The sequence below is a fragment of the Anastrepha obliqua genome, chromosome 3 (genome assembly GCF_027943255.1).
Source record: "Anastrepha obliqua isolate idAnaObli1 chromosome 3, idAnaObli1_1.0, whole genome shotgun sequence".
NCBI lineage: Eukaryota > Metazoa > Arthropoda > Insecta > Diptera > Tephritidae > Anastrepha > Anastrepha obliqua.
Genome location: NC_072894.1, coordinates 4943991 through 5187783, shown reverse-complemented (window position 1 = coordinate 5187783; position 243793 = coordinate 4943991). Strand labels below are relative to the sequence as shown.

The 243793-nt window shown below is 37.3% G+C and overlaps 4 protein-coding genes across 10 annotated transcripts; 2 read left to right on the top strand and 2 right to left on the bottom strand.

Annotated features, from left to right (window-relative positions):
- The first annotated feature begins 2785 nt into the window (after positions 1–2785).
- LOC129240616 (NEDD4 family-interacting protein 1-like) lies at positions 2786–26619 on the top strand. 5 transcript variants are annotated; one of them, XM_054876528.1, is made up of 2 exons: positions 2786–2902; positions 24961–26619. In XM_054876528.1, the coding sequence occupies exon 2, from the start codon at positions 25007–25009 to the stop codon at positions 25853–25855; it is 849 nt and encodes a 282-aa protein (XP_054732503.1). In that variant the 5' UTR covers positions 2786–2902; positions 24961–25006; the 3' UTR covers positions 25856–26619. The 5 variants fall into 5 exon arrangements, with proteins under 5 accessions (XP_054732503.1, XP_054732507.1, XP_054732506.1 ...); XM_054876532.1 differs by lacking the exon at positions 2786–2902 and adding an exon at positions 24440–24530; XM_054876531.1 differs by lacking the exon at positions 2786–2902 and adding an exon at positions 24482–24568.
- LOC129240617 (protein spitz) lies at positions 2794–23385 on the top strand. 3 transcript variants are annotated; one of them, XM_054876535.1, is made up of 3 exons: positions 21539–21973; positions 22086–22302; positions 22621–23385. In XM_054876535.1, the coding sequence occupies exon 3, from the start codon at positions 22725–22727 to the stop codon at positions 23367–23369; it is 645 nt and encodes a 214-aa protein (XP_054732510.1). In that variant the 5' UTR covers positions 21539–21973; positions 22086–22302; positions 22621–22724; the 3' UTR covers positions 23370–23385. The 3 variants fall into 3 exon arrangements, with proteins under 3 accessions (XP_054732509.1, XP_054732510.1, XP_054732511.1); XM_054876534.1 differs by lacking the exons at positions 21539–21973; positions 22086–22302 and adding an exon at positions 2794–2902; XM_054876536.1 differs by lacking the exon at positions 22086–22302.
- LOC129240614 (DNA replication licensing factor Mcm7) lies at positions 26607–32054 on the bottom strand. Its single transcript, XM_054876527.1, has 5 exons — positions 31901–32054; positions 31473–31842; positions 30910–31411; positions 28752–29809; positions 26607–27002 (listed from the first exon to the last, which is right to left on the bottom strand). Exons 1-5 carry the CDS (start codon positions 31929–31931, stop codon positions 26801–26803), a joined length of 2163 nt encoding a protein of 720 aa, XP_054732502.1. The 5' UTR covers positions 31932–32054; the 3' UTR covers positions 26607–26800.
- Positions 32055–47608: 15554 nt separating this feature from the next.
- On the bottom strand, positions 47609–161083 carry LOC129240499 (division abnormally delayed protein). The gene is made up of 9 exons (XM_054876336.1): positions 160981–161083; positions 108598–108741; positions 67683–67806; positions 67121–67561; positions 65480–65669; positions 51122–51294; positions 48582–48789; positions 48368–48509; positions 47609–48292 (listed from the first exon to the last, which is right to left on the bottom strand). The coding sequence occupies exons 1-9, from the start codon at positions 161081–161083 to the stop codon at positions 48111–48113; spliced, it is 1707 nt and encodes a 568-aa protein (XP_054732311.1). The 3' UTR covers positions 47609–48110.
- Between the last annotated feature and the right edge of the window lie 82710 nt (positions 161084–243793).

The window sequence follows — 243793 nt, the reverse complement described above, 5'->3', positions numbered from 1 at the left end:
TAAACTAGAACCATAAATATGGTAGGAAGTGGGTAAAAGAGAATAAGATTTAGAATAAGAAATATAAAAACAATTTAAATCTAACTTATCTATTTTACACCAAGCAACAACGTTATCTTAATCAAATTGAAGGTTTAAAGAGTCCACTGTACTTGCAATCCCCGTGTATTTCTTAAAATCATCGGCATACAAGAGAAAATTTGCGTAATTAAAACAACTAGAAATGTCATTAACAAAAAGTATAAAAAGTAGGGGACCCAGTATCCTTCCCTGAGGTACACCAGAGGACGCAATAAAAGAGTCTTTTTTTAAATTTTTTTTTTTTAACGATGATATACAATATTCAGAGAACACAGCAAGATTTGAAACAGTAGATCTACCTTTCATGAAGCCGTGTTGGTCTGCTAAAATACTCGTATAACGATTAACTGCGAAATAAATTTTTTCTTTCACTATTAATTCAAATAATTTTGAAACCGTGGATAATTTGGCAATCTATATATATAAAAAGAAGTTACATTTCCTTGGTAATCTTATAACTCAAGAACCGCCGAACCGATTGGCACAAAAATTTTAGAGTTCTTTTCTATCTTTGAGGAGGTGGTTTGTGTGAAGTTTGATTGAAATCGGTGCAGCCGTTCCTGAGTTATGACATTTTATGTGAGTAATGGTTTCCTCTCATACGAAATGCCTGTATGGGAAAAACAACAACAAATACACAGCCGCTTATGAGCGTTTCTGTTGTACTGTTGTGATTGTATGTGTATTATGTTAATATTAATTTTGGACGAAAATATAATAAAAACTGGAGCATTCAAGGAACTGGAAAAACATTTTTAACTTTATTTATTTTAGCATAATTTATTTAGCGTAAAAAATTGAAATGGAAATTAAAGAATCAAAGTTTAATTACAAGTTTTTATCGGCTCTTTCACCTTACCTGTATATAGGTGACCACCACAATCAACGTTTAAAAAAGTACAGAAAAGGCTATTGTGACATCTTTAGAAAGTATGGTGAATGAAAAAAATCAACTAATTAAACTGTTTAAACATTTTACGAGTTCTATAAAGAAAACTTAATATGAAAAATTTCTTGCGATATAAAAAAAACATTTTATGTATGATGGTGCGAAGCCCACTGGGAAATGCTAGTTGGTCTATAATTAGCAATATTGTTTTTATTCCCACTTTTGAATACTGGATTAATGGTTGTTACTTTCCAGGCATCTATGAACTCTCCTCGTTCAAGGGATTTGTTAAACATTAACGAAAGTGGATAGGCGATTGCAGAGCAGGTTTTTAAGAAGATAGCCCACCTACATCAGATTTTGTTGATGTTTTGAGTTGCCGAAATCCATCTTCAACATCAGAAAACGTAAAAGTTAACGATCCAATATTTATTGAGGAATTCATCTTCGAGTGAAACTCATGAATTATGTAAGTATTTGGCTAATGGAATGCCTACAAAATGATATTAAAATAAATTATTTTAAACTATTTGAATTGTCGTTGTTTTTGTTGTTGTAGCACCATAAACATTCCATACACAGGAATAGGGAGTGCTGCTGGAGTGATAGTCTTTGACCGTATATAAATCCATGCCATTCTGGTAATGGATAGATACGTAGAACCGACTGTCGAGAGAACGTTTCAATCACCGTAAATCGCTTTGATTCTTTGGAAAAATTGTTTTTCATAGTGTTGGAGAAATGACCCCCGAAGAGAAACAAATGCGCCTAATTTATTTACTAGAGGATTAATATTTGCGTATACACAAATGCATTCAGCAAAACTACATATACGTACATATGTACTTATATACATACATACATTCTAAAGTAAAATTCAACTACGCGGAATGCAATTAATGCAGTAAGTCTCCTTCTTCTGTTCGTTTACTTACGACTCTTCGCAATCGGAGTTATGTTACTATTATAATAAAAATAAAGAAGCCGCGCTAGACATAGAAGCCGCTCTTGCCATCTAGACATATATACCTTACAAGTCGATTATTTTATATAGGGTTTTTCAACTTTTGAACTTTTTTGAATAAAACACAAACGGTTTGACTTTTTTAACTCATTTTTTTTATTATCGAGTTTGAACATATACATTTAAGTATGAAATTCGATTTCTTTTGCATGACCACCGCGTGCACGTTTTACGAAGTCCAATCGTTGAACCCAATTTTCGACCACTCTTTTGCATAAATCGGCCGAAATTCCAGCAATTTCGCGTTCAATATTGGCTCTGAGCTCATAAATCGTCGCCGGCTTGTTACTGTAGACCAATGACTTCACATAACCGCAAAACGGGACGGCTTGTTAAATGGACCGTAAAATGGCCGTAATGCTCTTAAAGTAGCAGCAACAGAACGATTATTTTCATAAAAAATTTGCACGATTTGCAATCGTTGCTCGCGTGTGTGGCGTTCCATGATGAAATGTATACTAATGAAGTTTACAAATGACAAGCGAAAAATAAAAAATATTGCGTCGTTCGCCCTCCCTATCGGAAAAAAGTTGAAGCGCACCTATTGAATAGCCCTATACACATCCTAAATGACTGGGTAATTTTATATTTTTGTGCCACTGTAAAGTGGCAAGCAAAGTTGCAAACCTTTTCATGTTAGGTTTGAAACCTCATCTTTTGACATTTTTCTCAATGAATTTTTGACATTTTGAAAGTTTTGGAAAGAAGGAACTGAAAAAGATTTACTTCATTGATGATTGGCAACGAAAGAGGAACGAAAAAAAGTTGATTGGCAATTGTTTTTGTTCATTAATAAATTCGTTTGAATATAAAAAAGTAGAATAATTTTTAGATCAAGCAGTGAAACATTTAATAAAAGTGGGTGAAGAGAAATTGTGCGGAAATTTTGGGAAAAACTGTTTACAAAGGTAAATGAAAACTATAAAGTCATATTAGAAATCTAATTGATCGATGGAAGAAAAATGGCCAACGCAGCCAGTGTATAAAAAAATCATGGGTTCGCGTTAAGCTTTCGTTCAACGACTTAAGCTAATGATTGTGGCTGTGGCTGTGACTGTGATTCTTGATTATTTATTCTTACGTAAACTGATGCTACAAATATTGTACAAATTGTAAGAATTGTAAGGAAGGACAAATTATGAAAACTATTTCGTTTGAAAATGGGAAACATTAGTTTTATGTATAAGCTGGTGTAAGTCAGCAGCTGTTCTAATTTCTGCTTATGTTTAGTCAGTTGTAATAGTACCGCTGTGGTACAGTAAAGTTAATTGATTTATCAATACAGTGCTACATAGTCACAAATTAAATGATAAAAATAGAAATATCCTTGTGTGGGGTAATTGTGAATGAATCATTGCGCTCCATGTTTTGTAGTTTTTTTTATTGACTTTTCCTTATTCTATGCAATGAAATCGGTATTGGGAAAAAGGACTATCTATCCGGTTCCGTTAAGAAGGTTCCCATTGATGCTATGTATGTTTACTCACTTACATTTGTATATACTTATGTATGCACGCATTCAAATACAGAGTATTTAGAAAAAAAAAAAACAAAAATGTAGCTCTTTTCAATAACTAATAAATTAGTGTTACTGATGTATGTATGTGTTTGTATGAAGCTGTGGCGCAAATATACAAGCATTCGCAAATGTTGCGAATGCCCACTAATTAAATATACATGTGTATGTATTAAAGTAAACAATTTAGACATTTTCTTATCTTCACGTTTAAAATTTATGATCGTTTATGAATACATGTATGTACATACATACACACAAGCAAAAAAGGGAAAAGAGCGAACATAGCGCATTTATGTATTGAAATATAAATATTGAAAATAAATTAAACAAAAAACGCTAAGGTGTTACGTTCTGGCACAAATTGGGTTAAAAGTTTTTTGATTGATGTGTTTTTAAATGCCCACCAATAATAATTAGTTTTAATATGAAGGCGTAAGTAGATATGTATTTCCAGAGATGTACTTCATATATATACATATATAGGGATTTCTATTGGAAGTTATAATACCCAATTTTTTTTTATACAACCGTATATATACATATTAGAGCGGGTCGATTTAAAAATCGCTCTTTGATCTGTGAAAATCGCATTCTAGGGATCAAAATAAGAAACTTTGCCGAAGGAACCATACCTCTAAATCGAATTCTGATGTCCCCAAATTTGGGTCGAACGAAAAATCCCACTTTGACCCATTTAGAGTGCTCCAATCGAGTCCAAATGTATGACCGACCCCCACTAACTTTAGACGGCCGATCCACCCATGCCAGTGGCACACCCCCTGGAACTCCCCTGAGGGGTTCCCCATACAATCATTTCAAAATATCACCATTTTTGGTCTTTACATGAGAAAAGAAACTAAAAAGTTCGACCCAAATTGGGGGACATCAGAATTCGTTTTAGAGGTATGGTTCCTTCGGCAAAGTTTTTTATTTTGATCCCTGGAATATGATTTTCACAGAGCAATGGGCGATTTTTTTGCCTCCCCACAAATCGACCCGGCCTAATACATATGTATATATAATATGTATAATATTTCATAAAATGTTGGTTTAAATTTTAAAATTTAAATTTGAAAAAAAAAAAACATACGCGATATGTTCTAATGTAATAAAACAGCACTATTTTATATGTTAAGCAGTGAATTATAGAAAGAATATCGTTCCTTTTTAATCGACTATTCCACATGAAAATTAGCAGAACATTTGGTATGCTCCAGAAGAAGAGCTACTATTTTTTAGTTTTTTGATAATAATTGAGGTTAAACTGTTATATTATCCAGTTTTCACATGGGAATGAGCCAATTTAACCTTTAGGTTTGCTGTTGGACTCGGAACATATTAATCTGTTAACCGGGAAGTTGCCTTTTTAAGTACGCAGCATACAACGGACGCAAACTCTTACACTAGGACGTGTCACGCCCGGAGTAATTTGACTTCATATTATAATTTTTTATTTAGGCTGTGAGATATACGTTTTCGTTTATTTATATATACATATGTATGTATGTATGTATAATGTCCCCACCAGTCCCAGGGCACAACATACATACATATATGTATGTATGTATTTCGAGGACGTTTTCTGTTTACGTTGGACGTATTTATACGTCCCCCACGGTTAACAGGTTAACTAACCTGTTTTGTTATTTTCATCTCTTGTATCTTTTTTTCTTCGAAATTTATCTAAGCACCAAACAACGGATGTAAATGCATGGGTATATGTATGGTTGGTTGGCTGGTTGGTGTAGGTGTTGTCTGAGCGACACTGTCCAGACCCAATTAGCATAAAAGATGCCATTTTGATGCACCACTTGTAGAATCACTGTTTTTTTTTTATTAGTCTTGATTTGAATATAAATCTGTCTATGCCATCAATTTGTTTTCTGCAATTTCTTTCAAGTTGGCCATAGAGAATACCCCAGCGTTCTATGTCCTAGAGCACCCAGACTTGGGTACTCACATATGTAGATAGTGAAGAACTGTTTCTCTAGATTCTTCTTGATTGCAGCTTCTACATTTATTGTTGATTGGCCACCCCATCTTCCTGGCATGGTCTTCAGAAGCCAGTGACCAGTTATTGTTGACGTAATTTTGAAAATGTCTGCCCATGGCTTTCTTAATAACTCGCCAGTTCTTGATTTATTGAAATTGGGCCACGTTTGTTTAGCTATTTTGCAGGTATCCGTGTAAATCCACCTGTCAATGGCCTCTTTTTGGGATAGAGAGAAGTTCTGCCTTCTGCGCACTTCTTGGGGACAACCTATTTCAACTGCTTCTGATTCGTTATAAGATGCCCCCTGTCTTGCCAATTCATCTGGTTTCTCATTTCCTTCTATGCTCCTATGGCCAGGTACCCAGATGAGAGTGATGCCTATCATGTGTGATAAAGCATTAAGTTCTTCTTTGCATTTTCTGACGATTTTTTAATTGGTTATAGATGACTTTAAAGCTAAAATGGCTGCTTGACTATCCGAAAAAATACCTACATCCCATAGATGTTGCGGATGGTTTTTAATCATTCTGCAAGCTTCTCTCTTATCCCGAAAACTTCTGCTTGAAAAATACTATTCCAGTTGTATGTATAATGTTTAGTCCATCTGAATTTAAGCAATTTTTACTTACTTAAAAATTACCGTTATGTGGGAGGTAAATTTTCAAATTAACCTTATCCTGTAACAAGAACAATATCCTTGCCGAGCTTTGCAAAAACATCTAAATTTTTTCTCGAGTTATAGCTGCTAAGATGCGCCAGACGCACGGACAGACATTGTGTGGATAAAATTATAATACCCTTGGACACAAGTGCGCGCCCATACTATGTACATACTATACATATGTATGTATGCCACTATGCGGCTACTAGCAATGCGCAAATGTGGAAAGGAGCGCGTTTGTGTAAAGCTGCATGTCATGGATGCGCAGAACAGCTGCACGTACGCATATGTACTTTTATATAATATATACATACCTCATAGTTATATATACATATATGTATATACATAGGTATATTCACTAATTTTGCAATGTTTTTCCTTAAGGGTTGAAATGCCGTGAAATATATCATTTTAATAATACCAGTTTTCCAAAAATAATTTAAATATTCCAGATGTAACTTAAATATCACGCAACAGTTTATAACTGCGTGTGTCAATTACGGGGTGAACCAGGCATATTGTATGCAAACATACAACATTTTCTGACGGGTAGGAAGCACTTTCGTCTCTTTACGGCACAAATAAGTATAACGTCTCAAGGTCACAGGTAAATTAGAAGGATAATTGCTGACCCATTTACATTTTCATGAACTCATAAAATTTATTGAACGCAAAAATAGAGCTTATAATGGGAACCTTGAGCAATAATTTATAGCAAATAGAACTGGTAATTTGTATGTTTGTATGAGTAACCGGATATTGGCACCTGCTTAATATTTTAGACTACGGGGAGAATTTCTTAAAACAGAAACGCCAATTGGCATGTGTTTAAATTACAATTCTATACATGGCTTATGTATGTACATATGTACATACATATATACAAGTGCAATAAAAACCGCTATTTAATAGGGCTTTCACAAAGAGTCCGTAGCGCCAACGAATTTGATTGACGGGACGTGCAAAACGTGCTGTGGTGCCAAAGCACTGTCGCATATAAACAAAAAACAGATGTATCTGCGTGAAGGCAAATATTATATTATTGTATTTCGTTGGGTATAAACAGGTTTTTGTTGGTTGTGAAATATACATACATATTATAAAATTAATGCTTATTGAAGCGAATAGGGTTTTATTAGAATTTATAATAGTCGTAGACGGTGGGTGCGACCATAACTTCGAGATAGGAACGGACAATCATTTTTCAAGACAAATACAATAGGTCAAGCCTGGCCTTTTCTTTATCTTTTCAAGCTTTTATTGGAAGGATAAAGGTGTCTTTGAATTGACTCAATTCATTTAAATTCCATTTATTTGATTTAATTTAATGCAGTTTACTTGATATAATAAAAAAAACACCTTCCATAAAAATGTGCGCGTTACAAAGTTGTTCTTCTTTAAACAGTTGTCATTTTCGCAGCACTTGCCGTACGGCAAAAGTAGGTAGAAGTTACCAGTTTTTGTGTATTCCGCCATGGCGTACGGCAGGTATGTGGCGCCTTCGACTCAAATACACATAACTATTTGGCTCTCAGTCAAATTCGTTCCCGCAACGGTCCTATTGTGACGGGCCAATAAGTAGTCTTGAGGGTAAAGTATTACGAGTGTTCTTTGAGCAGCAGTACTCGTACCTTTAATAAATGATTAGCACGAGTACAAGTTCTCGCACTCAAAATATTTGCTTTAACTTTTCAGTGCATGTTGCTTTCAAGTATTGGTCGGCCGGTAGTTAGAATATCAAGTTGTCTACTTGAATGGAACACCTCAATACTTGTGCCACGTAATGGGAAAATCAATAGTAAATGTAAATGAACGCCCATTTTTATTACTTTTCATATTTTATGGCTATAAAATGCCATATTTATTGGTCATTGCTTTTATTTTTTCACGTTTTAACTTTAATATTCTTTTAAATTTATTCAATATGACTTTCATGAACGCTGGAGGGTTCTCTGAGTTTAGCCTCGACCTCCAATAAAGGCGATTAGATAATTTTAGATTTTGTTTGAATAAATAATTCGAGTTGGTATTTTTATCTGTAAGTAAAAATTTGTTTTTGTAATATCTATTTTTTTTTTTTAATTTTAGTCTTCTGCACATGTATGTATGTATGTATATATGTATGTATGTATGTATGTATGTATGTATGTATGTATGTATATGTATATATGTACATACATACATATGTGTATCTGTTTTTATCAATTGTTCACTCATAGGATTTACCGAAAGCTTACATACCTTATCGAATTTGTATTTCTTAACAACTGTTTTGCGGCTTTTACTAGGAAAGTGCCTGCTATTTACTTGTCGTTAAATAACCAGTTTTTGCACTTGTAGATATGTAGTTTGAAAAAAAAAAACCATTGTGAAAACAGCAAATTATTTGCTATTTCAGGTAATTCTTGTCTCAGATAATTGTTCAAATAACGGTTGTTTTCGTCTTACGTACTGTAAGTCCATACGTTTACAGATAAAAGATACCGAGTAGTAGGCATAAGAATGACTTTCTTACCGTCATAATGAACTCGAAAGCATTAACCTGTGAACGTTTGTATGTACATAGCGCATATGCATATTTGTTTACATATTCTACTCATGGGGATTTTTCTGCGTTACGAGTATAAGTGAGTTTTGTGAAGTTCCACAAAGGAACTTTTTGTTCCATATTTAAATCTACAATGCAGAATTATGCACGAGGGTATTACAATTTAGTAGGGTCACAAAATCGAAATTTTTTTTCTTCACTCATCTTATAGTAAATCATTTCAAGAATGTTGTGTCAAAATTTTAAGTGGATCGGAGCAGAACTCTCAAAGTTATAGCCTTTGTAGGCACTCTACCTCGAATGCGGAGCATCGATAATTTCTCAGAGTCATTTTTTCAAACGCGTTTTTCCCGAAACGACTTCTTAAAAGTCGGTGCCAATCACAACTCCGAAACTATTCAACCGATTCTTTTCAAATTTGGCACACGTTTTCTAAATCAAAAATACCTCCCCCCTACACTGTTTTTTTTTTATTTTTTGTTTTTTAAGGTTGTTTTTCACTTACAAATATGCCGAAATTTTTCGCCAAAAATGCTCGTTTTACGTTTTTTGCCACCAAAACCACAAAAATGAAAAAAAAAATTTTATTAATGTAGGGGGGAGCATTACGTCATACTTTAACTGAAAAATTCGACTTTTTTAGTTTCTGATGATTCTACGACGAATGCCGATTGGCACCGCAGAGCACCTCTCGAAAAACATATCTCCAAAAAAACTCTGTCATGGGCTTATTTGTCAATATTTTATTATTAATATTTTTTAAAAACTTATTGAAAAGATGTACAATAACATGCAACTGATTTTATTAAAGTATCTTAAGCCATATTTCTGTAAAAAATTCACAAAAAAAGTGTTTTTTTTTAGCGCTAAACCCTACCTCCCCCTTAACGGTTGTATGTAACATCACAAAGGAATCGGGATAGATATAGACAGAGTAATAGCCACTTGCCCACAATAACATGTAATGATGATTATTTTTACTGGAGGACCTAGTGAATTAGTTATTTTTGCGCCAATCTCTTCTTTTATTTCAGATTATCGAAAAAAAAAACCAAAATAAATAATAGTAATAATAAAATATTTAAAATTATACATATGTAATTCAAAAACCGCCGTAGCCGAATGGGTTGGTGCGTGACTACCGTTCGGAACTCAGAGAGTACGTAGGTTCGATTCTCGCTGAAACACCAAAATTAAGAAAAATATTTTTCTAATAGCGGTCGCCCCTCGGCAGGTGATGGCAAACCTCCGAGTGTATTTCTGCCATGAAAAAGCTCCTCATAAAAAAAATATCTGCCGTTCGGAGTCGGCTTGAAACTGTAGGTCCCTCCATTTGTGGAACAACATCAAGGCGCACACTACAAATACGAGGAGGGGCTCGGCCAAACACCCAAAAAGGGTGTACGCGCCAATTATATATATATAACTCAAAAATGGGAATTTATCACATTTCGAACTGGATAATGAAATAGCGCACTTTTATCGATTTGCAGGAAAAACAGAAATTAGTTATTTCAAATAGATTAAATTTGTTTATTTGTTTCTTACCTGTTTACAATAGTATTTTTTGAGTATCCATTATTTTTAAAACTGCTTCACACCTGCGAGGTAAACTTTCTTTAACTTTTGGCATCTCTCCAATGGAATCGAGTTCGTCACTTCCTACACTCCTTGCTATAGTTCATTGGCATTTATGCATTTTTTTGCCCACCCTTAGCCTAAATATCGTTCTATAGATTTGCAATAGGGTTAAGGTCGGAGATACATATCATATGTGCTCGCTAATCTAGAAATGCAACTTTACCTTTGGAATACCAATTTTTCATTACTTTTACTGCATTATTGCGTTCGTTAACATGCATGAATAACCGGTTTGGTGGCATGGGCCGGAGGAATATGGCCCCTTCTCATTTTTTACTGAGATAAGGAAATTTATCCATATGTTCATTTATATAACTCCATTCCAACAAAATAATCGCCATACTTTCAAGTTACCTCCTCCATGATTTACGGTCTTCGTTGTATATCAGGATTAAAGTCTTAGTCTTTGTTATGCTAATCATATTAATTTTAGTTTGGTCCGCAAAAAGTATTCGTTTCCAGAATTTAATATATTTGCTTCTATGCGCATTTGCGAAAAACAAACTCGCGTTTTTTCGACATTAACGGTTTTTTCTGCTGACACGCCCATACAATTTATTTTCATTAAGACGTCTTCGCACAAGTCTGCTTGATATTTTTAGGCAATATTCTTCTTTTATTTTCAGCGTTATCGCTAAAGAGGACTTAAAAAGGTAAGGCCTACTTTTCTTGACGGTGGCCTTGCCCTGCTGAATTGTAATTTTTCGCACTGGCGTGTTTCTCTTTTAAACATATTATTGTCTTTACTTTACGTCAAAAACTCGTTATTTCTGCAATTGTTGTTTGTTTTATATCTTTTTCGTAAAGGTCCCAAATAATGTTTTCCTGCAAGTGAGCGTGAGGTCCACTTCCCATTTTCGTGCCCAATAACAATTTAAAAGGAAACAATTATATTTATAATTATAAAAAACCACAGTTTACAAAAAAAAAATAGCTTTAATCATCCCAACTAATTATAGAAATAAATAAATAAATAAAAAACTTTGCTATTTCGGAGTCCAACGCAAAAATAAGCATGGAAACATGACAAAAAAAAATATTAAGAAATTTAACGGAACTTATTGTTCTATATTAGAGGGAAGTGTTTCACAGCATAACATTAGCCTTAAAATATGTACGAATATCAGTTAATCTTTTAAGAAACAACAATTCGTATAGAAGGCACTGTACGGGTGCGATTTCTCTGGCCATAACTGTAAACCATAAACATAAACCAAAAATGTCATAAACCTAAAAGCGATAAACGATGAGAGAAAATTTTTTAAAATTTACCGTGCGGACTTAGTAAAACTCACCCAAACTTGGTACATACATTCCTTCGCACTCAGTTAGATTCGACTTAAATATTATTAAAATCGGACAAAAACTTTGTATGCCCACTTTTTGTATGTGAAATCTAATTTCTGCTCTTCCATGTGATGTTACAAGCTAAAACTCTCATAGTGTCTATGAGTTTGATTCCAGAAATTAACAGTCGGCCCAAATTCAATTTTACTAAAATGTGCGCAAATATGATATATAAAGTTCGGTCTTGACAGAAATTACAACTTCATTACTTGCTTTTTCTTTAGAAATTCACGTTTTATAGATATAAGGTTCTTCTTCTTCTTAATTCGCGCAATAACCGCTTACGCGATTTTGGCCGAGTTTAACAAAGCGCGCCAGTCGTTTCTTTCTCGTGCTAACCGTCGCCAATTGGACACACCAAGTGAAGCCAAGTCCTTCTCCACCTGATCTTTCCAACGCAGAGGAGGCCTTCCTCTTCCTCTGCTACCACCAGCTGGTACCGCATCGAATACTTTCAGAGCCGGAGCGTTTGTATCCATTAGGACGACATCACCCAGCCAAGGTAACCGCTGGATCTTTATTCGCTGCGCTATATCTACATATGTCGTCGTAAAGCTCATACAGCTCATCGTTCCATCGTCTGCGACATTCGCCGTTGTCAACGTGCAAAGGTCCAAAAATCTTGCGCAGAATCGATATAAGGTTAGGTAGGTGAAATAGTTGAAGTGTCAGGCCCTCCCAAGCAGCGCTAAAACGCCGATTTGATACAATTATATAATATCTCCAACAGGAAGATATCTACAGCCAGCCAGAGCTGTTAATATAATGGAGAAGATTGATGGGATTTAGGTTGGCGCACTGCCCCAGGCTGTTCAAGAAAGGAGCACCCAGTGACCTTAATCGTGTAGCTGCCAAACCCGGACATATAGTCATGCTCAATAGTCTCTTCTCTGAAGCGCTCCCACAGCTTCTGCAATGGGGGTTAAATGGCGAGCTTTTTCGCGTGTGTGTCGATCGTCCAGTGGCCGGTAAACACAGCTACGAGTTTGGATATTGAATGGCGAGGAGTCCAAAAGACTTTCTGAGTCCTTCGTATATCGTATTGGGGCCCAAGAGTTTTAAAAATAGCACAAGAAGAAATGGAGCTCCGTCTTTTCTACGCTTTCCTGAGAAATAAGTTGTGCAGTTCCCCTTTAACAACTGTCGGGGGATCCCGATGACCGGGTAGGAAGCCTCTGAGGCCAATTCAGTCCCCTCCCTGGCGAGCTCATAACCAATTATAGGTTGATAAGGTTCGTATTAAATGTGAATTTGTTCTTTGTACACTTAACTCGTTTAATTTACGTACACACAAATATTTTTGAATACACACAAACAGATTTATGTGAATTGAATTATATTCTTAATTTATTGATAATGAATTCAGTTGCCAAGGAAACAAAAACATGCAATATTATTATTTAAAAGCTGTATGTAGGTATGTAATAGTAATTCTCTTTAAGCGTAAAACGTCTTATGGTCAAGGTGTGCAAAGTAACTCTTTCCTTGAGAATCACAAGCAAGCGTTGTAAACGAACCCAATTAGGTTGAGTTAAAAGTTGTTCGCATATATTTACAGTTGCAGACATCAAAAATGTTATGTGGAATCATTTATTTATTGAATTAAATCTACGAGTATAATCAATTATAAAATTTAATAGCTAAGTTACAGCGCTAACTACCAGGGGCTATTGGCTGTGTCGATAATGTAAAAATAGGAGGTTATATATCCTAACGTTTTAGAGTTTTATGTAGGTCGATTGGGTTGTGGTTGTGGGGGTTTAAGAAGGATGATCTAATTCTGTGAACTAGCGGACATGCGAGATATGCTTGACCGTGAGATGTGTGGTGCGATGTTGACAGTCGCTGCTTTGTTGATTACTTAGGCGAATGAGTATCTTAGGTGGCGCCAAGAATGATAGAGGCAATCTTTCGCTGAGAAATTTTAACAAAGTGTATTCTAAAGGGTTGGTGTCGAAATTCTGTATGTACAAAATTCTAAAAACAAAATTCTGCTTTTTAAAAGTCTGCTTTTTTAAAATTCTGCTTTCTAAAATTCTGCTTTCAAAATTCTGTATTAAAATATAATGTTAACAATGTTAAAGAGGTAATGTAATTATTTAATTTATTATTATTATTATTTTTTATTATTATTCGAAATATTATTATTATTTTTTATTATTATTCGAGATATTAAATAAAAAATAATAATAATAATTTTTTCTTCAGTTACGATAGAAGCCACAGTATTTTTGCGTAGAACTTCTTTCGCGTGGGCGGCCTTTGGCCGCGCTTCAAAAAAATAACCCTCATCAGTCCGACTCCGGCTACGCAATCCACAGTATTTTTGCGTAGAACTCTTCTAAAAAAAACGAACAGCTGCGAAGAATTATTAAGAAAAGAAATGAATTAAGTCACACTACATATTTAAAAAGAATTCCAAAAAATATTGTAATTGGCTAAACTAAAATATTGTTATCGCTTAAACATATACATACAGGGTGGCTGATGAATTTTGCTACATTAAGAAACTCAAATAACTTTTTTTTAGTGTATGGAATTCATTTATTTTTTTTCAAGTTGAAGGTCACTAAATTTTATTAAATGTAGCTTAACTAGTTTTAAAAATAATTGAATTTAAATGCCCCCCATGCTCGTTGACACAAGTGCGGCATCTTAGTAAAAAGTTGTTCATTGCTGCTTTGAGAGTTGCGACAGGAATAGCCGCAATTGTTGCCCGAATGGATTGTTTTAGTTCATCCAAATTTGTTGGCTTTGTTTTATAAACTTCTTGTTTACATAAACCCCACAAGAAAAAGTCAGGTGCAGTAAGGTCAGGCGACCGGGGGGGCCAACGAAATTCGGAGTTTCTTGAAATCAGTTTATTGGGAAATTTTCGTCGCAACTCTGTCATAACAGTCTGGGCTATGTGAGACGTTGCCCCATCTTGTTGAAACCACACAGAGTTGAAAGGAATTCTCTTTCGGCGTAGTTCCGGATAGAAAAATTCTTTCAGCATTTTCAAATAACGGTCTCCAGTAACCGTAACGGTGTGACCATTTTCTTCAAAAAAATAAGGCCCGACAATACAGCGTGAAGAAACTGCACACCACACTGTCACGCGAAGAGGATGCAATTCCGTCTCGTGGAGTATCTGTGGGTTAGAAGTACTCCATATTCGACAATTTTGTTTGTTTACATTGCCGTTTAAATCGAAATGGGCCTCATCAGACATGAAAAGGCAGTTTAACATGTTTTGGTCTTCTTCCACCATTTGCAGGATCTTCTAGCAAAATTCCAAGCGAATCGGCAAGTCTGCTGCATTCAGTTTGTTAACCATTTGAATTTTGTAGGGAAATAAGTCTAAATCTTTGTGCATTATTGTTTGCAAAGACTGTCGGCTGATACCAAGTTGAGCAGATAAGCTTCTTGTTGAAACCCTTAGATTGCTTTGTATAGCTGCAGCTACAGCAGCGATCGTTTCCTCCGTCCGAACTGGTGGGTTTCGATGATAAGGCCTTCTTGCGACTGTTCCTTCCTCAGCAAAATTATTCACCAGTCTCATTATGGTCCATCTGCTCGGGGGATCGCCGCCAAACATCCGCCTGTACTCTCTCTGTACCAAAACTACGGACTCCAGTGCGTGATAGCGGCGGACTATCCAAATTCTTGTATGCGTGTCCCAGTTATCCATTTTAATAAATTTTAAAGATCAATCTGCAAATTAAAACAAAAATGGAACAGATAACTTAAAAAGAAAAAAAGTTATTCAATTTTTTTTGGTAGCGGCTTTCATCAGCCACCCTGTATGTATATTTATAGAATAAATGTTTATTTTGTTACTTCTTGTATGACGAAAATCACAAAACTTGAATAAAGCAGAATTCTTCCCATTAAACATGCAGAATTTTGAAAAAGCAGAATTTTAAAAAAACAGAATTTTAAAAAGCAGACTTTTTTTGCAATTTACAGAATTTTGTAATGCAGAATAATGACACGCTCCCTATTCTAAATAATTATTACTTAATTTATAAATACTTATTGCACTGGAACTCAGCATTTTAGTGCTTAACACGTTCGCGGGCACTAAAAATTTTAGGGAGCTGCTAAAATAGACAGGCAATTATTTTTGAAACTAGTTGTAATATCCAAAATCTGTTTATACATATATTATAAAAGTAGTCCGAACATCGTATTGTAAATGTTATATTAAAATACTTAATGAATCAATTGTTCATTACTTTGAAATGTATATTAATTACAAAAACTTAAAGTTACATGAAATTAAATGAACAAAACTTGGCTTTAAAATTTGAATGCTGTAGCATTCACGTCATTTTGCATCACTATAAAAATGAATGCTATAGCATTCACGTCCGCAAACGTGTTAAGGGTCCCAGTGGTCTAGAGCCTGAAAATTTAGGGTATTTTCAGGAATTTTATTTTACAATAAAAAAAATGAAAAACGATATTTAAAATGTTTAACCTTTTTATTTAACTTTTACATACAAAAATGAATTTTTTTTTTTAATTTTAATAATTTAAAAAATGGCGCTGAAGTTGACCCTCCCGAAAATTTGGACCTGGACGGTGTTCTCCATTTTGGCTCTTCGATTTATCTAAAACACAAAAACCAAGAAAATTATTAATCAGTATTCCTGTAGCTATGTACATATGTCCCGTACTAGAATAAAAAAATCTACAAAATGGCGCGGTTTTGAATTTGACAATCTAAAAATCGTTTTTTTTTTCAGTTTTTTAATCAAAAAAATATTAAATAATTGAAATAATAATATGATTATAGTACGGGTGATAGCCATTGAGATTGTCCACATATTAAAATTTCAGACGATTCTGTTGAATAGTTTTTTTTTTTGACAACACCAGGCGGAAAAAGTAGTTTTGAAATAATTGAGTTTAAAGTTTGGAGAGTGGGCGCATAACGAATCTGACTCTACCTGCTAAAACGGCTGTAGAATCGAAAATATTGGGAATATCGATTGAAAATCTAGACCACCGGGACCCCTTAACCGACAAAAAGTTCAAAGCCGACTTCTGTTGTTTTGTCAAAAGATACTATTTTATTCATACATACATACAAACATACATGTATTCATCTATACATCCACTCATGCGTAGGCATAAATCGAGATAAGTATAGTAATTGCAAAATGTGTTTATCTCGAAAGCAAACTTAAAACAATGTATTTATTATTTTTTATGCAAAGCTTTTATCTACTCCCTTTTCATACTACATATGTATGTAGTTACATATGTGTGTAAATATATATGTACTCTAGTAGGTAATTAGAAAGCGAAAACAAAACAGAGTTTATTATTTATTCGAATATAGACAACACACAGAGAAGTTTTTGGTGCTTTTCTCATGGAAGTAGTGTGTAATTTACTGTTAGATTACAAGTGAAGTCCCCTTTGGGTTTACAAATGTACTTACGTATGCACATACGAGTATGTATGGATTTCGTGATATTGCACTTCATATAATTCTTAATTTCCAACGCTAACTGTGCAACTCACGGCGACACACTTTCACGACGTGCGCTCATTTGCGAGTTGAATTCAAGGTTGCTGATCTTAATTGTTTTTCTGAAACAACAAGTCAGTGTACTATTTCAATGAACAAACGTATTTATATAGACGGAAACGGGATTTGCTTTTAGAGCGACTTATTTTCACAAGAGCATTTGTAACTAAACTTCCCTCCGCTTAAGCGATTTTGACCAAATTTAACAAAATGCGCCAGTCGTTTCGTCCTTGTACTAACCGGCGATACTTGAGCACACCAAGTGAAGTCAAGTCTTTCTCCACCTGATATATCCAACTTGACCTTGTTTTTCTCTTTCCACTACGACCACCAGCAGGCACCGTTTCGAATATTTTGATATATTGATCTTTCAGATTTTTATTCGCTGTACTTATTTCAGTTTCGATCGTTGCTCCCGATGGCAGCGTGGCCCTATAGGCACCACTATTCTCTGAAAACCGGAGAGAAAGTCGGGTTGCGAATCTTGTCGAGCTTTTCTTGTGCAGTTGTACGGGTTTCTCTATACGTTAGCTGCAATAAGATGATGATCTGATGTTGTCTCCTATGATGAATTTGGTTTCGGGTTTTTCGATCAGGAGACTGCCACGTAGCTTGATGAATCTTTTTGCAGCTGGAATCCGGTGCTGCAGACTACTCTCATCCGAAGCCTTTATTTTTGTTTTCATTGGAAAGGATTTTCCCGTGGCAGATTCCAAGTCTAGTGCACAAAGCGGCTCTGTGTAACTCATATATACATTTAAACATCGAACTCGTTTCTATTAGGTTTTACTAGAAAATGCAGCAGTGGAAGTCAATAGTTGATAATATCGAAAGTGGGAGCGGTTTTTTTGCTCGATTGCAGTATTTTCTAAATTCATGCTTGGTAAATTTTGGTAGAGTTGGATACCTGATAGAGTTGGTAACCTGATTTCAATGATACGCCCATTTACGCAAGGGGAGATATGACCTTTCCCACTTTCCAATGTTTAAAAAATTGCCCTCATTGTTCCAAATAATACACCGGAGTTTTTAATTGTTTTTGCTCTTTTGTAAAATCAAACAGAGCAAAGCTTGTACAAACCTTTTCTTTGGTATCATCTAAGTATTGTTTGAAAATTAACGATGGCATCGGGAAAAGCTCAACCAGTGGTGTCATATAAAAGGCATTCGAAAGAGGTAAAAAATGATAAGTACATATGTGTGTCTAAGGCCAATATAGGAATTGCCATAAATTGTGTATACCTATGAAGCCGTATAAATTCGTTATAAACTCTTTGTTATGTGCCCGAATAATCTGATTGGATTGTGTTTTGCCCTAGGGAATACTATTAGGAGGTTGAATTAGTTTTAAAGGTGACACATAGATGGCGCTATTTATCACTATTCATGACAAAGCCTCATCCCTAGGCTTTGTTTATCAGTATCTGTCATTTCGCTGAAGTATAAACAACGCAGTGTTTTCGTGCTCCGAGTATGTCAACTTTCGTGCCGTCGAAACGCAATTTGCGGGAAACTTTGCTTTTCTGCTTCAATTTGAAAAAAAATACAGCCCAAGCCCGTGAATTGCTGCAGGAGGCCTACCCAGACCATACTCCGTCGATTTCAACATGTGAGTACTGGTTTCGACGATTCAAAAGTGGTGATTTTCACACCGAAGACAAGGAGCGTCTTGGCCAGCCCAAAAAGTTCGAGGACGCGGAATTGGGGGAATTGGTAAACGAGGACTCGTGCCAAACCCAAGAAGAGCTTGCTGAATCATTGGGCGTTGATAAATCAACCGTTTGCAAGCGTCTAAAAGCGATGGGAATGATCCAAAAGCAAGGACATTGGGTCCCGTACGAGTTGAAGCTGCGCGAAGGGTTTTTTGCATCGGGTGGTGACTGGCGACGAAAAATGGATCCACTACGATAACCCAAAACGCAAAAAATCTAGGGGTTTGCCCGGCCACGCATCAACATCGACGGCCAAGCAGAATATTCACGGCAAGAAAATCATGCTCTGCATTTGGTGGGATCAGGTCGGCGTCGTATATTTTGAGCTGCTCCAACCGGGCGAAACAATCACGGGGGATCGTTACCGACTGCAATTGATGCGTTTAAGCCGGGCATTGAAAGAAAAACGGCCGGAAACGGTAAAAAGGCACGACAAGGTTATTTTGCAACATGACAACGCTCGGCCGCATGTTGCTCCACCTGTCAAAAAATACCTTGGAACGCTTGGCTGGGAATCCCTCCGATTATCATTTGTTCCGGCATATGAGTCTCGATTTGGCGGACCAGTGGTTCTCCTCGTACGAGGCTACCAAAATATGGGTTGAGTCATGGATAGCCAAGCAGCGGCCAGAATTTTGGAGAAACGGCATCCGGAAATTGCCCGAAAGATGGGCGAAAGTTGTAGCTAGCGATGGCCAATACTTCGAATAAAATATTTTGTACCGTTTTTTCACAATAAAGCCCCAAATCTTCGAAAAAAACCTTTAAAACTAATTCAACCTCCCAATAAAAAAGCTAACGCGATCGATAGAACACGCAGAGTTCAGAGCAGCCACTCTCTCGATTCTTACATGCGAAAATGGCTCGAATAATAATTTGCCATGTGAATCTTGAATAAATTGAGTGATCAACAGTTATTTGGTAGAAATGCACTCAGATGCAGATTTGCCATTATTGTCTGCCGAGAAGTTGCCAGTATTAGAAAAAACTACTCTATCATTTGATGTTTTCAGAGAATTTGTTTAAACTGTGCTATATTCAAGTAATGCTTTGTGGACGAGGTGTAACTATTAAATAAGCAGATTGAGCTGCTATAGAAGTAGGCAATCGCGGCCGCCAGTTGTTTCGCGTAAAACCCCCTCCTACAAATGCAGTATCTTTAATTTTTGTGTGGGCCGTTACCCGCATAATTCGCTTGATGCCAAAACAACGCTTCCAAATTGGGGAAATTGACGTAAAAAAAAAAAAAATCTGTTCGCGAAGTTTATAGATCACTGGCGGTATCATCGGTCCTGATTTCTTTCTAAATGAGGAAGTAGCTGCCGTTACGGTGAAAGATAAACGCTATCGAATATATCGCACCCTAAATACAAAAGGGTCACAACTCAAAATGTTCCTTCTGCTCAAATATGAACGAGACGTTATCAATAAAACGGTCCGCGGATGACATATGGCAAAAATAAATTTTTTGTTTTTTGGTAGGACCGTTATAAGCTTACATGGCAAATTTGTCACATAGTTTGTTTTCTGTGCTACTGTAAACAAGTCAAGCGCGAGTGTGGAAAATTTTGAGTTGTGACCCTTTTGTATTTAGGGTGCGATATGTTTCGAATAATGAATCGGCTAAACAACGACAACAATCGATTTTTTTTTTCAATATTAAAGCCATCATTTATTGGACCGCCATACGACCAGATTTATTGGAAAAAGTAGTCAAAAATTGGACTGACCGAAGGGCCATGCGACTCGGGCATATGCCGGATATAATATTAAAAATATAAATGCCATGAAATTTTCAACCAGATTATAATAAAAAAGTCATTCCGATAATATTTCTGTTTTCTATTATCATTTTAAGTTCTCAAGCTCTTAAAAAAACTCCTCATAGTTTAACAAGAAATCAAAATAAAGTGTTTCACATCATCATCCGACTCAAACCTGTCGATCGTGATCGTTTTAATAAATATTATTGTTATTTAAGTAAAAAATATTGAGTTAAAATTTTCGACTGACTTTATTGCGTTGTCATATAGCAACATTAGACACCTAATCGCATACGAATATGTAATGACCACGTCTGGGGAAAGTTGGTTAATGACCAAACAAACGATTATGAGTTTTTGACGGCTTCACATAGTTTCAGATTCTAAAACTGTAATGCCATCAGTCTCAGGTGAAGAAAACTTGTTTGCAATTGCTTAAAGAAATTAAAAAAAAATATTTCGAATGAATGATTTATGAAAATATGTATGTGGCTAATTTTAAATAAAAAACGTTTCAGGAAATCTAACGAACTTTGATAAGAAAAGTTTATCTGGTTCGTTAAACACCTTTTCCCAGATGTGGCCATATATTTGGGTGGTTGAAATTAAAATATGCAGGCGTGGGGTATGGGCAAAGCTCCTTCAGTTGCAGATTTTGATGAGCTACACCTCGTAACTGAATTTAAAGACAAATGCGCATCAGCAGGAAGTTACATCATCGCATCAAGCGCTGCACAGCATCATTCACATAGGTACATGCATATTTGTAAGTGTTTGTGCGTTTGTGTGTCTGCGTCTTGACTTAAGAAATTTAAGTATCTATTCCATTATTTAAATATTTGCGCTTGTAACTAGACGAGTTAACTAAATCGAGTCTAATATTTGTGAGCGTTGTAGGCGTTGTCGTGTTTTAGCACCGACCGCTGCCTCTTCAATTCGTCGTTGACTTTTATTTATTAACTTTTATTTGCTCGTACAAACTGGTGTATGCACTAAGCGCCAGCGGAACTAACATTAAAGTGTGACGCGCATTGAGAGTGTGGAAGCCCTAAACGAGTAGAGGGAACCGCGCGTGTATTTATGTGTGTGAAGACCAAAATTATAGACGTCTGAGTGACATCCCAAAAATACAAGAAAAAAAAGTGACAAGAAGTGAAAGTTTGTAGTGATTACAAAAAGTTGTGAAATTAAAGATCATTTTTGTATCAGTTTCAAAATTAAGTTTAGTGGAAACGAATACTGGAATGTAAATAAATTTGAGTAAAAAAGAGGTAATTAAGTATGTCAGTGGCAATTACAATATTTTTTATGTGTTTGCCTGTGAATATATAATTTTTTTCAACTATCTTAACTAATCAATAAGTTGCTTATCTTTCGCTATAGGACGCTCGCATACGCTCTTTCGCACTCAACTCGGGCTTTAAAAATCAAACTTAATGCACTCACACGCTCGCTCGCCTTTCTTAAGCTTTAAGGAGCGCCTCCATTAACCAACGCAAGAAGAGATCTCTAGTACAACGAACAATGCTTAGCTAAAGGACAAATCAAGTGGAGGGGGGCCACAGAAAGCGCTGCTTGCTGCCCCTGGTGCCGCATATTTGTCTGTCATATTTAATAGCACTTTTCACTCTTGTACTACTGTATTGATTTTTGCTTAATTAATTTGTTTATATGTCTATGTTTTTTTCGTATTTACATTTTGTTTCTTAAACACACCTTAAATGCATCGTCTCGAAAGTTTTGCCCACATTGCTCACCATAAGCACCAAAATTGAAAACAAAAAAATCAAAACCAAAAAAAAAAAAACGTTATTTTGCTCTGTAATTTTTCTTTTATAATAAAGTTCGGTTGCTTTTGCTAATAATTTCCATTAGTTTTCTTTATATTCTTAATTAATGGCATTGCGTTAATTTTCAGCGCTCCGACTATTTTACCAGACATCGCGGTTGAAATGCTGCTAGCACGAGTTGCATGAACAACTGTTATCCGTAAGAGTGCCGCCAACAAACGTCAATAAGTGGATGCACCCGAAAGCATTTAGTGTTAGAATGCCCGATCGACGGCCAACAAGTCTACATCCGTTGGATGTGGAGCGACTGCTTGGCATTTTTCTAGCGCTTATCGTGCTCGCACCTTTTGCGGCAGCCTGCTCCAGCCGTGCCATACAGAAGCCACCATCGCCGCCTTTGCCAACTGCAGGAGCAGTTGAAGTTCCCACCACGTCACGCCCCAACATCACATTCCCCATTTACAGTTGCCCGCCCACTTACGCCGCCTGGTACTGCTTGAATGATGCCACCTGTTTTACCGTTGAAATCCACAATGAAATTCTCTACAACTGTGAGTGCGCCGCTGGCTTTATGGGTCCACGTTGTGAGTACAAAGAAATCGACGGCTCATATTTGCCAACAAGACAGCGTGCCATGCTCGAAACCGCCAGCATTGCGAGTGGTGCCACATTGGCTTTGCTCGTGGTTGTTATACTGTGTCTGATGTGGTATATTCGCTACGACAAGCAACGCCAAAAGCTGAATGAGAGCGCCGAGATGGCTCACGACAACGAAGGCCTCGACGAAGTGGATGGTATGACGCGTTTGCCGGAACGTCGACCCTTCGGTGAACATCATTACAAAACGCTGCCACTGGCGGCTGCCTTTAAACGATAACTTACGTAAATAGTCGATTAAGGATGAAGTATAGTCCAAATATGATGGGCAGCTAACTGGAAAACTGGCGTCTAAACGAATTGTTGGAAATTCAAATTCCAGATTACTACGCTAATGGCTACTAGGATTACTAAGAATAATGACGATAAGCGCAAAAAAGACAGAGAAATACAATGAAAGACATTGTGCCGCTTTTTAATACCATTTGATTCACCCAAATCTAGTTACTTGTTTGTTTCTTTTATAATCAAACCGATGGCAACCACAAATTCCTCAGAAGATTTGTATACCAGATTTTAATGAACTTGCACACACTTAATAAAGAGGTTGCATTGACTGAAAATACGTATATGTATGTACATTAGGGTGCTTTACTATCCATACGAAAAACATCGGTACTGTTTTTCTACCGAAACTATAAAATTTATTATATTTTAAGACTTCTGCCAAAAAATGTCGGAAATATATTAAGATTCACGTAAGCTGGACTGGCCGAAAGTATCTACAAACGAGGTTGTTGTTGTTGTAACAACATAAACATTCACCGTACATTTACGGGAAATGCTGCTGAAGTGACAGTCCTTGGCCGGATATAGATCCGTGTCGTGCCGTTTACGTAGAACCGACTGTCGCGGGAGCATACCTACAAAAGTCTTATTATTTTGCCTACGTTTTTTAATTTAACACTTTTAGGATTTTTATGCTTAAAGCTGTGTAAGTTTCTATTATGTAAATTATTTTTTTGGCAAAAATATTTTTAAAAACTAATTTTATTAATAAAATGCGTTATTTTGAGCTATTTTCAAATCGGTTTAGTTCACGTAAATCTTTTTTAAATAAAATATTTAAGTATTTTTTTCGATATATTTTGGCAAAAATATTAAAATATAATAAATCTCCAAATGCCGGTCGAAAAATCACAATTTTCTTTCGGGTGTGCCCTAATATACGTATGTATGTACTGACGCAATGTTTCATATACATAAATCTCCATGTGTCAAAATGTCAATATATATATGTATGTGCATGTAATTACTAAATATGACCATCAAATATGTATTAGAAATAATAGTATAGAAAGATGACTTCGTCACAGTATGCACAAATCCTCTGAGGAAAAGTTTGCGTCTAATTATCGCTGATAAGTAAACTTATATTAATGTATGCTAAGTAAAAAATATCTCAATCAAGTGTTAAGTGTACGCGCGCAGTTTACTCACCAAATGTTGCCTTTTTAATGTTTAAAGAAAAACCCGATTACAACCGATTAATAGGAGACTTATTGTAAAAGAACGTGGAAATTGACATGCATTGTTGACATCAAACAAAAATTGCTATTTTAATAATTTACAACGACTACTATTTATTATTAATTCTACTGACGTATCACACAAAAAGTATTAAATTGTAATAAATATTAGATAAACACTTAAAATAGAGTAGTTTGATTGTTTCATTATTTTCAATTTATGCAACTGAAATGGTCGCATAAATATTTACTTTGGCTTTTTGCAAAATTCTTAAATAGTTTAAAACTGTTTCTTCATAGTTGATTATATTTCCTTGCACTCACTACGAAATTTCCTTGCAGCTTGAATTCGTCAACATCCATCCGACTCACGCAATCGGTCGACAGGATGCCGGATAATCAACAGGCCCCACCTTCGTCGCATGGAGAGGAGCTTGGCCCGCCTAAAGCAGACTTTAGCGCCCCTCCTCCCTATGAGCTTACCAACAATGGGGGCACGGTCATCGGCACTCCACAGCAGCAATTACAACAGCAAAATTCATCACCACAGCAGCCACCGCCCGTGCTACAGGTGTCGCTACCGCCAATCAACGCATCAACGCCAGGTGGCGTAATGATGGTCACTGGCGATGTGCCAATAATGCAGCACGCGGCCAAACTGCCCACATATGAAGAGGTACAGATGGAGAAATCGCTGAATGGGGAGCTGCCGCCCCCATTTATGAACGCACACGTGCTGCAACCACCGCCTTTGCCTCCACCAAATCCGCTGCTGGCTCATATACGTGACGGCGTTGGCAATATGCCGGGTGCCGGCACAAACTCTGTTGGCACATCGCCAGCTCTTACATTCATCGCCATCGATGCGTCTGAGGCTGAGAATTTGACTAGCACCACCGACAACAGTCTGCTTGGCACCGATATTATGTTTATAATGGCCTTTATGGTGGCATTTCTCTTCAACTGGATCGGCTTCTTGATGCTCACCTGCTTTTGTCACACTATCGCTGCACGATATGGTGCACTATCTGGGTTCGGCTTGTCGCTGGCCAAGTGGACGCTCATTGTTAAGAACTCCACCGAACTGGCATCGCATGAGAACTCCTGGCTGTGGTGGCTTATCATGGCGTTTGGCTTCTTAATTTGTGTGCGCGCGCTTATTCAGTATGTGTCCATCAAACGCACTTGGCGATTGCTCTCGACTTCGGCGCAGGAGCGTTTGCTTTTCTTCTATTAGGAGGGCGTCAATGGTGCAATACATTTGTGGTGCTTGCAATAAAGCATGCAAAGACGTTTACCCTCTTTTTTTTTGCTTACTTTAAATTAGCTTGTTTTTGTTCTTTTTGCAACGTAGAATATTTGTATATAATATAAAACAATAATAATAATGGGGTTATGTGTTTATAGGTTAGAGACGTTGTCAAAAATATGCATATGTATGTAGAGCTTTGCATAGAGATGTGAGAGTCGGAATTGCACGCGAAAAATATAACTATTGGCAATTTTTTTCATCCAACATTTCGTTTGGAATTTTACTATGCAACGCAGGTAAATGTTTTAAAAAAGCGCACCTTCTGTAGTCTTGAGAAAAGGAAATTAATTTATCGCTTCTAACGCAGAAATTACAAAAATTATGGACCGTATTTTTGTAAATCAGTTTTTGTACACGCACGAGCAGCAGAAAATAATTATAACGAAAGCAGACGTCTTTCTGTTGTCTGCATTTCCTCACAATTGGTAGTAGTATTTTAGCACTGGAGGTACTTAAGATGCCATTTTATAAGAATTTTACTTTAAACGTTTTGTAACCTTTGCGATTACATAGTTGATTAATAAATTTCTAGTGCCCACTTTATATCTGTTCCACAAACCAAATACAATCAACATTATTGTTTTTACTATTATCTATATGAGTGTGTATTGTGAACGTAATTACAAACACTATGAGTTTATTTCAAATAAATATATTGGAAATAAATACCCGTCCGTTGTTTCACAATATTTATTTATTTAAAATTACAAAAATAACACTTCCATATGTTATAGAAAACAATATACGAACGTTGAAATCAAAGAAACATGTAATACAAGTAATGAAGATGGTAAGCGAATTGGATGTGTGCAAATCGAACTATGTGTGTACTCCAGGTGCGACTGGCTTGCGAATTGCGCGCCGTTGTTATTACATGAAGGTGATTTTAGTGCGCGCCATGTTAACTTGCCACACGTTCAGCTCCTCGTAGTCTCCAATGCATTTGTCCACTTGATCCGGTTTGAAGCCTTTGGTTGTGCAGCGATCAATGACATCTGCGATTTTAACGGTATTATTAGAGCCGGCCAGCTCACGTACAACAGCGAATATTTTGTCCGATGTGTTAGGGACACTGCAGAGAGAGAACGTTTGAATTATGATTCAAGTAAAATGTGAATAATTTCATGATTAATGCATGCAAATTACAGGGCTCGCCATCTATCGTTACGGATTTGAACTAGGTATTATTTGAAGAATGGTAACACTTAGCTGGCATCTGATTTGACAGAAATTTAGTTTTAATCTTCCGCTGAACGAAAATGGTTGTGTATACGCTCAAAGAACGCTGGGAAATATTGCGACATTACTTTGAAAATCATGGTAATGTTGCAGAATGTGCAGAACGTATGTGCGTTACTTTGCGAAAAAAGTAAGAGAAACTGGGTTGCTTATTGACAAACCATCGCGTGACCGACCAAAAACCGTACGTACACCCGAAAATATTGTTGCTGTGGCCGAGAGTGTTCGTGAATCACCAGGAACATCAGTTCAACGTCGTTCTCAACAATTGGACATGTCATAGCTGTCATACAGCCGCATACAATCGAAAATGTCGCACTTGTTACGTTAAAGCGTAACAACTTAAAATTTCCAAATTTTAGTTTTTTGCAAGAAAACAATGTACAGTGGTCATCTCTACCCACTGTAAAAATCGTTCAGTGGTTTGTCTAGTCTTCCGTTAAAAAACCGTTATGACTCTCTCTTTGTTTTCAGAATGACTTCTTTTGTCTCAACTAAAGAGTTACATTTTTAGTTGTCTCCAAGTGTTTGAACAAATTTGTGTCACATAAAGTGTAACATTTTCAATTGTGCCTGTTTACAACCAAACGGTTTGTTTAAGTTACGTGTTATTTTTTCAGTTAAACAGAGACAACTCAAAATAACACCACTAAGTGTATACAAAAATTTCAGGAAAAGAGTAACAACTCAAAAATTTGTCATTTTAGCGCAACTACTAAACAAATAAGAATGAAACAAACGTTATATTGTTTGTAATGATATTTTCGTGCAATTACATATTTTTTTCCTTGTAATATATTATTAATATTTACGGAAACAGTTTTTCGTCTCTACTGAAAATGTTCAGATTTTGAGTTGTTACGCTTTAACGTGACAAGTGCGATGTGTTGAAAAATTGGGATGGTGCATGGCTAGCCGAGGCAGCCATATGATTGAAGTTGTGTTCAATCATTAACCGGAATGATTGTACTTCAAAATAAAAAAAACAGTTTGGAAAAATATTGAGTAGTTTCTTTTGTAATTCCGTAAAGTTATATGGCGGACCCTATATATTTAGATGGATCATAAAGATGCCGCTGTCACGTTATTTTAAGTCGTAAGTCGGTTAAATAAATGAGTAGAGAACCTGAAATCACAACCTACTTTTTTTTAACAACCTAAGTATTGAGCCTTTCAAAGTTTACCATATACATATATTATAACAATACGTACCTCACCTTTGCTAATATCCCAGTTATGTATTGTATTAACCAAACAATAAACTATTAATTTCAAGGTTGTTCCGAAAATGCGCAATACTTGAAAGGCTTCTACTGAACTGAAGTGTTTGCTTGTAGTTAAATTCTAAATCATTCCCTATTCAACTTATATTTTATCTACACTACGCTTTTACAGAACAAAAGGGCACACCACAAGAAGACGTTATAGCACCTGTGACTCTCAATACAAGATATCCCACAAAAATGCATTAAAAAAATTGCAAACCCCACCTAAAACGTCTTTAACAATGACACTATAAATATTAGTGATATGTCTATTTTGGGTGTGAATTTCACAGGCATCTATTTTTTTCAATACTTACTGTCCTTTTTGGTGCTCATGTAACTGATTCAAAGAATCCTTTGACATTTCCAAGAGGCGTAGCGCTTCTGCCACGTCATCCTTCTCCACCTTATCCGATAAACGTAGGCGTGCCAGTGCAGTAGACAAACGTAAAATTCCCAACAGATTACGAGCCGATGTAAAGGTCATATCCTTTTGATTTCTCGCTTCACGACGCAATTCCACATACGCACCAACGATGTATTCTGTCAACTCATCGGGTATAGTGGGATTTTTGCGCTTGCAAAGATTAATGTAACGACGCATAAGATTCATGTCGAGCGCTTTGACACGTGTCGGTGGCTGCTTATTGTGGCTATGCACGTAAGTTATGTGCTTAGCTAAACGTAAATCATTGTCCCGATCCGGTTTATCCTGCATTAACCAAAGCAAGTCGAAACGCGACAAAAGCGCGGCTGGCAATTGTATGTTTTGTTCAACTGTGCGACGTGGATTGTAGCGTCCAAAAGCTGGATTGGCAGCTGCCAATATCGAGACGCGCGCATTCAATGTAGTCATAATGCCAGCTTTGGCAATAGAAATCGTTTGTTGTTCCATGACTTCGTGTATAGCTGTGCGGTCGTGGTCCGCCATTTTGTCGAACTCGTCGATGCAGCACACACCTTGATCGGCAAGTACGAGTGCGCCACCCTCGAGCATCATTTCGCCCGTTAGAGGATCTTTCATTACAGCAGCCGTCAAACCAACACCGGAAGAGCCACGGCCGGTGGTGTATTGCGATCGTATCGCAAGACGACTTATATAGCTGAGAAGTTGTGATTTGGCCACACCGGGGTCGCCCATTAGGCAGATGTTTATATTACCACGTATACGCATACCATCTGGACGCTTATCAACACCGCCTACTAAAAGTAGCAGCAACGCCTTCTTCACATCCAAATGACCATAGATTTCAGGTGCTAAACTGGTAGCAAGGCGTTCGTAGAAATCATCCTGAGCCAGTTCTTGCAACTCTTCAGCCGTAAGTTCAGATTCTTGGTCACTTTCCTCGTCATTTTTATTTATGCAAACAATGCGCTATATAAAAAATTATCTGTATAAATATAAGGGTATGCATACATATATTCAGGATACTCCATCAATACTTGTGACACGAGAATTTTCGTTTCCACGACAGTCGGTTCTACTTAACCGGAACGACCCGGATTTATATGCGGTCAAGGACTGTCACTTCAGCACCATTCTCCATATACATATATGTATGGGGAATGTTTATGATGCTACAACAACAGAATATTGAACAACTTTGGTTCATTTTAGAAACGTCTCCGCAGCAAAATTTTAACCATGGAGCGGTACACAGCCGCAGAACGTGCACAAATCGTGAAATTTTATTCTATGCACCGGCGAAATACAACCTTTGCATGATGTTTGTCACTGTTTGTTGGTGTTTTGTGTGCGCTACGAATTCAACCATGCCCTAATATGTCGAGTGTGAGGATGTCGAAGGCAATAAAGTAACCATCAATGGTATGATTTCTAACAATGATCAGAGAATTTGCAGCCATTCATCGAGGAACACCAGTTGGGAGGATTACAGGTTTCCGTAGGATGTCACATAATGTCGTACGGCGTGCGCACGATGAATTTACTCGAGATTATGTCCCTGTTGTTGTTGTAGCAGCATAAACATTCCCCATACTTACATACGGGGAATGCTGCTGGAGTGACAGTCCTTGGCCCTATATAAATCCGGGTCGTTTCGGTAACGTAGAACCGACTGTAGTGGAAACGAGATAATGTCTCTCTTTAGTTTCGATTGACTCCTCGACAACGCCAGACTTATTCCTATTAGGCTTCTCGAAGGGAATGCTGTACACAAATAAACCTTAAACACTCGACTCTTTTTAATGGCAATATTCGCGAGTAAAGGGACGCCATAACTCCAGAAAGACTTCAAAATGTCATGGAAATCGCAGAAAAAAGAGCCGATACGTGCGTCACTGGTAATGGTGACCAGTTTTTCGATCTTGTGTCCCGTCATTGAAATAATGATTTGCATTATATTGAATAAAATACCGAAATCGAAATTCATGCATTTTCACTAAATTATCTGTAGTCTTGTGTGTCACGTATAGACGGAATACCCTGTACGTATAACAACGCAATATACTTACATAAGCCTGTAGGAAGGTCTCCGATAGGAGGCCCTGAATTATTTGTCGGAAACCAGATCGAATTAATGGCAAAAAGACTCCCGAAATCAAAACATGATCACCAGGTTGTGCCATGCGCGTCACTTCACCACGGCACATAATAGTCATGGTGCGTGGTATATGTCCGACGGGCACTTGATCGCTATGCTCTTGTATTTTAATTTCTTGAAACTTGACGAATTTGGATCCTCGTGTTTGCAAATACAAACGACCGCCAGCTTTGTTCACCCGGCAATCATCAGAGGGACAATCTTGCACAGGAATAAAAGAAAGTGAATTCACAGGCTGGTAGGTCTCAGAGCCGCAACGATCACAAGTGTACGTAGCCACAACCATCATTGGCTTGACTTCAGTGCAGCGAGTCACAATGCCACGTACCGTTACCAATCTACCGATATGTTCCGCTTTAATTTCCCGTATGGATTGCGCCTTCTCATTAGAGTGTGGCTTGAACGCCACTTCACTGCAAATATGAATTAACAATAACATCAGAATCTCAAAAAATAACTATTTTCCCCGCTTACAATCGTTTCATCAACTCAGGTGGAAAGTTGTTACGTTGATCATGTTGTTCCATTGGATTGCGTGTGCGCGATTCCATCAGCAAACGATGCTCAATGTACACGTCCAATGCATCTTTGGCAGTGACCTCGCGCTCTTTGAAGCTAGGCAGCAATTCGGCTATGGCGTCGCTAAACATGGCCGCATAGCGACGACTATTGGAAATTATGGCTTCTGCAAGCTCTTCATTGAACTCCGATATATGATCAAGATCTATGGTAATGAGTATCTGTTCGCGATGAGCAATCTTTACGAGTTGATTTGCGTAAACAAAGTGTTTCTTGCCCGTATTGTCTTCCTTGCAAAACTCAGACAGAAAAGTCTTCACCGATTCTGTTAATTTGTTTGGATGTCTAAAAATCGTGTTTAAAGAAATTTCCAGTGTACTCACCCTTATCTTGTGCATAATCACGTCGTGGCATTTTTGTTAGTTATATTTTTGCTGTTTATAATTAAATAAAACGAATCGGTGTAATCAAATATATTCTTCGCCAGCCAAACAACACACTTTTTGTCCAATTGGTTTGTTTATTTGGCGCCAAAAGCCGCTCATGCACCTATGACAATATGCCTAAGCGACATCTGTGAGTTGGCATCTATGATGTTAGAACTCGCAGAGTTGCATTTACAAATTCCGAAAGTAATGGGAGGTTGACAGTGCATTGGAATATTAAATACTTCTGGGTTTTTCGGAATTACGTTTCTTGCAGGTAATTGCGTTACTATTTGCAGATTGTTTGTTGGAATAATGAAAAATGAGAGCAGTAATGATTAATAAGAAATTGGGAATCAAAGCATCAAAGAACATATTTGAAATTTTGCTGATGAGAACAAAACATGAAAGTCGTTAGCACTGTAAGCTTAAAAATGCCAATGTAAGCTTCCGCCAAGACTTCAAATGCTTTTTTACTGTTTACGATGTTGTTTTTCGCAAACGATAGAACATAGCGAGGGCTTATGCTTAATACCTTTCTCCTGCAAAAACGCAATTTATCTGGAGCACAAAAAACTGTTTTGACTGCTATTTTAAAGCAAATACATATTATCGTTGGAAATATTAAAGTTTCACAATATAAAGAGTGATCAATTTAGAGGTATCGGATTTTAAATTGAAATAAAACAACGAAAATTCTAATTGATTGTGCAATCTTTATTATTTTTGTGTAGAACCAATCATGTCATTCATTTTTTAAAACTTATCGCTCTCAAATGTTGGCCGCAACTGTTCGGCCATCCGTAAACACCGCTGGAGGACTTCGGTCAAAATTTACACAAATAAAAGTCCAAATGTGTGATATCACACGATCTTGGTGGCCAATCCACTGGTCCGAGGCGAGAGATAAATTGCGCATGAAACGACAAGCCAGTATATCCATTGTTTCACGGGTTGTATGGCAAGTCGCACCGTCTTGTTGGGACCAAATGCTGTTAAGATCACGGAGTTCATTTTTCGGCATCAAAAATTCGTTTATCATGGCGCTACAGTGTTCGCCATTCACTGCTACATTGGCCCTGTCTTTGAAGAAATGTGGGCCGATGATTCCTCCAGCCCATAGGCCACACTAAAAGTTGTTTTCAATGGATGTAATGGCTGTTTTTGAATGGCTTCAGCCCTTCAGCCAATAAGCCAAAAATGGAACTCATCGCTGTACACCATACGTTGGCCTGAGCGCGCAATGCACACTTTTCACAGAACTTCGGTTTTAACACGTTCCCTGTCCCAATACAAAAATGCAAAATTGACCGACAAGTCCAATATTTCACAACGTAAACATGTCATACAATCGGTTCTCGTCAATATTACGTTGCTCCCACTTTGTTGATAATGAAGCTCCGAGGGATCAAAACGAACGTCTATACAAAATAAAACCACTTTTGGAGCTTGTTATTAATAACTGGAAGAGCTTACTAACACCTGATGAATGTATCGTCATTGACGAGTCGATGATGCCGTTTAGAGGCAGGATATCATTCCGTCAATACAACCCATCAAAAGTTCATAAATACGGCTTGAAAATCTATAAACTGTGCACAGAAGAGGGTTTTGTCTGGAATTATGATATTTACATAGGGCGTGACCCCGAGATTGCTGATTTGGATAAGCCTGGGAGTGTCGTAATCTATACTAATATTATAAAGAGGAAAACTTTGTTTGTTTGTTTGTTTGTTTGTAACGAATAGGCTCAAAAACTACTGGACCGATTTTAAAAATTCTTTCACCATTCGAAAACTACATTATCCACGAGTAACATGGATTACATTTTATTTTGGAAAAAAATAGGGTTCCGTAAGATATTTGGATTTTTCGGACACAAACTGAAAAAAATCTTATATATAAAATAAAGTCAACTTTTTGTGTGTGTTCGCTAACCGGCCGTGTCTGCACCGAATTAAACCAAACTTACACACATTGTTAAGAAGGTATTGAAGATGGTTTCCGTATAGTTTGGATACCTATTGGTGGATAGGGTCTCGAGATATAGGTCAAAACGTGGACCCGGATAACCTTCGGATGTGTATGTACAATATGGGTATCAAATTGAAGCTGTTGGTGAATGCTTTAGTACAGAGTATTTTTCATGCCGCTCCGTGACTGGGGTCTCGAGATATAGGTCAAAACGTGGACCCGGGTAACCTTTGGTTGTGTATGTACAATATGGATATCAAATGAAAGCTGTTGATAAGTGCTTTAATACGGGGTAATTTTCATACCTATTGATGACTAGGGTCTGGAAATATATGCCAAAACGTGGACCCGCCGTGTCTTTGCACCGAATTAAACCAAACTTACACACATTGTTAAGGAGGTATTGAAGATGGTTTCCGTATAGTTTGGATACCTATTGGTAGATAGGGTCTCGAGATATAGGTCAAAACGTGGACCCGGGTAACCTTCGGATGTATATGTACAATATGAGTATCAAATTGAAGCTGTTGGTGAATGCCTTAGTACAGAGTATTTTTCATGCCGCTACGTGACGAGGGTCTCGAGATATAGGTCAAAACGTGGACCCGGGTAACCTTTGGTTGTGTATGTACAATATGGGTATCAAATGAAAGCTGTTGATAAGTGCTTTAATACGGGGTAATTTTCATACCTATTGATGACTAGGGTCTCGAAATATATGCCAAAACGTGGACCCGCCGTGTCTTTGCACCGAATTAAACCAAACTTATGCACATTGTTAAGTAAGTATTGAAAATGGGTTTCGTAAAGTTTGGTTGTAATTCGGAGCAGTGGCAACGGGTACAGCGTTCTTTTGAGCCAGCCATAATGTCGCTTACTTTTTTAACGCTTGGGGCGGAACTGAACTGTCAAATTGACAGTGTGAGTTACAATGTGTCAATATTTCTTTCTGATTTGGATGCCATAAGGAAAAAACGTAAGTGCAACATGTAAAAATTGTTTGTGAATTTTTTTTGGAGTGGATTTTGGAACAGTGAATAATTTCTTACGAAATTTGAGAATTTAATGTGAAATCCGAATGAAATTATGTGTTCGTGGAAAAAACAATTTTTTTGGTTTTTTTTTTTTTTTGAAAAATATAAATGGATAATGGTTAAAAAAGCTCCAATGCTTAATAAAACATATAAATTGAAACGAAAAATTCATGGATGATCAGGAAAAAAGACGATTGTTAATTCATATGCGTTGATTTGAAATTTAAAAACAATCTTCTTTTTTCCTGATTTTCAATTTATATTTTATATTTACTCAAAAACAAATAGAAAAACATAAAATATTGTTTATGCCAAAGCGCTTGAATAAAGAATAAAGAAATAAATAATATGAAAACCATATATTTTCTGTTCTAAACCATATCTATTCTATTTTAGTGTGCCCAGCGAAGGGGGCCGGGTTTGCTAGTAAGAAATAATTAAAAATAATTTGTGATGTCTGCGTAAAATAAAAATATTTTTTCGTATGTCCCGGCATTTTTCTTTACTTTATTATCGTACCAGCACGTCCAGTGCAGAAACTGTACAGTTCCGTTACGTCCAGTCGAATAATTTGCTTTAGAAGTTTCATATACCTCCTAACGCACATATGGCTCAGGAACGTATCAGTGCTTATCAGGCGCACGTTTCCTGAACCATATGTGGCTCAGCGGACAGGGAACGTGTTAATACGTACGATTGATTGCGGCATTTGTAAAGGTTGTTGAGACATAAGCCTTTCCATGATGAAATATCGATGAATACTGAAAAAATTATATACTTATTTTGACAGTAGCCACACGAGATTTGTCAGAAAATCTTATTGGAAAAAGTACCTCTAATCTGATCACCCTTTATATAAGAAGGCGTTCAGTCGTAAGTTAAGCGCGAGAACGTGTAACCGTAAAGTAAATCGATTAAGTGCTGAAATTTAATAAAGCAACTTTTGTTGCCTTTAGTTTGTGAGTTTTTATTTAACAATCCAGTGATCGAATTCAGGGGAATTATTGCGAGACGTTTTCTTAGGATAAAAACGTAAAACTTTCGTAGGAATATTTATTCACTCTACCCAGCACAAAAGAATATTGGTGTTAACTCGATCCTGAAGTTCAGTTATGCCGACGTTTATTCAATCCCGATTGTATTGCATCTCTACTTATAAAGAGTCTTTCAAAAGACGTGCCTAAATGTTGTTTTAATATTATATAAAACATGTACAAATTTAGACACTTTCAGGTTGCACAAGTTTTAATGACTATTTTTATTCAAGGTTTTTAGCATTTATATGTGAATAATGACATACTCTAAACGCCCACCAAGAGCACGTCTACAGTTAAAAGCCACCAAATCGTTGATTCATGAATGCCTAATTGCTGAGAACTTCGAGATATTGATGCTGAATGTTGCTCAACAGCACTCCGCGCAACAGCAGCACTATTCTGAACTGAAGTTTCAGTTTTTGGTCTGCCAGTTCTTTTTCTATCGGTGACAGAACCAGTTTCTTGAAATTTTTGCACCAACCTTTAAATTGTTGATTCATTCGATCGATTATTTTCATTAAAAAACTACGAATTTTGCGATAAGTTGTTCTTAAGGGGGGAGCCTGGTTTATGAGGTCTAAAAATTGCATCTCTTTGCGATTTTTTTTTAAGGAAAAAATTAATTTAGCACTGCAAAGTTTTTTCTATCTTTTAATGAACATTTAAAAAGTATAAAAAATTTTTGTACTGGTTAAAATAAGTTGAAAAAAATGTTTAACATAGAAATTAGTAGAGCGCTGCAACGCTGGAGTTTCCAACTGGCGTACAAGATACAGCTCGTAATTATATCTAAAGCAAAAAATTCAAATGGATTTCTAATTATCATGTTGTTTTATTCTAGATGAACTAAGAAAACTGAGAGAAATTCCAAAATTTCAACTTTTTGGAGGTTTTAAAGAAAAAAATGCCTCTCTATAAAAAAAAAATTCACTTCCACTTGGTATAAAAAATTTAATTAATCATTTTAATTTAATTAAATCGAATTATAAGACGTTATCACGTCAAAATGAAAAGTCGAGAAAAGAAGATAAAGTTTGTACTATAGCTGTCCGGTCACAGCGTAACTACCTAATGCTCGCCTACCTTCGGCTTTGTATCTACGGAAATATTGAGAATTAGGCTCTGTAATTTTGTGTGAATATTCTGAAATATATTAGGAATCGCTTAAAACGAAAAAAAAAATTAAATTTTTTGACCTTATAAACCAGGCTCCTCCTATAAGGAACGACCATTTCCATAATATTATTACTATTATTTATTTATTGGGTATGGGAATAAGTTTTCGGCCTCGTAAAAGAGAGCGACACCTATATTATTTTTGTGTTCCCTCTAGTAATATACTGGTGATTTGAAGGTGTATATGTGAGGTCTCGATCGCAGTAGTTGACGTTCGTTTGAAACGTAAAGATCTTTTTTTATCCGACGTCAAAAGTGTCGAAAAAAAATTACATTTTCTGGAAGTCATGATTCATTACGAGTATTACATTTTAAAGGAAAGTGCTGCTGAAACGTGTTGTGAAATACGTGAATATTTACGGTAATCACGCTCCATCAAATACAACTTGTAAAGAGTGGTTTCGACGCTTCCGACGCGAGTGATAAAGATCACAGAGGGCACCGAAAAAATTCGACGATACTCATTTACAAAAACTATTGGATGAAGACGCATGTCGAGCTCTTGATGATATGTCTAAAGAGTTGGATGTTGCCAGATCAACCGTCGGTAAACGTTTGCATGCGATGGGAATGGTCCAGAAAGCAGGTAACTGGGTGCCACATCCATTGAAGGAGAGATATATCAAGAGAAGTTTGGTGGCGTGTGAGATGCTTCTTGAACGGCAGCAAAGAAAAGGTTTTCTGCATCGCATCGTTACTGGCGATGCAAAATTGATCTATTATGATAACCCAAAGCTTAGAAAATGTAGGATCCTGCCGGGTAAACCATCAACAGCGAAAAAAAAATATTCATGTTTAAACCATCTGAAACCATCACTGGCGATCGTTACCGACTACAGCTAATGCCTCTGAATCGAGCTCTCAAAGAAAAGCGGCCGGAATGGGACGGTAGACATGACAAATTGATTTTGCTGCATGACAACGCCGCCAGGCCACACGTTGCTAAATCGGTCCACAAATATTTAGAGTGACGGAATTGGAAAATCCAGCCCCCCCCGTCGTATTGCCTAGACATTACACCTTCGGATTACCATATGTTTCTATTTTAGCTCTGTCTTGTTTATTTTGGACTTGAATTTCAACTATGATTTCGGTTCATTTTTGATAAATTTACGAACAATTTTGATGGAGTTTTCGGTGATTACTGATTTTGGGCGACCCGTATATTCATTGCCATTTATGTCCTGACAACCATCTCTGAAAAGTGTAAGCCACTTATGAACGCTGTCACGAGATAGACAATCATCGCCATACACTTTTTTCAGCAATTCAAATGTTTCGGTAAACGTTTTACTGATTTTCAAACAAAATTTGTTATTAGGACTTTGTTCGAAAATCATTTTTGTACCGATGACACAAACATACTGACGTTATAGACGCAATAACTTCGCTTCCACTGAACCGAATGTCACCAAACTTTCACTGGAAGTCAGCTAGGGATGTAACTACCAACGCACTAATTCATTAAAAAGATGGCGCCAATAAAAACATTTTATGACGCTAGTCTTGTTTATTTAGGACTTCATCTTGTATACATATAAAGCATATAGAAACGGTAACGTTTAGGAATTACGCACTACTGACATCTAGGCGTCACTTTTGAAAGATCCTTTGCTTTAAAAGTATAGCAGTTTATTTATTTTTGTACGCTACTCACCTCGCAAACCGCACCAAATATCTTCACATTTTGGTTTTTTTTTATTTTGGGTTTAAAATATAATGTTTTATTTATTTGCATTCATTTTACATAAATTGCATTTATTATTGAAAAAACTAAAACGAAATTTACAGAATTTGAACCAAGCCAATTTTGTTTTGAAACTTAAAAGAAATAACGAATTTAAAAAATTACTTTGTGCTTTTTGTAACATCTAAAAAGTAAAGTAAAATTAAACACTTTCTCTACTTCGATTTTTGTAACATACATTTAGGCTGGTATGCAACTTGGCTTTACAATGCTTGGTTCCACGTACATATATGGGCAAGTTGGGTATACGTTTTTGTTTATTTTTCTGTCTATTTCTGTAGTCGGTATTCATAGATTGTAATTGTTTTATTTGTTTTTGCATTCGCTTGTTTTTTTATATATAAGTATTTAGTTTATATGGATTATATATTTGTAAGGTTATTTTTAAATTTACCTCGTTTTCTTCTCCAATAATTTTAACCAATCGTATTTTTAAATTTAATATTGTACATAAATAAAAATAATTATATGTTTTAAGCGAATATACAAATCCTTAAACACTTGCAATTACATATACGCATATGTATGTACATATGTACATATGTATGTACACATATGCAACTTAAATATTATTAATCACATGCAAAGTTAAATAAGAGTTTGAGAGCGATGCTTGGCACACATACTAAATACACACATCTCAGTAAATGTATATATGTACATATGTACATAGGTGTGCATAACACAGCGGCGCTCAAGAGTAAAGTCACTTGTATGGGTGTTGCACTCTACACAACAATTAACGCACGTGAAACACATCCAAACTGTATTTAAAAGTTCTTTGCTGAATCTGAGCGCTGCCGCACTTTTGCAATGTGCACATATGTGTGTGTATGCATGTATGTATGTGCACCAAGTTTCAGCACAAACTCTTTACATCTCTTTTATGCACTTTGCGGCCGTTATGGCTCTCAGCTTTCATGCATCCACATATGCATGTATGTGCGTGTGCTTGTAAATATATAAAATATTTATTCGAATCATTAACTTTGATAAACGTACTTTACAATCGCTTTCAAAACTCATTATTTCACTCATATTTATTTGCGTAAATATGTATGTACATATACATATGTATTTGTGTGTGTATGTAGGTAAATAAAAATAGGCTTATTTGCAATCAAGTAGTTGTAGTTATATGTAGGCGTTAGTATTAAACAAAAACTCTTATAAATATATTTCACACACAAATTTTGTCATAAAAATAGGGGGGAAAAAATTAAAAAACAAAAAAAAATAATATTAAAAAAACGCTTAATATATGCATAGAATTTTATTACAATTACTAGTTACTAATTGTTAATTTGCTACTAACTAAATTAGTGTGTTTTGCTATAATTCATTTTTTTCATTTTTTGTATTATTTATTTATATTCATATTATTATTGTTGTTGTTTATTAGTTGACTTATTGTACAAGTAAATATATTTATAATTTGAATTACATTAAATTTATTTAATAATCATTTGCTTCTTCTTCTATAGCTACGCAGTATTTGGTCACTAACCTAACACAAATAGGGTTGCCCTTACGCTTGCATGTGCCTATGCATGCAGGCTGCTATACATATACGAGTATGTATGTATGTGTGTATAACATTTGAATTGTGTTCACTACATATTACAATTACCATAAATATGCGCATCATTTATGCAAAACACTTATATGTATATACATATTCATGTGTGTATTTGTAGTTTGGTAGCATATCTCCGACCGTAATTTGTAATTTATGCAAAAAGAATTGCTTTGCTTATTTTAATTTTACATTTTGCGTTTCCTACTTTGTTTGTGTGTATTTCATACTTTTAAAAGCTTACTTCCCATTTTAGTATTTATAGCTTAACTTTTTTTGCTTTTTTTGCGCAGTGTGTTTCTTGATCTACAAAATTTTTCAACTGAAATTACTTATTTTGCGCATAAATTTCCATAATTGCAGAGAGATTCTATTCTTAAAAAAAAAAAAAATAGTTAGTAAATTTTGCAAATTTTTTTAACGGTAAATAAAAGCTCTGTAACTTTCGTATACTGCGCACAGTGATGAACTCACTTAACAACGGTATTTTGGAAATCGAATATACAATCAACGTCAAAAGAAGGTGTACGCCTTATACTGACAAGTTTTGACTATTTTTTATTTACTTTTTAATATCAATTATTCTTTATAAAACACAGTTTATACTACAACACCAATCAAATAAAGCAAAGTATCAAACTTTGTGCACAATTCGTAAGAATTCGGCAAATTTTCAGCAAGATTTCAAACTTTTTACGCAGAATTTCTGAAAAAATTTCAAGTATGCAATTTTATAGCAGCGCATTAAATGTTGGTAAAGTGCATGTTTCAAGTAGGTTAAAAATTACACTTATTTTTGAGAATTTTTTTCGGTCGCATTCTTGTGCATTCTCTCCATTTTACCCACCCCTACTCCACATTTTTTTACATGGAAGAAAATATCTAATACCACCAGCAGAAACAATTGTCAAAAATCAACGCCATTTTTGAACCACTTGAAACTTGCATTTTATTATTGTGCCAAAATTCAATGAGCTATAAAACTGCATACTCGCAATTTTTACAAAAATTCTAAGTAATAAATTTGAAATTGTTGAAAACTTGCTGAATACTTACAAATTCTATACAAAGTTGTAAACTCTGTTTATTCGAAAATATGCTTTATATGCTTGCTGCAGTATGCCCTACATTTTTATAAAATTACAATATAAATAAATAATTAAAACTTATCAATATGTCGTTAAATATGTCAGCCAGCCAGATCAACCTAACCTCACCTATCAATATGCGGTGTACACTTTCCATTGTTGCTGGCGGCCCAGATCGTTTAGGCGGTTAGCGCCCAAATCAAGAAGATGAATATACATACTGTGTTTGCATTTAGGCTTTAGGTGAATTGATAGCCTTATTGCGCCGTCAATTGCATATTTTTTATTTGCAAATATATTCAAATTTTAACCGTTTCGCATAAATTGCACTTTTCAAGTGTTCTACAAAATTCAAGGCCCAGTTTTTCAGTGCAAGCTTCGAGCTAAACTCAGCTTACGAGTTCACCACAATTTCACTGGCACTGAAAAACTTGATAACCGTAATTAATACAAAGATCAAAATCAATATTTCGACTCGAAAGAGTGCGCCAGAATAGCGTTTAATAGAAATGTTACGAGTAACAACATGCGGTAATAAAATGTGCGGGCAAAAGTGCCCAGTAGCATACAGAATTTAGATTTTTGTTTTAAAATGTAATAAAATTTCAATAGTAATTAAATTTTCTCTGCTCGAAGTAAAGTAGTTTCATTCTCCTAATTTTCCGTCACTTTTAAATTTAGTTTTTGGATTTTTAATTTTTGTAAAAAAAGAATGTGCATTTTAACTACTTTTCTAACGTTTACAACGATTTTAACTACATACAAAATGTTTTTTTTTAACTATTTTCGTGCTCAAGCTTCGATTAAAGCCTATTAGTGCGAGTTGTGTTTGTTTAATGGGCATCGGACAGGCTTTACGGAAATACACACATACATATGTCAACACTTATGTATGTTCTTGTAAGTATGCATGCTCGCCTGCCTATTAAATATAGCTAGTACGCAAACCACATAAAAGGAACAAGTTACTGTATTTCGAACACTGATTGTGCGCCTGCTTAAATTATGGATACAACATCTAAGGTTCCGGTGTGCGTATGTGTTTACATATCTATTCAGTTGACACTTATATACTTACACAAAAAGGTATATGTAACTTAGGTAGCATCATTTTGAGTCTCACTTCCGCATACACGTAAGTGTGTGTATGCATGCACTTGGAGGTTACTTAAGTGTTTTTGCTTTTCATATAGTTACAAGTGTTGGAATAAGAATACTAGAGTTTATTTTTAATTCTCATTTTTTGGAAGAAATATGTATACGTTTTTTAATTCCCTAGGCATTACGTGAGCACAATATGTACTTTTATCGTTTACGATCTTGGCTAGCAAAAGTGATGGATGTTATATAAATGTTATATGATGTATGTATGTATACGAGTATGCAATGTGTTGTGCAAGTACGCGCTGTGCTTATGCAGAAACGAGTGTGTGTGCATTCGGGCGTTGAGTATTTTCCTGAATAATGTCAGTAACGGATATTGCTTTGAAAATTAATGCTAAATAAGCATTTTGAATAAGTATTTTCAGAAAAATACATTTTTTAGAAAAAAAAATTTTTTTGAGAAAAATACATTTTTTAGAAAAAGAATTTTTTTTGGAAAAGGAAATTTTTCAGAAAACCAAATTTTTTAGAAAAAGAAGTTTCTTAGAAAAATAAATTTTTCAGAAAAAGAAATTTTTCAGAAATTTTTTAGAAAAAGAATTTTTTTAGAAAAATAAATTTTTCAGAATAAATGAATTTTTTAGAAAAAGAAATTTTTCAGAAAAATAATTTGTTCAGAAAAAGAAACTATCAGAAAAATAAATTTTTTAGAAAAAGAATTTTTTTAGAAAAAGAATTTTTTTGGAAAAAGAAATTTTTCAGAAAAATAAATTTTTTAATATAGAAAAAAGAAATTTTTCAGAAAAAGAAATTTTCAGAAAAATAAAATTTTTAAAAGAAGAAATTTTTCAGAAAAATAAATTTTTTAGAAAAAGAAACTTTCAGAAAAATAAATTTTTTAGAAAAAGAATTTTTTTAGAAAAAGAAATTAAAAAAAAAAGAAATTTTTCAGAAAAATTAATTAAAAAAAAAAATTTATAGAAAAATACATTTTTCAGAAAATAATTTTTTTTTGAAAAAGAAGTTTTTTCAGGAACATAAATAAAAAAAAAAAAATTTTTTTATGAAAAACTAATTTCCTAGAAAAAGAAATTTTTCAGAAAAATAAATTTTTTGGAAAAAGAAATTTTTCAGGAAAATAAATTTTTTAGAAAAAGAAATTTAAAATAAATTTTTTTTTTTAGAATAAGAAATTTTTCGGAAAGTCTTTATTTAAAGCGAAAGTAGTAAATTAGAAATCAAAATCAAATCAAAATCGTACATATTTACATACATACAGTTCGCACAAAAAATATAGCACCTCCAAATTTTGAGCATAGTCTATTTATTTCATTACTTTTTAGTTAAAATTATTTTTATAAAAACATACTTCATTCTACAAAAAATACCATATTCAACTAAGTTTCTTACTTCGTACAAAGTTTATAAAAAATTTGAGAAATATTCATAGAAATTTCAAATAAAAAATGTTTAATAATAAAATAATAATTTTAAATTTTAATAATAAAAAAATAATCAATAAAATTTTAATCAGAATTTTTCGAAAATTTTCGAATCTAGTTTCATATCCCATTAAATTTGATTATAATAAACCGCAAATTTTAAGTTGTTAGAGAAGTTTACTATCTGTTTTATAATCTTTTCCCTTGAGAATGTTTGAGCATTTTTTCCATATAGCAAATCTATGAACAATTTTTATATGAAGAAAAAACGCAGTAGCGTCTGAAGGAAAAATTATCAAAATTCAATAAGAATTTTGAGCCACTCATTCATTCATTCATTCTTTCAAAAAGTACGAAAATAATAAAAATTTGACAAATTCTCATTAAAACTTCAACATTTTTAATAGAATAGAAAAAGTTTTATATCACATTAAATTTTATTACAAGGAAGAAGAAATTATTAGAAACTAATAAGCATTTTTAGTCGTTCAAAGTTGCCTTTGGATATAGCAAAATTTATTGGGACATAAAACTGCTTATTATAAAATTTGCTGAAAATTTTGAAATTTTTATGCCATCGATTTGTCGATTTTTTATAAATTTTGTGCAAAGTTTGAAACTTGGATTAATATGGTATTTATTGCATAATGAGCTATATTTTTATAAGAAAATAATTTAAATTGAAAAATAATTAAATAAATAGCCAAAACTTGTCAAAATGTTGAGTTGGTATATTTTTTTGCGTGCTGTACAAATACATAGCAGCTCCCTGTCTCTGATAGTAAATTTGGTGTTTTTGGTTTTTATGCAAAAAGCTGGTTGAACAATAAAGCATGACATTCATTATTATTGAATTACAAATTTGTGTATGTGTATGCATATGTGCCATGTTGCCGCTTGTGATGATGTGCATGCACATGAAAAGCGCTTAACGACATACTCGTACTCGTAGGTGTGAATATTTATTAACAGTCGGCTGTAGTTTTTAAATTCTATGGCACATTCAAGTTTGTTGGTTAAGCAGTACTATTTATGTATATAAAAAAGGTGACTAAGTATGCGTGCATGATGTAGTTATGTAAGTTTTAATGCATGTAGGTATGCAGTTATGTTTGTAAGAAGTGACATTTTCTTCTTAATTCTGGCCATTTTATTGTGATAGTTGTTACCTGATTAAATACAGTTATGTTATGCTCGAATTTATTTGTTGCAAATATTAGCACTGATTTTTAGTCATATTGTTTGTGCATCAAATGCTGCTAGAGCATGCCGCGCATTCAAAATGAAATTAATTGAGCTGTACTATTTGAAAGAAAAAGAAGTTTTTTTTCTTCAAAAATTTGGGCAATTTGGAGTGAAAACTTAAACTTAAAAATACCAGTAACGGATTAAAAATAGTTTGTTAATGCTTGCAACGCTCAATTTCCATATTTAACGGTAAATAATAGAATAACAGATAAAAACGAGAATTTATAACGGTATTGAAATAACAGTAACTGGTAGTCATTATTAATGCTCATTAGCTAGCGCCGCTGCTGTTGTTAGAGAAGCATAAAAATTCCGCTTAAATGTTTGGAGAATGTTGCTGGAGTGACAGTCCTTGACCGGATATAAATCCGGCTCGTTACGGTAATGCAGAACTGATGGTCGTGGCAGCGAGCCAGCACCGTTATTATTTAAGTAAACTTCATTTAGTCATAAATATTTGTGTTTAATAATTTTTGATAACAAACAAAATCATAAACAGATATTTAAAAAATGGAAAAGTTAAATATACATTTTTTACAGAAAAAGTGATTTTTGAAAATTTTTTAAATCATAAACAAATATGTAAAGAATAGAAAAGTTAAATATAAATTTTTTTCTTATTGAAAACGTGATTTCTAATATCGTAAAACTAATTTATAAATTCTAAAAAAATTCTGGAAGCCATAAATAAATATTAAATGATAGAAAAGTTAAATATAGCATTTTTTTACGGAAAAAGTGATTTCTAATAATTTCTAAAAATCATAAACAAATATGTAAAAATAGAAAAGTTAAATATACATTTCTTTTTTTAATTAAAAAGTGATTCCTAATTTCGTTGACGGTTAGCATTCAACGTAAAAGTTTAACCTCTTCGTTCACTTCGGGTTAACAACTAATTGCTTTAACTTACATAAATTACAATACAGCAAAAAAAAAGTTTCAGTGTTTTGTGACACTTTGTTCTTGCTTTGCAATGCAATTTACGGCAACAGTTTGTCCACACGCATTTCAAGTTAAAGCCTATTGAAACATTTCCTTATCTCCTCAAATACATGAACAGAAAATCATTCCACAAATATTTATGCCTTAATTAAACTTAATATTTACAGTTCAAAGTCACAACGGTGCTTAGTAAATCATTTATAGTGACTAACTTTCAGCAGCCCAATAATAGGTAAGTAGATAAGTAGGCGTGCGCAGCAATCAAAACGCTCGGTGAGTTCAATAACTCTACCAAATTTGCTTGTTTAGTTTTTACATAGTTTTTAAGTGCTAATATCTGCCATTTACTCTAAGTTTACATGTACATAAGTTAGTTGCTGAACTATAGAAACATTGTTTTGTCATTATGTATAGCTGCTAGGAAGTTAATGATGTGGGTTAGTCTATTTTAGTTGCTGTAATTTTTTTTTCTTCTAGATACCAAAGAAACACACTTTTGATATATTAGTCTATGTTCTGCTGCACTAAATGTGGGCTAAGGAGTACGCAAAGATTCAAAATTTTTTTGAAATTATTTTACATTTTCAAGAAATGGAGAATTGAAGTTTGAAATCCTTAGCATCAGCCATTTGGTGGAAGTTTTACTGCTGTTTAGTAAAACGCAGCGCCATGGTTAATTAAAAAATTCACCACAGTGCAGCACCTCAAACTCACATTGAAAAAACTGACCGTTATTCGCAAAATTCTATCGACACATAATTAAATTTTCTTTTTTTTTTTTAGTTTTTCTTAATACAAGTATTTCATAATTTTCTCTAAAATGATATCTTTACAAATATTTCGTCACAGGCACCAATTCACAAATACTTTCGCAAACTATTACCTACACATATACGAATTGTGGTAGCTGCAAAATTTAATTACTACTTACATAACACAATTTATAAAACAGCGCCCACACTTTGCCGTGGCATAAACTACACCCTCAATAATTTTGGCCTCTTTAGTTAACTTTTGCGTACACATTTTTTCCTTCGAAAGCAGAACAGTATTTGTAAAGCAGTAAATTCCTTAAGTTGAGTTGAATTGAATGCGCGCGAAACTATGCGCCTGAAAGTGTGCTGCGCCAAGGCTTAATGCTTTGCCTGCTTTATCGCTCTCACTCTCTCTCCTTGTCTACCTTGTACCTGTATGTCATGCGTGTGGCTTTCATTAAATTTATGTATAGATATGTATGTGTATAAAACTTAGTGAAAGTGCGCAATATATGTGTATATGTATGTGTACAATGTTAATTAGAGTTGCACTTCGCATACAATTGTTATGCATTCGCACACACTTACATGCTTGGTATGTTCGATCACTAATTACACCTCATGCGCGTATACTCTCGTAAGTGTCATATTCTCGTATATCCTAAAGTTCTTAACGTTTAAATAGATGTTTAAAGACCTAGAAACCCAAAATAGCTATTTTTTCACTTTGAAAAAATTCATAATATGACTTGTGCAATGCCTTGCGTACGCTTCATGTACATTTGTAGCTGTTTAAAAATTTACAACATACAGCAATACAACACTTATGACATCTTTGTGTGTCGCCCCAGTATCTTATACACATGCATATGTATACTTAAATTAAATTTTTATATAAGTAATTTTTTCCATTTTACTTTATCGTTCACATACATACATATATAAATTAATTATACATAGTATTTCTAAAGTGCAACAAAATTAGTTTGCATTCCCCATACGTTTATTGCTGGCAAGCTGCGCTGTGGTGCATTGCTTGTGTTTAGCTTCTGCTTCGCAAAAGGGTTGCGTATGTGACTAGTACTGCTGCGCCGACAATCAGTGTGCTGATGCGACTGGGGCACGCGGCTGTGAGCGCCGTCGCCGCCGAGTCTTGACGTGTTTCAATCTCATTGTTGATGATTTCGGTTGGACCCAACGGATCGAATGGCGACGAAGTTGCACCTGAAAAACGTAGTGAAACGCAAGAAATAAGCAAACAATAACAGAGATTTTCGATTTTGTAATGGTGTGGCCTACCATCGCCAGAGCCGTCGCCGGAGCCATTCTGGTTACCGTATTCCTCATCATCCATGTCGTCAGGCATGTGACCCGAACCTTCCTCATCATGGCGCGCCATGTCGCTTTGTATGTCTGAGTATGAACGTGTTGTGGATGGTATCTAAGTTGTAGAAAATAGCGGTGCATTATTAAAATAAATTTTAAATTTCTTTCTTTTAACTCATGAACTCACCGCTGTTCCAATGTTTTTGCGCACTTTTATCAATTTGTCCGCCAGTTCATTCAATTTCGTTGAATGCGAATTTGACACCAGCGGCACTTCAGGATTGTAACGTTGCGTATCCGAACCTTGAGCCATTACCAGTTGGGTGTAGTCGCCGACACGATCGCCTGTCCAGCAGTTGTGATCACTCCGTTGGATATCTTCATCTTCGCAAACACTGTACCCAACACATAACAAGTGGAAAACGAAGAAAATAAAAGAAAAATAACAAAATAGAAAATGAAATTCGTGTGTATACATTTATACATTGAAATGTAAGTCAGAAATTTTCTTCGTTGTCATTTATGGTTTTCATAGCTTTCTAAATACATATCGCTCATAGTTATATTTGGTCAAAATTCTGCCAGAAGCACAAAATCCTAAAGCCCAAATGTTAACATCTTTTGTTCGCGGCACCCGCGAGGCGGTACACAGCGTGTTTCGGCCCAAACCGACGCCCCCCATGAAAGTGGTAAGTACGCACATACAAGCATACAAAGTCGCGTGTATGTATGTAAATTATTGCTGAATGCATTAATAATCTAAAACTAGAACTGTGATTTATTAATTTCATGTCCGTCATCGGTGCATGAACGCCTGGCCATTTCTCTGTGCACTTTGCTCCTCTGTGCTACTACGATGCAGCCATGCCTATCCATGTCCAACAAGGAGATGATCTGTAACGTCATATTTTTCAGCGCGGCTATTTTAGCGCCCCTCTACTACACAATATTGCGCGATATTCTTCGAAAGATTCAGAATGTAAATTACAAAATAGTCCGTGTACAAAATTAAGTTTCGATACTCGGTTCACAAATCCATGCCACGCAACAGTAATAAAAAGTAAGCAGTAATGGCTTTGTAACAAAAACAAAATCTATACAATTTTTGTGTTTTATTTATTTATTCTCAGCCAGTATTTTTTATCGGGGCAGTGGCGCAAAAGTACCTTCATTCGGGAGTTTTACGCTTTTTCTTCCTAAGCACTGTAGCATTTTTCAGACTGAAATTCTAGCCATTAATGAGGAAACTGTCTAGTTAGGCAAAAATGTGACCACCTTTAGAGAAATCCATTTTTATTTTGATAACCAAGCGGCAATTAAATTTTTTGGTGGCAATTAAATCTCTTGGTGACGATCAAATCTCTTCCATCATTGCTCGCAAATGCCGGGCATCTCTTAACGAGATGGCGGAATATTTGCCCATCCATTCGATATGGGTGTAAAGGCATAGTGACATATCAGGATCTTGTAAGCCCTCCCTTTTGGTATGGAGATCTTAGGTATACCCCTCTCAGCCTACAAACTGCATGGTACAAGTAGCATTTTCACTTCAGGCAACACGAGATGGGTTCATAGTCAGTCAAGGAAAAAGTCTCTATGTTAATTGCTTTGAGCGCAGGCCATTGTCTCCTGGTTCGACATTCTCAAAGATTGAATGTACCTCATTTCGAATATTGCAGAAGCTGCAAGAATGAAGAGGAGGAAGAGTCTAGCAGACATCTTCTCTGTCATTGTTCTGCGTGGCACGCCAGTAGGTTTAGAAAGTTTAGCTCAGCGTTCTTGAACGCTATTGATGATAGGGATATATGTGCCATCCAGATAAATGGGTTCAGATTGAATACAAAATGGTTTAACGAGGAGTGGCGGATAAACTGCTACTGTGGTACCACAATAGATCGCCAAAGCTCTATGTGAAATAGTTTAGAGACCACCTGCCTCTTTTACATACCTGTATTTACCTATCTACCTAAGCGTTACATCCATACTGATTCACATGCGACGCTACCGAGAATAGCTTCTTAGTGTCGGAAGACACAGAAGCGTGACGTAAAAACTATAACTAGATAGTTTTGTTTTTAATTTCACGTTTTTGTTTTTCTAATAGCAGTCGCCCCTCGGTAGGCAATGGCAAACCCCCGAGAGCATTTTTGGCATGAAAAAGCTTCTCATAAAAATCATTGCCGTTCGGAGTCGGCTTTAAACTGTAGGTCCTTTGCTTTGTGGAACAACATGAAGACGCACGTCGTAAATAGGAGGAGGAGCTCGGCCATACACCTAACAGAAGTGCACGACCCCATTATATAATATATATTTTTGTTTTTGTAAAAAATCACAAATATGTCACATATTGTTTTTTTTTTTTAATTTTCATTTATGTACGTCAATTGGCTAATAATTTTTTTTCTGAATTTTTTCAACTCTTCATCTGCACTTTCTATTACAAAAAACATTTTCTATCCTTTGATGCTTCTTCTCTACATTGGGTTTCAAGCCCGTGCCCTACCAAATGGTAGTCTCGCACAAATCCATTCGACTACGCTGGTCTAATAAGGTTCTAAGTTTAGTAAATCTCTCATTTGTTTTAATTTTCTTCACACAAACACAGATTGTCTTCTTCATGCTCGACAGGAAGTTAAGTATGCGAAAGTAGTGTAATTTGTTTTTGTAAAATATGGACTATCTTTTAATTAAGACGTTAGTTCTCTAAATTCTTATGGCGGTACTCACTTGTTGATGATGTTTGAGTAGAATTCTTTGGATTTGTCTATGGTGGATTGGAAGTGCAGAATTTCCGCATCCGGTGGGGTGGCCCATTTGATGTTGTGCGGTTGCAGAGAACGCAGCTCGTTGTCTGCAGTCAGTGAGGGCAATAATTTGGGTGTGCCACATGTTTTCTTAACCTGAAAGAAAAATTAAGAAAAATGTAAATTTGTAAGCATAAACTATATAATTGGTCTGCTTCAAAAATATCCACAATGGAGTTGGCTGCTTGGAGAAGAAAAATGCGCATAATAATGGACGCTACTGCTAGCCATATCACTGAGTTAACTGAATTATTCGACTCTACAATAATTACTGGCGAAGAAATAACTGGAGTTCAGGCTTTTACTATTCCCCCATCCCGAAATGCTTCTTATTTTTCAGCTCTTAACTGCAGTTAAGTTCTTGGTGGAAGAACGCCACCCACTAATTGGTATACAATAAATATAAAAATTTTACGTGCATATTGTAAATAGACACCAAGATAGCCAACGTTGATTGACAACAAATTTAACCAAACTTTGTCGTACCTACAAAGTTGCATGCTTACAAATAAAGTTGCTACAAAAGCATTCAAATATTTTAAGGGGTTAGGGGTAGTCAGAATTTTCAAAAAATCGATTTATTTTTTTTTTGCATTTTCTTAAAGTATAATGTTTTAAAAATATTGTGTAAAAATTTGAAGTGAATCCGACAAATACTTTTCAAGTTATTCAACAATTAACAAAGGGCGCTCGGCCGCTCCGGAGCCGATAGCAAAACTTTAAATGCGTTTTTCTCAAAACTATGTTTTTCAAACTGGTGAACACTGTAACTTAAAAACCGCTACGTAGATTTCAATAAAATTTATACAGCTTTTGAAAAACATAAAGAACTTGTGCCTGATCGAAGGATTTTTTTTTTTTTCAAAAATTTCGATTTTTTTTTAACAATTAACTGTTGGTTTTTCCCCGAAAATCTGGAAAAAAATTTTCTGAGGCCGCCATTTTGTTCATTTTGAAAAAAAAAAAGCTTCGATCAGGCACAAGATTATCTATTAATAAAACTAATTTTTCTTGTCCGATTGGTTTTAGATGAATCTGCAAGGACTTGTGATGTTCACCGCAAGGGACTTCTGGAGAAACGGGCTTCACACAAACAGCGATAACTTTTGCAATTATTAATTTTTTTTTTTTAAATTTTGGTGAAGTCAAGTTAAAACATGATGTTTTTATGCTATGTTTTTATTTTTGTTAAATAAATTAATTAAGTAGCAAAAAAAAATTCGTGAAAATCATCATTTTTTCGAGCCTCTGACTACCCCTAACCCCTTAATAAAATTTACAGGATACCCGCAAAGCTGATGAGTTTTCATGGTAAACGATGTACGCCGTGCTCATACTCGTTGTACTTCGTGTGAATGTTCTCAACTTCAATGCCGTTGATCTAATAACTCGAATGCGCAACGATGAGCAAAGGGAGAGGCGACAACCGAATAATGGCTTCACATGTTTAATTTGAGAAAATTGCCACTTTCAAGCTCTGCCAGCACGTGCAAGAAGGGAGTTCTGGCGACATTCGAGCATGAATACATACGCACATAGGTGCATACACATGCCTGCATGTATGAATACATTGTAGTGAATAATGGTAGTCAAAGTGCTTGTGGAAACCTATGGCATGGCCTTGTATTGTTGTAATGAAAATTCACAGGTCGAAGCATTGGTATTCAACACGCAGACAATTAAAATCTAATAAATATGAATGCAAGCAATGACATTCGAACGCCAGCAGCAGATCATGAACGAACTCTTCGAGTGGAGTATCCCATAGCTTTCAATCGGTTTTTGGTACATTCATGCAAGTGCATGTGATTGTACGGACGTGCAAGGAACGGTCATTGTTGAATAAGAAGGGTCTTTCAAAAGGGACGCCTAGATATCAGTGGTGAATAATTTAGTGAAAATAAGAGTTGCCGCAAAAAATGGTATTAATGCTTCATGGATTTGTCTTTCAAAAAAAAGAAAGAAACTTCAATTGAAGCTAAATTACAACTTTTTCATGCAGTTTGTCTTTCAATACAGTTGTATGCAGCACATGTGTGGGGTTTCGGGTTGACATACAGCAAAAGTATTTTGTCAAGCGAATTCTGAAGCTACCATCACATACGCCTACATAAAATCGGGGCCTTTTCTCCGGGCCCGGAGTTCTCAGAGGGACCCGGACTGCAGAGTAATTCGAATTATATGAATTAGACATAATTGGAAAGTGCCCGCATTTGCCGCATTTTCCCCCAGGGCCCGGATATGCTCTCTACGGCCCTGAGCACATACAAAAAACCTTAAGGAATTAGACTGGTCAAAAGGCCTGGTTTATTTAAAAATATGACTTAGAATCAAGCATATGGATAATGAAGGCAAGAGGTGATATGATAATTTTAAATAACAACAAATTTGACACAGAAAAAAAACTTGCTCAATGTGTAATTTAGGCGATCATTAGGCCAATATTAAGATAATATAGAAACGCCTTTTTCGGAAAATTTATTATACATTAAATGGTTCACAATTGATTGAGATTCCCAATGGGGCAAATAATCGTTGGCATACACTTTCGCGTTTTAGATACAGAGATTGCTTAACCCCTTCGGACCTCATGTGCAGAATTGCCGGAAAATTCGGAAAACTTAATAAATATGTATGATTTTTCACACATTTGTTTTTATGATGTCCTTCTGACTAATAATTAGTAAAAAAATAATTTTATTATCCATTAACAATAATTCAGATCTGAGCTGGTTAATAAAAGATTTTAAGAGGTTTTAAAAACCGAAAATTGGATAATTGTTTTGCATGAAAAATAAAGCGTCAGACGGCTCATGACATTGTCGTCAAATTATTTTAAATATTTTTTTTCTTAATATTAGAATAAGTCAATAAGTTGACTAAGCTGCACAGACAATTAGGCATACAGTTTTACTCGATAGAAGAACGCGTCAAAATCATTGAAACTCACTATGAAAATGGTCGATCTTTAAGAACAACATATTGCAAAATTCGTGATTTTATTAGTGGAAATAATTATCCGAATGAGTCGACAATTCAAAAGTTGGTAAAAAATGTCTAGAAACTGGCTCTGTCGAAGATAGAAAAAGGACTAGCAGGCCAAAAACTGAACGTTATGTTTAGAATATTGTTGTTGTAGCGCAAAATGTTGCTGAACAACCCTTAGCATCGATATCTTTTTTTTTCTTGTTTTTTGTCGGGACATACTAGCAAGTACAACACTCAGACACAATTAAATCCATTGTACTGCACTCGTATTCCCTTTTTAATTTTCTTTAAATCTACTCGACCTCCGAAGAAATCTGAGTAGAACTTGTGGTGCCAAGGAGCCATGGGGGTCGCTTCTTAACACATCAGTGCCAAAGATTACATGCCTGATTCGAGCGAAGGCGAGGCAGATGTACAGAAAGTGGTCCGCCGTCTCATCCTCCTCTCCACATGCTGGGCAGAGTGCACTGTCTGAGATGCCCACTTTTTCCATGTGCTTTGCCCATAGAAAGTCGCCCGTCATCAGTCTAACCAGCCTCCTAGAGTCCTCTCTGCTTAGTGGCAGGAGGAACTGCGACAGTCGGTCGAACATGACAGGTAACATCAGTTTTGTCCATCTGCAGTCATCCATCTCAGTCTGTCAAGCTCGCTTGTGGGTTAGGGTAACCCGTTTGCTAACCGTGACCTTGATGGCTGCAGAAGGGAGTGGCAGAAGAGTCAGAGATCTCGTTACCCGCGATACCCACGTGTCCCGGGACCCATGTTAGCATCAGGCTATTATGTCTACCAATTAGGCATCGCTGAATCGACTGTTTTTACATCGACGGATTTTACATACGAATTTGCATTTGCATCCTTACCAAATTAAAATAACACAAAAATTGAAGCCAACAGATAATTATCAACTCAGATATTTCGTGAATTGGTTCTTTGAATATGATGCTGGTGTTACATGCAAAATCATCTTTAATGATGAAGATCATTTCACACTGGGAGGAATGTTGACAAACAAATCTGCCGCATCTGGAGAAAAGAAATCTCGCGAGTAGTTTCAACAAACAAAGTTGCAGTATCTGGAGGAAAGAAAATATTCGAGGAACTTCAGAGAAATCATTGCATCCTCTAATAAAATATACAGTTTTGTGTGGTTTTTGGGACGTGATGGAATAATTGGTCGGGTTTTCTTCGAAGATGAAAATGAAGGAGGTCTTACTATCAATGGGCATCGCTGTAGACAACTGATTGAAGATTTTTTGTGGCCTGAACTTGAAGGAACAGTCATAGATGATCTTTATTTCAACAGGATGGCGCCATAAGTCACCCAGCACGGTGAAATATTGCATAATTGAGATCTAAGTTTCCAGTTCGATTAATTTCACATAATGGTGACGTATATGATCGCATAGATTATGCGATCTAATTCTACTAGAGTACTTTTCGTGTGATTTATTGTAAGGTTAAGTCTATGTGAATAAGCTAACAACTATTCCAGAGCTGAAACACAACATTTGGATTGAGATTGGTGAATTCATGTGCCTCGCGATTATGTGTGAGCGAGTCCTTGAAAATTAATTCTCGTATGACATCCTGTAGACGTACTCTTGGTGGACATTTAAATAATGCCATTTTTCGCATATAAATGTTAAACGCCGTATTTTGAATAAAAAAAATAGTGAATTCAAATTTTTACATCTTTTACTTTACATCATCTAAGCGCGCCTTTTGAAATACCCTTTATATGAAAATCCTATGGGCAGTAGTGAAGTTAGACGAAAAGCATTTGGTGAATTCGTACGAAGGCTGGTCCGGCTGCAGTGATTGCTGTAGTTTGGTGTAATTTACAAAAAAGTAAACATCGCCCAGGTACGGGTAATGACGATGTCTGGTGCATAACAATTACTCGTTACATTCGTGCATGAGTACATAGACTTGTGTGTGTGTGTGCGTGTGTATGCAAACGAACTTATGAGTAGATGTAATAGAAACATATGCACTTTCAGATTCGAACGCATACGGCGTTCTCTTACTTTCGTTGTAATTGACTGCTTCTAAGTATGAAATGTCCATTGTTGCATATACGAATATGTAAGTAAGAACGAGTACGCACAGGTTTCAGCAACTGAGGGAATGAAGAGCAATGCCTCATAAATGCAAAAAGTTATGAGCTTTTACAATGGTTTGTGGGGCTTCACAGAAATCAAGGTAATGAAATCTTATTGTACAAGGGAATAGTTTCATTCAAAAATCACGGGTGAATAATAGGGAATGCTTTCTAAATTGTATGTATGTACGTAGGTATACCCACAAATATGTATGATGTTAATTAGTAAATTTAGAGTAAAAGAAGCTAACTTCGTTTCAAGCCCAAGAATGCGCCAAAGTGGGTAGGGGGAATTGTTTTCGCTTGGTGCTACATTAAGTTTCGATATACCTGTAAAAACTAACTTTTAGTCACATTGGTTCACTAACTTTTGAGATATTTTTATTATTATTCATTATTTTTAGTAAATTTATGTTAGAAATATATGATTTCTTACAGACTACAACCAAAAAAACTTAACGGCAATAGTTCATACTCCCTGAAGCAATAAGTAAAGACGATGTAAGGTGTCTAATTTTTGCACTGCGACAATCATCTTGAGCTACTTAATAAATTCGCGATGCCCTCTTTTATTTCACAGCAAATTCTAAAGAAAAAATTCTCAAAATCATAGAAATGAAATGTTTTGCCAAAACAGTTAGCAGGCAATACTATTTTTATTGCGCCACAAAATGTGGGTAAAAGAGGGCATAAAGTTTATTTATATCCCAAAAGATAAAATGAAAATAAAAGATTGGGTAAAATCGTACAGCACTTCATTGAAACCAGACAAAAAAGTTTGCATGTATCACTTTTCCGCAACGAATTTCGAGATCGGAAGAAGGCGAAGTTGTCAAGGGATGCTCTTCCGATGCCTATCGAAATTTTGCATTGCTGGAATGAGGTCGAGACGGCCCATTATTTGGTTGACTACCCAAACAGAGTGAATCCTTGTTTATTTTAAAAGTGAAGTTTTATTTAAACGAATTTTGATTTAGAGCGTATACTGATTATGGTATGTTTAACCTGGAAAAAAATTGGTCGTCTATGGCCCGACTTGTGAGACTGGATAAATTCACATCCAATGCCAGTTAAATACTTTCTGAGGAGCAGCTTAAAAAGTTGGAAGGTGCAACCAAAACAATTCATTGGGCTTGAGCAGATATGGCTAACTCATACATGGATTAACATAGGTCTTCTGAGAATAAGAAAAATATCTTTTTTGTGGCAAATTTATTTCGGCGTGGTTTTTGTTATCATAATTGATAAGATTTGAGATATTCATCTTTCTAAAAACCTAAAAAAATCATAGCAAATTTGAGAGACATTACTAAATTAAAGTTTTACAAACAAAAATACCATGAAAGATAGTAATAAAGAACCCAGTAACGAGGCATATATAGGGGCACGGTTAATAAGGCAAAAATCCACGTGGATTGCTAAAAACAATTCCTAAAATTTAGGTGACGATATTACTGAGACCTAACTGGAGCTGATACGAGTTGGCTATATAGGACATAGGACTACTATTTACTCCCCGATTTGAAGAAATGGCTGCCGGGAATAAGATTTTATTCAAACGAAGAGATGATTGCAGAAACGAAGCGGTATTTTTCAGACCTGGACAAATCCTATTAGTCGGAAGGGATCAACAAATTAGAACAGCGTCGGATGAAGTGTATAAGCCTAAAAGGAGACTATGTCGAAGAATAAAAAAGGTTTACCCCAAACAATAAAATAGTTTATTTTTTGCACGATTTTTTCAAACGATCCTCGTAATCTCAGAGTTGCGTCTATTCAATAGCACTATGTAAACATGGTATTAGGTACTCGTGCAAATCTTTGAAGCTTGCATTTCTCTGCGAGGCACTATTAAATGCATTACAAAAACTATTTTATTAAGTATTATCAAGTAAATGCAATCTATACGGTACCCCTCAAGCACTCATGGATGCACATACATACGTGCATGAGCACCACAAAAGCACTCAAGTTTATGATTAAGCACACTTTCCGGCATTAAAGCGATGACAGACAATAAAAATTATAAATTTAATTCAAACTTGACATTCAGGCAATGAAAAAGAAATGAAAACAAATAATTTCAACAATACGATATTCTCCACACTAAAGCATACTTAAAAGCTTATAAGAACAGGAAACACTCTAGATCGTTTGCTCATGCAACTTACGAGTAAATTGGATGCACTTTCGGCGCAACGTGCCACAAGCTTAAGCTGTCTGCAATGCAGTTAAGTTTACCACACCCCCATCGGTCTCGCTTAACAAACTATACGAGTATATACCAGTGCACATATGTGTCTGTGTGTATGTCTGTATGTATGCATGTGTTATTTGCCTGAATAAATGTACGTTTATATATACCTATGTATATATAATTGGTGCGTACATCCCTTTTTGGGTGTTTGGTCGAGCTTCTCCTCCTATTTGTGGCGTGCGTCTTGATGTTGTTCCACAAATGAAGGGGCCTACAGTTTTAAGTCGATTCCGACCGGCAGATATTTTTTATGAGAGGCAGAAATACACTTGGAGGTTTGCCATTGCTTGCCGAGGGACGAACGCTATTAGAAAAATTTTTTTTTTCATTTTTGGTCTTTCACCGAGATTCGAACCTACGTTCTCTCTGAATTCCGAATGGTAGTCACGCACCAACCCATTCGGCTACGGCTACGGCTACGTTTAAATTCCACACACATGCTAATGAGATTTTTTTCTAATCGCCATTCAGAGTGTTCAATAATTTCAAGAGTAAAAAGTGCATCATTTATGATGGATATTTAAATCAGGCCTGATGGACACAATCCCTAGGGTCAGCAAATGACCTCCATTGGAATCATTGAGAACCCGATTTGCTTGTCTTGCTTAAAGGAGGCGGATAGCATTGATCATTTTCTCTGCGAGTGTCTAGAGCAAGGCTGCGAATTTCGGGTTCTGATGTGGTGAGAACGAGTAAAATTCATTCTCTCAAACTGGAGGATATTTTCAGATTTACCAAAGAATCTGGAAAATTTCCCTCAGGTCTAACTATCTCAATTTCTCTATTCTGTCCTCTCTTTTTCCATCTCTCCTTTCTTCTTTGACTATCTACCCTTTCACTTTCCAGAGCTTTAAATACAATGGTTTTTTTTAGCCTGTGTGTTATAGGAATTACCAAATCCCTCGGTTCTTGTTGGCTCGACCTTTTAAATTTTAATTTAGACATACGAGGACTGATTTTATAATCCTATTACATCAATATTATTTTCCAAAATTTTATTCGATTTTTAGATTTATTTTCATTTGATTTGATTTAGTTTAGTTTTGATTTCAAGCGGTGCCAATTCTATAGGCAAATTGGAAGACTGTGGACCCAACGTAATGTATATTAGTAGTGAGAATCTAAAAGACAATAAAATATACTAACTATACATTGCATTGCTGGCAATCAGACTACAACTACAACTCATGAAAAAGACACCATGCCACATGCAACCCAGTGGGTGCCACTTTAATAAAGCTGAGTTATGTACAATAGATGAACTAAACCGGTAAACATGCAAACAATTTAGCCGTGCAATTCTATTTCTCATGCCGCTGAAGAAATACACACAGTTTGGTGCAATTATTTTCAATTACATGAAAAAATCAAATGGGTAACGAAATGCAACAATTCCGCGATGTTTCTCCACTTTTCTCTCCTTTGCAATTTACGTCAACACTTTTTGCTGGCGTCAAAAAGTAGTGACACAATGTGGTACCAGGTTAGAGCATTAGTTTGTATGCACCTAGTACATATTTGCAAGCAGTTTACTTGCAACACGAACGACATGCCCGAATGACGAAAGGTCAAATTAATGTGCACTAATCCATCATTGTCGAGGCGTTTTCATAATTTATCAAAGTGGCAATAGATCCGCAACCCGTAGGCGTGTTTGAGAGGGCTGGTGAAAATAAGTACATATGTATGCATATCGATACACACATACATCTACATATAAATGCCCTTTGCTCCCCCAGCAACGGGCGCCTTAATTTGCCTACGGCGAAAAGTAAAACAATTATTGAGATTTTTTAATGCGAATTTATAAAAATTAAATGGGAGGCTTGTATGAAATGTTATGTAAATAAGTGATGAATTATGCATAGCAGCTCGCTTAATTGCTTGTTTTTATGAAGTTGAAAGAAAATTAGATGGGCTTGACAAAAATAATGTGAATCAATTAAGAAATATTCAATTACCTTACGAGAGAACCATGTTCTTCTCTCACTTAAAAATAGTAAAAAAAATGTTTCAGGAACGCCGCGCTGAAAATGGGCTGACCATTCCTATCGAACCATATACACATTTACATACATACATACATACGTATGCATATAACATCCATTGCTACTCATTACCCAATGTTGACTTCCTAAACCAAAATTTTAAACCGATTCCTAGTGTTGGGGTCAACTCTCATTCTGTGTAAACGTGAATTGTAAAAAAGGATTTAATTTTCGTTTTCACAGACACTTTTCACGTTGTCTTTTCACAAACGACTATCAGAGAACGTTAATAAATCAATACATTAACGTTCCCAGCGATCATTTTGCTATTCTCGTTTGTGTCACAAAACGTGAAACGACTTTCTGGGCAGTCATAATTCAATTATAGAAGGTTAGGTAAGTAAGCAGCTTTCTCGTTTTCTTTTGACAAATCGGCTCCCTTATTTGAAAACATTTTGCTTCTTTACAAGCATACGTACATGTTTTATAAAAAAAACCTTTAAAGTGTAGTAAAATTTAAACTGTTGGTGCAAATTATTATGTCAGCAAAACCGTTGCCATTCTGACGCTTCGCCTTATTATTATTCGTTGAAAATCGTAAACATTCAAACTGTAAACATTTGAGTAATTATGATAAAATCGAATTAATTTTCAAAGTAATAACGTTTTTAATTATTTAGGTCGATCGTGGTCGTGCTTCTGAAATAGTCAGATAGACAAGCAGTTATCAAGGTCACCTCGGACATATGGGAAAACTTCAAGATGGTGTACAACCACTACAATATTCCAATTATGTGGGTTCCACGAAAGAACGAAAAAAATAAATAAATATTTAAAAGAACAACTTTGCTGAAGCAATTCATTGGTTCATTGAAAATCTTAGGCAGTCTAAAATGTTCCTTAACGACCCACATAGACCAAACTTCAAATTTCTTTTTACTATTGACGAACTGTTTCAACAGTTGCTCTCTAGATCCTACAAGCTGAAGTGGAACTTAAACTAACGGACATTTTGAGCTATTGTTGATATAATCACACGATCCTTTTCTTTGAACAATTATACTTCGGTAGAACAATATTCATGAAGGTGGTCCTATCGAGTTCAACCCTAAGAACATTATTCGCTGTATTAATGCGATGATCCACTTGCTTGAGCTTCAGAGTCTTTATGAATCATGGCCCAATATGGACTGTTTGGAACATTACTGCGATACAATAAAAAAAACTATACACTAGCATTAGAGTACCAGGTGGTACTCCCTAATAGATAGTAGATATATTTCAAATTATTCTAAAAGAGTTCTTTTTAATTTAATGATAAATTAAAAATACTTGAAGTTGGGTCAAAAACTAAGGACAAAATACTAATATAATCAGATTAAGAAGATTGAGAAATTACAGAGTAATAATTTATTATTCCAAATAATAATAAATAAACGTAATCAAGAGGAGCTCTATTAAACATTTAATAATTTTAGTTTCGTAAACTTATGTTATAAGTTTAACTATTTATCTTTGTGTTAATAAAATTTATCATTAGAAATAAGTGGTAATTTACTATGAGAGAACAATACCTCCAGTCCTCTAATGATGAATTTACTCTATTAGTAATTCATTTAATAAAGTAATTAACAGGGATACATACCTTCAATAACAATAGGCATAAAACAATGATTAGAATTTTAAATTTTAGAACATTAATCATTAAATAATCTTGATAGATTTATAAAAAGTTAATTTGATTTAGTCATCCTGACAAAAAAATTAAGTAAGTATTACATTTTTATTAAAAGAAAACAATAAAATTTTATTTGTTTTGCTCTAATATAGATTGAATTTATATTGGCCAGTTTTTTTTTTAATTTTTATTACATTACTAATTGCTACTTTGCGTACTTTTTCCCCTCTTTCTCAATCCTTCGTAAATGCAACCGAATATAAGAGAGTGCCAAAATTCCCTTGTCATTACTGACCTATAGAAGAATTGAATCATGCTGGGCAGTCACTTATTTTTCACTACTCATACTTTTACATACATATACATATACGTAAATATATACATATATTTTTTCAGCGGTCCACTGTTAACGGCTAAACGCTACTGTACGCTATTAGTACATTCGCATTATAAAAAAATCTGTTGACCCATTATACAAATTATTTTTTACATTTACGTCGAACTGGCTTGAATAAAATATTCCCTTACAACCTTCGCTTGGGTTCAAATAATTAAATCGATCTCATTTACATTTACAAGCTCTAAAAGTATTCCGCCCTTGCGTTCGTCCCTTCTTATTCCTCTCTGCCGGCCGACGGCTTTTCACTTTTTATGTGAAAAATACTTACATTGAAAAATCAACAATCGAATGAGAGATAAAAACTGAAGCCTTTGCTCCACTTCTATATTTGCAATTTCGGCAAGGCTAAAGCGGGAGCGAAAAAATCCGAAGACAAAAAGGAACTGGGGCGACCACTTTTTTCTGCATTCCCTGCACTTTCAACTACATTATCGAATGATAATATTGGCAAAGCTGGAGATTTAATTAAAGCAAGAAACGGCAATTCCGCATGCTGGTCGACACTTTGTGAATGTAGAAAGGCGAAAAATACAAAGGTGAGTGTGTGAATATGTGCGTCGACTAGGGTGATCCATCTATAAGTAGTTTACAAATTTGATGCGCTCTTCCAAGTGTTTAACTGGATACGAGAACATATCGAGAAGTAGCTAAATTCGGACGGTACTGAATTCTACATATATTTTTTAATGCAATTTTGGTGAGATAAAATTAAAGACATTACATGCTGTCAAAAAACGAATGGTAAATGGTCAATGATAAATATTTAGCATTCAATGAAACTGAAATAACAAATACATTTAGGCTTGAACAAAAGTATTAATTACTGAATTTCTCGTTTTAAAAAGTGAAGTAATTATCTTTTATTAATTAATCAGTACAAATAAAAAGAATTAGTGATAAAAACATTAATATATAGTGAGTTCACCCTTTGCGGGTGGGTATGTGGGGTATGCTGCGTGCAAGCTTTGCCCATTCGGCTGTCCTCATGACACTCCGCTCGAGAATTAAAACATTTTTGAGGGCTGTTTGCGATGTTATGCTATGGTCATTTTTCTTATGTTTTAAAATAGCCCACACGTGCTCTATGGGGTTTAGATCTGGAGACTTTGTTGGTCAATCTAACAATACAATGTCATTGTATCTAAACCAATTAATCGTAATCAATGATTTGTGACAAGGAGCATTGCCTTGTTCGAATTGAATTCCATTTAAATTAGTGTCGCGTTAACGATGGCAAAAGTGAAGTTTCTTATACAGTTATTTACTATTGATTGTCCACGGGACCCTCGCAAATGAACATGTCCCCGACACTATCAGCAACCAAACAGCCCAAGATCACAATGCTGTGTTCCGAGGCCCTTTCTGTCTAGGGTTAGAGCAGATTTGGCTCTGTTGGCATTATTTAATTTAAGAACTTGGTTTTTATTGGCCATTTTTCTTTGGTTTCCTCTTTTAGGTTGTTTTTGTTAAAGACGAAAAATGAGATTGGTCCAATAAATGGATCTTCCGACTCTTTTTTGGCATAAAAGTCTGCCTTATCGTTTCCTTCGTATCCCTGGTACCCCAATCAGGGAAACCTGATTCAGAGTCGACGGCTTATTGAATGCATTGTTATACTCTATAAGGACTTTTGAATTGAATATAAAGCTATTTAATGCTTTGAGGACTGTGACTTTGATTGACTGTAAGAAAGTATTTTAATTTTTACTTTTTCGAGCCATTGATGATAGAGGCTACAGCTATTCTTTAATTTATTTAAAACTAAATCCGAACGAGTTTTAGGACATATGTCTGTATCTAATTCGATTTCATTATCCTTTTACAAATAAATGTAAAGTGAAAACAATTATGATGCCTTCGTATATTAGTGCGCATGGGCTGAAGCCATTTAGTACATACTTTTCTTTATATTTGGAAAGTGGAAAAGTCGGAAAATATTATTATTTATGTAATTTTGTAGAATAAACTAATTTTTAAATCCTTAATTTTTGCAAACTGACATTTCATATGCCAAATGTGCAAGGGAAGAGCGAGATTTTAACGAGGAGGTAAGGCAGTCGATATTGCGCAGCCAAGCTGAATGGTTTGTGTTACCCTCTTCCATGGCAATAGAGCTTACATTATGGGAGCGACCCAGATTTCCATACATTTATATGCAGTGCGCAGACTGTAACTCCCGCGGATTTCCCTAAAATTATACGGAATATCACTACAGCAACATTTAGTGAATGGATTATGTATGTTTTGTATATTATATATTATATTTTACTTTTTATTTTTTTTTTTTATTTTACATTCTACCTATCACAAATTTGTCTGCTGGTGTAATAGTTCTACTTGTACAGCTCTTCCGTACTAAAAATGCGCCCACCCTAGTGTAGATTTAAGCATTTTTTTGCCGGTGCATAAGCGCTTACAAAACTTAATGGTTCTTCAGATATGGAGATGCAGTAGGAAGATGGAATTCAGGTACATAATGCCGAGTAGCGCTCAACGTGGAAACGAGGAATTGCAGCAATAAAAATGTGGCAGTGAATATTTTATGAAAGCTGGCAGCGCGTGAGGCAAGCGATCAGGGCACATACTCGTATATATGCACACGTGTATATATGTTTTTTTTTTACAAATTTATTTATGATAAAACGCAATTTTGGGCTTGGAATAAATAACTGGGTGCATTTGCTGTAGTTTGTATCGCCAATGCTAAACGCACATTCATATATGTATGTATGTATGTATTTATGTATGCAGTGCATTTTTATGTAACCGCGCACTCGTGACATTACTGTTTTCCCTAAATAATACCTATGTAGGTATGTACATATTCAACGACCGCTAATACCAGCTATTTCCGTAACTTCTAACTCACCTTCATTTCTAGGTCAGGTCCATTTTCCATAGCCCGCATGATTGTTTCAGATAATTTGATATCCAGTTGCTTGATTGTTGTTACAATGCCGCTGTCCGAACGTATGTGCGTCGTCACTAGGTTTTGAATGGCATCCACGACATTCGACCAAGGGCTATCCAATACGCCAGCGTATTGAGCCGAACAGCCGCTGTGATTAGATAAAGGCAATGCATGAGTATTGACACATTTATGAATGTGTGTGTATTTATGTATGCATGTATAGTATATGGGATGTTTTGTTACCGACTGTAAATATGTTAAGGCTACATTTTGTGGTAATTTCATGAGGAAAGACACCTAAAAGTTGGAGTTCAAATGAAACGATCTAGGATGGGCAGCAATTTTCACTTGTATCTTACCTCACCATGAAGGTGTGTCTAAAAAGACTACATTTTTTTAAGTGGCAAACTATTAACGTCGGACAGTTCCATTAACTATGAACTTAATTGAATAAAATATATCCGTACAAACTTCGCTTGAGTTCAAATAAATAAATCGATCTCATTTACATTTACAAGCCCTTCTAAAAGTATAGTGTACTCTCTCCTAACGGATATCTCTCCTAACATCTCCTAACGGACTTCTGCAATGGAGCCCTCCCATAAACGCACTCTTTTTTCAGTACTGCAAAAATCTTTAGGGTTTTTAAAAAATTTTCTCTTCTCCTCACCAAAGATATTTTAATTCTCTCCTAACCGGATAAAATACGAACTCTGTCAAAATCAATAAATTTGTTCGATACTGACAAAGCGTGGGAGCAAGTGAGTCCATAGTGAAAAATTTCTTAGAGAAAGCTGATTTTGCGAAATTAAACTTCCTTTATGTCGACAGGACGGTTATACCGCAGAGGATGAGCTTCTAATATCAGCAGTTGCTCAGTTCACTAACATTATTAATATAGCTCAGAAAAAAAGAGTCTTAATTTAGATAATCAAGTCTCCATAAATGATGAAGAAACAAAAAATATCAATACTGAAGCAGCAACTCTCGCTGGTCAAATCTTCTGAAGATGAGCTAGAAAATGAGATCGACGATCAGTTGACTTCTATTTCAACTTTTTTTACACTTTTCTCATAAGCGAGCGCCTCCCATAAGAAAGCATATTTTCCAGTCCGTAAAGAGAGAGTACACTGTATATAAAACTTATACCTTCGTAATTAGGTTCATTCGAAACCCAATAAGATTATTAATGAGATAACGATCAACGCTGTTTTTAATTTTTTATCAAAAACTTAAAATGACCCAGAGAAGCAAAAAATAAAAAAACGAACTAAAAAAAAATATTCTTCTTAGGCTGTTTATTGAAAACCCCAAAGTTTTAACCTGAAATTATTTGACATTTGTCGACAGTCGGTTATATAATTCTAAGAACAGCACCAAAAATTTGCTTTGCAGTTCCTTGAGATTTGTGGTTTTTGTTAGCGAGAGAATCGAGTTGGACTTGAAAATAAATTATTTATCACATAAAAAGTTTGCATAAAAATATATGGCTGGCCGAAAATATACAGAATGTAACCTTAACAAACTAGGTAATAAGACACCCTGTTATATATGCATATATAAATACGCCGTTTCGCACTTTTCCCCCTTTCTACTTACCGCAGTACATTCATGCAGAAGCTGTAGCACGTCTTCACGTGGCTCTTCTGGAGTCCCATGCAACTCGGACAGAAATTCATTTTGAGTAAATGGTTTTGACAGGTATTGGTCAGATACATTGCATACAAATCATCAGTCTCGCTAAGCACTTCAGCACTTTGCTGTAGTGAATTTAAGAAGATTGTCGCCGTTTGCACGCTTTGCAGCAGATTCAGTTTGATCTCTTTGGGTATGCTGCCAAATGGTAGTAGATCGTCGAATGTGTGCTTCAAGCAATTGATGTAATCCTCGTGTAACTCGCCGTAATTGTCTTTGCTCAAGTGCACCGCCTGGTGATAGGCGACCGGAAAGAGATTTACAAAGAATTTCTGTATGGCATCTTCCAGATCGCTTAGGTTGCTGCCGGTATTGAGGTTATTGTTGTTAGCATTCCTCAGGTGGCTATAAATGTACAGAAGGCATTGTAGTGGATTATAATTTTATAAAAAAAGATAGATTGTTATGGAATAGGTGTTTTGCGAGATTTCTTATTGGAGATTAAAATTTATTCTAATCGACTTACTTCATGATTTCGGAATAGAGCTCGTGGATTAATTCGCTTGATTGTGGCACCATACGTCGGTACACTTGGGAAAATACCGCCAACGTTTTGTTTTCAGACTGCTCCGCAAGCTCAAGCACATGACCTGAAAACGAAATTAAAATAAAAAGAGGTTGTCTGTAAAGTCGGTTTACTGACGATAGCTTAACGTGATAACGTCATAAGAAAATACTGATTGAATGGTTGCATTTTCAAAAGAAAATTTTAATTTTATTTGTTTGATAGATATTTTGTATGGATATAGAGAATGAGTTAACATTAACATAACATAATATACTTTAACATAACATAACATAACATAACATAACATAACACAACATAACATAACATAACATAACATAACATAACATAACATAACATAACATAACATAACATAACATAACATAACATAACATAACATAACATAACATAACATAACATAACATAACATAACATAACATAACATAACATAACATAACATAACATAACATAACATAACATAACATAACATAACATAACATAACATAACATAACATAACATAACATAACATAACATAACATAACATAACATAACATAACATAACATAACATAACATAACATAACATAACATAACATAACATAACATAACATAACATAACATAACATAACATAACATAACATAACATAACATAACATAACATAACATAACATAACATAACATAACATAACATAACATAACATAACATAACATAACATAACATAACATAACATAACATAACATAACATAACATAACATAACATAACATAACATAACATACCATAACATAACATTACATAACATAACAAATTACCCCGTATTAAAGCACTTATCAACAGCTTTCATTTGATACCCATATTGTACATACACAACCAAAGGTTACCCGGGTCCACGTTTTGACCTATATCTCGAGACCCCAGTCACGGAGTGGCATGAAAAATACTCTGTACTAAAGCATTCACCAACAGCTTTCATTTGATACCCATATTGTACATACACGTCCGAAGGTTACCCGGGTCCACGTTTTCACCTATATCTTGAGACCCTATCTACCAATAGGTATTCAAACTATACGGAAATCATCTTCAATACCTACTTAACAATGTGTGTAAGTTTGGTTTAATTCGGTTCAAAGACACGGCGGGTCCACGTTTTGGCATATATTTCGAGACCCTAGTCATCAATAGGTATGAAAACTACCCCGTATTAAAGCACTTATCAACAGCTTTCATTTGATACCCATATTGTACATACACAACCAAAGGTTACCCGGGTCCACGTTTTGACCTATATCTCGAGACCCCAGTCACGGAGCGGCATGAAAAATACTCTGTACTAAAGCATTCACCAGCTACAGCTTCAATTTGATATCCATATTGTACAAACACATTCTAGGGTCCACGTTTTGGTCTCTATCTCGAGACCCTAGTCACGGAGCAGCATGAAACATATTCTGGACTAAAGCATTCAGCAACAGCTTCCATTTGATATCCATATTGTACATACACATCCGAAGGTTACCCGGGTCCACGTTTTGACCTATATCTCGAGCCCTATTTCCAAAATAAAATATAATCCATGTTACTCGTGGATGATGTAGCTTTCGAATGGTGAAAGAATTTTTAAAATCGGTCCAGTAGTTTTGAGCCTATTCATTACAAACAAACAAAGTTTTCCTCTTTATAATATTAGTATAGACAACATATCTTATAAGGTATATGGTAAATATTACCATACATTTTTTCCTTCATATATAATAAAAAAATTAATAATTATAACATTAAAACAACAGGTATTATTAACAAACTTGGTTTTATTTTAAATTCTTCAAGTGAATCAAATTAATAATAATCAATAAGAAGGCATATGCAAATACAAATACGTGAATTTATATATGTACATATGCGCATATACATACATATATACGCTCACTTAAGTAGGAGAGAGCAAGATATCGAACGTTGCCGTTCGTTTGCTTTGTTTGCTTTGTCGTTCGTTCCGCCCTTTCGCTTGCAGTTCATTCAATGCAATGAGCAAGGTAACGGCAATGAGCAAGGTAACACTAATATGAGCAAGGTAACGGCAATGAGCAAGGTAACTACATATGAACAGTAATGAGCAAGGTAACTACATATGAACAGTAATGAGCAAGGTAACGACACATTTTTTCGTGCGTGCAGCCTGTTAAATCGAATTATAAGACGTTATCACGTCAAAATCTAGTAAATGCTTGTGACAACAAAAGGCTTATTGCGTTAGTAGGAGAGATAAATTGAATGTTGGTTTGTTGAAATTGAATGTAGTTGTAAAATAAATATAAAATAAATGATTGTACGTGCCACTTCTGTTAGGTGTTTGGCCGAGCTGCTCCTCCTATTTGTGGTGTGTGTCTTGACGTTGTTCGACAAATGGAGCGCAGTTACAAGCCAACCTCGAACGGTAAATGGTTCTTTATGAGGAACTTTTTCAAGCCAAAATTACACTCGTAGGCTCTCCACTGCCTGTCGAGGGGGGAACCGCTTTTAGAAAAAACTTTTTGTATCATTTTGCTGTTTTGTCCAAAAAAGATTCGAATCTCCGTACTCCCGAATGGTAGTCATCAATTATAGGACTAACTAAGAGCTCTAAGTAAAGCTTATTAGTCGTTTGACTGTTTTAGATGACAGGTTGAATGGGAGCGATGGTCACGTTGGACATGATGGGAATCTCATATGTCAATCATCAAATTCCACAATATCATTTGAATGTAGAATTTGAACGTAGTAACTCCAGTTTCTGTAAGCATAGTTTCTGTAGCCATAGCCTTCGTTCGCATTAGAGATCCTTACATCGCGGTTAAGGAAATTTGTAATGGTCCAGCGATAGTCGATAATCCTCTGAAAACTTTTGCACGTCTTCAAATTTTTCAAGAGATGCTGTCAACCGATCGTTAAACCCATGTAGAGTGCAATCAAAGGTTACAAAATGCCTGATTTTGTCGAAAAACATTTGATAAGCACTTATTCTGGACACTTGATTTCCTCGCTTAGTAGAAGTTTTTGCACAGCCACCCAGATTAACCAATCTGATACAGCATACGCAAAAAAAACACAAAATCTTGACGAACGCGAGGAAAATTGTTATAAAAGTAGCTGAAATTTCTGACCACCCATTACCATCTAATAATTGATACTTTATCAAAAATGCATCCCACTTATTTTAATGTATTACATATATTATAGTATATAAGTACATACATACATAATACATGGGATAAAACAGACTGCTCGTTTTTTTGTTCAAAATTAGCTTTATTCATCGACGTAATTTCTATCAAGAGCAACGCAATCATTCCAGCGCCGCTCTAACATTTCAATACCCCTTTTGTAGACTTCAGTTTCAGCGATAATCTCCTTATTCGAGCGAAATTACTTACCGGCGAATACGGAGGATGTGGGAGCAATCCGATTTTCAATTCATGTAATTTAGTTTTGATGGACTTGTGACTGACTTGGTTTTGGTCAACAGCGATCAAACGCGGCACCCACTTTCAACAGAGCTTTCCCATAGTCAATCGTTCATGCAATATAAAGCCAGCTAATAATGCCAGTTTTTTTTTATATCTTACGATGCCTTCACTTATCAATAATTCAAAACGATTTTCTGGATTTTTTTGAAGTATTCTGGTGTTACCGCCTCATTTGGACCTCCAACGCGTTGTGCATCATTGGAGTCTCTTCGACCACGTTTGATGTCAGCAAACCATCGCTTCATTGTTGCTTCTCAATAAAACTAGTGCCATTTATGTGTTAGGCCCTGGGACTTTTCAGCCCACGTGTTATGCATGTACACTTACACAAGTAAAATACGGAAATTAGTGTCCGAAGACGTTCCGGTGCTTCAGAAATTTGAAAAAAAAAAAAATGTATTTATTTTCTTGGGAGCGTGTTGAGCTGTTAAGCAACAGATATGACATCATCGCCGATGACGCTTCAAAAAGGTCTTGCCAATCGGCTGCTAAGTGGCGATCATGGCCATCAGTCAGCTTCCTGCTGTCAGCTTGTTTCTTAAGAATCTGTGCACTGCAAATCCCTTGCGACTAATTAAGTATTAAAATGTAAAAAAGCTCCAACTTTGGCATTTCACAGCAATTTTCAACACCTTAAATCCGTTAAACCCTCCTGAGCCGAGTCGTAACTTTTCAGGTATCCAAAGACGACAAATCTGAGTTTATTTCCAGTAAAGCGCCACAAAGCTTGTGAACGATTTCCGTTACGCTGCGATATACCGCAAAATGCTAATTGGGTGATGGAGGTAAATTAGGTACAGATGTGAGAGCGACAAGAATGTCGAACCCAATTTGGGATATGCAGATTAGGTGTGTATGTATGAGTGTCAGTTTGTGAATGAATGCCGTGTGATTTATGCGGAATCACGGCTTCATTTGGAATGGCAACCTTTTTAACATGAATGACGGGTGTTAAAGCGTACTTAAAGATTCGGTCGCTTTGGAGGCTTTGGTGGCTTTGGCGGCTCAAATGACTCACTCGCACTTAGTTTATGCGTTTGAAAAGTTATTTTGCTAAATATTTATGTGAATTCTTTGAAATGACTGTTTACTTTATTACTTTGTGTGGCGCATAAAGGCAATTGCGAAATTCATACATACATACTTATATTTGTACAAAATATATATATGTATATGTAAATGACGAAATTAGAAATGCGACTGATTTGCTCATGCTCGCACATCTCAAATGAATATGGAATCTCAAATGAGTATGTAAGTGTGTATGTATGTATGCACCGCCTATATTTGCTTATCGTGGATTTATCGGCTTACGCCTGGCATAATAAACAAATCAAAACATGCATACATACATAAATACATAAATACGCCAGCAGTTTTGCAGCACTTAATTAAACAAATGTGTGCGGCACGATCGATGTGCCGTCAATTCGTCCCTCATATGCGCCAGTCGCCTTGTTATGGTCTTCATGTCAGCTGTGCGCGAGCATGCGGTGATCGATCGCCGCCAACCAGTTTTGTATATTTATAAAATTGCCAATCTACACCGCCTGGACTGTTGATCATCTGTTGAATTTGCTCGGTGATCGCTACTGATCGACAGGCAACGACTGGATGCTGAGCCATTTTTGCATGATAAATGTTGCCTGTTGAACTGGCGTTGGGCTTAAGTGAATAGGCAGCACTTCTATTAATACTATACTGGGATGTACATATGTATGTATGCATGTATGTACACATGTAGTTGTAAGGCTTGTCTTTAGTCAATTTACATGTGAAAATCAATGTTTTCACTTTACTTACGCCCAGATTTTTTTCTTTTCCCCCACGTTTCGCGCGATTCGTGCAGTTGATCAGCTGCAGATGCTATTTTTAACGATGGCCTATGCACACTCAGCGGCCGCGAATGGCTGTGGGGGTTTGTGGTATTGGCAATTTGAGTTTGTATTGTGTTCTTGCTAGTTAATACAAAATAAGCTATTTAAGAGAGTGTATGCATACGAGGGCCGTTTGAAAAGTGCGTGCAAAGTCAGAGAAATGGCCCTACTGGCGTGTATCGAGGCTATATTTAGTTAGTAGCACCTCTTGGAAAAACACACACCAAGTTCAGCCAGGTCGGTGAAGAAATCTTTATATTTCGCATTCGTTTCAATCGGGGAAGTCGGGTGATGTTCTTTCTCCATCATGACAACGCACCAGCTCACGTCGCAGCAGCTGTGGAAATAGGATGCCAGCTCGTTTCACATCCTGCCTATTATCCAGACCTGGCTTTCTCGGAGTACTATTTGACCCCAATTTGAAGAACTGGAATGGATATTCGTTATTATTCGGAAGAGTTAAAAAAAAACTAGAACAGTGTTGAACGAAGTGTATAAGCCTAAAAGGAGATTGCGTTTAAAAATAATAAGCGGTTTACCCCAAGCAAATTAAGTAGTTTTTTTCGGACTCTTCGAAAGACCCTCGTACATATGTATATTGTTTGATTTTCTTGCAATAATGGCGCATTCATTCCGGCTTGTGCCAGAGTAGTCAAATTTTCGTGAGGGGTGAGCTTTATTCAGCGGATTTTTGTTTATCTGTGTACACAAATTCGTCAAAATAGTTGTAAAAAATTGGAAGTAAATGGCTCTATCTGATTATTGTATTAAATATATAACTTGCGGAAGTGTTGAATTATTCTTGTTCCGTTCTCTACGAGGTTAGAAGTAGTCAGAATATCTTAAAAGTATTGTGTGAAAATTTGAAGTAAATCCGAGAAATACTTTTTGAGTTATTCAACAATTAACAAACAGAGTACATAAATCAATAGCATAACTTAAAATGCATTTTTTGTCAAAACTATGTTTTCTGAACTGGTCATCTCGGTAACTTACTTTTGAAAAACTGCTTTTGAAAAACACTAAAAACTCGTGCCTGATCGAAGGATTTTTTTTCAAAAATTTCGTTTTTTCTCGAAAATCTGAAAAATACTTCCTGCCACCATATTGTTAATTTAAAATAAAAAAAGCTTCGATCAGGCACAAGATTATCTATTAATAAAACTATAATAATTTATATTGTCTGATTGATTTTTTATGATTTTAGATAAATCTCCATGAACTTGTGATGATCACCACAAGGGAGTTCTGGAGAAACGGGCTCCACACAAACAGCGATAACTTTTACAATTATTAATTTTTGTTTGTTTGAAATTTTGTTAAAGTCAAGCCAAAGCATGACGTATTAATGCTATGTTTTTATTTATGTAAAATAAAGCAAATGACTAACAAAAAAAAAATGACCCCGAACCTCTGACTCCTAACCCCTGAAAGGAATTGTACAGAATTAAATGCAACTTCTTCTTCAAAAATATTGGTTTTTGCCTGCCAGTCCTCTATCAAATTGTTTCGAAATACGTGTATCGGACCTTTCACATTAAGCTCCAAGTAATTATCACAATACCAGATTCGCCGAAAACTGTATCCATTAGTCGTGTAAAATTTGAAAGTTGAAAACACGAACTGGTACCATCACAAAATGGGTTAGTTTCCCATTTGTCTAGAGACAGGCCGATTTGTTATAAGGCCAATTATCAGTGTTGAAACTGTGACAGCGATGACTCATGCGAAAAAAATTGCTAACGCTCCTTAAAGAGAAATAAAAGCTCATCGCAAAAACACTTTAGAGAACTGAAATGTTTCTATTTTACCCACATGCACACACACTATATTTGTAAGTATTTATATAATGCACATGACTTTGCATATCAGAAATCGATTTCGAAATCAAATATTGACATTCACGCATTTCAATCAGTTAATGAGTCTCTATACATGAAATTGTCATGCTGATCGCGCTCTAATGATGTCATCACCTGGCCTGTGAAGATAAACCAGAACTGCGCTTAATTGAAACGAGATTTTCAAATAAAAAAAAAAAAAATAAAAAATTGTGTAGCAATCAATTTGCAGATGCTGCTTTACTAGTTTTGCAGAATGCATTAGGGGAATTATCGATGGTTTGCTCAATGAAAAGATGCGTTCCGCTGCAACGGAAGTGCAAATAATTGCAATTATTAGTTTTTTCTCATAAATGGTCGCAAAGGAATTTCTAACTAATCGTTCAATCGCGTTAAATTAATGTTACACGCAATGAAAGGCCACGAATAATAGGACACACATGCAAACATAGCATCGATGGCTTTTGTTGTTGCGCTCTTAAATGGATTATTAACATTTGGCGGAAGCGATTAATTAGTTAGAAGCGAACGACACCACAAATTATTGCAGTAGAATGTGAGAAACTCGCTTTTCCCATACAGAAGTATATTTGTAGTGCGTTTACATACATTTACAAGTTTTTCCATTCGTGGTCGCTTTGAACCACACCGATGCCTTGTGCGTAAACCAGTGGGGCGAGGGAATGTTTCTAATTATGCGCATCATTTTAGTAAGCGATCCTATTTTGTATTTATTTGCAATATTCTTCTTTCATATAGACACATACACACACATACATACATATATGTAATATAGGCATAGTCCCTGCAGTCAAACCCACTTTGGTAGATGCACCTGAGTACCAGTTTACTTTGTAGCTGAAGTGTCAAGTTTTCTAAATTTTTTCAAAGCTTGCAAATAGTATTTTTTGAATGTAGATGCCCTATGAAATATCCATTGCCAGTCTATGCATTAACATAGTACCAGTTGACGAAATAGTAAGACCCTGCACCGCTGTTATACTAATTAGTCAACTGGTCCATAATGGACAAAAAAAGGCATTAAATTGACTCCATCAACATTTGAAACATTATTATTTAACACAAGCATATTTTATTATTGGCAGCCAAATGGGTTGGTGCGTAACTACCATTCTGAAGTGTGATTTTTTGGGATTAATGTTATTCTTCCATGATGAAGGCTCTTGATTAAAAATTTCGCGTTCGGAGTCGGCTTTAAACTGTAGGTTTCTCTATTTGGGTCAAAACATCAAGTTGAACACCATAAATTATAAATATAATATATAAATTAAATAGGTGTATTTTCTTTTGCATACTCTTCAAATTGGACGTGTTACAACTGGTACAAATCTAGTCACTCTCGAACTAGTTTGACTATTTCTATCAAAACATCAGTTCATGAACTGGAATGTCCTGAGTAGTTTTGGATTTTCAGTGCAAGGATATTCTAGTAAGGAAAAGCAATACTTTTTTTTCTTTATTAACTGTTAAACCATTGAGCCGACGATCCAATAAAATTAAAACCCTCTGAAATGGGCTGAGGTAAGTTTTCATTTCCAAAAGAGGGAAAACAAAATGTACGAAACTTCAGGCTTATTAGCGTTTCGTGATAAAGTCCCTAGAGCGATTACCGGATATGGAATCTAGCAGCCACAGACTTGCAGCGAATACTAGTTTTGTTAACCGTTGCCTGCGCACAGTACTCGTACATCGCACAAACCAAAATCCATTGCGAATGGAAATGCTCAAAAGAAATTGCTGGTGGCTTGGTCAAAGTTTAAGAAAGGAGCTGAACGAGATCACCCGTAATTCAATCAATTGGAATCCGCATGGAAGCCGACGCAGAGGCATGCCATCACAAACCTGGAGAAGAGCCTTGCAGCCAAAAGTTGGAACGAATTGAAGTGGCTGACGTCTGTTATAAGTGAATGGAGGAAGCTTATTGTGGTCCACTGTCTACTATGTAGACACGCCCAGAGCTGCAGAAGCTGTTTAGATGAAGATGAAGAGAACTTGAGAGGGAGAGAACTTATGCTACTGCCCGGATTTATCCCGACGTACATTATCCAATGTATCGAACGCTTCTTAAGGGACGAATAAGCTAGATTTCGCCCTCACCGAAGCCATGTTAACCAAGCAAACACTCTTCGCCTTATAGTAGAACAATTAGTTGAGTGGCGCTCCCCGCTTTACATTCCGTCGGTCCCCTGTCACTTTATCTTCGCCACCTTGACCCTGCGCAAAAAAGGCATCGTATGGAGTTTCACCAGACATTTTGAGGACCCGAACTTTGCCGATTACACCTGCCTCCGCTCTTACAAAGTCACTGACATGCAAGCGAAGACGGACAGACTAGTCACATTGGCACGCACTATCGGACTGGAGATCAACATCACCAAGTCCAAGGCTATGAGAGTAAACCATAATAAAACGAGACCTATAATGATTGACGGGCGTCCGGTGGAATTTGGCGAAAGCTTCTGCTACTTCAGCTGCACTATCACGACAAACGGCGGAGCAGATGAAGATGTCAACTGCAGGCTAAACAAAGCAAGGGCGGCGTTCGAGCGAATGCATACAGTATGGGCGTGTTAGCAAATCTCCAGGCACACTAAACTGCAAATATTCAGCTCGTGCGTGTAGGTCGCTGTAAAACGCTCACCACGAATATGAGGAGAAGCTCGATCAAACCCCCAATAAAGGCTGTAAACGGCAATTATATGAACTTATATATATGTAAGTATATTGGGCAAATAAGAATAGAACTCTGCTACCTAGGGAATCTTAATGAATGTAAAACAGATATACGTACGAGTAGTATGCCACTCTAAGTTTTCCTGGGAGATTATTCAGCTTACAATTGCATACAACCCTTGTTCATGATAATTGAATTCATGATGGGAATGATACAATAGACTTTAGTGACCGGCGGCTAGAGTCTCGTGCCTAGGCTAAGTATCTTTTAATAAAAATTTATTACAAAGCCATTCAGAGATATGAAAAATCGCGATAAATTAGTTTTTAAATGAAGACATTGCCACGCATCTAATGGAATTGGTTGCACTAACGAATACTTACATGAGAAATACCATTAAACTTATCTACACACACGAGTACCTACAGATGTGCACTTGTAATAAACACAGAAAGCTTTTAGCCGTCAAGTACGTGCTGCCCGCTTACCGACAGAGCAGCAGAGCCAAATCAGGCCAGCTCATTTATTTGCAATTTCATGATGGTTCATAAGTTGAAAATTGTATTAAAATATAAATTTTATTACAATAACCAGAGGAAATGGGTAGGAAATGCGAGTGTGCCTGTGTGTGCGTTTGGCCAATTTTCTATGGAATTCTATGGCATTGCTTTCAACTGCAAATTAAATGCAAATTCAAATTGCCAATGATTATGAGCTGAACGAGTACTCAGCGCTCAGTGTTCTGGATTCCGTGTTTTGTTCAGCGGTGATAGCCACTCAAGCAAAGTCGAGCATGGACCAGAGACGAGCAGTGATGCATACAGCCGATTTGCGAGTGCTCCGACTAATGTACGCCAAGAGCGAGTACGTTGGCCATTGACAGTGAGGTGGCCAACGAATGCAGAGCTAGTGCGTGCGTATGTGTGTGTGTGCTTAGAATGGCATTGCCGTTGTTCTGTGTTGCCAATTTTTTCCGCTTGGTTGGGTGGTGTTTTAAATGGTAGTCTCAAATGAAAGAGTGGGATTTGACAATATAAAAAATTAAAATATTTACGCCAGCTTTTTTTGCTGCTACCAAAAGTTTTAGGAACCATGAAAGGGTTTTTAAAAAAACGATTTGCTTTTAGCCAAAAGATGTGCAGTAAGCCCTGGAAAATGATTATATTTGTTAAAACTATATTAAAATAAGGTTTTCTGATGGTTGAATGCGATTAAAAATAAAGAGGTCTTTCAACACTATTTTTTGGTTTATAATTTGTAACGCTCGGCCCTTAGGTAGGTGAAATGGTTGAAGTACCACTCTGGCACTACCCAAGTAGCATTAAAGTGTCGTTTTGATATCATTTTGAGACCTCCAACAAGCCGATATCTACAGTTAGCCAGAGCTGTTGAGGGAGCTGAGAGGATTGATGGGATTTAGGTTGGCGCAGTACCTCAGGCTGTCGAAAAAAGAGTACTAGTCACCTTAATCGGCTAGCTACCAAACCCGGACATTTACAGAGAAAGTGCTCACCCGTCTCCTTTTCTCAAGGGCCCCCGCAGCTTCTGCAATGTGGGTTAAATGGTAAATCAAGCTTTTCCACGTGTGTGCCGATCGTCCAATAGTAGTAAAGGACGCAGGAGAGGAGCCATGGGTTCCACCACCCTGTTATTAACTTTTACTTCGATTATCCTAATAGAAAATAGCATTAAAGAGGTCTGGCAGAACAGTTTTGGGGTTGATGAAGTTTTGAGATTAAACATCACATAAAAATAGGCGTTAGGGAGCCTTGCGGCAACTGTTTCGATTCAAGGGCTGATTGCAGCCAGTTCAAGATGCTCTTTGCGTTTTTAACTGTGGAATGTGCAAAGCCTGAATAACGTAAAAGCTTTTCGCAAATTTGTTAGACAACCAATAATTTCATATGGCAACACTGTCATAGTTAGTAGTGTAGAGCCCATCTGTGCATTTGCTGTTAGCCTTGCAAATGCATCTGCTTATGCAACATGCAAACCATCGCCGAACTGGTCGTTGCAATACATCGTACTTGGTTTTGTTGCCGTAGAAAAAAATTCTGTTTTCAGGATTGCTCGAAACGGTTGAAAAAATTCTAACAGGTAATGTACTAAGATAGCAAAAGCAGCAACAACAATATGAAGCGTGAAAGCAAAAGCAATAGCAGCGGCAACGCCACCAGCAACATTTCGCAGCGCTCAGACGATGCTGGTAATTCGTTTTATTTTTATGCTTTAATTTGCAGTCTTTTCACTTTGTTACTTCCTTTTCAATTCTGTGAGCCATGACATGAAATGAAATGATATGGCCATTGGTTGTTGTTGCCATTTGCATGCAGAGTAACTTGTTCAGGCTTTTATGCTGCCCATGCATTAGTGTTGCCAATGAAGTGGCCAATTCCATGGTTATGACGTTTCTATAGCATCTATACAAAAATATTTAAATTACATTGCGGACGAGTGGAAACCGTTTCGTGTAAATTAATTAATTAACGTGCAACTTGAGGATATAAAAATGCATGTGGGGAGAGAGAGGAAAAGCGGTTCGGTGGTAGTATACAGGATTTTTTATGAGTACTTCTATACTTTTATTTATATAATGAAGATTGACAAATATTTGGCGTAAAGATAAAATTTAATGAATTTGGACATGTTGATTTATGATATTTTAAAACTTCTGACATTTTTATATGTATGTATTTGTGCATACATACGTGCACATGTGTGCATAGTCAATATATTTGCAATTTTATATTTAATCTGTTTATTTTATTATATGCATACTTTGATAGGTTTTTTTTACGAGTAAGATTCAAATCGGCGTGCCACCCAATGAGTATTTTCAAGAGAAACTGAACTTAAAATTTGTATACAAAGGCAGAAAGCTCCTTGACATTTATGACAGAAAATGATTTTGAGCATATAACTACCGCCGGAGTCTCTAAAGCACATAATCCTGAATCAACAATCGCTTACTTCTTCTAGGGTCTCCCCTAGGGTAGTAAGGTTGATTCAGAAAAAAGTTTTTTTGACAGGGAAGGTATAATTCACTGAAACTTTGAGTATATTTTTTGCGAAATTCAAAACTCAAAACTCAAAATTCAAATATGAATATGATATTTATTCATATTCTTATTCATATTCATATTCATATTCATATTCATATTCATATTCATATTCATATTCATATTCATATTCATATTCATATTCATATTCATATTCATATTCATATTCATATTCATATTCATATTCATATTCATATTCATATTCATATTCATTTGTTTATTTTATTATATTCATATTCACATTCATATTCATATTCATATTCATATTCATATTCATATTCATATTCATATTCATATTCATATTCATATTCATATTCATATTCATATTCATATTCATATTCATATTCATATTCATATTCATATTCGTATTTTTATTCATATTTATTGGGTTGGTTCATAGTGTTTTTATATTTTCTTTTCTTTTACAACGATTTGTATGCTGTTTAGCACAGGATAAGTATTCATTCGATAGAACTCTTTCTGCTCTACAAAACTATGTTAATTGTGTTTTTGAGATACTTAATTTTTTATTTTTAGTTTAGTTTTGAGGCTTAGAAATAGAATGCCTAGTAGGCAAAAATCAACATTTTCGATATCTGCCCTTCTTTGCTTTTCGTCGAGGTCAAAAAGTTGCCGATGCAGCCCGGGACATTTGCGACGTGTATGGAGAAGGTGCATTAGACGAGTCTACAGCAGGAAAATGGTTTACAAAGTTCAAAAATTGCGACATTGATGTCGATGACACGTCCCGCAGCGGAAGGCCTTCTGAATTCAATGAAGAACGTCCCAAATTAGTTTTGAAGGAGAACGATCGGGAAACCAATCGTTCGTGGCGGAAAAAATGAACTGCAATCATAAAACGATTCTCAACCACCTTCATTTAATGGGATTTACCGAAAAATTGGGTGCCTGACAGTCTCACGAGCTCAACGAAAAAAACAAAGAAAGTCACCTTCAAGTTGCTTCTCAGCATCTCGCCCGCCATTGAACAACACTCGGTCACAAACAAAGCATTTTGTATCGAATCGTCACAGGAGATGGGAAATGGTGCCTATAAATAAATATAAAGCAAAGAAAGGAGTGGGTGACTACAGGAAAAACGCCAAAGTCGAGAGTCAAGCCCTATCTTCATCCAAAGAAGACCAGGATATGTGTTTGGTGGGACTGGGAGGGCATCGAAAAGAATGTCACGCTCATCAAGGAGATCTACATTGCCCAGCTACACTACGTGAATGAATCTAGTCGACTGAAAAGACCTGATCGACGTGGTCAAACTATACTCCTTCAAGACAACGCCAGACACCATGTTGCACAAGTCATCACGACCGCACTCCAAGAACTCCAATGGGAGGTCCTTTAGCATCCGCCGTATCTCCGGACTTTGCACCAACCGATTAACTTGTTTTCCGCTCCCTGTCAAACCATATGAAGGGCGTTCGATAACAATGAGGTCCTTAAAAACGGGCTCAACAACTTCTTTGACACCAGACCAGCCGATTTTTGGCGGAACGGCATCAACAAATTGGTCGAGAGGTGGGAAGAGGTTGTATATATAATTGATTACCGAATATACAATTGATTAACTTATTAATATAATTATTGTTTTTTGTTTAAGTAAAAGTGTTCGGTAAAAACGCTACGAACTTATTCCTCAACCTAATATTTTCATTTTCACACATTTTCGCATTCATACTCATATTCGTATTTATTTTTATATTTTTATTCGTCATTGAATGGCGAACGCTATCGAGCCAAGCTGACTGAATTTTCCAAAAATTAATCTGTCAAACATCGACGACATTTGGTTGCCACCACTGACATCATACGGCAAGATTTATTGGAAAAAGTAGTAAAAAATTGGGCTGATCGAATGGACTATGTAACTCGTAGCCGCGCCGGACATATTCCGAATATCACATTTAGAAAATACATGGAATGAAATTATCTACCAGATTATAAAAAAAAATGTATTACAAAATATTTCTGTTTCGCATTATGATATTAAGTTCTAAAATCTGAAAAAAAAGTCGATAAATAAACGGCATCCACATTTTTTGTAAGGTATTTGACTGATCTGACCTTCCAATTTAAATTGGTCTATAATGTGGATACCTGCAGATTATTTATTGTTGGCACGTGATGTTTTATGAAAAGCTTCTACATGACAGCAATGCACTCTGAGGTTTGGCAATGCCTGCTAAGTGGCGGAGATATTAGATAGACTTTATCAACTATTTGATGCATTATGTCCATGTATTTAAATTTGGTCATTCGGCCCCTACCCAAGCAAATGGTTAAAGGAACTAAAGAAGAATAAAGATGTCACTATTGCAGTTGATTCTCTGTAAGTGGAACGACCCGGATTTATATCCGGCGAAGGACTGACCTGAGCAGCATTCCCGGTATATGTGTGAGGAATGCTTATGCTACTACAACAACGAGATCGAAACTAGCTGAATTTTAAGTTCACAAAGGAGCATTTTTGCAGGTGCAGGATGCATTTCTCAAAAGTGTACAGAAAATATTTGATGTTATTACAACAACAACCATTGTAAATTATATTCTACATGAACTAAACTACTTCTCATCATAATTTACTTCAGTGCAATGAAAAAATCCTAGTGCTTCAAATGCTGACGGTTTATGCTGACCTATTAAAATTTATTGCATTATAGAGCCAGTTTAAAATGCAGACATTTGTCTAGTAATATTGAAATATCGTTACCAACTAAGCATTTCTGCTCGTACACCTCCAGGTATCATTAAAATTTACTGAGCCCACAAAGAACAGTAAAATCCGCAATCTTTTTTGGCTTTTCGGGTCAAAATGCCACAAAATGAACGACCAATTAAGCGCATGTTATTTGTACAAGCATACGTGGCACTCCAATCTACACTTACAAATGCATGTACATATATGCGCACACATATAAACGAGCAGGCGCTTGCCACCAAAGCACCATCAGCCTTGCAGCAGAAATGGCCAGCTTTGTGGCGCTTTTACTTAACACACTTAAATATTGTTTTAGCCAAAATGGGAAAATTTTCAATTTTCAACGAAAACATAGAAATTTACAATACCCACACCAAAATAAATAATAAATAAATAATGGATTAAAGTGGGTGAGCTGACAAGGAGATAAATTCCAATAAACTTTGAACTGTCTGTGGGGGGATTTAGCCTGTCGTGGGTGCCTATTAAAAGATTTCTGAGCTGTGGTGATAAAACATAATGAACACTAAGAAGAATTTATATTTATTTGCTAACTGTTCTTAACTATGCCCAGCATATGACAACGGCGATAGCACATGACGCAAGTGCGAAAAAAAGAAATGGAGCTGTGGAAAAACTCAGGCTAAGCCGGAATTCCGCACAGTGTAAAATTTAATGGCATGGAATTTCCATTCAACTACCAATCATTTGTACATAGAACAAGTACACCGTTCAACGATGCGACGCTGCACTGGTGGTCGCATGCAGCTCAGATGGGCTTGTTGAGTAAGCTGCGGTGCAACGTGTGCTGCAAATGCAAAGCGCCTGTGCACAATTCCGAAAAGTGCCATGTTTTGTTGTTGCTGGTGCCACTAACACACGGTGCTTGGCAGTATTAAACATAAAATCTAATTGAATTGCTGAGAAATTTCACCACAGCCAAGCAATTTCAATGGCAAACACACAGCGCAGCTAAAACAGCAAAGTGCCTGCCACAACTGCTTGCCACCAAGCCACCAGGCGACCGAGCTACCAACTACCAAGTACCAAGTGCAAATGCCCCCTATGGAATGTCTGGACAGCCTACAAATGTAAATACCTAAACCAGTTTTACAAGCAACACCACTCACCCATACACACACATGCAAGCGCACTTATGTCGATGGCATGGACACAAAAGAATACAACTGGAATAAGAATAAATATAGCGCTGAGAAGGCCAAAATGCCACAGCGTCTAAGATGTGAACTACAACAATACATGCAACACCATTGACGCTGCCACATCTTTCCGAAAGGGAGACGAACAAATATTATGGTAGAGAGGAAAACGAAGAAAAAAAGGCAAAAAAAATAGTTGTGCTTTGAAGAACCTTACCGGCAGCGGAGCTAGCGCTGTAGCCTGGAGCCTGGAGAGCCTGCCTGGTGCTGCGCCAGCCATTGCATGTCAAGTCCGCCAGTTAGGCGGCTGTGTGGCATGCAACAAAGGCACCGTGGCACTCTGTCGCGTTCGTTGTATTACCGTAGCGGCGTAAAGTGCCTACTCCTGCTGCAGCGGATTAGAATTCGTGCGAGGCATCTCAACTTCATTATTCGCATTTCAATTTCATTTGGCCGCTTTTATTTCTGCGTTGCTCTTGTTTTTTGTTTCTTTTTGCTTCCTTACTTTTAATATTGCCGTTTTTCTTAACTTTTTGTGTTCCAGTGTTCTTGGTTGTGCGCTTGTTCTGGAATTTTTTTCGTAATTTCTTCATTTTCCTTTGCTGCAGCACTTCTTGTCTGTTCGCAGAGTATTCTTTATTTATTTCTCTTCTCTTCGTTTTTGTTTATTTGCGGTGTTTGTTTGGCAATGGAAGTTTAGTCATTCAACGAAAAACTTGAACGCTTCAGTGTTCAGCTTCACATGAACGGGCACTGCCACAAACTCAGCTCCTACGAAGCCCTTCCTTCTGCCGTCCGCCGCTTACGCTCTTAGTCGAATATGTGCAAGAATATTTTCTGATTCCCACGCTATAATGACCGATCGGCGGCCGACTAACTGGCTGTCCAGCTCAGACACAAGTACGCGCAGGAGCATCGATTCGCAGGCGACCCATAGGTTTTTGCATTCTTTGCACAGCCCCAACCCATGCATGTCGAGTTACTAAAGCCGTAGCTGTGCGCGAGGCACTCCTTTGCCACACAGACTTGCACACTTGATATGTGTCTTCATACTTGCTCCACTCCAACTCCTGCGTTCCATCGCCCACGCCAAAGACTCACTTACTGGTATGCAATCGTATTTCTCACTGCTCCGCTGATATTAAATTTTCGAAAAGTTGCTTTGTTCTCGTTTTCTTTCATTCGAATTTTCTATAGTTGCACGTTATTTTCGATGCGCTGCACGCTGGTGTACAGTGAGGTATTTGGGATTCCCATCATAAGTGCTTCCTTAGACAGTCCACTCTATGTGCCTTTACTTGCATTCAAAACCAGTCAAACCTTTGACTCACTAGTGTTGCTACATACAAATGTACGTACGTATGTATGCAGGTATTCATTTGAGTCGTCCAGTGGTCTATTTGGAACTAGTAACTACATTTTTACTTTTTAGAGTTACTCTTCTTTGACGTTTGCCACCCCACCACTGCAGCTTCTTTCGTTCTTCCCTTCGCGAGTTTTATGCAACCAATTCCGTTTTGCGATTCTCATAAAAATTCCACAATTCAAAATGAATTTGCAACACAAGCACACGTACGTCTTACGTATACTAATGCCGCTCTGACTGCTGCTCCCAACCTGTTATCCTTCTATCCGTCTTTCCATGGTGCAAGTCCAGTTGCTACTCATTGCATATTGTTAGCCAAGTTAAGTAGTCGGCGTTGACTCTTTGAGTGCACAAAATCGTGGAAATGCCATTGTGGCACAAGACGTTGTGCAATAGGCAGCTGTGTGGCATTGTCCGCGGCTGCAGGCAAGTACGCAGTACCCCGAGCGCACCAACAAGCGGCTGAGGAGCATCTTACCGCTGCGCTGCTTCTATTCTATATTCCATTTAAGTGAGTTGGCATGGATTTTATGGATGCAAATCAAGTTGAGCGTACATTTAGAATAGTGAAATTAATTGAATTTTCGCCAGTCGTCAAAAGAATGAATGCCATTGATGCTGCTCTTTAGGAGTGCATGTGTGTATGTGCGTGGTGTAGTGTTTTCAATATTAAAATATGCTAACCCCCTATTTCTCGCTTATTTCCTTTGTATTTTCGACTGCTCATGTAATTATGGCTTTTAATTGGCAATCGTTTTGAAATTAGTCGCAGCATTAATTTAAATATAAGAAATCATTTCAGGTAAGCGAAATGTGAGGGCTTCCCTCTGAATAGGATTTGTATATTCTTTTAGTCTAGAAATCAAGTTAGATAATGCCTAAATGAGTTCTGATCTGACTTTTTAACGAATTTCATAAAAAGCCAGGCCTGGTTCTGTACTAACATAGAACAGAATGGCTGGCAGAAGGGGTTAGAATCCGATCACCACGCATACAATTTCTTGAGAGATGTATCCAAATGACGGAAGGAGTAAGCACTGCAGCATATTTCAAGCTGGCATCTATGCTGTAACCGAAGCAGCTGAATTAGCATTGGAATTAATTCCTCTCGACATACGACACAAACATCTTCATCGATAGTCAAGCTGCTATTAAATCAATAATGGCTGTAATGAATAGCTCAGAATGCGTGCAACAGTGTAGATCCAAAATGGACGTGCTCTGTGAGAATAGACAGATCACAATTTACTGGGTACCAGGACACAAGGGAAGAGAAGGAAATGAGCGAGTTGACGAGCTTGCTAAGGCAGGCACCCGCTTGGTTAGGATGGGTACGTCGAACATAGTTCACTCACTCCCAGTTTTGAAGACGGGAGTACAGTCTATATGCGAAGCCTCGACCTCCCGAAAGATTGCCAAAATAATGCTAAGAACTTGCAACACGAAAACTACCAATTTTATTTTATCACTCTCAAGGAAGGAATGTCTCACTCTATACCCCGCAGCTAAAATTGGAGTGGTCCAACGACGGGTGTAACTTAACAGTGTTTAGACAGTCAATAAACGACATTCACCGGAGACCGTGACCACCTTCTTCAGCTCCCGTCCGGTGAATGCCGTAATCGGAGTCCAACCACCACCTATAGCAGATGAAGAGCTCCAACTTCCCCGTGAGACACGTGTAACACTGGCACGACACTAACCACCTTTTCACATGTCCTTTAAAACCTACTCATGGAACACCCCTCTCCCTTTGGACCAAACCCGTCGAAACAGCATGTTTCCTGGGCCTACCTTTAGATGAGCTAGACGAAGACGACCGGTGATATACCCTACAATGATGGGGCCTCTATTACTGTTAAAACAACAACAACAATGGGTGTAACTTATGCGAAGAAGAAAGGGGGACGTTAGAACACCTCTTTTGCCACTGTTCTGCTTCAAGCTAACTCGTTAAAACTGCCTAGGATACTTTTCATTTTTTAAGGGTGTTGCTGACATAAGTTTAAGCTTTTTATTAAAACTCGACAACACATGTATCAGAAGACGGTTTTCAACACGACCCCAACAATACTGGTAATACTACGGATCCTTGTGGTCTATGTGAGCTCTATTCAGATCAGCCAAATGTACCTAACCTAACCTTGGTTGGAATCACTTCCTCGTCTCCTCCTAAGCTGGATCCTCTTTTTTCTTTTTATTTTTATTTTTATTTATTTTTTTGTTGTCTTATTTAATTTTTGTTCTACTTTTTAATCATTTTTTCCGTTCTTCTTTTTTTGTCGTATCCTTTTTTCTTCTGCTTTTGAAAAGTTTTCAAAATGTTTATATTTAAAAAGCTTGCAATGTTCAGAGGTAAAACATGAGCAGAATTCCAGGCGGAAAATTATTGAAATCAAAAAATGCTCAGTATCTGGTGTAGTTCCTTTAAGGATTTCCATTACTTAAACTAAGCTATACAAATATGTCGTTACAAGAAAATCTCTTTAAATGCAGGTCTGTATGTATATCAGGATGGAGTGGACTTTTTTCAACTAACTTTTGGCAGACCTGCATTTAAAGAGATTTTCTTGTAACGAAATATGCAGAATTAAACGAATTTCAATTAAGAATAATCGATTCTTTTACATAATTAACCATTCATTCTGCTCACTCGAACTGTTCTATCATCATTCGAACTGTACTCTGATGATAACTACTCTCAAATTTCAATCAAAATTTTCAAATTTTCAAACGCATAAATATTTGACGGTCATCATATGAACGTTGATTATGAATGCGAAGAAATAATATCAAATTTAAATTTGGAGCTGCTTAGAGCTGCATTCAAAGAAAAGTGTTTGTGTTTTCAGAAAGCTTCGATGTTTCATATTATTTCTCATACGTGTAATTTCTAATACGCATAACATTTTCGAAGAATTACAGTTTTTAGATTCAAATTTGCTTTTGATTTCTCTAAAAGCAACAGCGTAAAGCTTTTCATGTCATTCATGTAAGTATGCACTTTTAATGAAAGTATAAAAAAAGTGCCATATACTGTCGCTCCATCTTAATGGAATACAATTTAAGTAAGAAACTTCTAGCGATGCATATCACTAGTCAAGACTAATTGTGCGCAAAAGCGACCTAAATTACAGAAAACTAGACAAAACAATTGATTTTATGTATGCGGAAGAATTAAAGATACGCACGTACGCTCTCAAAAAAACTTGTGTGCCATAACATACATACACACACCCCGCATATGGCTGTGAGATGTTAATCTAGTCAATGAAAGTATTGAATATTTTTCGCAAAACTCAATAGATTTGGATAAGTTATGTTTTTTCACTATCCGTTTACGCTTTTCTAATTTATCTCACCCATTTTTAAAAAACTATCTGAATTAAGTGGCCACGAGCACTTTTTTAATATTTTCTATCGAGAGGTATCGCTGCCATTTCGGCTTTTTATAGTATTCAGTTTGTTAGCATGAACTTTATTCTTAAAAAAATGTAATATGATTGATAACGCCAACTGGTTCAGAACTGCCAGAGATGGATGTCTAAAAAGCAATTTAAAAATAAACGACAAAACTAAAATTCACTGATTCATCATAAAAACGAAGGCCAGTCGCATTAAAGAGGTGTGACGATTTTCATGCCCACGCCATATGCGCGGATTTAAATTAAAGTACACCATAGGAAAACACAGCTGTCAAAATAAAAACATTTGGTGCGAAATAATTACCCTGCAGAGCAAAGCCAAACTGGATTTCTAGATTTCTTAAGCTTAATTTAATTTTAAGAAAACACAAATTCTGTAGACCCTTTTAATACGAAATATGTAGAATATTTTAAAGTGTTGAAATGAAATGGAATGGATGTTTTGTTTTTGTATTTCAACTGGTATAAAAACACGTTAGACTAAAAATGTTTTCTTGATTTTTCTAATATTTCAACTGATATTTTACTGATGCATCACCGCACAATTGGGCATTTCGCATGACAACGCCGTGATAAAATTACCACCTAGTAACATAGCAAAAAAAAGGAATGCAAACTGGTTGAGCTGCGAGAGGAACTGGTAGCATTCTTGTTCACAACTAATACTTTTTCCTGCAGGGTATAATCAGATAAACATATGTATGTATATTCCTTAGAGTGTGTGTGTGTGAATAATTGGGTTTGTTTTTACACTACATACATTCACATAGATGCAAGTGATTCTGATGCAAAAACAACAAACGTGATATTATCATATTTGAAATTCCCCAATCTATAATAACATAATATTGTAAATAGATTTGCATAGATACGCATGAATATGGGAAAATAATCATAATTGGAATCTATGTTTTTGTCTTTTGTTTGTGTTGCAGTAATTAATGGCAAAATCCATTTGGAATGTTGTCACTCATTAGGCTGTGGTATATAAAGTATGGATGTTTGTATGTATGCATGTGGGTATGTGAATATACCAGTAAGCAAATTATGGAGACATTTTCACATAAGTTTCAAATATATATGTATTTATCTATGCTCATTTATTTTATAAAAGCAAGCAAAAAAAAAGATCAAAAAAATAAAATCTGGCTGCTTACTAAAATAAAGAAAGATATTAGAGAGAGAGATTACGTATCTTTTTAAATAAAATTAGCTGCATCCTCATATATGTAATAGCACATATTTTTACTCATATTATGTTATAACGATTACGTATAAAACGACTTCAAATACGATTTCTGCCCAGCCTTTCTATCTAAGAAATATTTTATTGATTTCACTCATTGATAGAAAGTCTGAGGGCAGAAATCGTATTTGAAGTCGTTTTATACATAAAAGTTTCTATAAACTATGTATTTGCACTTTCGCCTAAAATTTCAAAATTTTAACCATTCGTAAGCAAAACTTCAACAATCTGGACTAATACCGGCTTCGGACACTACTACCGCGCATCCGACACGTTGGCCGGATTCGCAAACTCTGATTTAAGAAGGAAATTTTAAGTGGTGATATCTAAACTTGTTTAGCTAAAGAAATAATTTGTCAGCTGAGTAAAAAAGTTAGAGGAATGCAATTGTGAATCGTTTATAGAAAGAAAATAGTACAATTTTCTCACCCCTAATCCCATGTCGATGGGTCGGCGTTTATTTTTACTATACGGCACCAACAGAAAATTGGAAAAAATTCATAAGGTATCTTCTAAGCTTTAACTAAACATATTCGAAGAGATTTTTTTCCACATTTTTTATTTTAATAATATTTTATCAAACAAATGGTATGAAACATGCAACATGCCCCATGCAGTAGTTTCATAAAAAACGGACCGGACATGAACGACCATCGAGAAAAGCGCGTTCGATAATTCAAAGTGCTCGAATGAGAGTTAGGATTTTGTTACAAGAATCAAAATAGTTAATTTAGTTTGTAACTTACTTCATTTTGTTTAAAAAATACAGTCCTATAGAGACAAATGCTCGAGAGAGTTCATTAAGGTTGGAAGAATCGGGCTAGAAATAAGTCTTCCGTACAGTTCGCCTATATTATCTCCAGAATTTCTCTACAAGGCATGATTGAGTAGGTTTTAAAAGATTACGGACAGATAATGCAGAGAATCCCATCTAAAATTTCTGCTGGAGTAAAGTAAAAACTGTTTTTAAATATATCCTAGTCTACCTGCGTAAACTTAATAAGACTATCCCACCTTATCCAGTATCAGTCGTAATAATGTCGTAAAAATCATCTCTGGCTTTATTAACGGTAACATTAATTTGAAGAATAACATTAAGTCTCAAGTATCTTGCAATTTCATATCCCATCGCTAGTTATGGTATTCCATCACAACAATGGCATCTTATCCGGCCATAATTAATCTATACCGCAATGCTGTTGTGGTAAAGCTTCTCACTGGAATCATCTATCGATGTGAGGTTATATAAAATTGTAATGACATCCTTTTGACCATATCTCTGCCTTGGAAAAACTTCTCCGAAAAAACTTTTTCAGTCCTGAAGTAGCATAGAACTGCCTCTCTATTTATACGACAACATCAAAACGCGCATCACAAATTAGAGGAGTAGCTCGCCAAACATATACATACATATAAAATATATTTATTTTAAATTTCATAAGAAGTCGAGTACAAATTACAAATTTCAAGCCATTTATGAAAACTTGGCTGTTTTATGTTACATAGTAATGTGAAGCCCCTGACAGTGAAAATTTGTATACCAGGATTTTATGTACAATTATTTAAAAAAAATATGAGTGTAATAAACTGGAAAGTTTTGACAACTCCTTTTTTAAGTTTAGTAATGTAGTTCTTTATGAAAAACTGTTAATTCCACAATCAAAACCATATACAGGGCATACTCTTTTAAGTGGATACATTTTTCAGTAATCCACAAATTCTTAAGACTTTCTTTAAATGTCTTTCCCTTGAGCGGACAAGCCTCCCGGAATATATTATCAAATTTTTTACACTTTTCTTATAAGCAGACAAATTTTTCCGTCCCTTAGGTGACCGCTTAAGAGAGAGTACACTGTACATAAATGTTTGAAAGCTCGGAAAAAATTTGAAAAAATCTAGCAAATTTTCATTTAAATTACAAACTTTTAAATACTCCAACAAATGTTTAAATAATCCAACAAATTTTCGTTAAAATTTGGGCATGCATTTTTACACATATTTCATTAAATTTTAGTACAATAAAGCGATTTTTTGAAGCGTTAAAAATTTTCATTGATTTTTGATAATTTGTTTTGTTGACGGAGTTGAATATTTGCTTCCATGTAAAAATATTCCAGCCAGTACTTTGTATGGAATAAGAGAAAAAAATATTAAAGACCAACGATATTTTGTAATCACTTGAAACTTCTACTTTGTTACGTTCAAATTCAATGGACTATAAAACTGCATATCAAAAAAATTCCAAAAGTTCTAACTAAAAAAATTAATTTTTTTATTAAATTTTGATTTTCTTTAATAATTTTGTAAAGTGTGAAAGTTTGTCTTATATGGTTTTTGTTGTTGTAAGAACTACATATATTGTAAAACCAAGAGTGATGTTTTTATAATTTTGCAGTTAGGTGTAAATGAAAGGAAATCGAAGGGGTACACACGAATAGCGCTTAGGGCAAGCACCGTTAATATCACATGCATTTAAATGTACAAATGTATGTGTAAGAAGTGGCACACACTCTTTCACTCTAATTTCAAGTGTTTCCAAGTACATAGGGACATACAGCGTCGTCATTAAAAATTTAATAAGCCAAACACTTGTGAAGTGCCAGCAAAAACAACATGAACACAAATACCCTCATAGCTGTGTATCTGCTATGGGCCCAGAATTGCCGCACCAAATGTTCTAATCGACATTTGCATATTTCGCAAGTTTGCTTAAATAGGATTAAGTCAAGATGGGGCCCGGCAATCAGATATAATTAAATAGTGGAAAGAGAACTTACACTTGTGGATTATTATATTTTGAATAGCCAATTTCCACTCGACTAAAGCCAGTAGATATTTGGAAATGAATGCAAATGAGAGAATACGCACCCATACATACATATCAATGTGAACACATGGAGGTTATATTTGAACTTTTTAGAGTATGCATTTCTAAACGAGGAATTGTTATTGCGACCGTATTAGCTGTTGTTGTTGTTGTAGCAGTAACTTTGCCCTGTCAGTGTAGTGTTATCCACCGGTCGTCTTCGTCTAGCTCATCTAACGGTAGGCCCAGGAAACTAGCTCTTTCGACAGGTTGGGTCCAGAGGCAGAGGGGTGTTAGATGAGTGGGTTTGCTGGGGCATGCGAAGAGGTGGTTAGTGTCGTGCGGGGTGTCTTCAAATGCCGGACATATCGGACTGAAACCTGCTACAGTATCCCGAACGTAGTTGTGCCAAGGTTACGCGAGACTCTCGGGGAAGCTGAAGCTATTTGTCTGCAATGGGTGGTGGTTGGACTCCGATAACGACATTCGGGGGTCCGGAGTTTAAGAAGGTGGTAAGGGTCCCCCGATGAATGTCGTTGATGGTTTGTCTGTATACTGTCTGATCCAGCAGCTGTCGGTCTGTTTTGGCCTGGATCTCGTCCGCGTAATTGAGGAAGGGCCTCCTGATATACCTGGGAGGTGGCTCAGGCTAAAGCAGGTGTCTGCATGGTTAAGACCAGCGGTAACACTCTAGCAAGAACTGCTTGCTGAGCAGTTTGTTATGTTCCTTCACAGGTAGCATATTGGTCTGGTCGTGTAGGTGTTGTATCGGGGACATCATAAGACATCCTGTCGCGTTCCTTATGGCAGTGTTTTGGCATGTCTGTAGCTTCGTCCACTGCGTATAACTGGTTCCAGGTGACTAGACAGGCGCAGCATTGTTTAGAACCGGTCGGCTTATGGTCTTGAAAGTCGACAGCAACATTTCTTTGTATTTGCCCCAAGTGCTGCCGGCAAACGACTTGAGGACCTTGTTGCGGTTCTGTACTTTAGTTGTGTGCGCTGAGAAAAAGAGCAAGCTGCTAAAGGAAAGTCCCAATATTCTGGGGTTGTTTACCGTCGGAATTGGTGTGTCATCGACTTTCACCTTAAGTTGCAGCTTGACCTCCTTTGTCCAGGTGGTGAAAAGGGTTGCCGCGGATTTAGTGGGGGAAAGTTGTAAGTTCCTTTCAGAGAAGAAGCGACAAAGGCAGGCGAGGTAGTCGTTTACCTTGGAGCACAAGCCATCAATGTCGTTGCCGAATAGGTTGGTGCATGTTCGGGTTTAAAACTAGAGACATGAAACATGATGGAACAAATACAGGGTTTGATTGAAAAGTAATGAGCCTTATTTTTTTAAGCAGTTTTATTAAACCTTTTGGCTTATACAACTAATATTCTTCAAAATAGGATCCTTGAGCGTTAATATACCGCTGGTAGCGGCCCTTCCACTACAGGAAACGTTTTTTAAACTCATCCGCCGGAATCGCGTTCAATTCGGCTGTCACAGTTTTTTGGATCGCCTCGAAACGCCTCCCCTTCAGCTTTTTTTCAGGCGCGCGAACAAGAAGAAGTCCGGAGGGGACAGGTCTGGGCTGTAGGGAGGGTGGGGAAGCACAGGAACCCCCATCTTGGCCAATGCAGAGGTGCAGAGGAAGGCGGTGTGCGCCGGCGCATTGTCGTGATGAAGGGTCCAATTCTTGACGAGGTCTTCGACGTCGACATCCTCCCGGCCTTTCTTGAACGACTTGTGCTACCATTTTACCTGGGCACTAGACAGAGATTGGTCCCCGTAAGCCTCCTTGAGTAGCCCAGTGGTTTCGGTACTCGTTTTGTTTAGTTTTACGCAAAATTTGATCGAGTAACGTTGTTCCAATGATCGCTGCATTTTCGCCACTGCAAAATCCTAACACATTTTTAAAACAGCTTTCACGCGCGGAGCGATGTTGACTGCACCGCTGTTGCCAGCGAACTGGGACCGGTTTCTAGTAGAAGGGGAAGGTCCAACGATCATTTCTCCACACTAGCCGATTCGGTTGATCGCTTGGCAGACGCTCCGCGCGGGAAGGCTCATTACTTTTCAATCAAACCCTGTATTTTACAAGGTTTGCTTTTTAACTATGGCGACCAGGAATATTGTGAGGGGAGCTTCGTTTGCCACGTCACTTGAGAGATTCGGCCACTGAATTCTGCACGATTATTTAACATGTATTCACACACTCGTCCAATCAGTCGTTGTTGAGACGGCAACGAAGTGGCATTGGTTGATTTTTTTCATGTATTACCAACACAATCTTAGTTTTTTTTGTAAACACATTCCAAGTGACGTCAGCTGATGGCCTGAGCTGATTCAGTGAAATAAGAATAACGGTATGTTAAAGAGCACACCACTAAAAATCTCACCATGCAACTTATCGAACACTCCCTTTCACTCTCTCTCACACACAAATTTTATAGCATATCTTTCGTTGACTTCAATGGTAATATGCAACAGCCTTAACCTTTGAAAAATGCTTATATAACAAGAACAATAAAAACAACGAAAACCCCTATTGACGCGAAAGTTATTACAAAACTTAAAAATCATATTCCAGTCAGAAATATAATTAATTTTGTGGCTGAAAAAATCTCACATCTTGCTAGTAATCGGTCGGGCGCACACACATTCAGGATATGATTATATAATAATATATGTTCCCTTGGTATAAAAAAAACTAAAAACTTTTCTGAAATTGCACATCATTATACGAGCTTTTCAGTAAAAAATCTCAAATGCACACTAATCCAATGCAGTGAAGATTTCAAAGTACTGCAATTTCAGATGCAAATAAGTATTACAAGTAGTAAATAAATGGGTCTTCACGGCGTATACGTAATGCCATGTGGAATAAAGTACCAACAATATTGAGGGATGCACACAACTATACAACTACATACAACATACACACACGCATCTAAACAGTAGCAAGTCGAGAAATGTATACTAAATTCAAGCAGGAAATTGCACATTTCATACACTTAATGCTAATATTTTTGCATATTTCACGTTGCAGCAAAAATCATTACGGGACTTTCTTTACAGACACACGCCTGGCGCGCCAAGGCAGCCACATAAAGTACGAGCGTTACAAAGTTAAATACATGAGCAGAATGTGTAAGTGGGTGTGTAGTTCGCAAATTCTTAAATTATTCAAATGTACATTAGTATGTAAGTGTAGGTATAACTGTAAATGTATGTATGTGTGTAAGTGTTTTGCTTATGTGTTAGCATCCAAAGTTGCCTTATTATTTTTCCCGCTTATTGGTATACTTGTATTATAATTTTTTTTTTTGAAGATTACAAAGGGTCGCCTATATTTGCTAGCAAGCATTGGATTACGTTACTCAACAGTAGCGGAGCCTTTTGGTACAAAGTGTTTCCGGTTTTGCATAATTCTCGTTTTGCGTTTCTGACTTCGTTTTGTTTTTTGCCTCACTGCTGCTGTACGCACACTTTGTAATGATTATTATTATTCTTGTACTCAGAGAATTGCACATAAAGTGCGCGAAATATGAATGGCAGTCGAGTGTGAGTGAGCGATGGAGGCGCTTAAAGCAGAAGTTTTAGCTTTCCAACACGTTTCGCGGCTTAAGCGGAAGGCAACATTTGCAAAAGTTTTCCACGCCTTTACTATTGTTTTGTTTTTCCTTCTTTTTCTGTTCCTCTTTCGGCTTTTCGGTTTAAAGTGAGTGCACGAAAGAGTTGTTGAATGCCCCTATGGAAGCCTCACGCGGAGTTTATAAAAAAGTTTCACTTTGTATGGAGACACAAAGAAAAAGCTTTAAAGCAAATGCAAGGCTTTTTACTACTTAGGTACTTACATACTCGTATGTATGTATTATGTATGCATTTGAGTACTAAAATGGGCGTGTGGCAGCATTGTATTCTCATCTTTGACTGTACCATTTCGTTGCATATTTTATGCGTGGAAAGTTGCACATAGAGCGTAAGAGGAGGCGTGGGAGAGGCTGTGCTAGTACGCAACTCTTACATATGCGTGTGCACGCATGCATACATACATACACACACATATAAATACATACTTACACATGCAACTTCAACTCAAGTCTCGCCATACAACCAGTTTTTGTTTTTCTCAGTTTCGTACTCGAAATAAACTTTTTTATGCGCCATTGCTGGACTTACTGCCACAAACACAAACATACATACATCCATCCATGCACACCAATTATTTAATGGTGTGATGGGTGAATGTGTAACAATTGCAATAAAATACAAATTATTCTAAAACTATTGTCCCACCCAGGCTCTATACGCGTACAGATGCTGTGCGCGTAGCCTTTCCAGCCAACTCGATTGCCGCCTGAGTTGATGCCATACGAGGTGTTCCGGCTACCTTTTGCTGCTGCCATTTGAGTTTGCATTTATTTGTGGGCTTTCATTTTTATGCTCCAGCATCCAGTTTACAGAGTGTTCTCCAGCGAAAGTTTGTATGCCGTTTGCGACTCTTTTATAGCCAAGTATTTGTTGTAATCTTTCAGTAAAGCAAATATTTTAGTAAATATTGTTGACATTTTCAAATGGATTTAGTTTTTGCTAGTGCGGGCCGAACATATATGCGCACGTGTGTGTGCTGCTGTTGACGCAAAAGAGTTCTGCAGGAAAATCGATTGGTGTCGAACTGAGTACCAAATCAGAGTCGACCGCGGATAACTGGAAAAAAGTAAGAGTGAGCTAACTTCTGTCCGGACCGAACTTTATATACCCACGTTAGCCCGCTTTTTAGTAAAATTTAATTTGAGCTGACTGTTAATTTTTGGAACGAACCAAAGTCGTTGACAGTGATAGTTATAGCTTGTAATTAAAGAGGAACGGACGGAAATTTTGTATTAACATACAAAAAGTGGGCGTTGTTTTTCGCTGATCTCAATCATTTTTCGGTCGAATGTAAATGGGGTAGGGCGCAATACGTCTGCCAGGTTTGGGCGAGTTTCAATGGCATTTGCCGCAAAAGATAGCGTGACGTTGTCCATTTTTTTTAAATTTACTTGCTTTGTATTTCTGAGGTTCATCACTTGTGACAAATTTGGGTAATTTTTCTTTATCTATCTCAGAGATTTCACATTTGTTCCATTTTTTGAACGCTAGGCGTGGCTATTGGCCGATTCGCTGATTTTCAATACCAGACATCCTTGTACCAAGTTTTATTGAAATGTTAAAATTTTTTGCTCGAGTTATCGCTTGGACGGACGAACGGATAGACGAACAGATTTGGCTAAATCGACTCTTCCCACCATTCTGAGTGTTTTGGTTTATACAGTATACTTCCTCTTAAGCGGACATCTAAGGAATTGAAAAATTTATGCGTTTACAAAATCGTGACAAAAATGTTAATCACAAGTACAATTTTCCCTACAGGGTTAGCACTCACTCTATGTTGCATTCCACTATGTGCTTACTTACTTTTTTTATATTTTAGTTGCTTTTGAGGTATTAAAAGATTAGCTTTACCGTTTTATAGTAGTTTGGCTGAGCAAACATTTCTTTGTGGCTGCAGCTTTGCAAGTTATGCGCCTCATGCCATGGCGTTATTGTTAACAAGCGTAAGATTTATGGGCGGCGAAAGGTGTTTTGGCTTAGCCTTGAAGCGCAAGCCAGTACTTTAATTGGAAAATGAAACGAAAAGCATTTCCAGGGCCGATTATCATAAGTTAGTAGCTGCAGGATGAGGAAAGAGAGAATTCTCTCCCACACTTACATCGGCTGGAAGCTGCTTGGTGTAATGCTCCGTCTGAGGACGGTTAATATGCTATTACCTAAAGTCTTTTCTACAAAAACAACAGACACCATATTTTTTATATTTATGTAATCGTACATGGCGTTTCACAATGGCAAAGTTATCTCCAAGGTGATGAGCAACGGAGTGCATCTCTTCCACGAAAATTTTAGGATCCTCCGTTGGTTGCAAAACAACAAAATGCAAATCAAAAAGTGAGGGATACGATCGGCCTAAACCGCTTTAAGTAATATATGCGGCACAAGAGGCAGAAAATAATTTATATGTATAGATGAGCGAACCCAAAAATACCGCAATATCTGCATTTTTGTTTAAAATTTTACGAGTTAACTTTTGTTTTAAAAAATGCAGAAATCTACTGTTTAACGTATATTCTAAATGAAATGAATTGAAAAACTGAACATGCGGGTAAGAACTTATCAAATAACTTCAGAATATCTGCCCGAGTTTTTTCTCATTTTCTCATTTCCATTTACAGTTGCAGTAAGTGGAAATTAATGATGCCTTGTAGGTTTGCTCAGTGCAGCAAACATCACAGTTTTTCCGGGAATGGCATAAGTAGAGCGTAAGCATTCTTTCTTCCAATATCTCAGCACATTAACCACTTCTTTTCAAATAAAGACAGCCATAACTTTTTAAAAACTTCCCTTAACCCACCGCTGCTTGCGCTTACTCGGCCGGCAGTTGTATCTCAAGCCTCGACATTATGAAATTATTTGTCTCAAAGCAATTCTTCTACTGAAATTCTATGTGGCATTTTTAAATTTACCGTTGCCACGTATTTTGCAAATAATCCGCTTGAGTCTTCTCTATTACTAAAACGAACAAAAGCTGCTTGAAAACAATCTGTTACAAAAACAAAATAATGGCATGAATGACTTAAAGAAATGTGTTGCCTTAGAATTCTGTTGAAGTAGATTTGAAATAAGACAATTCACGCACTCAGCACATTTTACATTACAAAACCGCTGCCTTAAATTGGTGAAGGGGGAGTAAAGAGATTTGTATGTGTGTTGTCATATAAGGCATCAATCAGTTTTCAATTCCATTAATTAATTTATTTAAGAATGACATCATCTGAGATGATGATTATAATTGAAGCACGACCCATTCCACTACGTTCAGTCACGTACATCAAAATATGAATAGGTCATACAAATTTTAAGCTGATATCACAGGTTTATAAATAATTAATGGGTTTTTACCCGAAAATCAGTGACGAGGACCATTGACGAGGACTCTTGCGAGGGTGCTTAATGTTTCTGAGGGTCTTATCTGACGAGTTGTCTATGAAGATCTTCGGTATAAATCCTACGTTATGTCGGAGCAAGCACGAGACCAGCAAGTTATCTGATTAAAATGCATTCTAAACAAAATACAGAGGTTCCTGTTGCCATGCACAAGGCAAAGGACACGTCATGCCACAACCCTTCTTTACTCAAGGATTTCGAGTGAGTTCTGCTACATATATCGAGGCTCTACAGGCAGAAGAGAAATATATTGATAGTGCATTGGCCCATACATCTTTCAGCAGGACTCTGATCCTTCGCACAAGCGATGGTGATGCAGGAGTGGATGGCTGAAAATTTCCATGACCACCCAAAAACGAACTTATGACCATCTAACTGCCAGATCTGAATCCCGTGGATAACTACTTATGGGGCTTAGTTGAGCATGAACACCCCCCATCCAATAAGCAACCATTTCTTCTCTAAAGGCTGAAATGAATATCATTATGGTTAATATGTATCAGGAGAATTCGATTCGGGCATGCAATCGTTTCCGCACCCGGATTGGTGAAGTTTCATTAAATTTTGTTCAAAATAATAATTGGCTTTTACCTATATAGTATAGTTTTACTCTCAAGTTATCCTCAAATAGCGCAAGCAGCCTGCAGTATATGAGTTGATTTGTTTTTATTTATTTTTTATTTATTAGATAATCAAAAAGGGTTGCAAAAAGTCTAATATTAATTTTGCCTTTTGTCGGTAAAAGGCTGCTTCGCCTGGAAACAGTTGTAATATGAACGCTAGTGAAAAATTTTCACAAAGATATAGGTACGCAGTAGGTAAGAATCAGAAGCCCAAAACTGTTTTTTGAATTGGACAAAGTGAAGTAGTCTGTTTGATGCCTGATAAAATTTGAGCGGTCGTAAAAATTAAAAGAGGTAAATTATCACTGAAATACGGTCGCCACAGTCGAATGGGTTGGTGCGTGACTACCATTCGGAGCTCGTATTGAAATACTGAGTCATCATTTACTATATAAAAAAACAAAAACAATTGACAAATTAATAATTTCTGTAATAAATGCAGTTATTATAAAATAAATCATGACTATGCAACTAAAGTAATAAAACCCATTATTTATAATCTATACCATTTAAAAAATGTCCGTTTTATTAAAAATATTTTTATCTGCCTTTATTATTATATTTCCACTGATTTTCATATAAAAAGAGCTTTCGTTTGGGAAATACTAGAAAAACTACAAAAAAATCAATTATTTCAGGTGTTATCACTTTTATGTCCGCCACTGTATATACACACACACATGCATATACATATATACACGCCTGTAGATATTTATGTATGCGAGCGCACTCAAAATAGAAGATAGTTACCTAAAATAGCAATGCCTGCAATAAAAGACAACAAACAGCAGATGAACAGATGGCTGTGAGGCAAATACTATACTTCTATATCTTCTATGTATGTGTGTGGTGCCAGCAGCGTAATATTTATGCACACAGATGGGTAATTGGAGGAGTAGCAGTATGATTAAGTGTTCAATTATGTGGAGTAATCGACAGAGGCCAGTGCGAAATTAAAGGGGGATAAACAATTTTTGACAAAACAAGAAAAAAAAAACCAAAAAAAGTAAAAGTAAAAACAATCAAATAGGGTTTTATTTTATTTTATAGTAGCAGCTTCTAGATAAGTCTAAAGTTTGTACCACTTTTTGAGTTTAAAGACTTGGAAGCACTCGTATAGTGGAATTTATCTTCTTTGAAGAATAAACTTAAGAAACTAAAATGCAAAGAAGTCAATTGAAATTTTTTCACGAATAATAAACGGATTGAGGCGGAGTAACTTTCAGCGCACAGTAAGAGCGGCGTACAGTTCACAACAGATGCATGACTGTTAATATTTCTGTGTGCACGCCTCAGAATTCGTGGAACTTTGGGCTGACAAAGCATTTTTTGTATCAAAGCCTCGAAACAATGCGCGACTTCATAAAAAAAAAAATACCAATTGTGAAAATGCTAGCTGGCATGCAAATATTCTCATACATACATACATACATACATATTAAACTATGAATATTAGCTGGCAGTGGGTGTAAAAATGTACTTCTTAAAAACACAACTCTAGCTTGGATACCGAGAATGCCTCGCCACATTCTAATGCGCGAAAGAGATTTTATAGGAAAGTACAATATGTATGCATGTGTCTACACATGCTCGTATGGGCATATCTTACATACTTTAATACATAAAAATGAATATTTGTTTGTTTGTTTGTATTTTAAAAGCTGCCACACCAATCATCGGATTGCACTGAAACTTCGTCAACTTATCACGTGCAATTTCCAGAAGGTTATAGGCATAGTAAAATTAATTTAAAGTAAGGGGGCGTGGCACCTGACATACAGTCTGATTTTTTAATATTACATATTTTCGGAACCATTCGTGCCTGAATGCTGAAATTCCATATAAGAGCATAAAATAGTATTATAATATCTTGACAATTCAGACAAGTGGGGGGAATCGGTAAAGCAGGCATGGAAGTCCCCATATAAACCAATTCCTTATTATTGAATAGTTCAAGTACCATTTATGGCAGAGTATTAAGATTTTGCAGAGATGCAAAAAATATCAATGCCTTAATAAGAAGATAAATGGGGCACACGGCATCTCTCACACAAACCTATTTTTAAATATTGCATGATTTCGAAAGCATTTAATATCAATGGCTTGATACTGACGAAAAGTGATCGGGAATTGGTAAAGGGAACACAACAAACAAAAAGTAAGTAATGAAAGAATATCGTGGGTTTTCCATGTTTCACGACATGTAATTTTCTTCTTCTTCTTGATTGGCGCAATATATGCTTACGCGTTTTTGGCCGAGTTTAACAAAGCGCGCCAGTCGTTTCTTCCTCGTGCTAATCGGCGACAGTTTGAAACACACTTTCCAATGCAGAGGAGACCTTTCTCTTCCTCTGCTGGAACTACGTCGAATTCTTTCAGAGCCGGAGCGTTTGGAAGCCGCTGGATCTTTATTCGCTGCACTATGTCTATACCCTCTTAAAGCTCATACAGCTCATTGTTCCATCGCCGAAAATCTTAGACAGAATCTCTCTCCCTCTCTCAAACACTCCAAGGAACGCCTCATTGGATGTTGTCATCGTCCAAGCTTCTGCACGATACGGCAGGACGTGCATGATGAGAGCCTTATAAAGTGTTAGTTTCAATGGTCGAGAGAAAACTTTACCACTCAATAGCCTAATTAGTTCAAAGTAGTACTTGTTGTCAAGAGAGAACCTCGAAATCATGACTGTCAACAGTGACATGGGTGCCGATACGGAAGAGCGCCGCCTGTTTGAGTGGTGACAGAAGTTTTGTCCTCGTTCACTACCAGATTCAGAAATTCATATATGTTGGGATATTTGAGGAAGTTTTCCGATGCCGCATATACTTTCCAAAAACTTTTGAAGTTGACTTGATCACCACAACTGCAGAAAAACCAGTTACAGACTCTGATAAGCGGTAGTACTGTTAATAGGTTAAGTTAGGTTGCTTGTTTAAGACAAGACACTCGGTGGCCCTAAGGTCCATTGTGATACCTGTATTTGTTTTTCATTCCCTAACTAAGTTTTTTAAACCACCTGGATCTTTTTAAGATGGTAACTAGTCCCTTCAGTGAGACATTTTGGAAATTTCCCAGGTCTTCGAAGAAATAATCGCCAATATATTTGCAGGAAGTGCAGGCCATTCACAGAGGATGTGTTGTACATACTCAATTTCTTCTTCATCTCCACAACTCCGGCAGAAATCATTGTGACCCGTTATATCACCTTTGAGAACGCTGGTGGTTGATCTATGTAATCCAGCAGACACCTTATCCTTTTAATATTCAGTTTTGGCTAGAGCGCTTTGGAGGCCCCACAGTAGTCAGAGTCCAACTTCTATTGGGTTCCGTGATTCGGCTCAGGTCAATCGCAGTGTATAACTCGTTTAGAGGAATGCTTACGTCCTTTATCACTCGCTGAAGGTCAAGCTCAGAGTCTACCCTTGCACACTCATCCCCTATTTCATTCAAAGCGTGGTGTTATGTTGTTGGATGACCGACAGCGACCTCCTGCATTCTTTAAAACATCTTGAATTGATGCTCGTTGAGGCCAATGCCTTTATCGCTGCTTGACTATTAACAAAAATGGTAAGGTTTGCTGGAGGTAAATCCATTAATCTTACCGTTTTTGCTGCTTGGTCTATTGGGTAGATCTCAACTTGGAATACGCTGCACCAGTCTGGGAGTCTAAATGAGCAATTTAAAGATAATTCTTCCGAGTAAACTCCTGATCCAGTGCCATTGTCCATCTTTGAGCCGTGGGTATAAATATGGTGACCACTACCATCTGATATGACTCTGCACACCTGCTATTCCTACACAAGCAAATCGTTGGATTTTTATGAAATTATTGAGGTAGGGTTCTGCCTGTATCGCCTCCCACAGTGGTTGATATACGGTTTCAGGCTACATTTAATGTTAATAGGATAGTTGGAAATATTTTTCATAATATTTTAATCCTTATTTTTATTACTAGGAATTATGCACTGTAATAAAAATGCAAAAAGTCTGTTTTTTCGAATTATATTTAGTTTGAAGTTCGTTGCTTCACCGCATTTGTTGAAAATGACGTCCATTGGAATGAGTCTCTAGTCCTGCGTATTGATTGAGATTCTCTTTAACAAAATGGGTAGTGTTGAACTTATATTAATAGCCAATTGGCATTCAGGGTGTTGCATCGCACAGTTAGGAAGCCTCTGTTCTTCTTCTTCTTCTTCTTAATTGGCGCGATAACCGCTTACGCGATTTTGGCCGAGATTAACAAAGCGCGCCAGTCGTTTCTTTCTCGTGCTAACCGGCGCCAATTGGACACACCAAGTGAAGCCAAGTCCTTCTCCACCTGATCTTTCCAACGCAGAGGAGGCCTTCCTCTTCCTCTGCTACCACCAGCTGGTACCGCATCGAATACTTTCAAAGCCGAAGCGTTTGTATCCATTCGGACGATATGACCCAGCCAACGAAGCCGCTGGATCTTTATTCGCTGCACTATGTCTATGTCGTCGTAAAGCTCATACAGCTCATCGTTCTACAGTCAACTCCATGAATTTTTATAGATTTAAAGTTGTTACCAAAATTTTCTATTTTCATTCATTTCGTTAATTCAACGTGCCCGTATATTTTTTTTTTTGAAATTCACTCTATAACTTCTGCAACGGCTTCATTCAATTACTCATATTCACATTCTTCTTCACCCTCAGTTCTTATTCCAAATGGGTTTTTAAAACATCTAATGACTGCTTTATTGCGAAAGCAAAACGAAAATTATTTATTTATGGAATTATTGCGTCCATAAGATTGAGTGTGCATGTATGTATGTATGCAATCAAGTCGTAGTGAGCAAAATGTTAATGGCTATGATAATTCGGCCAAAATACTATAAATATCCGCGATTGTAGCGAACATCTCTATTCATCAAAGCAAATCAAAAACTTTTTATTTATTCAAATCACAAACCGGACAAAGCGTTGCATTTCGCTTCATAACTCTTTTTTAAGTAGAAAATAAAATGCGAATGTTTTATTTTCAATGTTGTTTTTGTTTAGCATTACCATAATATATTATGATTTAATATTTTTGCAAACAGAAAAGCAAAAAAAAAAAAACACTAAAAGAGGCCAGAGGCACAAAATTAGCATAATTATTTGAATTTGTATGGCAAGTGCGAACATTGAATATATTTAAAAAAAAAGTTCACCAACTCTGCTGGGAATTGTGGCGAGGGGTATCGAATGCGCTATTCAAAGCGCGCATATCCAGGAAAGGAAGTCATAATTTTACGTTTTGCTGGCATTGGTTGAATTGATTTATTGCCCAGAATTTTGCGCTTAAAGTTTGCATAACAATCCAAAACTTGATTCTTTTTTCACTACGTTTCTTATGGGAATTTATTTGGTTTTTAAACTGTGTTCAAAAAGTAGCTGAACTGTGCTTGAGATTTTGTAAAGTCATACAAGTTTGAATATTGTATGAGCACAAGGTGGCACAAAATTAATCACCCTTTTGGAAGATGTTGTAATTTTGCAAATGACGTTATATTTGATATTTGTGAACTAAAAAGCGATTCGGTGCTTTTAGCGTGGCGTGAATAAACATTCCGGCTCTTAGCTGCTCAACTCGAACAGACTGGAACTATAAGTACGTGAGACCTGGCAGGACGTGACTGTAACCGGACTGGTCGTTCGGCTGAGAATAGCGCGGCTGTGTTTGCCGATGTCGCCGATAACGAAGAAACATCAACTAGCCGACGGGCTACGCAATTGGGCATCAGCAGACGTAGCCTACAGCGAATTTTAGTGGAAGACTTACATTTGTTCACGTACTAGGTGTAAGCGGTGCATCAGTTAACGTCTGCTAACCGTCAGTCGAGTGTGAATTACAGTCAAGCTATCCTCGATCTCAACAACAAAGAAGGCGAATTTGTGTCAAAAATCATCAAGAGCCACGAGGTCCATCTCCACTTAAGCGATTACGCCAATATCTTCACTTTTGGGGTACTGAAAATACGCGTGTGATGCAGGACGACAAAGGCAATGCGACCACTATTACTGACGCTATAGCACTATGAAAAACGCCTTTTTGCTGTCGGAATTGGATGAGCAAGGTTTGCTGAACATGTGGTTTTAATAAGGCGGTGCACAGCACGCACAGCACGGGCCACAATGAATATTGTGAAAGAAATGTTTGCTTGTCGCGTAATCTCCCATTGGCGATTTGGCATGACTAGCAAGATCCCCCGATTTAACCATCAAATACTTCTTTCTTTGGGGCTACTTGAAGTCGTGGTTTTATGAAAGCTATCAGAGCTATTTTTCTGCTGAGATGGGTCCGCTTGAATTTTTTTGTTCCAACGACCCGAGTTAATAGAAGAAAGAACGTGATTTAAGGCGATAAATGAGAATTGAAAGGAGGACTGGAAAATGTGTTGAAATATATGTTACCATTGTTACCATAGAGATTACTTTGAAGAGAGTGAAATAAATATCATGATGATTGCATGCAGATCGCTAGCATGGAAAGAAAAAATTAACGAAAAATCTTTGGCCCAATAAGACTGGATGATGGTACCTACAGTATTCGATTGAACTCTGAACTGAACGATCTAACTCAGAACGAGACAGCTGTACGTTTTATTAAAGCGCAGCGCATGAGATGGTTAGGTCATGTGATCCGTAAGCCTGCTGACTGTACCGTGAAGAAAACCTTGAAATGTTAATGGGAGTGAAAGCCAAAGGCAGACCCTGGAACCGTTGGATAGATGCAGTGGAACACGATCTTAAGAAGTTGGGAATATGTAACTACGAAGCAACAGCTCAAGATAGATCGCTTTGGAGGAGCTTTTTGAAGAAAGCTTTGACGCAACCCGCATTGTAACGCTATGAAAGATGAAATAAATATCAATATATGAGGTGCGTTCAAAAGTAAGGCGACTTAAAATTTCACGGCCAACGTACTTTCGATTTTCGATTTGTTTTATTTTTGTTTTGCTTTTTTTGAGTTAGCACACATATCTTGAATTTAAGTTTCAACTATTTGGCATAATTCCCTTGTTTTTTGATTTGTAATTTGCTACTATAAAAAAAAAAATTATAACAAAATTTGAAGTTTTTGCAATTAAAAGATGTTTTGGATTTCTTTGTGACTAGTTTTCTAGCTCACAAAACATAAAATACCTATGAAAAGACGGAAAATTGCAAATCTCGTGCAGATAAGGTTACAAACTGGAGGAGCTCAGGCCATACCAAAGCGTTTTCTAGTCAGAGGTGGTTCGAGAATAGTCAAAAGTATTGCCACAGGTATTGTATGTATATTATACCTAGGGGGACTACTTCATATCCTCGTATGTATAGCTGAACATTTTTAATTTAATTGACACATTTCGGTTACTTCGGTTACAGAAGGTGTTTGAGCTTTTGTGTGTTCGTAAAGATTCTGATTTATAAAAACGGCAGCACGCAAAATAAAGCTGACATGAATTTTAATTCATCCAAAAAATATTCCATGTTTTTAAAAGAATTTACATGTGCAAGTATTGACCAAAAAGAAAAAAGCACTCACTTTGAAACAAATTCGCCGTGGAGACGAGTATGCCGCTTAGACTTTTGGTGTGGTGATGCAACAGACGTTCAAATACGGCGGTGGACTTCTGTCTCAGCTCCAATTCAGTCGCGTTCGTGCAGCACTGGCCGCCACAAATATGACCTGGAAAAGTGAAATGACAATAAAAATTGATTAGTGGTGAATCAAAATCATAAACAAGCAATTTTATATAGCTAAATCCCGCAGAGGTATTTGACGCAATAAATAATTGCCTAAATTGGCTAAATTGCCAAAATTTTAAACGAAATACTTTCGTGCGCTCCTCTCTAATTGATATGCATTCAATGCTACACACTTTTGAAATTCACGAAGCAATGCCATTGAGTGCAATGCCTACTCGTAACTCCCTTTCGCCGAACTGCGCACACACACACATACATACTCGTTCACTCACACACTTCAATTTACAACTGAAGTGCTCACAAAAAAACGAAAATATGGAATTTGCTTGAATTGCAGAATTCATGCCTTCAATGCGTTGAAGTTGGAAAGATGTTTACACATCTATGGCGGACTACTTTGTGTAACGGGTGCTTTTCTTTAGAAGTAAAAAAAATGCTAAAAATGTATGTGTGAAAGCAGCTGGTCAAGTAAAACTTATTTTTCACATTTGGATCACCCGCTAATTCACAGATGACTCATTGACCACTGAGAGCCTTGAAAATCCAGAATGCAAAAATTGTATTCTTAATGGATTAATTTTAGTTTCTTCGGAAGCGACTCCTATAGACTAATTTTTGGTGGGGCGGCCACCATTGATGAATTTGTTGGGGTGCATGACCACCATTCGGTAGAGCCCAAGTTCGAGACCCTTGGAATGGAGCACTAAAAGGAAGAAAACGTTTTTTCTAATAGAGGTCGCGCCTCGGCATGCAATGGAAAACCCCGGCAAATATCTGCAATTCGGCATTCGGAGTCGGTTTAAAACTGTAGGGCTCTCCATTTGTGGAACAATATCAAGACGCAAACTACAAATGGAGGGAGGAGCTCGGCTAAACACCCAAAAACGGGTGTAAGCGCCAATCGCGCCCACGCAAGACGAATATTCACTCATATAGATCGGGTGATCCTAAATCCATTGGTGATAAAAAACAAAAGCCCCGAAGAGGTGCTTAAATTGATTAGAAGCCTTCTCTTATAGCTTCGTGGTCCAGCACAATAGACTACACAGAGGTCGCAATGCACTATTACCCAATAAAATTGAACTAAACTCACTGGATTGGGCCTTTAAAGCAACTACGAGTGATAACCTAGAAGGAAAGTTTCGTGGAATAAAATATGACTGGATGGGTTGCATTTGAGGTGACTAAACACCCGAGGTAAAGTTATCTCTCGACGAACAAAACTAACACTCTACAAGGCTCTCACCATGCCCGCCCTATAATATGGCACAGAAGCTTGAACGTTGGCAACATCCGATGAGGCGTCCCTTGGAGGGTTTGAGCAAGATTTTTGGACCTATGCACGTTACCGATGGAACAATAAACCGTATAAGCTTTACGACATAGACATAATGTAGCGAATAAAGATCCAGCGGCTACCTTGGCTGGCCTGAAAAATATTCGATACGGTGCCAACTGGTGGTAGCACAGGAAGAGGAAGACCTCCTCTGCGTTGTAAAGAGAGATGTTGGTGGAAAGGCGTTGGTGGAGAATGATTTTGCTTCACTTGGTGTGTCCAACTGTTGCCGATTAGTACGAGAAAGAAACGACTGGCGTGCGTTGTTAAACACGGTCAAAATCGGTTAGGCGGTTATAAAATTTACAAACTTTTAAAATCAAACCAATGGTATTTTGATGTCTTATTAAAAAACAAAAGTTCGGTACCTCTAAAAACACCCGTTATCCCTATATATTACACTGTTAGTGTAAAGTTCGTTCAGAGTATGCTTTTCGTGTTTCATTCGCCTACTGCCTACGTCAGGCAATTCTCAATTGGCTTATGAAATAAAAATTTTATAAAATGAAAAGTACAAACCATAGAGCGATTTCCTATGAACTTTTTTATGAGACTGTATAAGTTCGTGAGGTGATTATTACTGGTTTTAGTGGCCTAATAAGCCACAAGTGACTTCTTTAAAAACGTAATAAAAGTGGGAAAATCGGAAAAATTAGAGAGGTTCTTCACCTCGTGAAGTATTTAGCACTGAATGACGAGTGTGTCACATTAGAGCTCTTTTCACATTCCTAGATTAACTCTGATTAAATAAAAAAATCACTAACTTTAGTGTGAGTGGGGCATAAATTTCGTGTGCACAGGCACAAAAATATAATCTGAGGCAAAATGATATGTTTTACGCTCCAATGACACCCAGACGATGGCAAGCCATGTTGCACATTAAAATCCAGCAAAAATAACAAAATGTAACCTTCATCACTCTCCCATTTGGGTGCTGCTGGTTCGAAGGGGGCGTAGGGCGACTCAACTATTTGTTCGCAAATTGAAAAATTCATGAAACAGCGTTCAAATAAACTGCATATACATACACGCATACACATACCGACAAGGGAAAGATTTAAGTTTTTAAGAAAAAAGTTGAAAAATGGGAAAAGTGGCGCGCAAAAGTGTCTGCTGCCTGGCGCCATTTGGTGTCAAGGTGCGTTTATGCGACTGTTGTGCGCTTGTGGGCGAGTGTTTTTCCATTTATGAGGTGATGCGCGTAGTTGTCAAGAGTGTATGTGTATGTGTGTGCTTGGCACATATGGCGTCACTTCAACTGCAACGCTTTTAACTTATGAGTTGCCACAATTTTTTGGAGTATTTCCAAATGTCAATGCAGTATGTGACACAAGGCGCTACTTTTCACTATTCTGGCATATATAAAGGCGCATAGGCTGGTTTCCTAATGCCATGCACGACAATAAGGAAAGGAACAACAAAAATAGCCCAAATGACATCGAATTGCTGTAGAGCCCTTTGAGAGATTTGCATGATTTGCTCAAAAGTGTCTCTATACGCAAGGCTGCGCCCACTTGTGTTGCAACATGACCATCACGTTGCAATTTTCGGTAAATTCAGAGCAAAGTGGAAAAAAGAAAAACAAAGCTGAATGAAAAGTCGGAGAGGCGTAAATAATAAATGGCAGCAAGCACTTAACCTTGGCCGGGAGAATGAATGAGGAATGCGAGTTCGCACGTTTGCGTCAGTGGATTAAGGCTTCATTTCACTTTATTCAAGTGAATTTAAGTTTGCAATAGGGGCAGGAATCCAATTTACATACATATATTTTTATTTTTTTACTAACATAGGTTTAAAAACAAGTAATGATTTTTTACACAAGGAATTTGTTACCCATAAAATTGTTCGCTGAGTCTGTAAATCGGGAATATGGCCGATTTTGTTGCGCTAATTAAATCGTTCACACGTTGCCAAAAGATCACACTTTCATTTAAAAATAACTTTACTATTTATTATTAACCAATTTTATAAAAAAAATAAGAAAAGTGCGTGTAGCGTAGTACACATAACAGAAGTGAAACTTTCAAGGCAGACAAAGAAAGAGGGAGAGATCCGAGGGAGAATGAGAGAGAGAGAAAGAATATATATCTAAATAAATTCACAACATTTGCAGAGAATACGAATAGACAAAATTTACAAAAAACGGAGAAGGGTCGACCGGTGTAGGTAAACGCCGGACACAAACCGTGGCAACAACGCGCACTACTCCGAGCGTTTATCACCCGCACAAACGCAGCGATTTCAGGACCGCAACAACGGTACTAATTACCCCAAGGTAATACCAATAAATCCGACGCCGGAGTGGATAGCACTTTATAGTACGCACAAGCACTAGCCAGGAAACGGAAATAAGCGCCAAAAAGTAGGCACCAAAAGAAAACCCCGAAAAAATTGGGACCAAAAAACGCCCCAAACAGTAGGCGCCAAGGAAATATAACGCCAAAAAGTAGACACTAAAAATATATTTCCTAAAAGGTTACACCAACAAACAAGCGCCAAAATGTTGGCAGTGTTATTTCTCAATAGAAATTAACAACCACAAGGAAAAACTCAAGAATAATAGCCTTAAGTGTATCTAAGATATATGTAAGGTATAGCTCTCTCTCTCTCTCCTTTTTCTCTACGTTATATTTTTTTCTCTATCGCGCAACGAAAGTGCCCAAAACGTTGCATGGCCTTGAAATTTTACTCTCCATTCTCGCTCGTCCATCGAAGCCTAAGAAGTTTCTCTTCAATAAGTGAATTTGCGTTGTGTTGCTTCCAAAAGGCTGTAAGCAAAATATAACCACTCATAACCACTATTGGTCCACTGCCTTATGTTCCTCAACCAAGAAAACTGCTTGCGCTCAATACCTCTTCTTCCTTAAATCTTATCCTGCAATATGAGTTGCAACTGTTCATATTTTGGATTCCGTAAAATATGCCCCAGATAGGAAGTTTTTCTGTCACTGTTATATCTGCAATGAATTAACTTAATTTAATTTTTCAAAGTTTTAATTCCTATTTTTATGCAATAATAACTAATTATTACAATAAATACATTTTCTTATAATGTGAAGAAAAGGCTAAAAGAAAAGAACCATAACCAACAAATCAAACAGACAGGAAGTAATTTGTTTTAATAGTAGCAGAAGTCCGCTTACGCAAAAAAGAAAACTGCGCGAAAATCTCGTAGATAAAATTTTAAATTTAATTAAAATTTTATTAGAATTTTCTGGATCCCCATGAATCGTTTGCGGTTACGTTTAAATGATTGAAACTGTCTTTGCCAAAATTTGATAGCGATATTGAGTTTTTCTTAAAATTATAAGAAGAGTTTTTTCGATTAAATAAAATTAAAGTAATTCGGTGCATTTATTTACGCAAAACAAGCGAAAGTTAAAAAACCTATTTTTTCATGGCACTGTTCTTAAGGATCATGCGAAGGAGGTTTATTGTGAGAGATGCTATTGTGGACTCAGAATCGATAAGCCGATGCCACTCCTGGTGAGCGAATATCATTCTACACTCTACATACTATCACATCATCCACCCCTTTTCAGATATTTATTTGGCGAAGGAGCGTGTACGATGCCGAACAAAGACGTGAAAGCCTGACAGCATTCGAGGTATTAATCTGTCCATAATAAAGGTATGAACGGCGGCGCTCGACGAAAATGCTCTTCCATCTCTCCGAAAGTGGGGGCCAGACATATGAACCTATTTGTATGTGTTATGTGGGGGTGACGACTTAAGCAACGAAAACACTGACAACCAGTTGTGACGCCACCAAGAGAGCTGCAGCCAATGATTTCGACAATAACTTTAAGTACTGCTTGTTCTTCTTTTTGGAATACCACCTATGTGTATAATGCCATCAAAGTGAGAGGCGACCAATGTCATACTCCGCGCATCAAGTAATAGTAGTGCAGCATGACACAACTTTGGTAAGGCTGCTTGATTTCTCACGAGTTTTTCAAATGCTCTAGAATCTCAGAAAACAAGACCGAAGAGCTTATACATACATTGGAAATTCTACTTCGACATTACTGCACGTCAAATTGTATACGACGATCAATGAGTTTTAGATGTCTATGCCAACCTGTCCTCTGTTCTGTACGACGTACATTTTACATATTCAAGTACAGCCTGTTTTTCAGCATTTGTGGCATGTCTGCCGCCACATGCATTTTTGGTGGGATACGAGCATTTGCATTTACTACATTATTGAGGAGCCAGTGAAGCTGTCCAGCTCATGTGAAAGTATCTTTCGGTTGTCAGCCCATGTGAATTGAAAGCTCGAACGCTGGGAGAAACGAAGTCGTGTGACGTCCATGCGGCACATTGGCTGTCACGTGCAGCACATATCGGTATGTGTGCATTTGTGTGTGTGGAGGCTATGCAACAACACTGGCTATTTGGCTATTTGCTGTGGTAGCTTGGCTATTTCGTTGGTCCGGCGTGTCAGGGTCGACATTTAGCAATCGTCGCCACATAAAACATGACATTTGAATTGAATTTCGAAATTTCTTTGCAATTGCCATTTGCAATCGGATCTGTAGTTTGTGCTTTATAACTCAATTCGCTTCTACCTGCTACACTCTGTCGAATATATCGGTTGCAGCAACTACACCAGCACCGCCACCAGCACCAGCAAAAACAGTAATGGCATTGGCATCTGTATCTGAATCTGCTTTCAATTTGATTATAGTTGTTGCTATTGTTGCGAGTACAACATATGAAAAATGCAAGTATTTTGTGGTCGAAGTAGGAATCCTGTTTTTTTTTCTTATTTTCATTCTTTGCACTTTTTATGCGCATTTCTTTATTCGACTACTATTTCAGACATTCGGTCGCCAATAGAAAGCAAAATCATGTGCAACGTTGCAAAGTGGAAACGTGCAAACGTGCAACCGTGCGGGCAGCCGATGAACAAGGACAATCGTGCTGCATGGATATGAGAGCAGAGGAACTGAGGAATTTAGGGGCAGGCACGACATAGTTTTTTTCTGTGTCTACTTTTGTGGAAACTTGGTTAATGTTGCTAGTGAGTGGCCTGCTGTTTTATCCTTTGCAACGTCTAGTGAAAGCCAATGCAGGCAGTACAAAAGCGCTGGAGTAGTGGTGAAGGGGAACGATTTGGATCAATGCAACGCATCGGAGATCGAATTGTTCGTGGCTTCCTAATTTCATTTTCTTTATCAACTTTATTGCAATCGTTTGTGGTTATTTGTGCATTCGTTCGTTGAAGTAATCGCTTCTCTCTTTGAGGTTAGGCATTTGGCAAAGTTTCGAGGGCACAGCGAAGCACTCACTGATGCTAAAGAGTGCTGACAAAGCAGGGCGGCGAACATAAGAGTAATGAATACATGCAAAGCTTATATTTTTGTATCAAAAATAAATTCTAGAGGTAGCAGCGTGGCAACTTCAAACCTTCGCACACACACACACTTTTATACATATACGAGGCGTGCACGTCTTTCACTTTCATGCCGCATATTTCGGAAAAGAAACAAAACTCAGTAATAAAGAAAAAAAATTGTTGAGTGAAGTGGAATCAGTTAGCCAAAAGTGCAACGAAACAATAGAGAAGTTTGCTGATGTGAAGCCTTCGGAAAATATTTACATGAATATGCCAATTTGGGAAGAAGAATAAGGCTCAGATAGTTTGACGGTGTAGTTGAAGACACAAGTTTTTTGGGACTTCGGGCATGGAGAATGCAAGCACGAAACCGATACAATTGGAGGTTTATGTTGCAACAGACGAAGAAACCAACCCAACAATGATGATCATGCCAAGCTTGCGCTGTTGTACCGGGTTTTTAGTTGATTTCATTTACAATTCAGTACTTCAGAATTTTCGAAGTTAATTTCATTTTCATTTACTATTCATGGCGGGTTTCTCTATGAAACGAGGAAAGTGACGATTGCGCGCAGACAGCAGCCGAGATATGACGAGTTACATCAAGAGCACGTATTCAAAATGTCCAAAAAGGCGTTGAGGAGGATCCACGCCAAGGTCAGTCTCTTACTTTCCGGCTCAAAGCAGTTTGGATTGCTTCTTTTCGATATTCATGGGTACTTACACCTTTATTGAGGTTCCTGGAGGTCGAACTAGTAGCCAGTATTCTAACCTGCACTTTCTTGCTGAGCGCAGTGAAAGAGTGAATAAATGCCCTGAGCATACTTCTCTAAAGTTATGCGTCCACTCTTTCCACCTGGTTTCTCAAGAGGTTTCTAGAGAGGTAGGGTACCCCTTATGAGCCAAATCATGCGCTATATGACTTTTATTTATTGCCTAAGGTAAAAGCTATGCAATGAGGAACAAATTTTAGCCAGTTGATGCAAGGTTTTCTAGCTGAGAACGCACAAGAGAGATGATATATAACAGCTTTAGGTTGTGTGGATCAAACAATTTTGAATTGAAAAGCAAGTAGATTCTTTGACTTTAGAATGGTTTTATATTTCTAAGTCTAATATTTATGTTTGTTTATGCGTCCATATGAGATTCCTGCTTTATAAAAATACTCACACACATATTCTATGTACTCGTGAATATATTATATTCAAGCGCTTGAAATGCAAATTTAATTGCTTTTAAAGTTTCAAATATCGCCAAGTGTTGCCAACTGTCACAGCACATTTGTTAATTGGATTACAAGCGGCGAGTGCACTTGGCGCGCGCATGCGACACTTGACACTGCGTCGCTGAACTGTGTCACTGAGCGCAGCAGCGAAACACAAAAAACAAAAAAAAAAAAGAACAGAAAGAAAATCAAAACAAAACACACACACACAGACACATTGCACTGCCCTCAAAAAATGCGGACTAGTCGCAAAGGAACATGCGACTACTGCCACTTTCGACCTTTGCAAATGAAATGAATTGTTTCCTTTTGTTAGCGCATGTCCTATAAAGGGACCAATTGTACATTTCTGTACCCGAATGGGCATGTCCTGAGACTAGTCGTTTTCGAACATTTTCTTTGGCTAAACAAAATTGAAATTATTGGCAACGCGATAGCCGTTAGGGTAGATCATTGGCGCAGCAGAACTTAAATCTTGGGATGGGCAAAACTAATTGCATTAATTATTTTTTCGTTCTAAGCGCTTAATAAATTTTAATTTTTTACTTTTAATTTAAATATTACCAAATAAATTTGTATTTATTTAATTTTAAAAATAAACATCCACAAGGCGATGGTTCTTGCCTTCAGAATCGCAAGCTGTAGTCTTCACTCTATGCTATGGCCGTCATGTGCGAGTGGAGTGGCTGTTTATAGTTGACGTCATCGGGGTTATGACAGCGGTTTGTATACGGAGCAAATGAGATTATGTTGGTGTTATACGAAAAATATTAACACAGCTTCCGCTCACGTTGCTTCGTTGCCGTCTGAAAAACGGCTGATTGGACGAGTGTGAATGCGTCCATTTTACTGATCCATAAGTAAAAACACTCTCAACTGGTTGCCAAAAAAATGCCCACAGCTGAGGTCACCTGATTTCAAAACGCTATTTTATGTAATATGGTTGCATAACAAATTATACTTCATAGAAAATCGTGTCAAAGAGTCGAAAAAATTTCGTACAAATTTAGATATTTCCCATTAAAAAAAACATTATTACAGCTAAGCAACATATTAAAAATATTTGTTATTGTAAGTTTTCCAAGTCAAAGATATTATTTTGTATTTTTATGGATATTTCATTGTTTTTAATGTTACCATAAAATTTGTAATCTTCAGCAACCGAAGGCACATCCATTTCAGATGGTGGCACTAGACCAACAACAATATTTTGTACGTTTAATTGCCAACAAAAAGCATTGGCAAAGTAGAAAACAAAGAATGAATTCGCCTTCTTTCATTCTGGGCTGACAGTCAAATGGGCACGGCGAAAAAAAAAAACAAATCAGCTGATTTACCGATACCACCTTTAATACATTTGGCTTGCAGCAACCCTACCAATATGTTCCAGCGAAAAGACCAAGCACTCACCTCATCAAACTCTTGACTGCCTGTTACACTCTCTTTGTGTGCCTATCAAAAAATTGGAAGAAGAAGAGTATTTTTGCTAGTGTTTTTGTACAATGAATATGTTTGAAATGAGCGGGCAGAATTCGGCTGCCGCAAGGCGAATTAAATACAGAAGATGGCGTCTTCACAAAACTGTTACTTTATTTTTCGCATTTTGACAAGTTTGACGTCAGGTCCCTTATCAATACAAAACGAACGAGCCAAACAAAGAAGAGGAGGAAAATTTGTTTGTTTTTATGTGTTTTTATGCGAATGATGCGTGGCAGAAAAGTGTGTATAATTTCTGCAAATATCGTGCAGAGATAGAATTTGTATTTTAGGACTGTTTAAAAGCAGAGGAAATTTATGAACGAATATTGAAAGTGTATAAGGACTTTTCGCCGTCAATTATGCACGTCAAGCACGCCCAAAAATAGCAACAACACCAGAAATCGTAGAAAAGAACTCAGAATATCGTTTTGGAAAATCGTCGAGGGAGTGAAAGAGCAACAGTGGGCAACATTTAGAGCGTTTTCGAAAGAGTAAAGTAAAGTTTTTGGCTCCATTAATCACTATGGATGAGACCTGGGTCTATCACCAAGATTCTAACTAAAAACAAGAAGCAAAAGTGTGTTGTGAATCTGGTTCTGCGGTTCGTGTCCAGAAATCGGCCAAGAAGTTGTTAACATCAGTTTTTTTGGGGATGCGAAAGGAATTTTCTAGGTGGATTACCTTGAAACTGGTAAAACAAAAAATTATTAATATTATTGCAACCTTTTAGATCAGCTGAAAGAAAAAATTCGTGAGAAAATACCCAGTTTGTAAAAGAAAATTAATCTTTTCCATCATCACAAGAGCATTTTGATAATGGCTAAAATCCATGAATTAAAGTTCGAATTGTTGGAGCATCCCCTGAATTCACCAGATTTGGCTCTAAGCGACTTCCATCTGCTTCCACACCTTAAAAAACTCATATACGGAAAGCGATTTTTATCAAATGATGAGTTCATAACAGATGTGGAAGTGCATTTTGCAGCCATTCCTTTAGGGATTGAATTCATATATTGGAATCTGGTTGGGTCAAGTGTATTGATGTTCAGGGAGACTATACTGAATAATAAAGTGTATTTCAAACTATAAAAATTGTGTTTTTATTATCGCACCACAAAACTTATTGAGCAACCTAGTATATTCTCGGAGTCAGACAATACAGCGAATTCGAAAAGCGCAACCTCTTATTCTATCGTTCTTCGGCTGCCGAGTATCCGGTGATGTGGTGGCCGAAATTGATAACACAATTTTGTTTTTCACCATAGCTGATTGGAAAAACCTTGTAAATCTATCAACCTTGGGCCAAATCTGGTAACCCTTGAACTGGAAACTAGTCTCCGGATATTTTTTTAAAGATTAGTCGTGCACTTTTTTGCAGGGTTGCTTCTGATGGTATGTATGTATGTGTGCATGCTTGTGTCTGCTTGCCAATGAAGGTGCCGCCGAGTAATTAGGTGCGAAAAAGCTGCCAATGTCGCATAAAATGTGATCCCATGCAAGGCAAATAAGAAACCGTTATAAACACAAACACATACATACGTACACGTAGATCACATAACATACACATACACAGGCTAGTTGGATATTTATCGCGAGACAAGTTGTTCTAAGGCTTCCACAGCTAATTTGTTGCATACAACATGTGGCAATGCGAGTGTTTGTATGTAAAACGCAAAGCTTTTAACGCTGGCGCAATAACAACGTAAATATCCCAAAGACAACCGCGGCTGTGATTCGCGTTGCAAATATAAATCTGCCTCCAATGCACATAAAAGTACAATGTTGCACGTTTGGGCTCATCCATACATACAAATGCACATAAAGGAGAGAATGAAGTATGCCCGTTTGTGCGTGGTTTTGTCCATATACGTGCATACATCAGCGTTCGGTCCGTGGCAGTAGAAATAAGTATTTAGTTGGCAGCTATTCAATTGAACACGTTCCGCGTTACGCGTTGCACGTTGCACGTTTATGGCATGAAGAATAACAGCAAAACAAAAAAAAATAAAAAAACGAGCAGCAGTGGAAAGGCGCATTCGTTGTGAAAGTAATGTCGACAACAACGCTGCATGGTGTGGCATGGTGGTGAGGTGCATGCCACAAAAACGTCAAAACAATAAAAGCCAAAGAGACTACAAGCCAAAAACTCGGCTGGAAAGCAGAAAATGGAAAAAGCAAATTGGAGCGCTCCAGTTTACATTCGCGTTGCAAGGACGAGCCGAACGAGGTGAACGCTAGGGCGCCAGTGAAAGCGACAGTCAGCCAGTCGAGAAGTGAGTCAGTCAACTAAGCGCACAAGCGAGCGAGCCTACAACAATGGAGCAAGCTAACCACCAGCGTCACAAAAGTGGCACAAGCCAACGCGCACACGCACACAGCGTCGTTGGCAGGATATGTTGCAAGTTGAATGCGCGGCGCAAGTGCACACAAACTCATACATACATACATCGGTTACCTCAGTGACCGCGGAGCGCAGCGCTGCTCACCACAACAACGCAACAGTGCTTGTCGCAGCACGTTCGTGCAACATAATTTAAATTCTGCTGTTGAGGCAAGCAACAACCGCCACAGCCGCAACAATAACAACACCAACAACAGCCATTGTTGTTACATTAACAATTGCATAGTTGCAACAACAATGGCAGCGCTTTGTTGTGTGCTTTGTTTACATACAAAAACATTTTGGCGTTGACAGCAACAACGGTGGCAAGCGTGTGGTGCACATCGCTCACGTGCCACGCCATTTTTTCCATGTAACGATGAGATTATCAAGCATTTATGACGCTGAATTGTGTGCGCACCCGGGCGCTATGTTGCATGCAACGCACCCTTTTACGCGGCAAGGTGCTAAAGCTGCTAACATACGTACATATGTACTATACTTATATATAGGTATATGTCCTCCTGCATAACAAAAAAATCGCGCACGTTTTCCATTATACCTGCCCCATTCCGTGCGTCTACTGCCCTCCGCACGGCGATTCAATTTGAATTTTTCTGCATTCACATGAAATGAGTTTACAAAAACCTATGCGCGAGTGCCTAGAGCCACAGCGGATGGCCGCAGGATGTAGTTTCAGTGCGGCAGGAAATTCAGTGTTGGCGCGCCTCTAAATATGCTTGCATATACTGAATTTTTACTGCAAAAACTAACAAATGAGCAACAGAAAAGGCGCTTTTGTTGCGATATGCAATTTCCGCTTGGGCTCGTATTAATTATCCGAAATACCGGCTTACGAAGTTTAGTTGCCGTTTAAAGAAAGGAGTGCAGCGAAAACGTAACTAAAATGCGATGGAATCTAAAGATCATTGAAATTTCCTGTGATTATAAAATATTTACTATTTTGCATAAATATGCAATTCTGTGCTTGGAGGATGTAAATCATTCAGCCATCTGGCTAAAAGGTCCATGTGTTTTCCGCCCTTATAAATAAAATCGCAGGATGGTCGCCTAATATTTAGTTATGGTTATCAATAAGCTATTTGCAGACCTTTTGAGTATCAATCGAACACTCAGAAACAAAAGAGTTCATTCCACCCGAATAAGGCTCTATTATCAGGACACTTTCTCTGCTAATTAGGGGCATATGTCGTCAAGCGGCAGAGCAGCCAGATTTCTTGTTCCGAAATATGTATAACCTCGAGGGAATATCGAATCTGCTACGAGATCCAGGCTGTACGTTGTGAGGTTCCTTGTCGTACTTACTGGGATTTAGCCTATAGATCTGCATACCATAAGCCTGGATGAGTACGGCCGATGACAACTAACAAAGAAAGAGTTGGGCAACTAAGGTAAAGAAAGTAGAGAACAGACTGGGATTGTTTGAGTACGCATTTCTGCAGGATTTGTGCATACTAGATGTCTACAAGATAGGATGCTATAGGACAATACCTGCCCATGCGAGGGCGCCCGCTTGGACTAATATTCAAAATTTCTCCGTTGTGATACCACACAGGGCGGGGGAAAAGAAGGAAAAGAACCAAACAAGTGGAGAAAGGAAGAAGAGGCTTACGTTCGTATTAACCGCTTCAAGCTACTGATGAATTTCACCAGTCGTGGGATATTTAAATCCGCAATAGCCGTGCAGGGAACAGAGAAGAAGGTGCTGAGATGATTTTACCTCCATGAGGTCTACAAGTGTGATAACAAAATTGTACACAAAACAGAACACGATAACATGGGTAAATGGCAAAGTTATAGAAAAAGCTTCCAATGTGTTAAGCCAACCTAGTGGCGGAAAGAAGAAGCATGTATTTCGCTATTTTTTCAGCGGAACAATAAAATAAATCAAAATTATGAAAAAGGTACTTTGCTCTAATTCTCATAAACTTTTTACATTATTATTATTGTTTTTCTTTTCAAAAAATATGGCGGCTGCGCAAATTTCTCTTAACGAAGTTGGTTTTTGGAACGGCACGCTACCGGGCTAATTGCACCTGAAGCTTTTAATTGACAGTGAATAAATAAAATATTTTTCAATTATGCATCTGAATGGCTATAGAAGTACGTGGGATTTTTTACATATTGGTTTTGAAAAAAAAACTAGTATTTGCATAATTTTTTTTTAAAGTAGTAGTATTATTATTTAAAAATTTTCCTATAAAAAATATTTTGTATTATTATTTAAAAATTTTTTTATAAAAAATATTTTTCCAAAAATTAGTATAATCCGTATATTTTTTAATATTTTAATATTTTTTTTTATGTATTATTACTTTTAAAAATTTTTATAATAAATATTTAGTATTATTGTTTAAAAGTTTTCCTATAAAAAAATTTTGTATTATTATTTAAAAAAATTTCTATAAAAAATATTTTGTAAAAAACTACTATAATCAGTATATTTTTTAATATTTTAATATTTTTTTATGTGTTATTATTTAAGAAAAAATGTATGAAAAGTATTTTGTATTATTATTTAAAAATTTTTCTATAAAAAATATTTTTCCAAAAATTACTATAATCAGTAATTTTTTTAATATTTGTTTATGTATTATTGTTGTAAAAAAATTTTATAAAAAATATTTGGTATTATTATTTAAATTTTTTTTTTCTAAAAAAATAAAAATTTAATCAAATTAAATTTCTATAAAAAACTATTTTTTTTTAATATTTTTTATAAAAAAAATTTTGTGTTTTAGTATTTTTTTGTAAAAAATAGTTTGTATTATTATTTAAAATTTTTATATTAAAAATATTTTGTCAAAAACAAAACTGCCTCATATCGATTATGAAAACGGAAAGTTCGAATTTCCATACAATTTTTTTAATATGCTTTTTATAAAAAATATTTTATACTATTATTTAAACACTTTATTTTATACTTAAATATTTTGATTAAATATTTGATTTTTTTTGTAACAAAATATTTTGTTACAAATTCGTGTACCTCATACGTATATGTACAGATAAAATTTCATATTAAGGGGCCTAGATATTTTCGAGTTATGAGCCTGACTGGCTCGTAATGTAGTTTCGAGAAGAACGCGTTTACATTTTTCGGTACGAAGAGCAGTGGACTGAGATTGGCTGCGCGAAATTTCAAAATACAAGTAAAGGGCCTTTCAAAAGTGACGCCCTGGTGTTGAGTGAAAACCTAGACGGTATCTGTTTTGTATGCCACAATTGACATTTGTCTAGTACGCAGATTTATAATTTTACACTATAGAGCAAGGCAGTAAAAATATTGAAATTCATTAGGGAAAATGATCGATTTTAAAGTGCATTAAAAAAAAGGAAAAAATTAACGAAATTTCTTTGCATTTCCATGCGGCATAAAAATATTCCTACCGAGACTCGTTTCGATGAATTAGTTGCATATGTATGTATGCATGTATGTGCACTCAAATCCTAGATCATTCACAAATTCTTTACTCAGCATGAATTTCCCCAATAAATTGTTTTTGCAAGACTTTAAATCGCAGTGCAAACACCAAACGCCAGACAAACTTTCCGATGCAACTATTTCCGCTTATTTAATTTTTTGAAAACTCTGTAAAAATATTTCAGCGCAAATATACTCATTCCCGTGTATATACACATACATTCACATATATGTGTGTGCGTATGAAAATCTATAAGCACCTTCATTAAGTACTATTTGTTAGCGTCAATCACATGAATACAATACTAACAGTTTGCGAAATGCTTTCCTACCATAGTTGTTGCCTCTCCCACACAGTACCTCACACAAATACCTCCTTATTTGTTTAATTGTCGGTTTGTTTAATTGTCTATCTGATCGCCTATGCGGCTTACGTTCACTAATGACACCATTAAAATAATTTGGAATTGATACTTTGCAATTTACAATATGAGAACAAATGCATGTGAGTGTGTGTATGAGCAGCCCAACACAGGGTGCATTCGGTGAGCTTACTGCACGCATATGAGTCTCGTTATACTGTTGAGGTTCCCCACGGCTTGCCACTGCTTCGTAAAATATTTAAAAATTCAAACACTCTCATTCCTTATGAATTTAGGGGAAATATACATACGAGTACTTATACACACAAACATAATCCGCACAATTATGGCTCGCCGGTGTGTATGTGTGCACTTACGCAGGTGGATGGTGACAGATGTAGTGAGTGAATAAGTTAGAGAAGGGGTTGTTAGGCCTGTGCTGCTGTGGTGGGTTTGGCAGTAAATGCAATCGGAAATTACAATTATTCGTCCCTAAACACCATTGCAACCGGTGCTTGTACACTTGCACACATGCATATGTACATTCAAACGTATGTATCTATCATGTACATAAGTACTAAGCGAACAATGCCATCTAGTTAACAGTGTGTATCCCACCCTACCTATACTTTCGCATACATTTCCATGTATAGACTCTGGAACCTTTGCATTTATGTATCTACAGTGGGGAAGTGGGAAGCTTGCATTTTGCATTTGTTTGAATAGTTTTTGTTTTTTGTTGGGCGTTCAACAGTCCACCAACGTATGCACATACACACATACATATAAACATAGATGTTGGTGAGTGCACAGTTATGAAAGAGTAATTTCGCTAATTATGCTGCTGGCTTAATTAGGATTCTGTGGTTGCATGCCGCGATCGTCCACACACTCACACACATGTACACCCCCTTAAGCATGCTGATAGCTAATAAGGGCGTGCCCGAAGCTCCGTCTACTATATACACATGCACATACATATGTATGTATGTATTTGTGTGGACTTGATTGCGAGTCTAACGAGTACACTTAAATGTAAATGTGGTTCATTGTTAATTATTTGTAGAATTCGTATGGGGTTGAGCAACGATTCTGTGAAAAATGCATATGCGGTAGGAGAATACAAAATTTTTGATTGTCCGAAAATAAAGTACTTAATCAAAATTTGTGTGAACGCTGTTTGTTTACTCAAAATGTGTGCTCGAATTAGTAAATATTTATTTATAATTAATCTAAAATATTTCAGGAATTCTTCTGTGGCATTAGCAGAGAATTTTGTTAATTGAAATATGTGAGATTGCTGAAAACCTCTGCTAATTTGCACATACGTACATACATACATATGCATGCATGTACATACATAAGTGGCCACTAGCAGCTAATCGGTGCTTTGTGTGAGCAATAATTTATGCATAGCTTATTTGAATGGAATATGTTTCATTAAGGGGGAAATGGCGAATAGAAGAGGCCTATTACTAGTGGCGCTGGAGAAGTTAGTGTGACTGAGAGAAAAGGTGAGCTTACTTCCGACAGAAATGTGAGAATTTCGATGTAGTAACCAATATAGGCTTCTGAGTTTGCCGAGATCAATAATGGTAGGTGATATCTTCCCGAAATTATTGATGACATATTAGGTATTTCTTTCCAGACATTTATGATCACATATGATTTTTCCCATGCTTAACACTAACGGTACGTAATTTTTCATGACATGGATTATGCTATATGGGATGAGTATAATATCTCCCATGATATTAATTATTATCAATGATGATATCCGATATATTCCATGACATGAACGAAGGTATATGTTATTTTTTTTTCGCACCATCAATAATAGTACTTGATAATACCCTTACATTAATAAAGGTATAAGAGTTACTTCTTGGCATTTTTGGTGGTGAAGCCTTTCCATGTTTATTGCTCACGGTACTGGATCCTTTCATAACATAAATTATGGACATGTAATCACTTCCAGTAGATAATTTGTCTCATGACATTAGAGATGGTGTATGATTTTTCCTTTGTATCAAGGACGCCATTTGCTTTTTGTCTTGGCATTTATTTGCCATTCATTTGGGCTCTTGATTTCTTCTTGGATATTAATGATGTGGGTAGGTAAGTGAAATGGTTGGAGTACCACTCCGGTACACCCAAGTAGCACTAAAGGGTCTTTTCGATTGCATTATGAGATCTCCAACAAGCGGATATTTACAGCAAGAGATGATGTAATGGAGAAGATTGATGAAATTTAGGTTGGCGTCAATGCTACCAAACCCGGACATTTACAGAAAAAGTGCTCAATAGTCTCCCTCTCTGAAAAGTCCCAAAAGCTTCTGCACTGAGGAGTAAATGGTAAACCTAGCTTTTCTGCGTGTGATTGTCCAATGACCGGTAAACACAACTGCGAGTTTGGAAATTGAATGGCATGCAGCCCTTGGGACTTTCTGCGTCCGACGCCTATTGTACTGAGGCCAAAGAGTTTTCGAAATAGTATATAAATGCAGCCCCATCTCTTCTGCGCTTTCCTGAGAAATAAGTTGCGCAATTTCCCTTTAACAACAGTGAGGGGATACCAATGACCGGGTAGGAGGTCTCTGAGATCAATTCAGTCCTCTTCCTGGCTAACTCATCAGCAAATTCATATCCCTCTAAGTTCTTACGTTCTGGTATCCAGATCAGAAATATGTTACCTACACGTCCAATAGACTTGATCTCCTTCTGACAGGAGTTGACTAGTTTGGATCTGTGCCATGGCGTCGTCAGCGCCTTCATCGCTGCTTGACTATCGGAAAAAATGTCAATATCTCCCTCGCTCCCTAAGCATTTTGTATGTAGCATTTTGCAATATTAAGAAAATAGATAAATAGTCTGATTTAGAGAGAACTCCTGCTACGACTCCCGATTCCATCAGTGAAGACGGAGGTACCCGTTTAGGTGCAGATTTTGCCATCGTTCCAATCCTGCGTACTTGAAAACATTCCTCTATCACGACCCTCAAATTCAAGTTTACCAATAGAGAGATCGGTCCGAAATTCAGAGAATTGTGGTGGTAACTACTTGAAAATGATACCGTGCCCCTTGAGAGATTGCCTTCAAAGCCCAAATTCATTTAACTTGATTGCATTTTGAGCAGCGTTGGATATAACGTGAAAGTTGATGGGAAGTAAGTGCAAAAGAGATTCAGGGCAGCACGGGGATGAGTTCCACATACTCCGGTGATGCCCCCTTCCCACTTAAGTGATATTATAGCCGCATATTTGTATTTAATTTTTTATACTTTTTTTATGAAAAATATAATTAATTTCAATTAATTTAGTTTAAGTTTCACCGCAAATTACAAAAACACGAAAAAAACGCAAATTTTGATAAAAATTTTATCTTTTTAAATTATTTCGTATTTATTTCAAATTTTTTTTCATGGAAAATGTAATCGATTTCAGTTAACTTAGTTTTAATTTTGCCGTAAATAAAAATTTCATCAAACTTGTAACTTTTTTACTTATTTCTCATTTAATTTTCTTCTGGGTTAATTCTACTATGAAAACCATATAAGTCCAAGTTTCAAACCCTGTGCATATTGGAAAAATATTAAATATTTAATTAGAATTTTTATAAAAATTTAGAGTATGCAGTTTTACAGCCTATGGAATTTTGGTATAACACAGTGAAAGTTTCAAGTGGGTCAAAAATCGCATTGGTCTTCGCAACAAAAATCAAAATTTGAAATTTTTAATCAAAACTTTTATAAAACAGAAAAAATGCAACGAATTCTCATCAAAATTTGAACTTTTTTGTTTATTTATTATTTAATTTTTTAATGACAAATATATTTAATATAATTCCACTATAAAACCATGTAAATCCAAGTTTCAAACCTTGTGCAAATTGACAAAAGAAAAAAAAATCAAAATTTAAAATTTCAAAACTTTTTATTAGAAAATTTTCATAAAAATTTGGAGTATGCAGTTTTATAGGCCCTTGAATTTAGTTCTATCAAAGTGCAAGTTTCAAGTGGCTCAAAATTCGCATTGCTTTTTGACAATTTTTTTTTTGCAGAGGAAGGTGGGCATTTTTCCATATAAAACAAACAAAAAATTGAGCAATCATTAAAAAAACACATAAACCGCCCCAATTTGCAGTTACAGTAAAGAAACACACTTCACATGCATTAGGCACATTTACATACATATGCTTACCATGTTGTTGCAGTGGCGTCAGCAGAAAATGTCCAAACACCAAGTTTAAGGTGTAACATGAATTGCCAATTTAGCGGTTAATGTAGCTGCTAATTTTCGTATTTTCACGAGTACTGGAATACAAACATACATCCACACAATTTTCAGCTCTTAATACTGCTCGTATACTTACGTCGCTCCACTCGCCCAGTTTCCCTAGTTTCCCCTTTTTTCCTTAACATCTGCATATTTAGGCCGGGTACATCAATACATTTTAATTTAGTATTTCAGCACTCGTAATTGCCTGTAAGTGTGAAATTACGTGTAGAAATGTTTATTACACAAACGCTACCGATTATTTGCATACACCTCAGACAGACCAAAAGGCGCGTGAGTCGCCACATTTCGTATTCTAAGGCGTGCATTCGTCATAGAACTGCGCACAATTTGAATTGAATTGGATTTAATGGAATTGGAATTGGAATTGAAATGAACTGAAATGCGCACTCGCATGTATATCAATCCAACAAAATGCAAGCACACATCGCCGCTGTTCTCGTATACGCGTATATGTATGTGTGTGTGGGTATGTGCATAAGTGCGAATGCATATTAATGAATATGTAATGGATATAGGAGAATCTCACATCAGTTGGGGTAACAGCTGCAGGCTTCGAGCGGACGAACAGTCTGAAGTCTGCGATTTGCGATCTGTTGTTTGCCCCCCGGCCGCACCCCAAATGTACATGTGTATGTGGGTATGCATGTGTGCGCCTGTTTGGCTTTTCGTGTTTCTTCGCGCTCATTAATAAAATCAACGTGTGAAAAATGAAAATAATGAAAAATTGTTACACATTTGTAAATCAAGCAGGCATATGGGGAGCTGTTCCATTGCTCCATACAACAACAACTACACGTATTTGTAATTGTGTGCATTTGCATTTTGCGTTCGTAACGCGTCTGCCACATGTGTCGTGCAACAAAGACGTGCTTTGTATTTCATTGGCCACGTTTATCCACACGTTCGATATTACTTATGTTAAACATACACATACACATACATACATACATACAAAAAAAATCACTAGAGGCGCCCAACCTTTAATTGCAGCGCACAATGATTTAATGATACAAATCGCTTTATGCGACTCAACTGAAATTCATTAAAAGTATAGAAAATTTGCCAAGTATACAAAATAGAGATTGCGGTGCATTGATTAAAACAAGAAGAATAAAAAACCATTCAAATTTCGACCTTCGAATGTGTGATGTCCATAAGAATTGCTGGATGTGGCATACTTAAGCACACACTTATACTCGTATGTATGTACAGGGTTGGCCATATTAAACTGACCCATGTGATTATTAAAAAAATATGGAAAAAGAAACATTTTTTTGTGTTTCATTGTGAAAAACATTTAATTTAGTTCAAGGAGATTCGTTTACATCACTTTTTGAATATGATATCGCGCAAGTGGTCGCCCTTAGCTCGTATAGCGTAATGTGCCCGTTTTTCGGCATTTTCCATAGTTTTGGCCAGCGTCTCGGCCGATATGGCGGCTATTTCCCGTCGGATATTGGCCTTAAGTGCGCCTAGTGTCTTTGGCTTGTTGACGTAAACCTTAGATTTCAAATTACAGTAAAAAGTTATAGGGTTACTCAATGGGTCAGTTTAATATGGCCAACCCTGTAGATATGTTCAGACGCCGGTACCCGGATTTGTTTTGAGGGGGGTTTGTATGAAATCTTTTCATTAGTGTAAACTATACTTGAAATTGAAATAAATTTAGAGATAAATACAGGAATGGTCAGACGAATAGAAACGAACATTCACATGCACATAAAAGAAAAGAAAAAAAAAACACGTTCTAGCACCTCTAAACCCCTTTGGTTGCGCGCCTGCCTAGATTAGTTCGAAAAGGTTATGAAAAATTTATGGAAATCATAGAGGAAACACCTACTACAAATAATAATGAAATGATCGCTGTGACCTTCTGCCATGTGAGTGTGTTTGTGTGTGTGTGTAAGTGCTATTATTCACAGTTAACTGCGAAATTAATAAAAAGCAACGAGCATACCTCAATTTTTACAGAGCTCTTAAGTATAAATGTATCTGTACGCACACAGGCTTATATATGGCTTTGTATGTGCGTAGGTATGTGAGACCGCGTTGATCAACATAGCAGACCAATAGACTATTAAGAGTAAATGAATGTACATTTGTATGTATGTATGTATGCACATAATTGTATGTCATAAATCCATATTTGTTAATGTGATTAAATGTGCCATTTACCAAATTGTTTGACGCCAATCAACCACAGCAAATGCCTAAATATGTTCCATGCCGATAATTTCACGGCTGATTAAGTGCATAAACTATAAAAATGCCGGCATTAACTCATTTATGTGTACAAAATGAGAAAGAAATTAGATAAAAATAAAAAACAAAAATTAAAAAAAAAACAAAAGAAAAAAATTAAAAAAAAAAATCTACATGCCAATATTTAGTGTGTCAGTAAATTTGTGAAAAAAATTGCTCGATATTTGTACATACATACGTACATTCTGTTAAAAAACCAACTTTTGGTGAATTTATAGAATTTGTGGCAGAATTTTTTGCTGAGTTCTTGAATTCAATGGATTAGTATCAGCATCATATTGTTGTCTTTGTTGGTGTATTTTGTACTGCAATCGAAAAATGAGTTGCTGAGAATGAGCGACCATTCCTGTGTTAAACTTGTTTTCTTTCTTTTGTCGGGACAACTAGCAATTAAGTCCATTTACTACACCCGGATTCCCTTTTAATTTTCTTTAAGTGTTAAACTTAGTTTTCTACTTTAAACATTTCAAAAGCAATGATGACGATTATTTACCACTTCAGCAAATTAACGAATGACACAAGCGATTTCAATTGGTTTGAAAAAAAGCTAAGCGAGAATGGAAAATCAGGTCGTCCATAGAGCCCAGAAAATCATTTCATTAGAAATTGGCTGTAAAAATCATTGAAATGTAATTAGGTATCTTCCAAACTTCAGGTCTCCATAAGTTCAGTTCAAGATTTGTGAGACGAAAGCAGATAGACAAATCGACAAATTGATAGACATGGATAACTCTTTTAGCCACTTAAAAGATTGGAAAGGCATGAAAAATTGTGTGCTTAAAAAGGTGATCACCAATCGGTGTCATGTCTCGGCTATACAATGAATGAAAAGCTCGTATATCTGCTGGAAGGTCGTTAAAGATATGAGGGGCCAGGCGTTGCCTTAGTGAAGCACAGCACCCTTCATATTCGTAATGGCTAAGCGCTAGATTTAATGAGTAAAAAGATTAGTCGAGTCATAAGCCCTCTTGAGTGCCTTGGATATGTACGAGCAAATTTCAATGCCACCAAGAAAGCTATATGAAGATGAGCTTGAGGCCAGAATTTAAGAGGCCGTAGAAGATAAATAGATGAAGAGAATTGGCAAAAAAAGTCAGCATATTCTAGAAGAGACCTACCAAATGATGTACTAAGTAACTTAATGCTCTCTAGCATTTCAAATGACGAAGCCCAGCAGGAAGAAATATTTTAAAGTAATACGATATATAAGATTATTAAAAGAAAATTTGTTATCAAAGACTAATACATAGAAGGACACAAGTCGAGTTACTATACTTGGTACGCCAAATTTTAGGAGTTTACGTGTGAGGCATTTGAAAGCACTTGAACAAGTTCGCGAAGGACGTGATCGACGTCTATCAATAACGACTTGAAAATTAATGACACCCATTTGAGTCATGATCACTGAGAAGATCTTAGGGTCATCAGCATAAAGCAACAATTTAGTAAATAAGAAAAAAAACTTTTGATATTATTAATACGGGTGGGCCATATAGCGTTTGCTTTTTGAACCACCTATTTTTTTGTGAATGGTAACACAAATGACATGTCAAATGTTCATAATTAACTTAAAGGTTTGACATTTACGAAATGGGACGCTATACGCTTGAACAAAATTGGGAAATATTGAAAACTTATTTCCAAAGTGGTGAGTCTTCTTCTTCTTTTTTAATGAAGCTCATTTTCACATCGGTGGCTACGTCAATAAGCAAAATTGTCGGATTTGGAGCTCAGAAAATCGACACGTTACTGTAGAGAAGCAAATGCATCCACAACGAGTCACTGTTTGGTGCGGTTTTTGGTCTGGCGGCATCATCGGGCCATTTTTTTTTCGAAAATGAGCGAGGAGCCGCGATTACAGTAAATGGCGAGCGTTACCGTGACATGCTCAACGAGTTGTTTCCACTCCAACTTTTGGCTACCGTTTTTGAAAACCGAATAATCAGCCGAAATTCCGATATCAATTGGCCGTCTCGGAGCTGTAATTTAAGCCCGTTGGACTATTTTTCGTGGGGAGCCGTTAAGGACAAATGCTATGCGAACCATCCAGAGACGATTGATGCTTTAAAACACGAAATCGAAGTTGCCATTCATGAAACTGGAGCCCAAACTTGCTTGCGTGCTTAAAAATTGGGTTGATCGAATGGTCTGCTGTAAAGCCAGCCGTGGCAGTCATTTGAAAGATATTATTTTTCATTCATAAATAACAATGTTCAATATTTAAAATAAAAAAAAAGTTTGAAAAAATATTGATTAGTTTTTTTTTATAGCCGATTCCAAAAGCAAATTTTACATGACCCATCCTATAAAAAACACAAATATGAGCGATCCCAAGATATGTCGTTGCGGAACACCAGAGGTCGCAGCAAAGGAAGCATATGAAATACCATTAATTGTTACAACACAACGTCTATTGCACAGCAGAATTAAAGCTAAAACAAACAAATTTTTTAATTAGGATTCTATGAGAAACTTTGTCGAAGGCATTCGAAAAGTCAGTCTAATCGACCTGGAAACCCGTCGAGATGGAATCAATGCAGTATTAACTAAAACAACCAGATTAGGTACTGTAGTTTTGTTGGCAACAAACCCATGCAGATTTCTGTAAATTCAAGTTTTAACCGCAAAGCAGAGCACTAATCGCGTGCTCAAAAATTGTGGAAATAGTCGATAGCTTTGAAATAGGCCTATCATTTTTACGGTAGTTTTTATTGCCGCTCTTAAAGTGGGCGTAATGGAATAGAGTTTTCATGCATTACAGAAACTCTTAATGAAGTTTCTCTCATTCAGCCAGTTGAAATTTCAGTTGTAGAATCGTAAAGGGGCAAATAGGCATGATTGTCGAGCAATAACCAACTAAGCCTGAGCTTTTTGCGAATAACCTAAACTGCATTTCGCTTAAATTATGTTACCTATAATAATATTTTTTTTTTATCCAGGAATATCAAAGCGGAAGTACTAGTTTGGAGTCATCCCTTTTATTATGCCTTCATTTCAATATTTATTTTCAGATTATCGTTGCATAAAGTGACGAAGCGACAGTGATATGAAAACTGAATGAAAATCTAGAAAAGTTAGATATAAATAGAATAACCGCTGTGTTGATTTATTAGGTCATAAATTGCGCCAGCGATCAAACAAAAATGCAACATGAACTGCAGTGCTTATGCTTCACTTTGTATGTAGGTGTGCCTGCATGCATGTAAACAACCAACGAGTGCACTCGTACTCACGGCACACTAACTTCTGAACAAAGACATCCGCTTCGAGGTGCAAAGCTGATTGCGATCGCCGGGTTTACTGATCACATTTTGTTTTTTGTTTTTCTAACACTTCAGTTCATGCGCACATTCCTGGACGTATTGATATCTACAAAGTGCCCTTTGGATTTGGGGGCTTTAAACCAATACTTTTATATTTATATGAGTAAATGTCGTTGTGACAAATTGTATTTATACATTCCTAAAGAATACTAAACTAACGCAGAAGTAGTCCAATTTGGCGCAGTATCCGTCCACTACTAATACCAATTGGAATATTTGAGTAGGTTAGACAACGTAACGTAACGATGACAATTGGACTAATTTCGAGTCGGTTTTTTGAAGCATCCCCTACAAGAATTGGATGCTGGAAACTAATACAACAACATTTTGTTACCAATGCATATTAAAATGCCGTTAATGCTTTGTTTTGGATATAAAGTAGTGCAGCAGAGACAATACTGCTCTTTTTTTTAATTAAAAAAATTTATAATATATGAAAGAGTAAAACCTATCATCCCAGAACCCGAAATAGATAACTGTTGTGTGGAATCTAAAACTTTGTGCATGCCTTCGGCATAGGAAATTTACCAGATATTTTATAGCGTTAAAGAGTTTTCATTTTCTATAATAATTATGAAAAATTAAATTTGAATAGTGAAACCTGCTTTATTTTAAATTTATTTTCCGGCTTTTGTCTGCTTCTTTCCATTTTCCGCAATTTTACAACAAACACAGCTTAGCTCTTTATTCCTTACTATTTAACTTTTTTCTCTTTGCATTTTTTTTAAATGCACTCGCCTTAGAAATGAGTTTTCGATTTTAAATATATTGCTATCTTACACACATACACTCACACATACATACAAGCACATTTATCTAACATTGCGATAACTCAAACGCAGTTATAGGAATTATAAATACCAGTTGATACTCCAAGTTATCTGCTTATATTTGGCGTAGATATTGATTCTTGCTCTTGTTGTTGTTGTTGTTTGTGTTGTTTTCACATCGTTGACTTTTACTTGTTCAACATACATATAATCATAAAAGCTTAAATAACAAAAACCATACAAACAAAAAATATTGTACTTCTATCCGATTATCTGGGTGTAATTTGTATTTGCTAACATTTTTTCAAATAATAAATTTTTACTCACTCACGCACGCACATACCTATTGTGCATGGTAGAGATAAGGGGAGAAAACTCCAAGCAGAAAGTTGAAAGTGTTGAACTGACCCTCGGCAATAGTGAGCGCAGGCTGATGGAGAGGAGAGTCGCCGTACATTTTTGTATTGTGTTGTTGTGTGTATTGTTGGTGACGGTAATAAAGTGGACGACATTTTTATGACAACCGCATACATGTTGCTACTATAGGCACATGTACTCGCATATGCATGTGTATGTGTATGTATTTTATGTGCGAGCACCAGTTGAGTAGCCACTGGCAATTCGTTTTCTCTTGTTGTTGTTGCAGCCGTTGTTATTAGATTGTTATGATTATGGAATGGCTTGTAGACATTTTTTACGTAGCTACATACATATGTATAAGTAAACACACACATGCATACGCATATTTATGAAAGTATCAATTTATTTCTATCTGCCGCTCGCCGACATTTCTGAAATAACTTTGCAGATGAAAATCGTTGACAGCCAATATAACTTGCCTAACGTTGTGGTTGCTGTTGAAAGTAGACAAAAGCTGTTATCTCTAGTTTTTCTGCGATAATTTTAGAAAAATGTGTGCATGCGTACGTGCGGGTTTTGTAATTTTTGCAACTTTTTCCATTTTTGCAATTTGTGGTCTCTGTCATTTCGTTTGGTTTTATACCAAGCGTTATATTGACCCAAGTATCTATAATAATGCAATTAATGAGCTTCCTGAATGAGATTTTTCACATAAATACCTTTAATTAGGAGTTTAATTCAGCTATATGCAGTAAGATAATGCAATCATTAATTATAACTATTGAATATTTACGACGTCAATTCTGTGAACCCTAAAATGGGGTTCGGTAAATTTAAAATTTCTGTAATCTCTGTGTGCAGGTCCACACGGCAGCTAAAACTAGTGCTTCTTTCTGACAGCAGATTGAAATGTGTGGTTTCGCTTAGTATGTAAATAATTTGAAAACCTGAAGACACGTTGAAAACGTGCCACTTAGTTGACGCAAACAACTAAGTACATTTGGCTGTGATAGGACCACATAAGGGTTGCTCATAACAGCATAATATATTCTAGATTACTTTAGATAGGCGCGCTTTCAGTGCTTTCAATTTCGATACTATCTGGATTCCCTTTGCATATCTTCCACATGCAAGAATGATTACATACATTTTGCACCCATCAGAGCGCAATAAAAGGAAGAAGAAATTACACAAATAACATAATAAATTACTATGTTTACAATCACCAATCTCACTATGTGTGAGGTCACACATACAGTGACTCTGTCAAATTCACTGAGAGGGGAATAGCGGTACGAGATCGGAGCCACCTGTTTCTTCTGCACATCGTGTTCCATACGGTGAGCGAACAGAGGCCGAGAGCTGTGTTGAGTAAGCGAATTTTGGTTCCCGTTCAAATTCTCAGAGTATATATTATATGTTAAAGGAGTGGTCGTAGAAATTTGTAAATCGATCTATTGATTTGTGTTTAAGTAAGTTCAGGCGAAACTCACGATTATGCGCACCCAGATGCGAGTCAACTTCTCTGAATATTTGGCTCACGGCATATAAGCTTTGGAAATTTTGAAACTAAGCGTGGGTATAGCAAGTCTTTGCATGGTTATTTGTCTCAGTATACTGCCAAAGGCGAGTGAGCTTTTGAGTGTTGGCATGACTACCATTCAGTAGGTCTCAGAACCGATTCTCACTGTAGAAATAGCCATGAAATAATAGAAAATACTTTTTTTTGCGGTTTCATTTGAGGTTTTTGATGCTATTTTTGACTTTTTTGGAGGAAAGCCTTAAGAAGAACTTGAATAAATCAATCAAGTCATAGCCGATTTTGACTGCTTAGGTAGTATTGGAAATGTATTTCGCCAAACCCACTCACGTCCTACGTCCGGCGCTTTGACCATGTCAGACTTGCTTGCAAATAAGTTGCAATTTTTGTTTACAAATGAAAAATATTTTTTATCTGGATAATGCACCGTGTCAAAAAGCATTTTGACAATGACATCCAACGTAATCACCAGATTTGACTCTAGTGACTTCCACCTGTTTCCAAACCAAAAGAAATCATGTGCGGAAAGCGTTTTTCATCAATCGATGAGGTCGTAGCAGCTGTGGAAACGTATTTTGTACTCCTTCAAGATTTTCATATCAGAGATCGAATTCATAAATCAGAATCTGGTTGGGATAAGCGTATTGATGTTTTCTTACCGAACCACAAAACTTATTGAACAACCTAGTGAATCCGAATTTCGAACTTTATTAAAAATTAAGTTTTTTCAAAACTTTAAACTTTTTAATCAGAATTAAAAACAAGAAATTGGGCACGCAGTTTTATAGCCCAATAAATGTTAGTATGTATAACAAACTGCAAATTGCAAGTTGCTAGAAAATCTGGTTGATTTTTGAAGTGAAACATCTTAGGCGTCGATGGAAGAGCGAGGCCATGCCACGTTTTCGGCATTTTCGTTCCGCGAGAGAGAAAAAAGATGTAACGTAGAGGAAAAGGAGAGAGAGAGCTATACCTTTTATATATCTTAGATACACTTTAAGCTATTTTTCCTGCGTTTTTCCTTGTGGTTGTTAATTTCTAGTGAGAAATAGCACTGCCTACTTTTTGGCGCTTGTTTGTTTGTGCAAACTTGTAGGAAATATATTTTTGGTGCCACTTTTTGGCGTCATATTTCCTTGGTGCCTACTGTTTGGGGCGTTTTTTGGTCCCAATTTTTTCGGGGTTTTCTTTTGGTGCCTACTCTTTGGCGCTTGTTTCCGTTTCCTGGCTAATTGTAAAGGTCTTTTTTCTATGGAGAAAATATGTAACAACGTGGGTGAAAAATTTGTCAAATATCAACGGGAATTTACTTGCTCTTTGTTTTACTAGAATTTAATGGGTTATAAAACTGCATTCTCGAAATTCCTTTTACTCAGATGAAAAAGTTTGAAGTTTTTATGAAAATGTCGAAGTTTTATAAATCTTTTATGCCGTTTGAAACATGAATCAAAATTACATCTATTGGAGTGGACTGTATTTTATAAAAAAAAAATTCATTTAAAAAATAAATAAAAAAAATTGTGAAAACTTGCCACTATATTCGTGGACTGTATGCATAAATATTCCCCAAACAATTAAGAGGAACGCTGCTTGAGTCACAGTCCTTGGCCGCATATAAATCCCGGTCGTCCGGTAACGTAGAACCGACTGCCGTGCGAACGAATGCGCAATCCACTCTATTCTCTCAACGCTGATTTTAAATTTTATACTCATTTCATATTTTCTCACACACTCCAACTATAGGCTAGCCAAAGGTACCACTGTCATTTCCTAATCGTTTCTTAAATCAACAGATTTGCGCTAACAACAACAACAGTCAACAAGTCTTATTTCAATAGAATGCGTCGCAACCTACGTCGTGATTATTGCCGTTGTTGGCTGTTTCATGACACGTAATTGTCATAATTAATTAACATATTAATTTTACTATCTGCTGTGGGGTGTGGCAAGTAGATATGCAGTAGTGGTTGTTGTCACTCTTCGGGGTAATGAGTTTGCTTGTTAGTGTGCTTTGTCTGTGTTTTGTTTGTGTTTTCGCATACATTTTACAAGCGACACATTTGACATCATCACCCCCACGAATATTCCCGCCTCAGCTGTTAGTGTGCACACGCTGACATTGATGCTGCCATGAGGGGAGCATCTGCGCTTGCAACATGCATTTGGGTGTAAATACAAAAAAAGTCATTAACTGCAACACTGACGAATGGATGACACTGGCAGCAATGAAAGCAGCAACAAAAAGCAACAACATTGCTAAATTGTAGTCTGAATATGGATTCGAAGTGAATATGTAACATTGCTGAGATTTGCATATGACTGCGTTGACAACTTCCAGCTTATCTGTCATATCGAGGGGAGATTGTTGTTGGTAGTCCACATACCTCTCTATGGCTTGTTATGGCATCCATTATATGGATGTACAGAGCGACAAAAGGCAATGCATTACAACTTTCAATTAATTTGCTAACTTTATATATGTGTGTGTGTGTACTTGCATATGTTTACAGACATATGTATGCACTCGTGTGATACACTTCCATCTGTATCCGCATACGAACAGCCGTCGATCCCTTGATTGTGGGTCTTGTGGCGCGTGCGTCCGAGTAACGGTTTGAATGACTGGGAAAACGATTAACTGCCTTGGCTTAATGGGTCAGATGAAAGTGATGAAAGTTTGTAAAGTTCATATTATGTAGATGATTGAAGAAATAACTGCATATGTTTCCGCTGTGGCGTCAAAGTCCTCAGTGTTTTAATGGGAATTGCAATAAATGCAGTGAAAAGTAATTGATTTTATTTTTATTACATGGTTTTTTCTGCAGCATATTTTCACTGCATATTTCGCTGATTTGATTTGTGCAAAAAATTGCATTTTTCTAACACACTACAGTTTAGCCGAACAGCGGTTTTGATTTGGGTTACACAGTCGGTTACAAAAGTTCGGCTGGCTTTCGGTTTGATTTTGGTTTGATTTCGCTTAAAAATAGCCAAATTTTAGCCTATAACTTCTTTACTCAATTTCTTGTAATCTAAAGCGCGCCATAAGCACGCAGCAACTCATATCAAATGGCCCATCTATTTTTTTGTACCCCTGTAAACATCCGCTGTTATTCGGTTTTGACCGCACAGTGAGGAAATTGATCGAATTCCGTTTCGGTTTGGCTTCGTTTTTAAAAAGTTATGTTCAATCATTCTACACCACCCTTTACTTACGCTCGTCCTGCTGCCTACAAGGCTTTCTGCTGAATTCACATTAATAGGCCAAAGAGGCAAAAATTAATAAAAATAGCAAAAAAAAAGCGTTAATGAATTGATGCAGCTGAAATAATTTAAAATGGCAATGTGTCGGTATTGTGGGAAAATACAATGCGGAAGAGTACAAAAAATTGTATTCTTTTATTAAGTAAAAAGTAATTAAAAAAATAACAAAAGTAACAACAGTAATTCCGCAGTGTAGATCTTCTTAATAGGCGCAATTAAAAAAAACAGCGTTAAATGAAATAAGCTGTGTACATAAATATACAGGGTGCATATGGTATTTGAGGACATGCCTATATGGGGCTATGACTTCCCGAAATCAATATTTTTCTTTTTGCTATTTTTCAGACAGCTAAGACAATGGAGGACTACAACTTAACCCAAGAAATGGAGAGATCTGCAGAGATATGAAGAAGAGGCGTGCATTTTTGGTCGCTACAAATACAAATCACATTGATTTAGAAATCTCTCATTTTCTTAAGCGCGCCCGTTCATTCATTCATAAGGTTCGTCATGAATTGAAAGCATCAGGCGGCGACGGAGAATCTGTTGGCAAACGCAAAAAACACGAGTAAGATTTTGACACTGTCCGATCTGCAGAATTGCTTCAAAAAGTGCAAGCGAGGACCCTTTAAGTTCAATCATCGGCTTGTCTATGAGTATCTCCGATATAAATCCTACATTAGGCGCAGAGGAGTATTTACGTCGGAGCAAATACGAGACAAGCAAGTCATCCGATCTAAACAAGATTAAACACCTTCAACCGCTTGAGATGTTATGGGTTTTTTCTGACGAAAAAAATGTTCACCAATACCAAAAGACCAACAGCAAAAATGACCAGAATGACAGATGGCTATGTTCCAATACTTTTTCTTTTGCCATGCATACGAAGTTTCCTGCCATTGTTATCGTTTTAGGTGTTCTGAGCAGCAAAGGACACGTCATGCCACCACATTTCTTTACTCAAGGGCTGCGAGTGAATTCTGTTGCATAAATACAAGTATATCGAGGGTAAAGAGACAGGCACTGAGTGTTCTGAACCATCTTTCAGCAAGATTCTGCTCCTTCACACAAAGCGATGGCGACACAAAAGTGGTCGTCTGAAAATTTCCATGACCACAAAACACCCGGGGGGGGGAGAGCGGTGTTGTTGCTGTCGCTTAAACCGCTAGATCTTAATTCCCTTCCCTGGTTTACTTCGCATGGGGCTATGGGGCTTAGTTGATAGACAATTTCTTGGCATTTATTTTCCGAATATGATATCTGGCATATGCCTGCCGCGGCTATGAGTTACATGGTCCATTCGATCCAAATTTTTCCAATAAATCTGAATAAAAAATCGAAATGAGCCCAGTCAGCAAAAATGCGACTCGAACGATGGTCTCTTGGTTTCAATTCTTGCACGAGCTGTACATATTTTATAGGCACGCAAGCCAAAATCTTTCGTAAAATTGTCCACGTAGCCGAAGGACAAAGGCCAACAAGGTTAGAACGACGACGAGCCAACATTTCAGCGTCTTTCGCAACACTTCGCTCTATGAACTTCGTGGAAAAAATTTATTTATTCATGTTTTTTTCACAATAAATTTCCACATTTTGGAAGCGTTGTTCTGGCGCGAAACAAATCTGAGGGCATGCCAAACCTTACTGAATAGAAATTTTGGCAAAGTTTGTCATTCTCAGCAATCGAACCATAATTATCGATGTCGATGGCACTCATGCATTCTCTCACGATATTAACCGAAGCCTCAAGCTTGGAAAAAATTTATAAAAATGTAAAAAAAAAATTTAAAATTTCAAAATTAAATTTCAGAATATTTAGCCGGAATTTTTAGAAAAGTATCGAGTTCAACACCCCATTAAATTTTTAAATTTAAATTAAGTGCGCGTTTGAAGTTGTCAGAAAATTAGAATTGTGAACCACTTCCATAAAAATGCACAAATGCCAATATCTTCTTCAACACTTCGCTCTAAGAAATACGGGAACAGATTTATTCTTTTTTTTCGAAGTAAATTTCCAGAATTTGAAAGCGTTTTTATAGAATTAAACGATTTAGAATACTTGCCGAGTCTTGCTGAACACAAATGTGATGCCATTCTCAGCTATCGTACCATAGTTTTCGATATCGATAGTTCGCATGTAGCTTAAAAACACCCGATATATGAGAAAACCGACTTGAATTGTGGAAGGACAAAACATGGGTTTTCTTTCTAAGCTTATGAGCCAAGTTGGCTTACCTAAGTTCTAGCCACCTTATCCTAGTATTGGACCTCAGCTGCGCCCAAATTTCAGCATCAACGCTACCAACGATAAACAACGCTACCAAGTAAACAGTCAGTGATGGTAAATGATTTTTTGAAAAATCCCTACGCAGCCCAAAAAAATTCCCTACTTTTCCCTACGCTTTAAAAAATTTTCCCTACAAAATTCCCCACATCTTTTTCTCCTGTGTTTACACTATAATGAGGCACTTGTAACGTCAAAACTGAATTATTTGCATAAGTTTTGGGCTTGGTGCTATTTTGACACTTTATAAGACACTTTAATAAGAAATTTTATTTCAAAAATATATATAAATACACATATATATTATATTATAAACACATATATGTAGAAAAATTCAGCAAAAAGACTAAAAATTACACTTTTTCATTACATTCAGTTCTGTTTAAAACAAGACAGAGTTTCTATTTTTTCAGAATCCGGCACGATTACTTTTAAGATTGGGATAAAATGGTCCACCACTTGCAGGGCGACATTATGCTCAGCGAAGAACATGCTAAATCTTATTTCGAAATTTCTGGAACCATTTGGATTACTCGGCTTTTTCTTAAAAAAAAAAACTGTTTATTTTAGGTGTCTTTATTATTGTCTTCATATTTTTTTGGTACGCTTTTGCTTCGGCGTGCTTCTGCAAATTAGAATTGCCGCAGTTCAAAACTTTGTCGCACTCAGCGCATTTGCATTTGAATGGATCGTTAGCCACAGCTTTCAACCAGCCACTAAAATTGTCGTCGTCAAGCCACTTGTTATTCAACTTTTGTTTCCGATACTTGAATTTTTCTCCTGGTGTTCCTCCGAAGAGTGAGTCGAAGAGGAGGAGCTCATTTCTGTAAAATATATAAATTTTAAATATAAAAAAAGCTAAAACTAAAAAAAAAACGCGGGACAACTAACAATTTTCGTGCGAAGAAAAAATCGCGTTAGCGTTAACGAAGAAAAAATGGCAATGTTGCCGTATTAACGCTTTAAAAGTATGCTGCCATAAGGAAAAAAATACTGGCATGAAATCTTACTGCGGCTTTTTATTTTAAAGGAACTTTTTTAATATTTCCCGCTATTGTAAAATTTTCTCTGTCCTTTTTGAAAATTCCCTACATTTACAGAATTTAAAAAATCTGTCCTTCTTTTTCGACAAATATCCCTACATGTAGGGAATTTTCCCTACATTTACCATCACTGTAAACAGTGTGACTTGATGCATGCACGTTTAGGTATGGCTCTGCGCGCGCAAATATAAATTCTTGCCAAAATTCATTTACCCCGTAATTACTTAAGTTTTAGAATCAACAAAAATTACAACAAAGATATTTTAAACAAAACTGAAACCGTGAAAATCTTTTGAAACTGTTGTGCAACCGCGTCGCAAGTGCCAGATTAATTATTCCAGGCGCGTTTGGTTGCCACTTAATGCTAAAACTCTGCTGACATTTGCAATGCTCCGGTGGAAAAGTTTGTTTGCAATAAAACTTCGAGATTAAATTCTTGTTTAAATTTTCGCACTTCAAACAGCGAATTTATATTCACTTCCATTTCAATTTCCCTTTCGTTAATTACTACGTACAGGCGCAACCGAAGAGGCGCGCAACCCAACAATGCCAACCAACCCACTCTTGCCCGTTTCAGTGCAGTTTAGTTCACTTTCACTTGCAATTTAAATTCTCAGCAAACAACGTTGCGCAAAGTACAAAAAGTGCAAATGTCTGCTGGAGCGGCGACCCCTCGCGCGCAGCGTCGTGCACTTCCTTTCTGATTGCATTCGTGTTCCTCCTAATCCTTTCCGTTGGCAACACAATGCATTCATCAACAATGGCAAACACGGTGCGTGCAGTAAATGGCAGTGGCAACGAACAGCAACAACAACAAAATAAACAACAACAACAACAATGGCACTAACAACTAACTTTGCTTTACAATAAATCGCAAATTGTCGTGTTTACGCATTTTACATGATGTCTTGAGCAATTTTACGACTTGCAATTTTGCCTCCGACTGACTGGCAGCGCAGCACGAAGCGACGGCACGTCAGCAAGCGTTGCTGTTGCCCTCATTACTCCTGCGTCTGCTGCTCTCCACAAAGTGAGCAGAATAAAGCGTAACGCATGGAGGCATTACAGCCCACCTCGGCAATTTGTTTGGTTGTTATTGTTGTTTAATGTAAATGCGTTTGCACGCCTAGTCAACACTACGCTATCCAGCGCCTTGAGCTCGCCCTCCCCTCCCCAAGTGCACGTTCGCAATATGCGAGTTGTGAATAGGTAGCTGTTGTTGCTCTGTTTTGTTTTGCTTTGTCTTTTATGCTGCACAATAGAGCCTTTAAAATGTTTGGAAGGGAAATATGCGTAAATGCATTCACGCACACGTCTCCTCTAAGTTGCACGTTCGCATGCAGTATCAGGTTGGTATGTGCATGTGTATGTATGTGTGTATGCACATATGTTGCACGTTCCAACTTTGCAAATGCTATAACAATAAAGTAACAATGACGGAAACATATCTAAGCTTTGTGCAGCTCCCTTTCCGCTGCCTTCCACAGCTATTTGGGAAACTAGTGTTTCTATGTATGTATGTGTGTGACTGAGAGTGAGAATATCCCAGTTACTTTTCGGAGCAAATTATTTGCTTAAATTCAGTTCGTAGTACTGGCCGAATATGCGCTGGCTATAAAACACCAAGTATTTTGTCAAAAAGCTGTCAACAAAATTTACTCGGAACTGCCTTTTCTAAGTTAATGTGCGCAAGTAAGTCTAGAGGTGCGTCCTAATCACAAACGACATTCACGCTAGGGAATGCATTCAGTACCGAATAAATGCTGCAAATAAAACATACATACTTTGGCCCTATGCAACTATTTAAATCGAAGATACTAAAGGGTGGTTAATTTTTAAGGGCCGATGTTGAATGTGAACCACACGTAAACGTCAAGTTTTTTTCTGCATTTAATTTGACGCTTTTCAATTTCAGGCTAACTCAATTTGAACCATGGAAAGATACACAATCGAGCAACGCGTTAAAGTTATTCAGGCTGATTATGAAAACGGGCGTTCAAATCAAAATGCATATCGCGCAATTCGTGAAGAAAATCATATTCAGTGATGAGGCACATTTTCACCTCAGTGGATTTGTCAATAAGCAGAATTGCCGCATTTTGGGCGAATTTTTTCCAAAATGAGGCCGGTCAGGCAGTTACTTTGAATAGTGAATCGTGAGATGATAACGAGCTTTGTATGGCCCGAATTGGAGCAATGCATGTGGACGATATGTGGTTTCAACAGGACGGTGCCACTTGTCACAAAGCTAACGAAACAATGTCTCTTTTGCGCGAAAAATTTGATGGCCGAATAATTTCACGTCGCGGCGATGTCAATTGACCGCCAAGATCATGTGATTTGACACCGTTGGACTACTTTCTTTTGGGGTTATTTGAAAGAACCCGTGCGTCGATAAGCCAGCAACAATTCAAGAGCTAAAGGATGAGATAATATTAATGGCATAGAACCTCAATTATGCTTCAGCGTCAGCGAAAAATTGGACCATCGGATGGAGGTGTGCCGCCGAGGCCGTGGCGGCTATTTGACCGATATTTTGTTTTATACGTAATTGAGCCATATCAATAATATCATAATGAAAAGAAATGATAATAATTTCCATAAAAAAATTGTATTTTATTCAAAATCAACACCGGCCCTTGAAACTTAACCACCTTTATCTAGGACTTGTAAACTGAGTATCTAAGGGTGATCCATTTAAAGGTATAGAAATTGATTGGGCAACTTTTATTATTTTTGTGTAGCACTACGTTAAAATAAATACATAATTTTTTCAGTAATCATTGAAATTTCATCATGGAAAGCCTGATGCCTCAACAACGTTTACAAATCGTGCAATTGTATTGAGAAAATCGACGTTCTGTGAAAAGTGTTCATCGCGCGCTCAGGCCAACTTATGGTGTACTTATGGAGACCGATTTTAGGCTTAATGACTACGTCAATAAGCAAAATTGCCATATTTTGGGCTGAAGAGCGACCCGCAGCCATTCATGAACAGCCATTATATTCATTGAAAACAACTGTTTGTTGCGGCCTATGGGCTGGAGGAATCATCGGCCCATATTTCTTCAAGAACGAGGCTGGCGCCAATGTAACAGCGAATGGCGACGGAGATAAACTACTTTTTGATGCCGAAAATTAAAGTCGGTGATCTCCACAACATTTGGTTCCAAAAAGACGGCGTTACTTGTCATGCAGCCCGTGTAACACTGGATTTACTGCGTCGTCGTTTCGGTGAGCCATTTATCTCTCGTCTCAGACCAGCGGATTGGGCACCAAGATCGTGTGATATCACACCTTGGGACTTTTATTTTTGAGGGTATGTAAAGTCGAAATGCTTTGTGAACAAACCAGCTTCGATTGAGGTATTGGAAGCCAATATTACTAAAGTTATTCATGAAATACCGACCGAAGTCCCCGAGCGAGTCATTTCAAATTGGTGTTTATGGATGACCGAATTATGGCGCAGTTGCGGCCAACATTTGAAAGGGATTATCTTTAAAGGATAAATGTCGTGAATGGTTTTACACAAAAATATAAATAAAGATTGCTCAATCAATTTTGATTTTCGTTGTTTTATTTCAATTTAAAATCCGATACCTCTAAATGGATCACCCCTTACTTACAACATATGCATGCATGTAATTACTATACGGCCAGTGAGCAACTATCTTCACTACAAGTGTGAAAATGTTTAAATTGGTTTCTAAATTTAAACGCAATCAGAGTAAACAACTTGCAACATGCCACATAGTGTGAGCAAGGAGCGCCATGGAGCACGGCACTTCTCGTACAGCCACCTCATAACACACATAAGTAAGTATTTCACACATGCATGCACATTTTTAGTTCGTGCCACATGATCATATGCATATTTACGAGTAAGTGCTACCGGTGCGCGCACGCTCGCCCATTTGTACAAAATTTACTACCAGCCAATTACTTACCCACTTTGTAGACTGTTGAAACAAATTGAGCAGACGCAAACGTGAGTGGGAAATATTAAATGAACTAAATATTATTTTTAAATGTGAAATTATTGAAAATAGATTGGAAGAAACTTTGTAGTTGTGCTTAATGCGTGTTTAAAAAAACTTAAAAAATTTAATAAATATTTTTTCTAAACATAAATTACTTAAGTAAGCTAGGCGTTAGTTAGTGAGCGTATTTTTAGAGTATTTCTCATAGGTTATAAAACTTATCGATGGTCCAAGTATTCCATCCCATTTCCACTAGGTGAAGGCGCTGAACGAGAAATTTCGATGAAAATATTTTAATTGTGGGACAAGTATGGGATAAGGAACAGCAAAATTTATTATGTGCTACTACTACTTATCAGGGAAGGAGCCAAAGTTATCAGAGTGTTACAGCTCTGTTAGACAAGACTTGGGAAAAATGCCATTCTGAGGACAGTCAGTTGGCACTCAAGGTATTTTCAGCCCGCGAGGTTAAGTGATCCTTGAGTGTATCGAGAAAATAAATTTGTTAGGAACACGCAATGACATCCGGCTCATATGGGTCCTAAGAGACAGGGCCAAACAGAGAAACCTCTCTTGGGCGGACATTCACGGTCAGTCAGCTTTTGTCCGTCCTAGAGAGGTGTCCATTCAAAAGAGGGACAGAAGGAAACTTCTTTTAATACATAAGATTTGGTTTATAAAAAAATTCCCGTTCAAGGGAGGTGTTAGGCTAATAGAAGTGCCTAGTGCCTTAGCAGAGGTTACACTGTAAGTGGGAACGAAGTAGCGGAGGCTGTGGACTCGTGAACAATAGAATCCGAGCCCTGCCTTGCTATGGGACAACACACCAGCAAGTAGAAGCTTAAGAGTGAAGAGCTAAGGCTAAGAGATGTTAACTGGCACCAAATTATGTGGCTAAGCCAGGCGAAGTCTTTGCTGAGGGTGGTGCAATTAGAAGAGGTTTGGAAAAACTTCCTAAGGATGAACTGAGAATGCTCACGGACATTTTCGCAGGCCATTGCAGATTGCGCAAAAGGATTGGGATATGGTCCACCAATTCTTGCCGTTTCTACGACGAATCCCCGGAGACTCGAATATATCTTGTCTTTGAATCTGGCGCTATAGCGCGCAAAAAGTTGACACATCTCGGCCAATTGCAGTTAAAAGAAAGACATACAGGTTCAGCGCAACTCAGCTCTATCTTAAGTTTAACAGGGGCACTGGGTTTTGATGAAGTACTGTTATGAGTAGGGGGCAAAAAAGAGGTCGAAGTGCAAACCTGAAATTTATTCTATTATGTTCCAATCAATACTAAGCTTTTATTTAATTATCATAAGAATTGTTGCCCAGCACGTCATGACGATTGTACCAGGCATATTGGACAGTTTTGTAATAGGCATCTCCGATGCGCCATGCGTTGGCGAGTGGCGAATATGCATATGAACCAATTAAATAAAATAATTGGCGCATACACTTTCTTTAGATGTGTGGCCGAGCGCCTCCTCCTATTTGTGGTTCTTTATGAGGAGTTTTTTCATGGCAGATGTACATTCGGAAGTTTACCATTGCTTTCCGGGAGACGACTGCTACTATCAAAAAGCTTTTCTTTATCATTTGTTGCTTAATGCCTAGGGACTCTTCAGCTAAGGTGGCCGCCAGCAGACATTAGGTTAGGTTAGGTTAACCTGGCTGGCTGAAAGCCATCACATAGACCTATTGATCCTTAGTGTTACCAGATGGAGCTAGACCCTTAGCGTTCTAGTTTTCTTAGTGTTCTAGCTTTTCTCCCTCTTTCAGTTCATTGCAAAATCTGCTGCTATCGTTGTATGTAATTTCTATCTTGTATGCGTGCGCCGCAAATTGTGGCCTGCCAGCATACCTACGATAGTTCTGCTTTCCTTTCTAGACAGAGCAAGTACGAATCGGACGTATTTATCTGCACTCTGTGTACACATGATTTTCGCGGTTTTACAAGTGGCTGGATTATTCCACCTCCTATCTATCCACATTTTCATGTCCATAGCGATGTCTTTGTATACCGTATTTAAAGGTTTCAGTATGCCGTTTTCTTGTTCGAATTGTCTGTAAACAGCGCTTTTGGCAATCTCATCTAAAATTTCGTTTCCTGCAATGCCCTTATGTCCGGGTATCCAATAGATGTGCAACCGCCTGTCTGCGGCTAATCTCTCTATGGCTTCTCTGATTTTTATTTCTGCTATTTCTGCAGCCTTTCCTACTGCAAAGGCTTCTGCCTGAAAGACACTACAGTGGCCAGGAAGCTTAAATGCTTAAAGCTCTGCGCAATAGATCCCTGCCCCTACTCAGACATTACTAGCATTGAAAATAGTTGATAAAAATGCTGAGCTTTTACCACAGACTTGCCAGGTGATTGACGAATGAAAATAATTAAAGGCACTTTTTTAATATAGGATAGGTTTTTCGACTTGATTAGTGAAGTTCACTTTATGGGTTAGATGAGAAAACGGGGTTAGGTCGATAGAAAGTCAATTGAAATCATTATTTGGTAGTTCTCGTGTTGTTTTTGGATGAATGCTGCTATTGGCTCACAGTTTTTGTATATTCTACAAAATCACTTTTGAAAAAACAAAATTATTATAAATTACGATTGGAAAAATATGTTTTGTGAAAGAAACTTAAAATTTGTTAAACGCTTTGTGAGCAGGAGGCCTCACATTATTTTACTTCCAGGCCTAGATATTTTTTTTTTGAGCAGGCTGTTAGTCATCAATGAGATGTGGCATATTTATCCATGAGCTCTACTTAAAAAGCTGCATAGTTTTTCGTTAAATAGATTTTTATATGCAACATAAACAAGGGTGCCTTAGCTTGGTTAGTTTATGAGTGAATATAACTCGGTTGGTCTTGAAACAACGAATATTAGAAATAGTTTTTAGTAACTCCGTAGTATCTGCCACGAAAAAGTGTCTCATAAAACTCTCTTCTTGGATTTGCAGGGCAAGAAAAAGCCATAAATCACAAAATTGAGGATTTGGGACTTAATTGCGTTTGTTGCAGTTAAATGCAATAATAGAATTTACAACTTATATTTAATCAATATTCATTCCACTCGAGAGCGCATTGCACTCGCGTAAGCTTTTGAAATTGGTTTGTTGTGATTTAATTAATTAACGTGTTGTTTTTGTGTTGCGGCAAAGCAATTGCACTGATTGCAGATTTATTGTAATTACGTTTCAATTAAGAATAACTATTTTTTTTTTTTCATTTATTAAATATACGTTTAATTCAGAAATATCGTTCATGCCAGTGGCGAGCAATTATTCTGTGACAAACATATAAAGGGTTTTCGAATAGGGAGGCTGCGGTTTTAAATGGTTATAATACTCGTAGGAAGGCTGTGCACTTGCAGACTTTTGTGTAAATGAGACAAAAACAAACAAAAAACGAGTTAGTACAATAAAAAAATACACCTAACAGCTGATTACGTGGAATTTTGCATTCGTCGTTTCCGTTCAGGCCTTTTTGGGTGTTAAATAAATTGACGAAAATGTGTATAAAATCACAGGAATAATCGAAGTGGGCCGGCGTGTTAGCAGTCGTAGCATCGTCCAGCAGTTAAAGAACGACCGTAAAACAGTGAAAATTTTACGCAAAAATAATGGATTTCTTTTTGCTCAAAATATCATTTAAATTAGAATACCAACATTTCTCTCACTTAATAATGCATTTTTTACTAAATTTATTTTTTAACTACTAAATTGAGCTTATCACTCTTAATGGCGAGCGTTTTACGAATATTAAAGCTTTGTATGTATTTACGCAAAAATTAAAATAACCATTAAATAAACTGAAATATAGCATAATAACAAATTTATTTTATTTTATTTGCTATATAAAAAATTAAAATGCCGCTTACATGCATATTTATGTAAGTACGTGTGCATATATAATATTAGGGTGGGTTAATTTCTATGGAACAATTTTTTTCTACAGTTTTGGATGCTACATAAAATTGTAAGGGAAAAAGTCCACTGGAACATAGCTCTGAAGGTAATTTTGAGCCTCCAAATTTCACTTGTGCTGCACTTGTGCTCGCGTAATTAAGTCTCTTCAGCTTTTTAGAATATTAGCAATACTTTTATGCCTATTTTTTGTAGATGTGGTGCATTATGTAACAAAAATTTTATAAACCAAAGATCCAAACCCTGTATGAAATTCACAAAAATTTAACAAATTTCACAAAATTATTACCCAAATTTGAAATTTTTCAATCAGAGTTTTCAGAAGACTTCTGGATATGCAGTCTCGTAGGCCATTGAATTTTAGTAAAGGTGTAATTTTTTGAAGTGTAACTTCTAAGGCGTCGATGGACGAGCGAGAATGGAGTGTACAATTTCAAGACCATGCAACGTTTTGGGCATTTTCGTTCCGCGACAGAGAAAAAAAGACATAACGTAAAGGAAAAGGAGAGAGAGAGCTATACCTTTTATATATCTTAGATACACTTTAAGCTATTTTTCCTGAGTTTTTCCTTGTGGTTGCTAATTTTTAGTGAGAAATAACACTGCCTATTTTTTGGCGCTTGTTTGTTGGTGCAAAGTTGTAGGAAATATATTTTTGGTGCCACTTTTTGGCGTCATATTTCCTTGGTGCCTACTGTTTGGGGCATTTTTTGGTCCCAGTTTTTTCGGGGTTTTTTTTTGGTGCCTACTTTTTGGCGCTTATTTCCGTTTCCTGGCTAGTGCTTGTGCGTACTATAAAGTGCTATCCATTCCGGCGTCGGATTTATTGGTATTACCTTGCGGTAATTTGTGCCGTTGTTGCGGTCCTGGTATCGCTGCGTTTGTGCGGGTGATAAACGCTCAGAGTATTGCGCGTTGTTGCCACGGTTCGTGTCTGACGTTTACCTACACCGGTCGATCCTTCTCCGTTTTTTGTAAATTTTGTCTATTTGTATTCTCTGCAAATGTCTTTTTACCTTTTATTGCAAAAATTAGTGGTAATGAATTGACTGAAGGACACTAAGTTCGATTGTTCCATTCCTCTTGAATAGCTTTTCCAAGGGTCAATAGGTTATTAAATTGGCGTCCACTTTCATAAATTTGCTTGCTAAGAATGCTCCAGAGCCTCGCCATTGGATTAAAGTCTGGACTAACTGCGGGTCACTTCAGCACAGGAATAATTTTCACGCTAAAAACTCCTTCCTAAGCTTAGCGCCGTGGATTGGATCATTGTTTTGTGAATACGTCCAATACTCACCGTGAAATTCTTCGGGAAAATTCAACACAACATTACCTAAGACCTCTACGTAATTTTCTACATTCATCTTATGCGGAATAAAACAAACTGTAGGGTCTTGCCTCAGCAGCTGCAAGCACCAGAAGTCATAAGAGAGCCACCGCGAAAGTTTCGGGAGCAACGCGTTTGTTGCGGCTCGCGAATATCTCTCCAATACTTCTGATAATCATCAGGTCTTTTGAGATTACATTTTTTTTCATCGCTAAAAATGATGTATTGCCATTCATAATCGCAGAACTTATGATTATCGGCGAATTCGGGTGTGGCTGCTTTTGTGGTGAGTTGTAAGCTTCGGTTTAGCCAGTCTATTTTGTTATTTTAAAATCAAATATTCACTCAAAATTTGTTGTATTCTTCTCTTCGTAATACTGAGAGACAGTTCAAATCTAATTGGGTGTTTGGCCGAGCTCCTCCTCGTATTTGTGGTATGCGTCTTGATGTTGTTCCACAAATGGAGGGATCTACAGTTGCAAGCCGACTCCAAACGGCAGATATTTTTATGAGGATCTTTTTCATGGCAGAAATACACTCGGAGGTTTGTCATTGCCTGTCGAGGAGCGACCGCTATTAGAAAAATGTTTTTCTTAGTTTTGGTGTTTCACCGAGGTTCGAACCTACGTACTCTCTGTGAATTCCGAATAGTAGTCACGCACCAACCCATTCGGCTTCGGCTACGGCGGCCGCCTGATGATGTTTTTATTGACAGCCAACTGCCTTATCTCTCTCTCTCTCTCGCACCTGTCGTCAAGCTTTGGACCAGCTCCTTTAATTTTTTCATACCTTTCACCTTTTCAAAAAGTTGTGGTTGGTTATTTTTACTTCAATTTACTTTTAGCGCTATTTTGCGAAGTGAGACTTTCGATTCACTATGAACTAGAATACTACCGCGCTCCTCGGGAGATAGCTGCGTTCCTCTTGGCGTAATGTCCTAAAAAGTTATTCCCTCCCGCATGCAAATTATTTATTTGCTAATGGTAGCTACTCAAGTTACCTTAAGGAATCTTCTAAATGGTGAAATTGTCACAAGAAGAAATAAAAACCTAAGGAAAGCACGTGCTCTTAATAACTGTTTCCTTCAAGAAACCCAAGCCTCTAGTGTACTTTTTTCTTATAATTTTACGTGGAATCCGACTCTGCTAGAAGTAAAGTCGAAAAAAATTAGCCCACCTTAATGTAAAAATAGTGTTTTACTTCAACGAATTCGCTGCATTTGCCTTTCGCGCTCAGCTAAATGGCGCGCAAATTAAAATGTTATAATAATGTCACAGTTGAATCGCTAATAAAACTTGTTGTAAAAACATTTGCCTGAAAATTGCAACCCAAAAAATATTCGTTTCCACGTAAATTGAGAATATTGTGCGAACATTTCAAATGCATTCGGGCGCTGGGGAATAAACAATTTATCACGCGCTCATTGTCAGACACGAATGCGGTGCAATTGTACGCGTGAGAGTGCACTTTTTTCTTGTTTTCTTTTTTCGGGTTTTACATTGATTGCCGGCGCTGACTGTTGTCAGCAACATTCCACTCATTGACGTCTGCTGGCGACGTGTCGCTAGTTGCGATATGCAAAAGTTCGCCGGCGCGTAATCACTGCACTGCCAAAATATATTGCCGTCTGCAAGTGCCTATGCATGTATGCGTGTGTACGTGGGTGTACGTGCATGTGCGATGGCGCGCTTGTTGGTATGTGCGACGTGCAACATGAGACGCTGCATTGCATTATTGATGGCTGATAATTGTCAATTGCACTTTGTTGGCGCTGGCGTTGTGGCCAATTGTCTAACGATAGCTTGAGCGAATTAAATTTTATTGATTTGTAATGGGTGTTTCGTTATTGTATTATTAGTATTATTGGTTATAGTTTTTTGATTTTGTTGTTTCTAGGGTTATTAAATTGCGGCGTGTGGAATCTGAGGGGCAAACGCTGATTTTCAAACTGTGCAAGAAAGCTGGTTAAACGACACTTCACTAGGCGACAAGTTTTAGAGGAGAAAACGCTTTGGATGAGAAAAATTAAGACAAATTCGGATTTTTGAAGTAGTGGAGTTTTCAAAATCTCTCTTCTTATCTATCAAAGCTAGCTCGAAAGATTTAGCTACCAGGTTCGCTGCTCAGCGTAGAACCAGTAGAAATGAGGAATTCACCGAATGAGCTTTAGTTTACCGCCGAACTTCAGTTTCAAGCAGCTGCCTTCTTCAAGTGCGTTGTCGCTGGGTAATGTTGGTTCTAAAAACTGTTCGTTGGGCATCACAATACGCCTCTGTGGTGAGTAAGTGAACTCTTGCAAGTGCAATTCGTCTTATCTCACCCCAGAACGCAACTTGCTAAGGACTCTCATTAGAATTGATTTGAAGGTAAGTGATATAAACACCGCTGTGGAGAATAGATATAGGGCCGAATGCTGACCGATATAACTTGCAGGTCGATCTTCTATAAATTCATTCAGTGGTCAATTAGATTCGCAAATACTGCTTTTTTAAACCCACTTTTTTATGTATTTCATATCCATAGCGCACTGAAGTTATGGGGGAAAGAGTGACAAGATAGAAGTCAGCCGGGTTGAAGTAGAGGGCCAATCGTTGCGATCGTAAATGCCACAACTACCGCGGTAAGAACTACCTGTGAAGGTCTGGGAATAATATGAGCTATAGACAAACTTCATGGGAGCACTGGAATAAGTTGGTGAGGTTTCTTGGTGTCCTTTGTTTTGTTTCTCTGACCATGCTCCTTCTCCATTTTACGATGAGCATTTTGATGTATTTCCACAAATCGAGGGATCCACAGTTTTATGCCGCCTCCGAACTGCAGACATTTTTTATGAAGAGCTTTTCCACAGAAGAAGGTTTCCCATTGCTTACCGAGGGGTGGCCGATATTAGAAAAAAAATTGTTTATCATTTTGTGTTTCATGACCGGGGACGTCGATGCCATGAGCCGCGGATGGTTGTGTTGAAATCAATCAGCCTAGTGTATAAAATAAAGAATGTTCTGAAGGCAGTGGTTGGATGGAGCTTCAAAGAGAAGTGTTCAGAAAAATGTTGGATATTGGCGAAGTTAACCCTCCGTTGGGTACCTGGGTCTGGCCAGATTGGCTTTTTCAACTTTGGACGTGAATTTAACACATTTATATTAAAGCTAATGACTTGAGCTTCTGGGTAGCTTCCTAAAATTAAATTTTCTGTCGACTTATGGATACAGGATCCTCGAACAGGGCAAAATGGGCCTGACTCGGGCCCAACTGAGTTTTTAAAAAGGGTGTCCAATGGTGTGTTAATAGCGCAAACAAGGTCGCCTTTTGTTGTGTTGTAAGGCTCCTTAGGATAGGACTTGAATAATTTAAAAAGGGACTTACTGCTATTCACTAGAAACTACGAGATTCCAGACTGCAACAAATTTAAGATGGGACTTAAACTTATCAGACTGCTGCTCGAATGTAACACGAATAATCGTCGAACTCTGTGGTTAGTAATTTGCCGGAAATTGAAGAGGCTCGACTGCGCAGAATGAGGAGAGGTCAGTTGATGAGCGAACACTTCTAGTTGATCTGGTGGGCGGCCGCAGCTAAAAAATAATTTACGAAAAGACGTGATTTGCATTGGGATTTAGGACATAATTGTGTAGGGGATGGGTGATGACTGATGGGTTAGCCAAAAATGTGCTCAGCAGTACCAGTGTTAAGCCGTACCAGACAATTAAGGAGGAAGCCTGCTTCAGAGGCTTCAAAAAATCGATCCAAACTATCCAAGAATGAGTCCTCAAAATTTCAGAAGCAAATTCAAAATATTTTCGGAGTTACAGAAGAAATTGTGAGCAAGCGTCGAGCAGGTATACGAGCGGCCGGATCACTCGAAGTGCGATTTCTCGGTTTTTCATTTTTGCGATTTTTCCTAATTGGCGGGAAAGATAGGGAAAAAGTTAAACGTCCTATCGAAACAAGATAACATTGATTGTATTCGGAATTAAATTCTCTTCTAGTAGAACCTAAAAAACCTTAAGAAAGTTATGATTAACCCACTTTTTAAACAATCTAAAGTGAATTTGTTTTTCGAAAAAAGTGAAATTTTTTTTTAATTAGCGAAAAATTATTGAATTTCTCACTTTTTGTTTAATTTTCTTGGTTTAACTAGAAGCTATACTGTAATAAAACAAATTGTTTTTTGGGTTTCTGGTTTCTGATGAAAATTGCGACACATGCACATTCGAGGCGCCTCAAAATGCTTGTACCAGGCATAATATGACATATATTTTAATGAAAAAGAAGAAGACTATTGAAATATATAACAATAAAACCTAAAAGTTTCGTTTCAATTGAACATTTCTTTCCTTCCCAAAAAAATCCACGAAAAAATCGATTTTTTGAAGCCTCTAAAGCAGGCTCCCCCCTTAAGCGATCACATGAGCTACGGACCTACCAACGAGGGGACAAGGCATGGAAGTGAACTCCAGGCTATAGAGTTTCAAAAACCATGTACAAATGACAGTAAGTTTACTAACTAACTTCTTACTCATAAACTCGTAAAAGAGTGAACTTAAAGCTAATGGTTGGATTGCTGACGGGGCTCATGGGAGGCGAGCTGTAGTAAGAAACCTCGGAGCACCTAGCATTCGGCAGTCTTAGAATCAAGCAATTGGGGTTTTGGAGTCGATCACCGGTAAGACTACTTCAGTTTGTCAAAAAGACGCTAATCAGCTTTGCCAGCTCGATCAACTCGTAAAAAAATTATAGTTCGTTTATTGAAATGGCGCTTCAATGCATTTGCCGCTGGACTCCTTTAAGAGTAGACCGCCTACTGATATTAATTACATTGAACTTTCCTTTAATTTTTGATAAATTTTTCATTATTTCCGTAGGACAGGTTTCCTTATTTTTTTTTATTTGACAAGTGCAAAGCGATCTCAGCTTCACGGACTTGTCGATAAATTTATGCACTTTCTACCCAAATAAAGTCATGCCCCACAAAAACTCAATAACAGGAAAAATACGCAAGAAAGAGGGAAAAATGAATAATAAATAAACACATACATACATACCTAATAAACTACCTAAATAAAGTATGAAAAGTTGCACGGTCGCTAAGTCACTGGGGATCATCGACTCAGGCAAAAAAACGAGCAAAGATATCGAAAAAGTACATGAATGAAATTAAGATAATGAAAACTACGTTGATGTTGCACAAAAGTCGCATTGCGTTGGTAGCGATCGACTGATGCGAGCCTTAAAAGGAAGTTGAAAGGAATTTCGAGCCGAATAACATAGTGTGGTGGGACTTTTCGATATCACTGTGCTGTGCTGCAACAGCGCTGCCATAGCGAGGAGCCTAATTAAATACTCAGCAACGTTGTGAAACGCAGTTGCTGCAATTTTGTGGATGCAATTGGAAAATGAGTGGGCAAAAGTGTTTTTGAAATGAAGAAATAAAATTATTGAGGAAAAGAAACAAAAAAAAACAAAAATCAAGTAAAACTCAAGTCAAAAAATTAAGGAATTGTAGATAAATGGCAAAGCATTTGCTCAATAGTCGTTACATACAGACACGTGTGTACACATTAGGCCGGGTCGATTTGTGGGGAGGCAAACAAATTGCCCACTGCTCTGTGAAAATCATATTCTAGGGATCAAAATAAGAAACTTTCCCGAAGGAACCATACCTCTAAAACGAATTCTGATGCCCCCCAATTTGGGTCGAACTTTTTAGTTTCTTGTAAGGTCACCCACTGGCATGGGTGGATCGGCCGTCCAAAGTTAGTGGGAGTCGGTCATACATTTGGACTCGATTGGATCACTCTAAATGGGTCAAAGTGGGATTTTTCGTTCGACCCAAATTGGGGGACATCAGAATTCGTTTTAGAGGTATGGTTCCTTCGGCAAAGTTTCTTATTTTGATCCCTAGAACACGGTTTTCACAGAGCAATGAGCGACTTTTAAATCGATCCGCCCTAGTACACATACATACAGACACGTGCGCCTTGCGGAGCGCGTAAATCGGTGCAGGCGTGGGTTTTTAGGCAGTGCGGCGAGCTGAATGCGAGTCTCACACTTTTCGGCTTTGAATGCTTTGTGCCACTTCTACAACAAAAAATAAAAAAACACACACACACACGCATATATTTACATGTGTACTTACATGTGTATTGTATATTAAATATAGAAAATGCGTGAAATAACAAATGTAAACGTTGAAAGCTAACAAAATTATCTCTGCCGGCGCTCCTGTAATTACATGCAGTAGAAAACAAGCAAAAAGGCAAAACAACAAAAGCAACAACAACTGATTTGCACTTTTTAATTCACGTACGTAAATGTATATGAGTGCACTTAAATATGGTTAGCACGCATAAAACGATTAAAACAACAATAACAATCATAACGACAACGATTTTCTCAGTGACGACTGCGGTTGTAATTTATACATTGCTTCATAAATAATTCAGAAGCTGCGCGCATGATCGCTGTGTTTGCTTACTGTGTTATTTTTTATAAACAATTTTTTTACTACTCTGATTTTTTGCTATCTTGCCTGGCCTTTTTGCTTTGTATTTTTCTGCATGCCTCCTTTTATGTAGGTAGGTGGGCAGCGCTGTCAGTGATTTTTAATTCCGCGCAGCGCATGTTTCACACACACACACATGCATATGTGCAGACCGCTCACACACTCCCTGCAAAAAATGCGATTAATCCGGGACTACTGCCACTTTTGATCTCTTTATACGGAATGTACAGTTCCCTTTTATATTTGGGGAATTCCCATGAAGGGGCTAGTTGTACTACTCTATACCCGACAGGGTATGAAATGTGACTAGTCGTTTTCGAAATTCATAATTCATATCTGCGCCAAACAAAATTGAAATTATTGGCAACGCGATTGACGTTACACGGAAAGTATCGCAACTGCGAAGGTTTCTACATGAAAAATTAAGAAATTAAAATCAATTAACCCAAAAAGGGACGAGCAGTCAATTTTACCCGAGAGGATGTCGGGAAGAAATGAAAAAGACAAAAGATAATAAGCCAATTAATTGGCAACTCGAGTTATGAGATGCATTAGGCCACAGGAGACACAGAATCCTGGGCTCGTGCCTACTAGAAGAGGAAGACCGGTGCAACACTGAAAATACACCTGATAAATTACACACTGTAGGTTGTTTATATGGTCGAATAATGCATAAAAATATTTTTGTTATATTTTTTGTACCCTCCAATTTTCATTTATTTATAAAAACCGTTTTTTCAGACTTTGCGCGGTAATCTACGGATATCTCAGTCATTTTTTCACCGATTTTCAATATTTTATATGTTTTGAAAATGATAATGTCAGACCTTTCAAATGATGTACAAGTAATTATTCAAACTAGTTAGTTGTGATTTTTATTTGATTAAACCTGGAGAAAGTGCTTTTTTTATCAGTTTTTTTAACTTTAACAATTTTTTATTGCATAATTTAAAACAAAATTAAAGATGTTTGTTAATATTCTTTGGGTGCATTTATTAACGAAGAAATTAATGTATTACTTTCAATAATCGGGTGATCCTGCAATCTGTGCCACCCATGAAAGGAGAATCGACACACACCATCTTTTCGTCGACTTCAAAGCTGCATTCGACAGTACGAAAAGGAGTTACCTGTATGCCACGATGTCTGAATTTGGTATCCCGGCAAAACTAATACGGCTATGCAAGATGACGTTGTTCAATATGAGCAGCGCCGTCAGAATTGGGAAGGACCTCTCCGAGCCGTTTGATACCAAACGAGGTTTCAGACAGGGTGACTCGCTGTCGTGTGACTACTTTAACCTGATGTTGGAGAGCATCGTACGAGCCGCAGAACTTAATCGCTCAGGCACAATATTTTATAAGAGCGTACAATTGCTGGCGTATGCCGATGATATTGACATCATCGGCCTTAACAACCGCGCTGTTAGTTCTGTCTTCTCCAAACTGGGTAAAGAGGCAAAGCGAACAGCGTGATAATTATAATTTCGAGGTTGTAAAAGGCTTCGTATATTTAGGAACCAGCATTAACACCTATAACAATGTCACTGCTTAGAGACTAGTCTCGCTACGCTTTTTTCAGAGCCAAGTCGCTCAATTTTTTGCATGTCTTGTACATACATGCCACACGCAATTTTCGTGTAGCACTTACAACATTTTGCCTTATACTTTTGAGCCAAGCGCGCAGAACATTCACAGAGCCTTTTCTTTACGCTGAGTCGGTGCGCAACGCATTGCAGATTAGAGTGACACTTTTTGAGACGTGCGTCCCACGCAAACCAGCCACGAAACTCGATTCATTCAAGCGATAATGCTTTGGCGACGGAACGAATGTGACGCCACTCTTTCGTGGCACATTACGCGCCGCATTCGATGCATGCATATACGTATATGTGTGGCAACATAGACAGACAGACATGTACATAGAGATGTTTGTAGATAACAACGCTGGCATAGAGACACAAATCGCATTGATAGCACATCGTGCGATTTGTGCGGTGCGAAAGGAGGGCAGCCATCCAGCCCCGCCACTAGTCACTAGCCATCAGCCATTAATCGATTGGAAATCTAACGAGGTGCGAAGAGGCGTGCACCAAGTGGGCTGTGCGCGCGACATGCCTCAAACAGCAACAAGCAGCGTCGTCACCAAGGCGATTGCACACATGGCGACAAGTCGCGACCCAGCAGTCAAGCAGTCAGCGAGTCAAGGCAATATGCGTACATCGATACGACGAGGTTGCTGACTGCTTGTAATGTGACACTGCTGCGGTGGCAAGGTGCTTTTTGCCTTCTAGCAATTCGCTGACGTCGGCGATAATGACTGGTGGTGACTGGTTCGGAGGCTGAGTGACTGCATCGATGGCTGTTTGCCTGCCAGCCAGCCAGCCAATTTTGCGTCGTGTAATGTGCCTTGTTGTCTGTCGCCTACTGTCGCAAGCGTCAAAGGTACACTGTGCTGTTGTTGCAACTACAATCGGTGGCAGCATTTTTTGACACAATTGCTCAAGCCTACGGCGCGCGCTGTCTGTCTGCGAGTGGAATGCTGCTGTGGCAGCTGTGCTGTTACTGTTCGGTTGCTTGGCAGGTACGTTGCCGGTGCGTAGGCGTTGTCTGCTGCCGCTAGAAGCGTTCCGCTTAAATTGGTGGGGTTGAAAGGCGCGCGCAGTGGAGAAAAAGAATAGATGTGGATGTATGCAGACTACCAGCGCGCAGGGAGCGAAAGGCGGCGGTAGACAGTGAATAAGTTGGAGGGCGCAGCCTGGTGTGTGTGGGATGCCGATTAAATGAAGTTATTCAATTGGATATATGTCGTGTGGCGCGTAAGTATGCATGCAAGAAGTGCAAATTCCAATTTACATAAGTATGTGCGACTGTCACTGACTTTCAATTAAAACTGCCGCTATGCGCCTTAAAACACTCTGCAAGCATATGAGTAGCTGTGCACGTAGGTATGACATGCTTGCATTCGATTAAAGACTAGGCCGGTATCTGCCGCCAGTAATTCGAGTAGCGCTAATAATTCGCCGCCCATGTTCCGCGCGTGTGATGCTTGTCTTGCCTTGCGCCAGCGTTTTCGTTTTGGTCTGGTCTGGCGGCCCCTTGCGTGTAATTAACGCCACTTCCAATAGCAAATAAATTAATGACTACTTGTAAGTGCATTAAGATGCAGCCATCAGATACTCGCCACGTTCACACACACACACACACATACACACACACATACATACATACGTGCATACGTGCATAAACACGCAATTGCGAATATTGAAATATTAAAATTTATGTGGAATGCGATACAACATTTATATTTAATAACTGGCGTTGTCAAAAGCAAATAAACAGAAGTAATGGAAGTAAAAAAATTATTAATATTGCATTTTTCAAGCGAATAGTCGTTTGTAATGGAGGTATTCACACTATAAAGTAAAATATGAGCATCACATGGACGCTTCGTGAATTGATGAGTAATTAAAAATGTTTGTGGAATAAAATTTTATTGCACGCCAACTTTTTATATCCCATGCCGCCATTCTTCTATGGTGATGTGTGGCTTTAAAGAAATAAAAATGTGGCATAATATTTTTGCTGCTTTCTTTATATTTTTATGTTGCCGTAAATTACAAATTTAAATCGCTTTAAGAATACCGTTAGTATCTGCTGCCATGTCGTCGTCGTCATCGTCTACTCGCCTGTAGATAAATGTCCGCTTGCACATGGCAGTTGTAATAAAATAAATGGATAAATCAATTAATTTGAATGAGACGAGCTCTGCAACGGGTCTAACAGCTTTGATATGCAATAAAAATGAAAATTTAGATACATAAGTATACAAGCATATTTGCATAGCAGGTATATATGTATACATAATATACATTAGGGTGATACTTATTTTTCAGCTTTGGAAAGGTAGCCTCGCCAACTCGGCATTCGCTTCTATCAGCTAAATAGCGAGTGAATTTGTTTTTTATTTTTTTGGATTGAGCCGTTTATCCAAGTTTGGAAAAATAATAACTGTTTTCGATGCACCCACCAGCCACAGTGAAAAGGTTTTTAACCCTACGAAGGAAACTTGGGTCTGGCCAGACTGGCTTTTTTGGGCTAACCTTTTAAAAAGGATCCTCGAACAGGATGAAAAAAGGCTAGATCAGGCTGCACAACCGAAGGTTTTAAAAAAGTTGTCCAACGGAGGGTTAATGGTGTGGCTAATATCAGATCGGCTTTCAGCGAATTTGACAGAATCAACTGATGGGCTGACGTAGCAGGACTAATGAGTCGGTTTATATATATATATATATATAATTGGCGTGTACACCTTTTTTGGGTGTTTGGCCGATCTCCTCCTCCTATTTGTGACGTGTGTCTTGATGTTGTTCCAAGCCGATTCCGAACCAACGTTCTCTCTCTGAAATCCGAATGGTAGTCACGCACCAGCCCATTCGGCTACGGCGGCCGCCTTGGTTTGCTTACGAAAGAACCAAGAATGTATTAGTGATATACGACAAAAATTAAAACAATGCCACTTCGTTGCCGTCTGAACAACGACAGATTTGACGGGTGTGTGCATATGTGTGAAATTATCGTGCAGAATTCAGCTGGCGATAAGATTGTGTTAGTGATTTACGCAAATGCATCAATACAGCCGTCGCTCATGTTGCTTCGTTGCTGCCGAATCACCCCCGTGACGTGTTAATCGAAGTTGCTTTTACAATTTTGTTCTGCACCAAAGTTATTGATAAATATATCATCTTTGCCACCCAGCGAGCGCTGAATAAAATGAAAAATTTCCTTTTTCTCCAACATTGAATTTGATTGGAAGAACTGCAATATTTTCTTTTTGACAAACGGTTATACAATTTCATTGCTTTCGCAAGCTTCCCACCTCAAAGGACGGTCTGGAGACAAGCGCCCTTCTCTTCATCACAAGTCACTAAAACTCGTATCAGAATTTCATTGCTTTCTAAAGCTTCCCGACTAATATGGAAATATGGAAAGCATTGACGGCTTTGTACTCCTATGGAAGGTTAATTGGGGAAAAATACTGGCTGGGATTTCGGAGCTTCTCAGACTGATGGAATATGCATTCCCGCCATCAACAGCCATCCCAACGTTCGCAACCCTCCCTCCCTCTAGGAAAGAATGGGAGCGGTACGATGTAAGACAGGGCCTGTCCACCCTTGTATACACAGATGGCTCAAAGCTCGAGTGCAGGGTAGGTGAACATCTGGGAATCCCGTTTAATTTTTGACTTCCCGACTACTGCAGTGTCTTTCAGGCTGAACTGATGGCAATAATAAAAGCCTTGTGATGCGATAACGGCAGATGATATCTAGGCGGTGATAAAATCCCTCACAAAGCAGTTGTCAACTTTCAAGGAAGCCATGAAGTGCCGCATGTCTCTTAACGAGATGCCTGAGTCATTTCACCTAAAGGTAATGGGGGCTCGTGGCCACTGTGACATTGAGAGTAGCTGAAAGGCCAATGAAGTGGTAAGAATCGGCACCAATTCGACTGAGACATACGCTGACAGACTTGTAAACTACATATTTTTGAGGCAATTGTAAAAGCAGCGCACGAAAGATGGCGTCATGAAACCACCTGCAGAAATGCCTCATAATTGCGACCGACTCACAGTGCTAAACGCACAGAATCTTTGTTGCACCAAAATAAGTATAGTCTTAGTACACTGATTTTCGTCATAACGGGGCATACACGCCCAGAGGATAGGTGTACAAACACATGACTTCTGCATAAGCTGTATAGATGATGCCATTTTCCCACTCTACCTAGATGTAAATTAACCATTTTAGGTAGAAAATTATGAATTGAAAGATCTCAGTAATTTGGGAATTAAAGATCTTCTAAAATTTTTTAAAAGTACACCAGTGTGCACTAGGGGAGATAAGGACAAGTTGAGGACATAATGGACTATGAGTCTCAGTGTGTCCCATAGTGAACAACCGCTTCAGCTCAACCTTACCTAACCTATACTTGGAAGCACTGACCTAAGCAATTCACTTGCGAGCTAAGCGGCTATAAATACAGTCGTTTGATCATTGCTAACCTGTTGTTGCTTTCACACACAAATTTGCTTGACAAGCGAGCAGAGAAGTGGTGAACCGAAAACGGTAAATAATTCTTTCGTCCGCATTTTCATATGCGAAATATTTGAACTAGTTATGCAAACATGATAAATAATGTCATTAAATAACTTCTGACGAAGCGATAATTTCTCTCCATTCCCCTGCAGACATTAGCCCTGCTCCGTAGTGTATTGCCATAGTGGTAATTTACGCATTAGTTTTGTTTAGCCGACGTGATGGCGCGCTGCTCTAATTCGCTTTTAATGACTAGGAATAAAACAAATGTTTGATTAGTAGATATTCTTATTTTATTTAATAAAAATCCAGAAAATAGCACTTTTTCGAATTCTTAATTTCCTGGTAGCGACCGTAAACTTTACTTTAAAAATCAAAAAAAAAACTAAATGTGCCTCTTATGCCTTAGAATACGAGTAGAGTAAAAGTACGAGCCAAGACAGAAATTAAAAAAATTTATTGTAGTTACATAAGAAACACCCTAATAAACACATAAATGTAGATATATGTATGTATGTATATGCAATAGCAATATTTATAGTCAAATATTCATATTTGCATAACGTGACGGCTAATTGACAGGCATGGCGTACTCACTGACAGCTTTTTGATGATCAAAGTACTCGTAGTAATAAATACCTGTGCCACATTTGACTTTGAAAAATTGATGAAAAACGTATTGCGGCCTTAAGAGTATGAGGAGAAGTTAAAATTAGTTAATTTTTCTCTCAAAAAGGTAAAAAAATATCCTATAGTATTGCATCAAAGTTTCTGTACACTTCGGACAGTTTAGCTTAACGTCAATTGCCACAGTTTCCCGTGGCTGAAATATGCAGAGAATTATACTTTGATCATAAATTATTTTTTCCACCTCTCCTTCGATTCGTTAAACAAATATTGAATACTCGTATTCTCCGCAGACGTTGTCAATTGTTATCTTAAAACACAATTCCTTAAATAAACTTCGGTTGAATGAATTTTAGCATTAGTTGGAACTGGAAGTGAGGAGAATAAGAGAAATAATATTTTGTTGCACGCTTGTGGGCGCCCAACGAAGCGTAATCAATTTTCGCTAATTGGCACGAAATCGCCAGCGACCATTCGTAGACAGCAATTAAATTTCAAATACATACGAACAAAGTAATAGAAGAAGCCATACATACACACACACACACACACACACACACTTCAATATCGAAACAGAGGTATGTATGTTTATGTGTGTCTGTGTATTGAAGGAAGATTTCGCGCTTGACTTCTTGCATTGAAACATTCGAACGAAAACCGGCGAGGAACCGAGCAAGAGGGCACAAGTGTAAGCTGGTGCGGAAGGGGGTTGCGGCTGAGCTTATAGAGGAAATAGAATAGAATAACTATAAGAGTGCATCGGAGGGGATGTGCAGAGCAGCACGGAATCCTTTGTTACGTTGCACAGGTAGAGGAAAAGAGTAAAGCCAAAAGCTGGGAAAATTTAAGTGGTAAATTGCGATGGCGGTCGTGGGGGAAATGAAATAAAAATGCAGTTCGAATATGGCGGTACGTGCTCAATGGACATGCAGCGGGTGGAATGTAAGGCACGTACCATGGCACACACACATCAATGCTTCCACATGAATTTGAGTACATGTGAGGGCTTACATACATACACACATGCAATTTATGCTGTACTAACGCGCGGCATGCCACAATATGCAATTACCGTGTGCAGCTAGAAACATAAAAGGAATAGGAGAACAAGAAAAATCGAAGAGCAAATCCTAAGGGGAACAAAATCCATATTGGACACAATGCAAACTTCGCAAGGAACGTGGCTCAGTTGCGCAATTTCGTGCTCCTCAGAAGGCGCCCAAAATGAGGACGCCTAAAAATCAAGCGCGCAAGCGAGACTGTACGTTGTCGGATGTGCCACGTTAGCAGCATTTATTTATTTAATTGTGGCCTGCTCCGTTCATGGCGGATGTGTTCACTGAAACTCTCGTTTCCTACTCGGCAACGCCCAGACTCACAATAGTTTACGTAGGCGTTGCAGCCGCAAAATAGTTGAAGCGAAATGTTCTAATTCCAAACTGACTTGATTGGCTTTTCCAATAATCCGAATTGCTACACCGCACATACGAGTATTGTAACAGGAAATTGACGTGAAAGCGAACGAGATGAATGATGTTAAATAGTCTTCGCATAGACTGAGCAAGTCATAACAATAGGGATAATGATAACAAGCAAGGAGAACAAGCGAAGCAAATGAAAACAGATATAAAGTAAAAGTAGCCTCGGAGTAAGGGTGGCAACAGACCTGACAGAGAAAGTGCTTTCAGCAAGTCTGGCAACCTGCAGGCTTTCGGAAAGTAGTTGGCTGCATTTGATCTGCATGTAAAGTATTTCACAAAAGCAAACAAGGAGTAACTTGCAGGTTAACTGTTTGTAACTTTACCACGAGGCCTTCTCAAATCAAGTTGCGTTTAAATTATTGGCCATATTTTATTCATCATTTGGCTAATTAAAATTAGGGAAGTGCAAAATAACCTTAGGAAACGACCGAAGCCGAATAACTTCGAAAATCGGATTAAATCTGCTCTGATCGGAGTAGAGCCCAAATGCTAGGCACGACTGGTTATTTTAAGAAGAGAGTCAAACTCTGAAAATGAGCCCGGCAAACACTGTTTTCGCATTTTCACGGATGCCTCCAGGACCGAGCACGGCTCCTACTCTGGTGTCTACGTGGAATCCAGCGGCACAAAACTACACTTTGCTCTTGGAATGTACGCAACTGTGTTTCAAGCGGAGGTGTATGCTGTTCAAGAAGCAATAAACTTTGTTGTGGAAAACAGGTGCAGAGGCAGATCTGTATGTGTCTGCAGCGACAGCAAAGCTGCGCTCATAGCCTTAGACAGTCTTCCAACCACTTCAAGGGTATTAGAGTCCTGTAAATCTAGGCTCAATTATGTCGGTAGAGATAACATCTTGATGCCAACGTGGGTCCCGCGACACGTGAGTATCGCGCGTAACGAGACCTCTGACTGTTTAGCTAGGATGCGCTCTGAGGCCAAGTTCTTTGGCCCGGAGCCCTTTCTGCCACTCCCTTCTGCAGTCATCAAAGTCACGTTTAGTAAACGGGTTACTTAAACCAACAAGCGAGAGTGGCAGGCTGAGAGAGGCTGCAGATGGACAAAACTAATGTTATGTATCATGTCCAAGGGACTATCGCAGATCTTCTTGTCTTGGACTGATTACGGGCCATTTTCTATGGGCGAAGCACATTGAAAAGGTAAGCATCTCAGACACTGCACTCTGCCCAGCATGTGGAGTGACGGATGAGACGGCGGACCACTTTCTGTGTGTGTTCAGTCTTGAGGTCTTTGGCCACCTTGGCACTACAAGAACTATTCAGATTTCTTCGGAGGTCGTTTAGATTTAAATAAATTTAAAAAGGGAACCCGAGTGCAGTACAATGGACTTAATTGTGTCTGAGTGTTGTATTTGCGAGTTGTCCCGAAAAAAAAGAGGAGGGTATAGAAGGAAAACTTCTACTGCCGCTAAAGTATGCATTTTGCAGCTGGCGACATCTGTGAATGCTTTGTGTTTCTATTACAGAGTATAAAAATATGTAATATCACAACAACTAAATATAGAAGTCCATAGAAATGTAGAAAGAAATAACTTTATTAATCCTATGTCCACTTCAGCGAACATTTTAAACTTGCCACGTCTGATTGCACCTTAAAACACATCACAACAACGTGCACAACCGCAACACAGACATCAAACGGAGAAAAGGATTTTCGGTGTGCTCAGTTAAGTAGATATGACTACGTACACTCTGTCACAAAAGTGGCGTGCATTTTTGTTATACAAAATATGTCTAATTATTCAAACTATCCGCCTCACCCCCTATATAGGCCGCTGAATAGTTGAATCGTTGAACAAATTTTCTAACACCTTTTTCAGACTAGGCCGCGATATTTCTTTCATGACTAACGACGGTGGTGCCTCGAAGTGGTAATTGAAGTTTTGAAAGGAAAAAAAGAAGCTGGAGTCAGCTGAATGCAGGTGAGTTTGGTTGTGCTTTTAGACAAATGGCTGCATAAAATTCAAAATGATTCTTATTTGTGGTGTAACAACAAAGAGCTTTCGCCCCACAAATCTGACCTTTTTGACGAATTTGCTTTTTCAAAAGTCTTATAACGTCTAAATTATACTTTTCATTTTTGAAATTAAAATTTGGAAAAGACGAGCTAAGAAGCACCGAGAGATTTCGTAACTCCTAAAACATTCAGCCTGAAAAGCGCATTGCACTCTAAGCTCTGGGAAGTAAAAGGGTAGATAGTCAAAGTGGAAAGGAGAGAAGTAACAGAAAGAAAGAGATAGAATAGAGACAGATACAGAGATAGCTGCTCCTGTGAGAATTTTCCAGAGCCCTTGGCAAATCTGAAAATATTCTCCAGTTTGAAGACACGAATTTTAGTCATTTTCATGTCATTGGAATCCGAAATTCGTAGCCTTGTTCTAGCAAAGGCAGGACACTCACAAAGAAAATTCTCAGTGCTATCCGCTTCCTCCAAGAAAGACAGCCAAATCGGGTGCTCAATGATTCCAATGCATTATAATAATACCGACCATCAACCGAACGTATTTTTTTCCTAATTTTAGAAAAAAAAGAGGTTGTCTGTAAAGTCGGTTTACTGACGATAGTTTAACGTGATAACGTCATAAGAAAATACTGATTGAATGGTTGCATTTTTCAAAAGAAAATTTTAATTTTGTTTGTTTGATAGATATTTTGTATGGATATAGAGAATGAGTTAACATTAACATAACATAATATACTTTAACATAACATAACATAACATAACACAACATAACATAACATAACATAACATAACATAACATAACATAACATAACATAACATAACATAACATAACATAACATAACATAACATAACATAACATAACATAACATAACATAACATAACATAACATAACATAACATAACATAACATAACATAACATAACATAACATAACATAACATAACATAACATAACATAACATAACATAACATAACATAACATAACATAACATAACATAACATAACATAACATAACATAACATAACATAACATAACATAACATAACATAACATAACATAACATAACATAACATAACATAACATAACATAACATAACATAACATAACATAACATAACAAATTACCCCGTATTAAAGCACTTATCAACAGCTTTCATTTGATACCCATATTGTACATACACAACCAAAGGTTACCCGGTTCACGTTTTGGCCTATATCTCGAGACCCCAGTCACGGAGCGACATGAAAAATATTCCGTACTAAAGCATTCACCAACAGCTTTCATTTGATACCCATATTGTACATACACGTCCGAAGGTTACCCGGGTCCACGTTTTGACCTATATCTTGAGACCCTATCTACCAATAGGTATTCAAACTATACGGAAATCATCTTCAATACCTACTTAACAATGTGTGTAAGTTTGGTTTAATTCGGTTCAAAGTCACGGTGGGTCCACGTTTTGGCATATATTTCGAGACCCTAGTCATCAATAGGTATGAAAATTACCCCGTATTAAAGCACTTATCAACAGCTTTCATTTGATATCCATATTGTACAAACACATTCTAGGGTCCACGTTTTGGTCTCTATCTCGAGACCATAGTCACGGAGCGGATGGAAATACTCTGAACTAAAGCATTCACCAACAGCTTCCATTTGATACCCATATTGTACATACACATCCGAAGGTTACCCGGGTCCACGTTTTGACCTATATCTCGAGACCCTATCTACCAATAGGTACCCAAACTATACGGAAACCATCTTCAATACCTCCTTAACAATGTGTGGAAGTTTGGTTTAATTCGGTGCAAAGACACGGCGGGTCCACGTTTTGGCATATATTTCCAGACCCTAGTCATCAATAGGTATGAAAATTACCCCGTATTAAAGCACTTATCAACAGCTTTCATTTGATACCCATATTGTACATACACATTCGAAGGTTACCCGGGTCCACGTTTTGACCTATATCTCGAGCCCTATTTCCAAAATAAAATATAGTCCATGTTACTCGTGATGTAGCTTTCGAATGGTGAAAGAATTTTTAAAATCGGTCCAGTAGTTTTTGAGCCTATTCATTACAACCAAACAAACAAAGTTTTCCTCTTTATAATATTAGTATAGATATGGTAAATATTACCATACATTTTTTCCTTCATATATAATAAAAAAATTAATAATAATAACATTAAAACAACAGGTATTATTAACAAACTTGGTTTTATTTTAAATTCTTCAAGTAAATCAAATTAATAATAATCAATAAGAAGGCATATGCAAATACAAATACGTGAATTTATATATGTACATATGCGCATATACATACATATATACGCTCACTTAAGTAGGGGAGAGCAAGATGTCGAACGTTGCCGTTCGTTTGCTTTGTTTGCTTTGTCGTTCCTTCCGCACTTTCGCTTGCAGTTCATTCAATGCAATGAGCAAGGTAACTACATATGAGCAAGGTAACACTAATATGAGCAAGGTAACACTAATATGAGCAAGGTAACACTAATATGAGCAAGGTAACACTAATGAGCAAGGTAACACTAATGAGCAAGGTAATACTAAAGAGCAAGGTAACACTAATATGAGCAAGGTAACACTAATATGAGCAAGGTAACACTAATATGAGCAAGGTAACACTAATACGAGCAAGGTAACACTAATATGAGCAAGGTAACACTAATATGAGCAAGGTAACACTAATATGAGCAAGGTAACACTAATGAGCAAGGTAATACTAAAGAGCAAGGTAACACTAATATGAGCAAGGTAACACTAATATGAGCAAGGTAACACTAATATGAGCAAGGTAACACTAATATGAGCAAGGTAACACTAATATGAGCAAGGTAACACTAATGAGCAAGGTAACACTAATATGAGCAAGGTAACACTAATATGAGCAAGGTAACACTAATGAGCAAGGTAACACTAATGAGCAAGGTAATACTAAAGAGCAAGGTAACACTAATATGAGCAAGGTAACACTAATATGAGCAAGGTAACTACATATGAACAGTAATGAGCAAGGTAACGACACATTTTTTCGTGCGTGCAGCCTGTTAAATCGAATTATAAGACGTTATCACGTCAAAATTCCATAGTTTTCCGTTCGGGTTTGTCTCAAAATACTTTGCAGTAATGTAGCGTTCAAGACCGGACCATCGCTCTTTATGCAAAATTGCACACATATTCGCTGATCCAGTTCGTGGTTTCTATAGAACTGAGGCCGATTATTGGCTTTGTTACCTGGGGCGTAACCGCAGATATGCAGTTGGTCAATTCATCGGCAATTTCATTTCCTTGAATGCCGCGGTGTCCTGGAACCCATATAAGGCCAAGCTTACTTCTTCTTGGAACAGAATTAAGTTTTCATTTACTCGCTCATAATTTCTTTCAGTTTTGACAAAAAATCAATTCCTCGTACTTTTTTGACTGACTGTTTGCGGTATGAGGATTTGAGTACGTTTGTGTATATATATACATATATATAGATATGTATTACACCAGCAATATCTCTATATGCGATTACAGCAGCGCGGGTGTACAGGGCGTATGCGGCACCACCGCCAGATAACACTTGTTGTGAATATTCTATACTTACTTGTAAACGCACACGACGACATCTGCACACGTACGTACATTAACACAAATAAGTTATATACAACGCGTTCTGGCTATTTTGGTGCCTGTACAGCCGCATGAATGTCTGTTTATCTGAGCGCAACGCATGCATGTGTGGGTGTGCGCGCTCCTGCGTCAAAGTCGTGCCTCACGTGTACTCATGTGATCGTCTGAGGTATTGAATATGGGTGTATGTGCTTCTCCATATGCATATGTATGAATGTAGTCGTGTGTGTATTGTTGCCATTCCGGGCACGTACGCTCACATGAATTTTGCAGTGTTTTTCGGGGTGATTTAACCTTTTACGCTTGGAATATTCGATTTCATGCACCTTCAGCCACGCTGGCTGGTTGGAAGCTGATTGTCGAAGCAAAAACTATAGTAGCTTGAGTGAGCGCTGCCGCCCACACATCCCTTCGATGTTTTTCAATCAGTGGCCCACTTCTGCACCTTTAATCTTGCCGCTTCGAAATCTTTTTATTATTTATTATTGTACTGTTGCTATTGTTGGAATGAAAGGTATTTTATGTTATTGTTTTGTTATTAAACAAAGGTGTTTTGCTTCTGTTTTTGTTGTTTGGGTTTATAGCTTGTTTTTTGTGTGCAGCGCTTTATTTGTATTTTTTGCGCCTGTTTACCTGTGAAAATCTTCTATTCGTTTGGAATAACAATAAAGTCTTAATAGTTTAGAAACACACATCTAGCGTTTTGTTGCTTGTTTTTCTTCTTTGAATTCTTTTTACACACAAACTTTAAGGCAACGGATTTTTTGCTCCTAAAAACTTTGGAGTTTTATCGTAGACTCAAGTGAAACATTTACTTTAATAATATAGTTTTTTAAGTTTTTGTAAATAGATTTTAAGAGCATTAAGACAAAATCTTTTGAGTATTTGAAGGGAATACGTTTTGACGTGATAACGTCTTATAATTCGATTTAACAGGCTGCACGCACGAAAAAATGTGTCGTTACCTTGCTCATTACTGTTCATATGTAGTTACCTTGCTCATATTAGTGTTACCTTGCTCATATTAGTGTTACCTTGCTCATATTAGTGTTACCTTGCTCATATTAGTGTTACCTTGCTCATATTAGTGTTACCTTGCTCTTTAGTGTTACCTTGCTCAGTAGTGTTACCTTGCTCATATTAGTGTTACCTTGCTCATATTAGTGTTACCTTGCTCTTTAGTGTTACCTTGCTCAGTAGTGTTACCTTGCTCATATTAGTGTTACCTTGCTCTTTAGTGTTACCTTGCTCATTAGTGTTACCTTGCTCTTTAGTGTTACCTTGCTCATTAGTGTTACCTTGCTCATATTAGTGTTACCTTGCTCTTTAGTGTTACCTTGCTCATTAGTGTTACCTTGCTCATATTAGTGTTACCTTGCTCATTAGTGTTACCTTGCTCAGTAGTGTTACCTTGCTCATATTAGTGTTACCTTGCTCTTTAGTGTTACCTTGCTCATTAGTGTTACCTTGCTCTTTAGTGTTACCTTGCTCATTAGTGTTACCTTGCTCATATTAGTGTTACCTTGCTCTTTAGTGTTACCTTGCTCATATTAGTGTTACCTTGCTCATTGCATTGAATGAACTGCAAGCGAAAGTGCGGAAGGAACGACAAAGCAAACAAAGCAAACGAACGGCAACGTTCGACATCTTGCTCTCCCCTACTTAAGTGAGCGTATATATGTATGTATATGCGCATATGTACATATATAAATTCACGTATTTGTATTTGCATATGCCTTCTTATTGATTATTATTAATTTGATATACTTGAAGAATTTAAAATAAAACCAAGTTTGTTAATAATACCTGTTGTTTTAATGTTATTATTATTAATTTTTTTATTATATATGAAGGAAAAAATGTATGGTAATATTTACCATATCTATACTAATATTATAAAGAGGAAAACTTTGTTTGTTTGGTTGTAATGAATAGGCTCAAAAACTACTGGACCGATTTTAAAAACTCTTTCACCATTCGAAAGCTACATCACGAGTAACATGGATTATATTTTATTTTGGAAATAGGGCTCGAGATATAGGTCAAAACGTGGACCCGGGTAACCTTCGAATGTGTATGTACAATATGGGTATCAAATGAAAGCTGTTGATAAGTGCTTTAATACGGGGTAAATTTCATACCTATTGATGACTAGGGTCTGGAAATATATGCCAAAACGTGGACCCACCGTGACTTTGAACCGAATTAAACCAAACTTACACACATTGTTAAGTAGGTATTGAAGATGATTTCCGTATAGTTTGAATACCTATTGGTAGATAGGGTCTCAAGATATAGGTCAAAACGTGGACCCGGGTAACCTTCGGACGTGTATGTACAATATGGGTATCAAATGGAAGCTGTTGGTGAATGCTTTAGTTCAGAGTATTTCCATCCGCTCCGTGACTAGGGTCTCGAGATAGAGACCAAAACGTGGACCCTAGAATGTGTTTGTACAATATGGATATCAAATGAAAGCTGTTGATAAGTGCTTTAATACGGGGTAATTTTCATACCTATTGATGACTAGGGTCTCGAAATATATGCCAAAACGTGGACCCACCGTGACTTTGAACCGAATTTAACCAAACTTACACACATTGTTAAGTAGGTATTGAAGATGATTTCCGTATAGTTTGAATACCTATTGGTAGATAGGGTCTCAAGATATAGGTCAAAACGTGGACCCGGGTAACCTTCGGACGTGTATGTACAATATGGGTATCAAATGGAAGCTGTTGGTGAATGCTTTAGTTCAGAGTATTTCCATCCGCTCCGTGACTAGGGTCTCGAGATAGAGACCAAAACGTGGACCCGGGTAACCTTTGGTTGTGTATGTACAATATGGGTATCAAATGAAAGCTGTTGATAAGTGTTTTAATACGGGGTAATTTGTTATGTTATGTTGTGTTATGTTATGTTATGTTATGTTATGTTATGTTATGTTATGTTATGTTATGTTATGTTATGTTATGTTATGTTATGTTATGTTATGTTATGTTATGTTATGTTATGTTATGTTATGTTATGTTATGTTATGTTATGTTATGTTATGTTATGTTATGTTATGTTATGTTATGTTATGTTATGTTATGTTATGTTATGTTATGTTATGTTATGTTATGTTATGTTATGTTATGTTATGTTATGTTATGTTATGTTATGTTATGTTATGTTATGTTATGTTATGTTATGTTATGTTATGTTATGTTATGTTATGTTATGTTATGTTATGTTATGTTATGTTATGTTATGTTATGTTATGTTATGTTATGTTATGTTATGTTATGTTATGTTATGTTATGTTATGTTATGTTATGTTATGTTATGTTATGTTATGTTATGTTATGTTATGTTATGTTATGTTATGTTATGTTATGTTATGTTATGTTGTGTTGTGTTATGTTATGTTATGTTGTGTTATGTTATGTTATGTTATGTTAAAGTATATTATGTTATGTTAATGTTAACTCATTCTCTATATCCATACAAAATATCTATCAAACAAATAAAATTAAAATTTTCTTTTGAAAAATGCAACCATTCAATCAGTATTTTCTTATGACGTTATCACGTTAAACTATCGTCAGTAAACCGACTTTACAGACAACCTCTTTTTTTTTTAATACAAATCTGTAAAGTTCATGAAACAATGTGTCGAAAACTGCAGCAGCTAATCTTCTGGCACAAAGTTAGGTGTAATGAAAAAGCAGCAGCTGCCTGAGGAGCTAATTTTGAAGCCATCATAAAAGTGACGGCTAATAAGTTCGTGACTAAGGTACTTAGCATCTGGGTTAACTTATTGTTATGCAAAGAAGAAGCAACAGCCCCACGTCTATGGCAACTGGAACTTCTCGTAATTAAATCCTTTGTTAAAAAATACGTACGTCATTTCTTGATAATAAAGGGTTTTCCAATAACAGTTATTGGTGAATAGATTGCGCTATCGAGAGATGATTAACGATTTTTTATGGCCGGAATTGGATGGTATTGATCTGGACAACGTTTATTTTCAACAAGACGGCGCTACGTGCCACACAAGCAACGAAACCATTGATTTTTTACGGGAAACGTTTCCGGACCGTGTTATATCTCGAAGAGGTGATCACAATTGGCCACCGAGATCTCGTGATTTAACACCTTGTGACTTTTTTCTTTGCGGCCACGTGAAAGACAAGGACTACGTCAATAGCCTAGGGTCGATTCAAGAGTTCAAAGATGGAACTCGTGAAGCTATCGTGGACATAGGGCAGTCACTTTGCAATTCGGTTATGGAAATTTTCATGGAGAGGATATTGTCCTGTAAGCGTGGTCGTGGTGGTCATTTGCCTGATGTTATTTTTCACTATTAACGGCATATCTTCCTCTTAATAATGAAATAAACATCCGAATCCGAATATCATTTTTCTTTGAATATCAAAATAAGACCTCTTATTGGAAAACCCTTTATATTGCTTAAGATTACATTTTGAAGAAGAACGACTCATACATGTATGTACTATGGTAAAAAATGGACTCGAGACCTGTAAAGACGAGCCTCACCTAGCTGGCCGAAGTAAGATTGTGACTGAAGTTGTAAAAGGTGAAAAGCCAGTCATTCCTACCGACTAAAGAATTAAATTAATAATTAAAGTCGAGTAAATCGTTGAATTTTTCAAGAAAAAGAACCAGATAGGTGGAAAAAGGCGGAACGGGCCTTGGGCTAGACGATGACGACCATCTGTGGCTAATTACGTTCATATTAACCGCTTCAAGCTACTATTGAGTTTCACCAGGTGCGTAATATTTAAACCCGCAATATCCGCGGGTGTAGCGAAACAGTGAGAGCCCAGATGTCTAAATCTTTGAGAGCAGGGCACCTAAGAAGGAAGTGATGAGATGATTCCATCTCCTGCAGAAAGAACATGAAGCAAAGTCTCACCGCATGGACACATAACGGACAATACCCAGTAAGGATACCTACCGACTGCGGCTTTGTTAGCCTAAGAAGTTTTCTCGAGCATCCTCGATCTACCCGTGGCCAGAACGATGTCGCGACTTTGCACGTTTGCGCACGAGCTCAGCGCTCACTGAGTTGCCGAGAGGCCCATCTTTTCAGGAGCAGACCGCAGGTTCTAAACCCCAATGCTCTCATTTCACGATGAAATGTCTCTAGGGTCTCCTGTCTGGTCAGCTCAACAGTTAAGCAGTTTCTCGCTATGCCACATCTTAATATCGAAGTATTTGGATGCAATCGAGAGAAAAGACAGGCACTCTCCGACTAACTTGGAACGCACAAACAACGAGCCCAAGGCCCTAATCGTTGCTTGGCTGTCAGAGTAGATATATACGTCCTTTTCAGTACAGAACTAAGCAACCAATCCACTGCTTTCTTAATTGCGGCTACCTCCAACTATACCGCCCTGATCACAAACATCCCGGAATACCAACTTGATCAAAAAGTTACGCTCTGAGTCAGCTGGTTTGAGTTCTGGTTTTCTGTGCTTAACATTTCCATTGAAATTCTATCGCCATTGCGTGACATTTGTAAAAGTTTCGCAGTCTTGAGTAAATCTACCTCCTCACGTATTTTTGGTTTTTCACTGTTTGAATTAAATTTTCCGTTAAAAATGTATTCAATGGGGCAAAAAGCTTAGAGATGTTGGGAAACTGTTTCGGGATGACAATCTAAAGAAAACAATTGTTTACCAGTGGCATGAACGCTCCAGAAGAGATTGTGAGTCTATCGAGAATGACGAATGTTGTCGCAGGCTGTCGACATCGAAAACTAATGAAAAGTGAAAGAAACTGAGTTAATAAAGTGAAAGAAAAGTTGATCAATAACCGGAAATTATCCATCAGCAAGCCGGAAGAGGACTTGAATATTGCTTATGGATCGGCATAATTACGGCACTGTAGTTATTGATTTGGGTTTGGGACGTGCTGCTGCAAAGTTGAATTTCATGCAAAAAAAGGGACGGCGTTGATATCGCCAAAGACATAGTTTCCAAGGCTGAGCCCGACCCAACATTCATTAACACATCATTTTTAGAGAGGAGACGTGGGTTTATGAGTACGACACGAAATCCAGACATTAGGCGAGTGAGTGGAGAGCTCCGAATGAACCTTCGGTCCACTACGGAGAACCACTTCGTCGTTTTAAAAGCCGAAAGGAAGTACTGGAGAAATCGGAGACGGCTGAGATGGTTTTACAGAAAATAAAAAATTAGTAAGTGGCATATATACTTGTGTTAGGTATTTGGCCGAGCCCCTTTTTCTATTTCTAGTGTGCGTCTTAATGTTGTCCCAAAAATGGAGGGCCCTACAGTTATATGTCGACTCCGAACGGCAGATATTTTTTAAGAGGAGCTTTTCTATGGCAGAAATACACTCAGAGGTTTGCCATTGCCTGCCGAGGGTGGCCGCTAATAGAAAAATACTTGTCTATTATTTGATGTTCATGCACGGAGATGCGAACCTACACTCTTCCGAATGGTAGTCACCGACCTACCCATTCGGCTACGGCGGCCGCCGAAAATAGGGTTCTGGAAATGTTTCGAGAGGAGCTGGATCAAACGCTGGCATAAGTGCATTGTGGTTGATGGGGATTACTTTGAAGGCAACGAATGGGTTAATGAAAGTGATAGAAAATTTCAAAATGTGCACGAACGCATACAAACAATTATCAACTATAAAAATTTAATTGCCATGACTTGGCACACTGGCTACACGATGTCCATCTGTCCACAAAAAAAAAAACGACTTAAATTTTTTGTAACTGACGGAAAATCCAGAAAAATTCATTCAATTTCAAATATAACAAACAGTTTCTAGAAAGGAAGTTATCACTTTTCGCTGCTTCTCGTAAAGCGCTTGCCGCATAAAATTTAAAATCAATTAAGGACCGACCACCGATGCCCAGCGGTCAAGTAGTCAGTAAGCGGTACCGTACGAACAACAGAAAAGAGCAACAGTATTTAGTCTAATCTGTACATACCCACATATTCGTATAAATATGCAAATGGCTTCGGGTGCAGCTTCATTTTGTGCAACCACGGCGACATGGGGCCTTGTTGGTGATTTGTTTGAGCAGCTAATCAAAACGTTTACGCAGCGGGGTGCGAGCTGCTATGCGTGCACACACATGCATGCATGTGCCCTGCTTGCTATTAGATGTACAGTTCGTTTGGCATAAAATGTTTCGCAAGCCCACTGAGCGAGTGACATTAAAATGCATTTGCCACAAGTCGAATTGCTTTGGTGCAGCTTTTTTTGCTGCAATATATGCTACTATTGTTGTTGTTGCTGCTGTTTCGGTTGATCCACAATTGTTTGCACAGCTCTCCAATGAATTACGTCGAGTACGAACATTATGAAAATTAATAGCTCAGTAATACAGTTGAGGCAAGAGTTCAAATAGTCTGGAATGTTGCCACTTGAGCTGTGGCTGGTGAGCTTTATGCGACGCAAATAGCGTTCGCATTGCGCAAACATGCAATTTAGGTAGTAGAGAGTTTTATTACCATTCCATAGCCACCCCGTCGCGTCAACGGCCATTGAGTTGACCTCGATTTAGGCCAGCCAATGGGTGAATGGCTTCTGGGGCGTCCAACGATAGGCAGCAGTTGGCTGGTGGAATTTTAGAATTTCAAATTCTCTGTTTGTTTACAATACCAAAATTTTGAAATTTCTGTTTATTTGAACAATTTTCGAATTGCGTGCCCGGCAGTGAGCGAGCCTCTAAAAAGCCTCATATGTCGCGATATGCAACACTCGTGCGTTTGCGTTGGAAATGTGCGGCAGCAGCGGCTGGTTTTGTCACGTGTGCAACAAAACGCTGATTTACTACAATAGCGTCACAATTCAAGAAACCTTTTTTTAGAAAAGTGTGCAGAGGTGATCACAATAACCAAAGAAATGCATGGTGAGAGGTATCAAATTTCTCCCATTAGCAGAAAATACGCCTTCACTTAGGGCGGTATATAAAAGTGAAAACTTTGAAGTCGTTTTTCACGAAATTTGAGTTTTTGAGTTATGCCACTATTGCAGTAAATGAGCGAAATGATGTCGACCACACAGGGTAGAAGAACGCAGCTCCGAATGCAGCCGAAAATAAAAATTTGATTTCTCATTTTGATTTGTTTGCGGCGTTGCTGCAAATATGCAACACTAAATAAACACCAACACGGCTCGTAAAAATACATTTTTGGCAGAAACATCAATATTCGCGGCATATTTGTGAAATGGCAAGCGCGTGTGCAACACACTTCCTGTATACACATAAATACGCACATATCTGCATATAGCAGCCCCGCCCGAGTGTGCTCATTACGTTGCATGTGTGTTGCATGACGCAAATAGGCGAAGAAAAGGCTAAATTTTGCCGTAGTAGCAGCACGTTGCCACTACAAGTGAAAATATCCGAGCAACTGCCATAGCTGTCGGTGGGGCAACAGACGTCGCACAATGGTACGGACAGGGTTTACGTACATGAAATATACGGAGTTCAAAGTAATGGCAGTCGAATGCGCAGTTTTCTTATGTAATATAGAAATTCTCTTTACGAACTTTTTCACAGCAGAATATTTTTTTAGTAGCCACGATATACAGAATACAGAGGGCTGGCCAATATTACGCCGTTAACCATTATTGGGGCATTGGAAAGTTGCTATATCGTTGCTGGATATCGACTTACCGTCCGTCTGGGTTTATGTTGAGGCTTGTGCCAGGCGTTCGTGCTTGTCGCCTATTCATAAATACAGTCCCCCACAGGTGTCCTGTTTCAATATTGCTGTTTTGGATGACGCATCTGTGGGATGTTCTAGCGTTACCAGGTAATCTGGCGTGGGGAGGACGCCGAGGATATGTGCAAGCTCGGATCGCCCTTCGTTAAATCTTGCATAGTGAAACGTCACGTCTTCTGCAATCTCATCTTCGCTGTGGCACTGCAAGCAGGCCGACTTATAGCCTAGATGAAAACGGTGGAGATGCGCAAGAAAGCCTAATATGTACCTCCTTGATGTCTTCGTCTGCGCTTTGTAGCATACGCATGAGCGCGTTATGCACTCTGATTAGCTTGCAACTGGTTATTTTTATATGCCTCTTGAATGTCAGTTTGTCATCGATACGGGCTCCAAGATACTTTAACGATGGTTGAGACTAGATATCATGCTCTCCAAGCGAGTAGGGAGGCTATCCCTTCACCTACATTTACTGTAAATGACCAGCTCAGTTTTTGCGCCGCCAGCTCCAGATTAGCCACCTTTGGACCGTCTGAATAACCATTGGTTGGACGAGTGTTTGAATACGTGTGAAAGGAGCGAACAGAATAGTGCTGGCGAATCCTCGATGACGTGGCAGACGTTGTTGCTCCCCCAATTTTGTTTCGGATGATTAAACCTTGCAATTTAATATCCTTGTTTAGTGGTCGGAGGTTTGCTAGAAGAAAGACTTGTGTCAACTACAATCACACTTTCCGACGGCGGCCTCCTTTAAGATGCTACTGTCCTTCCGAGGTAAGAAAGTACATTTTCAATACTTTTTTGCTTATTATAAAATAATCCTCCGAAATTATTTCTGCCCTTAAAAACCGTCTGCGGGGCGACACAAAACTGACGAGACGACATCAAGAAGCACACCAGGAATAGCAGCAGGACCTCGACCAAATGCCCAAAAAATAAAGACTATTTTGTATACTTTTGAATCTTAGCGAAGTGTGCGAGCGAACCTCGTTGGATGACAAGTTAATCGCAGGTTTCGGAAGTCGGGAAGTAAGAAAGAAAAAAATTCAAAATCATTTTAAAACGGCTGGATTTTTTAGGTGTGAATCCACCCATTAATAAACGATTCCAATAAGAAAATAGGGAAAGTTTATGAACAAATTAGAAAAAAGAGCAAAGTAGAGCACTGATCACTTCCTCTGGCACCGTCCCTTTCTTGCCAGAACCCAAACTCGCTGTTTAAATTCTCGTTTCCTTGGATGTCTGGCAGACATAGAGTCCACACTCTTTAAAAATGTGTCCTCGTGCTTTTTAGAGACGAAGAGGTTACACCAACAGTGTTGCCAGATTGTTTGTTTTAATTGCAAATTTTCGAAAAAAAAATTAAATAAATAAATAAGCAGTATCTTCGATCAAATATATATTAAAAGATTCTGTCTTTAACTTTACTAATCACAAAATATGTTAGCATAAAACAAAGAGGTTACAGTCTTCCCAGATTGTTTGGGTAAATTTACAAAAAATTGTTTTTTGTATAATATATTCGACAAAAAAAAAGAAAAAAACATAAAGTTTTTTTATTCAAGTTGATTTAAAAATTTATAATTTTTGATTTTTGAACTTAAACTTATTTTAATTTATTCGATCAAATCTGAAGTTCCAGAAAACCTGTATTTTGTACCACGAAGTGAATTAAAATTTAAAGAAAGCTGTAAGATTGTCTATAAAAATCTGTTATTTACTGTTAAACTGTAGATATGGCAGCCTTGTTTGCCCCATTGGAAATTGGTGGGGGAAGATGAGCCCAAATTAGTGGCACCGCAACTGGCCCACAGCTCTAAGGGTGCGGCCAGAGTGAACGCTGAAAGCCGAGCCGAGATTGTCAGTGCGATAAAGATTGTCAGTGCGATAAAACTGGTTACATACAAGTCAATACAAATAAGCTTGTGTATAACACAGTGAGCGCCGACAAGAGCAGAGAGCAAAGCCGATGAGTGCGAGAAAACAGTTTCAAAGCGTTTTGCTCGCTTTTTTGGATTGTTGATGTTTACTTTTTAGAGTGCAGTTGTGTTTTTAACACACTTTTATTAGGTCGGGTTGTATGTATGTATGTATGTATGTATGTATGTATGTAACGGAATCTTTGAGCTTTATTTTCACTGGCTTCTAAAAATCTGATCGACTTGAAATTTTGCACACCTATCAAGGACCGATGACAATGCAATAATTTGATAAAAGTTTTCCATTATCCTTATTAGGATTGCCAGGATTAATATTTTCTTTTTTTACCTGTGGGCAAAAAGTAAGGTCAATTTGGTTGTAAAATGAAAAATCTTTATTTATTCTTGTAAATCAATTTCATCCCCTTCAAAATAATCCCCTCTCGATTAAATACACCTATGCCAACGATTTTTCCAATCCCCGAAACATGCCAAATAGTCCATTTCCGGTATAGCCATCAGCACCTTCTTCGATTCAGCTTTTATCTCCTCAATCGACTCGAAACGCGTTCCCCGGAGTGGCCTCTTGAGTTTTGGGAATAGCCAGAAGTCACACGGAGCCAAATCAGGCGAATACGGTGGTTGCGGAACGATATGCGTGGAATTTTTGGCGAAATGGTCACGAAGAACGAGTGCAGTGTGAGACGGTGCATTATCGTGATGCAAAAACCAAGAGTTGTTGGCCCATAATTCTGGTCTTTTTAGATGAATTGCTTTACGTAAACGACGTATAACGCTTAAACAATATTCCTTATTAACAGTTTGGCCAGGTGGAAGGAATCCATAGTGCACCACACCACGAAAATCGAAAAAAACTGGCCAATGGAGTGGGGTAGCCGTTTCTCAGGCTCCCTCCACGAAATAAATATAAGTTAAATCATTATATAAATGATGAAATTCACCAAATTCATTCCTTTTTAGTGTAATTAGATGTTTTCCAAACTCTTTTGTGTTAATAATTGCATTAATCACACTAGGAGAAGCAAAATACTCTTCATCAGATGAATCCATTACCTTGTACAGCAATTTTATAAACACAAATGAACAACAAAATTAAATGACATAAGAGCAAAACACATGGAATAAACAAATTTTCAGCGCTGATTCTCGCATTCACTGTGTTATATACAAATTTTCTTCTCGCATGAAAATAAGCGTCAATAAGCTCGGCTTGGCTCGGCTCGGCATCAGCGTTCACTCTGGCCGCACCCTAAGAGGTCCCTCGACACACTCATGGAAAGTGCTAACCATGTAAACTTTCGCTCTTAAATTGAAGCAACATTTTTTCTAAAAAGCCTCATAAGATCCAAAATATCTATTTATGTAATTAGTTAGTTCCGCAACATTTTTCGGCCGTTATTTAGGGCGACTGCTGTAAGTTTTTAAGCTTCATTTATTGATTTACAAACTGTTTTCCGTTTTTTTTTATTAGGAACTGAAACTTTAAATTTCTTGCCTAAAAGGGTACATATTTTTTTCACACCCTTTCCCTATTTGCGACACTGTGCGCACGGCCCGTGTATGTTGCAACATCACTTGTGGCGACAATTTCCCAGACGCTGCAGACATTTGCTACTGCCCGCCCGAGCAATCCTAATTCCCTCATTGCTGTTCAGCACTTGTTCTTGTTATACGAGTGCTGTAGCTGTGCTGTAGTTGCATGCGGTGGCTTCTGTAGTTGCTATTGTGGTTTGCATGTTGCACAAACGCTTAACGCTGATGCAAATGTCATGTTGCAACACAAAGAACATTACAAATGCTTAGCAATTGTCGCCACTTGTTTTTTTGCTGTTGTTTGCACTGCTGTTACTCTTGTTGTTGCTGCACTTCAAAGACATAACAACAGCAGTTTTTTGTTTGCTGGCGTCCTATTGTAAGCGGCATGTTGAGCTCTTAGCAAAATGTTGGCTGTCAAAGAAAACAATACTGCACTACAAATGTAAGTAGAAAAGAACATTTGCTTGGCATAAACTTGTCACCACTTACAACAAAAACAATGCCAACAAAATCCGCACCACTGGCATCTATGAACGTCAGTAAGCAACGCAACAATAAGCTGCCGCTGCCTCGTCTGCAACATCACTCACTCAGAGGTGACCAGACGACGACGTTCTTTGGTACGCATGCAAATTGCGTGGCTGCTATGCCGCTTGGTCACATACTCGTGCATGTTTAGTAAGTCAGCTTGCCACTTAGCAGTTACATAGGAAATAAATGAAGTTGCATAGAAAAAGTTTTGCAGATAATTGCACGCCTAGCAGCTGTCCACCATCGGTCAAATGTTTTTTTAAGTAAAAAAAAATGTTGTTGAAAAAAGAAGTAATTTTTTTTGAATGGTGTGAGAAAGTTGCAAATATGTTGTTTTTGTTTTGTTGCCATAATTTGCTATTCAATTTGGTTTTTTGCATGCTGCTGTCGCCACCGTTTGCATGCTGCAACAACTGTGTTGCTGTTAGTGGCGTGAAGAAAAGCATCTCAAGCTCCTAAGTGTTCGTATTGTGCCATGAAGCATTGTTGTTGGCGCAACTAATATGCATACAAAGTTGTGGCATATTGTATTTTAACGATTTGCTACCACTGAAGCGAAGCCGGCGGATTGGTGTCCGAGCACACAGCGGAAACAAAAGACTTTAAATATGACTAGAAAATTACTCATTCACAGAAGGTTGCTTAATGGACCAAGTGAGTTTAATGTGCACTCAACTTTCCACTGCTTAGATATCGAATGGTGAGGCATGCAAGGGCTGCAGTTGCTTGGCCGTAAAGTGAATTGAATTTCTCTAGTCAATCTTCGTTTGGGCAAGCTCTTAGACATTTGGTAATTTAGTCGGGCTACTGAGTATATATACAGTACGTAGATTTAACTGGCACTTTCACCCTTTCTTTGGTATTTCTCCGAGCTCCTCATCCACTTTGTAATGTGCGTTTTGTTGTTTTTCCAAAAATGGCAGATGATTTTTATAAGGAGCTTTTTTATGAAAAAAATTCATTACGTGCCGAGGAGCGATCGCAATTAGAAAAAACTTTCCTTGTTCCTGTGTTCGATCACAGAGCCTTATACGGATAGCATAGCGATACAATTTGGAAAGTTCTGAAAGCAGTGGTTGGGCGAATGCTTCAACTCGTTTGCCATTGCTTGGCGAGGCGCGATCGCTATTAGAAGAAACTCTTTCTATCATTTATTGTTTCATACCCGGAGATTCGAACTTATGACCTTCCGAATGATAGTTGCTCACGAACCCATTCGGCTGCGGAGACCGCCAACTGATTAGGTTGAACAAAAATATGTCTTTCAAAATGTCTCGAATGTTGCAAAAGTCAAACAGTGAGAAGAAATCAATGGGTTGCCAACAATAACATTGGATTCTCCCTTACTATGTTTCCAAATATGGACGAGTTAGCCAGCGAGCGTTTCTAAATGGCCTTAAGTCAGGTCCAAATGGCTGGATATGTAAGTTGATCTATCTTCATCAACTTCCGCAAGTGGATCTTGGATGGCTTACATTGCACAACCACAAAACTTGTATGACCTGAACGCAATCTTACACGCGAAGGCCAGAACTAATGCCGCGTGGTGAGAAGACTGGCTGACAATGCACAAGAGATGGTCGAGCACCTTTCAATGTAGACGCCCAGCTTTAGTTAGGCAGCGAAGGACCACTTTGGGAGCATTCGAGTACAACTCTGGGAGGATTTGTTCAAACACAGACTTCACAGCATCCATCTAACGGGAAGCATGATTTCAAAGAGGCACTTTGTTGCAAATTGGATGCTGAGTTCTTCGCCGGCGTCTTAATCTAGCTTATATCGAAATGGGGGTTTATTTTATAGATACAGCGGCTTCGTTGGCTGCATCATGTCGTCCGAATGGATACAAACGCTTCGGCTTTGAAAGTACTCGATATGGTAGCAGCTGGTGGTAGCAAAAGAAGAGGATGACCTCCTCTGCGAGAAGGATTTCGCTAAACTCAGCCAAAATCGCGTAAGCGGTTATCCCGCCAATCAAGAAGAAGAAGGTTTGTTCTATTAACATCATCGGTTCGAATAGTTTTTTATTTTTGGATTAATTCTTTGTTGGCGTGCTATTTTCCAAAGCGCTGGATTATTGAGTCGAAAGCTCTGTAGTATATTTGCTGGTATTGGGGGGAGAGTGAAGCATTAGAGCAATAGGGTTAATGGTTAATGGTAGTAAAGGGTTAAGGTATGGGCCTTTAGCACTGCGACCATATTGATCTATTGTGAACCCTATGCTGTCTATTGAATGTTAAGTATGCGTATGAATCGTACCAGCTCCTTCTGAGGGAGTAATTGACGGTCTTCATGTGTAAGCATGAACTGGTTTAAAAACTTTTTCCTTCTATGCGTCAACCCCGGACATTCGATGATGAGATATTCTATAGACTCCTCATCTTCGCAGCAAAATCTGCAGGTGCTGGTGTTAGTTATGCCTAATTTATGCAACTGTTTGTTGCAGGTGAAGTGACCCGTGAGGGCGCCTGTGAGAGTGCGAATGCTCTTTTTGTTTAACGTGAGGGCCATGTTAGCTCTTTTAGCATTGAATAGGGTACTGTGGAGAGTGAAGCAGATTTAGCTTGTATCAGTATTTTTTTGATTTCTATTGAATTCTTTTCCTTTTTCTAATTCTAAGTGAACTTTTACTTTCATAACTGCTTTCCCTTTTCAAGTGTGTTAATTATCATCACATCATTGAACCATCAACGCATTGAACCTCATCAGCGCAACCACACCACCATAAACCTCCACAACAGGCTCACCACGCCATCTATGCCGTCTGTCCGTCAATCGTCAATCACTAATTCCTTTGGCTGTCCATATCGGCGGCGCAGTTGGTCGTGCGGTCATTCTCACACATTAATTAATCATCACAGCGGCTGCTACAATTCTTTTGCGCAGCAAAACATCCATAACTGGCCACCGCAACGGCCACAGCCACCACAACGGCCGCAGTGGACAACTGGCCGTCAACGGCGGTCGCCACTTAAATGAATGTTGCGTCACTGCAGCGCCGAACTGCATTGGTGGCAACGCTGAACTGCGATGATGGTCGCGTTTATGTAAGCTCGCAGCGGTCGACTAACCAGCTGCCACATCCCGTCCATCTGAGCCTATTATGAGTTTAGTGGTGCGATGGCCTGTTGCGCTGTTCGCCATTCTCGTGTGTGATTATGATTTTGTTTGTATTGTTGCTACTTATTACTTATTTTGTGTAGATTATAGTATGTAGGTTTTTGATTTCGTTTGCGGAAGTTTTTTGCATGCAACAATGTGCTTTTGTCGAGCAAGTGAATGTCACTGCAGTCTGTCAATTGCTGAGTCGCTTCAATGTGGCAGTTGTTGCGCGGCTGGCCGCTGTTGCCACAATTTCTGATTTTACGCTGTCCTCTGTTAATTATGGAAATGTGCTGATGCTGTTGTACCCTGCCCTGCCGGTGCGCCCATCTCCGGTTGTGTCATTGCGTTTGCTGTGTTTTCAATGCTTTTGTTGCGTCTGTGGCTGGGGCTGCTTCCGCATTGTTCGGCATTTTATGCGAATTTTTCGTTCATCGTTGTGGTTTTGTACTCTTTGTTTTTGTTTTATTAAACTGGGTTGCTGTTATTGCAATTATTTTTTATTAATGCTACAATTTGGTGCTGGCTTTTTGCTTATTTATTAATTCTTTTATGCTTTTGTCCACTATATTGCAGCAATATTGTGATGCTTTTCATTATTTGCAATTAAAATATCACGCGATTTCATTAATTTGCCGACAATTGCAATTAATTTACGATTTATTTATTTGCAAGCGAGGTACAGTGTTTAATGCTGTTCTATGATGGACGAGTATAAATATTTATCTACGAGTACTTACACACACAAGGCACACATACATATGTGCATGTGTGTGATTTAGTAAGGGATTTATGTGCATACATAATTCATTTTATTTGACTGACATTTGAAAGCAACGTTTTAATTACAACCCGTTACAGGGTGATGCAATTTCAATGCTCCCTTTGATTGATGTAGCAGAAGAAATCCATTAGTTTTGCGCGGCATTATGAAAGTAAATTCCTTATGCTACTTTCACATGTTTCATTATGCTTTTTGCAAACCCTTTTTAAAAAAGAAATTAATCGGATCCCAAAGAAATAAAGCCACTTATAGCAGGGAAAAGACAACTTCGCCGAAAATGTTTTGCTATTTTCCTTGGAGATAAAACCACTCTTAACATGGCAACTCAGGAACTATTACGGGTAGTAAATAATTTAAAAAAATGAGTTAATAACATAAAAAAAAAAAAATACTCTCGTTGAAAATTCACAAAATATTTAAGAGGCCCAAACTCTCACGTTCCACCAGTGAAAAATGCAAATGACATCTTGGCGAGAAGTGATTAGGATAAAGCGGTAACATTTGCAAAGCACCTATCCAATACCAGAGGCTGCATATCTATTGGTATACCTGGTCACAAAGGCATTATGGCAACGAAATAGTAGATGAGATAGCAAAAAGTGCAGTTAGACTACCATTTGAACAACAGAACTACATACCAAAACCGCTAAATACAATACACAATGAAATGGACGACCACATGAAAAGGCGAGTGGAAGCTACGTGGACCAAACTAACTACATGCAAAACAGCAAAAGTTATGTGTAGAATTAACGGCAAAAAACTGACTCAATTCGTACTTACGGTCTCGCGAAAGGACTGCAGAACTATCGTAGGTATCCCAACAGACCATAATCTATTGGCTGCACATGCGTATAAGATAGGGATTGCTAACACGGACGACTGCGGGAAATACAGAGAGGATGTTGAGGAAACTTTAGAACACCTTCTGTGCGTTTATCCGACATTATTAAAAACTCGTTTAAAATGCCTGCGAGCCCCATTGTTTGAGGGTCTGGAGGACGTCTCAAAAGCGGATCTCCCAGCTTTGCTGCTTAGATTCGCCAAAAGCGTTGACATCCTCCCACATGATGTCTACTTTCAGAATTCATAGAAGTCGGTCTCCATCTGGTATCGCTAGGGACCAAAAGGTCTATGCGTGGCTTAATGCCAACCAGTCTAACCTAACCTAACCTATTCAATACCTTTCGACCGAACGAGAATCAATGCGATGACTTATATTCTTGATTAGATCAAGTAACCACTCTAATCCCACACATAACGCCAAGCGAACTGAATGGAGAATCAAGCAACTAAAGACAAAAAGGCACCTGGATTTGATTTAGTCACAGCGGAAGCACTACAACAACTACCCAACAAAAGCTAAAACTAAAAGACCAAACTATTTAATTTTGCGATCCGACTCCAATATCTTCTATGCCTGTGGAAGGTTGTGGAGATGATTATACAAATCATTTTCGTTGTTGCCACAAATTTCAAAACTACTGGAAAAGCTCATTCTAAATTGCTTAAAACTAATCATTGAATCTCGTAATCTGATACCTTCACACCAGTTCGGACTTCGTTGCAAACACACGAGGTGCACATAATTACAGATGAAATAGAATAGCAAATGTCCACCACGACCACGCTTACAGGACAATATCCTTTTCATGAAATTTTCCATAAACGAATTGCAAAGTGGCTGCCCTATGTCCTCGATAGCCTCACGAATTTCATTTTTGAGGTCTTGAATCGGCCCTCGGCTGTGGGCGTAGATCTTCTTTTTCAGTGTCCCCGAAGAAAAAAGTCACAAGATGTTAAATCACAAGATCTTGATGGCCAGATGCGATCACCTCTTCGAGCGATTACACGGTCCGCAAACTTTTCCCGTGAAAGATCAATGGTTTCGTTGCTTGTGTGGCACGTAACGCCGTCTTGTTGAAAATAAACGTTGCCCACATCAATACCATCCAATTCCGGTCATAAAAAATCATTAATCATCTCTCGATAATAGCGGCCAATTCAAAATAACACCATTGGAAAACCCTTTACCATCAAATTATCCAACTAGTGTGGTCTTATGGCGCACAAATTTGGGGCTATGCCAGTCAAAATAATATTAACAAAATCCAACGATTTCTAAATAAAATTCTCAAATACATTGTGAACTCACCTTGGTACATTCGCAATGCAGATATTCATCGTAACCTTAACATTCCTACGGTCGTTGATGCTATTAAAAACCTAGCAGGAGCCCACTCTAGGAGGCGCAAGAGGCACGTTAACGAGGAAGCCAACGAACTTCTCAACACCGCAGGCCTGACCCGATGACTCCAGCGAAAGAACCATACGATCTTATTGGTAGTTAATATAAAGTAACTTTAGCACTGGCAGGCAGCCTTTCTCTCACCCTTCTAGCCAAAATGTTTCTAATAATCGTCCGCTGGCTGATTTGGCTCACAAAAGGAATGCGCTTTTTAGTGGCACATTCATAATTACCAGAAATGTGGGAAAATTTGTATTTTCGAAATACCACAATATTTCTACCCTTTTGGAATAATAAAGGTGATTTTTTAAATTTATTCCTTACCGACACTATAGCCCAAAAATTAAAGTTTGGCCGGACGAAGTCCAAACAAATGTATTTTCAAAATTGGGGGAATACCAATACGTGTGAAAAATTGTTTAAACATTCCCATGTCCTAAGCTATAGTAAATTTAATAGTATTTTCCCAGATTTTTTTTGCATACCAGTTCCAGCTTTCCATTGTTGCTAACAGCCGCGATGGCAATTTAAAATTCGATAAAATTAGCGTAACTTCCAATGCTGAATGGTAGCAGCTAACAAGCTCACTAGCACATTTGCACGCATCCGGACACATTTCACCGCTCGACTGAACCGCTATGCAACCGCTAATCCCCTTCAGGCGTTCTAATTACTTAACAACCAGTCAACGGTGCACCCGTAAAGCGATGCCGGCTGCAATTGATAGGTGATATGGCGCAGTTTCGCCAGTATTGCGAGTAACATTGTTGTTGTTATCGATGACGTACATTTGTAACTGAGCACAGCGCATCGAAGCGTGCATTGAACTGCTGTAGGCAAACAATTGTTGCTGGTGGCCTTAGAACCGCAACCGAAGCTGGACTTCAAAAGTGAGGGCACAAGAAGCGCCAATGAACTGTGGCTGTGTGTGGGTGCGTTTGTGTGGTGGCAGGCAGCGATGATTTAGTGCTGTGGCTCCGTGCAAAGCGAACTAACAAGTAAAAAGCGCGCGATTGGCTTGCAACCCTCCCCCACTCGATCGCTACTGATCTGAAATATTGGCTTTAAGCAGCCAGCAGCCAGCAGGCAGTAGCCACTATCCAGGCAGTTGCAATAACCATTTATCGTGTGCCACGCCATCAATCTAACGGAATGTTTGTGTGCCCGTACATCTGTACACCTACCAATTAGAACATTGGATTATTTGTCGGCACTGAGCGCTTGTTGGGTACGACAACCCAACAGCGACACCAACAGCAAATATAACAATTACCGTTGCTGCTGCAACTGGAGCCGGATTCGGGATAGCTGCAACTGAAGGTGGAAGCGTTGAACTCAATGTGCAGCATTTGTTTGTGTGTGTGTATGCATGTTAGGTCAGAGTAGTCAGGTTTGCTTTGGTTTAGCTGTGGAGGCTTCGACTTTAATTTTGATCTCGGGGCACTCTGCACACAGTTTCGAAGCACTCGGAGCATCGTCGCGTGCAACATCACCTTGTTATTGTGTGCCATTGCATGCAATGCTGCTGATGTTAGTGTTCGTGGATTCATGTTTCAAAATTTGACTTTTCGCTTCGTTGCACTTTTGCAATGGCCGCTGGAAAATGCAAACAAGAACTAAGCAAAAATAAAAATTAAAAAAAAAGAAATGACTTCCATGCGATTTGAGGTAATTTAAGAAGAGTTGTTTATTCGAAAATACATAACTGTATATGTATCAAAAAAATTCAAGCAAGTCTCAGGTAGCTTTCAGTAATATTTGAGCACATATTTCCAGCACAACACTTTAATTCGAGCGGGGGGACTTCGAGCAACTAAGTTCATTGCGCTCCGTGGCAATTTTTATCAGTTGGAGGTGCATGTCTGCTGGCAACTACATTGTTCCTGTACTCATTCTGTCAAAAGCCAATCATAGAACTAACTCTAATCCCATGTCGTTCCATTTGGCACCTTAATCCCATGTCGATGGGTCGTTCGCGTCCGGCGCTTATTTCTGCTATATAACGCCAACAGAAAATTAAAAAAAAATTCGTAAGGTATCTTCTAAGCTTTAACTAAACATATCCGAAGAGATTTCCTCAATTTTTTTATTTTAATAATATTTTATCACAAACAAATGGTACGAAACATGCACCGTGCAGAAATTTCATAAAAAATTATGTTTTCTCAACGAATTGGGCTAATGTTGCGCTAACATTTCATTATTCTCAGCTCAGGCTTTGTGATTCATTCCGTTGAGTCTAATACTCGTAAGTTTGCGAGTCCTTGACAATATCTGTCGATATTCAGCCCTTTAACAACAACTACGTATTTATCCCATCTCAGAATGATCCTAGGACCCACGCCGTTCCTCACAATTTATATTATTATTTCACCAAGCAAACATTTCTGGGATCTCTACAAGAGTTAAAAAATACAGGGTGGCTGATGAAAGCCGCTACCAAAAAAAAATTGAATAACTTTTATTCTCTTTAAGTTAGCTGTTCCATTTTGTTTTAATTTGCAGATTGATCTTTAAAATTTATTAAAATGGATAACTGGGACACGCAAACAAGAATTTGGATAGTCCGCCGCTATCACGCACTGGAGTCCGTAGTTTTGGTACAGAGAGAGTACAGGCGGATGTTTGGCGGCGATCCCCCGAGCAGATGGACCATAATGAGACTGGTGAATAATTTTGCTGAGCAAGGAACAGTCGCAAGAAGGCCTTATCATCGAAACCCACCAGTTTGGACGGTGGAAACGATCGCTGCTGTAGCTGCAGCTATACAAAGCAATCCAAGGGTTTCAACAAGAAGCTTATCTGCTCAACTTGGTGTCAGCCGACAGTCTTTGCAAACAATAATGCACAAAGATTTAGACTTATTTCCCTACAAAATTCAAATGGTTAACAAACTTAATGCAGCAGAATTGCCGATTCGCTTGGAATTTTTCCAGAAGATCCTGCAAATGGTGGAAGAAGACCAAAACATGTTAAACTGTCTTTTCATGTCTGATGAGGCCCATTTCGATTTAAACGGCAATGTGAACAAACAAAATTGTCGAATATGGAGTACTTCTAACCCACAGATACTCCACGAGACGGAATTGCATCCTGTTCGCGTGACAGTGTGGTGTGCGGTTTCTTCACGCTGTATTGTCGGCCCTTATTTTTTTGAAGAAAATGGTCACACCGTTACGGTTACTGGAGACCGTTATTTGAAAATGCTGAAAGAATTTTTCTATCCAGAACTACGCCGAAAGAGAATTCCTTTCAACTCTGTGTGGTTTCAACAAGATGGGGCAACGTCTCACATAGCCCAGACTGTTATGACAGAGTTGCGACGAAAATTTCCCAATAAACTGATTTCAAGAAACTCCGAATTTCGTTGGCCCCCCAGGTCGCCTGACCTTACTGCACCTGACTTTTTCTTGTGGGGTTTATGTAAACAAGAAGTTTATAAAACAAAGCCAACAAATTTGGATGAACTAAAACAATCCATTCGGGCAACAATTGCGGCTATTCCTGTCGCAACTCTCAAAGCACCAATGAATAACTTTTTACTAAGATGCCGCACTTGTGTCAACGAGCATGGGGGTATTTAAATTCAATTATTTTTAAAAATAGTTAAGCTACATTTAATAAAATTTAATGACCTTCAACTTGAAAAAAAAAATTAATGAATTCCATACACTAAAAAAAAAGTTATTTGAGTTTCTTAATGTAGCAAAATTCATCAGCCACCCTGTATTTGAGCTATTAATTTGCATAGTATCATCTAATGCTTCGCTCTACATATCCTCTTAAATTTGGGTAGCGAAGATGGCCATTAATCATTCATGACGAACTTGAAGGCGATATGCTCGAGCTGCCTTGTGAGATTTACAATTACGATGAATATATTTTAACAGGTTAAACTTATATCCATCCCGATTAGACTCTGATATACGAAACGTTTGTCTAATATATGAATAGACCTCGAACGCCACTGGTCACCTCTTCAAATACTCATTCATGTCAAATCATCTAACATCAGTCTTTCTTTAGCTCCATTTCATCAAAATGACGGGTTAGTTCACGTCGATCACAACACTTCGTGGAGTAATGCTACAACAACAACAACAACAATGATGATGATGATGACCGACCTCATTCATCGAATATAGTTAATGGAAGTTGGCTTGCCAAAGATAAGTCCCCGAAGAAGTTGGCGTCTGTATGTTCATCAACTTTCGCCTCATCAAAGTAGAAATCAAGCCTTCCGTGTTTCAATCTCTGAGTGGTGTTGACGTTATGTCTTGAATATCTTTCGATACGAATAATTAAATAAGTACGTACTTATTTACATAAGAAGAAATAACCAAAAGTGTTAAAGCGGCCAACTCAGAGTGGCCTTAAGAACTTACACAATTTAAAAAAAAAAAAAAATCAAAATCGAAGATTTTGAGATTTGGTTAATTTCAAAAATAACCCTTCCATTAGCTGCTTTTAGTAGATTAGGTTAAATAATATGAAAATACGCTTTGATTTGAACCAGCCATTACTATCCCCTTTTAAAATTTTTAATGTAAAAGTTGAATGCTGGTTAAAGTAATAAAATCTCAAAATTTGTGTAAAAAACGAGTTTTCCATGAGCTTTAAATTTCCTGCTGAAGTAGATTATATAGGGTGAAAAACTCGATTTTTTTTTTCATGTACGCTAGTTTACTAACAACTAGTCGGAGGTGAGAGCTGTAATCATGCATGGAAGACTAGTCGAATAGTCAACTTTAAACAAATTACTTTCTCTAGAAACGTATATGTATGCACATATATATGTATATAGGTGTACTACAGATGCCAATCCCGAGTTCCTTGTCACTTTTGAGATCCAAACATTTCGGGATTATTTCCACAATTTCGGCCTTTTTTTGTGGGATTTGTAGTTGTTTACAAAACACATCAAACGGAGATAGAAAAATCTACTTTTATAGCAAAAAACAAAACAAACACTGACGTTGTCGTTTTGAGTTCAGAAAATTTCAGGACTATTTTCAACAATTTCGGGATTTGTAGCTTCTTACGAAGCACATCAAATGGCGGGCAGAAATATCTCCTTTTATAGCAAAAATAGCTATCAATGGAGATTTGCAAAAAACAATCACTGACGTTGTCGTTTTGAGTTCCAAACATTTCGGGATTCATTTCAACAATTTCGGGATTTGTAGTTTCTTATGAAGCACATTTCACCGACAAAAAAATCAACTTTTATTGCAAAAAATCAAGATTGATTTTGTCATTTTCAGTCACAAACATTTCGGGATCGAAGTGCATGAAATAGGGACAGAAATATTTCCTTTTATAGCAATAAAGCAACATTGACGTTCTCGTTTTCAGTCCTAAAAAGTGTGGGATTATTTTCCAACAATCCCGGGATTTTTGGGATTTGTAGTTCCTCACGAAGCACGGGAAATGGAGATAGAAAAATCCACTTTTATAGCGAAAGAAAGCATTGATTTTAATCTTTTAGTGGGTACGAGTATGTTTGGATGTTTTTGGTTTTTTTGTTTAGTAGAAATAGCATGATTTTCGATTTTAACATAAATGAATATTTAATAAAGCCTACTACTTTGCGCCAATCTGGCTAACCTAACCTACTACTGTGTGCTTATTCCGTTTAAATAGTATGAGAATAAAAAATATGTGAATAATATTTCAACCACAAAATATATTTGCTCCCTAAATCCCGGTATGCTGGGATTGTATTAACGTAACACCTTAAATTTCCGAAAATCGCAAATTTCAAAAAAAAATGTACGTCTCACATTTACATACAAACGCAATTAGTATATTTCAAGCTAAATCTTCATTCAGCTGTGCGCAATTAAATTACTTTGCTATTTAGTTTACACAAAATGCACAAATATGCCGCGTATCTGTTGCCCACGCCTCATTCAAAGCCCCTGTGAGCACTTTTGGCCGCCATTCTACTTTAACACCCGGCCAGCCAAGTTTGCGCAAATAATTAGAAAATTTCGTTGAAGGTGCTAAAATTATATTTATATAGAATAGGCAAACTGGAATTAAGCTAATTTTGCCGCTAATTTCGCGCTAAATGTGGAATAAATAAGCGGAAAATTTTTCGAAGGCAGAGCGCAAGCCAACAAACCAACATGCCGACATGCATGCATATGCACGTATGTATGTATGTACATAGATATATTGCCATGAAATGTTGTGTAGGCGCACATATGTTTTGCCATACTTACATACATACATATGTGCAATTAAAGTGTAATAAATATCATAGATATTCCCCGACTGGTGTCCACCAGTTGAGACTACACTTTGCCGTGTAATAAAAAAGTGCCTGCTGAAAACCCATTAAAACTATAATTAAATCCTTTGGGAAAATGTCACACGAAAGGCATCGCATATGCTGACACTAAAAATAAATGCAATGGCATTGAGCATTGATTAGCTGCCAACGAGTTTTGACGTATTTGATTTACATGAAATTTGCGCGGACTATTTTTCATGCACGAACTTAAATTTTCGATAAGCATTTGACGTTTCATTCCATTTAGAGAATTAAATAATGAAAAAAACTAAATTAAAAAATTAGAAAAAAAGAGATATATTCAGCCTTATCGGGAATTTCAATACGTTCTCTACAAAGTCGGCGATTTTTCCACAATTTCTGCTTCTCGGTTTGTACCGTAATTTATGGGAATGATTTGTTCACGTCGCATTCGCGATAAGGCGAATCTACTTAAAATCTTCTTCAGCTGTCCACAGCAGTTTGTAATCCTAGAGAGGACTTACTTTTGAGTCAGTTGTGCATCTCAAATGCAGATAGAATCCTCTAAAGTTGACCTCCCCACTGCGAATTAATATAATATTTTCATTCTGTGAACTTTGCCCATAGTGTGGATTCCTGCCTTACAAGACAAGCCTAGGCGTTTAACACAAAAAATGTCATGTTGACTGCGCTCCTCATATTGGTTGGTCGGGTGTAGGGCAATCATTGCGCTCATTATTAGTGCCTACTAAGCAATTGAGTAATATTTTGTAATATGTTTTTGAAACTGGATATGGTCCAAGTTATCTACTTTTGGAGCTGGGCTGTCTTCAGGGCTCCTTTATTTTATTCACTAAAAGCTTTTCAATTGCCTGCTAACCAATTCTTAGGAGACCGGAAATACTTCAAAAAATTTGAAAATTTTTAACTGAAAATGCACGACACATACCATGATGAAAAGAATAATGAGATGACGCCTATCGTGGTGCCGTTACTTTGCGCTCAGCGAATTTGACAATACGTTACGTGGTTTTAGCTCCAATAGGGCCAGATTACCATTTTCGTAACTTGATTTAGCTTTTTTTTTTGTTATTTAGTCTCGGAGTTTTAGTTCTTTCTTCATGACATTTTTCTAGCCTGTTCTAATTAAAATGTAATGTTTATAATTTTGTAATATATAAATTTGTTTAATTAATTCAATAATTCACTCAGTTTTATTTAGCTTAACTTTTTTTAACATCTGGTAGCATTGCCCGCAATTGCAGTTGTTGTTGGTGTTCTTCTGCTTTCAGCAGTCAAAGCTCTCTCTTGCTATTGCAGTGCTGCCTAGCTTTGGATATAAAAACGCACTAAAATGCCCGTTTAAAGAAAATAAAACACCAAATTTTTATTGAATCACTTAAAGAACTTTGTATGCGTGACTAATTGTCTTTAAAATATGCGTTTTTTTTAAATAAATGTGTTATGTTTATGTGCAATTTAATTTATTAGATTTTTTTTGTTAAGCGAGACTATGTTAAGAGAACGACTTTTTTGTTATATTTGAGGTTATGTAATCAGATAAGGTACTCTTTTTGTAAAAAGGTCAGTATGGTTTCTTTAGTATTTTCTGGGATTTTGTGGCTTATTTTTACAATGAATACACCTCTTGATGCCCTATGTCCCACTAAGGATTGATGGCCGGAAGAAACGATTCCACCTCTATGGTTTTAATTCGCATTCAGTAAGTTCAAACGCTTTTTAAAATGTGTAAAAAGGTTTTCAATCTTAAGAAGAGTTGAGGGAAGAAGATTTCATATTCTTGCATAACCTTAAATGGAGCCAAAAATTAAATTTGCAGTTTCAAATTATCAAATTTTATAAGAGTCAACAAATTTTCATTAGCACTAAAATCTTCTCAGAGTGGCCTTTTTTAACCTTCTTTTGTTTAATAATATAGTTGTTTTTTTTAACTTAAAGTTTCGGTAGCTTTCAATTAAAAAAAAAGAAACAAACACCAAACTTAAAAATTTTCTCATTTTGGGTATAAAAAAATACTAAATTTATTGTGAAGAGCAAATGGTTGATGGGCGCAATCTTCTTTCTATAATTCTTCGATACATACATATATTTGTGTGTATGTATATATGCATAAGCAATTGCAGCTCTCAAACAAATTCAACATCCACTTACTCGCTTACCTAAATTTCCTCAAGTAATCAGATATTTCTTATATAACGGTAGTTTGTTTAGTTAACGTTTCATTCTAACACGTTTGCTTTTGTATTCATCATTATTTACCTGCAAAGAAAAGAAAAACAAAAACAATTTAATAACTTTAATCAATAAAATTTGAGCGGAGTGTCACAACTGCAGTACATAAATTATGAGCTAAATAAGAATCACGAAATCCGACAGACTCGCACAATAGACAACTAATAAGAAATACAAAAGTAGCCAAAATAATTAATTCAACAAACAATCAAACTAACTAACTTACAGTAATAACAATGGAACTAACAAAGACGCGCAGCTAGGCAATATTTGGCCGTTAATGGATTTTGGCTTTTCTGTTTTCTACCGCAGTGCGCGCGGTGTCTCATAAAGTTAGTCTGAGCTAAAAGACAGACGATGGCTTTAGAAAGCCAAAATATTCACATATTAAAATATGCTTGATAAACTCGTTTCTGCCGCGCGTGAGCTTAAATTAAAAAAAAAAAGTAAATAAAAAAAAGCAGCAAAAAACCCTCACACTTACTGGCTTATACTAAATTATGAATTCAATTCAAGTTGAAATAATCGCGCAAATAATGGAGCGCCCACGCTTTGCAGGCGGTAAATCAAAAAGCGAAATAAAAATGGCGCAGAAAGCGACAAAATCATAAAAAAGGCGAATACAGTCGGGCTGTGATAAGTTGTTCCATTTTAAGTCTAAGTATGAGCGAAGGAGCATGCGCCCCGAAGGCCTTCAACAAAAGTCATGTAAATATAATATATAAGCACATATAGTACATAAACATATATATGTTTTCCTTTTAATATAAACATTATTTATTTCAATTTAAGAGATGGTGAGAAAGGCCATTGAGTATTCATCGATTGCAGCGAAAAGTTGCGGATCTACACCAAAATGCTGATATGGACCTATAAGCTATAGTCACATCTATGATTTCTACGGGGCAGTAGTCTGGAAGAACTGCACGGTGACGCAGTCAGTAATAAAGACACTAACAAGGCTACAAAAGCTTGTGTGTCTCTGCACAACAGAGGTTATGCGTCCATGTCCCACAACCCACATATCTTCATATCCAATCCCAAGCGAAGAGGCATATGCTTAAAACAAGAAAAGGTGCCAATGGGCCAGGTGTTCATCGACATCGCAGAAAGTTTGATATTTTTGCTGAACTAACTCTCGAGATATCAATGCCACTGGCACAATGCTACCGACGTCTAGTTTTATAAAACGCTTCAAGACTTAACTGGGCTATAAAAATACTTGGGAAGAGATATCTCAAACAAGATAAACGAGAACATGAGAATATAATACACGGAGAGATTCCTTACCGAGGAGCACACAGTGGCAAGTTTTTGCAGACTGGTAAAAAGATTCTCAGAAGCGATTGGCAAATATACAAATACATAGAATTCAAGTGCTAGTCTGCGCAATACAAGGATGCGCTCATTTAAACTTGGACGCAGCTACACTATAACAACAAAAGCATATCCTTACTGAATGCCCGGTAGTAGTCAAGGCTTTCAACTCTTACAATCATCAAAATGACGAACGAACTAGGGGGGTATATACAATTTTTCTAGTATAGAGGTCTTTAAAATCCCACGCATAGCTCTTGATAAAGGCTAAATTAGCATAAGCCTTTGGCATTAACTGACTAAGACCAGAGTCAAATGTCACGCCTATATCCGAAAACTCTTTAACTTTAGAAAGAACATCATTTGGTGAAGTATAAGAGGCAGGAGTAACATTCAGAGCTTTTAAGAAGTTGACATGAAAACATTTCTTTATATTAAGTGAAAGCTTATTTCCGACACTCCAAGCGTTAAAACTGGAAGTGGAAGTGGAAAAAAGTAGTTGCGCCCTTCATTTGCTAGAAAAAAATGCAAGTTTTTTGTTCAGCACTTGGCAGCCTTCCATGGGATACTGAAAGAAGCACAGCTACAGAGTCAGCATTCAAAGGACCAAAAAATAGTTCAGTTTGCCAAGTGGGCAAAAACCTCTTCAAATCTGCTCCCATTCCTTTGGTCGTAAATGCTTCTGTAAATACTGTGGGCGCATTTTATCAGTGGGAGTAAATTGTTTCGCCTGCCAATTCAACCTAACCCAACTTTTTCTTAATGAATCACCAATAAAGTACATATGTACATATGTGGTATATATGAATGTATGTGTGTGTGTATGTGCGAACATTTAAATGCATCCATCCATTTTATTTACATTAGCTACGCGGCCTTATTTTTGTTTTCTTGACTAAATTTTTAATCTCTGCGCTAGTTGCTTTTATTATTTATTTACTTGTCACTTTTATTTATTTATTTACATATTTACGTATGCCCATAGTTTGACTTTACGCTTCGGTACATCTTTGGCATGATTCGTTTGACTTGGCTGCCTATTCGATACGCTTGTACAGGGTGTGTTGTATGATCAAGATCTAGGTTTTGTTTTTAAATATTTTGTATATTAAAAACCTGTTTGTCACTTATAATTTATTGGTCGATAGCATCGCTCGATTGGTATGAGGGTGAGACATGACCCGATGTGTAAAAAAAAAATTCATAGAGGAGCCTATAAACAGTTTCGTATTAGAAGAAAATATGGACTCATTTTAACTTAGGAAGAAACTATGGTGAAAAGATTTTTAGAGGTGTGGTCAATATCAGACCGTTGACCGGCTCTCAGAGAAGTCGGCAGAGAGAGCTGATAGGCTGACAAAACAGGGGATGTGTTTACAAAAAACCTGAGATGGGGTTGCTGATATAGGAAAAAAATCAGCACAGTCTTCGCTTGCATTGCTTCGTTGCCGTCTGAACTACGACTGATTGGACGAGTGTGAATACGTCAAGAGCCCTGTGATGTGGCCGCCGAAGTCGCCCTTGTCCAAACCCTTGTTCCACGCTGGGACTCTAGGAATTTATGATGATGATGATGAATGTCCAAACTTGGTAAATCTATCATACTTGGGGAGAAAAAGTGAATTAAAAGCAGGTTCAAAAGCTTCTAATAACAATTTTTATACAAACTGAATTGTTTTAAGCAGACCACTTTGTTTTTTATTTTTTTTTTAATAATTTCAAATTCGAAGTCAGGAATCCCAAAAAATCCCCGAGTAATGAACTTAAGTAAAATCTATTTACTTTTTCTACATTTGGCTAATTTTTCATGAATCTGCACCAAAAATATGTATTCAAAATTGAAACCTTAATAATTAACACTCCCCTTAATTGCCAAATGTTAACCAAAATCGACCTGGCACATAAAACGCACCCTATAAACTAATTTCTTGTCATCTCGATGCGCGAATTTTCTCTTTTTGGTTTTTCTCGACTTTATTTTTTGTCACACACCAGCATCAGCATGGCCGACAATAGCCTCAAAGATCAAAACATGCGATATGACTGTCAGCCAGCCAGCCAGCTCCGCTACTCCTGCAAACATACATCCGCTTGCATAGGTTTGCGCAACGACGCCGTCGTTCTTGACGCTGAAGACCCTTTCTACATGGCGTTGCCATTTCTTGCATTCGCATTATAGCCTTCTTGTGTGCCTGCTATGTTTGTTGCTCGGCTTGTTTGTACAAACTGTATTTTGGTTGTTTGCCAAGAAATACGCTTTACTCCTTCTTTCCGGTCCATATGCCATTAAGAAATTCCACTAGGCTTTTTTTGCGCTCGACACTTTTGGCTGAATATTAGGTACATCCATACATATATACGTACATATGTATGTAAATTTACTCTTCTGCTGTTTGTCATAATTTTTATTTTTGTATCCATAGTTTTATTGCTGGCTTGCTGAATATTTGTTTTCGGCGGCATTAGAAACGTTCAATATGGGAATGAGAAGCTGACAGCGGGCAGCCGCGCGGAATCTTCAACGCATGCTAATGTTGCGTGAAATGTGCAAATAAGTATTCACATACATACATATGTAGATATACATGTTATGTGTGTTTCTTTATCTGTCATTATTTTGCTACATTTAAAATCTACATTTGTATAGATGAAGAAAAAAATGTGGGCATTAAAAATAATGTGGCCTCGTGGGACTAACAGCATTCACGTTTACTTTTAATGGAGCATCACTTGCCTATATTGGACCGGAAGCTAAAAGCGCACATTTTATTATTATTTCAAGCAGATACTTTTTTAATTTCTTCACAGATTTGCTTTTCAATATTCTTATTGGCTTAACATTTCTTTTCAACACAAATCCAATGGCCTCAATCGCAGAGTTGAAGAAGGAAAAAATAATTTCATAGAAATTCGAAAAAAAATGTATATAAGTACATACAGATAACATATATGAGGTGCCAGCATATGCACAGTAATTTTAATATTTGGTTTTTATTGTGTGAAACATGAAATTTTTATACATACATATGTAATTTAAAATAGAAATATTCATAATATATAATATGGATGAAAGAGTCAATAAAAGTATAGGTCAACGATGAAAGTCGCATGAATTTTTAAGAAAGCAGTGAGGCTGATGATGAAGGAAAGACAACTTATCAGGAAGTTATTCAGTTTGACAGCGGTAACTCATTCAAGATCCCAATTTCGAACCTTTACTTTCGGAAGCGACTGGAAATATTTAGTAATTATATCGACGAAGTTGTAGTACTCAAAGAAGCCAAGCTCGCTCACATCTCAAAAAGCTTATTTGTGAGAAGCCTCATGCGAAAGACGAAACCAGAGAAAAACACACGCAAATGTAAAGGAAAATGTTGAGTCGGAGAGAGACCTTTGGTAAGTGACTTTCGTATTAAAATCAAGAAAGTGGGCTTGTTCGAGGCACGGAATAAAAGCGTCAATACTGCTGTACTGATGACAATTTGCAACACTGTTGCAAATGCTCAATTGATACTTTTCTGATGTTCGGCAAACAAAAAAATTTTGATGCCGATTTATTTGTATTCGCGCGCAACATTTGCCGAATTTTTGACACTTCGAACGTTATGCTTTTGACAATGTTGCCAGAATTTTACATCGAACATGATACTTTCACAAATCGTGCAACACTGCGCTTGTGATTGAAACTCGAACAAGCCCAGTATATTTGAGAAATAGCTGAAAGCCTCCGTTGCCAGTCCTGCGTTATCTTTTTGGTTATTTGACAACTCTATTGTAATTTAAGTTTAAAAAAAAAGAAAAAATAAATAAATAATAAAATATTTGAGAAATACTGGTCTTTGGGCACATACAATCAGCGAATTTTATTTGTCGGGTCATCGATTGACATAAGCTACAAAAATCCTCAAAAATTAGAAAGACACGCTGAAAACCACGTGAACGAAAATGTCAAGCTGCTTTTTATGTGGAATATGAAGGCCAAAGAGTGCAAGTTTGCCAAAAATGTTTTCTGCAGAGAGTGCAAATTTTGTCGAAACTATTTTGAAGAAGAAACTTAATCTTCCTCAAATGACTCCTGTGACCAGCGTGGATTGAAAAATAAACTAACGGCTGATATATGTCAACTTGTGAAGGACGATATGAACAGCTTCCCAAATTACGAAAGTCACTATTCTAGGAAAGATACAAGTTGCAAATACTTTCATGCCGGTTTATCCCTAGCACAAATGAATGTTATAAGTTATATTGCGATAGATATAAATCCGAAGCTATAAGCACCTCATCATACGCTAGTGTTTTCAGAGGTAAGCATCTTCTGCATCGTCTCTTGCAATTATTTTCTCATCGATGTAGATCGCTTTGTTATAGAAAGGAAAAGAAAATAACTAATGCTGATACACTTATAACGTCGTTGAAATGAATGCAGAAGATTTTTAATTTTTCTCTTTTATTAAAAATGAAGTTAATGTGGCTAGTGTCAGGATACGTCGAGACAAAAATAAAATCACTCTCCAATTAATGTTTAAATTTATCTTTAATAGTAAGAAAATAATATAAATATTATATAAATGTATACATATATGAGGCGCGTAGATCCGTTAGCGATCGTCGTTCGTTCGTTTACTGCTGATGACGATTTTAAAATAATATGACAACAGATATACTATACATCGCTGTCATGTATGGTTGCCATGTGTTTACACTAGCCACAAATCAAAATGGAGAAAGATTCGTTTGGAAAAATATTAGATGGCTCAGATATGCAAATACTAATATATTTTTAGCAAAATTGAATATAAAACAACACAGGGTATAGTGGCTCCTTTTCAAATATTAAATTGTTAAAACGCAGTGTTACCTCAATGAAGAAAGACGACCTATCTATGCTAAATGTAGATGTAAAAATCAGCGGAAAAAAGAAACTCTTTGATTTATAAAAACCATTCAATGTTTTAAAATAATAAATATCATTAAATATTTTCATCCATTTCGTAAGAGTTTATCAACTCAGTACTCTTTAGAAATGCAACCAGACTTAGTTGAAAATGAGTAGTCACAAACATTATAATTTAAATTAATAGGATCTGAAGCTACCTTTTCCAATTTTTTGATTATACATTACAAGGAACAAATCATGAATATTTAAATATTAGGTTGGGGAATAAGTTCGTGGCGTTTTTATATTTTCTTTTATTTTACAACGATTTCTTTGCTGTTTGGCAAAGGGTAAGTATTAATTCGATAGAACTCTTTCTATTCTACAAAACTATATTATGTTAATTGCATTTTTATGTTATTTAATTTTTTATTAGTTAAGGCTTAGAAATGAAACACCGAGGGGGCAAAAATCAACATTTTCGACACCTGCTTCTTTTTTCTTTTCATCGAGGTAAAAAAGCTGCCAAAGCAGCCCTATACATTTGCAACATGAGAAGTGGAGAAGGTGCCACAGGCGAGTCTACAGCACGAAAATGGTTTGCAAAGTTCAAAAATGGTGACTTTGACGTCAATGACACGTCTCGCAGCGGAATACCCGCTGAATTCAACGAACTTTCTTCTTCAAATCACTTTTGAAGGAGAATGGTCGGAAAAGCAGTCGTGAATTGGCGGAAAAAGGACCGTGGAAAATTGATTTCACTCATTTCTACTAAAGCTTACGTACGTTCAGAAATCTATGGCACTTTTTTGTTGTAGATATCACTATCTAATTGCTCTATGAAGGCAAAAAGTATTTTTCTTCATTTCAATGGAATATCAAAGTAACTCAATGTTTATATATTTATGTACATATATGTACGTACCTACATATATACAATATATACTTATACATATACATATATATGTAAAATATGTATAGCTCACACAATATATGTCATGGCACACCGAGTGAAATGTACTAACATTCAGGCATGGCAATTGCCATCTTAAGTATTTCACGTTTGGTTTGGAGCCATTTCAATGAATCTTACTAACCAAAAATAATATACTCGTACATATGCATGTATGCATGTGTGTATGTACATGTGCTTGAATTGTTTATCTTCAGTGGTTCGGAAAATTATTTAATTGGTCTTCATCTTCCCTTATCAAATTTGCAAAAGTATTTTCTTACTGTAGAGAAAATCAACATTGCATTTAAAATAAATTTCAAATAATTGACTTAAATATTCATACACACATTCGATAGCTCTGTCGTTGAGTGGAGTTTGTGGCTTTTTCTTGAAAAAATATTTCTGCAAAAATGGATGCAAAAGGAAGAGCTGAAAACGGCATCGATGAATATTTTGCCTGATCTGACTAAAAAACTGATGGCATCAATGCCAAATTGCGTAAAGTCTGTCGTGGACCTCATAAAATATATGTATTACCGTAATAGTAAAAATAAGAAATAAAAAATAGAGAATAAGAAATAAAAAATTATTAATAAAGCTCAAAATCATGTTTTACTTAAATATTTTGAAAATCAGAAATGACTGCGTCAGATCAGCTGTGAGCAAAAAGCCATGACAAAGCCAATACAAATTTATTCATGGAAACTTCTACCCAAAGCCTAAGGCAAGCGAAACAAAAGCGTTCGTCAAAAAGCACAGAAGTTTCCATTTGTGCAATCAGATGGAGATCAGAAATCGTAGCACACTTCATAACCGTTTTTTGACTGAAGCGCATTTTCAAAACCGATTGGTATGGGCAAAGTGAAACTTGAATTGTGATTGGACCGATGCTTTATTCACAGACACATCATCTTTTGTTGTTTGGAGTTTTTAAAAGAAAAACTTGCTTTGGGAAAAGCTCAAAATTTGCCCACGGACTGTTAAACCTTCGGCCAAGGCCTATGCGCGCGGATGCTTTTCTGGCACTTTGACTGCCTTTACATAAAATATCCATCAAAATTAATGATCAAAATTTATAAGAGGTGCTTGTTAAACTCTGCGAAATAGCTTCATGGGCCATATGCAGCGGATTGGATTCTTCAAAGCACCGGAGTCGACTTTGCACATCTTGGAAAACAGAAGGAGGCATGGCTAGGTAGGTAGGTAAGTAAGCTAGTGTAGAAGCGGCAGCCAGTTTTTAAAACAACTCACTTAGACCATTACCGATCCATTATGATATCACAGTAGCAGTTTACCTACTACTCTTCGTTAAACCAGTTTGTTTTAAGTGCAAAGCTATCGATCTGGTCGACACTTATATATATATATCCCTAAGGTCATCAGTATCAAGCAAGAACGACGAATCAAGGTATCTAAACCTAGTGGCATGCCACGCAGCCAACAGCGACAAAGACATTGTCTGGCAGACACTTTCTGCTGCTCAAAGCTACAGCTTCTGCAATAGCCGAAATGAGGTACATTCAAGTTTTGAGCACGTCGACCGGAGACAAACGCCTTGATCAGAAGAAAAAGTCATAAAACAGCTTATTTTGTTATCGCAAAGTCGGCTTGCAAATCCAATTGGAAATGAGCGGACTAAAGCATAATGAAAGGGAAGAGTCGGACAAAAGAAGATCTACAACCGAATAGCTTATAACTACGTTAAAAAGAATTTGGCGGTATCTTTCTTCAGATTATGTCGAAAAACTAAGCGAAGTTTGTGCAAGACGACGTCAATCTATTCTAAGTAGCTATGGAGGGTGGACGGTATATTAACTACAGTGTGCCTTAAGTATTGAAGTCTATAACTAAAAACCGAAGATTCAAATTTTACCAACTTTCTCTTTAAAATTCTACAGGCGATTCTGTTTTGTGAGACATACTTGTACTGTAAATAAAAGCTAAGGCCTCGCATACATATATTTCCTAATCCTTGTTGTAGGACTAACTACAGCTTAAATGAACCAACCGATGTTTTAGGTGGTCGGCTAGACCTGTTCTCGGAAAGCAGCGATAGTTTTATGGCTGAAATAAATTCTGCGTTACATTAGACACTTTCGATTAGCCAAGCTCGAGCAAATGTATAAATAAATATATGTTTGTAGCCCTGGAAAAAAGTTGGCAAAACTTGCATTTGTTTGAAAGCACTTAGTGAGTATAAGTAAGGGCGCGTCCACACAGGGCAACATTTGTTGCCTCAACTTGTTGTTTGTGATGCTCGTGCTCTGTCAACATTCTTTGTGTTCTCCTTCTTCTCAATGTAGTTGTTGACTGTAGACTAAAAGCCAAAAATTGCAAGGTGTGTGAACACGATGGGAGCATCAATCATCAATCATCAGAGAATTCGTGAAGTTCAAGCAACAAAATTTGCGCCGTATGAATGCGGTCTAATGAAATTTGTCTAATATCAGAAGAGAGATTTGACAGCATTGAATATGACGAATTATACCAGTCTTATTAGGTACAACAAAACTCGCTACTCAAACCTTCACATGCAAATTTTTCGTCAAGCGAGTAGAGCCCAAAAACAGCGAGCAGAGATGCAGCGATTCGAAGGCGGGAATTTGAAATATTTCTCCTAATAACTGCTAAAATCTTTTTTTCAATTAAAATTACCTAGTTTATTACATTAAACGTGTAAAAATTAATTGATGAAATGCAAAAAAAATGAAAAAAGTAATCCACATGTCGGCTCGTAAACAACAACTTTAAAACAACACCATTGACTTAAATTTGGCGAACTTAATTGGACACCCAATATTTTATAAAATTTACCATCTGTAAGATTTGAATGCAGACCATTGTATGCACATACTATATGTATGTATGTGTGGGCATAAAATTGCAATTAAATAAATGCAATTTAAGTACTCAAATTGCAAATAGAACAGCAATGCAGTGATCAGCAAATATTGTTGGTTGAATTGGACAAATTGTGGTCGAAAAACATTGCAAGGCTGCAGATTTGTCATTGAAACAGAATACTTTCGGGCAATGCACACACACACACACAAACACATATATATGCATATATACAATAAAATACATATTTACTTGCAATATACATGAATTTGTATGAATGTGCATATATGTGTATGTATGTATGTATGCATGTGTGTATGTAAAAGCAAATGCTTACTGATTCTTTTAACCTCGGTAGACAGAAATGTGCAAAATCAGGAAAATACTTTGCGGTGCAGTAAACAACAAAAGTAAAGGTTGCAAATGTAAACAAGAGCAAGGGCTGGCTATGTATGTGTGTGTGTACATATGGACATGCACTCGTATAAAAATAAGTTTGAGTAAGCATATTTAATAAATAAGCAAAAAATAAGCCAATTCATTATGCAAGTCATTAGTTTGTTAAAAAAAAATAATAATAATAAATAAATAAAAATAAATAAACAAAAATAAATAAAGAAAAATAAATAAACAATGTATAAATGTCCGCGATGTGTGCATTCGAAAATGTCAAACAGCTTCAATTGAATTTGAAAACTCTTTTTCATTCCCAACACCGGCGATTGGCCCATCAAATCGATTTGACTCGCAGTCGAAAAGTCACAATGGCGCATTGAGGGCGAGGGCACTGGCACGCACACGCAAGTCACCATCAGCGTTGCACTGGAAAATGTAAAATGTAATTTCCAATATCAATTGCCTACCTCCGCTGTGGCGCATCAACGTCATGGGGCAATAGAATCGCGAATGGTTAAGTGCCACATTGCACCAATCGAAAATCCAACGATGGTTCAATAAATCTTCGTGACGCTGCTGGTGAGAAGGATCACTGTCGCTGACAGTATGCCACTTTGCATTAAGCAGTAGTGTCAATTTCGCGCTTCGTGTGCACTTGACGCGTCTTGCAACAATGTCAAAAGCACTGCATGCCCACGCCCCCGGTGGGGCGCGTTGTGACAGCTCTTGACTTAAGTAGCGTTGCATGCATTTAATTGGCCTCATTGCAACAGCGAGGCTACTAACGCGGTCACGATGCTGAAAAAGCAACAATGCGAGGGTTGCCATTTATATTTCTCGCCTTGGGCACTGATCGTTTTGACAGGTGCCAAATGACGTTTTCATTCCAAAGTTTGACATATTTTGCCATAAACGTATTCAGCACGTTTTGAAGTGTGAGCCATATTAGTGTTGTTTACTGTGGAAATGAAAATTCGTATCATTAAAAAAATGTAGTTAAATCGTGAATATTTCAATTTTTCCATTGTTAGGCCAGATATATAAAAAAACAACCCTCGTATGATGCACATTTGTATATGTATACAGAATCGTCGAGGTAAATCCGGAATGTTGAAGTTGAAAATGAAACTAATGGATATGTCGGCGAACACTGTAGCCGAAAGGGTTGGTGTTTGACTACCAATCGCGAGTACGTAGGTTGAAATCTCCGCGCATGAAACAGCAAATGTTGGCAAAAGGAATTTTCTAACAGCGGCCATTTCGGCCATCGGTAGGCAATGGAAAAACTTCGAGTGCCATGAAAAAGCTTTTCACAAAAATCCATTTGCCGTTCGGAGCCGGTTTAAAGGTCCCTCCATTCGTGCAACAACATCAAGATGCAGACCACAAATAGAAGTAGAAGCTCGACCAAACACCAAACAGAAATGTACCCGGCAATTATTTATTTATTTTTTACTTATTTACCCAACATCAGTTGCAGTTCTTGTTCTAATCGACATCTGATGCATTCACACGCACGGCCCAACTCCTTTTTGTACAATGCTGTCATCCTTTCCATTTTAGTGGTCTTCGGAGCATTACTAGGCCTTGCGCTTGACTTTGCTTCAGTGATGACAGTGATCGATAACGCTGTCATAAAACCAGATCGAGCCTTCTTTGCCATGTGGGCTTGCTATACCCGGAGTCTCTCGCTATTATCTTTCAGCGGCCACGTTACTGGCATGGGCTTTGCCGGAAAAAATCAGAGTCGTGCAAGTCTAGTAGCTGTAGAAGCGTCTGCATAATCCCCTCTTACTTTGTACCTACCCTGTACAAACAGCATGTGTTTTAGGCCTTCCACTTAACTGCGCTTGGCAATACCTTGTAAACTGCTACAACAACAACCATCTATGGTTTTGTAACTGTTTGCAGAGCACAAATCTACACAGTGGCGGTAATCCGGAACCTCTGCACGAAGAAGCAAACAGGCACGACATCACCATCACTTCGCACTACCACCTCTCCATAACTGAAGCGGGAAACTTTGTGGGCATCTCGGCAGAAACTTCAGAGACATATTGACAGAGTTATCAATTATTTCGACAACGCCATAAATTTAGGTTTGTTTAGGCAGCGAAATCTCTCTCATTTATCTCTTTTAGGAGTTATTGAGAAGCGAAACGATTTTATTTTGCTCTCGTCGTTGCACTAGCAGCTACTATGTCATTTTACTCTCAATCGGAAAATAATGCTCGTCCCTTAATAGAGGTAATAAGCAGCCCCTAACGCCACTGCTCCAGGCCACGCTAAATATTTTTCGTATTTACCTCGACGGCCCTGTACGCACGCACATTTGTGAAATGATGAAGATGAAATTTAACGAGTTTTCTTCAGAGCTACCGATGTGAATGCCTTATGACTATAGTCGTAATGATGTTTTATTGTTGTTACATTTTGCCTGTGTGTGTGCAATTTTTGATTCCATTTCTTATGCAACAGACAAACTGTAGCTGTAAAGCTGTGGTGCTCGTTGCACTTTTTATCACATTTTCTTTTACTGCTATTTACTCACAAGTGGGGGTGGCAGAGTGATGTTTTAAATACCTTTTTTAATCGACAGTCTCCACCCATCGTCCAATTGCGCTGCGTGCCACACTATTTTTGCTAACGAAGTTTTGCCGGCTGAATTGAAGCGGCATAAGCTTTCAACACGCGCGCGGAAATTTCTTTGGGTTAGTGGGCTGAAGCCGAGGTTCGATTTGGTTGCAAAATTTTAGTCCCCTACTCAGCTTAAACTTTGTTGTGACTTGATATAACAATACTTGCCACCACATGCAACATCGCCTGCAGTCATGGAATTTTTCAATCTATACTTATCGCTATTATCCGTCATTAAAATCTAATTCGTTAACACCAATTTCGCCTCGATAACGCAGACTTGGGCTTTGCACTGCAGACACCATTCGCCTGCCGCACCACGAGTATGCCTGCCTTGTGGCTCCTAACGTTTAGCCACATACTTCAACCGTATGCTGTGGTGCCAGATACTTTCTTTGATTTTTAATTGTTGCACAACTTAGTCAGAAGAATCAATATTAATTAAATTATACGCTGCTATAGCTAATTAAGCTATTAAGCGCACAAACCGCGCCGAAAGCATTCATTTTGTAGAAAGACTACAAAGGCACACGCTGACGGTTTACACATGCGCATTAGGGTGCATCACTGTTTATACAAAGAAACAAAACGGCCTTTACATTCGAATTATGAAATTTTTTATATTTTAAGAGATTCGTCGATTCTTAAAAGTAATAATCAAAACGATATTGTGAATTATAGGCCGATTTCAAACCCTGTCCCTAAGCTGTTTGAGTGTATAGAAAGTACAAAAGTATATGTCATTCTATCAACATCGGTTTAACCCGGCTAACTAAAGTTACTGTTTATGGAGAACTATTTTTTTTCATTTCAAAAGGGAAACCACATTGCTGTCATTTTTACGGATTTCTCTAAAGCTTTAGGTAGGGTATCTCATCGATTTTTAATAGTTAAGGCTTTAATTTTTATCTTTGAAGCGGATCAAGCCTTGTCTAACTAACATGCACTGTGTTGTTGTAATCGACATTGTAACATGCAATGCGTTTGTTGCTTCTTTCTTGGCCTTTAGGTTAGTATCTTAGGCTCATTTTTATTTGTGCTTTTTATTATGGATATTTGTATGCGGATGACCTATAGATTTATTATGCCATTGAATAAATAGGAAGTTTTATTTACTATCAAAGCTGAGCTTGACAACTTATACTGTTAGTGCCTGCGTAATCGTTTATTCCTCAATATTGGTAAAAATTGTAACGTTTTTCTCAAATAAAAGGAATCTCTATAACTTATCTGACCCGTCCCGACCGCTTGATTGCTAAATAAAACCCACAAACTAATGGCAACATAACTTGCTTACATAAAAATAAAAAAATTGGCACGTACACTTCTGTTTGTTATTTGGCCGAGCTCCTCCTCCTATTTGTGGTGTCCGTCTTGATGTTGTTCCGCAAATTGAGGGACCTACAGTTCCAAGCCGACTCCGAATGGCAGATATTTTTTTTTATGAGGAGCTTTTTCATGGCAGAAATACACTCGGAAGTTTGTCGTTGCCTGCCGAGGGGCGACCGCTATTAGAAAAAACTTTTTCTTCATTTTGGTGTTTCACGGAGATTCGAATCTACGTCTTTCGAATGATAGTCGCGCATCAACTCATTCGGCTACGGCGGCCGAGGCCGGCTAGAGCAGTGAATTTAAATAATATACTTGGGTGTCTATTTCGATCTGAAGCTTATTTGTTATACTCACACCAAGTTTTTTTGTATTAATATATTTCTAAGTCTTTTGCGTTATTCGTATTTTTTGTCGTAATTGTTCTTCATTTTCCGATTCTTAAACTTTTAAATTTTTGTACTCGTCTTTTGTTCGGTCTAGGCTGGAATAAGATATATTTATTTGGAGACCTTCTCATGAAACTTACATTAATGGATAAGAGTTTGATAAGGTTGTTGCACGCTTTACTTTTCGCTCACTGAAATTTCCATATGCCGTCGTATCATTCCGCTTTCTATAACCTACCTCGTGTCATTAGATGCTAAGCGCACTGTTTTGTAGATGTGCTTCGTGTTTGACATCATCTCGGGTTTCATTGATTGTCCATGCCTTCTCATGAAAATTGGAAAATGTAATCTTCACTGTACTGAATTCTTTTATGTGGGTATAGTTAAAACTGGGTATGACATGAATATTTCCTTAGGGAGGGTGCTATTCCAATTCAACGCCTATTTTTCGGCTTCAGAATTTGATTTCTCTTCTTCTGAGCAAATATTTAAGAGCCTATTGGGTATTTGTGGATGACGACCAAATGATGACTGAGTTACGGTTGTGTTAAACGCTTCACGCTGGTGATGAAGTTTACCTGGCTTTTAATATCAAGATCCCTACTGATATGGTAGTAGGGGTAGCAAGGAAATTAGAGCCAAGATGCCTACATCTCAGTCTGGTGAGAGCAGGGTAGATAAGAAGAAGTTGTTGACGTAAAAAGCACTCGAAGTAATGCTTAGTCTCACATCATGTATACCTCGCGGTTAGTGTTCGGTAAGGGCACCCATGAAATCCGAGAGCTTAGAGTTTGTCAACTTCAGAAGATCCTTCTATTGCCTTCGATCTGCATGCGGGCAGAAAAATTTCGTGAGCTTACAAGTTTGTGTACGCCCCCAGTGCTCGATAAGTTGACGGCAAGCCCACTCTACCAGGTGCAGCCGCTGGTAGTCAAAAGGATCCTAATCCTCTCCTTTCGCGGGCAAAAAACCTCACAGGTGCTTTGTTTAGCCAGCTCATCCGCCACGTAGTTTTCAGAAATGTCACTATGACCAGGTACCCAGATCAGTCTAATATCAACAAATTCGGATGCGTTCGAAAGTGAGGACAGGCACTCCTTGAACAACTTAGTGTGCACCCTCATCGAGCACTCTAACTTGTATTTTAATTCAATAAGATCGTGTCAATTATCTACTTTCAATTTTTCATAACACATTAACTTAGAAGCTTAATCCAATATTTAAAAATCACCTTCTCCTCATTTTAAGGAAAAAACTCAGTTTTTATGTTCTGTTTAGTCATTTGAATCCTAACTTCTCTATGACTACGGGCTAATAAATTTTATAGTTCCATTCGGAAAATCTCTACTTTATTTGCTGACGCACCCTAATGCACATTGGATGTACAAAAAGCATTGGATGTACAAATGAAAGATCATTCAAAGTTGCACAAGTGCCACTTGATCTTCTCCATATCAGTTAATTGATTGGTGCTTTTCACGCTGCTTTGGGTAAAGTTCGGGAAGACGGCGTTGTGCCACGGTTGTGTCGTTGCACACATATGCTGGCCCCCATGTGGCACACAATGGCATCATTTGCGTGCTCATAAATCATTAGCAATTCATTTCATTTCAAATGCTTCACAGCTCTCTTATCACGCATTGCAGTTAAATGCCTGAACTCACCGCTCCCATTTGGGGTCGTTTATTATTGTTATTGTTTGTTTCTTTTTGTTATTTAAGTGTCAAATTTATTTTCTAAAGTAAAATTATCACTTAATTAGTGTTATCGGCACATATGCGTTGAGGCTTTTGCCTCAAGTATTGATTAAATGTGGCACACATTCGTTGAAGTGAAAGCCTTGGCTGCTGAATGGACATTCTAGTGCACGAATTGGAATTTAGTGATTACTTAGTGCAAGTGAGTTTCTCGCCAATTGGTCTAGAAATTGTAACTTTGGCTACTAAGAAATAATGGAATACATAATAAGAAAATATTGCATTGACTGCTGATAGGAAATGTCGTTGAAAATTCATAAATGGAATGAGGAAAGAAAGAATTAATCTTTTAATTAATTGTGGAAAAAAATTCGTTCTTCAAATATTTAGCTGCATCAGCGAGCTAATTCTTTCAAATCGATTTTCGAATACAGTAGGTTCTGTTTTTATGCGGTAGATACGTTCCGCAAGAAACAGCATAAAAAAGAAACAGCATAAAAAAAGCTACTAGTTCTATAGTAAAACTATAGATACGTTTCAAATGCTAAAACCGCATAAATCTGAAATAATCGCATAAAAAAGGGCACTAGTCCCATATTATTACTATAGATACGTTCCATAGACCGCATGAATCTGAAATAATTAAATAAAATCGCTTAAACAAAATATTGTATCTTTGAAAATTATATCTTTATATATCTTCCATACTTGTAGGGTTAGCATTTCTGATGTAATCTGTGATGAGTTTTTGCTTAGCTGGTTTAGAATCTTGTTTATATGTACAATTCCCGATAGGTCGACATGCATTTTGTAATTAAAAAAAAAAACCGCACTATTTCAAAACCGCATAAAAAAAAGCCGCATAAAAACAGAACCTACTGTACAATTATTCTTAGCAACTCTCTGGCCCATATAGACTCAAGCTTCTATACTCTTCATTTGCTAGGTCTAAATTGGAATACGCGCTGCTGTTATATGGAGGCTTGGCTTGAATTATTTCTCGAAATTTTTGAAACCAGATTTATGGGATTCAAAATCAATTCTCTGTATCAGCTTGCGGTACTATTTATTGCGCAATAATTTATTAGGTGCGCAACTAAGTTCCCGCTGTTTGTCAATAGATGCCGCCAGCAGTGTGTGCTAGTCGATTCTAACATAACCTAAACGTCATAAACCAAGCTTAGACGTATTGTAAACAAACTGCTTCGACACAGTACTGATTTTGTTTTGGTATCAAATACTTTTCGTTTTGTGAAAATGTCTGATTTTGTGCCGAATAATCGTCATTTGCGGGAAGTGTTGATTTTCCTCTTTCATTTGAAAAAAAACGGTGGCTGAAGCACATCGAGAGCTACAAAAAGTTTATGGAGATGCTGCTTTAAGAGAAACAACGTGCCGAGATTGGTTCCGTCGCTTCAAAGGCGGTGATTTTAATGTTGACGACCATCCGCATGAAGGAAGGCCAAAAACCTTTGCAGATGCTGAATTGGAGGCATTGCTCAATGAGGATCTGTGTCAAACGCAAGAAGAGTTTGCTCCAGTATTAGGAGTTACCCGCCAATCCATTTCAAAACAGGGGACTTGGGTTCCTTATGAGTTAAATCCAAGGGAGGTTGAACGTCGTTTTTTCGCCTGTGAACAACTGCTCCAGCGGCAAAAAAGGAAGAGTTTTCTTCATCGCATCGTGACGGGTGATGAAAAATTCATTACAGCAATCTAAAGAAACGAAAGTCATGGAGACTGCCCGGTCATGTTTCTACGTCGTCGCCTCGGCCAAATATTCACGCTGCGAAGGCTATGCTATGTATTTGGGGGGACCAAGTTGGTATTATTTATTATGAACTGGTAAAACCAAGTGAAACCATCACTTGGGATCGGTATCGACTTCAATTGATGCGATTTAGCCAAGCACTGCGCGAGAAGCGGCCGCAATACGCGGAGAGGCATGAACAAGTGATTCTACAGCATGACAAAGCTCGGCCTCACGTTGCCAAACCCGTTAAAACTTACCTGGAAACACTGAAATGGGAAATCCTACCCGACCCGCCATATTCTCCAGATACTGTGCCGTCCAATTATCGCCTGTTCCGATCGATTGCATTTGGTCTAGCTGACCAGCAGTTCCATTCATCAAAAAATTGGCTTGACCCGTGGATAGCCTCAAAATATGAACAGTTTTACCGCAACGGTATACCAGATCTACTACAAAGATGGGAAAAAGTAGTAGATGAGCAATACTTTCAAAGATTCACTTGCAACCATTTTTTCAGAATAAAGTTGTATTTTCATCAAAAAAAAAAAAAAAAAAAAAAAACAGCGAGAACTTAGTTGCGCACATAAATGCATTATGTTTTTAGAATTTACCCGTAAGCGCATTATACTAAAAAAATGTATATGATTTGTAATTTTTCTCAAATAAATAAATAATTGAATGTTTATTGCGAATGTGGTTTCAAAATTCTCTGGCGAAGCATTTTTATTATTATTGTGCCTTGCGCTTTACCCCAAATTCTTCTTAGAGGTATCAATCACTAAAAATTCCCCATGTTTGCATGCTGTTATTAAGAATTTTTTCCAAACAATTTTTCTGCGTATCGAACTTGGCCTTAGTTTTTTTTCACTTTTTTTTTACTTTAAGTTTTACTCTTTCTCTTCATCAACATTAAGTGATGCTTCCAAATATTTAAATATCAGCTTTGTTTCCGCTAAGCCACCAATTCATAAATAAAACAAAAGCTCCGCATACATAAATATTTAAATTTGTTGCAACTAATAATTATAAAGCCACGCGCTGACATACCCACATGCGCATCAGCACCATTATGACACATATCCATACATATTTTCATGCGTTTTCACACTTCCCTTCCCATCCTCTTACTTTTTGTTTGAAACGTTTCTTTTCTCTCGCTATACTTTGCAGGGGCTCCCAAATGATAATCATCGATCACTCAACGGCTACATTTCTCAATGCGAGTATCAACTTACCATTACAGCAGATTACATATAATTATGATAATGTCGATGTGGCCAACATATATGATTAAAATTCTGTAGGAATCAATGAAGGCTAATTAAATTTTCAACGATCTACAAATTACATTGTCGTTGTCAGTGGTGCTAATAAATGGCAATTAGCTGGCTTCAGCGCGTGAGTGGTGAGAGGGATGAGTGGCGCGGGCAATGCGAACAGCAGGCAATCGGTTCGATCGGACAAGTGCAAGCTGTTCACTGACGGAAGGGAGCTGCTCGCCTAAAGCCTGACTGAGCGCCAGCCACGAGATATGAATACAAACCCAGCGCTGGCTAGGTGAGCTGGTGCTGTCTGGGTCGAGAGACCTCCGGCGTTGGGTAAAATTGTTGTGAACGTGTCATTAGAGCGTTTAGTTTCTGTTGTTAAGCGGTTAACCAGCTAACAGCAACAGCAATAACAAAGAAATACCACAATGCGTTTTACATAAATTCTCATACATCTCCATGTGAATACTAAAATCCGCGTTTCTTGTGCCGTTGCGCTATTCACTTTGCCATTGAAGCCATAATAGTTATAATTACAACAACTATGTATTACAATAACAACAATAATCAAATATTATTTATTACAAGAAACACCTTTTTTCTAATTTTAGTGTATAAACGAAGTCTGGCTTGTGTGGCTCCGCCAAGTCGGAGTTGGGGTTTCCCTGCCAAGTGTCTCGAGCGGCTGCCAAGTGTTTTCAAGGAAATGCCATGCTTGTAAATAGCCACATACATTTGCATACTACATATAACACTTGCATATACCATACATATACATATACATAGACATATAATATAAAGGGTGGTTCAGTTTCAAGACCCGGTGTTGATTTTGAATAAAATACAATTGTTTTAGGAAATTATTGTCATTTCTCTTTATTATGATAATACTGGTATAGCTCAATTACATATGGAACAAAATATCGCGGCCTCGGCGGCACACCTCCATCCGATGGTCCAAATTTTCGATGACGCTGAGGCATAATTGAGGTTCTATGCCGTTAATGTGCCGAATTATCTCATCCTTGAGCTCTTGAATTGTTGCTGGCTTATCGACGTACACCTTTTCTTTCAAATAACCCCAAAGAAAGAAGTCCAACGGTGTCGTTGACGTTTAGGTGTGGTTCACATTCAACATCGGGCCTTGAAATTTAACCACCCTTTACATACATACATAGAATAGTATATGCCCATATGTATTTATGCAGGCACAAAAGCTGTAAAGCAAGTGTAGGTTTGAAGCAAATTTGCATATTCATTTTCGTTGTTTTTGTTTTTATTTTCGGTTTCGTTGTCTGCTTGTCTGTCAACGTGCTAATTGTCCAATTGTAAGTGCTTGTCGCTGTCATTGTCACTACTTTACATAACTACTTGCACTCTAATTGTTGTTCTTGTAATGTTGTAAATGTAGAAAATTAATAATTAATCACTTTTGACAGCTTTTAGTTGCTATCGCAAAAATTTGAATGCAAATGAGTTCAGTTACAACGCTGATCAATTTTCAAAGTGACTGTATGAAGGTGATAATCGCCCCTTTTTTGAGCCATCTAGCAGGGAAGAGAGGTCAAGGCAAGCGGTCTCTACACTATGCTGGTTGTATACTGTGGTTATGAGGTCCATCCTCTTCTGGCCAATGGTTGCGTTTACGCTTATAAAAGGAGCGCATTAACCTTTAACAAGACTATTGAGACTCCTCTAGACCTCCTCCCCATAGATATCTAATTGCAACAAAATTCTACTAAATAAATGCCTACCTACAGATTTGAAGTTCTTGAATGCCTAGATTTCAGATTTCAGCACCCAAAAGTCCTAAGAACTTTTTTGCAAACACATGGGAGGACATAGATTACATTGTTCCCTAATTTTGCTTTGAAAATAATTCTTCAATTAGGTTGTAGAAAGGCTGACAAAAAGACTGAATGAAATGAAAGCACCTTGACTCGGGGTCGGTGGATATATTCACTGACGGTTTAATATCAAATAAAAGATCTGGCAGCGGCGTATACTTTCAAAAATGAATCAATTGAATTGGAACTATTTTGTATGAGCTCACTAAGCAGGGTCTCTGGACACAGAGACATTCTTGGAAATTGCTTTTGGAAATGTAAGTTGATCCGCCATAGCTGACTTAAGGGAAACTGATCTTAAACCAGTCAACTCTGCCCAGTAAGTGGGCAGTCCGTTATAATGAAAAAAGCTGTGAAGTAGATAAGTTAACATCGATTGGTCAACCCGGTGCATATTTCGAACGCTCTCTCAATAGCACAGTACTTGGTATTATCATCGGAAGCATATGGGGCTACCCTCTAATGTCTTCCGGAACGAGGAACACGTGGATAGTGTTGAACTTTTCCTCTGACACTGTTCCACTCTCGCCAGAATGCAACATCGCGGTCTAAACTTTTACTTATTTTATGTCTGGTAGACTTGGAAGCACCAACGGCCTTCAACGTCAATGTTGACAGTTATGATTTCGAATTTTAAGTGACTTCATTTATCTCGGAACTAGTATTAACACCGATAACAATATCAGCCCTGAAATCCAACGGAGAATCCCTCTTGGCTCATGGCTCAGTCTCTCATCATGCCCGTCCTATCGGGGCGCAGAAGCTTGGACGATGACAATATCAGATAAGACGCCCTTGGAGTATTCGAAAGAAATATTCTGCGGGAGATTTTTGGACCTTTGCATGTTAGTGACGACGAGTAGCGCTGGCGATGAAACTATAAGGTGTGTGAGCCTTACGACGACATAGACATAATGCAGCGAATTAAGATCCAGCGGCTTCTTTGGCTGAGCCATGTCGTCCGAAGGGTTACAAAGGCTCCGGCTCTGTAAGTATTCGATGCGGTAACAGCCACTTCATTAAACACGGCCGCAATCCCTTAAGAGATTTTCGCGCCAATCAAGAAGAAGAAGAAAACTTAGAAGCGGCAGGAATCAACAATATTTCATCGTTTATTCGATAGGGAGAATTTGTTTCATAATTTTGGCAATTAGAGTGGGCGACTTGAGCCCAAAACAAGTGATACTACAGTGAGGCTCAAGACAAAAATAGGCATCTTTATGCAACCACAGTTACCTAACCTAAACTAATAGAAACAATATAAAGCGGGATAGGGATGAACTTCGGGGAAGTATTGTAGTTGTAAACAAACCTCTGTCATAATGCTGGTTACGTCAGCAAATCAGCTAATTCTTTCAAATTCGAGAGAGCCGGTTAACAGTTTTATATCGGCCACTACTCTGTATTGCGTCCATCGGCGCTGGCATAAAAGCTCTAATCACATCATCCATATCCTGATAATCAGTGCGATTTCAACAGTCTTCTGCTTCAGATGGTGATTTTCAAAGTAGGTATCAACCGGACGTGAGATTTAGATATTATTTATTCTTCTTCTTCTTAATTGGCGCGATAACCGCTTACGCGATTTTGGCCGAGTTTAACAAAGCGCGCCAGTCGTTTCTTTCTCGTGCTAACCGGCGCCAATTGGACACACCAAGTGAAGCCAAGTCCTTCTCCACCTGATCTTTCCAACGCAGAGGAGGCCTTCCTCTTCCTCTACTACCACCAGCTGGTACCGCATCGAATACTTTCAAAGCCGGAGCGTTTGTATCCATTCGGACGACATGACCCAGCCAACGTAGCCGCTGGATCTTTATTCGCTGCGCTATATCTATGTCGTCGTAAAGCTCATACAGCTCATCATTCCATCGTCTGCGATATTCGCCGTTGCCAACGTGCAAAGGTCCAAAAATCTTACGCAGAATCTTTCTCTCGAACACTCCAAGCGTCGCTTCATCGGATGTTGACATCGTCCAAGCTTCTGCGCCATACGTTAGGACGGGCATGATGAGAGTCTTGTAGAGTGTTAGTTTTGTTCGACGAGAGAGGACTTTACTGCTCAATTGCCTACTTAGTCCAAAGTAGCACTTGTTGGCAAGAGAGATTCTACGTTGGATTTCAAGGCTGACATTGTTATCGGTGTTAATGCTGCTTCCTAAATAAACGAAGTCCTTTACAACCTCGAACTTATAACTGTCTACAGTGACGTGGGTGCCGATACGCGAGTGCGCCGACTGTTTGTTTGAAGACAGGAGGTACTTCGTTTTGTCCTCGTTCACCACCAAACCCATTCGCTTTGCCTCTTTATCCAGTTTGGAGAAGGCAGAACTAACAGCGCGGTTGTTAAGGCCGATGATATCGATATCATCGGCATACGCCAACAATTGTACGCTCTTATAAAATATTGTGCCTGAGCGATTAAGTTCTGCGGCTCGTACGATGCTCTCCAACATCAGGTTAAAGAAGTCACACGACAGCGAGTCACCCTGTCTGAAACCTCGTTTGGTATCAAACGGCTCGGAGAGGTCCTTCCCAATTCTGACGGCGCTACTGGTGTTGAGCAACGTCATCTTACATAGCCGTATTAGTTTTGCGGGGATACCAAATTCAGACATCGCGGCATACAGGTAACTCCTTTCCGTACTGTCGAATGCAGCTTTGAAGTCGACGAAAAGGTGGTGTGTGTCGATTCTCCTTTCATGGGTCTTTTCCAAGATTTGGCGTATTGAGAATATTTGGTCGATGGTAGACTTTCCAGGTCTGAAGCCACACTGATAAGGTCCAATCAGTTGGTCGACGGTGGGCTTCAGCCTTTCACACAATACGCTCGCTAGAACCTTATAGGCGATATTATTTATTGGAGTACAGTTAATTTTATAGAAGGATGGTCTTCGGAAGGACAGTGTGAAAGTATAAAAAAAAATATTAAAAAATAATTGACGTGTACACTTTTGTTATGAGTTTGGTTGAGCTCATTTTGGTGTTTGTGGCGTGCGTCTTGATGTTGTTCCTACAGTTTTAAGCCGACTCCGCAAGGTAAATGGTTTTTATGAGGAGCTTTTTTATTACCGAAATTCACTCAGAGGTTTGCTATTTCCTGCCGAGGGGTGATTGCTGTGTGGCTAACGAAAAACATGAATACTCTGTTCACTTTCAGTTCTGCCAATTGGCTTCTGCGTGATTGTTAGGAGTCAAAGCATAACCTTAGTATTTAATAGGAAATTATTATATTGACATACGTAAATGAATTGTTGGATTTCCATTTCTTATATAATAAAAAAACCGTTGAAATTCTCGTATAAATTAAAAACCATTGCCTGTGATTTTAGCAAATTATCATCAGAGTGCATAATTACATCGATAATGTCAAGGTTTTATTGAGCACGCCTGTCAACGAGATATGCTGCTGCATTGTGTTTATAAATAAATCAGTGAAACTACCATTCCATTCAGCTCCGCATCCCTCACACTTGTGCGGCAAAGTATTAGCATCCCATTTACTACATAAACTTCAACTTAATTATGCCAATGAAAATATAATATAACCCTATCAGCATGATTTTCTGCTACACCGCAACTCATACAAAGCCACCCACACATTCACATATAAGCATTTCCAAGAAAGGGGAAAGGGCAGAGCAATGCCGGCAAACAGTGAATCACATTAAATAAATGAGAAACTAATGAGAATGAATGGCCAAGGGCCAGAGAGACTGACACGTGATAGAAATTCACTAACACATAAACAAACCAAAAATGAGGATAATATTAGAAAATCGATGGAGGCCAACAGTGAATAAATTGGAGCGAAATTCGTCTCCTCACTCGCCAGCTGCGTGCTTAAACGCTAATAAATACATGTGTACACACTCACACACACACACAAGTGGATATACATACATGGGACTGCAGACTGCGCAGGCGCAGCGCATTGCCAACACCCACACCAGCACGTGCGAGTTAAATAGAAAAGCTGGAGAAAGAACTAGAAAATTGCGAATATGTACGTATGTATGTGGTAAGTATTATAGCCGTCACTGGTGTGGGGAGTTGGTCGGTGGGTGGCGAATTGACCAAGTGCGCGCCGCGCCAACTGACCAGGGCAGTGACCACGACCGACGAATACTTCGTCTGCCTGAAGGCCATTTGAACATTGGCCACGCAACTTGGTAATTGTGTTCTATAAATATGTTTAGTTGTTGCTGCAATGTGTTGTTTTTGTGGTGGAGCAATGCAGCAAAATAGCGCAGACTTTCCGACGACCAGACAGAAAGCGCATTCAAACACACGCGAACTGAGCTACCATTTATGTATGTGTGCATGTATGTATGCATTTATGTATGTATGTATATTTATGGAAGAACATTCACACAAGTTACGTACCCGGTAGAAAAAATATAGCTACGGTGCCTGGTTTAGCAGGAAAGTGCTTTTTTGACACACTCTCACTAGAAGAAGACACCTGAAGCGGTGAGAGATCTGTTATAAAAATAATTCAGACTCTGTGATATAGTAAATGCTTTAAATGTTTGAAAAATTTCAGACGCATTCGTCGACTTCCCTGCGAGGTGCTCGTCTACTAGATTCTGCTCGATGGCATGCCTGCATGTGACGTACCCATAATTATGACGATAAATACGGCACCATTTGCCGTATCAACGACGTCGACGACGGCGACAGCGACACCGACAGCGATGACAAATAAATTGGCGTCTATTGTGTTGATGGCGATGGCGGTGAAGGTGGCAGCCTTCTGGCAAGGCTAACAAGTTTCCGAACGCAAGCTCACACACACACACATACGTAGACGTATTCTAACATTTGCTTTGTTTTTATATTTGTATGTTCCAAGTTATTGCTGCTCACTGTTGTTGTTTGAATGCATCCAACAGCGATAGAACAAATGTTTGAATTTAATAAATTCTCAATCCATTCAAAAGCCAAAGGGGTAAGGCGCTCGACGTTGTGTGACGACAATTCTGGGGCGTTTGTGTGATTGGCAATACACATACATATGCACACACACAGGTGTACTAGCGCATATGCCTTGATGAATAGCAAATTTATTCAGCGGGGAGAGGCTAATGAAAAGGTAGCGAAGAATATGATTGTGTGAATAGGTTAACTCATGAATGGGAATTAAATGACTAATTCGAAATGTTTTTCTTTCAAATTGACATCGATGAATGGGCACGCCAGTATTCGTGGAAATTTCATATAGAAAAGAATTTCAACCGGATTTATAGCCATATGTGCATACTACGGATTCCGGTGTTTTTAAGTACTCAAATTGCTGACGTTTCTGCTACAATTCTGGGATATTCGGGAATCTGTAATTTCTTACAAAAGATCTTCAACAAGCAAAGCATCTTCAAGTAAGTTCATGTTGGAACAGAATAATCCCTTTTTATAGCAAAGTAGCAACACTGAAAAGCACTTTGTGTTTACGCGCTTTTGTGGTAAAAAATAGCTCCTTTTTTTGTGTCTAACATTCAGCTCTTCAAATGACTGCAATATTATTAGTCGTATCAAATAATATGAACAGATTTTGAATGTACGGCCATTCACTCCTGATATGTATACAAATAATAAATTTATGCTCTGGCTTTAACATTCAGGCTCAAACCTTATTACACAGGGTGCCAGAAGATCCCTCCATAGCTTTTTGATATTTTGTTCGTCGAACTCTTTTCCACATAGCTTAAGTTACTTTACTAGATATGTTATATTGGTCGCCTCTCACTTTGATGGCATTATGCAAATAAATGGTATTCCAAAAAGTAGAACAAGCAATACTTAAAGCTATAGTCGAGATTGTGGAAACATTGTTGAAGTACCATGGACAACCAAGTTGTTCCAAAATCATTGGTTGAACCTCTAATGGTATATGTATATGTATATACATTTTTGTTCCTTCTTCACTCCACGCGGGAGCATAGGGCCACACAAGACTCAGTCTTGCGTTGGTTTCGTTAATCTATTTTGCTTTCTGGCAGGGTAGGTCATTAGCCTGGCGCTAACAGTCCTAAACGCCTTCTTACTGCTTGGATCGACATCTGTGTTTCACATTTTTCTGGCAGAAGGATCGCACAGATGGTTGAGGACTTCGCTAAATTTTCGTGTGCCTGCGCTATTATTGCGGTTGCCTGGCGCAACTGATACAATGTGTAACTGTCTGTTTTTTTCTCGGGTTTTGCTTGCTTCAGCAGCCACAATGCAAATAATGCGCTGACCATTGTGCGCATTGTTTTTTTGTTATAAACTAGGAATGTTGGTAAGTTTGGAAAAGTGCGAGGACCATACTTTACATGGGATTCAAACCCACAACCTCTGGGATGGCAGTATAGTGCACTTACGCTAGACTACCGAGACCGCTATCAGATATATACAGCCCTATTATGTATAACGAACGAACTCTCATTTGAAACTTCCCATAAATGGAACTTCTGTTACGAATTCCGGGAAAATGCTATCAGTAATTCCGACGCTTTCGCATTTAGTGTTGCCAACCATTTGAACTAAGCTCGAACGAGTGCTACGAACTTTATAAATGAAATTCAAATAATTTTTGTTTCCATCGTTGACAATTATTGGCATAGAAAACGTTTTTTTGAATAGATATTTGAATTAAACAACGAAATTTAAAACTAAAATGGATCCCATTGCTGCAGAATTTTTAATGGAAGTTCGAAGAGAAAGCTAGACAAAACAGGTGCTTACGAGTAGAGCGTAAAATGTTAAGGTAATCCCTTGACATTTGACGAGCTTTATTAAGAACTTCAGATTGTACTACATACTTTATGTGGTGAAGGGCCAATCTATAAATGCGGAGTGGCAGTACTGAAACTAACAGGTAGCAGAGTAGCCATCAATATTATCACTCATTTTTAAAGAGAAACTTCTGTACGCGCGTCAGAGTATAATTTCAAGGCCACGACACACGAGCTAGCGTTACGAAAAACCGTCACGAAATGTATAAGCCTACGGCACACAAGCTATTCTCTTTCTCCGCTTTGTGCGGTGCTTAGTAGTCTATGAATACGATAAAAAGTAGTCACAATCGCTAGTGTATGTCGCACTGTCACGTGTTACTTCCATTGATGGATCGTTTATAATTACACGCAATGATGATTTGAGATTCTACCATGGCCGTAGACCATCAACAACAATGACATCATTGTAAGCAGAATTTCGAAGACTGTCGATGAATTGTTTGAAAACTCTTGATCAACAAATGATTCAATTTATACAATAAAGAGAAGGATTGTTGATATACTCTTTTAATTGTCAAAGTCTACGTGTTCATGTTACTTGACGCATTGAATCCAGTTATGGAAAAATGCAATGTCATAGTTTTTCATGAGACTTGGTTGCGTGAAGACGGGGAAATCAGTTTACCGAATTTAAACTGCATCATCCAGTGTAAAAGAAGTAATATTCGAACCGGAGGAGTCGCTATATACCACAACAAATGTGCGATAAATGGACAAAACATAGTAATTGTGGGTGTCTACACAACTCCGATTGTTATTAAGATACACTCGTGCTGGTGGTAAACTTCTTCCTCAACGCGACGATCTCTCTCGACCTCTCATATTAACTGGACATTTCAATGGAAACTTTGCATCGGACACTTCCATGAAAATAATACAATTTTTAGAGCATCAACTGAGTTTATAAATGAGTAATGACCGCTATATTTCAACAACAAAATCAGGAACAACGATAGATGCAGTATTTTCTCGCTATATCGACACAATCGAGTCAAGAACATATAAATCCTATTTCAGTTACCACAAACCGATTGTATCCACTGCTGCTATTGTACCGTCAATACAAAAGGCACCGACTAATGTACAAATTTCGGAAATAAATGAATAATTATATTATCCACTATTATTTTATAAAAAATCATTTCAATCCTCATTAAAATATTTAAATTTAATCCAGAAATTAAGAAGTTTCACTTCAAATATGCGCACTTAGTGCGGATAGCGTTTTTTATAAGAATATCTAAGCAAATGAATTTTAATTTATTCTGGAACTTCCTGTGTTGAAATTTAAAAAAATTAGACTAAAAAGTTTGGCATGAAATATATGTATACCAATCCGTGAAAAAGTACCATAGAATTCCTTGGTTCAATAGACCTTCAACGCAACTATGTACGAACATTTCATTTGAAAGGTTATATCCATGAATCGATAGAAAATTAAATATTAGGAAGCTACCTGGAAGCTCAAGTCATAAGATATAATAGAAATATAATATGTTAAATTCACTGCCAAAGTCGAAAAAGTCTGGCCAGACCCGGGTGCCCAACGGAGGGTTAAAAATATTCAGCTATGCACACTAATACATACTCAGATTCATGCATACTTAGCTCACAATTCAATTTGCAGCTGTAGTTGAACAAAGCCAAATAAACGGAATATTTATATGATTTCTTAAGATGCTTAAGCCCAACTCAACGACTTTGCTCGAGTGGTTGGTTAGTTGGTTAGTCGGACTGGCATGCAACAAAGCTCTTCAAATGCTGCCACAACCGGGCACTCACAAATTTTGTTTTTTGTTTTTTGCTCATTTACGAGCTGTTCCTTCGCCTTACTTTTATTATGCACTGCAGCTAACAGCAAACAGCTCAGAAAATTAAATTGCTTTTTACGGTAGCAGTTGAATGTGGCTGCAGTAAACAAACAAGAAACCACAATCAGTCCCAATTGCGTGCGTAATTTGTTGCTTTAAGTATTTTCGGGCTATTATTCAATTTACAATTTATCACCATTGATTTACATGATTTTCGCTTTTAACAAAAACAACACACAAACTAATGAATACGAAAAAGCTCTTAAGCACTCATGCTTGTGTTTATTTACTTACATACTATACATACATACATACTTAGACGGCTATGTGCTCGTGTTTTTGAACGGACCAGAAATTTTATTATTTTAATGTTCCCAACTGACGGCGTTGTCACTTGAAATCTGGGTCCCTGCGCACTTTTCCGGCTGATCGATAATGCAGACGGATGCAAATGTGGCGCGAAAAATTATACAAATAAATCCACTTCAATGGCGGACTGTGTACAAGTATGCGAGCAAATCCGACATTTGGCCGAAAAAATAATGTAAGCATTTGGAGTTGAAATGAAGCTGAAAAGTGGTCGATTTGAAAAGCCGAAAAGAATAAGTAATTGCCACATTTTGTACTTGTCAAATTAGTGAAGCAGTGTGGCGACTATAAAAGGCTGCGAGAGTAAGCCGCTAGAGACCCTGTCGGAAAATGTGCGATACAAAAAGTCACGTTGGGGACAACTCAGCGTGATTCAGGTGTGGCTAACATCAGACCGTCAACCAGATAGCGCATTGCGCACTCGCAGTGACGCCAACGCTGCGAATATACAAACAAAAGGAGGAGAAATGAATTGACTGTGAAGAGGAAGAGTAGGCGAAAGCACAAAAATTACAAGCAAAATCACTATTCTTCTTATTTTTTTGGCAGGCGCTTAGGTGTGTTAAGCTGTGAGTGCTTGGTCTTCTTGCTTGAGCCTATTGCCGGGCTTGCTATGCCAAATTAGAACTTTTATTGGAACATTACAAAACATGAAAATGTTGACCCAATAATAAAATTATATAGTTTTGACTAGGAAAACACAACATTTTTGAGACTCTTTGATACGATTTTAAATGAAATTATAAACGGTGGCTAAATTTCAAGGGCCGATGTTGAATGTGAATCACACCTAAACGTAAACGACACCGTTGAACTTCTTTCTTTGGGGTTATTTGAAAGAAAAGGTGTACGTCGATAAGCCAGCAACAATTCAAGAGCTAAAGAATGAGATAATTCGGCACATTAACGGCATAGAACTTTTTATTCCATACGTAATTGAGCCATATCTATATTATCATAATAAAGAGAAATGATAATAATTTCCTAAAAAAATTGTATTTTATTCAAAATCAACCCCGGCCCTTAAAATTTAACCACCCTTTATAATAAAGTTTTTGTACTGGCAAAGTAGAAAACAAAGAATGAATTCGCTTTCTTTCATTCTTTGCTGACAGCCACATGAACACGGCGAAAGAAAAAATAAAACAAATCAGCCGATTTATCGATGCCACCTTTATTAGATTTGCCTTGGTGAGAGCGCGCCCTGGAACTCGTTTAAGTATTTAACAGCACTGCCAATCTCTCGGCTGATGAACAGCTGATGGACGATATCCTGGGCTGCCAGAAATAAAGCACCAAAAATAAATGACGAAAACAATTAGGTTTTACATTCAAATAAGAGAAGAATACAAATAAAGAAGATTAATCAACCTTCCACTAAGATTTATGAAAAATAAATTATTTATTTGTTTCATTGCGATCTCCTTAATTTGTGATATTGAAAAATATTGTTTTTTTTTAGCTATAAAAAATTAAAAGTCAATCAATTTTTATGAAATAAAATGGTTATTAAAGCAGCCGTAACACAAGGGTTTCTAATACTTCAAGTGAAGACTGTTGAAATTGAAATTTGAAAAGGTCGAGCCAAGGAGCATCAAAAAAGATTTGGTGGCTCCTAAAACACTCAGGCTAAAAATCCCATTGTATTTAAAGCTCTAGAAAGAGGGTAGATAGTCAAGGAGTCCTCTAGTTTTAGAGAACGAATATTACTCATTCTCCCGACATCGGAACCCAAAACTCCTAGCCGTGCTCTAGCAAAGGCAGGACATTCACAAAGAAGGTGCTTAGTGCTATCCACCTCCTCCAAGCATGACAGGCACACTAGGTCCTCAATGATTCTAATGGTGGTCATATGCTGACCCCATGGGTTGTGTCCTGTAATGATACCGACCATCAACCGAATGTTTTTCTTTCTAAGTTTTAGTAGAAAGTTTAACAGTTTTCTGTTCGGACTTGTCACAAAACACTTTGCAGTTCTGCAGCGTTCTAGACTGGACCATCGCTCTTTATGTACATAGATTGCCTACATATTCGCTGATCCAATTCATGATTCCTGCGGAACTGATTCCGATTATTGGCTCTGGCCCGTGTGGGGGAACTGCTGATCCACGGTTGGCCAATTCCCCGGCAATTCCGTTTCCTTGAACACCGGAGTGTCCTGTAACCCAGTGAAGACTGCACTTTGCTCGAAAATAAACAGGCAACAAAATATTATTCCATCTAACGGTACTTAGCAGCAGTAAAACTTCAGCAGTTGTAATGCTGTTCTTGATTTATTGATGAAATTCCCAATTTTTGTTTAAAAAACACCCTATTTATGTTTCTTCCGGTGTGGCATCAGTGGCTAAAGTTATAAAAAATGTAAAAAAGAAAAAAAAAATGTACTAGAAAAAAGAGTTTCGCTTCTTTCCATTTATGGTCTCAACAACGACTCATTGGCAGAGCGCAAGAATACGTGGGAAATGAGTGCACAGAATTCTGCTTGCGAATCCCCGATGACATGCAGCCGAAGTTGCTCTCAGAATTTTGCTTCAGATGACCAAACCTTTTATTCTAACATTTTTGATAAAAAGTGATACTGAGTCGACCATTCTAAGCTTGTATTTATGCTTCGTCTCTACTCAATTTGTATTCAGTTTCGGATGCATACACATTTTTTTAGGTAAAGTTAACACGTCGATTTGCGTTGAGTGTGAGAATTTTTTCTACTTAACTTGGATTAAAATTTGTGAACAATTTCTTTTCGGGTTTAGTAAAGTCTCAAAGTAGCAATGAAATAAAGTCAAAGAGCAAATTACAAAATGGCGTGAAATAAAAGAAATATTTGTGGCTTGAGTTAACTTTATTCAATTTACAACTTGAGTTAAAAATTTACCTTTTATGCCATGAGAGTGTAGAAAAGGAAAAAGAGAAGGAAAATAAAATATAAAAATGTACTCAATTTTAGTTACATTAATCGACATTGATTTTTTTGTCGATATTTCGAAAGTTTGTTACCTTAAGAATATACTGTGAAATTTTCATGCAGAAATTCCTAATATTAAAGCTTCTATACGCCTTTAACTATGTAGAGGGCGGTCCGCGCGCTCCTGTACCTCAAACTTTCAACGCATTTATCTCGAAACTGTATTTTTAAAAACTGCTCGTGTTGTAACTCAAAAAGTTATCGACCGATTTGTTTGAAGTTTGGTGAGGCCTTTCTGTACATTACTATCGGAAGGATAAACCTAAAATTTCAGATATTTCGCGTTGATAAATTACTTTTTGGGGGTTAAAAATATACCCTAAATTCAGACTTATTTTTCAAATGCTTATTTTATAATTAATTTTATACTTGTTTTTTAATTTTATAAGTTCATCCTTTCCATTAATATGTTATAAAAAAACCAATTTCATTTTTTTGTTTCAAATCGATGGATTAAGAGTAATATATTAAATAGAGCAGTTTGGGACCTCGCGCCGTAGGCAGCCGACAAGAAGTGATCCTGAGCCGCCATTTTGGAGAAAAATGAAAAAAAAAAATTTTGTTCTCTCGAAAGGTTAAATAAAGTTGTGTTAAAGCTTCAAAATAACATAATTATTTTATCACCTTTAAAAATATGTTTAAAAAATGACCGATTTTGAGGCTTCTACATGGACTTCCCCCCTTAGAGTAGGGATCCATCATCACATTTTTTGTTGAACTTTTTATTTTGTGCTCCTTTAAACGATTATAAGAGACGCCAGCGAGCTGTAGCAGCTATCAAATCGAAACGCTGCTGAAAAAGACACTCAAGCGTGAAATACGTTGGTACCCTGTACGTTGATAATTTTGCCGCGACAAGCGATTTAGTTGGCCAATGAATCGGCCGGTTGGCATGCTAAATGGTCTATCCGAGTGCTGAATAAGTAAAAATGCTTGGCTGCAGTTCAATTGTGCAAAAATAAATGAAATTTGTACCATTGCAATTTTTGTATTTTTACACTTTTTTTGACTAATAATAAACAAATATGGGTAAATATGAATGTGAACTGCGAACACGCACACATTCATTCATGCAGACAAACATGCATATGTATGTATGTATAGAAGCTGTGAATGCTCTGAAGTATATTTTCTCTTTACAAATCTTGGCACCAACGACACATTGCGTCCACGCTGTCAAAGAACAAACAGAAATATTCAAAGCAAGCACTCGTCGCCTGCCCTTTTTCCAAGTGCGGAAAATCGTGATTACTTTTTCATGTTCGTTTATATTTTATTGCCTAACTTTATCGTCACGCATACAAGCATCTAACATATTAACATTTAATTTAGAAATACGAGCATAAATATAGTAAAGGAAGGAAAAAAAAACATTTGTTTAAAGTCACAACGCGATTTTGTAAATTTTTGGGCAAACGCCGCGAGCGCAGAATTGTAGAAACCAAACTGCATACACACTTACACTCACACATATACACTAACATACGTACGTACATGTATATGTGCATGTGTGCGTATTTTCATGCCTTTCGGCACACGGTGCAATGCGTCGCTGTCCAAATGTAGCCTAAGTGGCCGGCGCATAAATCGTCTGGTTGCGCCGCTGCGCTGTGCAAAACTCAAATTGGCAATACAACTTAGCATGGCGGCGGTGCACGGGGTGATTGCCACATTTGCAACGTCATGTGTCATGCCCAAAACTGGGGAGTAGCGAGTAGCGAGCGGCCAGTGCAAATGCTAAGTGCATAATTATGCTTGTTGTTGTTGTGACCGCTGCACTCGCCTTGCATTGCGGCGCGCGACCTGTCACACATACTCTTTCGCTTCTATTTCTGTTTGATTTAAATTTTGTTGTTGCTTTTATTTTTACTTTCAATGTGTGTCACTGATGTGTCCAATAAATTGTCACGCATTGTCAGCGGTTTGTATGCCAATTGGCTGGCAAAAGCAAATAAACTACAGTACCCACACAAGCATAGGCACATAAGTGAATTTGCACCAAGCTACTTATACGAGTATGTGTGTGTGTGTATGTGTGTGGGGATATGTTGAAAAAGCACTTTATTTGCTGGCACCGCATTTTGGAGTGCCCAGACAGTGCACATACGGGCCATGCATGGTGTAGATGTGTATGGGCACCGCGAAAGGGGTTGCGGTGGCCTCTGGTAATTTATTTATATGTTGAAATAAATTTGTTCAAGCCATTTGTTGCAAATTTACGAGTAAATGTTGATATTGTTGTATCCACATACCAATTTATTGAATGTTGCTGTTGAAGGTTGCATGCATGTGTTGCAACACGATGTTAATAAAAATGCAAACCACTTAGATTGGCAGATAGAAATATCGCATCATACATTTATCTATTAATAACGCGCCAGCAGCAGGGGCCGGTCACGAACTGACGAATCGTCAACCACTTGGCATGCACAAATGGACTCAGCCCCATCTACTCGTAAAGCTTTCGGTAATCGTATTTTATAAAGGGTGGTTAAATTTCAAGGGCCGGTGTTGATTTTGAATAAAATAAGATTTTTTTAGGAAATTATTATCATTTCTCTTTATTATAATAATATTGGTATGGCTCAATTACGTATGGAACAAAATATTAGCCAAATGGGAGCCGCGACCTCGACGGCACACCTCCATCCGATGGTCTAAAATTTTGGATGACGCTAACGCATAATTGAGGTTCTATGTCGTTAATGTGCCGAATTCGGAAGTGGTAAATAGGTTTGAATCTCCGTGCATGAAATACTCGGAAAACAAACCTTAAAAAGGTTTTCTTGAAAAAGTTGGTTCAAAACTTTTTAGAACAAATATTGAGAAAAACAAGCTTCCGCTCATTTTAGTTGTTTGCTATATTTTGTTGTTTTTTTTTAGTTCTGGTCGCCAGTTTGTACATATCGCAAAAATCAAAAGTTTGGGCAATTTTCTCTGGCATTTAATGGGGCGGCGAATGAAAATATGGTTTATACTATAGATGTAGCACTAAGTATTAGCATCAGCGTTAACTTTTCGGTACTAACTACGCTGAAAATTTTACCCCAGAAAAAGTATAAATGAGTCTTTCCCAGCACTACCAAGTTAGTGCTGAAAAATTGTAGTGGGAAAGCTGCAAAATTAAAACATATATGACTGCCAAGCCAGTTAGCAGAAATCGATTATTGGTTGCCAGCTTTTTCGTTTTAATTATACCGACTTTTCCTCTTTTTATGAGGTAAATCATTAAACCATATAGTGGGGACGCCATTTAAAGTCACTCATATATTTTTGCGCGATGTTTCTTTAATGTTTTAAAAAATTATCAAGTTTTATTGCAAAAATCTCAGCTACCTTCAGTAAGATCAGCAAAATATGTTGCAATTCGTTCATTACGTAAAGAGTTTCGGACATGGGATCATTATTTCTTGACGCTTTTAATCCGTAAACTATATACATTTAAATTACTGCCTGGATGAGAATATGCCCTCTTGCAGTAATCTTTATAAATACCAGTGCATTAATGTTTAAGTGAAAACAAACAAACAAATAAAGCAGTTAGCCAAAACTTTCCAGCACCTGAATCTCACACATACAAAAGTCAAAGTAAAAACTATTAATGTTAAGCAGTCACACCTATTTTAAGTAACATAAAGCACCAAATTGAAGTGAAATTTTTATTCATCTTAAACTAGAAACTTCAAATTTCATTTGCATTTTATTCATGTACTTTAATTTGAAAGTGCAAATATTTTTGCGTGACTTTTAAGCATAGAATAAGTAGTAAATATACAGAATGCGCACGACGCCTAGTGAACCATTTTGATTTTATGGCACGAGCGGCAACGAAGCAAGATAGGTCACAAACGGCGCTGCCGCTGTTACATTAGCAGTATTTTTACATCGGCTAACGCTGTTAATGGCGAATAAAGCCAAGCTGATGCGAAATTTCGATCAACACCTTCGTCGTGCTATTCACAGTTGGCGAGATGTTAACTTCATGTTATCCAAAGTGCACGTGTTGTTAGTTGCGCTGCTCTGTACCGCATCGTCATGTTATTCATAGTGAATGCGATGTTAACTTCTCTGCTCTGGTGCGATTTGAAATATCTCTTCGGCAGATGAGACATAAATTTGTAAGTGGTGCGTCTTCTGTATGCTGTTTATTCTGTATATACTTTTGGCAACATTTTGGAACATTTTTTCGCCAACAAAGCAATAAATCTATTACGGCGATAGTGAACTGTTTACAGTAGGGAGTGGTACTGCATTCGAAAGAGAAGGTTTCACGTTAAACAGCTGGCAGGCGCGGTTAATCTCGTTATTTAACGACCTTATTTACATTCTGTAATAAAATCATATTTAATGCCTTGATGTTATTTATAAAATTTATTTTAATTTATTTATAATTTTTTTTTTTAACCATTTAGAAGTTCTTTACGATTCTAGAAATACGTACACATGGAAAATAGACCGGTATTGTAGGATACTATTTTTGCAGTAAAGCTATTAGTTGCTGGCACATGCACAAATACAAACTAAATTCATATATAGGCCCACACAAAGTGTGTTAATTATCAAATCCTATTGAGTTTTTAAACAGTTCATCAGAAACGCCTTAAATTTTCTTGCGAAATGTTTACAACACGTGGCTACATTTTGTGTACTTAGAAAACATTATTTGCATTTGTTAATCAAAATCCGCTGAATTAGAAAATAGCAACAAATAAGCTAATAACAACACTGCAGAATAAATTGGGGCCGCCACGGAATAACTAGTTCGTTATTAAGCATTTTACGACTGCTTCCGAACCAGTTCAATAGGTACATATTTGCAGAGAGCAAACAGTTGTGACTGGAATTAGCGCCAATTTTTTTCGGGCATAGGCAAAATCACCATTATAAAGAAATTAATATGAGCTTAGTTTGGTTCAGTTCAATGGTAGTTCAAAATCGATGCAGAATATGGCGTTTGCTAGAGCCAGTGGAAACCGTCGCATCAAAGTAGAGCACTTTTGTCATTTGCTAAGCAATCCGTGCGCCTAAAAATAAGCTACTCTGGCGCTAGTGGTGAGAGAGAACGATTTACGTGACAGCAAAAAGGTAAATAATGGCTGCTGATGGGGCCAATAAATTTTCTTACTCTCACATTTACGTACAAATGTTTACTTGTACACGGCAAGTCATCGGTCGCTTCAAAGAAAAATCTATATTTATATTTCCACGTTATTGTGTGGAATGTACGAAATTAATCAGAAATGGGAAATGCGATGAAAATTTAAAATAATCATAAAGTTATTAAAAGCAATAAGCCATAATTTATCTAAGTGAATGATTTTTTAAGATAATCGTAAAATGCTGTAGGAGTATTTGGAGGGGCAGATAATATTGGGAATGAAGGATAAGACAATGATAGGTTGGAATACAATGAATTCTCCTAATACATATATGGGAACTAAAATTAATTAAATTAATTAAATTATATGAAGGCGGTTTATTTATATGCTTATTTATACAAAGGTACATGAACTATGGCTAAAGGACTGTTTTTGCGTATGCTAATAAGTAAAGCAAAAGCAAAATTAATGGGAATAGGGAGAGGTGTTAGAATGAGAATTAGTAGCAGAAAGCGGCAAAGGAATATAAATAAATGCATGGCTTCATTGAATGGAAATTGTTTGAATATGCAGATGCTGATCTTAACCGCTAGTACCGGCCGAATCCTTCTGAAGAAATTATTCATGGCATGATGGGATGCATGGAATCATGTGCCGATTTTATTGACAAAATTGTTGCCTCAGTGATATATATATTAGCGTGAAGTTCTTGATATTCAGCAGAGTTTCATTTCACAATTTCGATCTTCTAAGTTTCTCAACATCATTTTTGGTGATTAAAAACTAAAAAATTTAAAATTAATTCGATTAATTAAGCTTTAATGTATGGAATCGTCAGTGGGAATATGCCAAATTTGACGGTGTCATCGCAAAGTGGTAATTTCAATTAGAATGTTTGGTCAAAGGAGCGCTATTTTTATTGTTTCGCATGTGCAGGGATACTTTTTTTCGGTATAAAAGAAAGTTTTATAAATTGGTTTTAACAAAATGGGCAAAATATTGTATTGTGGTTTCAGGACTTTGCACATAAAAGAAGGCATTTTAAGTTTTATTAAAGGAGCGATCCTAAATTCCGCATTACAATATTCCAGGATTGTGAATTTTGCACTACTCCTAAATTCCACTATCTCAAATTGTTTAGTGGTAGTTTAAATTAGGGTTTCATTATCGCTAAATCGACAGTTTTTCAGTGTTTTAACTATCCGTTTGTTGCATTAATTATTTAGTACACAATGCCAACCCTGCAATATTCTTTAAGATAAAGTTCTGTGAGAAAATATGAAACAGGCTAAATTTTTCCGGGTCATAATTCTGTATTTTCAAATTTCTGTAAGGACAAAGTAATGCAAAAATATTCTGGGTACTCAAATTCTGGATTTATCAAATTTGAAGTTCTGGATACTCAATTTTAGTTTTAGCCACAATTCTGTATTTTTCATTCAAAAAACTTCCTTCCAAAAAATTTTAAATTTAAAATAAATTTTTAAAAACTGAAGATAAGTGAAAATAGCTGACAATTCAACAATAAAATTATACCGATGTTAAAAACTACATAGGTATATGTATGTACACTCATGGGCAATAAAATAGTTGTGCGACATTTCGACCATTATCGGCTATTCTACTTTTGTTTATTTAGTGCCTATTGATTTTTAATAAAAGTTTAACTCATTATACACCAAAAACCAAATAAATCGGTTTTACAAATTTTCTGCGAAAATTATGAATATTATGAAAATTTCGTAATTTTCCTCCAAAATTTTAATCAAAATTCTTAGAACTATTTTAGGAATACAGTTTATTAAAAGACACATGCTAAATTATTTCTTCTCCATTCATTGGTTGATTCAGAAGTAGGAGAAAATGTGTGTACATCAGCAGAAAATTAAAAGTAAGAGTATTCACGTTGCTACAGAGATCCCAGATTCTAACACAGTTTTATAGCTCATTAAATGTTGGTCCAATAAAGTGCGAGTTGCATGTGGCTAGAAATTTTGAAAAACAAAAAAAATTTTTTTTTTCATAAAATGCTATAATAATACATATAATCTTTTAAGAATATATCAAACAATTTTTAGAACGTACATTTAAGTATTTCTTATATTACAGATCGTCAACCGTGTCGACTCTATTCTTTGCGTTCGAGCGCTGGGAGAGGAATTTTCATGTATTCAAACTTTAGACGCGTTTTTCTCAAAACTATATTTTTCGCATTGGCGTACACGATAACTCGAAAATTTTTCGAAAAAATAATTTTTTCTAAGCAAAAAGAAAAAAAGTAGGAGAATTCGCCCCAAAATTAATTTTTTTTAAGCATTTTATTCCGCGAATTTTTTTTCCATTTTTTTTTAATTCACATAGAAATTATGATATTAATAAACAAAAAAATTTTTGGTTTTTTGTATTCAGGTCACTGACGCCGATGCTACAATGTCCGCCGATTGAGAAGCCCCGCAGCGACCTTCCTGGAAGAATTGAGTATACATCCGCCATTTTAAATGATTAAAAAAAAAATATTATTTTAATATATAAATAAACTGTATGCCAATTTTGAAAAACATTTATTGTTAAATATATTCTTCATTTTAAATAATTTACAGGTATCTGTCCCCTTAAGCGCCATCCAGCGATCCTATTCTTTGAAAACTACGTTTTTTTATGTAATTAATAAATGCTATTCCTGTATACGAATCCTGTAAATCGTACTATAAATTCTATATAGTCAAAAGTCTCGACTTCAGCGCCACTCAGTAGGACTACAATAAAAAGACAAGTCCGTACTCGCAGGCAACAGAACATTTTCTTGGAGTTTTTAGAACATTTTTTACATTATAAACTAAAATTTTATATATTACGATAATATTATACGAGCATTAGTAATGAAATTCCCAGTTCACTTTCGTATATTCGGTTTCATTCATATGCTCCAGGCAGCTGAGCTACGATCCCGGAGTGACAGCAGTAAAAATATTGAACCTTGCGGATGGTTAATCAGGTGATTTCCAGATTCTAAGATGGTCATAATATCCATCCCTTGATAACAATTATTTTTTCAAATTTTTTCCCCAATTGAGTGAATGATTTTTTGGTTTGAATTAGGATTTGGGAGGATTTTTATAAACTGATTCTACAACGTTCTGAAACTCAATAATTGGAAGCCACTTTGCGAGCATGGCTTAGATATCTTGTCTACGATCTGTCTGATATTTATCATCAAAAGTAGATTTACGGTCTCTATGTAGAAAGGCAATTACACGTCTAAAAAGTACGTTGCGCCACAATTTATTAAAATTGAAATGAGCTGAAAGACTTTGGCAAGCAATGGCTGAAATGCAGCATAGAGTTCTAATATATTATTACTGCATTTCCCATAAAAAAGTACGTATTTTTCAAAATACATACATACATACGAACATAAATGAAAATTAAAAAACAAAGACTAAAAATTAAAACAAACAAAAATAAAATATAATTTAAATTTGTCACTACGTAGCTAATTTTCTTCTAGTCATAATGTTTTTGAATATCTTGAATTCGTAAATGCGACATGTGAGAAAGTTGTTTAAATTCTTCGAGAACATTAATTTTCAGCAAATATTTCTTTGAATGTTTGCTGACTCAGCTGCTAAGCAATGGAGTGCAGTGGGAAATTAACACACACGCACGCATTCTGTCGCAAGTAGCCATTAAATATTCCTATTGATGTATTGCAGAGATTATTTATAGACGACGTATCATCCGCAATTCACAATTCGGTCAAACGGTCTTTGACTTTGCTTGCCTGCTGCCACATTACAAATCTGTTGTTGCCACATGTCGCATTGCAGCCGCCATAGGCCCGTTGGCGAGCGAGTACACACACACACACACACACACACACACACACATTAATTTAGGGTAGATGAGCCCATAAGCCAACAAACTTGTCGCCACTCATATCCACTGTACAAATTTAATTTTTTTATGCGATAGAATTGAGAAAAAAATGCTTTATATTTTCTTTTATGCAACAAAACAATAAATGGGTGTAACGGTATAAAAAAAAAATAATTGGCGCGTACACTTCTGTTAGATGTTTGGCCGAGCTCCTCCTCGTATTTGTGGTGTGCGTCTTGATGTTGTTCCACAAATGGAGAGACCTACAGTTTCAAGCCGACTCCGAACGACAGATATTTTTATGAGGAGCTTTTTCATGGCACTCGGAGGTTTGCCATTGCCTGCCGAGGGGCGACCGCTATTAGAAAAATGTTTTTATTAATTTTGCTTTCACCGAGATTCGAACCAATGACCTCTCTGTGAATTCCGAATGGTAATCACGCACCAACCCATTCGGCTACGGCGGCCGGTATACCGAAGTCAAAAACTTTGACAACTTCCCCGGACGAGACCAACACGAAAAAATATATCTCCAAGGCAAAATCAGAAGATCATTGATTTGTTTGTGACAGAGCCGAAATTATAGCTGGCTGAAGCTGAAGCAGTTTTATAGAAAAGGGTTGTTAATGTATCCAAAGACATTTGAGATTGTTTAGGTGCAGAAGACCTCAAGTTCCAGAGCACATTGAAAAAGGACTTGCATGGGCTTAGGCAAATTCAGATCGAAATTGGCAAACCTAATATTTACGAATGATTCTTCTTTTTTGGCGAATAGTTGCGTATGTCGATCCTGGTGAACTGCTGATAATCTACAACTTAAACGAACTGTTAAACATCCAGTTAAGCTTCGTGTTTGGGGTCAGGTTTTTCCGAAAAAGTATTAGTCCCTTTATTTGTGTTTACCGCCAATTTGAGTGCAGTTTTTATGAATAAAATTTACCAAAAGGCGTTATTGTTTAAATCGAATTGGCCAAATATTTTCCAAGTCACGTTTACGCTTTTGTTAGGCAGACGTATATCTTATTCCTTAAAATAATTTCCTAATGCCTCAAAATAGTTGTAATATCCAAGGAAGTATATTAATAAATTTTCTATGAAAAAGTATTTTCTTTGAGAATTCCCTGGCAAATATAAGGCCACTTATGGACTCGATTTTCAACTGATTTCCACTTTCGTTTTTCATGGTTTTCGCAACAGAAAAGTA

Coding starts and splice junctions, on each gene's coding strand:
- LOC129240617 (XM_054876534.1), top strand. CDS start 22,725: ATGCACCCGAAAGCATTTAGTGTTAGAATGCCCGATCGACGGCCAACA.
- LOC129240616 (XM_054876528.1), top strand. CDS start 25,007: ATGCCGGATAATCAACAGGCCCCACCTTCGTCGCATGGAGAGGAGCTT.
- LOC129240614 (XM_054876527.1), bottom strand. CDS start 31,931: ATGCCACGACGTGATTATGCACAAGATAAGG. Junction 31,412..31,472: donor CCTGAGTTGATGAAACGATT/GTAAGCGGGGAA, acceptor TCATATTTGCAG/TGAAGTGGCGTTCAAGCCAC. Junction 27,003..28,751: donor CATGAGCACCAAAAAGGACA/GTAAGTATTGAA, acceptor CTCTCTCTGCAG/TGTCCCTAACACATCGGACA.
- LOC129240499 (XM_054876336.1), bottom strand. CDS start 161,083: ATGCATGCATCGAATGCGGCGCGTAATGTGCCACGAAAGAGTGGCGTC. Junction 65,670..67,120: donor TTCTGCATGAATGTACTGCG/GTAAGTAGAAAG, acceptor ATCTAATCACAG/CGGCTGTTCGGCTCAATACG. Junction 48,293..48,367: donor CGGCGACGGCTCTGGCGATG/GTAGGCCACACC, acceptor TACGTTTTTCAG/GTGCAACTTCGTCGCCATTC.